The following is a 272,535-nucleotide window of genomic DNA, read 5'->3' on the forward strand; positions in this document are numbered from 1 at the left end:
ACGGTTAGGAAATTATGGTCATTTGTTTGAGGGGAGTCGTCACTATGAGAAATAGACTGCAATAATCCAGTGTCTCTCTCTGTGCTGCGTGTGTAAACAGAAGCACCCGTTTTGGTGGGGAAAAGTGCACAGCCTCTCTGATTGGTGGATTCAAATTCAGCAGCTCCCAGGCTGACCTAGAAACTTACTTCTCTCTCCCTGTGTGTGTGTGTGTGTGTGTGTGTGTGTGTGTGTGTGTGTGTGTGTGTGTGTGTCAGGGAGAGAGAGAGAGAGAGAGAGAGAGAGAGAGAGAAAGCCTTTTAATGGGATGATCTCATTGTAAGATTCAAATTCAATATATTTAGACTGGGTGACTGAATTTGATCTTGTGTGTGTGTCTCTCTGTGCATGTGTGTTTCCTTATGTGTACATATTTGTGATTGTGTGGCTGTTTTAGATTTTTTTGCTGATTTTTTTCATTTAACAAGTATAGTTGAGGGACCTTCAGCATGTTCAGCATTTTTTCAGCTGTCCATTTTGCTTTTCCAATTTTTCTGTTTAAGTTATTACTATTGTGCTAAATCATACTATTTCTGCTATTTCATAAGATTTCTGCTTAATATACTAGTTATGCTTTTTATAGGATTTGTGCTTAATATACTATTTCTGCTTTTTATAGGATTTGTGCTTAATATACTATTTCTGCTTTTTATAGGATTTATGCTTAATCATACTATTTCTATATATTTCTGCCAGGTCCCCAGGCAGCCAATCCTCTGTGAGGACTGAGACATTCAAATTTTCAAATCAGGGCCTGCACGGCTTCCCAGCCAATCATATATTGGTCCTGAGTCATTCAAATTTGCATATTGGGGCCTTCATGGCTTCTAAGTCAACAAGTCATCCATGTCATATATCTCTAAAAATTCACATTTTCATGATAAATTGTCAACACTTGAAGATTCCCCCATCTCTTCTGATCAAAACGGTGTAAGAATGACCGCTCTAGCCCCTACAGTTAGGAAATTATGGTCATTTGTTTGAGGGGAGTCGTCACTATGAGAAATAGACTGCAATAATCCTGTGCCTCTCTGTGCCGCGTGTGTAAAAAGATGCACCTGTTTTGGCGGGAAAACATAAACAGCCACTCTGATTGGTGGATTCAAATTCAGCAGCTCCCAGGCTGACCTAGAAACTTACTTCTCTCTCCCTGTGTGTGTGTGTGTGTGTGTGTGTGTGTGTGTGTGTGTGTGTGTGTGTGAGACAGAGAGAGAGAGAGAGAGAGAGAGAGAGAGAGAAAAGCTTTTAATGGGATGATCTCATTCTAAGATTCAAATTCAATATATTTAGACTGGTTGACTGAATTGGATCTTGTGTGTGTGTCTCTCTGTGCATGTGTGTTTCCTTATGTGTACATATTTCTGATTGTGTGGCTGTTATGTATTTTTTTGCTGATTTTTTTCATTTAACAAGTATATTTGAGGGACCCTCAGCATGTTCAGCATTTTTTCACATGTCCATTTTGCTTTTCCAATTTTTCTGTTTAACGTATTACTATTGTGCTAAATCATACTATTTCTGCTATTTTATAAGATTTGTGCTTAATATACTATTTCTGCTTTTAATAGGATTTGTGCTTAATATACTATTTCTGCTTTTTATAGGATTTGTGCTTAATATAGTATTTCTGCTTTTAATAGGATTTGTGCTTAATATACTATTTCTGCTTTTTATAGGATTTGTGCTTAATCATACTATGTCTGCTAAATGTAGTATTTATGCTTAATCATACTATTTCTATATATTTCTGCCAGGCAGCCAATCCTCTGTGAGGACTCAGACTCATATCACATATCAGGGCCTGCACGGCTTCCCAAGCAGCCAATCATGTCTGAGGTCTTCCGTTTCCTCTCTCGTCATATCTCAGCGACGGATGTACATAGAGCAATGAAAATCGCAGTCAAAGTACACCAAAGTCCGCTGATTCACCCAGTACAGGGATAATGCTTCTAGTCCACCTAGTGTTTGAGTTACACAACGTTTTGTAACTCCAAAAAACGGCGTTTTTCGCCTCTCACCGCGATCTAATTCTGACTGCTCATCACCCTGTTTTTCCAACTGGCTGGTCTCTTTCCCAGTGGCGCAGTTGGTAATGACACGGGTCTGCAAACCAAAGGTCGCCGGTTCGATTCCAGCTTGGTCAACATTTTTTTCCCTACAAATTAATACACTGTCACAGACCAATAATTCATATTCATCATTTATTACAATTCTGCAAACTTTTATGATTTTACCAGCTTTTCTAATATGGACCTCACATTCTTGTTAACACTCCATGGCACAAATACTCTTCCCTTTAGGCTCTGTGTATGTGTGTGTGTGTGTGTATCAATATTTCTCCCATTTTAAAGTATTACTCCTCCATAATTGTATTTCTGTTAAATCAAAGTACTTTTACTATATCTCAGTACTTCTGCTCTATCATAGTATTTCTGCTAAATCATAGTATTTCTGCTACTTTTTGGTACTTGTGCTAAATACAGTATTTCTGCTAAATCATACTATTTCTACTATATTATATTTTTCTTTCTAAATATAGCATTTCTGCTATATAATTGTATTTCTGCTATGTTATAATATTTGTGCTAAACCAGAGTATTTGTGCTGAAACATAGTATTTCTGCCAAATGATAGTATTTCTGTCAAATTATAGTATTTGTGCTAAAACATAGTCTTAATTTAAAATTACAATATTCATAGTTCATCACAGTGTCTCTGGTAAATCACAGTATTTCTGCTCTGTTGTACTATTTTTCTAAATCATAGTGTTTCTGTAATGTTTAAGTATTTTTGGCTAAATATATTCTTTCTGTTATCTTATACTATTTCTCCTAAATTCTTGTATTTTTGAGAAGTTATCATGTTTCTGGTAAGTTACAATATTTCTGCAAAGTTCTGCTATGCTATTGTATTTCTGCCAAGTATTATGTTTCCTCTAAGATATTGCAGTTCTGCTAAGTTATTCCATTTTAGCAAAGTTCTTTTGCTTCTGCAAAGTTTTTACAATTTCTGCAACTTTTCAGCTTTTTCAGCTACTTTTTGCATGCAGCTTCAGCTTTAAGCATCCACACTGCATTTTCGCAGGAAATGCAAATTTTTCTAGTTATTATTATTATTATTCTAGTTGCTTCCGTACACTTTTCGCCGTTAAACTACTTCCACAATTTTCAGCTGATTTTCACCGTTCAAATTTTAAACTATTCTGCTATTTTTGCTCTTTCCTGCTACGATTTTTGCTATTTTTAACTATTATACTTTTTAAAATATTAAGCTTTTTTCCTTTAATTTGTCCCATTGAAATGAATGGGAAACTTCTGCAATTCTGCTAAAATTTGCTTGTTTTTGAAACTTAACTACTTCCTCATATTTTCACCTAGAACAACCATTCAAATTTTAAAATGTTCACAAATTATTGGGCTATTCAGGTATGATTCAGCTTTTTCAAATCTTCTACTGTTTTACTTTTATGCCTCTTAAAGTTTTGAGTTGCAAAATTGTGATTTTTCACAAAATACATGCGTTGTTATCGTTGCTATGCTCTTGGCTTCCAGTGTGTCACTGAAGGTTTTGCAGTCTTCTCTTCATGTCCGAACAACTGTTTGCTACTTGCTCAATTTTCACTCAACTTCCACAAATTATACATCAAAACGTAGGTATTTTTGCTGGCTTTCAGGAAATGTCACTATCATTGTTGTGGGATTTATAGAATTTTCGCAAATCTCCTCAGACCAACACAATGTCAGAAAACTCTCCATATAAAGTGAATGGAGAGCTTGTTCAAAATCACCGCTGGATTTCTGTAATGAGAGGCATATTCGAATCGTCATATCTCCTTAACGAAGCAAAGTTAAGACATGAGGCTTGTCCCCGAATATCTTCAGACACCCCTGACGCTCACAATTCAAGAATTTCTTTCTCACCTATTACCGTTCTGAAATGAGTTGGACTTGTTTGAGGGTAGGAAATTCGTCCTTCGCTCAGATTTCTTCAGATTTCAAACTGTGGAAATGAACCACTTTTTTCTCTCGTCATAACTTTTTGTTGGATTTCCACAGAGACCTGAAAATTTCCATGATTGTTCACCAAAGCCTGCTGTCTCTTACGGTGAAAGAATGATATCGATACTCCAAATAGATTTCGAGTTACAAAGCGTTGTTTGAGGGCAAGTCAAGGCAGTTTTTGCTTCGCTCTACTCAGTTATGGTGCATTAGAAGTCAAATATCTTTAATAATTCATATTTTAATGATAAATTGTAAACACTGGAAGATTCCCCCATCTCTTCTGAACAAAACGGTGTAAGAATGACCGCTCTAGCCCCTACGGTTAGGAAATTATGGTCATTTGTTTGAGGGGAGTCCTCACTATGAGAAATAGGCTGCAATAATCCTGTGCCTCTCTGTGCTGCGTGTGTAAAAAGAGGCACATGTTTTGGCGGGAAAAAGTATACAGGCTCTCTGATTGGTGGATTCAAATTCAGCAGCTCCCAGGCTGACCTAGAAACTTCTCTCTCCCTGTGTGTGTGTGTGTGTGTGTGTCTGTGTGTGACAGGGAGAGAGAGAGAGAGAGAGAGAAAGCCTTTTAATGGGATGATCTCATTGTAAGATTCAAATTCAATATATTTAGACTGGGTGACTGAATTTGATCTTGTGTGTGTGTCTCTCTGTGCATGTGTGTTTCCTTATGTGTACATATTTGTGATTGTTTGGCTGTTTTAGATTTTTTTGCTGATTTTTTTCATTTAACAAGTATAGTTGAGGGACCTTCAGCATGTTCAGCATTTTTTCAGCTGTCCATTTTGCTTTTCCAATTTTTCTGTTTAAGTTATTACTATTGTGCTAAATCATACTATTTCTGCTATTTCATAAGATTTCTGCTTAATCATCCTATTTCTGCTTTTTATAGGATTTGTGCTTAATATAGTATTTCTGCTAAATTATAGTATTTCTGCTTTTTATAGTATTTGTGCTAAAACATAGTATTTCTACTAAATGTAGTATTTATGCTTAATAATAGTATTTCTATATATTTCTGCCAGGTCCCCAGGCAGCCAATCCTCTGTGAGGACTGAGAAATTCAAATTTTCAAATCAGGGCCTGCACGGCTTCCCAGCCAATCATATATGTGTCCTGAGGCATTCAAATTTGCATATTGGGGCCTTCATGGCTTCTAAGCCAGCCAATCATATCTGAGGGCTGAGGAATTCAAATCCACAAATCAGGGCCTGCACGGCTTCCAAGCCAGCCAATCATATATGTGGTCTCAGGCATTCATATTTGCATATTGGGGAATTCGTGGCTTCTAAGTCAACAAGTCATCCATGTCATATATCTCTAAAAATTCACATTTTAATGATAAATTGTTAACACTGGAAGATTCCCCCATCTCTTCTGAACAAAACAGTGTAAGAATGACCGCTCTAGCCCCTACGGTTAGGAAATTATGGTCATTTGTTTGAGGGGAGTCCTCACTATGAGAAATAGGCTGCAATAATCCTGTGCCTCTCTGTGCTGCTGCGTGTGTAAAAAGATGCACCTGTTTTGGCGGGAAAACGTAAACAGCCACTCTGATTGGTGGATTTAAATTCGGCAGCTCTCTCCCTCTGTGTGTGTGTGTGTGTGTGTGTGTGTTTAGTGGGAGAGAGAGGACCCTGCCCTTATTTGGCAGGATGTCATTGTAGGATTTAAATTGAATATAGTTAGACTGGTTGACTGGATTAGAGCCTGTGTTTGTGTGTCCCTCTGTGCATTTGTGTTTCAATAAGTTATTACTATTCTGCTAAATCATAGTATTTCTGGTACTTTTCGGTACTTGTGCTAAATACAGTATTTCTGCTAAATCATACTATTTCTGCTTTTTATAGGATTTGTGCCTAACATAGTATTTCTGCTAAATTATAGTATTTCTGCTTTTTATAGGATTTGTGCCTAACATAGTATTTCTGCTAAATTATAGTATTTCTGCTTTTTATACTATTTGTTCTAAATTATAGTATTTCTGCTTTTTATAGGATTTGTGCTTAATATAGTATTTCTGCTAAATTATAGTTTTTCTTCTTTTTATAGTATTTGTGCTAAAACATAGTATTTCTACTAAATGTAGTATTTATGCTTAATAATAGTATTTCTATATATTTCTGCCAGGTCCGCAGGCAGCCAATCCTCTGTGAGGACTGAGACATTCAAATTTTCAAATCAGGGCCTGCACAGTTTCCCAGCCAATCAAATAAGTGTCCTGAGGCATTCAAATTTGCATATTGGGGCCTTCGTGGCTTCTAAGCCAGCCAATCATATCTGAGGGCTGAGGAATTCAAATCCACAAATCAGGGCCTGCACGGCTTCCCAGCCAGCCAATCACATATGTGGTCTCAGGCATTCAAATTTGCTTATTTGGGAATTCGTGGCTTCTAAGTCAACAAGTCATCCATGTCATATATCTCTAAAAATTCATATTTTAATATTAAATTGTCAACACTTGAAGATTCCCCCATCTCTTCTGAACAAAACGGTGTAAGAATGACCGTTCTAGCCCCTACGGTTAGGAAATTACGGTCATTTGTTTGAGGGGAGTCCTCACTATGAGAAATAGGCTGCAAAAATCCTGTGTCTCTCTGTGCTGCTGCGTGTGTAAACAGATGCACCTGTTTTGGTGGGGAAAAGTGCACAGCCTCTCTGATTGGTGGATTCAAATTCACCAGCTCCCAGGCTGACCTAGAAACTTACTTCTCTCTCCCTGTGTGTGTGTGTGTGTGTGTGTGTGTGTGTGTGTGTGTGTGTGTGTGTGTGTGTGACAGAGAGAGAGAGAGAGAGAAAGCCTTTTAATGGGATGATCCCATTGTAAGATTCAAATTCAATATATTTAGACTGGTTGACTGAATTGGATCTTGTGTGTGTGTCTCTCTGTGCATGTGTGTTTCCTCATGTGTACATATTTGTAATTGTGTGGCAGTCATAAATTTTATTTGCAGATTTTTGTCATTTAACAAGTATATTTGAGGGAACCTCAGCATGTTCAGCATTTTTTCAGCTGTCCATTTTGCTTTTCCAATTTTTCTGTTTAACTTATTACTATTGTGCTAAATCACACTATTTCTGCTATTTTATAAGATTTGTGCTTAATATACTATTTCTGCTTTTATAGGATTTGTGCTTAATATAGTATTTCTGCTTTTTATAAGATTTGTGCTTAATATAGTATTTCTGCTAAATGTAGTATTTATGCTTAATCATACTATTTCTGCTTTTCATAGGATTTGTGCTTAATATAGTATTTCTGCTAAATTTAGTATTTCTGATTAATTATAGTCTTTCTACTAAATCATAGTACAGTATTTCTGCTTTTTATGGGATTTGTGCTAAAACAAAGTATTTCTACTAAATGTAGTATTTATGCTTAATCATACCATTTCTGCTTTTTATAGGATTTGTGCTTAATATAGTATTTCTGCTAAATTATAGTATTTCTGCCAAATTATAATATTTGTGCTAAAACATAGTCTTAATTTAAAATTACAATATTCATAGTTCATCACAGTGTCTCTGGTAAATCACAATATTTCTGCTCTGTTGTACTATTTTTCTAAATCATAGTGTTTCTGTAATGTTTAAGTATTTTTGGCTAAATATATTCTTTCTGTTATCTTATACTATTTCTCCTAAATTCTTGTATTTTTGAGAAGTTATCATATTTCTGGTAAGTTACAATATTTCTGCTAAATTCTGCTATGCTATTGTATTTCTGCCAAGTATTATGTTTCCTCTAAGATATTGCAGTTCTGCTAAGTTATTCCATTTTAGCAAACTTCTTTTGCTTCTGCAAAGTTTTTACAATTTCTGCAACTTTTCAGCTTTTTCAGCTACTTTTTGCATACAGCTTCAGCTTTAAGCATCCACACTGCATTTTCGCAGGAAATGCAAATTTTTCTAGTTGTGTGGATGCTTTAAGCATCCACACTATTGAGTTCCTGTTTCTCTTTATTGTGTGGATGCTTTAAGCATCCACACTATTGAGTTCCTCTTGGGACTTCCGTACACTTTTTGGCACTTAACTACTTCCGCAATTTTCAGCCGATTTTCACCGTTCAAATTTTAAACTATTCTGCTATTTCTGCTAATGTGTGCTATGTCTTTTGGTATTTTTCACTATTATACTTTTTAAAATATTAAGCTTAATTTGTCCCATTGAAATGAATGGGAAACTTCTGCAATTCTGCAAAAATTTGCTTGTTTCTGAAACTTAACTACTTCCTCATATTTTCACGTAGAACAAGCATTCAAACTTTAAAATGTTCACAAATTATTGGGCTATTCATGTGTGATTCAGCTTTTTCAAATCTTTTACCGTTTTACTTTTATGCCTCTTAAAGTTTTGAGTTGCACAATTGTGATTTTTCACAAAATACATGCGTTGTTATGGTTGCTATGCTCTTGGCTTCCAGTGTGCCACTGAAGCTTTTGCAGTCTTCTCTTCATGTCCGAACAACTGTTTGCTACTTGCTCAATTTTCACTCAACTTCCACAAATTATACATCAAAACGTAGGTATTTTTGCTGGCTTTCAGGAAATGTCACTATCATTGTTGTGGGATTTATAGAATTTTGGCAAATCTCCTCAGACCAACACAAACTCTCAAAACTCTGCATAGAAAGTCAATGGAGAGCTTGTTCAAAATCATCGCTGGATTTCTGTAATGAGAGGCATATTTGAATCGTCATATCTCCTTAACGAAGCGACTTTAAGACATGAGGCTTGTCCCGGTATATCTTCAGACACTCCTGACGCTCACAATTCAAGAATTTCTTTCTCACCTATTACCGTTCTGAAATGAGTTGGACTTGTTTGAGGGTAGGAAATTCGTCCGTCGCACAGATTTCTTCAGATTTTAAACTCTGGAAATGAACCACTTTTTTCTCTCGTCATAACTTTTTGTTGGATTTCCACAGAGACCTGAAAATTTCCATGACTGTTCACCAAAGCCTGCTGTCTCTTACGGTGAAAGAATGATATCAATGCTCCAAATAGATTTCGAGTTACAAAGCGTTGTTTGAGGGCAAGTCAAGGCAGTTTTTGCTTCACTCTACTCAGTTATGGTGCATTACAAGTCAAATATCTTTAATAATTCATATTTTAATGATAAATTGTTAACACTGGAAGATTCCCCCATCTCTTCTGAACAAAACGGTGTAAGAATGACCGCTCTAGCCCCTACGGTTAGGAAATTATGGTCATTTGTTTGAGGGGAGTCGTCACTATGAGAAATAGACTGCAATAATCCTGTGCCTCTCTGTGCTGCCTGTGTAAACAGATGCACCTGTTTTGGCGGGAAAACGTAAACAGCCACTCTGATTGGTGGATTCAAATTCAGCAGCTCCCAGGCTGACCTAGAAACTTACTTCTCTCTCCCTGTGTGTGTGTGTGTGTGTGTGTGTGTGTGTGTGTGTGTGTGTGTGTGTGTGTGTGTGTGTGCGTGTGAGAGAGAGAGAGAGAAAGGCTTTTAATGGGATGATCTCATTCTAAGATTCAAATTCAATATATTTAGACTGGTTGACTGAATTGGATCTTGTGTGTGTGTCTCTCTGTGCATGTGTGTTTCCTTCTGTGTACATATTTCTGATTGTGTGGCTGTTATATATTTTTTTTGCTGATTTTTTTCATTTAACAAGTATATTTGAGGGACTCTCAGCATGTTTAGCATTTTTTCAGCTGTCCATTTTGCTTTTCCAATTTTTCTGTTTAACTTATTACTATTGTGCTAAATCAAACTATTTCTGCTATTTTATAAGATTTGTGCTTAATATACTATTTCTGCTTTTAATAGGATTTGTGCTTAATATAGTATTTCTGCTTTTTATAGGATTTGTGCTTAATATACTATTTCTGCTTTTTATAGGATTTGTGCTTAATATAGTATTTCTGCTAAATGTAGTATTTATGCTTAATCATACTATTTCTATATATTTCTGCCAGGCAGCCAATCCTCTGTGCGAACTCAGACACATATCACATATCAGGGCCTGCACGGCTTCCCAGCCAGCCAATCATGTCTGAGGTCTTCCGTTTCCTCTCTTGTCATATCTCAGCGACGGTTGTACAAAGAGCAATGAAAATCGCAGTCAAAGTACACCAAAGTCCGCTGATTCACCCAGCACAAGAAATATGCCTCTAGTCCACCTAGTTTTTGAGTTACACAACGTTTTGTAACTCCAAAAAACGGCGTTTTTCGCCTCTCACCGCGATCTAATTCTGACTCCTCATCACCCTGTTTTTCAAAACGGCTCCTCTCTTTCCCAGTGGCGCAGTTGGTAATGACACGGGTCTGCAAGCCAAAGATCGTGGGTTCGATTCCACCTTGGTCAACATGTTTTTTTCCCTACAAATTAATACACTGTCACAGACCAGTAATTCATATTCATCATTTATTACAATTCTGCAAACTGTTATGATTTTACTAGCTTTTCTAATATGGACCTCACATTCTTAACACTCCATGGCACAAATACTCTTCCCTTTAGGCTCTGTGTATGTGTGTGTGTATCAATATTTCTCCCATTTTAAAGTATTACTCCTCTATAATTGTATTTCTGTTAAATCAAAGTACTTTTACTACATCTTAGTACTTCTGCTCAATCATAGTATTTCTGCTAAATCATAGTATTTCTGCTACTTTTTGGTACTTGTGCTAAATACAGTATTTCTGCTAAATCATACTATTTCTACTATATTATATTTTTCTTTCTAAATATAGCATTTCTGCTATATAATTGTATTTATGCTATGTTATAATATTTGTGCTAAACCAGAGTATTTGTGCTGAAACATAGTATTTCTGCCAAATGATAGTATTTCTGTCAAATTATAGTATTTGTGCTAAAACATAGTATTAATTTAAAATTACAATATTCATAGTTCATCACAGTGTCTCTGGTAAATCACAATATTTCTGCTAAGTTCTGCTATGCTATTGTATTTCTGCCAAGTATTATGTTTCCTCTAAGATATTGCAGTTCTGCTAAGTTATTACATTTTAGCAAACTTCTTTTGCTTCTGCAAAGTTTTTACAATTTCTGCAACTTTTCAGCTTTTTCAGCTAGTTTTTGCAGACAGCTTCAGCTTAAAGCATCCACACTGCATTTTCGCAGGAAATGCAAATTTTTCTAGTTCTTTATTATTATTCTAGTTGCTTCCGTACACTTTTCGCCGTTAAACTACTTCCACAATTTTCAGCCGATTTTCACCGTTCAAATTTTAAACTATTCTGCTATTTTTGCTAATTCCTGCTACGATTTTTGCTATTTTTAACTATTATACTTTTTAAAATATTAAGCTTTTTTCCTTTAATTTGTCCCATTGAAATGAATGGGAAACTTCTGCAATTCTGCTAAATTTTGCTTGTTTTTGAAACTTAACTACTTCCTCATATTTTCACCTAGAACAACCATTCAAATTTTAAAATGTTCACAAATTATTGGGCTATTCAGGTATGATTCAGCTTTTTCAAATCTTCTACTGTTTTACTTTTATGCCTCTTAAAGTTTTGAGTTGCAAAATTGTGATTTTTCACAAAATACATGCGTTGTTATGGTTGCTATGCTCTTGGCTTCCAGTGTGTCACTGAAGGTTTTGCAGTCTTCTCTTCATGTCCGAACAACTGTTTGCTACTTGCTCAATTTTCACTCAACTTCCACAAATTATACATCAAAACGTAGGTATTTTTGCTGGCTTTCAGGAAATGTCACTATCATTGTTGTGGGATTTATAGAATTTTCGCAAATCTCCTCAGACTAACACAAGGTCAGAAAACTCTCCATATAAAGTCAATGGAGAGCTTGTTCAAAATCACCGCTGGATTTCTGTAATGAGAGGCATATTCGAATCGTCATATCTCCTTAACGAAGCAAAGTTAAGACATGAGGCTTGTCCCCGAATATCTTCAGACACCCCTGACGCTCACAATTCAAGAATTTCTTTCTCACCTATTACCGTTCTGAAATGAGTTGGACTTGTTTGAGGGTAGGAAATTCGTCCTTCGCTCAGATTTCTTCAGATTTCAAACTGTGGAAATGAACCACTTTTTTCTCTCGTCATAACTTTTTGTTGGATTTCCACAGAGACCTGAAAATTTCCATGATTGTTCACCAAAGCCTGCTGTCTCTTACGGTGAAAGAATGATATCGATACTCCAAATAGATTTCGAGTTAGAAAGCGTTGTTTGAGGGCAAGTCAAGGCAGTTTTTGCTTCGCTCTACTCAGTTATGGTGCATTACAAGTCAAATATCTTTAATAATTCATATTTTAATGATAAATTGTAAACACTGGAAGATTCCCCCATCTCTTCTGAACAAAACGGTGTAAGAATGACCGCTCTAGCCCCTACGGTTTGGAAATTATGGTCATTTGTTTGAGGGGAGTCCTCACTATGAGAAATAGGCTGCAATAATCCTGTGCCTCTCTGTGCTGCGTGTGTAAAAAGAGGCACATGTTTTGGCGGGAAAAAGTACACAGGCTCTCTGATTGGTGGATTCAAATTCAGCAGCTCCCAGGCTGACCTAGAAACTTACTTCTCTCTCCCTGTGCATTTTTTTGCTGATTTTTTCATTTAACAAGTATATTTGAGGGACCCTCAGCATGTTCAGCATTTTTTCAGCTGTCCATTTTGCTTTTCCAATTTTTCTGTTTAACTTATTACTATTGTGCTAAATAATACTATTTCTGCTATTTTATAAGATTTGTGCCTAATATAGTATTTCTGCTAAATTACAATATTTCTGCTTTTTATACTATTTGTGCTAAAACATAGTATTTCTACTAAATGTAGTATTTATGCTTAATCATACTATTTCTGCTTTTTATGGGATTTGTGCCTAATATAGTATTTCTGCTAAATTATAGTATTTCTGCTTTTTATAGTATTTGTGCTAAAACATAGTATTTCTACTAAATGTAGTATTTATGCTTAATCATAGTATTTCTATATATTTCTGCCAGGTCCCCAGGCAGCCAATCCTCTGTGAGGACTGAGAAATTCAAATTTTCAAATCAGGGCCTGCACGGCTTCCCAGCCAATCATATATGTGTCCTGAGGCATTCAAATTTGCATATTGGGGCCTTCATGGCTTCTAAGCCAGCCAATCATATCTGAGGGCTGAGGAATTCAAATCCACAAATCAGGGCCTGCACGGCTTCCCAGCCAGCCAATCATATATGTGGTCTCAGGCATTCATATTTGCATATTGGGGAATTCGTGGCTTCTAAGTCAACAAGTCATCCATGTCATATATCTCTAAAAATTCACATTTTAATGATAAATTGTTAACACTGGAAGATTCCCCCATCTCTTCTGAACAAAACAGTGTAAGAATGACCGCTCTAGCCCCTACGGTTAGGAAATTATGGTCATTTGTTTGAGGGGAGTCGTCACTATGAGAAATAGACTGCAAAAATGTGTCTCTGTGCTGCGTGTGTAAAGAGAAGCACCTGTTTTGGCGGGGAAAAGTGCACAGGCTCTCTGATTGGTGGATTCAAATTCAGCAGCTCCCAGGCTGACCTAGAAACTTACTTCTCTCTCCCTGTGTGTGTGTGTGTGTGTGTGTGTGTGTGTGTGTGTGTGTGTGTGTGTGACAGAGAGAGAGAGAGAGAGAGAGAGAGAAAGGCTTTCAATGGGATGACCTCATTCTAAGCTTCAAATTCAATATATTTAGACTGGTTGACTGAATTGGATCTTGTGTGTGTGTCTCTCTGTGCATGTGTGTTTCCTTATGTGTACATATTTCTGATTGTGTGGCTGTTATATATATTTTTTGCTGATTTTTTTCATTTAACAAGTATATTTGAGGGACCCTCAGCATGTTCAGCATTTTTTCAGCTGTCCATTTTGCTTTTCCGATCTTTCTGTTTAACTTATTACTATTGTGCTAAATCATACTATTTCTGCTTTTAATAGGATTTGTGCTTAATATACTATTTCTGCTTTTTATAGGATTTGTGCTTAATATAGTATTTATGCTTAATCATACTATTTCTATATATTTCTGCCAGGCAGCCAATCCTCTGTGAGGACTCAGACATTCAAATATACAGATCAGGGCCTGCACGGCCTCCCAGCCAGCCAATCATATCTGAGGTTTTCCGTTTCCTCTCTCGTCATATCTCAGCGACGGATGTACATAGAGCAATGAAAATCGCAGTCAAAGTACACCAAAGTCCGCTGATTCACCCAGTACAAGAATTATGCTTCTAGTCCACCTAGTTTTTGAATTACACAACGTTTTGTAACTCCAAAAAACGGCATTTTTCGCCTCTCACCGCGATCTAATTCTGACTCCTCATCAGCCTGTTTTTCAAAGCAGCTGCTCTCTTTCCCAGTGGCGCAGTTGGCAATGACACGGGTCTGCAAGCCAAAGATCGTGGGTTCGATTCCACCTTGGTCAACATGTTTTTTTCACTACAAATTAATACACTGTCACAGACCAGTAATTCATAGTCATCATTTATTACAATTCTGCAAACTTTTATGATTTTACCAGCTTTTCTAATATGGACCTCACATTCTTGTTAACACTCCATGGCACAAATACTCTTCCCTTTAGGCTATTTCTCCCATTTTAAAGTATTACTCCTCCATAATTGTAATTCTGTTAAACCAAAGTACTTTTACTACATCTTAGTACTTCTGCTCAATCATAGTATTTCTGCTAAATCATAGTATTTCTGCTACTTTTTGGTACTTGTGCTAAATACAGTATTTCTGCTAAATCATACTATTTCTACTATATTATATTTTTCTTTCTAAATATAGCATTTCTGCTATATAATTATATTTCTGCTATGTTATAATATTTGTGCTAAACCAGAGTATTTGTGCTGAAACATAGTATTTCTGCCAAATGATAGTATTTCTGTCAAATTATAGTATTTGTGCTAAAACATAGTATTAATTTAAAATTAAAATATTCATAGTTCATCACAGTGTCTCCTGTAAATCACAGTATTTCTGCTATGTTGTATTATTTTTCTAAATCATAGTGTTTCTGTAATGTTTAAGTATTTTTGGCTAAATATATTCTTTCTGTTATCTTATACTATTTCTCCTAAATTCTTGTATTTTTGAGAAGTTATGTTTCTGGTAAGTTACAATATTTCTGCTAAGTTCTGCTATGCTATTGTATTTCTGCCAAGTATTATGTTTCCTCTAAGATATTGCAGTTCTGCTAAATTATTACATTTTAGCAATGTTCCTTTGCTTCTGCAAAGTTTTTACAATTTCTGCAACTTTTCAGCTTTTTCAGCTACTTTTTGCATACAGCTTCAGCTTTAAGCATCCACACTGCATTTTCGCAGGAAATGCAAATTTTTCTAGTTATTATTATTTTCCTTTTTCAGCCTGAAATTTCCGCGCGTAACTCATCCCACAGTTTTGACACAAGCTTCATATATGTTATATCATTTTGTGCGGCTGGATCAGGAATGGTGTGCTATGACTTTTGGTGTTTATTACTTCTATAGTTTTTTAAATATGAATATTTTAATGCAAGTTTTTGCCCATTCAAATGAATGGGAACGAACGAAAGTGAAACTTTACTTACTTTGTGGTGTGTTTGCTCACTCACTTAATTTGTGGTGTGTTGGCTCACTCTAGTGGTATGTCCCCGTATTTGGATTACCATAATGACAACAATACGAACGGCGCACACAGCGTCGGTGCTTTCAGGACCCATTGGAATTCTTAAGGTTGCACGAAGCATTGAATAGTTACGGTAACGGCAAGGGTGTATGCTTGGTGGAAAACTGCATATCCCACAATTCAAAGCACGCCTCTACCAGTCAAACAATGGCGGCTGCCACTTGGTTTAATATATTCCTCTTATTTGTGTTTCTAGGTCACAAAGTAAACTTTTAAGATATTTTCAGGTGAGAATGTAGGTGTGTAAACGTCAAATATCTGCTCGTTTTGTCAAAACATCCCATATTGGCAACAGATTTTTCACAATGTTGGCTAGCTAGCGCGGCTAGCTAGCCGGCTAGCTAGCCGGCTAGCGCCGCTTCACTCAAAAGCACCCAGGCTTGGCTTTCAGTGAGGCGTCTCTAACTCCTTTCATCCCCGATAGCTCCGCAAACAGTCTTTGTCTTAGCTGGACTTATTTTTCATTTATATGGGCCGATGATGCTGGTCGATGAGGAAAAACTGAGTTGTTTGGTGGTGGCTAACGTGGAGCTAGCTAGCCACCGGTATGTGTCTCTTTCCCCTCATATGTGGGGAAAGAAACATGTGAGGCGGCCGCCGATCGACCGGTTTTCAGGTGAGAATGTAGGTGTGTAAACGTCAAATATCTGCTCGTTTTGTCAAAACATCCCATATTAGCAACAGATTTCTCACGATGTTGCTGCTAGCCGGCTAGCTAGTTCGGCCGGCCGGCTAGCCGGCTAGCTAGCTCGGCTAGCTAGCGCCGCTTCGCTCAAAAGCACCCAGGCTTGGCTTTCAGTGAGGCGTCTCTAACTCCTTTCACCCCCGATCGCTCCGCAAACAGTCTTTGTCTTAGCTGGACTTATTTTTCGTTTATATGGGCCGATGATGCTGGTCGATGTGGAAAAAATAACTGAGTTGTTCATATACCGGTGGCTAGCTAGCTCCGCGTTAGCCACCGGTATATGTCTCTTCCCCTCGTATGCGGGGAAAGAAACACCGATCGACCGGTGGTGGCTAACGCGGAGCTCAATCGTGGATAAGGGAAACCCAATGCAGGAGAAGTAGGCGGCTGGTGAACTGAATTTCAGGTAAGACGTTATTAACTGCACTCTATTTGGGTCAGATATAAACCGAGTTTAGGTGTAGTTTATTTTCGTTGTGCTGACAGTTACAATAACTGTACTGCGTGCTAGCTAGCACGACGGAGTTTCTATACAGCTGTGCGCGCTAAGTTACTGATTTTGAACTTTATGACAGCCTCCCCTATTTTCAGGCGAGAATGTAGGGGTGTAAACTTCAAATATCTGCTCGTTTTATCAAGAAGTCCCATATTTTATCAAGAAGTCCCATATCTCTCACGATGTTACTGCTAGCGCCGCATGGCAGCTAGCTGGCTAGGGCGGGTTGGCTGACACCTAGGCCGGGCTGACTGATACCCAGGCCGGCTCACGCTCTCGTTTCACCGCCGCATGGCAGCTAGCCGGCTAGCTGGCTAGCGCGGCTTGGCTGCCACCCAGGTCGGGCTGGCTGACACCCAGGCTGGGCTGGCTGACACCCAGGCCCGCTCACGCTGTCGTGTCACCCCTAGTCTTTCGTGATGACTCTTGGTTGGCTGCTGGACTTATTTTTCATTTATATGGGCTGGTGATTCAGTATGAGTGTCCGGTGAACTGAATGTCAGGTAAGACGTTATGTATATGTAAGGTAGTGACTGGAATAAGTCACAAGGTGTCGCTGTTGAGCTGCATATATGTTGTAAATTTTAGCAATTTTGACCATTTGTCCTCTGCAGGACACCGTAGTTCAGATTTCTCGTTCGCGTGGGCGCCATCTTGGTTCAGTGTTTACTGTGATGTGCAAAGGTAAGCACTGTCAGTGGCGAACTGCATTGGTTTTGTTTAAAAATAAGTGTTCCACTGTGTAAAATAGCGGTTTGTCATTTAAGCCGAGCATATATTTTGTTTATTGAGAGGTTCATGTATTGTCTGATGAGAGTATGAGACAAAGATATACTTTTCTTTCTTACTCTCATATAAAATATTTAGCTTTTACTAAATAGTTATCTGAATCTTACAACCAAAGTTTGTATAATAATACACAAGATTGGCTGTAGACCATTGTTAATCATTCAGAACACTGTGTAAAAATAACAAAAAACAAAAAGTGAATGAAAAGTGCATAAATATTTATTTTACGTGTTTGATGTGTGTGGCAGGGCGTGGTCTGCAGTGCCGCTGCAGGGGAGGTGGACCCACCTCAGCGGCATCTGCAATCACGCCTCTCGGGTGTAAAGTCTGTGCTCTCTCTGCTTTTTTTTTTTTTTTTTTTGTGTATGTGTCGGGCTATGAGATGAAAAGCTACAGCCGGCTGTGTGGGTACAGCAACTATGTGTGAAAAGTGGTCCATAACGTAATGCTTCAAAGTGTGTTCATGCAAACATTGTCGGGTCTGCTTATGAACCTCTGCGCACAGCGTCTACAAATTGGGGCTGTACGAAGTCACCTCATCTTTACACAAAACCGTAAGCTGTCATCTGTGAGGCGCGAGCGGTGTTTGGTTTTACCATAGTTCATGGTGGAGAATGGCTGCTCTGCTGAGTTTTGCTCTCTGTAGCCGTTTGAATGGCAAACTATATTGATTAGCGGCGGCATAGGCACACTTAAAATTTCTTCAGAAATTTTCGCTTTCTAGTTATTATTGTTATTATTATTCTTTTCTTTAATTCAATTCTTTTATTCAATTGTAGTTACTCTAACAACTGTTGCTGAAACGCGGGTGAATAGTTCCTCGGTTTAGGGTGGACCTGTTCCAAGAAGAGGGCGGAAGTATTTTTGGGGTCAAGGGATGCCTGTATGTTCTTACACAGGCTGGGGTGTGGGAAGGGTTGTTCTCTCAAATCGGTAAATTCTCAACATGGTACAATGCTTTTTGTTTTTGTTTTTGTTTTTTTTTGTTTTTTTTAATATATGTATTTATTTACTAGTACAGCTTTAACATAAGTGAATATATATAGCAGAAGTCTTGATTGACTTTGTTTCTTGGAACTGTAGAGGTCTGCGTAAGTTAGCAAAAATAAAACAAGTCATTAGTAGGACTAAGAAATTAAAAGCCAAAATTGTGTTTCTACAAGAAACTCATATGCTAGGCAGTGAGACAAATAGAATGAAACATAGATGGCCAGGTCAAATCTTTTCAGCGCCTTACTCCTCCAATTCCAGGGGCGTTATGATAATGATTCACAAATCTATACCCTTTCATGTTGAGCATGTGCTTAAGGATTCTAATGGGCGTTTATTAATACTACAAGGTAACTTACTATCTACCAGACTAAATTTAATTAATATTTATGGCCCAAACACCATTATGGGGCGATCGTGGCTCAAGAGTTCGCAGTTTGCCTTGTAATCGGAAGGTTGCCGGTTCGAGCCCCGGCTTGGACGGTCTCGGTTGTTGTGTCCTTGGGCAAGACACTTCACCTACTGCCTACTGGTGTTGGCCAGAGGGGCCGATGGCGCAATATGGCAGCCTCGCTTCTGTCAGTCTGCCCCAGGGCAGCTGTGACTGCAACTGTAGCTTGCTTCCACCAGTGTGTGAATGTGAGAGTGAATGAATAGTGGAATTGTAAAGCGCTTTGAGGGTCTTGAAAAGCGCTATGTAAATGCAATCCATTATTATTAACCCAAACTTTTATAGCAATTTATTTCTTAAAATTTCAGATTTACAAGGTAAATGTATAATTGCTGGGGACTTAAATTGTGCTTTGAATTCACAGAAGGATAAATCATCAGGCATGGATAACACTCATAATAGAACACAAAAGGTGATCAAACAATTTATGAAGGAGTTAAATATAACTGATATATGGCGAGATCAAAATCCAACCAAATTACAATATTCTTGCTGGTCAGGTACACACAAAGTGTATTCCAGAATAGATTACTTTTTGGTATCAACTGAGCTGGCTCATTATATAAAAGATTGCCAGTATAAGGAAATAATAATATCTGACCATGCAGCCGTTACTTTGACTTTCATAGAGCCAAAACTAATCAAAACTTGAATTGAATGGAGGTTTCAACTGAAGTGGATGCAGGACAAACAGTTTCTTGAGTTTTTAAGCAAATTAATGAATACTTTGAGCACAATTCAAATCAAACTTTGGCAAATGTGAGATGGGAAGCCTTCAAGGCATACTTAATAGGGCAAATCATAAGCTATTCTAGTAAGAAAACAAGAGAAAGAAACCAAAAGATAAAATATCTGGAAGAAAAAATAAAAATGTTATAAAAGACCAGCTTTCAATCAGGCCAAAATAATGAGAACAATGTAAAAGAATTATTGTTATTGAGAACGCAATATAACGAAATTACAAGCGAAAAAGCTGCTATAAATCTATTGAGATTAAAGCAACAATTCTTTGACCAAGGTGAAAAACCCAGCAAACTCCTGGCTTGGCGTATAAAACAGCGGGAATCTGAAAAGGCAATTACAAAACTTGAAACTTCAAATGAAAATATCATAGTAGACCCATTAGAGATAAACAATGCATTTAAAGTGTTTTATGAAACCCCAAGCTCACTTTTTCACCAGTTTTGCTGGTCACATTCACCACTAGATGGTGCCACAGGGAATAGAGAAGAATGAAATGCTCAGATTCCAATACACTGTGCAAAAATACCATTTTGTAGGTGTCAAACAATGTCATCGCTGGCAGTTTTTGTGGACTAAAGAAATGTGAAAGAATTATGTGTTTTTGTGACAGGTTGCTAGTATCTAAAGATGTAGTTTAAAACTGGTACTTTGCTGTTGTCTGTTAACAGCAGCAGTGGTTCATCCTTTGAATTAGGTCATTTTATAATGCTTGAATGATTCATAGATCAGTGTTTAGAGGCTTAGGGAAAAAAAACAAATTTTCTGAAAATGGTCATGGTTGTATTCTGACTGTGAGTTAAAGAAACTTTAACATGATGATGCCTTCCTTGTGAGGTTAATGAATGCTGGGAAAAAAAAGGTCATGCAGGTTTTTACAAGTCATCAAGTGCAAAAAAAGAGGACAGTTGGTCACCCTAGAGTTGGTCTGAAACTGGAAGGCTGAGCAACAGACAGTCTATGAGCCCCAAAGCCAAGTCCAAGGACCTTAAATGTTCAGGAACATTTAAGATGATAGAAGGTTATTGGCTGTTGACCCTGATTCTGCTGCCGAGAACCAAATTTGTTTGCATGAGAAGCAGGCTGCAGTGGTGGGTGACAGGCTGGTGATGGAGCTGGCGAGTGGGTGGCCAATCCACCCTCAAGCGAAGGAGAATCAGCTGGTGAGCAGAATTGCTGTACTGGTGAAGATGGTGAGCTGCAGACAGCAGGTGAAGTTAGAAAATGGGGTGTAGAATCCTGAGTGGTTGTTATTATTTTGACCATCCATTCACCCATAAGGTCCTTCACTGCTTTAGAATAAAGTGAATTAGCAAGGATTTCTTCATGGTTACCTCTGCATCCTTCTACATACCTAGCTTCAGAATATTCTGAACTCGAGTCTAAAAGAGTCTCCTGAAACATTATGATTAAGCAAACTATATTATTAAAGTTCTTCATGACTGGGCCAAGTGTCCTCTTTTTTGGAAATCAAAATATGATCACCCTAATGTTGCTGCTTCATGGCCAGTCTAACCCTGTCACTGTACATTTGGTATTTTCACAGATTCTTTTTCTAATCTTTGGAAAGGGAAGAGATTAGAGAGAGAAATTGGCATGCCTTGGCCAGTGATATCTCATCTCTATGTTCCAAATACAAATCCTCTTGCACAAGTAAAAAAAAATCATAAAACCACTTTGTCGGTTCACCGTGTTTGCCGTGTAGTAGTGGTTCCTCTGGCATTACTTGCTGCATTTTCTAATTGTGGACCCTCAGGACAGAATCTTCAGATGATGTCTTCTGCTCATCGCAACAACTAGAGGGAAAAGCAACCTCAAATGTTCAGGCACCCTCTTTTATGCTCTTTTGCCTACCCCTTACTCTCCTTCTGTCTATCCTATCCCGTCCTTGTTCTAAGTATAATCACCCAATGTCCAGCCACATCCTATCATCCTATCCATTTTCAACCTTTTGCCTACTTTTAACTAAGGCAAATTACTTACTTCATTGAAATAATATCATTATGTTTTACTACTAACCCGATGTTTGCCTACTGGTGGTGGTCAGAGGGCCCGGTGGCACCAGTGTCCGGCAGCCTCACCTCTGTCAGTGCGCCCCAGTGCAGTTGTGGCTACAATGTAGCTTGCCATCACCAGTGTGTGAATGATTGACTGTCATTAGGGACTAAGTAAAGCGCTATACAAATGCAGACCATTCGCAGCCTATTTACACCTCTACAAACACCTTACAATAATCAACAAAAACTACCACAAATCCACTACAAACTGGACGTTGGAGCAATATTCTTATTTGCACACTCCGTCACATAGTTCTGAACACACACCTAAATTATATTATATTTGCACATTTTGCATTTTGCACATGTCTTTGTTATGTCTCGTCAATAATATCCTGACTATAACTTGAAACTGGTATTCAATACCTACTGCACATTCCACTTTGTATTGTCTCTGTCCTGTCTTTGTTTATCTTTATTTATCGTACAGTTAATATTGTATAGTTACCAGTGTTGGGGAGTAACGGAATACATGTACCGCCGTTACATATTTAAAATACAAAATATGAGTAACTGTATTCCGTTACAGTTACCGTTTAAAAGGGTGGTATTCAGAATACAGTTACTTTGTTGAAATAAATGGATTACTTCCCTGTTTCATTTTGTCGCGGGTCAGGACTGTTTGGGTTCTGTTTGACAGCTACGTTCTTTTGTTCCAGGCGGCAGCGTTACGGTTGCCATGGTTACAGGGCGACGCTCTCTCTCTCTCTCTCTGCGACTGTGTGTTTCCTGGGAGAGAGAGCGCCTTTTCGTTGTTGTTGTTGTTGTGCTAAGCTAACAGGCAGAACGGTACAAGCAAAGCTCTAAAGAATGTAGCATCATGGGCAGTGTAGTCCGTGTTGCAGGGAGAATGGACTGCCATACAAGTTATGGGTCTGTGAGCGAGGAGGGAGAAAAAGGGGAGTGGAAAGGTACGAGTTGTCATCGAGGAAAAACGTGAGCTGGAAGCATGTAATGTTATGATTCAAGATGACGCCGAGCATGGCAGCCTTGTCGCGAGCTCCCCCAAGCAACAGCTTTTTTCTGTGTTTAATTTTACTTTTCCTTCATTTTTTCGCGAGTAGCACATGTCTCCTTGTGTACGACCGACAAACCTTACTGGACATAAAAGACGGTCTTTCTTATAACTTTCCGGAGTTCAAGTTTTGCAACACGGACGCTCCGTTTGCAGACCCCCCATTCATCTCACCTGAGACGCCTTTGTTCTCTGGCCCTGGAGGCCGCAAACGCCGACGCAGAGGGAGAAGATCTGGCGTTCTGGTTCGACTGAGACGGCGCACTAACAGACCACCGTTACCCAGTTTATTACTGGCTAATGTGCAGTCTCTGGAGAACAAGCTGTGCGAGCTTCGGGCACGGATCTCATTCCAGCGAGAGATGCGGGACTGCTGCGTGATCTGCCTCACAGAAACCTGGCTATCGGACAAGGTACCGGACTCCGCAATACAACTACCGGGGTTCTCCGTGCATCGCGCGGACAGGTCACAGGATCTTACTGGGAAAAGCAGAGGCGGTGGTGTGTGTTTCATGATCAACAACAGCTGGTGTGATTATGCGAACGTGCACCCGGTCAAATCCTTCTGCTCACCGGACCTGGAGTACCTGATGATTAAATGCCGGCTATTCTGGCTACCGAGGGAATTTACAGCAGTGATTATTACGGCTGTTTACATTCCCCCACAAGCCGACACTGACCGAGCACTCAGGGAACTGTACAGCGCGATCAGCAGCGAGGAAACCGCACACCCAGAGGCGGCGTTTATCACAGCCGGAGACTTTAATAAGGGAAACCTGAAGAAAGTCTCACCCAAACTCCACCAACACATCCACTTTAACACTCGTGGAAATCGGCTACTCGACCACTGCTACACCTCTTTCCGGGATGCGTACAAAGCCCTCCCCCGCGCCCCATTCGGCCAATCAGATCACCGCTCCATCCTGCTCCTGCCCGCCTACAGGCAGAAGCTGAAACAGGAAGCTCCAACCCGGAGGGCGGTGCACTGTTGGACGGACCAATTGAAGTCTGCGCTGCAGGACTGTTTTGATCACACGGACTGGGAAATGTTTCACGTGGCTGCTAGGGACATTGATGAATACACAGACTCAGTCTGCGGATTTATCAGGAAATGCGTGGAAGATGTCGTCCCATCCAGAACAGTTAAATCCTTCCCAAATCAAAAACCCTGGATTAACGGAGATGTTCGCGCGGCACGGAGCACCGCCTTTGCCTCCGCGAACACATCGGACTACAAACACGCACATTACCAACTCCGGAAGACGATCAAAGCAGCCAAACGTGAGTACAGGGACAGGGTGGAGCAACAGTTTGACAACCCTCGGAGTATGTGGCAGGGACTAAACACGATCACAGACTTTAGAGGGAAAACCAGCACACCGCAGACCACGGCCTCTCTGTGTGAGGATCTAAACGTATTCTACGCTAGATTCGACACAGCGAACACCATGAGACCGGACAGTGTGCGCACCGCGGATGACGTCAGTGCGCACACTGTGTCTGAGGAGGATGTGCGGAGGTGCTTCAGGAAGGTGAACGCACGCAAAGCTACTGGTCCGGACGGGATTCCCGGCCGCGTCCTCAAGTCATGCGCGGCTCAGCTGGCTGGAGTGTTCACGCACATCTTCAACCTTTCCCTCTCTCTGTCTGTAGCCCCAGCCTGCTTCAAAATGGCCACAATCGTCCCTGTACCCAAATCCTCCACCATCTCCTCATTGAACGACTGGCGACCTTTAGCCTTGACCCCCATCGTAAGCAAATGCTTCGAGAAGCTGGTCAGGGACTTCATCTGCTCTGCACTACCCGACTCACTGGACCGTCTACAGTTCGCATACCGCCACAACAGGTCCACTGATGATGCCATAGCCCTGACACTACACACTGCCCTGTCACACCTGGAGAAGAGAGACACGTATGTGAGAATGCTGTTTGTAGATTACAGCTCAACATTCAATACCATCGTTCCCTCGAAGCTGGACAGGAAACTGCAGGATCTAGGACTGAGCAGCTCCCTCTGCAGCTGGATCCTTAGCTTCCTGTCTGACAGACGCCAAGTGGTCAGACTGGGCAGCATCACCTCATCCCCCGTCACACTGAACACTGGTGCTCCACAGGGGTGTGTACTGAGCCCTCTCCTGTACTCACTCTACACCTACGACTGCACAGCCACTAACAACTCCAACATCATTGTGAAGTTTGCGGACGACACTACAGTGGTGGGTCTTATCACCAACAGTGATGAGACAGCTTACAGGGAGGAGGTCAGCGCCCTGACCCACTGGTGTCAAGACAACCATCTCACCCTCAACGTCGCAAAGACAAAGGAGTTGATAGTGGACTTCCGGAGGTGCAGAGAAGTACACACCCCCATCACCATCAACGGCGCTGCTGTGGAAAGAGTGAGCAGCTTCCGGTTCCTTGGCGTACACCTGGCTGAGGATCTTACGTGGTCAGTACACACAAACAAAACAGTGAAGAAGGCGCAGCAGCGCCTCTTCTTTCTCAGGAGACTGAAAAGATTCGGCATGAGCCCCCGCATCCTCAGGACCTTCTATCACTGTGCCATTGAGAGCATCCTCACTGGATGCATCACCACCTGGTATGGCAACAGCACTGCCTACAACTGCAAAGCTCTCCAGCGAGTAGTGCGGTGCTCTGAACAGATAATTGGAGGTGAGCTTCCCTCCCTCCAAGACATCTACAGGAAGCGGTGCCTGAGGAAAGCGGGGAGGATCATCAAGGACTCCAGTCACCCCAGCCATAAACTGTTCAGACTACTTCCATCAGGAAGGAGGTTCTGCAGCATCCGGTCCCGTACCAGCAGACTGAGAGACAGCTTTTTCCATCAGGCCATCAGACTGCTGAACACTTCATAGACACCTCAGCTTCACTACTGGAACTTTAACATTATGCACTCCATACTGTACAGTAATGCCACTGTTTTGCACATGTCTCACTCTGTATATTTTATTTTATATATTTTATATATTCTATTCATTGTTTACTCTATTTAATTTGTAAAATATGTGTACACACACACACACACACACACACACACACACACACACACACACACACACACACGTAGAAAAATATTTAGTATACACATCCAGAAATGCATATACTATTATATATTGTACATATATTTATTAGTTTCAGATGTAGCCATTCTTGTATTTCGCTTGTTTACATTATTGTATTTTGCACAACTCTGTTGCTTGTGAAGCTCGCACACAAGAATTTCACTCACATGTGCTGTACCAATGTACCTGCACATGTGATGTGACAATAAAAGTGATTTGATTTGATTTGATTTGTAAATATAATAATAACCACTGCAGCCAAGAAGAGTGCCTGACAAGCCCAGTTGTAAGTAAGCTATTAAGACTCGACTGTACACTGTGTTCGTGTTTTCCTCCGAAAACAATAAGTTCCGTTGGAGCAGTCTTTCAACGCCTCTCTCTGTCTCTCGCAAGAAAAGTTGACCCACACAACAAAGTAAAGCTATTTTTCGGCTACGAGCCGACAGGGACCCCGCCGTATTAGCCAGAGGTCCCTTTACTACAGTTCGGAGTCGCGGACCTTCAGTAATAGTAATAAATCACACGGCAATAGTACATTCACGTTGTTGTAAAAAGCATGATAATATATTAAGTAATCCAAAGTATTCAAAATACGTTACTCTCATTGAGTAACGTAACGGAATACGTTACAGAATACATTTTGGGGCATGTATTCTGTATTCTGTAATGGAATACATTTTAAAAGTAACCTTCCCATCACTGATAGTTACCATTATAGTATTGCATAGAATTGTATAGTTACCATTATAGTATTGTATAGAATTGTATAGTTAGTAATTAGTACCTTTTTATCTCTTAATTTTTACCGAAACTTAGCATGTTATTTATTTGTAATTCCTAGTTTTATATCTCTTGGAGATATATCCTTTATATATTTATAAATGCACCATGGGGGGCTTAGGGTGAAATAGCATTTCGGTACACTGTATATTGTGTATACTACTGTATTGACAATAAAGCTCTTGAATCTTGGACATATTAAAACAGCTACACATTTTTAAATTTATTTTCCTCTGTGTGGGGGAAATAATTATTTGATCCCCTATTGACTTTGTACATTTGCTCACACACTGATGAATGAATTGTCTATTAGTCTAATAGACATGAAACTACCATGAAGATTAGAGACATAAAATGACCGCCCAACCCAACCACCATCACCCAAAAAAGTGCATGTTATTTGTATTTTGAGCCAAATAGAATATAGAAATCAATTAAGACCAAATAATTGTCAAAGGATGCCATAGACAACATTGTGAGCCCACACAATGTTGGAATTTGTTTAGCTTTCTAGATTATCAGTAAACATTAGTTTAATGAACTATATTGGCAACAGAAATATATAGTTTTGCAGTGTGTCAACAGGGCCATGAGTATAGATAAGTTGTGAAACCTGGTAATCCTGTTTCTTGAAATCTCCCACAGTCCATTGCTTCAATGGAAGCAATTATCATAAGTCTTTTGATATTTAAAAATTACATTTACTTTTCAAGTCTGCTATATCCTCATCCCAACTGAGCATGGCGGGTACCTACGATGGAACTACAATGGGGGGTGGGGTCACACTATTTCTGATACAAGGCTTTTGTAATCCTAAACTGTGGTGTACATTAAATCCCAGTGTAATTACCTTCCTTCCTAAAGGCAGGTTGGGTACACTGTAAGAAGTCATCTATAGAATTTACCCAATAAAGCTGAGGTAACAATTTGCATTGACTTTTTTGGGGTAGATTTAGTTTAATATATTGTGTATAAAATAACTTCAATAAAAAGCTATGAAATACTTAATTAAATTGGGTAAAATTTACCCCATATTTATGTATACATTCAACAGCTACTTACTCATTGAAATTAGGTAAAATTATCTCTTGTTTGCTAGTTGGTAATACCTGATAATTAGTAATAAAATGTAATTATTATCAGTTGATAAACATTACCTATTCATATAAGGTAAAATGTACCCCCCAAAAAAAGATATTCAAATGGTTCCTCATCTCAATGTTTTTATTCCATAAAATCCATCCATCCATCCATTCGCTTCCGCTTATCCTTTTTCAGGGTCGCGGGGGGCGCTGGAGCCTATCCCAGCTGTCATAGGGCGAGAGGCAGGGTACACCCTGGACAGGTCGCCAGTATTCCATAAAAATACAGAATAAAGTGCTACACAACGGCTAATGCAGACAACACTTTCAAAGGCCACTTAGTCCATTTTAAAAGCCAAAAGCACATACAGAAACTCTACAAGGTTGTTTCTGTGCATGTACGTTATCAAACATATGGATAGATAGAACAGAACACTAACACCAACATTCAATAGTTTCTGTGCTTGCTGTCAGAAGAAAAATTACAGCTCCATCAAGCTATGTCCTCTGGGAACAAGAGGGGAAATGTGTGTGCATTGCATAAGCTTATTTTTGAGGCCGTGGACCCTTTTCAGTAGTTTGGCCCCGTCAAGTTCCAAAAACAGTTTTTGAAAAGTGTCAAATGTGTTCTTAAGCTCCTTCGGATATTCGAGGTTGAGGGCATATATCAGTCCCATCAGCAGTACACATGCCTTTGTTGGGCTTCCACATCCCTCCATCACTTGGTTTCCCTCAATCACAATGGACACATCTGATGGATCCTCCTCAGCCATGATGTTGTGGATCACGATCACCTTCATCATATTGTCTGTGTAATCCTCACATTCCTACGTGTTAAAAAGAAAGAAAGAAAAACCATGCACATGTTTTATTTTATTTAAGATGCTTTTTCAATACATTTCAGTTGATCTAAAGAGGGGAGTGGACAGAAGATGAATGGAGAAGGGGAGAACAGGGGATAGGAGAGGACAGGAGAGAAGAACATTAGGATCCCTTGAGTTAATAAGTAAACTGTTATGAATATGACATACCTGGCAGTCATGAAAAAGATCTTGTCTTTCCCCGAGGTAGCTAATGAGGCAGCATTAGCTACCTTCTCAATGCTCTGTGCCTGTAGGGAGATACAATTTAGTGACAAGACTAAGTCGAGTGATTTACTTACATTAAGACTGAATTACTTAAAAACAAAAACATGGCTGATGCCTATCTCCAGCTTTCAACAGGTGAGAGGCTGGGTACACCCTGGACAGTCAATGACAAGGAAACACAGAATAAACAACCATGCACGCACACACTCAAACCTAAGGACAATTTGGAGAGACCAATTAACCTAACAGCCATGCTTTCTGACTGTGGGAGGAAGCTGGAGTACCCGGGGGGAACCCACACATGCACAGGGAGAACATGCAAACTCCATGCATAAAGACCCTGGGCCGGGATTTGAACCCAGGACCTTCTTGCTACCCACTGCAGCCCTCCATAATTACATATTTGTGAAAAAAGTCAAATAACATATGTCATTCAAAGTGTCCAGCAGAGGTCTCATCTTGGAACCAGCGGCTCCTCCTTTGGCACGCATAAGCTGCAAAAGACCTGATGTGTACTCATCAAGTTTCAGCATGAATGTCTCCACCAAAGAAACTGTGGTGATGCGTCTGAACTCTTCGATGAGCTAAGAAGTAAGTGGACAAAAAAAAAGACATTTCAATTTGTTGACATTTGTTTGACATTTGATTTTTGGTGGATAGGAATAGTTATCGCACATACTCACCTGAGCCTCAGTGAATAATGCTGGCAACCTTTCCTTTAACTCACCCACAGAGGGGCAGAGGCTGACCACTTCAACTCTTCGGCTAGAGAACATTTTATTCATTTTTTCTGCAATTATCTTTGCATTATTGCTGATTTAACACTGGCATCCATGAAAGGTCTTCCAGTGTTGTGATATGAGTTGTTTGCCTCAGCGAGGATTAGTTGTATGTCTCGGGAAAACTCCGGTACTTGAAATGGCACTGGCCATGCAGCAGGGTGACATGAATCAGGGAGAATGATGGTGTCACTGGAACTTGATGATGCGCACCCACCACCACCCTGTGAGGGTGCATCATGATTGGCAGGGCAGATGTCCATTTCAGTAGTACTTGCAGGATGAGTGCTCACTGAAGTCGAAGAGTTCAATGTAGACCATAATCCTGATTCACATACTGGTTGTAAGTCAAGGGTGATTACTGGCTCTTTAAGGATCACTTTAACAGTGGCCTTGTCATACAAGTCAGCAGTTGAGATGACACTGAAAAACTGATTGTCAAAGTCTTTGTCTTGGTATAGCAGTCCAAATTCCCCAAGCAACTGGAAAGTTTCAGTAATTATGGAAACAAGATCTTCCACTGTATTAGGAATTCCTATTGGAAGTGTCAACTTTTGAATGCTGTGTTCTTCTAAAATGACTCTTAACTGGACTGCCATTGTTGTTTGGTTTGTGTTTCCTCAGCTGTAGAGACAGAGAAAGAAAAGAAATTGAGACAGGTTATTAATAGTTGATAAGCTTACATGCATATATTTTCTTCATTATCTTCTGCCAGAGAAATAAAAGCAGAGATTTAGTTCAGTAGAATTTTGAATAAATAATTTTTGATTGTCATTTAAAGAAGAGGGAGATAAGGGCAATAGAATAGAGCATAGGTGTCAAACTCTGGCCCCAAATGGAATCATCATAATGACATTATTTCATATTTATTACTTCCCCCTCCTCATTGCTTTATTATTGTAGCTCTAGTAAAAAATATGTAAGGATTCTGGATCAGCACCGTGATGCCCATAGTATATACAGTATTCTGAAGAAGGTCTAAAATGTCACTGTGTGTGCGTGCATGTGTGTGTTTTATGTATATAGATTTTTTTAAATTATTACTCATGATATAACATTGTCCAGACGTGCCTGGTAAGGACATGAGGAGGAAACAGTAGGAGCTGTGTGAGGCTACTAAAGGCAGTGCTATAACATTTTTCTGTCATCATTTTATTATAGATTAAGTGCAAGAGTTGTTAGGTGTGGATAATTAGATTATAGTTTATTGCAATAGCAAGTTGTGCCTTGTTCTCAGATGGACAGCAAGTGGAGAGTGATATATGAAATGATCAGTGTTGGGGAGTAACGGAATACATGTACCGCCGTTACGTATTTAAAATACAAAATATGAGTAACTGTATTCCGTTACAGTTACCGTTTAAAAAGGTGGTATTTAGAATACAGTTACTTTGTTGAAATAAATGGATTACACTGCGGTACTTTCCTGTTTCATATTGTCGCGGGTCAGGACTGTTTGGGTTTTGTTTGACAGCTACGTTCTTTTGTTCCAGGCGGCAGCGTTACGGTTGCCATGGTTACAGGGCGACGCTCTCTCTCTCCGACTGTGTGTTTCCTGGGTGAGAGAGCGCCTTTTCGTTGTTGTTGTTGTTGTGCTAAGCTAACAGGCAGAACGCTACAAGCATAGCTCTAAAGAATGTAGCATCATGGGCAGTGTAGTCCGTGTTGCAGGGAGAATGCACTGCCATACACGTTATGTGTCTGTGAGCGCGAGGAGGGAGAAAAAGGGGAGTGGAAAGGTACGAGTTGTCATCGAGGAAAAACGGGAGCTAGAAGCATGTAAATATAATAATAACCACTTCAGCCAAGAAGAGAGCCTGACGAGCCCAGTTGTAAGTAAGCTATTAAGACTCGACTGTACACCGTGTTCGTGTTTTCCTCCAAAAACAATAAGCTCCGTTGGAGCAGCCTTTCAACGCCTCTCTCTGTCTCTGCTAGCAAAGTTGACCCACACAACAAAGTAAAGCTATTTTTCGGCTACGGGCCGACAGGGACCCCGCCGTATTAGTCAGAGGTCCCTTTACTACGGTTCGGAGTCGCGGACCTTCAGTAATAGTAATAAATCACACAGCAATAGTACATTCACGTTGTTGTAAAAAGCATGATAATATGTTAAGTAATCCAAAGTATTCAGAATACGTTACTGTCATTGAGTAACGTAACGGAATACGTTACAGAATACATTTTGGGGCATGTATTCTGTATTCTGTAATGGAATACATTTTAAAAGTAACCTTCCCAACACTGGAAATGATGGGATGGAAGGAAGAAGAGAAGCAAAGAGTGATTCACAGGCAGAGCCTAAATTATTTCTCACAGTTTTTTGTTGCCTTATGGTTCCAAGCGCTGTCACCAATCTTTGCATTTTGTTATTACTCATGACACTTGTTTAATCAGCTACCATCTCTCCTATGGACTTTTTAATGTCTACAGTCTCAGATCAACACAGCCCTGCCCTTCCCATATTAGATTCTTGATGAATGTGTGTTGTTGTTATTCAACCTGGTTCAATGTGCCCCTTTTTAATTTTGAGCACCCGCCCCTTTAAACCTCTCTGCACGGCCCTGCCGCGACTTTGTTCCAGATTTGAATTTTGGCCCACTGTGTATTTGAGTTTGACACCCCTGGAATAGAGGGTTAAGTATGCATCACATGTTTCCATTTTCTTTTTCAATGTTATATGTATTGTTCCTGTTAAATAAACATTACAATAAACAAATAAGACAGGACGCCTAGCCATATAGTTGTTGGTAAAATAATATATTTTTTCAATAATTTCAATAAGTGCACAAACATTTGATATAACAGAAATAATCAACCCATTACACTTACTCTAATGTGCAAGTGACTCACACTCTCATTACACATACATATAGGATCTTGGGGGTGGGCACGATACACAGAGTCCAAATTACCATCAGGGTGTACACCTCACCCCTGGCGTCGTTGCCCACCTCTCAATTTTGAATACACGTAGACATTGAGGGCTAGCAGGAGGGACTATGCGCTTACCTGCTGCTCTCTGGCAGGTAGCTCCATGCCCTCCTGGGTTTTAATTGCACCTTAGAACACACATGCATCAACACTACAATGAGCGGGTGGAGGGAGGTTTGGAGTCTTCTCTCACTCCCGTTCTCTGCGGCCTGCTGGAGCGGGGGGGCTAGGAGGAGTTGGCCGTCCGACTGCGGTCTGGAGTGTGGGGCCTCCCTGCTGCTGCGGAGTCGGGGCGGTCTGCCCCTCCCCACCGCAGGGAAAAGGGTAACACCACCTGGGTCTGGGTGCAGTTCCCCCCTCCAGGGGCAAGGGTACCTAGACCCGGTTCGTAGAGTACGCTTGGGGAGTGTGATCCTGTGTACAGCGTCTCTTTATGTCTGTCTCCACGTTGGTTGAGTGTGGAGTAAGTGCATATGAGAGCATGAGGGTGGGAATGGATGTTTGTGTCTGTGTGTGCCTGTATGTCTGTGTCTATATGTCAGGTTGGGTATCAGACGCCACCTCTCTGGGGACATCTCAAGCCCTCCAAGGTTTGGAGGCCTATCTCCACCCACCACCACTTCCCCTGCCAGTGGCGGACTCCCTCAGGTGTCGGTGCGTTGGTGGTTCTTTGTGTCTGGGGGTGGGCGTCCGGGTACACACCGGCTCACTCCTTGGCGGCCGCTTATCGGGGCCTGGAGCCTGGGGCTCGCTCGGGCCACTTCGGAGGTGGGGTGCCCCCAGCCTCTCGGCCTGGGGCTCGGTCACTCAGGCACAGCTGGCTGCCGGCGGAGCTCACGGGCGCGTCACTGCAACTCCCCCTGGCTTCTGCTCCGCGGCTGCTGAGTGAGCCCTCATCTGGGACTCTCCTCAGCTCTTACTGGGACAGTGGCGCGGCTGCCCCTCTGTTGGTCTTCCTTGGTCTCTTGTGTTCTGGGGGCCTCTGGATGTCTGGAGTTTTGATCTCCTCCACACCTGCTTCATACCCTGAAGGACGGGGCTGTGGCTCCCCACACTCCCTAGCAGATCGTTACATGGAGAAACCTTTGGAATGCAAGCATGCAATAATCCTTTCTGTCATCGTTGTATTTTTACTCAGTTGTATATAGTATTTGTATTTGTATTCTATTTTTTATCTTATTGTATATTTATTTTATTTTATTCTACTGTATATAGTATTTTATTTTATTCTATTCTGTACAGTTGTGTACTGTATTTATTCTTATTGTATTCTAATTTTTGCCTCATAACTTTTGCACTGTCCACTTCCTGCTGTGACAAAACAAATTTCCCACGTGTGGGAATAATAAAGGTTATCTTATCTTATCTTATCTTATCTTATGCTGATCCACACAGGTATGCACACAGGTGTACACACGGGTATTCACAGATGTGGACTACAGCTTTCTTGGCTGCTGCCTCAAAGCACATTGTGCGCTGTCTATCTTGCGTGCTGCACAATATCGTTTATTATTTAGTATCTACTGATATCTACTGCTAGCTAGTTTATTGTGATGGTGCCGTTTTTTTTTATTATGTTGCTCTTTGTTGTTTGCTTTCTCTTCTGTTTTTTTTCTCCATACAAGTGACCCAGGTGTTTTTGTTTTTTTTTGTTTTGTTTTTTTTTTTTTTCTCCCCCCCCCTCCTTCTCACCGTCTCTTCTCCCCTTTGGTTTTCTTTCTCTCCCTCTCTTTCTTTCATTCTTTCTCCCTGTCCTACCCCCCAGTCATGTCTGTCCCGTTTGTAGCAACTGAAAATAAAATAAATTCATAATTATAATAAAGGTCAATCAAATGGACCAATATGGCAAGGCCATGATGATCCACTTGGTAAAATAAATCCGCTTGGCATCTTTCTTGGCCTTAAGACAACAATTCTGATGGCTAAAGATCCAAACAGACACAAAAAAAATAAAATAAAATAATGTGCAAGTGAAGTGTTTAAGGGACACCATACGGCCATCTGCTGTATTGTATGCAGCCATGGGGTGTGTTTCTTTCAGTTCAGAATGTTTAAGGATTTCTGTCTCTCCTGTGGGCTCTACTTTGAAACTCCTCAGGTGTTCACAGTACCAGCCTCTAAGCAACTTCAGAACAAAGACAGGAGTTCCGTGCACAATGATTATTTGATGGATTTCTGCAAAGTCAGGTAGACCTCCTGTTGAGCCAAACGGCAGCATCATGCCAATATTATAGTCTGTGCCTAAAATGGTTGCTTTATTTGTTATGTTCACAAAGTCTTCCCTGGGGAACTTCCTTGCAAAGGACTCCTTAATGCTGTCTTTTAGAACATCGACTGCCACTTGAGTCTTCTGGAACACTGACAGTGCTGGCCTTTGGTGGTTGTAATCGTGGGTATGATACGCAATCATCGATTGGTGTTTTCTTGCCATTGTCATGAGGATGTTTCTAAAACACCCAATCTGCCTCACAATCCTTTTAAAGAATCGATGTTTGGCTTCAAATCGCATAGTCCAGAAATGTACAAGTGGCCCGTAAACAGTTGTAAGCAAAGGATAGTGCTCGAGAAAGTGATGTTTTGGTCTCAGTTTCTCCTCTGGGCTCACTTCTAAATATCTGTAACGGTGTTCTGAGATCTTACTTTGCATGTATCCTATTGTGTGATCTGTGTGGAGAGGAGCCATGACAAGCTCAACAACATCTTTCAGGGTCATCAAAACCTCCCAAGCAGGCTCATCTTCTGGTACTTTGTCACCAATCATGAGTGGTATCATTCTCAACAAACCAGTTTTCGTATGCATTACCTCCTACACTTTTTCGCGCTGTGAAATTTGGGGCAATGGGTTGCGGACAGTTTGTTTTGTCACTCCATTTGTAAGGAAAGCAACGGATGGAATGGTTGAGCTGCTCAAGAGATATGTATTTCTTCCTGATTAACACATCAAGACAGAGTGAAATTTCAACAGGTACAATCCCTTCAAGCAAATCATGCAAAGCATCTGGGGGATAACCTGATGTAGCATGAAAGTGACTGAGTCTGTCTGAGATTGGACACTGTCTTTTAACTCCACAGTGGTGAGCTTCTGCAGGATCAGACAGTGCTGCTTTGACATGGATGGCATAGTTGGACTTAGTCCGTAGAGGAAACAGTCCTTCTCCTACTTCATGCTCCTGGGTTTGTGACCTTTCGCCAATGCAAAAGCGACAGAAATGTGAAGCTGAAAAGCTTTCAACAAACCCGCCTATTGAGTGAGCGCCAAGATTGTCAGCGACTACAGCAAGTACAGTGCCCTTGACCACTTTGCCCAGACTTGAAACAAAAATACCATTATTTTCAAAGGACTTCAAATCTTTGAGCAGTGGGTCCAAAACTTTTGCATAGCCAAACTGGTTGACATCATTTGCCTTGCATAAAATGGTTAAGTAAATGGAAGTCAGTGTAGATCTCAATGTGGCAATACCCAATACACAGCTGTGACTTTATGCTTCTTGCGGGATGTTCCCAGAGGGTTGCATATCTCAAAGTCATCTATATAAAGGATGAGTGGGAGTTTAAGTTCGTCTTCACATAAAAAGCTGTTTTCTCTTAGTAAAGATCCATCATTAAATGATTTGTATTCCAAAGAGACATCAGATGGCCTTTTGTTTTGTAATATTGTGTTTTGAATGTCTCTGTTGTCCACAAGTTGAGATAATAATGGGAGGATTGGTATATACTGAAATGTTTTATTATCTGTACTATCAAGTATGTACTCAACAGGTTCTGTCAATGAGAGATGCTCCTTTCTAAATTGCTCTCTCCTGAACTGACTGCATAAAGACCCTTCCACTCTTAAAGCAGCACAGACAGGGCTTAGCCGGCAAAGGTCTTTGACCAGTTCTGAAATCACTGAGTCTTCCAATGTACAGCCATGTTTTCTCAAAGTGCTCAGAATTATTTCTTTAATGACGGGACCAGATTCAATGTTTTAGAAAAAGCTAGCATTGACTAATTTTTAAACTTAAAACAAGCAGTCAGACAGTCATGCACAGGCCTGGACTGGGACAACATTTCAGGCTGAGAGCTTTACCCCCCCTGCTTTTATTTTGGTGTGACACCCTAGGGAACTTCAGCTACTTTCTGTCAGAGACCATTGGCAGCACTGATGGTCTCATGAGACGCCCTCCCTCTCTCAGACATACTTGTCCCCGTGAGCGAGTATCTTAATCATCAGTAAGTAGGAGACACTTTCTATCCAATCAGTGGTGAGGAAGGCGGGACCTGCCCCTACTTACTGATGAGTAAGATACTCTTTAACAACACATCAATAAATACAGTTAATAATTCAAACTCTCAGAGCAGTCTTTGTTTTTTACTGATCGTTTTGCGTTGGCTTTATTTGTTTTGCTGCTGAAAAATCTCCCTATAGCTGGAGTTCGTGATGCTGCTTTGTCCCAGTGTTTCCCCGCAGTGCGAACAGCTGAGCGGATTATGAAGCAGATACGGGAGCAAAGCTGTATCTGCATGACAGAACAAGCGACTACTGCCGCGCACATTTTTAAATACAAGAAAACATGCTTCAGAGCTTTTTCAGAAAGTTCTGGTGCTGCTAAAACAAAGCCGCCAGTTACAGCTGGGAGAAAGCTTTCAGTGAGCTCTCCGGGATGATGAGCTACAGTGAAGATTAATGGGGAGACGCAGACGGATGCAACAGCTGTTTTTTAAGAGTTTTAAAACACGACTGTTGGGAATAATCTGCCCAACAGTCGTGTTTGATGGCAATGAGGCATGTTGTACAGAGTGCTTTGAGTACTCCGGGAGAGTAGAAAAGCGCTACATAAGAATCAGTCCATTTACCAGTGTTCATAGAATCTCAAAGACATACCGGATTTAAGTTTGTTTACCTGCTTTATGTGTTGACCCAGAAGCAGAGCCACCACAACTTAAGGATTGCCGCTCTCATTTCTCAAAAAAAATAAAAAATAAAAAATCGTCTGATGTCCATTTTCTTTTCCATCAAGGCAGGAAAGTAGTTTGCAAAGACCGTGATTGTAATTATTGGGGGTGTCCAAATTCATGGGCTGCATCCTCCCGGGGACGCATTTGTAGACTGATTACGTCACAGCAACGTGCCGAAGGCTGACCAATGCGTCCTCCTTTTCCCCGAATTTGAAGGATGGGTTGGGTGTGTCACTCGTGGCCCACCATATCCCAGAATTCATAGCGCGGCTCAGCCAAACTCCAGTTTCCGGCAATGGCGGCCGCTACTAAGTTTTGAAATTACTCTTATTATTCTTTCTGGGTCATATAATAAACTTTTAACATATTTTCATGCGAGAATGTGGGTGTGTAAACTTCAAATATCTGCTCGGTTTATCAAAATATCGCATATTTGCAAAAGTGCTTCAACGTTTTTGGAGACGTCTGTTACCCAACAGCTCGATAGCTAGCCGAGAGCTCGAGGGTCACTAGAGCCACCGAGAACGGCACAACTCCCGGCACATCATTTTCAGATCACCGCTGTCTTTCACTACTCAGGTTAAACGTAGGTTTACATCCAGCCTACCCGACCTTCTGAGGACCCGGCCCACATAGCCCGCGAAGGCCGGGTCCTCAGGAGGATTCAGCCCATGAATTTGGACATGACCTCAGTGTTCCGATTACCAGTCCGGGACTGGTCATGCATGCTGACTGATAAAAAGCGCACCACGAACACATTTCATTGCAACTTACTGGCAGTTGTCTAGACGGTTAACAGAGAGCAACAGATTCAAAGTTTCATTTCAAGTAATGGTGCATTACACAGACCTAAGCAATACAAGTAAAGTGTAATAGCTCATCACTTCAAAAATTAGCATTTGCATGCGCTATTATATATTATTCACCCTATGTAAATAGCTTACCTTCACTTCTGTGGTTCGATCAGGTTCGATGGAAGCCGAAAAAAAGACCCAGAATTTTCTTGCAGTCCCGCTCAGTCAAAAAGCGCGGTCTGGCGCATGTGCAATTAGGGACATAAGACTCACGGTTTGGGGGTATATTTTACTGCATTTTTTAATGTAATGTTGTTACTCTTCAGAAAAGGGTATAATAAACCCATTACTTCATAATTCCTTGGCTGAGTGCAATAATAGAGTAAATTTCATATGATTTGCATAGATGATATATACCTCTCTCCAAAATAGCTTTTATCAGTGTAGAGCTAATATATTCTCAAGACAAATCAAAAGGACAAGGTCATGTCAGATTTAATTCTTGTAGATCCCCTCACAAACTGAATGTTTTAGTGTAGGTGTTTTGGAAATCTGATTATGTATGCTCTAACAATAAAACTATGTCAGAACAACAGTTTAACACGAAAATTAAAAATAAGTTTGTGGCGTGGGTGTGGTCTCTGGCTAGTTGCAGAGGAGGGGTGATGCAGTGAGCTCCCGGGGCGACGCAGGGGCGGGGTGAACAGGTGTGCTGGGGATCTGTCAGTGATTGTCTCTCTTTATATGTTGGCAGTGACAGTCGGAGGGGGAGAGCGGACGTGACAGCAGTGAGAGAGAGCGGGAGTGTCTGTGTCCCAGTACAAAACCACAATATTAAATAAAAGTTCTGCTGTCGTAATATTCGCTCCAGCTTATGTTTCTTGGGTCCGACGTTACAGTTTTAGAAGGAAAACATGCTGGAAGAGAATTTTCAGTTAAGAGAACAATGCAGAGCATATTTAAATAGAAGTTAAGACAGCAATGTTCAAGACTTATTTACCTTACTCATAAAATATTTATTCTCCATCTCTGATGAACACAGCTTATCAATTTCCATTCATCCCTCTGCACTTTATCCTTATCAGGGCGGTGAGGTGGAGGGGTTGGAGCCTATCCCAGGTACCATAGGGTTAGAGGCAGGGTACACCTTGGAAAGGTTCCCACTCTGTTGGGCTAGTTTATTAGATCAAGGCAGGTTTTTGATCTGTGCTCATATCTACAGATAACCTGAAGCTAAGGTAATGGTATCATATTTGAAATGGAAGAAATGTGATTGGTGCATCACTGCGCTGGTAAAGGAGGTCACTGCATCTCATGTTACATTTTATTGGTCTCTCGAATCTCTGAGGGATGTTTGAAAAAAAAAATGGACAAACATTATATTAGTACTAAAAATGTCCAGATTTTGTGAAGCAAATACTACCTTAAGAGCCTGAAATATGTTTAAAAGTAATAACCAATTAATGATAAGACAGAAACACTGTCACGGTTTGGCAGGGCAAACCGTGGGGATGTAGGGAAGGAGGACCCAGGCGCAGTACTTTGTGTATAAGCAGTGCGTTTATTTACAGTGAGTGGAACAATAACAGTAAATCCCCGTGTCGTGTCCTCTTCCCAGTGCTTGCGTTCCTGTCTCCGCTTCTCCGTGATGAGCACCCCGTGCTCGCTGTCCTCTCATCTCCTTGCTACTCCTGGGAACATAAGAGAAAGGCAGCTATCAGACACACTATAATGCAGCAGACTTAAACTAGCTGGTTGAGAGACTAACGTGAAGCCACGCAATGATCCAGCATCGGAGAGAGCTCCACCACACTCTCAAGTAGCTCCTATGACGAGGCCTGATCAGCTGCAGGTGTGTCACGGTCTTCAGGTGTGGCCAATTGCCTGCCAGGGCCACACCCACACCCTACATACACACATATATCTACAAGCAGGGAGAACGAGGGACAGCAATACCAAAATGCATATAATAAAGCATACTAGTCCATAACTGCTCAGGGTCCCTGGGTCGCTCAGACCCAGGACACTGACAAACACTACACAATGATAAAGAGTTTACAACATAGCAATCATCTGTGCATGCAAACAACTATCAAGTCATGCCTCATGCCTCATTATTTAGTGATTGTAAAATCACTAAATAATGACAAGAAAACCATCCTGAAAAGGTTTCATGGAAGGGCTATGTGGTTGCTGAGTTGGGACTCAAATTCACGACTTGGAGACGAGACTAAATTGAAAGAGTCTTAGGGTCCTAGGGTTAAGCCTAGGACTTTGATGTACATGTAAGTAAGTAAGTAAAGTTTATTTATTAAGCGCTTTTCATAGACAGGTAGTCACAAAGCGCTGCACACAGAGATGAAAATAAACAGTACCATAAATAGCAAAATGCACGATATACACAATATAGAGTTTAAATGTAAATTAAAAACATAAAAATGTAAAAATCATTGGTCAACAGAAAGCTTGTTTAAACAGTAAAGTTTTTAACAGTTTTTTAAAGGATTCCACAGAGTCAACCAAACGTAGTTGTAGAGGTAGACTGTTCCACAGACTTGGTGCCACAGACTGAAATGCTGTGTCCCCTTTCATCTTCAGACGTGTTCTGGGAGCAACCAACAAACTCTGAGTTTGTGAACGGAGACGGCAAGCAGTAGTGTATTTTGTGAGAAGCTTGGATAAATAATCTGGGGCTTGGCCATTTAGTGCTCTGTATGTTAAAACAATAATTTTAAAACGAATTCTAAAATCTATTGGGAGCCAATGTAAAGAACATAAAATAGGAGTGATGTGAGCTCGCTTGCTAGAGCGAGTTAGTAGTCTGGCTTCTGCGTTTTGTATAGCTTGGAGGTGAGAAAGAGATGATTTATCCAAGCTGGTAGACAGGGAATTACAATAATCTAAACGCGATGACACAAATGCATGGACAATTTTTTCCAGTTCAGCTGAGGAGACCATATGTTGCAGTTTAGAAATATTCCTTAAATGAAAGAAACAGGAACGAGATTTTACGTGTGAGTCAAGGCCCAAAGAAGAGTCAAATATTACTCCAAGATTTCGAATATTTGGCTTAGCAGAAGAACGGAAAGGGGCAAGAACCTGACTGATTTTAGAATATAGATCAGGAGGAGCTATGATCATGGTCTCTGTCTTGTTCATGTTTAAAACAAGGTAATTGTTAGAAAGCCAATCAGAGATTTGAGTTAAAGCCTGGAGTAGGGTGGACAGCCTATCCGGCTGATGAGGCTTAGGACATATACAGCTGAATGTCATCGGCATAGAAATGATAAGACAGGTCACTAAAAGACTGAATAATGCCAGCTAAAGGAAGCATATAAAAAGAAAATAATAATGGACCCAATACTGAACCCTGTGGAACCCCGCAGGTTAGGGCAGCAGTGTTAGAGGAGAACCTATCAGTCCTAACAGAAAAGGTCCTGTCTGATGAGTAGGAAGAAAACCAGTCTAAGGCGGTGCCAGATATACCAGCCAGAACCTTCAGCCTGTTGAGTAGGATTTTGTGGTCAACGGTATCGATGGCTGCGCTAAGATCTAGCAAAATGATCATGGAACAATTTACTGCATCAGATGCCATTAGTAGATCATTATAGACCCTTAAGAGAGCAGTATCCGTAGAGTGCTGCTTTTGAAAGCCAGACTGAAAATCTGCAATCAGCATAGTAAGGACCTGAACTGATTTTCTACAGTTTTTTCTAGTAATTTACTTATAAATGGCAATCATGAAAAAGGACAATAACTACTAGGGGAGGTAGGATTGAGATTCTGTTTTTTTAACAGAGGGGTTACCTCAGCATGTTTAAAATAGGACGGAACACAGCCTTGCCTCCCTCAGTGAATTGTTGATGATGGATAGTAGTGTGGGACCAATGCTGGTGAGAGTCCCAGACAGGACAGAGGGAGGTAATATATCTAAGGAGCATGATGAGGATTTCATTTTACCTATTACTGCAATTAAGTTATTGAGTGTGATTGGAGAAAAAGAAGTAAATGACCTGGGACAACAAGGGGCATCTTCATAAGGGGAGGCACTTGAGGAGATTTTGGATCTCAAGTCCATCACCTTATTTACAAAGTAATTGAGGAAAGTGCTACAATCTTCGTCAGGAAGTAACACAGCGTGCTGAGTTGAAGGAGAAACAATACTGTTGATAGTATCAAATAGAATTCTTGGGTTATTTTTATGACGATTTATGAGATTATTGAAGTAAGAGGATCTGGCCTCTTTAACTGACTCATTATATAAGTAAAGAAGTTCTTTGAAGTGTTCCCGATGGACAACCAGCCCATTGGACTTCCAGAGATGCTCTGCACTGTCGAAGACCACGGGTTTGATTATTTAACCATGGTGTGCAGGAACTAACAGTGCAATGACTAGTTTTGAAAGGAGCAACCTGATTAAGAATGGCAAGACAGTGTTCATTAAAAGAATTAATAAGGATGTCAACATCATCAGAAGAAGGTTTAAAATTAAAAAGAGAAGAAAACTTAAAAATGACAGAGTCATCAATAAAGCACCTGCGTCTATGTACCATAAACAATACTTGTTTTTGACCATTCCCATTGCAATCATCAAATTACACATAGGCGCATAAGCATAAGCAGATAGGTCGCAGCTTAGTATACACAACACACAAACACACACACAAAACACGAAGCAGAGCGACTGAAAGCTCTTTTCCCTATTGTGGTGAGACGAGCAGAAGGAACAGCAAGATGAATGGCAGATGAAGATCTCAGAGAGCGGGAAACAGTAGTGGTCCTCATTTGCCTGGAATGATGTCCATCACCTGCTAAAATACCAGTGCACAACACAAAAGAGGGTCACTGCCATCAACTATAACTTCTACAGATTTACTTTTAATAGAATCCATCTAAATCGAATAAGCACCTTAAGGGAAAGTTATCAAATCAAATTTGCTTGATTGGTTTACATTCAGCCATTACCCATTGCATTACAACCTTAATTAAGCCGTCTGGTTGACTCCTGTTCTCTAATTTTCTTTAACGATTCTTCTGGACTTTTGGAGTCCGAGCAGCTATTTTACTCTTTAAGCACACTGTAATGTTGACCATTTAAAAACAGAATTAAAAATCTTCTGGATTTTTTCTGTGATGTTATCATGTCAGCCAGTGATCAGCTGATCACGGGGCCGGGTTTAAAAGAGAGACGTCACCCACCTGTTCGCCGCTCAGACATCGTTCTCTTCATGTCAGGAGCTCCGAAACCTCGCCGACGTCAGTCGCCGCCTGATTCAGCAACTGTGAGTGTTTTTCCACCCGATCGTGACAGGATGTCTGAGCCCCATATAGACCCAGCGGAATTCGAACGGCTGAAAGCCGAAGTATTATATCTTCGCGGTGTGGTAAATCGGATGAGCACAAAGATGGAGTCTCTCACTGAAACTGTCCTCCAACTTTCCTCTTCCGTCACCTTGCTGCAACGTCAGCCAGCACCGGTGAGCGCGGAGCCCCGGATCGGACTACCAGATAAGTGGAACGGAGTAGATGGCCGGCCTGATGGGTTGCTCGCCACCTTAGACATGCTGTTTGAATGTCAACCCACTAAATACGCCACCGCCCGTGCAAAAGTTGCAATGTTAACCTCTCTCTTGTCTGGCCAGGCTCAGGAATGGGCCGCGGCTCTCTACAATGGCACTCCTGGCATTCCATATAGGTTGGCACTAATTTGCTCTTTTTATCTTTAAAATCGATCGTGGGGCGATCGTGGCTCAAGAGTTGGGAGTTTGCCTTGTAATCGGAAGGTTGCCGGTTCGAGCCCCGGCTTGGACAGTCTCGGTCGTTGTGTCCTTGGGCAAGACACTTCACCCGTTGTCTACTGGTGGTGGTCAGAGGGCCCGGTGGCGCCAGTGTCCGGCCGCCTCGCCTCTGTCAGTGCGCCCCAGGGTGGCTGTGGCTACAATGTAGCTTGCCATCACCAATGGGTGGATGACTGGATATGTAAAGCGCTTTGGGGTCCTTAGGGACTAGTAAAGCGCTATATAAATACAGGCCATTCACCATTTTAAAACTTTTTATCTGTAAAACCCTCTTTTGCACACATGTTGTCGCACTCTGCTGAACAGACCTTCTTCCTCTTTCCTCTTCTTCACTTTTCCTCAGTGCTCTGTCACTTCACTGCAGGTTTCACATGAGGCTGTACACCTTTTTTAAAAAACAAAACAAACCGTTTTCAAACTAAAACACAGACAACAAAGGGCTGTGGAGAAGCAAACGCTTCTCAAATAAAAAAACATACTTTAACCTTAAATTTCCAAAAACTTTTCCTAAAATACTCAACAATCAACTTTATGCCTTTAATCATGGCACAAATCATTTTTTAAAAACGCTATATCTTAAAAAATTGTTGCTTGGACATTCCAAAGCAGAGATGAAAATAAAAAAAAACTAAAGACCCCCCCCCATATATCTCAAAAACACTTTAGATTGGACTTTCTTACAAATACAGAGGTGAAATTAATGAAAATATAAAATATTCTGGCGTGTTGGGGGAACAGCTAGTTCTCTCCCATCATGCCTTGGGACATATGCTGCTGTTTAGATGTTCTTGTTTTGTTTATGGTTACGTTACTTTTAACTGTTATCTTGAATGTTGTGTTTACGCTGTGGTGCAGAGTCACTGACATTTGTTGTTTTGTAGAGAGAGTGCTGTACCATGAGTGACTTCTGTTGTGCTGTTGTTGAACCTTGAGGCACATTGTAGCACAAGCAAGTGTAAAACACTTGCTTGTGCTACAATGTGCACAATGTGTAAAGAGCTTCCCCTACCAGCTTGGGGTTGAATAACAAGCTCCATCTCTCTCTGTGAGCTTCTTTGTAAAGATTCCTCTGCATGCCACAATATATTTATTCATTTCTCCTTTTATAACTAGAAAAACTCAACCTTTACAGTCAAAAGATTTAGAATTCATAAAACATCAGCTTATAAGAATTTTCTGATACCCACCAAACCTTTGTTCACGATAGAGTTTTTAACCAAATTGTAGAACTATATTTTCATAGCTGCAGATCGTGCCTAATTTTTAGTCTGGACCCATTTTCTCTTGCAAGTGATCAATTGGTTGGTACAGAAGATCCGTCGATGCTCAATCCGCCATCGAGTCCGGCCCTGTTTTCCAGTTGCCTTCTTCTCTTGAAGCCAATCAATTTATTCCTCCATTTTGTCAGGATTTTTTTGTTTGTTTGTTTTTGGTTTTTTTTGGTTTGTTTTTTTAGAGGAGACTCTGTAAAGTCAAAGTACATTTTCTCAAATTTATAATTTGCTAAGCAGTTCAAAATTAGTTCTCTTCATTTCCGCAGGAGACCAAACAAAGAGCACCACAGGCATTAAAACTTTAATGTGTGTGATACAATGTTTATGTACAATGTTAATGTAACTGGGTGAAACTGTTTTGTTTGGGTCTTTTTTTTTTCTTTTAACCTGTCCTGTCCAGCGGTTTAACAATCAGAATTATTATCTGAGGTCCAGATTGATTTTCCCCAGTGGACCTTTTATTTTACTGGTCCACTTGATTATCATAGTTTATTAGATTTTTATTAGCATTCGTTTATTATTTATTTGTTTATTTAGAACCTCTGACACTCTCCACAGCTGTGCTGGTGCCGCTCCCCAAACACTCATTTAAGTCCAGGGTGCAGGAGCCGATCGTCATATTCTCTGATCAGCAGTTTGGTGACCGGATGGTGTGGCTCAAGAACTATGGGGTGCATGGCATCCAAGTCCAGACCTTCTGCTCTTCGGAGCCTTCCCCCGACTCTTATCAGCCCAAGAGTCTGCTTATGAATTGCCTTACAAGCAGCTAGGGCCTGTAATTTCTCTGGGAAACGATCAATTTGAGCCTGTTTCAGGTGATGCAGTTCAGCAGCTAATGCATCAGCAGTAGTCATGGCATAGTTGTTGTGATCAGTGGCCGTCCCATGAAGGATCTCATGGGTAGCCTTAACAACCATTTGACAAAACTGGAAATTGGCACTGTTGTATGTGGACTGCATGTATTCGTGGTTCCATAAAGTGTTTTTCCACTTACCTCCTAATTTTTCTCTTGGCCTCACTCTCATAGAGAGTTGGCCAAGTATCAGGGTTCATTAAAAGGAAAGGTGGGCCTTTAGTCCATTGGTTTGGTTGACCCAGTTCAAAGAGGGTTTTGCCCCGCATCAGGGCAAAACCCTCTTTGAACTGGGTCAACCAAACCAATGGACTAAGGTGCCTCCAATTTGACACCTCAGTATGATCTTCTATTACGGCAACTTGAGTACCAACGAAGACCTTGTAGATGCATGAATCAGATTGGATCCAAGTCAAAACTGTTGTTGAGCCACTCCATAGGGTGATATCACTAGGTTGGAGGTTGTCTTTGGCTTTTCTTGCCTATACAGTGGGGCAAAAAAGTACTTAGTCAGCCACCGATTGTGCAAGTTCCCCCACTTAAAATGATGACAGAGGTCAGTAATTTGCACCAGAGGTACACTTCAACTGTGAGAGACAGAATGTGAAAAAAAAATCCATGAATCCACATGGTAGGATTTGTAAAGAATTTATTCGTAAATCAGGGTGGAAAATAAGTATTTGGTCAATAACAAAAATACAACTCAATACTTTGTAACATAACCTTTGTTGGCAATAACAGAGGTCAAACGTTTAATAGGTCTTTACCAGGTTTGCACACACAGTAGCTGGTATTTTGGCCCATTCCTCCACGCAGATCTTCTCGAGAGCAGTGATGTTTTGGGGCTGTCGCCGAGCAACACGGACTTTCAACTCCTGCCACAGATTTTCTATGGGGTTGAGGTCTGGAGACTGGCTAGGCCACTCCAGGACTTTCAAATGCTTCTTACGGAGCCACTCCTTTGTTGCCCGGGCGGTGTGTTTTGGATCATTGTCATGTTGGAAGACCCAGCCTCGTTTCATCTTCAAAGTTCTCACTGATGGAAGGAGGTTTTTGACTCAAAATCTCACGATACATGGCCCCATTCATTCTGTCCTTAACACGGATCAGTCGTCCTGTCCCCTTGGCAGAAAAATAGCCCCATAGCATGATGTTTCCACCCCCATACTTCACAGTAGGTATGGTGTTCTTGGGATGCAACTCAGTATTCTTCTTCCTCCAAACACGACGAGTTGAGTTTATACCAAAAAGTTCTACTTTGGTTTCATCTGACCACATGACATTCTCCCAATCCTCTGCTGTATCATCCATGTGCTCTCTGGCAAACTTCAGACGGGCCTGGACATGCACTGGCTTCAGCAGCGGAACACGTCTGGCACTGCGGGATTTGATTCCCTACCGTTGTAGTGTGTTACTGATGGTGACCTTTGTTACTTTGGTCCCAGCTCTCTGCAGGTCATTCACCAGGTCCCCCCATGTGGTTCTGGGATCTTTGCTCACCGTTCTCATGATCATTTTGACCCCACGGGATGAGATCTTGCGTGGAGCCCCAGATTGAGGGAGATTATCAGTGGTCTTGTATGTCTTCCATTTTCTGATGATTGCTCCCACAGTTGATTTTTTCACACCAAGCTGCTTGCCTATTGTAGATTCACTACTTCCAGTCTGGTGCAGGTCTACAATACTTTTCCTGGTGTCCTTCGAAAGCTCTTTGGTCTTGGCCATGGCAGAGTTTGGAGTCTGACTGTTTGAGGCTGTGGACAGGTGTCTTTTATACAGATGATGAGTTCAAACAGGTGCCATTCATACAGGTAACGAGTGGGGGACAGAAAAGCTTCTTACAGAAGACGTTACAGGTCTGTGAGAGCCAGAGATTTTCCTTGTTTGAGGTGACCAAATACTTATTTTCCACCCTAATTTACGAATAAATTCTTTACAAATCCTACCATGTGAATTCATGGATTTTTTTCATTCTGTCTCTCACAGTTGAAGTGTACCTCTGGTGCAAATTACTGACCTCTGTCATCATTTTAAGTGGGGGAACTTGCACAATCGGTGGCTGACTGAATACTTTTTTGCCCCACTGTATGAACTTGTTTGGTCTGGTCTTGAAACATGTCAGCTCCTCTACTGGATGTGCATTTGGCCTGTGATATCACTTGGAGCCAGGCAGAGAAATCTGGCGGGGTATAAACTTTGTCAGTTCCAGTTCTCAGTATCGCATGGCTCAATAAATCCATCTCTATAGCTTGTTGGGAGCATGCTCAGTAGCTTATCAACATGAGAACCACATATTGTAGTTCATAGCCACTTTCACCTTCCAGTGAAGCATGCCTACTAAACCCTTCACATACAGAGCAACAGTGTCAAAGGCTTCTGGGTCCCCCACTTGGGGACATTTGTAAAGAGTTCAGAATAGAACCTAGCTCACTTTGTACGAGCTGGCGAGGTTGACTATATTTATCTTGGAGAGCCTGGAGTGCTGCAGTATATGGCAGGAGATTAATTGATTGATTGATTGAGCTACTTCGTAAGCACTTCATATTTTTAACTGCTCCAGAAGGATTTGATATTTGAACTGCTCTATGAGATTATTATGACTACCAAGCAGGGGGTCCAAAGTAGTGATGTGCGAATCATGAACGAATCGTTCAGTACTCGAGAATCACTTTACTGACTCGTGAATCATGATTTACAAGCCCGACTGACTCACTGACTCATCCCTGTTGCTGTTAGCAAACTAATTTCATTAGTAGAAATATATCTAGCTTATAATTAAAATTGTGGAGAAACAACATCCAGTATCTTAACAGAAAAATTTCTACTCTGAACTGGAAGAAAAAACTCTGAGTAGAAAGCTCACATCAAGACAACAGCTCCTCAGTTCACAGTAGCATCGCTCTGCTAACATGCTAACATGCTAGCATGTTAGCATGTTAGCATGTTAATGTATACTATGTCTTCTGGTGATACTGCCTAAGGGAAGCATGTATAATGTAAACAGAATTGATCCTAGCACTGAACCCTGTGGAACTCCATAATTAACCTCAGTGTATAAAGAGGACTATCCATTTACATGAATAAATTGGATTGTATTAGATATATATGATACAAACCGCTGCAGCGCACTACCTTTAATACCTTTCAAGGGTTCAAGGTTCAAGGTTCTTTATTATTTGTCACATGCATAGTTATACAAGTATAACACACAGTGAAATGTAGCCTGACACGCTCCTCGACATGTGCAAAAATTGTGTGTGTGTGTGTGTGTGTGTGGGGGGGGGGGGGGTGTAGAGGAAGAACATTATATATATATATATATATATATATATATACATATATATATATATACACATATAGTATATACACTGGGTGAATGTGCAGTAGTAGCAGCAAGCAGGTGAATTCTGTACATTAATATGAATAGATATATATATATATATATATATATATATATATATATATATATATATATCTGATATATATCTGATATATATATATATATATCTGATATATATAATAGATATACCTACAGCATGTTCCAATCGCTGTCCGACACAGCATGTTAGTCCTGTTATGGATTCTCCCTCAGCTGATCATCAATACGGTCTGCAGCTAGGTGTAAATCCCTCTCCTACCACCTACTCAACTCAGCCTTGTCCACCTGCAACAGAGGTGGACAGCTCTAACATTCCCAGCAGATAATCACAGCCTCCTGAAAAGCTGAAGCCTCAGGGATCATCTCAGCCAGGACCATACACATCACCCAGTCAGTCTTTGCCACCTCCTAATATACATTTCCACCTGTGGTATAAAGTTGGACAAACTGGCTGTGGGCCCATGGAGCCACCTTTACAGTCAGGGATTCTACCTACTGACAGCGGATCCTTGCCAGGCAACAACTTGATGGAACTGCTAATTGCCAACTTGTACCAGCATTACCTTTCACAGGTGGTAAGGAAGTTGATTTTGCACTTCTTAAAATGGCTTTGGACTAGTGATGGTAAATTCAATTCTTCTTATTGAATCGAGTTTTAATGAGTCACTCACCAAAGTGAGTGACTCATTGAACATTTGTTGCCAACCAAGAAGAAGAAGGAGGAAGAAGCTGTGAGCCAGGAGGGAGGGGGTTAGTGAGTCCTGAGTGATTCGTTTGTGCTACGATTCAGCACAGGAAAGGAGGGAGTGAGTAGCTCAAATGTGCTGATGTCACCCAGCTCTATGAAGCCAGATAATACACACCAAATAGTTAAACTACAGGAATGTCTTAAAGACATAAAGACCTGGATCGCCTCTAACTTTCTGCTCCTTAATTCAGATCAAACTGAGGTTATTGTACTCGGCCCTGAAAATCTTAGAAATATGGTATCTAACTAGATTCTTACTCTGGATGGCATTACCACCAGTAATGCCATCAGTATAGGCTTATAAGGCCCCGAAGGTAAAAAAAAAAAAAAAAAAACTACATTTCAAATAAATCAGCATCGCCTCACTCAAAACGCGCAGTGGGTGTTTCGACTTACGAAAATGTTCGACTTACGAAAGACCCTTGGGAACGATTTAATTTCGTAAGTTGAGGTTCCACTGTATTTAATATTTCCAGATTGCAGTGGCAATCTGGACAATCGAAGAAAAACAATCAGCAACAATCAAAGGAATTACGAAAGTAGCAATTAATCCCAAGAACTGTAGATTTTAGCCAGTTTATTGAATAATCTGAAACTCTTGAGAACAAGTTTATTAATGTAATTACCTCAGAGAGAGTGGTTTGTGAGTGTTGGAGAAAAAGTAACAGATCATTTGCATAAAAACTGATTTTATAATCTACATTATTGCATTTTATGCCTTATTCACCATAGCCTGTCTAATTGCTGTTGCTAGTGGTTTTATAAAAACTGCATACAGTGAGGAGGAGAGTGGGCATCCCTGCCTGGTGCTCCTCTGGAGAGAGACGCTGAAACATGTTTGGTCATTTGTTATGAGACTGTTGGGAAATTATATAATAATTATATAATAACCAACTTGTGAACAAGTTTCCAAAATCAAATTTGTGTAAAGTTGCTACTCTATCAACGCTATCAAATATTTTTTCTGCATCTAGAGACGAGATGTGGTTTCAATGTTTTTACCACTAGCGGGTTTTGTCTTGGTGTCACAGAGAAGTTCAACCATTTTACAATTATATTTTACTCTGCTTGTGTGAGTTGTCTGTCAGACAGGTTGTTCACCCACTTGTCCATAGTGTGGCATCCTTCTCTTTTCTGGATGCTGAGGACAGTCTCCGTATTTTACTGTGGTTTCCGATGGACAACAAGTAAGTCATATCTGATTCCTTTGTCATTTCTTTTTTGCCTGGCCTAAGACTTTTCAGTCTGTGCTAGATGAGCCTTCTCAGTTAATTAAAACATCTTTTGAAGAGTATTCCCATCTAGAAGCATTGTCTGTCTCCGATCACTCCTCTGTTGATTTTAGCACATCAATGGTAAAATTTGTTTGTCTCACCTGTTCATTGAGGAGCTGGTTCTGTACCTTTTGGATGATTTTTGTTGCGCAGAGGCCCTTAATTGAATAGCTCATTTGCAGACCAAGGTAAAGTTCTGTGTTTATTATTTTAGTTTCACTTTCTCCTGTGGTGTCATCATGTTAATTTGTATCAGCTATTTGTTTCCCTTCCCCTCATCACCACTGTGTATTTAGTCTGTGTGTTTCCATTCATTCCTTGTCACGTCGTCTGTGTAACTTCCCCTCGTCATAGAAATCATAGTCAGTTCATGGTCATCTTAGCTGATGCTTAGTTTTCTTTGTTAAGTCATAGTTTCACAGTCTAGTTTGTTTTTTGCTTTGATTTATGTTCCACGTATATCAGCCAAAATAAAGGCTCGCCTTTTGTTGGAATTAATTCTCTCTTCGCCTGTGTCTGCACATGGCTCATCCACACACACTCCAAACTGTCTGCCCCCGCAGACTGTGACACATTCCACGTTTTAAAATAAGAATGCATAAGACTAAATGGGGTTATTAAAAATGCCAGTGCATGCTTAACAAAAGATCACTGCTGTCTAATTATGTTGTAGCAGCAGCATTTAATATATTACATAAAGGAGTATGTTATATTTATCTGCACCTTTTTTTTTAGTTTATGCAGCAAGTTGGAGTGTGTGTTCTGTCACATTTGAAAACCTATGTTTATAGAGTAGCTGTCAGCTGAGATATGTTGACTTAGTTGTGTTAAAGTCTTTTTCCAAAATGAAGCTGATTGAGGGTCTAGAGCAGCAAGATTATTAAGACACCTGATTTCCTCCAAGCTTAATTTGAAAGTGCTAACAGAGTGAAAAGATTAGGCATGGGTGTTGTGAATGAAGGGGTAGGGAACAAGAGCAAGGCCTGAAACAACAGAAGATGCTATAAAGCACTGTAATCATATATTTAGGAGACCCCTGAGATAACATATAAAAGACACCAGACTTAAGAGAAAACATGAAATTACACTAAATGGAATATGAGGAAGGTGATAGCAGCACAAGTGTGGAAAACCTGGTTACAATAAGATATTATGTCACTTTCTTTTGCTGTTAGTGAAAATGAAATCTTTGAGCTAAATGAAACACTGGACAGAGGAAACAATAGTGGCCAACAAACACCAGGTGCAAAGGAGGGGGAGAGGAATCCTGCAATTTATTTCACACTTATTATTCGGTTTCACACTGCTTAATCACACTACTTACATGTATATATTATTAGCCAATCACAATGATCTGTCTTCAGTAAGCTGATTGTAGAAATCCCCTTACTGTCATGATCAGAGAGCTGGAGCCCAGGTACATAATGTTTCCTAGAATAATTATGCGATTTAAGGATGTATTACGCTTTGTAAGGACTTTCATTGTGACAGTGTTGTGTGTTTGACACAGCGGTATGCCTTGTGCACAATATACTTGGTCCGGCTTGGGTGGGGGGTTGAACTTCTACAGCCATGTCCTTGAGTTAGTGATTCATATTGCAGTATTCATGTAGTCTTCAAATTTCATCTGAAGAGCGATAGCTACTTTTTTTTTGGTAGTTAGTAGAAAACAAATGCTTTAATTTACTATCATTGATGGTCACCTACATGTAAAGGTGACTATCAGTTATGTCAGCTGATAGGAGAATTACTTAGTGGACTAGCATTAGGATAATGGTGTTTCTCATTAGAAAATGCATTGCTCACTTAAATATTTAAATATAAGATATTCAATTTCATAGCCGCTATACAGTCATTTTTTTTTCTATGACAAAGATGAGAATTTCTCTGTCTTGCTATAACACATTTGTTTTTCACATAAACACATTGGATTTGTGTATGTTTTGACTTTTATCATGCAATTACAAAACATTTTTTCTATTAGAGATTAAATGTCTAATAAGTTCATGATTACATGATTTTAGTAAATTGATTCCATTTTTGTAAAATAGAACAGCATGAGAGGAAGTTTTTCCTGTATCCTTTCCCCATTTTTATCTTAGTATATATACTCTACTATTGTGTTTTGGGCCGATTCACTAAAGCCTCAAATTTAGTTCACATGTTCATGAGTCTACTGGGGTCTGCGATGAAAGTCATCTAAATTTCATCAACACAGACTGTACAGGTCATTGTGGACATCCGCAATGGTTTTTTGACCATGTGACTTTTCTGCAGAGACTTTACATTACCTTCCACCAGCTACATGTGCCATGGGCAGAAGACTTCAACTGAACTTCAAAGAAGTATAAAGCATTGATTACACTCTGCTGCAGACATGGACAGCTTGAGACCCAACAGCAAAATAGTCATTCCTGTTATATTTCTTTAAAAACCACCGCCTGCGGCACATGTGTAGTTAGTGCATTTTAATGTGAATTATCCACAGACGACAATAAGAAAGGCAGGCAGGCACATGTCTGCACAGACCCTCACACTCACCAGCTGGGGATTCTATTTATGTCACTCGGACCTGAGTGGGCTCTAGCAGACTTGTAGACCAGAAAGTATAACTGGCTTAAAAGGAATGCTTACTTGGCCTGCCAGATCTCCAATTGGCCTAATTTAAATAAACAACAACACTAATAATACAGCTATAGATTATACCATCAACATCAATGTGTAAAATTAATCATATTTAAGCACTGCATTTGCATGTAAGGGTGGGGTGGCTCTCAGGGTGAGGGTGCTGTCTCACTAAAGAAAATCTTAAGGCTATAATAATTAATTAAATAAGAATCAGAATCAGAATCAGAATCAGAATGGGTTTATTGCCAGATGTTGAGGTTTACAACATTAGGAAATTGGAAAGGGAAGAGATGCTGTATTCCTAATATCAGGAGGAAGTGAATTCCAGAGTCGGGGAGCAGAGTGGCTGAAAGCTCTGTTCCCCATAGTGGTGAGATGGGCAGGGGGGACAATAAAGTGAGTGGTGTGGGAAGACCTAAGGGAGCGCGAGAGAAAGCATGCAAATAATGAATAAAAGTACTGAACCCTGGAGCACAGAAAAAAAAAATTATTTAAAGAGTGAGATTTAAGTTGAACAAACTAAGTGTGATTTGAGAGACATGAGGTGAACTAGGCAAGGGGGTTATGACCAGTGTTGGGTAAGTTACTTTAAATTAGTAATTTAGTTACATTACTAGTTACTTCTATCAAAAGTAACTCAGTTACTTCAAGTTACTCGTTACTTTCAGAGTAACTACTTACTAGGGAAAGTAACTTTGGTTTTACTCAGAATTCTCTTGCTTCCATAACTTTGCCAGTCTTCTAGCTTGCTTATTGCCACAAGTGCACTGTGCCACCTACCAATACACAGCAAATTCAAAAGTGTTAAATGTTTTGGTGTTAATAGTCTTCTTGCAAAAGTAGAGTTAATTTTACTCTAAGTAGAGTCACATTCTTTTAATGTAACTCTGAGGTGTAAAATGATAGTAGTTAAAATCGAGTGTTAAAAATGAGTGTTTCTCTGTCAAATCTGGAGGTGTTAAAATGGAAACATTAACTCTTGACCTCTTAACTCTGAACTCCTAGAGGGGCTATGACACCAACAGAGTAAATTCACAGACTCCGCCCCCAGCACGGCTCCAATCGAAGCTGAAGTGAAGCCGTTTCAGAACATTTTGCTCTACATATTTGAGTTGTTTGCCATGCTTGGTAAGTCATTTTTTCAAAGATTGTTTCAATTATTTCTATTAGCTTTTACTTCTGTGGCTCTTTGGAGTTGAGACAAAGCTGTGTGAAAGGCATTAGCCATGTTGGTCACTTATAGCATAATATTCTGTTTTAGCTAGCTGAAAGGTATTGTTTGCGGGCAAATACCACAGCCTTGAAAAAAGCTTGCATGTGAATTTTCAGTCAAACTTTTGGTCAAATACACCTAAAACAATGTCTAGAATGTGAAATGTTGGTATAATGGTGCTACTTGAAGCCTGAAAACGATTTCCCATAAAATAAACAAAAACGAGCAAACAGCAGTAGCAGGCGTCCTGACTGGATTCTACGTTAGCATAGATCCCTCCAGAGTTTTGTGCACACGGTTTAGGTAAAAATGAAAAAGGTTGAGGTTTTACATTTAGTTCAGTATTACCTGTTGCCTGTGTCTTTGTCTTTTGGGAAAATACTTTACACAAGAAATGGCTCAAAGAGGATTCCTTTTTTTTTTTTTTTTTTTTCACTGTGCTGCAATTGTTTACTGGATTATTTGTGCCATTGGTTAGTGTCAACTAATTTTTATTCAATCTCCACACAGGATATGCTTGTGAAGATGGAATATGGGGGAGAGCAGAAGTGCGTTGAAGTTCCACAAAGGGATGAATGAAGGACATGCATATTGTATTGAAGAAATAAGTGACGAGAATGCTGTTATTTGCATTTACCAGTTCACCTATGTCAGACCTTTTGATAAACACAATTCTAATGAAAGTGAGAACATGTATACTGTTACATCTTTCAGAAAATGTTTTGAAATTGTGGTGCACAGTTAAGAATAAATGTTTTTCAAAAACCATTGCATCTTTTTAGCAAATGTTTATTTCCAAAAGAAATTTCTAGAAGTTCAGAACAGTAAAATTCCCGCTTTTTAGAATGAATTAGAAGATAACTCTTACGTAGTTAAACTAAAATACTCTTTGAGAGTTAATATATAAACTCTTAACACCAAGTGTTAAATTATCAACTCCAGACAGATTTGGTGTTTAACACTAAATCAGAGTTAACGTACCAACTCTCCAAAAAGAGTTAAATTAACACTCTCTGGTGTGGACCCATATAGACACTTTAATAGTGTTGAAATCAAATCCGACAGTGTTAATTTGGACATGCTGGATTTGCTGTGTAGAAAGGAAAAAAATAATGTGCATATTTCCACGAGAGAAATCCCACGCCTGGACTGCCGTTGACCGCCACATGATTCTAGACTGCTTTTTACATCCAACACAAAAACTGCAGTCATGGTGCTTTCGATTGTAGGGGAGACCGGGGATAGTTGTAACGCGGGTCAGTTGTAACGCTTCCAATTTCTCCAATCAGGGCTAAGTTTCACATGATGTGACTCATCCTGTGCATGCCCAACTCAGTTCTGCTATCACATGTGAAAAATCAGCACATTTTGTCAAACACAGATAATTGAACATGAAAAAAAGTAATTTGTATGCCAAAAAGTAAGTTTTTCAACTTTATTTCAATGTTTAATAGCATTATTTGCTTTGCAGTTAAACTCATCAAACTTAAATTATGTTATTTGTATGTCTATTCTGTGTAGGTCTTTAGTGCTAATGTTTTAGCCGTTGGCTGTAATGTTAGCTAGTTCATGGCTGTAGGAGTCTGGGTCAGTTGTAACAGCAACAGTCTGGGTTAGTTGTAACAATAATGCAGATGTTACAACTTACCACACTATTACTTTAACTTATATTAAACAAGTTGGGGCAACGACATCAGCAGAGAGAGGTTCACTGGTCGCATTTGTATATGCGGTTAAGGCCATTGGCAACACAATTCCTCCACTGTTTGTGTTCCCACACATACATTATGCAGACCACTGTGTCAGAGATGGACCAGTAGGAAGTACTGGTAGTGGAAATAAATCAGGATGGATGCAAGAAACAGATTTCCTCATCTTTCTGAAGCACTTTGCAAACCACACCAAGGTAAGCCATGATAAAAAGTAATGGAATTGCGATGCTGGTGCACAACGAAATTTTTTCAGCTTCATTGTTATGTTCAAAATTGGTGCAAGAGTTGTAGGTTATAATGCCCACTGAGCCAATGAGGCCAAACTCTAGGAAGACCAACCAAAATTAATGAAATATTCAGTTGCAGAAAATTCCATAATTTGTCTTTTTTGGGGGGTTGGAATGTGTTCAAAAGCTAGATTTCTGCATTCTGTCACACACACACATAGCTACATAAATGGATGTAAGTGCATTCATGTGTTGAATAAACAAAGATTACATGTTAATATTTTGTCAGTATACCCTTATTTCATTGTGTTACATTTCACCCCAGGATATGTTACAACTAACCCAGACTATGGGGTTAATTGTAACATTTCACTCTTTGTGTTTGAGGCCATACCATGCAATGGGTAATTGTGCTGCAGAGAAAATAGCTGCACTATTTAATAGCAGAGACATGTAAATACTTTTGCATTACATTTTGAATCCACTACCTTAAACGAGCTCCAATTTACAGACAGAAATGTCAAAAATGTTACAACTATCCCCGGTCTCCCCTACTCAGAACTCGGAAATTCTGCTTTCTGAATAGGAAGATGTAGGTGTTGTGATATTTTGATACCATGGTAGCATTTACAGGATATTGTTTTGTAGTGATATTATACAGAAAAGAGTTACTCAATAAGGCCCATTTACTAGTTGTTTTTCTCTTTCTCTGTGACCCAAGAATTGATGTGTAAGAATCACAGGCTGGTACCCCAAGGTCGAAAATACCACAGAGACGAGACCACTTCCTTACTCCCATCCTCCCTTCCTTATCTTTTAGAAAAGAGCTTGTTAAAAAGCCAGGTGGTTTGTTTCAGAATTCACTAATGAAAGAACTCTGTATTCTATGTCTAGGAGTGTATTTTGCTGGGATGACCATAAATTGTAACTGAAGAGATAAACTACACAAAGGATACTTCTTTGCTCACAAGGCAGGAAGACGTTTCCTTATTTGGTCTGTACCGGTTTGAACTGAGAACATGCTGACACACGAACCTTTTTCCTCTATATAAGCTGTTGTGTACTTAATAAACCTTGAGTTGATTGTGGGAGAGCAAGCTGAAACAGTCTATGTGTCACTTTGTTCTCCTAACTGCTCCCGGCGCTGTAACTAACCCGCTGAACGGCATACCTGAGTGTTACTTTGAATAATTAGGAATCTTATAAGGAAAGGGAAAAACTCTGCTTATCGCTCACGCCACGGAGGGAACCCGGGACGGCAATTTCCTTCAGTAGGTAACACCAGACTGCAGATGAACTGCATACAGGGCTGGACTGGGACAAAAAAAAAATCGTCCCGGGGAATTTGACTAGAGACCGGCCCACCATTATAGGAAAAATCATACAGACTTTGAATGAAAACAAACACTGTTGTGACAGTGATGTACACTGTTCTGATGGTATATATGTATCAATCAATCAATTGTTTGTTGTAAGACTCAGATAATTATTTTTTTAAAAGCTAGACATTTTAAATGAGAATAAGAAAGAAAAGTATTTCTTTGTGCCCCCCTCTCCCTGTTAATGCCCCACCTGGGCCCCTGACAAAACTTTGCTAGACCCGCCCCTGCACAGTTACAAGCTGTTGGCTACTTAGAAAAGGATCCTGGTGTTATTTGTCTCTCAGAAACAGTTCATAACTTCCCTTCAACTCATTCATGTCACCTAAAAGGTAAACCTGTTTCTCCATCACCTGTTCAACAAACATCAGCTGATACTAGAAAGTAATATTAAATAAATTCTAACATCAGCTGATCAAGCTTAAACGTTAGCGCGACATCCGCTGGTTTCCTCTTTCTGGCACAAAGTGGGCGATTAATAAACAAGAGAGAAAAGCCAATCAGCTGATCACTGATCAGTTTCATGATTGAAGTAGAAACAGGAGAGGGAGGGGAGAGGATGAGAGAAGAAGAGGCAGCTGTGCAGCATAAACACAGAATAACTCCAGCTTTGTCTCTTTTTCATTGTAGCTGAAGTACGGGACAAAATGTTCCTTTTTGCCTCAATACGAAACGCGTAATATTTTCTCTGAATGCAAGACGATTCTGTTTTTTACGGGACAGTTGGCAAATCTAATAATTAACCATATGAACAAAATAAAGTTCAACATCAGTAACATAGCACCCACCCAGCTGTATAGAAACTCCGTCATGCTAGCTAGTACGCAGTACGAAAAAGTCAGCACAACGATAATAAACTCCACCTAAACTTTGTTTATATCTGACTCAGACTGCAGGTCATAACTTCTTACCTGAAGTTCAGTTCACCTGATACTCGGACTGGCGGCCGCTTCGGGTCTCTGCTCCTCCTGCCTCCCTTTTCCTTCATCCACCTGCTGGCCTCCACCACTTGCTAATGTTATTGAATCTGTGGAAACTCCGCGATAGCCACCACACGAAGTAACGAATAATGAGCCTATTTAAATCCCAGTAACGAGTAACGCGTTCCTGGTTTTGGCATAATAACTAGTTACCATGCTCGTTACCACAATAATAACGTAGTTACTGTAACGCGTTACTTAATAATGCGTTAGTCCTAACACTGGTTATGACTAATGCCAATGGATACAAGTCTACAGGATACAAAGAGGATAGAGTGAGAAATTGTATTAAAGGTCACATTCAGATTGAGAAGAACGAGGATGATGAGAAAACCAGAGTCAGTTGCAATAAGGAAGTCCACCGGTCACGAGGAGTGCGGCGTAGGATCTGGCAAAGCTACCAGGGGAAATCAACAATAACACTTGTGAAAGACATAATAAAATGAACTTCACCACTCGTCTTGGGTCCTTACTAGTTCACGCTAAATAGGGAATTAATACTGCATCTGTCAAAAACCCAGCAACTCACCTACAAAGGTAACAGGGTCCTCATCTCCCTTGACTAGTCTTCAGAGGTGAAGAAAATTCAAAAAGTTCTTGGCGCCTTGCAGAAGCTCAGAGTGGAGCATGTTCTTCTCTTCCCGGAACTCCACATCAAACACAGTGATGAGCAGCTAATGGAAATTCATTCACTTTTTTTTACACATATATCCATGCACGATTAGGGTTTCTATAAATATAACAGAGGTTGTACACATTGAACATGTCCTAGTCCAGGTGAGTGCTGGGTTTTCCACCGTGCCAGTGAGTCCACCACTGGGCAGAGTTGCCACACCTCCTGTCTTTGCTCCACCTGTGAGTAATCAGCAGACAGACTTTTAAGACTCACAAACATTCCTTGCCGGAACGTCAGCTAACCCTTGTTACTGAAAGCCACAGTTAAATACTTATCGTCATAGTAGTTTTTGAGCTAATCTTGTCTTTCTATTCATATCAGCCTCACGGATGGATCCCGCTGTCATTTACCTTCCCTACACGCAGCTGCTGGTCTGCTCGCTGTTTCCGGCATTTACTCACCTGTCTGCCTCCCTGTCCAGTTTTCCACAGTTAGTTAATCTGGACTGGTTTAGCATCACACAGACCTTACTTCCCCCAAGCCTCGCCTCCACCTGTAAAATGACTTTGTGAGCGTAGCTCCGTAATCCTCCACCTGCCCTGCAACTTAGGGTGCCTGTTCTGGAAAATACCCAGTGTCGGGTTCCCTGGCTGCCTCTCCAGCCAGCTAAACAGACTTTTTCCTGTGGGCTCTCTTACCGCACTTGTAGTGTGACTCTTGTTTCATGTTTTGTGACTGTTTAGTGAATTGCTGAGATTCTTCTAGTATAGTTAGTGCTTCATATTTCTGTTTTTGTTCATAGTGTCCCATAGTAATTCACTAGTGTTGTATCTAATAACTCTGAGTTTCTTGCCTGCCATAGAATGAGTTAATTCTCAGTTTCTTAGGTTTGTAGTATTGCGCAAGTATTTCAGTTTGACCAACTCCAGAGGTTAGGTTTCTTTCCTCTCACCTTTAGTTCATGTTTAGTGTTTTACAATTAATCCCTGTGTGTCACCCTCGCATGCCAAAATAAAATCTTGTGTTCACTGTGCCTACGAGGCTCAGTGTGGTGTCTGCATCCTCTTTCCTGTGTCCTCTTCCCTGTCTTGGCCACCCAGGTCATGAGAGAACAAGCAAGATAAAGCAATAAAACAAAAAGTGATGCTGGCATTCTATAGTTATTGATGAATAATGTTTCTGAAAGTGAAAGCATGGCATGATGATGTTTTTGTTTTTTTGTTTTTTTTATTCAATAAAATCTAAATTTAAATGCAAATTGAGTAGTTATACAAAAGGGCAAACCAGACAGAAAGCACCATGATAGCAACAACAATGTATGTGCTTGTGCATTCTGCCATAATGAAATATGCAAGAAATATGTCCTAAAATGTTGGGTCTCAGTGAAATGACACTGTACTGCAGGAGAAGGAAACCAAAGCTTTGGTACTGCTCTTACAACTACAATGCTGACAGGGAGGAGAGAATTAACAGTTAGCGTTTAATTAGTGTTCAACATGGTCTTAATGAGTGACTATACAAACAGCATTCCTTGCCCCCAACTGATCACCACCTGGTGGTAAGTTATTAATTATATTAAGGATGCACTAAGAACACCTGGCAGAGGCCCTGGTCCACAAGATCTTTAACTCACACCTCCGGCAGAGCTTCAACAGCATTCTGAGGGAGACTTTGGACACTGAGTCCAAATAGACCATGTTCAGCACTTCCATTGCCGAAGCTGCTGCATTGAGCTATGGCCACAAGTAGGGATGGGAATTGATAAGATTTTCATGATTCCGATTCCATTTTCCATTCTGTTTAACAATTTGATTCTTTATCGATTCTTATTTTTAAAAAAGGAGAACACACAGGTCGATTAGCTTGGAATTTTGTTTTATATCTTATCTTTGAACAAGATAGAAATTTATGAGTAACATGACCTTACAAACCCAACAGTGAGATCTTAAGAGGTCCACAGCCTATGGCTCCTCGATGGGGTGCCACGAGGTCCCCAGAAAAAAAGTTGTAAATGTAAAATAATAGTAAAATAATTATTCTTCTGTAGCAATAACAAAGTATAACATAAATTATTCTGTGGCTGTTATACAAGAATGTCCAGTAACATTTACACTCTCATTTTTAAAAGTATATATGAGCTAAACACTCAAAAATAAAACTATACCAGCCAGCAAAAAATACAATCAGCTCAAGTCCAATGGAACTGCGCACTGTGCAATTCATCAACTATGGAGAATTAAAGATTCTTTTGCAGAAATATAAGCATATCTGCTTTGTCAGGAAGGCTATGTGATCTTTCTGGACTCTCCAGCTGTGGAGAACACCCTCTCAGACGGGGTGGAGGATGCCTGCACACACAGAAACCTTTCAGCCAGTGCTGACAGCAGGGGCAGTCTCTCTCTTGCTCCACCACCATAGGGTGGCGTTTGTTAGGTCTGCTGGATTACACAGATGGATTACGTGGCAGAAACACACACGGACGCAAAATAGTTTGTGATGCAAGCTTTATATATACACGAGTGGGGGAATATTTACAAGGGAAGGGGCTATATACAGTGATGGATAAAAATGTGCCAGGAGATAAACACCGAGGAGATGAGACGGAGCTGAAGTATGCAGGTAGGCAGCAGATGCACCGGAGCTACCTGACAACAGGGAACAAAACACAGCTTATGGCGTACCGTTGATAGCCGAACGTTAAACACAAGTGGACGGAGAGAGTTGGAGAGCTTACTTGACCACCCAAACCACAGCCGCTGCGGTGATCGCCGCCTGATGGTACGTAGCACTCCGTCGCGGATCCACAATAGCCAACACAAAATCCTAGGTAGGCGGGCAGGCGATGGAACAGGCTAAGACAAAGAGAAGCAGGTGAAACGTGGATCCTTTAAAACATACAGCTCCACAGCGTAAAATCAACAGATGCAGCCTGTGCTGACTCATTACCACTTGTGACAGCGACAATACTCCGACACCAGACGTCCGTGACTCTGCTCCCTAAAATTGCTCACTGATGACGTCCGATGCGTCGCAGGTGTGCTGGAATGCCATCAAGCCCCGCCTCGCCTACCTACAACCAAAAGGAAAACAAAACCCAAACAACAACAATACACCTACCCACCACCTCCTAACAGTATCCCCCCCTCAAGGAACGCCACCCGGCGGTCCTCCAGGCTTGTCAGGATGCCTCCTGTAAAAATCCACAATAAGCGCCAGGTCCACAATGAAGGCCCTAGAGACCCAGGAGCGCTCCTCCGGGCCATACCCCTCCCAGTCCACCAGGAACTGGAAACCTCGGCCACGACGGCGCACATCCAGCAGCCGCCGGACCGAATAGACAGGACCCCCGTCCACCACCCGGGCGGGCGGAGGAGGTTCCACGGGTGGGCACAGCGGGCTGCGAGAGACTGGCTGCAGTTGAGAAACATGGAACGTAGGATGAATCCTCATGGAGGCCGGTAGTTGCAGCCTCACAGAAACAGGATTGATGATGCGTTGGATGGTGAAAGGACCCAGGAAGCGAGGGGCAAGCTTCCTGGCCACGCACTTCAAAGGAACATTTGCAGAGGACAGCCAAACCTGTTGGCCCACGGTGAATTGAGGCGCAGGCGTTCTCCTCCGATCAGCAGCCCGGCGAGTCTGAGACACTGTCCGGAGCAGCGCCGCCTTAGTCCGGCGCCAAATCCTCCGACTGCGACGTAGATGATCCCGCACGGCCGGAACCGCAATCTCCGCCTCCTGAGAAGGAAACAACGGCGGCTGATATCCCAAACAGACCTCAAACGGAGAAAACCCAGTAGCTGCCGAGGTGAGAGAGTTATAAGCATACTCAATCCAAGCAAGATGACCACTCCAGGAAGCGGGGTCAGAGGAGGCCACACAGCGCAAGGCGGACTCCAGCTGCTGATTGGCCCTTTCAGTCTGTCCATTAGACTGTGGGTGATAGCCCGAGGAAAGGCTCACCCCCACCCCCAAAGCAGTACAAAAAGCCTTCCACATCCGAGAAACAAACTGAGGCCCCCTGTCCGACACAATGTCCAAAGGAATTCCATGTAACCGAAAAACGTGATCCACGAGCACGCGAGCAGTTTCCAGGGCAGAAGGAAGTCTAGACAAAGGGACAAAATGCGCCGCCTTGGAGAACCTGTCCACAATGGTGAGGATCACCGAGTGACCAGTGGAACGCGGCAACCCGGTAACAAAGTCAACTGCAATATGCGACCAAGGTCGACCAGGGACAGGCAGGGGATGCAGCAACCTGGGAGGGGCCAGGTGACGGCTCTTATTGCGCGCACAAGTGTCACAGGCCAGCACATACTCGCGGGCATCACTCGCCAAAGCGGGCCACCAAAAGAAGTGCCGCAGCAGGGAAACCGTACGACGCACGCCAGGATGACAAGCAAAATGAGACGCGTGCACCCAGTGCAAAACACGCGCGCGCACGGCCGCCGGAACAAACAGTCGAGCCCGAACCCGGGTCCGGATCCTGCCGCTGCGCCTGGCGCACCAGGCTCTCGATCTCCCATGTCACGGCCCCCACCACGCAAGACGAGGGGATGATCGGAACCACCCCCATAGACTCAGACGCGGGGGGGAAACTGACGGGACAAGGCGTCCGGCTTAACATTGCGAGAACCCGGGCGAAACGAGACCGTAAAATGGAACCGGCTAAAAAACAGCTGCCACCGGGCCTGCCTGGAGTTAAGCCGCTTCGCACTCCGAATGTAAGAGAGATTCTTATGGTCCGTCCAAACCACAAACGGCTGTTCCGCCCCCTCCAACCAGTGACGCCACTCCTCCAAAGCCAGCTTAACCGCCAGCAGCTCCCGATTACCCACGTCATAGTTCCGCTCAGCTGGAGAAAACCGCCGCGAAAAAAACGCGCACGGATGGAGACGGCGACAACACCGCCCCCGCACCCACATCAGAAGCATCCACCTCCACCACAAACTGTCTGGCACCATCCGGGTGGGCGAGAATGGGCGCGGAACAAAACAACTCCTTCAACCGAGCAAACGCCTGCTCGGCCTCAGGAGACCAACTGAAAACTCGAGCCGGGGACGTAAGCCGGGTGAGCGGAAGGGTGATCTGACTGAAGTTCTTAATAAATCGGCGATAAAAATTAGCAAACCCCAAAAACCTCTGCAGGTGTTTGCGCGAGGAAGGAGTCGGCCAATCAGCAATCGCTCTGATTTTGCCAGGATCAGGCCCCACCCGCCCCTTAGCAAGGACATAGCCCAGGAACGACACAGAATGAGCATGAAACTGACACCTCTCCGCTTTCACAAAAAGTTTGTTTTCCAGAAGGTGCTGCAAAACGCTGCGCACCTGCTGAACATGGTCCTCAAAAGACCGCGAAAAAACAAGGATGTCATCCAAATAAACGAACACACACCGACTCAAAAAGTCCCGAAGCACATCATTAATCAACGCTTGAAACACTGCCGGCGCATTTGTCAGGCCAAAAGGCATCACCAGATATTCGTAATGTCCACGGTGAGTGTTAAAGGCCGTCTTCCATTCATCTCCCTGGCGCATGCGCACCAGATGGTACGCATTGCGAAGGTCCAGCTTCGTAAAAATGACCGCGTCCTGTAAAGGTTCAAAAGCAGAAGAGATCAGGGGAAGAGGATATTTGTTCTTCACAGTAATGTCATTAAGACCCCGAAAATCAATGCAGGGTCGGAGAGATCCATCTTTCTTATCCACAAAGAAAAAACCCGCCGCCAACGGCGAAGACGATGGACGAATCAGGCCCGCCTCCAGTGACTCCGTAATATACCTCTCCATGGCTGCCTTCTCCGGACCAGAGAGGTTATACAGCCGGCTGGTGGGCAAAGGAGCTCCAGGTAACAGTTCAATGCCACAATCATAAGGATGATGGGGGGGAAGCGAGAGCGCACAGCGTTTACTGAAAACCGCCCCCAGATCATGATATTGTTCAGGTACAGACGAAAGATCCACCTCCTCGGGTGCCAGCTTAGACGAGCAGACAGGCGAAGGCGGAAGAGCAGACTGTAAACAGTGAGACAAGCAGTGGCTACTCCAACTCTCAATGCGACGGGAGGACCAATTGATATGAGGATTATGACGCTCGAACCACAGGTAACCTAAAACGATGGCAGACTCCGGGGAGGAAAAAACAAAGAAACGAAGAACCTCACGATGATTACCAGAAAGAATCAACGAAACCGGTTCAGTCTCATGAGCGACGGAGGGCAGTAACTGACCGGTGAGAGCCACAACGGAGACGGGAACCTGCAGGGGTTTCGTCTCAATACCGAGACGCCGCGTGAGACCGCCGTCAATAAAATTCTGCTCAGCGCCAGAATCCAAAAGTGCCCGCAACGGGCAGGTGGACACAAAATGGCCCGGCTGGCCACAATACAAACACAACCGTCCCTCAAACCGCCTCCGACGCTCCTCCAGCGTCAGCCGTGTACGACCCAACTGCATAGGCTCCTCAGCGGCGGGCGCCGGAGGAGACCATGCGCGGGCCGGACCGGGAGGAGGGGGACGGGACACTCTCCCTCTCACGCTCGCGAAGGCGATTACCGATACGAATAGCCAGATTAACTAGAGCCTCGAAACTCTCCGGTTCGTCACGAGTGGCGAGCTCATCCTTCATGCGATCGGTCAATCCGATGACAAAAGCCCCGCGCAACGCGTCATCACCCCACCCCGTCTCCGCGGCCTTAACCAATAGAATCAATAGAAAACTCCGCCACCGACCGGCCCCCTTGGCGGAGGCCGTGCAGTTGCCGCGCGGCCTCATCCGAGCGCAGGGGGTGATGAAAAACAGCCTTAAAATCCCGAACAAACTGCTCATACGTGACAGTCTCCACGGGATGCAGAGCGAGATAAAACTCGGCCCAGTCCAAAGCACGATCACGAAGGGCACCGATAACATGAGAAATCTTAAAAGCATCATCGGAAAACGCTTGGGGATACCGCTGAAAAAGCAGAGAAACCTGAATCAAAAAACCCCCGCAACGGCCCAACTCTCCCGTAAAAGGCACCAGAGCCGGGGGAGCGGGGTCACGAACAGAGCCCACACCCCGTGAGGCAGACGGTACGGGCGGGGGGGCAGGAACAGCGGGAACAGTAGGAGGAACTAACTGAGCCAAAGTCTCTTGAATGGCCGACAGGGTCTCATTAACCCGGCCCGCCCATTGCTCGGACGCCGCCAACTGCCGAGACAAGCTTGACAAAGACTCCTCGTGTTTCTGGAGTAAATCGCCGGACGCGGGACCTGTGTGTTCTGCCGAATCCATCAAAATGGTCGGAGTATTCTGTTAGGTCTGCTGGATTACATAGATGGATTACGTGGCAGAAACACACACGGACGCAAAATAGTTTGTGATGCAAGCTTTATATATACACGAGTGGGGGAATATTTACAAGGGAAGGGGCTATATACAGTGATGGATAAAAATGTGCCAGGAGATAAACACCGAGGAGATGAGACGGAGCCGAAGTATGCAGGTAGGCAGCAGACGCACCGGAGCTACCTGACAACAGGGAACAAAACAGAGCTTATGGCGTACCATTGATAGCCGAACGTTAAACACAAGTGGACGGAGAGAGTTGGAGAGCTTACTTGACCACCCAAACCACAGCCGCTGCGGTGATCGCCGCCTGATGGTACGTAGCACTCCGTCGCGGATCCACAATAGCCAACACAAAATCCTAGGTAGGCGGGCAGGCGATGGAACAGGCTAAGACAAAGAGAAGCAGGTGAAATGTGGATCCTTTAAAACATACAGCTCCACAGCGTAAAATCAACAGATGCAGCCTGTGCTGACTCGTTACCACTTGTGACAGCGACAATACTCCGACACCAGACGTCCGTGACTCTGCTCCCTAAAATTGCTCACTGATGACGTCCGATGCGTCGCAGGTGTGCTGGAATGCCATCAAGCCCCGCCTTGCCTACCTACAACCAAAAGGAAAACAAAACCCAAACAACAACAATACACCTACCCACCACCTCCTAACAGCGTTATCCTTGCAGGGGATGGGGGTTAGGCTTCTATACTGCTGGATTTCCTGATCCACTCTCTGGGCCAGGGAAAGAACGGGCTGCCATTGTTGGAATGACTGCAGCTCGTTGTCCTCCTCTTCAAAGAGTTCTTCCAAGGCCGTTTTTTTTTGTTTTGTTTTTTTGCTTTACTGGTAGCGCCTGAAATTAAATGGACATAATAAAAAATGAAGCAAAAAATGAAAAATCCATGACATTTAAATTATTATCACAATGAACTAAACTTACATAGTCTTCTTCATCCTCATCTTCATCTTCGAGCAACTCTCCCTGTGTGACTCCTTGCTCTAGGTGCTTGAGTAGAAAGTGACAAATAAACAAACAAATCAAAGTACCACGGATCCATAGATGAAAGGTATCACTCTCGCAATGGAAATGTGCTACAATGAAAAATGAACTGTCATATTGAAATACCTCATCTCCTGTCCCAGACTTCATCCTTATCCACTTTGAATTTACAGTGGGGCAAAAAAGTATTTAGTCAGCCACCGATTGTGCAAGTTCCCCCACTTAAAATGATGACAGAGGTCAGTAATTTGCACCAGAGGTACACTTCAACTGTGAGAGACAGAATGTGAAAAAAAAATCCATGAATCCACATGGTAGGATTTGTAAGGAATTTATTCGTAAATCAGGGTGGAAAATAAGTATTTGGTCAATAACAAAAATACAACTTGTCTATGGAAAATTGTATTTAGTAGTCAGTATAATCTTTTAGTGATATAAGTTTGCATATGGTAGAATACTGCATGTAGTTATTTGTATTAGGAAATATTCAACCATGTATACTTAGAGGCATATAATCAATTGTGTGTGATCTCTAGCAGGCTGCAGGCTTGGCGTGCACCTCAGGAATGCACCCCCACGTCCTGGGAGAACGAGAGAGCTTGTACCTGGTTTTATTGTTTTATGGCAGGATTAACGTAGTTACGTTTGTTTTAGTCTAAGTGCTTTAACTGCTGGACTTCTTCACCCTTCTCCTGACCAAGGATGTACCTTTTATGACCCTTTGATCAGCAGGACACACACACACACACACACACACACACACACACGTTCAATGGAGTATAAAATAAAGACCAGGGGCAGTGCTCAGCGCGAGTCATTGAGACTGCCCTTGCTAGCAAGAAGTTCTGTGTGTTTCTCTTCTCTGAGTCTTTACCGAAGAAGTGTTTTAGAATATTTTCCCTAACACAACTCAATACTTTGTAACATAACCTTTGTTGGCAATAACAGAGGTCAAACGTTTACTATAGGTCTTTACCAGGTTTGCACACACAGTAGCTGGTATTTTGGCCCATTCCTCCATGCAGATCTTCTCGAGAGCAGTGATGTTTTGGGGCTGTCGCCGAGCAACACGGACTTTCAACTCCCGCCACAGATTTTCTATGGGGTTGAGGTCTGGAGACTGGCTAGGCCACTCCAGGACTTTCAAATGCTTCTTACGGAGCCACTCCTTTGTTGCCCGGGCGGTGTGTTTTGGATCATTGTCATGTTGGAAGACCCAGCCTCGTTTCATCTTCAAAGTTCTCACTGATGGAAGGAGGTTTTGGCTCAAAATCTCACGATACATGGCCCCATTCATTCTGTCCTTAACACGGATCAGTCGTCCTGTCCCCTTGGCAGAAAAACAGCCCCATAGCATGATGTTTCCACCCCCATGCTTCACAGTAGGTATGGTGTTCTTGGGATGCAACTCAGTATTCTTCTTCCTCCAAACACGATGAGTTGAGTTTATACCAAAAAGTTCTACTTTGGTTTCATCTGACCACATGACATTCTCCCAATCCTCTGCTGTATCATCCATGTGCTCTCTGGCAAACTTCAGACGGGCCTGGACATGCACTGGCTTCAGCAGCGGAACACGTCTGGCACTGCGGGATTTGATTCCCTGCCGTTGCAGTGTGTTACTGATGGTGACCTTTGTTACTTTGGTCCCAGCTCTCTGCAGGTCATTCACCAGGTCCCCCCGTGTGGTTCTGGGATCTTTGCTCACCGTTCTCATGATCATTTTGACCCCACGGGATGAGATCTTGCGTGGAGCCCCAGATCGAGGGAGATTATCAGTGGTCTTGTATGTCTTCCATTTTCTGATGATTGCTCCCACAGTTGATTTTTTCACACCAAGCTGCTTGCCTATTGTAGATTCACTCTTCCCAGTCTGGTGCAGGTCTACAATACTTTTCCTGGTGTCCTTCGAAAGCTCTTTGGTCTTGGCCATGGCGGAGTTTGGAGTCTGACTGTTTGAGGCTGTGGACGGGTGTCTTTTATGCAGATGATGAGTTCAAACAGGTGCCATTCATACAGGTAACGAGTGGGGGACAGAAAAGCTTCTTACAGAAGACGTTACAGGTCTGTGAGAGCCAGAGACTTTCCTTGTTTGAGGTGATCAAATACTTATTTTCCACCCTAATTTACGAATAAATTCTTTACAAATCCTACCATGTGAATTAATGGATTTCTTTTTCACATTCTGTCTCTCACAGTTGACGTGTACCTCTGGTGCAAATTACTGACCTCTGTCATCATTTTAAGTGGGGGAACTTGCACAATCGGTGGCTGACTAAATACTTTTTTGCCCCACTGTAAATCGGAGGTCCAAGACAGTGGCCTCCTCCATGAATCTCTGGATATCAGTGTCCTTAAATTTTAAAAGGGAGGAAAATGTGACATCATGACTATCCTTAAGTATTTATAACTGTCATTTTATTTATGATAAATGAATCCTAGTATCGTTTGGAAAGATCTTTCCAAATGTTCTCCTTTATGCTCCTTGTGAAGGCAAAGTCATCTTCTTGTACGGTGTAGTGTTGCTGTAGCTTTTGCAGGATGGGCAAAATCTCACCACAGGTCTGACTTTTGTCGCTGGAAACTGCTAGTGTGGAGGTGTAGTGCTTCTGCATGAGTACCACAAACTCCTCTACTTTTCTTAAGTCGTCATTGCCGAACCTGAGTACAAGTTAAGCCATATACCCATTATTTTTCAGTACTACTCAGCTTTCCTTTTCCATTGACTTTCTTATCTGTGGATCGATGGCTGGAGCCTGGATGGCAGGAAACTGCTGCTAGAATCTCTCCATCATCAAATACAGAGAGGTCCATCTGGTCTTTACATCTAGGAGCAGCATATGCTTGGGCAGCTCTGGGGAGTATTGCATTCACAACTTAAATGCTAATGTAATATTCCTTATCTTAGTTTATACATTTACTTTGATCATGATCTAATGATTTACATATACACAATCTGAACAAACTATTTACTATGCTTACTGAGCAACTCTTGCTTCTCCTTCAGGACCACTTTTGCCATGTTGTTCATCCATACAATCACAGAGCGACTTCTTGCCGCCCAGTTGGAAATGGCAAGACAGTTGTAGAGCTTCTGAGCTCAAAGGTTCAGGGTGTGTGCAAAGCATGGAAACTTGAGAATTTGTAGCTTTTTGACAGCTACATCCATGTTGGCCGCATTATCAATAGGGATGGGTACTGATATCCGGTGCCATTATGGCACTGGTTCTGACATAAATGGTAGTAACCATACCGAAAAGCAGTGCACATTTCGGTGCTTTATTTCAGTGTTTTTTTTTCCTGACATGTCATACACATTGGATTCTAGCCAATCATTTTACCTTTCCAAGGACAGTAGGCCGACCCAGGTGTACGTTCTTTTAGAGCAGAGCTACAGATTAAAAATGCCCAAGGCGAAGCGGTCAAAAGTCTGGCTATACTTCACAGCAAAATATGCAAACTCAGCAGCCTGCAGCAAGTGCTTTAAGGTAATATTGTGCAAAAGAAGTAACACCTCGAATCTGATAAAACACCTGGCAACGCATACCGATTTTTTAAAAGCTGAGAAATGCACCGTATTTGATAACTTGCTGCAAGACCTCACACCGAGCACATCTACTGCGGGTGTGGTGCCTGTTATCGGACTTGGAGTTAGCAACATCCCCCAAGAACCCGAAGAGGAGAGTCCTGGCCCTTGCCCTGCCAGTGTAGCAGAAATGATGACGGATGATGATGGCAGCAGCAGCCGTTCTTCTCTGGGTGAGTAGCTTCGTGTGTAAATTACGGTGAGTAGGCTAACCACGTTATTAAATTAATACACATAAGGTGAACTAGCAAACACTGTCGTAGTTACATGTGGCTGTCTTCTTGATAGCAGATACTCCCTTTGCCCTGGCCAAAAAGGCTAAAATGACCAAAGAAAAAATGGAAAACAACTAAACATGAGAGGTTTGTGGACAATGTTTGTGTTTTTTCCATTGTTTAAGCACTGCTTCCAGCCAAGAGTGATACCATATATGCCCTTAGCTTGAGAAAAGGCTAACATTGTTATCATTTTACAAAAGAACACAGCTAAACATGAGAGGTTTTAGGACAAAGTTTGTGTTTTCCATTGTTTAAGCACCAGTTCCAACCAAAGCAGGTATGTTATATCAACAGAAAAGGCTAACTTGGTTATCATTTTGCAGAAAAAAGAGACTGCTAAAAATATAAGCATAAGACATTTTTGGACAAAGTTTGTGTGTTACATTCTTTAAGCACAGGTTCGAGCACCATTTAAGTACCACCACCGTTTCAAAAGTACCGGTTTGGCACCGGTATCGGACAAAACCTAAACGATACCCATCCCTAATTATCAACAGTGGCTGCCACAACCTTGTCTTTGATACCATACTCCTCCAAGATCTCATCAATCTCTTCTGCTACAGCTGCTCCTGTCTATGCCTGGTACACTGGTTTGGTTTTGAGGACTTTTTCTTGAGCCTGGCCATTCCTGACATAATGCAGCTGTGAGGTAATGATCTTGACTAAAACTTGTCCATCCATCTGCAGTGATGGCTACCTTCAACACATGTTTCAGGTCAGAAATCAGATTTGCCTTTTCAACTGCATACCAAGCAGGGATCAAGTGGTTGGTTAAACTGTCTCTGTTTGGGGCTTTGTACTTAGGGGTCAGAGTCTTTATCATTTCTCTAAAAAATATACAAATGGAAACGGATGAAACATTTGGTAAGAGGAGAACATGCAACTTTGACATTCCCTGACTTAGCCTACAACTAAACACATTCACTTACCGAAACTCGGGGGCATCTACTGTGCCTTTTACCACAAACTTAGTCACTACTCGGTGACATTCATCTATCCTGGCCTGCATCATTTTACTTTTCCCTGCCTCTGTGAAAGGAGAAGCTACCGGTAGACTGCAGCGAGAACTGCCAGCATCTGAGCCAGCCAGACTCTGTCTTTCTCTCTCTTGTCATGGTCATCTAAATGCAATGCACAGTAATAGCAGGTTTTGCAATAAGGCAAATCACGCTAACATAATATGCAATGTTAGTTGATTAGTTACCGGCCCTATTAACAGGAGAAGACATGCAAACGTTACCGCTGCTGCTGGGTTGAGCTTCACTAGTTCGGAGCGAATCAAAAACACAACATTCATTTAACGTTATCTAGTGTTTTGTGAGCAAATGCTTCTGTATATTTGTAGAGTAAGCGTTTGAGCGTTTGTGCCGCTTAGGCACCATGTTTCCTACTGGGTAAAACAACATGGTGACATCATTCGAGGCGACTGGAATCGATAGGGGAATTGTTTGCAAAAATGGCAAACAATTCCAAGGTATTGAAACAGTGGGAACCGGTTCTCAACAAGGATCGGTGTTCAATTCCCATCCCTAGCCATAACGTTGTTGGTGCCTGTCGTAGTGGTAACCCCCCCCCAAATGATGGACACCAGAGGTAAAGGAAGCCACCATGACTCACACAGTGGCTGAAGCAAAAACTTGGGTGTGGGAGGAGTTCGGAGATGTCTATTTCTGGGGCAAGGTCACCGAGGCAGTTAGACAACTCCTTGGTAGCAGGGGCCTGAAGGCTCTGGGTGTTGGTGGCAGGAGCCTGAAGGCTCTGGATGTTGGAGGGCAGTCTTGGTTGACACACCTCTACAATGTTGCATGGAGATTAGGGGTGATACCTCTGGATTGGCAGACTGGGATGGTGGTTTCCACAGGGTTTGTTCCAACTATAGTGGGATCAGACTCCTCAGCCTCACTGGGAAAGTCTATGCTGGCAAGGAGAGTCCATCTGTTAGTCAAACTTCAGATACAGGAGGAACAATGGGCTTTTCATCCTGGTCATGGAACACTGGACCAGCTCTTTATCCTTGCTTGAGGCTGCATGAGAGTTTGTCCAACCAGTCTAGATGTGCTTTGTGGACTTGGAGAATACATTCGACCATGTCCCTCAGAGGTCCGTGTGGGTGGCGCTTACCTATTTCTATGGGCTATTTGATCCGTATACAATGCTGCAGGAGCTTGGTCTGCATAGATTTAGCAGCATAACATCAGCAATTTCAGTCTTACAATCTCCTTTAAGAGGGCAATTCGCCATTCAACCCTAGTATAGTTTATACTGCATAGGGACCTCCATCCTGACTTCTAACAACATTGGTCATAATCAGTAGGTCAACCCCGAAATTTATCTCCAAGACATTAATATGTTGTAAGTGTGGTCAACTGTTGACATTTTCCTGTTGGGGAATGTTGCATCGATGAACAGGCATGCTTTTCTGTGTAAATAAATCTGACAATTCATAGTAGTTCTCTAAATCCAATTCAACTACTTGCAATTCTGAGATGATATGGCTACTGACCATTTTCTATTGACCCATTGTACATAAGAGAATGCCAGTTTTCCTTCAAAATGATGCTGAACTCCCAGGATCCAGAAAAGTATATGTTATCAGTTACTGGGGGCCTTTCTTGGACTTCACTCACTGGGATTATGGAGAGAGCACTGTTTTGCTCACTGACCCCAGTAACACCACTGCTTTGAACAGAATACAGAGACCCTTCATGTTCATGTGATGGTTCTCCTTCTCCTTTAGTTTGAACTGAAAAACTTTCTCCCTTCTTGGGGCGGACATGGGTGTTTCTGATTACACGACACATTTCCTACAGTCCTTGCTTCATACAGCTATAAAATACACCCCATTCTCTTTCAAAAAGGAAAATCTTTCACTGTGCAATGTTCCTTCAAATGAAGGACACAGATTTAGCATATGCCCAGCTCCACAAAACAAGTAGACTTTTGCTACATCTGAACCTCGTTCTCACCTCAATGCAGGGTCAACCTCCCTTTTCACTTTTGACACAGCAGTAGCAAAATTCCTCGTGTTAGTTCTAGGGAGGAGCTTGGAAAGAAAAGCATCTGGACTTCTTTAAGTTATTTGAAGATGTTTCAGTTCTAGGGTCAAATTGTGGAGAGTCCCAGATTTAAGCCCTAAGGGAGTGTCCCTTCAAGAGGGACAAAGGACCCCCTATTGATCCTCTACCTAAACACACGAGCTAAAGTGTGAAAATGGGTGTAGGTCACAATCAGCCAAGGTTTCAGGTGAGTTCATTGTGTAACCTAGCCCCAACCTATCATGTGATTTCCTGAGGTTAGATGGCCCAGGATGCGAGTGGGCGTTAAGGCGCCTGAGAAGGGATTTCAAAACTAGATTGCGGATGGCAGACAGCTGGTGTCGTAAACCACCACCTCTGTTCAAAGATGGCCATTCACAGTGGACATAGATGGCTTCATTCAATCCTCTTTCGAACCATCTGTCTTCTCTGTTCAAAATGTGAACACTTGCATCCTCAAAAGAGTGACCTTTGTCCTTTAGATGCAGATGAACAGCTGAGTCTTGTCCCGTGGAGGTGGCTCTTCTATGTTGTGCCATACGTTTATGAAGTGGCTGTTTGGTCTCTCCAATGTAGAGGTCTGGGAATTCCTCGCTACACTGTACAGCATACACTATATTGTTAAGTTTGTGTTTAGGCGTTTTGTCTTTTGGATGAACCAGTTTTTGTCTGAGTGTGTTGCTGGGTCTGAAGTAAACTGGGATGTTGTGCTTGGAGAAGACTCTCCTGAGTTTTTCCGATATACCAGCTACATAGAGGATGTTGTTGCATTTGTCTTTCTTATCCCCCTTAGCTGGTGTTTGGTCTTCTTTTCTGTGCATCTTTGCTGACTTGCTGACTTGATGAAACACCAATTAGGAAAACCGCATGTTTTAAGAGCTTTCTTTACATGTGTGTGTTCCTTCTTTTTCCCTTCAGACTTAGAGGGAACAGTTTCTGCCCAGTGTTGTAAGGTCCTTATTACTCCAAGTTTGTGTTCCAGAAGGTGGTGGGAGTCAAAGAGGTTGAGGTTTCCATTCTCTTCAATGCACACGGCACAGTCCAGGAATGGCAAACAGTTATCCTTTGTGTCTTCCCTGGTGAACTTGATGTTTTTATCCACAGCGTTAATGTGAGCAGTGAAGGATTCCACTTCTTATGTTTTGATTTTGACCCAGGTGTTGTCTACATATCTGTACCAGTGGCTAGGTACTCTCCCTTTAAAAGAGCCAAGGGTCTTTCTTTCCACTTCCTCCATGTGAATGTTGGCTACAATAGGTGACACCGGGGAGCCCATGGCACATCCATGTTTTTGTCTGTAGAAACCCCCATTGTATATGAAATATGTGGTGGTAAGGCAGAGGTCTAACAGTGTGCAAATCTGATTGGGAGTGAAGTTGGTTCTATCTTCCAAGGAGCTGTCTTCTTGTAGTCATTTTCTGACAGTCTCCACTGCCTCCGTGGTAGGCATGCAAGTGAAGAGACATCAAAGGACACCATAGTTTCATCTGGATCCAGAGTAAGCTTCTGGACCTTGTCGGTGAAGTCAGTGGTGTTCTTGATGTGATGTGGGGTGTTCCCCACAAGAGGTGCTAGAATGGTAGCAAGGTGTTTCGAAATGTTGTAAGTGGCTGAGTTTATGCCTCTAACAATGGGTCTGAGTGGGACACCTTCTTTGTGGATCTTAGGAAGTCCGTAAATGCAGGGTATGGTATCCCCTGGGTATTGGCAATGATAGGACAAAATCATTGAAAGCCCTACATATCACCTGTGACATTATTCAAACTGCGAAAATCTCTGCACGGCCACCATCAACCGTCTGATTTGGGCACCATGTGTAGCGGAGAGGCCCAGGCACTATTCGAGCGCTGTACGATGCCGAGGCGCTCCATGGTTGCAAACTTTTCCCAAGCGATGGGGAATTTCTGTCATGGCGCAGTGGCCTGTGGAAATGGGATGGACTCAAGTGCAGATTCAAAACCGGAGGCCAGGGGTGAGGTGTAACGAAAAGAGATTTTATTTTACAATGCTCAGAGGCTAACAGAAAGTGCAGACTAGAATCAATGAACATAAACTAGATGTCTGAGGCGAGAGAAAATACTGTGATGATAACTAGATGGCAGGGATAACTGGGTGCAGGTACTGGGCAGGGGAAACTGTGGCGGGCCAGGGCACTGAAACAGAGGAGAGAGCAGTCAGGGGAATCCCACAGAGGGTTGCGAGTGAATCTAAGGATAGTACACTGAGCTGTCTTACAAGCTTGCAGGTGGGGTTGCGTGGAGGGGGGAGGCAGGAGAGGTCCAGGTGGGTGCTGTATGCAATGCAGGGAGGCAGGCAGGAGAGAATGGCAGTTCCAAAACGGAGAGGGATTACCGGCGGCAGCAAACTGGTATCCAGGAGAACTTGGTAGGTGGGTTTCAGAGGCTGACGAGAAAAACAGAGATACGGTTAATACACACGATGAGTCACCAAGGAACGGACATGAGGCCGAGAACTGACTAAAGTTGGCAGATAATCTGGCGAAGACCAGTTGAGTGCGCCGGTCATAAATACTGCTGGTACGATTGCCATCAGGTGAGGAACAACAAAGACTCCACCCAGTGGGGAGGAGCCGATGCTGTGGAAAACCACCCAGACCACGACAATTTCGTAGGGTTGAGGAGGCACGCCTGTGCAAACACCGGGGGACCAAACATGGTGATATAATGTTCAACCCTGTGTTTCAATTCAGTTCAATTTTATTTATATAGCGCCAAATCACAACAACAGTCGCTTTATATTGTACAGTATATCCTATAATAATAGATACAGAGAAAAACCCAACAATCATTTGACCCCCCATGAGCAAGCACTTTGGTGACACTGAGAAGGAAAAACTCCCTTTTATTTATTTATTTTTTCTTTTGCCTGCCCCGTTTGGCTTTTTTGCCATCAGAATTATTGTCTAAAGGCAAAGAAAGATGCCCAACGGATTTACTTTACTAAATTGACCATCCCAGGCTGGGATGGAAAAACTCCCTTTTAATAGGAAGAAACCTCCGGCAGAACCAGGCTCAGGGGGGGTGGCCATCTGCTGCGACCAGTTGGGGTGAGAGAAGGAAAACAGGATAAAGACATGCTGTGGAAGAGATACAGAGATTAATAACAGGTACGATTCAATGCAGAGAGGTGTATTAACACATAGTGAGTGAGAAAGGTTACTGGAAAGGAAAAACTCAATGCAATCATGGGAATCCCCGGGCAGCCTACGTCTATTGCAGCATAACTAAGGGAGGACTCAGGGTCACCTGGTCCAGCCCTAACTATATGCTTTAGCAAAAATGAATGTTTTAAGCCTAATCTTAAAAGTAGAGATAGTGTCTGTCTCCCCGAATCCAAACTCGAAGCTGGTTCCAGAGAAGAGGGCCCTCTCATTCTACTTTTAAATACTCTAGGAGCCTGCAGTGCGAGAGCGAAGTGCTTCAATTGGGTGATATGGGTTTCGTCGTTGTTCTAAAGGCTATATGTGCAAAAGCAACACCGAGCCATGATTATCAATAAAAACAAATGAACAGGTAACCCTCTTATTACAATATCAATAATCTAATATAAAAGGTATAAACCTTTCCTGTTGACAAGATGTTGGGGCTGCTGCATAACCAACGTCTGCAGCAGCCTAAACATGGGAATACTGACGACCTGCACAAATAAATACATAAAAAGCACTTCTGAGATGTTTTTATGTCTTTTCTTTGCTCCAAGCAACTTGTTCTCTGTGTGCCTTTCTCTTGTTTGTATACATTTTCTTTTTCTCTCTGGTTCTTGGCGAAGTCGGTTGCACTTTTCTCCTCTCCTCCCTTATCTTCCCTGCTTAGCCTCTTGTGTCCTTTTCCAGTCTTGTGTATTTTGTATTACTTTTCCCTGGAACACTCTCTCACAGTCTGTTCTCTAAAACCTAAAGAGGAATTATGGATTTGATCAACTGGTCCCTGAATGCAATTGACACCCTTTTCTCAACGAGAAGTCTGGGCTCGGGTGAGCCTGAGTGTTGAAGATATCTAGCTATTCGGAGCCATGATAACAGGGTTCTTGCTGATCGGAGCTGGCTTGGCCCTGGCTTGGCCCTGGCTTATCGAAGATTAAAGAAAGCGGAATCGGCTGTTTAAAACCCCACAAGGCTGCCTGCAGGGATTGAATCGATGGGACGAGTGGTGAGTTCTCAAAATGGGCTCATTGAGCGCAGCACAGATAAGATCTTGGAGAAGCTTACGGCTGCTGTGAACACTCAGAATAAGATCTCTGAGCGAAAATTTGATTACACCTTGGAGAAGCACTCAGAATAAGACCTCTGAGCGAAAATTGATTACATCTTGGAGAAGCTCACTGCGGTCGTGAGTTCTCAGAATCTGCTCTTTGAGCACAAGAAGGACAACATCACGGAGCGTAAGTTTGATAACATCATGGAGATGCTCACATCTCTCCAACAGGAGATTGAGAGACCAGTGTCGGACTGTTAGAACAGCTTTGAAATTCACATGAGTTGTTCGCACTAAAGTAAAAACCACCATCGCTTCATGCGGCTACCACTTCGGCGCCAGCTATGATCTCAAGGCTGGAGCTGAACAAAAACACCCTGATAACAGACTGTGCTTAGACTGTTCCTCCCCTATGCAAGGCCACCTGGGTTGGCTGGAAGACTGTTTACTTAGCCTGGCAGGGCGAAGGACACTGTCTCAGCTGAACTCTGGACACACACGCATACACAAAAACTGATACACACTCATCCCCCCTCCCTTTCCAAACGCCTTCAATGCTTGTCCCCTCCCGGGGAAGATGGCGGTCGACTGGACCAGCGCAGACATGCTGCAGGACCGGATGCGATGTCTACACCAGCTCTCTATTACCCTTTACCCGCCCCTGTTGCTTGTCTCGTGTTTCTGTGGTGTATTGATAGCCATGTGCTTTTTGTATGCGCTGAGGTATTTTGTTTCTTTTTCTGTTCTCAAACTGATCTCCTCCTTGTTTCATTGTGTTTTCTGTTTGTCTGTTCATCCTTTTGTATAAAATGTTCTAAAAAGTTAAATAAACTACAAACCCCCCCCCCCCCTCAAAACCAAAGAAATGACCATAGAACTTTGGCTAAATGATCTGGCATAGATAGGTGATGACATGATTAGAACCTGCAGCATGTTAAGTCATAATAACAGGTTAAATCCTTGAGTTATGAAGTAGGTCTCTTCTTACTTTTGTGACAAGCGGTATACATTACCATGCTCAGTGTTGGGAAGTAACGGAATACATGTACAAGCATTACGTATTTAAAATACAAAATATGAGTAACTGTATTCCATTACAGTTATCGTTTTAAAAGGTGGTATTCAGAATACAGTTACTTTGTTAAAATAAAAGGATTACACAGCAGCTTTTTCCTGTTTCATATGTTAAGCTATGCCCTCTCTATTTTTGGTAATTCCACGCGGGTAGAAACCTAAACAAAACACGCATTAAGAGGCTCTAATGTCTGTGTCTCAATCTCGCGGCCCATGTCACCTCTACTTGCCATGATGCCACATCGCTTGAAGTGAAGAAATATTTTTAAAAATTATTTTTCAAAAAATTATTTAAAATGAAGGCAATAGGCAGAGTGTTACAGGCATAGCCCTAAAGAATGTAGCCTCATGGGCAGTGTAGTCTGTGCTGCAGGGAGAATGGACTGCCATACCCATTATGTGTCTGTGAGCGCCAGGAGAGTCTACAAGTACAAGTTGTCACTGACCAGAAACAGGAGATGGAAGCATGTAAATATAATAATAACCATTGCAGCCTATAAGAGTGCCTGACAAGCCCAGTTGTAAGTAAGCTATTAAGACTTGACTGTATACTGTGTTTGTGTTTTCCTCCGAAACAATAAGTTCAGTTGGAGCAGCCTTTCAACACCTCACTCTGTCTCTCACTAGCAAAGTTGAACCAGGCAATAAAGTAAAGCTAATTTTCGGCCACGAGCCCGACACGGAACCCAATGTACTAGCCAGAGGTCTCTTTACTACGGTTTGGAGCTGCGTACCTGTTTTATATATACGCGGAATAGTTTTCTATAACAAATCGCTGGAAAAAGTGCAGTCTTATCTAATGTCAACCCACTGTTACTCATTTTATATTAAAATTTAAAAATATAGTTGGTATAGATATGGCGAGTAGCCTTCAGAAATAGTAATAAATCACACAGCAATAGTACATTAATGTAGTTGTAAAAAGCATGACAACAGTAATCCAAAGTATTCAGAATACCTTTGTTCTGTTATAAATAAAAGTTGTAAAATGTTGTATCACTAAAATATCATTTTGACTCAGTTTGTTATTCATTATGTGTTTACAGCACCCTCTGTGGTTGCTCCAAGCAATACATTTTAGAAACTGCTTTATTTTGAAAAAACTTCATTGAGCAGGAAGAAAATAATAATGGATTGTCCAGCATCCAGCATCCAGCATGTCCAAATTAACACTGTCAGATTTGATTTCAACACTATTAAAGTGTCTATATGGGTCCACACCAGAAAGTGTTAATTTAACTCTTTTTGGAGAGTTGGTACGTTAACTCCGATTTAGTGTTAAACACCAAATCTGTCTGGAGTTGATAATTTAACACTTGGTCTTAAGAGTTTATATATTAACTCTCAAAGATTATTTTAGTTTAACTACGTAAGAGTTATCTTCTAATTCATTCTAAAAAGCGGGAATTTTACTGTTCTGAACTTCTAGAAATTTATTTTGGAAATAAACATTTACTAAAAAGATGCAATGGTTTTTGAAAAACATTTATTCTGAACTGTGCACCACAATTTCAAAACATTTTCTGAAAGATGTAACAGTATACATGTTCTCACTTTCATTAGAATTGTGTTTATCAAAAGGTCTGACATGGTAAATGCAAATAACAGCATTCTCATCACTTATTTCTTCAATACAATATGCATGTCCTTCATTCATCCCTTTGTGGAACTTCAGCGCACTTCTGCTCTCCCCCATATTCCATCTTCACAAGCATATCCTGTGCGGAGATTGAATAAAAATTAGTTGACACTAATTAATGGCACAAATAATCCAGTAAACAATTGCAGCACAGTAAAAAAAATGACTTACCAAGCATGGCAAACAACTCAAATATGTAGAGCAAAATGTTCTGAAACGGCTTCACTTCAGCTTCGATTGGAGCCGTGCTGGGGGCGGAGTCTGTGAATTTACTCTATTGGTGTCATAGCCCCTGTAGGAGTTCAGAGTTAAGAGGTCAAGAGTTAATGTTTCCATTTTAACACCTCCAGATTTGACAGAGAAACACTCATTTTTAACACTCGATTTTAACTACTATCATTTTACACCTCAGAGTTACATTAAAAGAATGTGACTCTACTTAGAGTAAAATTAACTCTACTTTTGCAAGAAGACTATTAACACCAAAACATTTAACACTTTTGAATTTGCTGTGTATGTACTTAAAGTATAAGTTCTTACTTTGCTTTTGTGCAATAAGTTGCCTGCTAATGCAATATTTGGCTGTAAAGCTAGTCCCTTTGTTAAGCTAGTTAGCCGCGATTTTGGAGGTCATCTGGGATAGCATCGATAGTACAAGTTTATATAATAAGACATATGACATATGCTATGTAGTAGCAATGTGGTATATAAGTGCATATTATGCTGCACATATGTATATCATGACTGTATTGTTTGTCTTGTTTTTAGTTTCACCCTTTTGAATGTCAGTAAACCTGTTAACAACGTTCATCGATCTTCAGAGTTGTGATATAAGAAAGGTGTTAACGCCCCTGCATCAGACAAGCACCCATAACGGCACAACGTTATTCTCATTGAGTAATGTAACGGAATACGTTACAAAATATATTCTGGAGCATGTATTCTGTAATCTGTAGTGGAATACATTTTAAAAGTAACCTTCCCAACACTGACCATACTTTTGAATAGTCAGTGCAAAAGAGTGTCTTTGAGTTTCAGTTACTGGCCAGTTTTGCCTGGTTTGTTTTCTTATTAGTGTTAGTGTATATTGATTATAATGTATGTGCTTACTCCAAATAAGGTACAAATTCAAGGAAAATTAATAAATGCTGTTCAGATTTTAAATTCTCTTTAATTGTACTGCCAACAAATAACAACTTCAGTCAGCACAACCCCTGTGGTCTTGGTCGAAGTGTTTTAATGAACATACAGTTACGTAATTGTTACATACACCAAGAGGCTGAAAGGAGTAAATGACAGTGAATGCCAAATTTCTCACTAGTCTAATACTTTATACATGTGGAATAAATAATATCATGATGACATACATGCCAAACTGAGAGCTAAATAAAACAAGTAGAAAAGTGGCCAAAAGGTTTTTGGCAATGGTGAGGCTGAACAAAATCTTTACAATTGATCCTTAATGTTGTCCTTTGTTTCCTTTCAGTGAAAAAAACAAAATGAAAAAAAATATATATATATATATTATATAGACACAAGTTAGAAGGTTATCACCCAAAAGGGGTTTTCACGGTTGTTGTGGCAATGCAGCTTAATAATATTATAAAAGTATGTAGCGTCTATAGAGTACAGAGACATAACAAATCACTTGGAATGTAAATGAAATCATCAAACTTAAACTTCTCAGTTCCTTTTCAGAAAGCCCAAACCTCTCTGGAATGGCATCAACAGCACCACAAAATAATAAAAAACAACAACAACAACAACAACAACAAAAAGCAAACAAACAAACAAACAAAACCCCCCAGAAAAGATTCAGATAATAATTCAGAATAGTTAACCTTAAGGATCAGTGCAGTCCCATTTAAATTTGATGATGTTTTTCATTTTCATGGATCTGTTCCTGGAAAATTTTGTCCTTGAAAGCAAACTTTAAACTGTGTCTGTTGAGTGTTGAGTTCAGGTAACCAAAAAAGTTATTATTTTTAAGTCATACAGTGGGGCAAAAAAGTATTTAGTCAGCCACCGATTGTGCAAGTTCCCCCACCTAAAATGATGACAGAGGTCAGTAATTTGCACCAGAGGTACACTTCAACTGTGAGAGACAGAATGTGAAGAAAAAATCCATGAATTCACATGGTAGGATTTGTAAAGAATTTATTCGTAAATTAGGGTGGAAAATAAGTATTTGGTCAATAACAAAAATACAACTCAATACTTTGTAACATAACCTTTGTTGGCAATAACAGAGGTCAAACGTTTACTATAGGTCTTTACCAGGTTTGCACACACAGTAGCTGGTATTTTGGCCCATTCCTCCATGCAGATCTTCTCGAGAGCAGTGATGTTTTGGGGCTGTCGCCGAGCAACACGGACTTTCAACTCCCGCCACAGATTTTCTATGGGGTTGAGGTCTGGAGACTGGCTAGGCCACTCCAGGACTTTCAAATACTTCTAACGGAGCCACTCCTTTGTTGCCCGGGCGGTGTGTTTTGGATCATTGTCATGTTGGAAGACCCAGCCTCGTTTCATCTTCAAAGTTCTCACTGATGGAAGGAGGTTTTGGCTCAAAATCTCACGATACATGGCCCCATTCATTCTGTCCTTAACACGGATCAGTAGTCCTGTCCCCTTGGCAGAAAAACAGCCCCATAGCATGATGTTTCCACCCCCATGCTTCACAGTAGGTATGGTGTTCTTGGGATGCAACTCAGTATTCTTCTTCCTCCAAACACGACGAGTTTAGTTTATACCAAAAAGTTCTACTTTGGTTTCATCTGACCACATGACATTCTCCCAATCCTCTGCTGTATCATCCATGTGCTCACTGGCAAACTTCAGACGGGCCTGGACATGCACTGGCTTCAGCAGCGGAACACGTCTGGCACTGCGGGATTTGATTCCCTGCCGTTGTAGTGTGTTACTGATGGTGACTTTTATTACTTTGGTCCCAGCTCTCTGCAGGTCATTCACCAGGTCCCCCCGTGTGGTTCTGGGATCTTTGCTCACCGTTCTCATGATCATTTTGACCCCACGGGATGAGATCTTGCGTGGAGCCCCAGATTGAGGGAGATTATCAGTGGTCTTGTATGTCTTCCATTTTCTGATGATTGCTCCCACAGTTGATTTTTTCACACCAAGCTGCTTGCCTATTGTAGATTCACTCTTCCCAGTCTGGTGCAGGTCTACAATACTTTTCCTGGTGTCCTTCGAAAGCTCTTTGGTCTTGGCCATGGCGGAGTTTGGAGTCTGACTGTTTGAGGCTGTGGACGGGTGTCTTTTATACAGATGATGAGTTCAAACAGGTGCCATTCATACAGGTAACGAGTGGGGGACAGAAAAGCTTCTTACAGAAGACGTTACAGGTCTGTGAGAGCCAGAGATTTTCCTTGTTTGAGGTGACCAAATACTTATTTTCCACCCTAATTTACGAATAAATTCTTTACAAATCCTACCATGTGAATTCATGGATTTTTTTTTCCACATTCTGTCTCTCACAGTTGAAGTGTACCTCTGGTGCAAGTTACTGACCTCTGTCATCATTTTAAGTGGGGGAACTTGCACAATCGGTGGCTGACTGAATACTTTTTTGCCCCACTGTATTAGTATAATCCCATTTAACCACCAACTTAATTAAAAATAAGTTATGAGTTAGAAACTACTGTTAAAAGGTACGTGAAGTCACGAATTTGTGATAAATAAAGTATGCACCATCTTAATCAAAATATTTAAACTACTTGGATCTTTAGGTTTATCAGATCTAACTTACTTGGGGTTATGTAGCATTTTCTTTTCTTTTTTTAGGCATGGGAATGGGTGGGTGACATTACAGAAATATATATTTATTGGCAAAATCCTTAGTGTTATAATACAAAATTTTAAATTCTGAGTGCTAAATTGCTTGGATCAGCAACATTTTGTAGTATTTAAAATCAGCAGTCTGTTTGATATCATTTACAGTCCACTGTTCTACTTTACAAAAAATGTATTGAAGACAAGCATTTGTTAAAAGATGTTAATTAGTAGAAATATAGTTGCAGATATGGTTCTACAAAGATCATTTTTTGTTTATATGATAAATATGAACAGAGTAGATACTAAAGGAACCACAATGAAGAGAAATAAATAAATATAGAAACTAGTGATTGATGCAGATGTGAATGATGGCAGTTAATCAGAGTACATGTTAGACTCTCAGTTTTGACCTTGGTGTCCTTGGAATTCAGCTATGAACAGAGCTCAGAATAAGTCATCCCGTGAGGAATTATCTGATATAGATCTGCTACAGAAATGTTATTCTTCTTCACAAACTTAACACATGCACAAATTATGACATTTTGTTTTATTGTCTTATTCATCTTTTTTTTCCATGTTCTGTTGTTCAGCAAGAAGGACTCCTTAGAGTAGGCATTGGACGACTTCACCAATATTGGTGAAGTCGTCCAGGCTTCACATGGAAGAAATTAAAAATAAATAAAAAGGGTCAACAAGGATCAATCTTTCTTGATGAGTGTTTTCTTTAAGACAGGAGAAAAATCAACATATTTGTTGAATCCAGTGGCTTAAATTCTGTTTGGGTCAGATATACAGCATGCATAGTCTCGAGGTAGCTTTCATGGTCTATACGTTTTCTGACAACACAACCAGAATCATATCAATCAAAGATTTACAGAGACTACAAGGGACTTTTAGGGTACTCAGCTGTTGTGTGTAACTCAAAGGGTTCTTTCCTAAATGTAAACAGGCAATAGATCAGTATGTTTTAACAATTCATTGAAACATTGCCATAAATTCATTTTATTTTTAAATTTTTTTAAATTCATCCTAAAAATGTGCTCTGCATTCACATTTTTACTGTAATTCAACCTTTTTTTATTTGTTGAACTACTGCAGTAAGAGCAGAGTGATTCTGTTTCACTTGGAACATTTTGCAAAGAACCAGAAGTAACATTAGAATAACTGGATATTATTTCCTCACTGTGATTCTGGTTATACAAAAGTTATTTTATTTCAAAGATTACATTCAGATTATCTTTTAATTCACATTTAATTGCTTATAACAAATTTCTAGTTATCTAAAAAGTTTGACACACCTGAAATTTGGTGCAAAAAGTATGTTCCTAACACTTCCTCATTGTTAGTTTGGTTGTTTCCATGAAGAATACTTAAAGCTTGCAAAACTGCATCATTCAGTCTTTCACCCACCAATATAAAATAATGTTTAAAAAAACCTAAATAGCAGTCACATTTGTACTCAGTTTGTGGCACACACTCACAAATGCTCTCTGGAATATGCGAGTTGTAGCAGGCAGTGTGGGTTGTGCTGGTGACCCGGTGTACTGCTGTTTAAATATGTTAGGAAAGTACTAGTATGCTTGGCCTGTCTCAACTTGCAGCAGTCCCAGTACAGCTGAGTGGTCAGCCAGCTTCATTCTGCGCTGATTGGAGAGATTGACGTTCTTAGCCAGGTAATCCACAGCAGCTGTGGAGAATAGAAGACAGGATGGAGAGTTAATGAAGATTTGTTAGAATCCTTGCCGCTTGCAATTGATAAAATGGTAAATGGACTGAAAGTCACTAAGGCAAAAACTAATTAATACAAATACAAAGGAATAAGAACAAAACGGTTTACAAAAGGATTACAATGTGAGACAACCCAACCAGACAACTTGACAATGAACAGAGGGAATCTGACACGCTAAATACACACAGAGGGGAACACATAACAACAGGGGAAGCAAAACTGAACACGCTGAACACAAGACAAAAGACTGTCAAAATAAAATCGGAAACACTAAGATGCAGACCAAAATACATGGCATGATACAGGGATAAGAGGAAGGAACACACAGGGGAACAAGGCAGACTGAGGAGAAAAAGGGAGGTGACACAATGAGAGAAACATGGAAGTAATTAAGAAAGACGAGACACTGAGGGGGAGAGAGAGACAGGACGGGCTGGGGAGAACATACATGAATGCACATGACAGACAGGGGAGACAGAATGAAACACAAGGAGGGAAAATGTAAAGGGAAAAGGGAGACAAAACACAAAGGCATTACTGGGACCTGGGAAACATGCAGGGAAAGGCACGTAAACACAGATGACACGACAGACACGAGAGACCAAAACACAAGGGGAACCTAACAGACAAGAAACTAAACATAGTCAATCACCCAGGAACACAGAATAAACTAAAGACTAACTAATGAACCTTAAACCATCATCATAATATATAACAATCACCAGAAGCCAAGAAACTCAAAATGCTGGGTCGGATGACCCAGAACCATGACACTACTTTTACATTATGAGTAAATCATGTTATTTCATGGTTTACTATTTATCCTGCAAACCTAAATGATCAGTTCATTTCCCCTTGTACTCATTCTTGATAGCACCTCCTGACAATGTGTTATGACTAGAATAGAATAGAATTAGAATAGAATAGAATTCAACTTTATTGTCATTGCACATGCACAGGTACAGGGCAACGAAATGCAGTTTGCATCCATCCAGAAGTGCTTAGTGATATAGATATATTACAATATATATTAGCAATAATATAGATATGTAAGTATATTACAGAAATGGGTCTATTATGTTATAATGTACACGGTATGAAGTATGTTGTGAATATTCTATAACTATAAGTATGTACAGGCTGTAGTGAGTACAAGCTATGTACAGGATATGGACAGGATATAAATATGAAAAACTATACAGAATATGAAATAAATAACTTTACAGGAATCTGAGATATACAGCTATACAGAAATGGGAACTATGCAAGTTGTAAACAGTTGTAGGGTTAAAAATTATCGTATGTACAGAATGATTGTTTACACAGGGCTATACAGTAGTGCAGTTAAGGTAAGTGAGGGTGTGGATAATTTCTACAGAGGCTATATAAAGTGCTAGTGGTTGTGAGTGGTGGTTCACTCCATGTTATTATTGTGTGTTTGAGGGTACAGTTGTCCATTGTGTGTGTGTGTGTGTGTGTGTGTGTGTGTGTGTGTGTGTGTGTGTGTGTGTGTGTGTGTGTGTGTGTGTGTGTATGTTCAGTCCATGAGTTAACGTGGGTCAGATGTCAGGAGGCAGAGTTCAGGAGTCTGACAGCTGTGGGGAAGAAGCTGTTCCGGTACCTGGTGGTCTTAGTCCGGAGGCTCCTGTAGCGCCTCCCAGAGGGCAGGAGGGTGAAGAGTCCATGTGATGGGTGACTGGGGTCTTTGATGATTTTCCCAGCCCTTTTCAGACACCGCTTCCTGTAGATGTCTTTTATGGCAGGAAGTGGTGCTCCGGCGATGCGCTGGGCAGTTTTCACGACCCTCTGCAACGCCTTCCGGTCCGAGGCAGAGCAGTTCCCGTACCAGACTGTTATACAGTTGGTCAGGATGCTCTCGATGGTGCAGCGATAGAAGTTCACCAGGATGTCTGAGGACAGGTGGTTCTTCCTCAGAGTCCTCAAGAAGAAGAGGCGCTGGTGAGCCTTCTTGACCAGCTTGGAGCAGTTGGTCGTCCAGGTGAGATCCTCGGAGATGTGGACTCCCAGGAACTTGAAGCTGCTCACACGCTCCACAGCCGTCCCCTTAATGTGGATGGGTGGATGTGGGTCAGCATTCCTCCTGTAGTCCACGATGAGCTCCTTGGTCTTCTCGGTGTTAAGCAGCAGGTTGTTTGTGTCGCACCACTCAGCCAGACGATCCACCTCCTCCCTGTAGGCGGCCTCATCGTTGTCACTGATGAGGCCAATCACCGTGGTGTCATCTGCAAACTTAATGATGGTGTTGGAACCATCAGCAGGTCTGCAGTCGTGGGTGAAGAGGGAGTAGAGGAAAGGGCTCATCACACAGCCTTGTGGTACACCGGTGTTCATTGTGATGGTAGATGAGCAGCGGTTATCCAGCCGGACATGTTGGGGGCGGTTGGTCAGGAAGTCCAGTAACCATTTGCAGATGAGGGAACTGATGCCCAGGTCTGTCAGTTTCCTGATGAGTTGTGAGGGGTGGATTGTATTGAATGCTGAACTGAAGTCTATAAACAGCATTCTGGCGTAGGTGTTGTTGTTGTCCAGGTGTGAGAGGACAGAGTGCAGTGCGATGGAGACTGCATCCTCTGTGCTCCTGTTCTGGCGGTATGCGAATTGGTGGGGGTCCAGGGTGGGGGGGAGACAGGATTTGAAGTGTGCTAGGACCAGCTGCTCTAAGCACTTAGTGATGATGGGGGTGAGTGCTACTGGGCGGTAGTCATTGAGGCAAGATGGGTTGGAGTTTTTGGGTATCGGGACGATGGAGGTGGATTTGAAGCAGGCCGGTACCACAGCGTGGGCCAAGGACAGGTTGAATATGTCTGTTAGCACTCCTGCAAGCTCCTCAGAACACGCTCTGAGAACACGCCCGGGGATGCCATCGGGACCTGCAGCCTTGTGGACATTGATCCTGCTCAGCACCGCTCCTACATCGGTGGGGGAGAGAGTCAGAGGTTGGTGGTCTGGCGTCACGTCTGCTTTGGTTGTGGTTGTGGGGTTCCCTCGCTCAAAACGAGCATAAAAGTTGTTGAGCTCGTTGAGGAAGGAGACTAAGAACAACAGTGGCATTTCACTGCACAGGGTACTGCTTTGTCATTTTTCATTGTCCAGGGCTGCACTTCAAGTGAGTGTATTGTTTGATGAGAAAGCCTGAAAAACTGTTAAAAGGGTGTTCTTTCTGGTCTATCTTGGGATTATCTGATCATATGTCTCTCTAATGTTGTAGAGTATTTATCTTTCAGTATAAAGAGAACTGGAGTGTAGGACGAACAGAATTTTTGATTTTAGCTTTTCTTTTTCCACTTTGCTGTTTGTTTATATGTAGGTACCAAAACTGCTTGGTTAAACTCTTAAGCACAAATTAGAAGGCAATCTTGTCCCCTATCATTTCTTCATTTTTTAAATCACCATGATTGTGAAGAGAAATTGTAGAAGGCAAAGGAACTCAGACTCAAGATATCTTATACATGTGCACACATGGACGATCGTCCCTCACCGTCCAATCCATCCTGCACCAGACGAGTGCAGGACAAATGTGAGACAGAGGAAAGACTGCCCAGGGCTTTCAGAGCTTTCTTTATTTATACTTAACCCAAGCTTTCAGGGAAGTAGGAGTGGCAAAAACATTTCCACAAAAGGAGAAAGAGACCGTTAGCTTGCCTGTTAACAAAGGAGGTAGTATGTATGTATAGAAATTCAGACATTCCCATATAATGAGAGAGAGACCGTTAGCCTGCCTGTTAACAAAGGAGGTAGTATGTATGTTACAGCATTCCTCTGCACATCAGTTTTCACTCCCTTTTCCTGTGTGGTAGTTTCAATTCAACAGCTCTTCTTCCTTTAAATGAAGCTACAACTAAGCATAATCACAAAACTCAAAAATCTCTCAACAATGATGATGAGAATTTTTGATCAGCAGAGGAAATTTGGTCTTGTGATGTACCAGTGCGTATATGTATGAGGTAACTGTTTTGATTTGATTGATGTATAAAAAATAAAGTACTTAATTACTCACAAGTAATTTGATATTCAATTCAATTTTATTTATATAGCACCAAATCACAACAAAAGTCGCCTCAAGGCGATTCATGATATACTACTCTGTACATTACTTTCATGTGACTCCATAAATTAGTGTTTCCTAACCTTTTGGAGCCATCGCACATATTTCACAAAAGAAAAATCACATGGCACACCACCAATCAAAATTTTTTCCTTGCACCAGGCTCTGTTTGTCCCCAGTATACCTTTCTTGCTTTCTTCTGGCCACTACTCATGCTAGGGCCTTCATCTGGGTCAGAATTTTTTCCAGGACCCAGGTCAGATTGACTACTTTTTTCAAATCTCACAGCATGACTATTATGCAATTTCTTCTTCTGTTTTACCTGCAGTTGGCAACCTATTTAATTAGAGCAGATAGTTATACTAGTGCTAGTGGAAAAGAATGTAATTGTTCTGCCCGTTTCTCCCGCCGATGGCTTAGAGTACGAATCAGGTGGAACCAGATAATCTTCAACGGAACACCTGATCAACTGTTGGGAAACAGCCATAAATGACCATGGTCACATAATTACTATTTCCATACATAAACACAAATCCCGATACTAATGAGGACACATATGATCTTTTAGTTTTTATGCATGAACATGAAAACTGACAAAACAAGAAAAATTGAAAGAGACTTAGGAGAGAATGCCACAGTGACTTTTAAAAACATGAACACATACAAATGCGCTTGCTCATCACTGCCTTTATTGTGTGTTGAAGAGGCTCTGGCTGCTGAGCTGGGGTCAACATACACTCACCTTTACATCATTCTGGGTTCTAGCCAGTGTTGGGAAGGTATTCCAAAATGTATTATTCCACTACAGATTACAGAATACATGGCCCAACATGTATTTTGTAATGTATTCCATTAAGTTACTCAATGAGTTAAGTTACTCAATCTGTCTCACAGAAACATGGCTAAAAGACTCAGCCTTCCCGATCCATGGCTGAGTCCATGGCAGAGTGAAACAGTTCAGGGGGTCGGCCCCACAGAAGGTTGTGGAGGCAACACAAATCCAAAAGCCGGCCGTGCGGAAGGCAGCGGCGGCGACACAAATCCGGAGACCGGCAGCGCGGAAGGCAGCGGTGGCCACACTGTTCAGGCGATGGTGATAGTCGGACGGGCTCCTCAGACCCCCCCAGCGGAAGCCGCAGGCGACGGTGATGGCCAGACGGGCTCCTCGGACCCCCCCAGCGAAACTAGGAGGCGGGAGCGGATCTTCGTGCCCCCCCAGCAAAGAATGAAGGCCAAAGCGGCTCTTCGGACACTCCAGGAAAGACCGAAGGCTGAAGCGGTTTCTTGGACCCCCAGCAAAAGCAGGAGGCTGGAGCGGTTCCTTGGACCCCCCCAGCGAGAACAGTCACAGAACCAGTGTGAGCCAGTGTGAGCTTCTGGCACACACGAAACAAAACCAGCAGGCACGGGGGCCTCTGGCACACAAAGCAAAACCAGCAGGCATGGGGGCCTCTGGCACACACAAAGCAAAACCAGCAGGCATGGGGGCCTCTGGCACACACAAAGCAAAACCAGCAGGCATGGGGGCCTCTGGCACACACAAAGCAAAACCAGCAGGCACGGGGGCCTCCAGCAAACATGAGGCAGACTGCTGCGCAGAGCACTGACCCTGCTCAGGCAGCAACAGCCGGGCACAGTCCTCAGCTGGCTCCTTAGCCTCCAGGGGTCCAGAGTCAGCTGAGGCCTGGAGTGAGTAAAAGTCTCAGAACAAGCCAGCTTTTGAGAAACCAGTTTAGTGTTAATATGTTTGTCTCTCTGCTCTGTATGGGAGGTAGAAAAACAGTCCTTAATGCGTTGTATTGCCATAGCTTCCTGTACAGAGGCAGGTGAAAGCGAAGGTTGTACAGGTGACAAAATAGAAGAATGAGTAGATGAGGAGGCAGGTAGCTGAAGAGATAACTGTGCTACTGGTGAGGCTAATGGCTAAACAGGTGACCGGGCTAAGGGTAAAGGTGTAGGCTGGGCTACTGACTGAATGGAAGCCTGAGTGGCTGACTGTAATGATGGTTTTAGCGGAAGTTAAGCTGGTGAAGAGGGGAAATCAGAGTCATTATTCTCCCCTGTCCCAAAACACAGAGCCCCCGAAAAAACAGTCCCAAAGACAGAAGTGGTGTAAAAAATGTCCCTTTGACTCACCACAGCCAGCTGCTTAGATGTCAGCCGTTGTCCGCTGCTGCCAGACGAAGTCTGCTAATTCCCGAGCTTGCACTGCCGCCTGGGCTTTATGTAGATCGGCAATTAGATCTGTGAATCCTCTGGCCTGGTGGAGATGGGGATTTCCCTCGAGGATTGCCTCAATCGCATTCATTCCCACAATCTTCGCTCTTGTATTTGAGGTGTGGGTTATCCATTCCACCAGGCGTAGGACTTGCGCCAGATCACTCTCCCCAGGAAAGTCCGCTGGATCCATGTTTGTGGTCACTCCGTAATGTCACGGCTGGGGCAGCAGTCGTGTGGTGTAGTGAGACAAGGATCCAAAATGCAGGTACTGGCTGAGGTAGGCATGTATTTGTAGTGAAAGCAACGTACAAACCAAGAAATAAGGAACAGGGAGCAACTAAAACCTAGACCTAGACTGGGAAATCTAATAAACAAACCTGAAAACATAAGGACACGGAGAGACACGCAGGGAAAGCACGAAGAAAGGAGAGCGGAGAGACGCAGGGAATACCAAATTACACAGACGGAGCAACAAGGAACACAGGCAGGCACACACTATAAATACACACAAGGTAATGAGGGAATGATACACCAGAGGGGAACACAGCTGAACCTAATGAGACACAACGAGACACAGACCTTCAAAATAGAACAGGAAACTCACAAACTGTTTTACAAACACAAACTCAGGGACATGAACAGAGCACAGGGGGGGGAGAACACAGGTAGGAATAATAGAACACTGAACACCAAAACCAAACCCTAAGAATTAATACAAAATCAGAAGAAACTAGAAAATAATAACAATAAACTCAAAACGCTGGGTCACCGACCCAGGACCATGACAGTTTTCTTTTTATTGTTTCTCGGTTATTCTGTTTCTTTCACTCCAGGACCGTGTGCACCTAATTTCATTCCACCTCATGTAAACATGTGATGCGAATAACACTAAAGAATCCTTGAATCCTTGAGCGTAACGTATTCTAAATACTTTGGATTACTTAATATATTGTCTTGCTCTTTACAACGACATGAATTATGTGATTTATTACTATTACTGAAGGCTACTAACCATACCAATACCAACTAGATATTTAAATCTTTATATAAAATGCCTAACAGTAATGTGGACATTAGGTAAGGCTGCACTTTTTGCAGTGCTTGTATAGAAAACTATTTCTGTATCAGTAATATGTTTTCTTTTTGTCTGTTAACAATCATGTGAAACGGCACATGATTATTTGCAGCTAGCAGGTTGTTAATGCTATCCATCAAATCTAAAAACACTATGTTAACACATGGAGATCCTGAAGGCTACTCCAAAAAGGATCGGATTATATTTTAAATATTTGTTAAACTCTCTTCCAAACCCCAGCTCTCTATTGTAAGTTTTGAGTGTTTACTAAAATGAAAATAAAAGCGTTCTAACTTCTCACTTGTCTGTTTTTATTCAGGCAAACATGTATAATATTTTTATTAAGAGAGATTAGGCTTTACCTTTTAAGACTTAAACTTAAGTGTTTCTGTCACGTAGTGATTGTGCTCAACTGTACAAAGCTTATTAGACATTATGAAACACATGATATGTAAAAGCGAATTTTTGAATTATCTTTTTTTTTTTCTTAAAGAAATCTACTACATCATGTGTAATTTTTTAGTTAAAACAGTTAAATTAAGAGGGAATGGCAATAAAAACTCTGGAGCTGTGATGTCATCAAGTACACTGCAGTTCCAACTATAGCATTCTCAGGAAGTCTGGTGACGAGTAGCCTTCATAAATAATAATAAAATTCACACACCAATAGTACATCGTAGATACTGAAGTTTTGACCATCCCATTTATCTCCGGAATTTCCAAGTAAGAAATGCATACCTGCCCGTGCACTGCTGGCTCTGGGTCCATTGTTTAACTGATGCCACCAACATTAACAGGATGCTTACATTAGAGCCTCCTATTGTGTGTTTTGTTTGAGTTTCTGACAATCAGAATCAGAGAAACTGTATTAATCCCAGATGGAAAAAAAAGGCCATGGGTCAGACTCGAGCCCAGGCAGGCCACTCTCAGCCATGTGCCATAGGATTGCATGCTCTTCCAACTGACCTAAACCTGCACCCAACTGCATTTAATCACCAAAATTGGAGAAGGGATAGAGCTGGGATAGCCTAACATTAGTCAGGAAACAACAGGTGTGTATTCCACTTATTTCAATAAAGTAACTGTATTCTGATTACCACCTATTTAAACGGTAACTGTAACGGAAGACAGTTACTCATATTTTGTATTTTAAATACGTACCGCCTTTAAGCTATAAAGGTTGGACTTTTAACTGTATTTTTATAACTTTTAAAACTTTTTTTTTTTTTTTTACCAATAAGGCCCTTGCTCATGGCCATTCACAATACACCAAAGTAATTTAATAACAAAATTTTGGGACTTTACACATTACTTCTTACAATCTGAGCTCAAAGAGTCATGCTGACAGATTTCTTTCATTGATTATGGCAGCATTTCTTCACCATGTAGAAAAACTGAGACATAATGTTGAATTTGCTGGGTTTTTTTAATCTTATATTAAGATATGGTAAATGGTCTGTATTTGTATAGCGCTTTACCAATAATAGAACATCCATCCATCCATTCGCTTCCGCTTATCCTTTTCAGGGTCGCGGGGGGCGCTGGAGCCTATCCCAGCTGTCATAGGGCGAAAGGCGGGGTACACCCTGGACAGGTCGCCAGTCTGTCATAAATCACCAATAATAGAACACTGAACACCAAAACCAAACCCTAAGAATTAATACATATCCAGTCATCCACCCATACATTCACACACTGGTGATGGCAAGCTACATTGTAGCCACAGCCACCCTGGGGCACACTGACAGAGGCGAGGCAGCCGGACACTGGTGCCACCGGGCCCTCTGACCACCACCAGTAGGCAACGGGTGAAGTGTCTTGCCCAAGGACACAACGACTGAGACTGTCCAAGCCAGGGCTCGAACCGGCAGCCTTCGAATTACAAGGCGAACTCCCAACTCTTGAGCCACGATCGCTCCTATCTAATAGATTGAATGCATAGTTATACTTTTTAAACTGACAGAAACTGGAATTTCACCATTCCGTGGACTTACTGTATATCAAGGGCCACATATATCAAGTATGTGGCCCTTGATATAAGATGATTTTAATAGCCATGACATAGATGCAATCTAAATAGGCTGATTGTAGCACAAGTGCAGGAGGAAAAAAAAATTTGTTTATATATTTTTTTTCTCTTTTTATCGAGATTACAGATTACCAAGGAACGTTTGCAATGCAAACAATGACATCATTTTAACTGTGATGTAATACCTGAATTTAGGATAGGAATGTGCTACATTACCACATTATTGAAAAATGTAATTTAGTTACAGTACTGAAACATTTCGGAACATATTACATGTTAACCTCAGAAATGGGAACAGGCTAACCCACCGATCCCTACATTCTGTTTGAAAATCAATCAATCAATCAATCAATCAATCAATCAATCAATCAATCAATCAATCAATCAATCAATCTTTATTTATAAAGCACTTTTCAAACAAAAAATGTAGCACAAAGTGCTTTACATAGTTAAAAGCAGCCCACCCCACCCTCCAACTCACTCCCCGCACTCTCATTAACATAAATGATGTGAATACACACATATCTCCCCCCCCCCACACACACACACACACACTTAACCCTTCTTTGGCCCTGGGACCATTTTTGGTCCCTTTAGTTTTTCAGTTACAAGCCATTTGCACTGTGTTGAATGGAATATAGCCAAATTCTCTAAAAAAAAGTTTGGCATAATTTCATTTCAAAATTCAAGTCTGACTTCCTTAAATTAGCTTCAGTGGCTAAGCTAACAATACACATCCTCTTAGAGCCCTAGGGACCATTTTTGGCCCATTGACTTCCATTATAAACGCTATTTTTCACTGCAGAATTATTACCGTTAATGTCTTGGTGATTACTTATGTTTCCGTCTCATTTTGGTCTATGAGCCTTAGAGTTGTAACTTTTTTATTTGTCCACCGGGTGGCGCCCTTGCTCCACATTTGATCCCTGCTGGAAAACAGCGGGCTGCTTGGACAGACCTGCGGGAAACGAAGCCTCATTTCCGGCGTGCAGCAGCGGCTTCGCCCGATGATGGGGCGGGACCATTTTTTGGTCCCTAGGACCGTTAGAGGGTGCTTTTTTTTTTTTTAGTCAACAGGAAATGACGTATTTGTTGTCACGTGGTATCGGATGTGTGGGCTGGAAAAAGCAGTCCCCGGTGATCGTGCCCCGGTGATCGTCGCGACTTACCCCGGCAACATGCACTTATTTCGGCCTAGAGGAGGAGCATTTGCCACCTGGAGACCATTTTCTGGTCCTGAAAAAAAAAAAAAAAGGCGATCGAAATGAATGTTGGTGCCAATCTTTAGTCCATCTAAAGGCCTAATTATAATAACAATTGAATATTACCTTAAATGTTTTTTTTGGAAAATATTCAAGTTTTATGTTTTTTGGGGCAAAAAAAGCAGTGCGCTCATGTGACGAAACCGGGATATAAAGGGTTAAAATCCGCGAAATGTAATTAAAACTTGACATGAATATTTCAAGGAGAAGTAGGTCTAAAAGATTGGCTAATTTAAAGTGGAATAAAATATTAATATATAAATTTTTTATAGCACTTTTTTGGGCGTGGTCGATTAGGACCGATAGGGTGTGCATTTTATGAAATGCGCTCCTGCAAAAAAAATAAAAGGCGATCGAAATGACTGTTGGTGCCAATCTTTGGTCCATCTAAAGGCCTAATTATAATAACAAACAAATATTACTTCAAATGTTTTTTTTGGAAAATATTTAGTTTTTTGTTTTTTGGGGCTAAAAAAACAGGGCGCTCATGTAATAAAACTGGGATTTAAAGGGTTAAAACAACGAAAATATAATTAAAACTTTATATGAATATTTCAGGGAGAAGTAGTTTTAAAAGACTGACCAATTTAAAGTGGAAAAAAATATGAATATATAATCTTTTTATTGCACTTTTGGGGCGGGACCATTTTTGGTCCCCAGGGCTCTAAAGGGATGCATTTTTAAGGGTCAGCGAAGGTTAAAGAGTAAAAATTGGGCTGGGTTCACATGAGCCAAGTGAGCCAAGTGAGGAAACACTATAACACGGAGCCGTCAGCACCGAGAGCCAGTCACAGACCGCAGCCTCCAGGCCGGGCACACAGCAGGAAGGAGGCAAAGGAGCCCCCCAGCCAGGCTGAGAGGACCCCCAGAGACCCAGCAGCCACGGTCGATCACAGCCCCGGTGCAGAGAGCGCCCTCCGAGGAAACACTGGAGATATGCCACAATAGGCTATATACAGGGTAAAATGATAAAATAAATAAGAACGGGTTACAATATAAATATAAATATAAATAGAGTAAGAAGATTAAAAAATGGATAAGAATAAAATCAATAAATATTAGGTAAAGCCTGAATTAATAATAAAATAACAGGATAGAATAAATAAGCATAAAATAAATAAACGCTAAGTAAAAGCTAAATTAAAAAGGTGGGTCTTGAGCCTGTTCTTAAAAACATGTACGTTCTCTGCGGCCCTGAGCTCCTCCGGCAGGCTGTTCCACAGACGAGGACCATACCACTGAAACGCTGCCTCTCCGTGAGTATGTGTCCTGACTTTAGGGACAATCAAAAGGCCAGTACCAGAGGACCTCAGGGTCCGCGAGGGTTCATATGGTAAAAGCAGATCTGAGAGATAAGAAGGCCCAAGACCATTAAGACATTTAAAAACCAATAAAAGAACTTTAAAATCGATCCTGAAACACACGGGGAGCCAATGCAGCGATTCTAAAACCCTCTGGTCTTCGTCAGCACACGAGCCGCCGAGTTTTGTAAAAGTTGTAAAGTTGAAATATTCTTCTTAGGAAGACCAGAGAGCAGGGCATTACAGTAATCAATACGACTGGTAATAAAAGCATGCATCAGCATCTCTGTTTTGGCCTGAGAGAGAATAGGGCGGACTCTGGCTATATTTTTTAGATGATAAAATCCAATTTTGGTCACATGTTTAATATGTGGGACAAAACCAAGCTCAGAGTCAAAAATAACACCCAGGTTTTTCACTTGTAGCGAAGGACATAGTGAAAATGCCTCTAATTTAGACAAGAGTTTCTCTCTCTGAGCCTCAGGACCGACGATTAAAACTTCAGTTTTGTCCTGGTTAAGCTGTAAAAAGTATTCTGCCATCCAAGATCTTATATCTAAAATACAGTTAAAAAGGGCATCCATTGGTCTGGTGTCATCAGGAGACATGGAGATGTACAGCTGCGTGTCATCAGCGTAACTGTGGAAGTTCACTCCATGCCTCCTGATGACACCGCCGAGAGGGAGCATATACAAATTAAAAAGTACAGGGCCTAAAACCGACCCTTGAGGCACACCACATGTCATTTTATGGCTCTTAGAGGAGCATGTATCCATACTCACCATAAAAGTTCTGTCAGAGAGATAGGAAGTGAACCAGTTGTGTACAGCACCAGAGAGGCCTACCATGTGTTTCAGTCTGTTTAAAAGAATAGCGTGGTCTACTGTATCAAAGGCTGCGCTTAGATCCAGTATCACCAGGACTGAGAGCTTTTGGGCGTCCCAGTTACATCTAAGATCATTTAAAACCTTTAGGAGAGCCGTCTCTGTGCTGTGGTTCACCCTAAATCCAGACTGGAATATCTCCAGGATCTGTCTATCATTTAGAAAATCATTAATCTGAGTAAAAACAAGTTTTTCTAAGATTTTACTTAAAAATGGTAAGTTGGATACAGGTCTGTAGTTATTAAAATCATTACAATCCAAATTGCTCTTCTTCAGAAGGGGCCTCACCACCGCCGTTTTAAAGGCAGCAGGGAAGACACCCAACTGAAGAGAGCAATTCATCATGTATAAAAGCTCAGCCTCAAAAAATCCATAAAGTGTTTTAAAGAGTGAAGAAGGGATTGGATCTAAAAGACATGTGGTGGGTCTCACTGTGGAGAAAACTTTCTGAAGGTTCTCAGCATTAACCAGGACAAAGCTGTCCAGTGTCTCCTCAGGTACAATCGAGCCCTCAGATGTGTTTACAAACATATCGCGATTAGATAAAATATCAGATCTGATGGCGCTGATCTTTCCCCTGAAGTGGTCTGCAAACTGCTCACAGAGTGAGTCTGTGGGGGTTCTTTGGGAGCTGTTAAAATCAGGGTTAAATAAATGATCTATGGTGGAAAAGAGGACCTTGGGATTATTTTTGTTATTACTGATTATTTTGGCGAAGTATGAATTTCTTGAATTCCTTAATGTATTATTGTACACTTTAAGTTGCTCGCAAAATATTTGATGGTTGATAGTATTTTTATTTTTCCTCCATCTCCTTTCTGCTGCCCTGCAATTTCTTTTGAGTTTTTTGACTTCTTCGTTTCTCCAGGGTGATGCATGTTTTACGTTAATCTTTTTGGTGGTGAGTGGAGCAACGGAGTCAAGGCTTTTCTTCAGTTTGCTGTTAAAATGATTAAAAATCAAATCGCAGGGTGCAGGTAAAATCACAGGGGGGCATTCGTCTAAAACCCTGGTAAAATTTGCAGCCACTTCAGAGGTTAGATAGCGCCTCCTCACAGTTCGCACCGAGGTCTCCCGCTGAATAAAACCGGTGATGTTAAAAAACACACAGTAGTGGTCAGAGACAGCCAAGTCAACAACAGAGGACACGCTGGTGGACAGCCCATGGGTGATGACCAGGTCCAGAGTGTGTCCTCTGTTGTGAGTCGGTTGTGTGACGTGCTGGGTAAAATCCAAACAGTGAAGAATGTTTAAGAATTCTTTTGATGCAGGGTCAGAAGGATTATCTATGTGCAGGTTAAAATCACCGGTTAAAATTATCATATTATATTTTGAATGTATGTTTGTTAAAAATTCTGAGAATTCCTTGATAAAAGCAGCACTGTCTTTAGGTGGTCTGTAAACTGTGACAGATAAAACTGGAGGGCTGCTGAAAACAATAGCGTGGAATTCAAAAGTGGTAAAATGATCAAATAAAATTTGTTTGGAGGTGAGTGTGTTGTTGGTTAAAGATGCAGTCCCACCACCTCTCTTACCTCTTACCAAGGAGATCATTGTAGATTTCCGGAAGAGGGGTCATAACAACCATCTGCCTCTCTTCATTGGCAGTGAGGCGGTGGAGAGGGTGAGCAGTTTTAAATTCTTGGGGGTAACTGTGACCGAGGACCTGTCCTGGGGCAACCATATCACCTCAGTTGTACGGAAGGCCCAACAGCGCCTCTACTACCTGAGGAGACTGCGGAGCGCACACATTCCCAGATCTCTGATGTTGAACTTCTACAACTGTGCCATCAGCAGCGTTCTGACGTATGGATTTCTAGTGTGGTTCCCCAGCTGCACCAAGGCCGATCAGCAAGCACTCCAGCGGGTGGTGAAAGAAGCTGGCAGAATTATTGGAACAAGTCTGCCAGAGATCAGTAATATCTTCCCCACTCGCTGTCTGAGGAGGGTGCACAGTATCCTGCGGGACCAACATCACCCTGCGCGCCACCTTTTCCATCTGCTGCCCTCAGGGAGAAGGTACAGGTCTATACAGGCCAGAACATCCAGACTGGCCAACAGCCTGTATCCACAGGCTGTGAGGCTCCTGAACTCTCTGCCCCCCTCTCACGGACAATAACCATATCCAACTTCTTAATAGCAATGAACTGGTCTGCACTGGTGCATCATATCTTTATTCTCTTCCCCCTCCTGCCCCCCCCCCCTCTTTCTTAAATAGATAACTATCATATCTGATATCATATCTCACAGTACAATAATATTGAATGGGTTGCATTGTTGTATTTTGTCATGTTTCTCAGGTCTTTGTCTGAATTTCTACGAACATTATTGCTAAGGATTGTCTTATTGCATTGGAGTCACACTGGGTTAAATATGTACACTTGGGTTTTAAGGGGTATTTATTATTTTCTTCTTTTTTTTGGGTTGTATGGAAGCCCCAAATGCAATTTCATTGTTCTTGACAATGACAATAAATAAATAAATACTAAATACTAAATACTAAATAATAGAAAAAGAGAAATTAAAATTTGGTGGGGAGGCCTCAGTGAGAACAACTGGTGCATCCGAACCCAGCCATGTTTCAGTTAAAAATAAACAGTCAAGTTTATTATCTAAGATTAAATCATTAATAATAAAAGACTTGTTCAACAGAGAGCGGACATTTAAAAGTGCCATACTGATTGAGACTGGTGGATTTTTGACAATAGAGTTGAATGGATGTTGATATTTTTGAAGAGGCCGGAGGTTATTAATGTTTTTGGAGTTACTGGATTTATGATAATTCTGTTGCTCTCTGTTTGTGATTATGACGGGTATTGTGTTGACTGTGGGAAAGAGAGGTCCGAGTCCAGAGTTTTGTGTATTACTGTTAAAAGTGGAACAAATATAGGAGCTGGGACCAGGGGAACATCAGTCAGTGGCAGTCAGATCAGCAGGTAATGTCAATTTGGGGTAGTGACAGGGCGATGTGCGGGAGTGCTGTACGCCAAATGCCAAATTGGCGGACAGCAAACGGCGTCCCCAGGCGTTGAGGTGGAGCCCGTCTGCCCCAAAAAGATGCCTCCTCTCCCAGAAGGCATCAAAATTGTTAATAAAACCCACACCGTGGGAGGCACAGGCGGAGGAAAGCCAGGTGTTAAGGCTGAGCAGCCGGCTGAAACGGCCTATCCCTCTGCCACAGGTGGGGGTGGGCCCGGAGATAAAAGCACTCACCTGCAACTGACCAACGAGGCTGAAGAGTTGGAGGAAGTCCAACTTCAGCAGCTCAGATTGCTGTTTGGGGATGTCATTACTTTGTACAACTATCTACCTACAACCCATTCAAGGGTTACATGAAAGTTAGTAGAGTTTTTTGGGATTAACAAAGTCCGTGTAAGGTGTTGAGGAACCAGGACACCCTGATGACAAGTGGGCTACTGGAACAAGGTGGCATCGGTGGAGAAGAGATAAAAATTGGGCACTGTTGGGAAGCTACTACCCAACTAACCCCAGCAGAAAAGGTTACATGAATAGGATAATTGAGCTATGGAATCTTTGATTCCCAGCATCCAGAGTGATGGCGAAACGACTAGTATGACCCCCCTATGAGCAGTGTTGGGGAGTAACGGAATACATGATATGTTACGTATTTAAAATACAAAATATGAGTTACAGTTACCGTTTAAAAAGGTGGTATTCAGAATACAGTAACTTTGTTGAAATTAATGGATTGAACGGCGGTATTTTCCTGTTTCATAAGGCTATGCTCTCTATTTTTGGTAATTCCACGCCAGTGGAAACCCAAACAAAACACGCATTAAGAGGCTCTAATGTCTGTGTCTCAATCTCGCGGCCCATGGGCAGTGTAGTCTGTGCTGCAGGGAGAATGGACTGCCATACCTGTTATGTGTCTGTGAGTGCCAGGGAGGGAGAAAAAGAGTCGAAACGTACGAGTTGTCATTGAGCAGAAACAGAAGATGGAAGCATGTAAATAGAATAATAACCACTGCAGCCAAAAAGAGTGCCTGACGAGCCCAGTTGTAAGTAAGCTATTGACTCGACTGTACACAGTGTTCGTGTTTTCCTCTCAAACAATAAGTTCTGTTGGAGCAGCCTTTCTCTGTCTCTCTCTCTGTCTCTCGCTAGCAAAGTTGACCCAGACAACAAAGTAAAGCTAGTTTTCGGCTACGAGCCTGACACGGAACCCGACATATTAGCCAGAGGTCCCTTTACGGGGTGGCTGTAGCTCAGGTGGCAGAGCAGGTCAGCCACTAATCAGAAGGTCGGTGGTTCGAACCCAGGCTGCATCCTGGCTGCATGCCAAATATCCTTGGGCAAGATACTAACCCCATGTTTGCCCACTGGTGGTGGTCAGAGGGCCCGGTGGCGCCTGTGTCCGGCAGCCTCGCCTCTGTCAGTGCGCCCCAGGGCAGCTGTGGCTACAATGTAGCTTGCTATCGCCTGTGTGTGAATGACTGAATGTAGTGTAAAGCGCTTTGGGGTCCTATGGACTAGAAAAGCGCTATACAAATGCAGGCCATTTACTACGGTTCGGAGCCGCGGACATGTTTTAAATATACGCGCAAAATAGTTTTCTATACGAAATCGCTACAAAATCTCGTATAGGCTCTCCATGTATTAACATAGTGTTTTTAGATTTGATGGATAGCATTAACAACCTGCTAGCTGCAAATAATAATAAATATAATAAGTTACTTTAAATTACTTTACTTTAAATTAGTAACTTAGTTACATTACTAGTTACTTCTATCAAAAGTAACTCAGTTACTTCAAGTTACTCGTTACTTTCAAAGTAACTAGTTACTAGGGAAAGTAACTTTGGTGTTACTCAGAATTGTCTTGTTAATGTGTTGCTTCCGTAACTGGATACCCAGCAAGATTGCCAGTCTTCTAGCTTGCTTACTTGCCTGACGGAAGTGACGGACAAGGTAAGCGACTCATGTTGTAACTGACGTCGGAGATTTTGGCGGAAAATTAAAGCGAATGGTAGTTTAGATTTGAACAAATTCATTTAAGCTTCAGTATTACCAAATACACTTATCAATTGTCTTATAACTAACAACATTTGTCTAAATCATCTCCAACACCCTGGAGAACAAAGGGGAGAGTTTAGAGGCTCTCCAAAATTACATTGATCAGTGCTTCCAGGATCTCGTGATGAAGAAGGCCCAGTGTGCAGCTTCCCCGGCCAAATCTGAGACGCCGTCGTCGAAAAGACAACGCCCGGCAGATTCCCCCGGCACAACATCGCCAGCCGGCAAAGATATTGTCGACATACTGGAGTCAATCGACAAACGATTGTCCAGTTTCGATGCAAGGCTGTCCTTGGTGGAGATTCTTCACCGGGAATTTAAATCCTTGCGAGAATCCCTGGAGTTCAGCCAGCAGCAGGTGGAAACGCTCGCTGCTGAAAATGCCACGCTAAGGGAGTCGGTGAAATGTCTCACAGACAATGTTACTCAGCTAAATAGAGAAAATAAAAAAATAAAAGAAACAGTTATTGATCTACAAGCCTGTAGCATGTGTGATAATCTGGTATTTTCTGGTATTCCAGAAGCCGCTGGAGAAGACGCGGAGACTACGGTGAAAAGCTTCATCAAAACCCACCTGAAGCTGCCGGAGGACACGGTGAAGAACATCGTCTTCGATAGGGTACATCGCCTCAGCCCCATGCGGGCTGCGACCGGGAGACCACGTCCCATCGTGGCCAAATTCGGCCACTTTAAAAAAAAAGGAACATGTGAAAAGCCGCAGCAGGGAATTAAAAGGAACGGACTTCAGCGTGAACGACCAGTTCCCCAAAGAGATCTTGGAACGACGCAGGGTCCTCTTCCCAATCCAACGCGGCTTCATCCAGAAGGGCTCCCGCGCTGTCATCGCTGTGGACCGGCTGTACGTGGACGGGCAGCTCCACCGCGACCCCAACATCACTCCGTGGCTGTATTAACTTCACACCAGATAAGAATCTGCTACACCCTTTCCCTATCCACTCACACTAACTTGCATTAACATCTGTTTAACTTACCGGTATCAAATCGCATCTTAAGTGTGATTTCATAGCAGAATTAACACCATCACTCTCCGTCAGTGATTTAATTGGAATGTTTCCGGGAGTTTTTTTTTTTTTTTTTTCTTCTTTTGGGTTTTTTTTCCTTCTCGTTTTTTTTCTCTCTTTTTCCCCCTCTTGTTTTTATGCTGCTTACCCTTGTCCTTGGTTTCTTTCTTTATTTCTTTCACTGCTTCGATCACCTGCTTCCACACTCATCCACAAACAACATCCTTTATTTCGACACATACGCACCGCACGATCACACACAGTCATGCGCTCAACGGCAGCACATTTACTTCAGTCAGACAGCGCACACAGTCGTATAGGATACACACACTTAAGCCAAGCCTACTCATATTAGTAAATATGCACACACATAGTCAGACTCAGGGAGCATCTCGCCACACATTTTTTTTCTCTCTTTATTTATGAACAAGTGATGTATTCTCTCCACCTGTCTAAGCGAAGCACACAGCATACATCCCTAGTTATACACAGACATCTATGGGTGCCCTAAGGTTCATTACATGAAATGTAAATGGAGCTGGCTCCAGAGAAAAGAGGTTAAAAATATTTAACCAACTCAAAAAACTACAGGCAGACGTTGTCCTTTTACAAGAGACCCACAGACCTCTTAGAGGTTCGAATGAACTTAAAACACCTGAGTTTCCTAATGTGTTCTCAGTTTGTTATAATTCTAGACAAAGGGGAGTAGCAATTTTAATACATAAAAATATTAATTTCACAGTACTCGATACAGTTATAGATCCAGAGGGCAGATTCTTAATCATTAAACTATCTATACTTGATAAAAAGCTATGTATTGCAAGTGTATATGGTCCCAATGTTGATGATCCCTCATTCTTTCACATTTTTTTCAGTGCACTCTCTGAACACTTAGATGGCACACTTGTTCTTGGAGGCGACCTCAACCTTGGACTAAATGAAGAAATGGATAGGCTCAATACAGCAGGAAATCAGCGTAATTGGCAATCCACAAATATAATCAAACAGTATATGAGCGACTTTGGTCTTTGCAATGCATGGCGCTCCCTTCACCCCACCAGTAAGGAATATACTTTTTTCTCACATGTCCATCACTCCTACTCTCGTCTGGATTATTTTTTGGTCAGCAGCTCACTGCTGAGCGACATTTCAGACACTGAGATTCACCCTATAGCTGTCAGCGATCATGCTCCTGTATCTTTAACACTAATGCACAAGAATAATACTACGCCAAGTAAAAACTGGAGATTTAATTCTTAGTACAAAGACTACGCTTACAAAATTATGAACATGGTAATAAATCCAGTCAATTTCTAGCAAACCAGCTAAAAATAAATAAGGAATAAACAACTATATGTGCTGTTCAAGATTCATCTGCGAACACAATATATGAACAGAAACAAATAAGTAAGTAAGTAAGTAAAATTTATTTATATAGCGCTTTTCACAGATAAAAATCACAAAGTGCTTTACAACACAGAAAATGGGAATATAAAAACAATATAACAGTAAATAAAACAATGTAAAACAATAAAACTATAAAAACAGCATAAGAAGAAATTAATCAAATGCTTTTCTAAATAAAAATGTCTTCAGCTGTTTCTTAAAAGAATCGATGGAGTCCGTGCAGCGAAGAGACAGTGGGAGAGAATTCCACAACCGTGGTGCCACAGTCTGAAAGGCCCGATCACCACGAGTTTTAAAACGAGTGCGCGGTACCACCAGCAGTCTCTGATCTAATGACCTTAAAGCCCGAGAAGATGTATGTGGTTTCAGCAGGTCAGATAAATATTGAGAAGCCTGACCATGCAGGGCCCTAAAGGTTAGAACTAAAATTTTAAGATGAAACCTAAAATTTACAGGCAACCAGTGAAGGGAGGCCAAGACTGGAGTGATATGCGATCTTCTCTTGGTGCCTGTTAAGAGACGTGCTGCAGCATTCTGCACAGTCTGAACACGATTTAAGGCTGATTTGTTAAAACAAGTAAAAAGACCATTACAATAGTCTAAACGAGAAGAAATAAAAGCATCAATAATCGTCTCAAGTTCAAGCTTTGATACCATTAGTCTGAGTTTAGAAATATTCCGTAAATGATAAAAACAGTTTTGGACCAGCTGCTTAGAATGCTGCTCGAGCGACATCGAGCTGTCAAATAAGACACCGAGATTTCTAAGGCTTGATTTTACATAAGGGTCTAAGAAGCTGATATGCTGTCTAATTTCTGGGACCATGTGGTCTGGAGCAATAATTAGAGTTTCTGTTTTATCAGAGTTTAGTTGGAGAAAATTGTCATATAACCATTTGTTGATTTCTGTCAGGCAATTACTTAAATTAGCCAATTTATAAAACTCAGACATTTTGAAGGAACAGTATAGTTGGATGTCGTCAGCATAGAGATGATAGGAGATATATTTATAGCGCTTAATAATTTGGCCTAGGGGAAATACATAAAGTAAAAAGAGAATTGGACCCAGGGGACTGAGGTACCCCACATGGCAAACTGTTGATTCTGATGTGACATGATTCATGCAAACAGTAAAAGATCTCTCAGACAGATATGATATAAACCATTTTAAAACAACACCAGTAATCCCAAACAAGTTCTCGAGTCTGTTTATCATGATACTGTGATCTACAGTGTCAAAAGCAGAGCTGAGATCCAGCAGGACCAGCACTGTGTATTCTCCAGAGTCTGCTGCCATCAAGATATCACTAGATACTCTAAGTAAGGCCGTTTCAGTGGAATGCAATTTACGAAAACCAGACTGGAAAGTGTCCATAACAGCATTTTTACCCAGGAAATAGTTAAGTTGTTCTAGTACTACTTTTTCTAAAATTTTTGATATAAAAGGCAATTTGGATATTGGCCTGTAACTGTTAGGAAGAGATGGATCCAGCTGGGGTTTCTTTAATATTGGCTCAACAATAACTTTTTTAAAGACAAAAATAATAAAATAAACAACATTTTCAGGGATTTCTATAAAACGTTGTATTCACCACAAATAAACCCATGTAAAAAGGAAATTGATCAGTTTTTGGACAACATAACTCTTCCAAAATTGTTAGACACTCAAGCAATGGCACTGGATTCACCACTGACACCAGGTGAACTCCAGGAAGCCCTGATAAGTATGCCCAATAATAAGGCTCCAGGTCCAGACGGCTTTCCTGTAGAATTCTACAAAGAATTCTGGACGATTCTAGCACCAGTTTTCTACAGAACGTTGTTGGAAATCAAAGAAAAGGGCAGACTTCCATCAAATATGAATTCTGCAAACATTAATCTCCTGCTAAAACCGGGCAAAGACCCTGTATATCCCTCAAGCTATCGTCCAATATCCCTTATAAATGTAGACCTTAAAATAATCTGCAAAGCTCTCTCAAAGAGACTGGAGAAAATAACCCCCCTCTTAATTCATCCTGACCAAACTGGTTTAATAAAAGGTAGGCACTCATCAACAAATACACGTAGATTACTTAATTTGATAGACTACTCATACAGTAAAAACCTTGAAACTACAATATTTTCTTTAGATGCAGAAAAAGCATTTGACAGAGTTAACTGGAAATTTCTAATTGCAACTTTACACAAATTTGGTTTTGGATCCGCTTTCATTAACTGGTTAAAAATATTATATAATTCCCCAACAGCTTGTGTCAGAACAAATGACCAGACATCCTTCAGCTTCTGTCTCCTGAGGGGCACCAGGCACGGATGCCCACTCTCCCCTTCACTGTTTGCAATTTTTATTGAACCACTAGCAGCAGCAATTAGACAGAATTCAGTAATTAAGGGCATAAAATGCAAGAACATGGAGCATAAAATCAGCCTTTATGCGGATGATGTGTTACTCTTTCTCCAAAATTCACAAACCAATATCTCTGGGGTGATTGAATTGATAAACTCTTTTGCAAGAATATCATATTACTCAATTAACTGGTCAAAATCTACAGTCCTTCCGATTAATTGCTCCTTCCATAATTCCTCTTCTGCACCACTGCAATCGGGAAATATAAAATATTTAGGTATTAATGTTTCTCCCAAGCTTGCAGATCTAACTAAATTAAACCATATCCCACTTTTAAAGAAGGTAGAAGGCGATCTGGCTAGGTGGAAATGTCTACTCATATCACTCATGGGAAGGGTTGCCGCTATAAAAATGATGGTCTTACCAAAAATAAATTATTTATTCTCAATGATCCCAACTAAACCGCCACAAGATTGGTTCAGATCTCTAGATTCATGTATGTCCAAATTCCTTTGGAAAAATAAACCCCCACGTAAAAGCTTAAAAACACTACAAAAGACCAAGGATAAAGGAGGATTAGAACTACCTAACTTTCAGCACTACTTCTTAGCCAACAGGCTTCAGTTTATCTCAGGATGGCTAAAACATACCCTCTTAGATGAACCTTGGCTAGATGTAGAACAAGCACTTTGCAATAATCTAGAGATTTCAGATCTACCATTTATCAGCTCAAACATCCAACGACATGAATGCTTCAAAAGCATCAGCATAAGCTCTTCTCTGACAGCATGGTGGGAGTTTCTAAAATTGACGGAGTCTTCATTAATCCCATGCAAACGTACACCTATCTGGAACAACCCTGACATATTACAAAACAATAATATGATAAACTTTTCAGATTGGAGTGGTAAAGGAATCAAATATTTAGAACATATACTAGAAGGAACAGAATTTATTTCATTTGACAGACTAGTTACACAATATGGGATCAACAAGAAAAGATTTTTAGAATATCAACAAATTAAATCCATAGTAAAAAAGAAATTTAAACCGGGTCAAGTTGAACTACAAACACCACCAAGCGTGGTTCAATTTCTTACTCTTAAAACCCCCAAATTACTATCCAAAATATACAGAATGCTTTCTAAAACAGATGAATCAATATCACTTCCTATTGCAAAATGGGAAGCGGATTTATCAGTTAACTTAGACCAAAACTTCTGGTCTCAGATTTGCTTAAAAACCTTTCATTTAATTAGAAATCCCAGTCTTCAATTAATTCAATACAAAATACTACATAGAGTGCACTATACAGGTCATCGGATGTTCAAGATGGGCTTTACATCTTCCAACAAATGCTCACACTGTCAAACCAATACACCGGACAATTATATCCACGCTCTTTGGTTCTGTCCACCAGTTCAGAAGTTTTGGCGCGAGATATGTGAAGACTTATCAAAGTGTCTGAAATGTAACATTCCAAGTGTGTTTGTTGGGCAGCTTAGATAATGTCACTACAGATAAGAATATAGCCCATATGGTTTTCACTGCCCTATGCATAGCCAAGAAAACAGTCCTCATGAACTGGAAAAATAAAAATAATCTTAATTCTAACCAATATAGAAATTATCTATTAGATTACATTAGTCTCGATACAGCCTCTGCCACCACATCAGATCAATTGCTCTGGGCTCCTTTGATTAGCTCCATCACCTAGTGGGGGTGGGGGGTCATAGTTTAGTCCCACCTTCGCTGTTGTGATTGGTGTGGGGGTAGGGAAAGGCTTAGGGCGTCGGGGGGTTCCCGGGAGCATCTTCCTTGGAGGGCTCAACCCGGAGTAGCGGTCATGGCCTATTAGGGGCTCTGTTGGCTCTTAGGTGATGGTTTCCTCGTGGCTGCGTGCAGCAGGGCTAGGGAAGGGTCTGTGCTGACGGACGTGGGTTACTGACCTGGTAGCCTGGCTGCCCCTGGGTGGGTCCAGGACAGGCGTGAGGTTCTGGGGGCGCTCCGTCTCTGGGCTTGGGTCCTGGTTGGTATGTTGCTGGGGTTGTGGGCGGGTGGGTGTATGGGGGCCCCGCAGGGTGCCGCCAGTGCATCGAGCCACCTGGGGGGCTCTTCAACTGGGGGGGGGGGGGGGGGGGAACCTTGCAGGAGCTCTCCTCTCTTCAGGAACTCACTCTGCAGGAGGGGAAGATACAGGAGAGGTGGAGGAAGATCTGAGCCTAGGCGTCTATTGTCTTGTGTAGTCTGGAAGTTGAGTGGATGACGGGGTGGGTGCAGTTTTCTCAGGTGGGCTGTCCTGGGCTCTGTGGGGCTGGGCGGCGCTGCTGTTCTGGGCCCCGGTCCAGATGGGCCTGGGCCCCCTTTTCCTGGCGGGTTGCAGAGTATGGGGGTGCCTACTGGAGTCAGCGGGGGAGCTGGCCCCAGGGAGAGGTCACTTGCCCCTCCCTTCCTTCCCTCCCCATCTCCAGCTGCCTCCCTCTTCCTGCTCCACCACAACCACCCACACATGCAGGGCCTTGGGGTAAAGGTGTGTCACCAGGGTGCAGGGGAGGCATCCCCCCCCCTCTGTCCCCTTCTGGCTTCTTGTGCCTCAATTTTATCTCACAACTTAGACATTCACATTACTCACACTCTCATAACACATACATACAGTGGGGCAAAAAAGTATTTAGTCAGCCACCGATTGTGCAAGTTCCCCCACCTAAAATGATGACAGAGGTCAGTAATTTGCACCAGAGGTACACTTCAACTGTGAGAGACAGAATGTGAAAAAAAAACCCATGAATTCACATGGTAGGATTTGTAAAGAATTTATTCGTAAATTAGGGTGGAAAATAAGTATTTGGTCACCTCAAACAAGGAAAATCTCTGGCTCTCACAGACCTGTAACGTCCTCTGTAAGACGCTTTTCTGTCCCCCACTCGTTACCTGTATGAATGGCACCTGTTTGAACTCATCATCTGTATAAAAGACACCTGTCCACAGCCTCAAACAGTCAGACTCCAAACTCTGCCATGGCCAAGACCAAAGAGCTTTCGAAGGACACCAGGAAAAGTATTGTAGACCTGCACCAGACTGGGAAGAGTGAATCTACAATAGGCAAGCAGCTTGGTGTGAAAAAATCAACTGTGGGAGCAATCATCGGAAAATGGAAGACATACAAGACCACTGATAATCTCCCTCGATCTGGGGCTCCACGCAAGATCTCATCCCGTGGGGTCAAAATGATCATGAGAACGGTGAGCAAAGATCCCAGAACCACACGGGGGGACCTGGTGAATGACCTGCAGAGAGCTGGGACCAAAGTAACAAAGGTCACCATCAGTAACACACTACAACGGCAGGGAATCAAATCCCGCAGTGCCAGACGTGTTCCGCTGCTGAAGCCAGTGCATGTCCAGGCCCATCTGAAGTTTGCCAGAGAGCACATGGATGATACAGCAGAGGATTGGGAGAATGTCATGTGGTCAGATGAAACCAAAGTAGAACTTTTTGGTATAAACTCAACTCATCGTGTTTGGAGGAAGAAGAATACTGAGTTGCATCCCAAGAACACCATACCTACTGTGAAGCATGGGGGTGGAAACATCATGCTATGGGGCTGTTTTTCTGCCAAGGGGACAGGACGACTGATCCGTGTTAAGGACAGAATGAATGGGGCCATGTATCGTGAGATTTTGAGCCAAAACCTCCTTCCATCAGTGAGAACTTTGAAGATGAAACGAGGCTGGGTCTTCCAACATGACAATGATCCAAAACACACCGCCCGGGCAACAAAGGAGTGGCTCCGTAAGAAGCATTTGAAAGTCCTGGAGTGGCCTAGCCAGTCTCCAGACGTCAACCCCATAGAAAATCTGTGGCGGGAGTTGAAAGTCCGTGTTGCTCGGCGACAGCCCCAAAACATCACTGCTCTCGAGAAGATCTGCATGGAGGAATGGGCCAAAATACCAGCTACTGTGTGTGCAAACCTGGTAAAGACCTATAGTAAACGTTTGACCTCTGTTATTGCCAACAAAGGTTATGTTACAAAGTATTGAGTTGTATTTTTGTTATTGACCAAATACTTATTTTCCACCCTGATTTAGGAATAAATTCTTCACAAATCCTACCATGTGGATTCATGGATTTTTTTTTCACATTCTGTCTCTCACAGTTGAAGTGTACCTCTGGTGCAAATTACTGACCTCTGTCATCATTTTAGGTGGGGGAACTTGCACAATCGGTGGCTGACTAAATACTTTTTTGCCCCACTGTATAGGATCTTGGGGGTGGGCACGCTACACGGAATACAAAAGACCATCAGGGTGTACACCTCACCCCTGGCGTCGTTGCCCACCTCTCAATTTTAAATACACGTAGACACTGAGGGCTATCAGGAGGGGCTGTGCGCTTACCTGCTCCACGCCCTCCTGGGTTTTAAATGCACCTTAGAACACACATGCATCATCACTACATATGAGCGGGCGGAGGGAGGTTTTGGAGTCTTCTCACACCCCCGTTATCTGCGACCTGCTGGAGCGGGGGTCCAGGAGGAGGAGGTGGCCATCCGACTGGGGTCTGGAGTGTGGGGCCTCCCTACTGCTGCGGAGTCAGGGCGGTCTGCTTCTCCCCACTGCAGGGAAAAGGGTAACACCACCTGGGTCTGGGTGCAGTTTCCCCCTCCAGGGGCAAGGGTACCTAGACCCGGTTCTTAGAGTACGCTTGGGGAGTGTGATTGTGTGTACAGTGCCTCTCTATGTCTGTCTCCACGTTGGTTGAGTGTTGAGTAATTGCATATGAGAGCATGAGGGTGGGAATGGATGTTTGTATCTGTGTGTGCCTGTATGTCTGTGTCTATATGTCCTCTCTGGGGACATCTCAGGCCCTCTAAGGTATGGAGGCCTATCTCCCCCCACCACTTCCCCTGCCAGTGGCAGACGCCCTCAGACATCGGTGCGTTGGTGGTTCTTTGTGTCTGGGGGTGGGCGCCCAGGTACACACCAGCTCACTCCTTGGTGGCTGCTTATCGGGACCTGGAGCCTGGGGCTCGCTCGGGCCACTTTGGGGGTGGGGTACCCTCGGCCTCTCGGCCTGGGGCTCGGTCACTCTGGCGCAGCTGGCTGCCGGCGGAGCTCACGGGCACGTCACTGCAAACCCCCCTGGCCTCTGCTCCGCGGCTGCTGAGTGACCCCTCATCTGGGACTCTCCTCAGTTCTTTCTGGGATGGTGGCGCAGCTGCCCCTCTGTTGGTCTTCCTTGGTCTCTTGTGTTCTGGGGGCCTCTGGATGTCTGGAGTTTTGATCTCCTCCATACCTGCTTCATGCCCTGGTGGACGGGGCTGTGGCTCCCCACACCCTCTAGCAGATCATTACATGAAGGAACCTTTTAAAAACAAGCGCGTTCATGCTCACAGGTGTACACACGGGTGCTCACACACACAAACTACACCCTTTTTGGTTTAGGGTTACTGTCATATTCCCATATATCATTGTGATGTTGTTTATTGTATTGCTCTCGTTTTCTTCTGCTTGTTTTCTTTTTTCTTTCTCAACAGGTGATCCAGGTGATTGATATATGTATTTTTTTTGTCTGCTTATTTAGTTGGTTTTTGGGTTTTTTTGCCCTTTATCCCCGTCCCTCTTCTCCGCTATTTTTTCGCCCTCTTCCTTTCTCCCTTTTCTTTTCCTCATTCAAGTCTGTCCCGTATCTAGCAAGTGAAAATAAAAAAAATAAAATAAAATAAACACTAAAAGGTGAATCAAATAGACCATTACGGCAAGGCTGGCATGGTCAATTTGTTAAAGTAAATCCGTTGGGCATCTTTCTTCGCCTTTAGACAATAATTCTGATGGCAAAAGAGCCAAACGGGACAGGCAAAAAAAATAAAAAAATAAAAAAGCTTGCTTACTTGCCACAAGTGCACTGTGCTACCTACCAATAGAAAGGAAAAGATAATGTGCATATTTCCACGAGAGAAATCCCACGCCTGGACCGTTGCTGACCGCCGCCATGATTCTAGCCTGCTTTTTACATCCAACACAAAAACTGCAGTCCTGGTGGTTTTGATTGTACTCAGAACTCAGAAATTCTGCCTTCTGAATAGGAAAATGTAGGTAACACCAGACTGCAGATGAGCTGCATACAGGGCTGGACTGGGACAAAAAATCGTCCCGGGCATTTTGACTAGAGAAATGCCCGCCAGTATAAAGGGAGTGCAGAATTATTAGGCAAGTTGTATTTTTGGGGAATAATTTTATTATTGAACAACAACCATGTTCTCAATGAACCCAAAAAACTCATTAATATCAAAGCTGAATGTTTTTGGAAGTAGTTTTTAGTTTGTTTTTAGTTTTAGCTATTTTAGGGGGATATCTGTGTGTGCAGGTGACTATTACTGAGCATAATTATTAGGCAACTTAACAAAAAACAAATATATACCCATTTCAATCATTTATTTTTACTAGTGAAACCAATATAACATCTCCACATTCACAAATATACATTTCTGACATTCAAAAACAAAAGAAAAACAAATCAGCGACCAATATAGCCACCTTTCTTTGCAAGGACACTCAAAAGCCTGCCATCCATGGATTCTGTCAGTGTTTTGATCTGTTCACCATCAACATTGCGTGCAGCAGCAACCACAGCCTCCCAGACACTGTTCAGAGAGGTGTACTGTTTTCCCTCCTTGTAAATCTCACATTTGATGATGGACCGCAGGTTCTCAATGGGGTTCAGATCAGGTGAACAAGGAGGCCATGTCATTAGTTTTTCTTCTTTTATACCCTTTCTTGCCAGCCACGCTGTGGAGTACTTGGACGCGTGTGATGGAGCATTGTCCTGCATGAAAATCATGTTTTTCTTGAAGGATGCAGACTTCTTCCTGTACCACTGCTTGAAGAAGGTGTCTTCCAGAAACTGGCAGTAGGACTGGGAGTTGAGCTTGACTCCATCCTCAACCCGAAAAGGCCCCACAAGCTCATCTTTGATGATACCAGCCCAAACCAGTACTCCACCTCCACCTTGCTGGCGTCTGAGTCGGACTGGAGCTCTCTGCCCTTTACCAATCCATCCATCTGGCCCATCAAGACTCACTCTCATTTCATCAGTCCATAAAACCTTAGAAAAACCAGTCTTGAGATATTTCTTGGCCCAGTCTTGACGTTTCAGCTTGTGTGTCTTGTTCAGTGGTGGTCGTCTTTCAGCCTTTCTTACCTTGGCCATGTCTCTGAGTATTGCACACCTTGTGCTTTTGGGCACTCCAGTGATGTTGCAGCTCTGAAATATGGCCAAACTGGTGGCAAGTGGCATCTTGGCAGCTGCACGCTTGACTTTTCTCAGTTCATGAGCAGTTATTTTGCGCCTTGGTTTTTCCACACGCTTCTTGCGACCCTGTTGACTATTTTGAATGAAACGCTTGATTGTTCGATGATCACGCTTCAGAAGCTTTGCAATTTTGAGACTGCTGCATCCCTCTGCAAGATATCTCACTATTTTTGACTTTTCTGAGCCTGTCAAGTCCTTCTTTTGACCCATTTTGCCAAAGGAAAGGAAGTTGCCTAATAATTATACACACCTGATATAGGGTGTTGATGTCATTAGACCACACCCCTTCTCATTGCAGAGATGCACATCACCTAATATGCTTAATTGGTAGTAGGCTTTCGAGCCTATACAGCTTGGAGTAAGACAACATGCATGAAGAGGATGATGTGGACAAAATACTCATTTGCCTAATAATTCTGCACTCCCTGTAGGAAAAATCATAAAGCCTTTGAATGAAAACAAACACTGTTGTGACAGTGATGTATACTGTCTTGGTGGTATGTATCAATTTATCAATTGTTTGTTATAAGATTCAGATAATTATTTTTTAAAGCTAGACATTTTAAATGAGAATAAGAAAGAAAGGTATTTCTTTGTTCCCCCCCTTTCCCTGTTAATGCCCCACCTGGCCCCCTGGCAACACTTTGCTAGACCCGCCCCTGCACAGTTACCAGCTGTCAGCTACATAGAAAAGGATCCTGGTGTTATTTGTCTCTCAGAAACAGTTCATAACTTCCCTTCAACTTATTCATGTCACCTAAAAGGTAAACCTGTTTCTCCATCACCTGTTCAGCTCTAATGATTCAGTAAGGACATCTCCTGGTTTCATCTTCATATTTCCCTCTCACCAGATAACCAAACCAAGTTTCAAGATGGCGCTGGAGTGACGGCTTCCTCTAGTTACTCTACTTATACCTCTTAGATATAGCGATACAAGATGGATAATGCACTTTTTAAAACTTTCTGGAACCAGCTCCTTCATCTATTCGAGAGCGGAGCTGCTGGCACTAAGAACAAAGGGACAGACCGGCATGCGACACAACATCCCGGCTGAGATAAAGAGGAGCTACAGAGGCTGCAAAGCTGGAGCGAGGAGAGCGGATCACCAGAGGCGATTCAAACCATCAATCCCGACAGTGATTATGGGCAACGTGAACTCGCTACAGAATAAAATGGACGATCTGTGTGCTCTGAACAACCACAGACTATACCGTGAGTGCAGCTTGTTTATCTTCACGGAGATGTGGCTAACCGAGCTAACGCTGCAGGCTAACGTAGACCTATGCGGTTTCACATCCGTGAGAGCCGATAGGGACACGTAGGCCAGCGGAAAAAGCAGAGGTGGGGGACTCATTGTCTACGTTAACAACTGATACTGTAACCCTGGACACGTCTCCGTTAAAGTTTCGGTATGCCGTCCGGACCAGGAGCTGCTAGCTGTTAGCTTGCGGCCATATTATCTACCTCAGGAGTTCAGTCATGTGATCTGTGCGTGTGTTTACATCCCTCCGAGGGCCGACACAGCAGCTGCCTGTGAGAAAATACACACAGTCACAGCAAGACTTCAGACACAAAACCCCGAGGCTTTCATTATTATACTTGGAGACTTTAATCATGCCAAACTGGATTCTACTCTGGCTGCTTTTCACCAGTTTGTGAATTGTCCCACAAGGAGCAACAGGACAATTGACCTACTGTATGCCAATGTGAGAGATGCATACAGAGTCACCCCCCTCCCCCCACTAGGGAAGTCAGACCACAACCTGGTTTACCTACAGCCACAATACACACCCCTCGTCCAAAGGCAGCCTGTCACAACGCGCTCCATCCGGAGATGGACCCCAGAAAAGGAGGATGCTCTGAGAGACTGCTATGACACCACAGACTGGGATGTGCTTCTGAGCCCACATGGTGAGGACATAGAGGGGGCAACACACTGTCTTACAGACTACCTCAACTTTTGTGTGGACACGGTCGCCCCTGCTAAGACGGTACGGTGTTATCCTAATAACAAACCGTGGGTAACACAGGAAGTCCTCAACATGAAGAAGAAGGCTTTCAGGAGCAAAGTGAAGGAGGAGATGAAAGCAGCACCGCAGGAGGTGAAACGCTGCCTGAGGGAAGCAAAGGACACCTACAGGAGGAAGGTGGAGCAGAAGTTGGAGAGGAACAATATGAGGGAGGTCTGGAATGGTGTGAAAACCATCACAGGCCACAACACCAAGAAAAGCACAGTGGGGGGGACTGTGGAGAAGGCAAACGAACTCAACAACTTCTTCAACAGGTTTGACCAGCCCACAACCCCCCCACCCTCACCCTCACCTTTACTACAGAGTCCTCTCCCCACTCTCCTACCTCCCTCGCTTCCCCCCCTTCCTGACACTAAGACACCCCCCTCCTCCAATCCCTCTCTCAGCAGCAAGACATCTTCTCCCCCCCCCCTCGTCCCAAACATCTCCCAGTGTCACAGTGGATCAGGTCAGGAGACAACTGAGGAAGCTTCGCCCCAGAAAGTCAGCAGGCCCAGACAAGGTGTGTCCTAGGATGCTAAAGGCGTGTGCTGCTGAACTTGGGGAGCCGCTACAACGAGTCTTCAATCTCAGTCTGCGACTGGGGAGAGTGCCCGCCCTATGGAAGACATCCTGCATCGTCCCGGTCCCCAAAAGAAAACCGGCCCAATGAGCTGAATGACTTCCGACCGGTGGCACTGACGTCACATCTTATGAAGACTCTAGAGCGGCTCTTCCTCAACCTCCTCCGACCACAGGTACAACATGCCCAGGACCCACTACAGTTTGCATACAAGGCGGATGTCGGAGTGGAGGATGCCATCCTGTACCTCCTGCATAGAGCCCACTCACACCTGGATGGGGGAAAAGGCACAGTCAGGATCCTCTTTCTTGACTTTTCCAGTGCCTTTAATACCATCCGGCCCTGTATGCTTCAGGAAAAACTGAACAGGATGGAGGTGGACCCCTGCCTGGTGGCTTGGATCTCCGACTACCTCACCGACAGACCACAGTACGTCAGGCTGAAGGACATCACGTCTGACACTGTGGTCAGCAGCACAGGAGCACCACAGGGAACTGTGCTGTCCCCTCTTCTCTTCACCCTGTACACCTCTGACTTCTGCTACAACTCTGAATTATGCCACATTCAGAAGTTTGCAGATGACACAGCCATCATGGGGTGTATCTGGGATGATCAGGAAGAGGAGTACAGAAGTCTGGTGAGGAACTTTGTCGCATGGAGTCACACAAACCACCTTCAACTCAACACCTCAAAGACTAAGGAACTGGTTGTGGACTTCGGGAGGTCCAGAGAAGGTCCACTGCCGGTTCAGATAGAGGGGGAGGAGGTGGAGGTGGTCAACAAGTACCTCGGTGGACAATAAACTGGACTGGTCATGCAACACAGAGCACCTGTATAAAAAAGCCCAAAGCCGACTGTACTTCCTCAGGAGGCTGAGGTCTTTTAACATCTGCGGGAAGCTCCTGAGGATGTTTTACCAGTCAGTAGTTGCTGGAGTACTTTTCTATGCTGTGGTGTGCTGGGGGAGCAGCACAGCAAAGAAGGACTCATCCATGCTGGAGAAACTGATCAGGAAGGCTAGCTCTGTGGTCGGCATGAAGCTGGACACTCTGGTGAGAGTGGCAGAGAAAAGGACACAAAAAAAACTGCTGGACATTATGAACAATGCTGGGCATCCTCTGCACACGGCCATTAACAACCAGAAGAGTCTGTTCAGTGACAGGTTGCTTCTCCCCAAGACAAGAACTAACAGACTTAAAAACTCCTTTGTCCCACACGCCATCAAACTGTTTAACTCCTCTCTGGAGGGGAGAGGGAGGGGAAACAGGTGGACAAAGGAGGGGGGAACAACTAAGCTGTAGTGCCTCTTCACTTCACTGTGCAATACCTTTTGTGCAATACTTTTGTTAATAGGCAATGGTGCAATAGACCTCAATACTTGAAATGTGCAATTCACTTGTATTTTTATTTTTATTCCTATTTATTCTATTTATCCCCTTCGTATATTTTATTTATATTTGTCTCTGTATTTATATATGTGTGTGTGTGTGTGTGTGTGTGTGTGTGTGTGTGTGTGTGTGTGTGTGTGTGTGTGTGTGTGTGTGTATAATATTCTGTAACTCTGTAACTTCTGTCGGTGCTGTGCTTTTTGGAAACCGAATTTCCCAGAGGAACCCACCCGAGGGATTAATAAAGTTTTATCTTATCTTATCTCTTATCTTAAACCGACATCATGACGAGCAGCTTTCACAGCTGTGGCTCCAGCAAACATCAGCTGATACTAGAAAGTAATATTAAATAAATTCTAACAACAGCTGATCAAGCTTAAACTTGCTGCTGTTGTTTAGCGCGACCTCCGCTGGTTTCCTCTTTCTGGCGCAAAGTGGGTGATAAACAAACAACAGAGAAAAGCCAATCAGCTGATCATTGATCAGTTAAATGATTGAAGTAGAAACAGGAGAGGGAGGGGGAGAGAATGAGAGGAGAAGAGGCAGCTGTGAAGCGAAGACACAGAATAACTCCAGCTTTGTGTCTTTTTGTCGCAGATGCCAACAGACTTAATAAACTGATCCGTAAGGCCAGCAATGTTGTGGGGATGGAGCTGGACTCCCTCAAGGTGGTGTCGGAGAGGCGGATGCTGTCCAAGATAAAGACAATGTTGGATAACACCTCCCACCCACTCCATGACATGTTGGTCAGCCACAGGAGCTCGTTCAGTGAGAGACTGAGATTACCGAAAAGCACCACTGAACGACACAGGAAATCATTCCTGCCTGTGGCCATCTCCCTGTACAACGCATCCACTTAACACACTGTTTGCTGCTACAGCTACACATGTTTCTTTTCCAAATATTTATTTATAAGTGACTTATGTATGTATGTATGTATGTATATATATGTATATATTGTACTATTCTTAGTTAGCGTATTGTCTGTCTTGTCTTAATGTTGGTTTAAAATGGAGCACTGTAACAAAAAATAATTTCCCCCAGGGATCAATAAAGTATTCTGATTCTGATGATTCTGATTTTCATTGTAGCTGAAGTACGGGACAAACTGTTTCTTTTCACCTCAATACAAAACGAGTAATATGTTCTCTGAATATGAGACAATTCCGTTTTTTAGGGGATGGTTGGCAACTCTAATAATTAAACTTATGAACAAAATAAAGTTCAACATCAGTAACATAGCACCCACCCAGCTGTATAGAAACTCCGTCATGCTAGCTAGTACGCGGTACGAAAAAGTCAGCATAACGAAAATAAACTCCAACTAAACTTGGTATCTGACCCAGATAGACTGCAGGTCATAACTTCTTACCTGAAGTTCAGTTCACCTGACACTCGGACCGGCAGCCGCTTCGGGTCTCTCCTCTTGCCTCCCCTTTCCCTCATCCACCTGCTGGCCTCCACCACTTGCTAATGTTATTGAATCTGTGGAAACTCCGCGATAGCCACCACACGAAGTAACAAATAACGAGCCTATCTAAATCCCAGTAACGAGTAACGCGTTCCTGGTTTTGGCATAATAACTAGTTACCGTGCTCGTTACCACTGTAACGTGTTACTTAATAACGCGTTAGTCCCAACACTGATGATAATATATTAAGTAATCCAAAGTATTCAGAATAAACTGAATACGTTACAAAATACATTTTGGGGCATGTATTCTGTAATCTGTAGTGGAATACATTTTAAAAGTAACCTTCCCAACACTGCCTATGAGCAAGCACTTTGTCCAGTGTTCCAACATTTGGAAGAAGGAACTGTTCTCACGACTGAAGAACGGGGGGGGGGGGGGGGGTTATATATCATCACATCCACCCAAGATTGGGTACCAAGCCCTAAGTGCGATGGAAGAAGGATCACTAAGTGCGAGAACAACTGACCTGGAAGATAGGATTGTGGCGAAGCTTGAAACTTGGATCCTCCATAGCCAGTTACCAAGACTACGTGAAGTACCCTCAGAAGATCTACTAGATGATGTGAATGCAGCACTACGGGTGATATCTACCATGACCATTACCGTGACTAATCAGCTGATCTACACCAAAGCAACAATGATCAGTGTGCTTGGCTACAAGTTCCATAGCCACAAGGAGCAGTACCCTCCATGGAGAAAGAAACTAGAGGCTAAGGTCAAGGCAGCACGGAGGGAGGTTTACCAACTATAACCCACAACGGCAATGTTCAGTGGCAACTGGATCTAAGAGCAGACCACAGTGACCTCCCTGAACAGGTTCCAGTAACCATCACAGTGGCAGAAGAAAGGGTCTCCAGTATGACGAGTTGGACAGCACCAGGCCCCGACATTGTTCACTTCTACTGCTGAAGAAGCTGACTGCATTCCATGAGCATCTGGCAGTACAAATGAACCAGCTGCTTATCAATGAGAGACACCACGAAATGGCTAACCAAAGGCTGGACAGTCCCCAAGAAGCCCCAGAAGGGACTGGTCCCATCCGACTACCGGACAAGTGTACTGACTTCATGAACTAAGTTAATGAAGTTAGTTCTGATGGGTGCTAGAGGAATGCAATGCTCAACAGAGCTCTAGCTGGAGTGCTGAAAAGAAACCTGGGGTTATTGGCTTCTAAATATACAGTGGGGCAAAAAAGTATTTAGTCAGCCACCGATTGTGCAAGTTCCCCCACCTAAAATGATGACAGAGGTCAGTAATTTGCACCAGAGGTACACTTCAACTGTGAGAGACAGAATGTGAAAAAAAAAATCCATGAATCCACATGGTAGGATTTGTAGAGAATTTATTCGTAAATCAGGATGGAAAATAAGTATTTGGTCAATAACAAAAATACAACTCAATACTTTGTAACATAACCTTTGTTGGCAATAACAGAGGTCAAACGTTTACTATAGGTCTTTACCAGGTTTGCACACACAGTAGCTGGTATTTTGGCCCATTCCTCCATGCAGATCTTCTCGAGAGCAGTGATGTTTTGGGGCTGTCGCCGAGCAACACGGACTTTCAACTCCCGCCACAGATTTTCTATGGGGTTGAGGTCTGGAGACTGGCTAGGCCACTCCAGGACTTTCAAATGCTTCTTACGGAGCCACTCCTTTGTTGCCCGGGCGGTGTGTTTTGGATCATTGTCATGTTGGAAGACCCAGCCTCGTTTCATCTTCAAAGTTCTCACTGATGGAAGGAGGTTTTGGCTCAAAATCTCACGATACATGGCCCCATTCATTCTGTCCTTAACACGGATCAGTCGTCCTGTCCCCTTGGCAGAAAAACAGCCCCATAGCATGATGTTTCCACCCCCATGCTTCACAGTAGGTATGGTGTTCTTGGGATGCAACTCAGTATTCTTCTTCCTCCAAACACGACGAGTTGAGTTTATACCAAAAAGTTCTACTTTGGTTTCATCTGACCACATGACATTCTCCCAATCCTCTGCTGTATCATCCATGTGCTCTCTGGCAAACTTCAGATGGGCCTGGACATGCACTGGCTTCAGCAGCGGAACACGTCTGGCACTGCGGGATTTGATTCCCTGCCGTTGTAGTGTGTTACTGATGGTGACCTTTGTTACTTTGGTCCCAGCTCTCTGCAGGTCATTCACCAGGTCCCCCCGTGTGGTTCTGGGATCTTTGCTCACCGTTCTCATGATCATTTTGACCCCATGGGATGAGATCTTGCGTGGAGCCCCAGATCGAGGGAGATTATCAGTGGTCTTGTATGTCTTCCATTTTCTGATGATTGCTCCCACAGTTGATTTTTTCACACCAAGCTGCTTGCCTATTGTAGATTCACTCTTCCCAGTCTGGTGCAGGTCTACAATACTTTTCCTGGTGTCCTTCGAAAGCTCTTTGGTCTTGGCCATGGCAGCGTTTGGAGTCTGACTGTTTGAGGCTGTGGACAGGTGTCTTTTATACAGATGATGAGTTCAAACAGGTGCCATTCATACAGGTAACGAGTGGGGGACAGAAAAGCTTCTTACAGAAGACGTTACAGGTCTGTGAGAGCCAGAGATTTTCCATGTTTGAGGTGACCAAATACTTATGTTCCACCCTAATTTACGAATAAATTCTTTACAAATCCTACCATGTGGATTCATGGATTTTTCTTTCACATTCTGTCTCTCACAGTTGAAGTGTACCTCTGGTGCAAATTACTGACCTCTGTCATCATTTTAGGTGGGGGAACTTGCACAATCGGTGGCTGACTAAATACTTTTTTGCCCCACTGTAAATGCATTTTGCCAGAAACACCAGAATCACAAAACTATTTCAACAACCGCCAAACAGCTAAAACAAATGAGCAAATGAGCAACAAACAAGCAAATGAGAGCAGGTAAACAGATTCCGCACAAAGACAAAAACACAGAGCGTGGACCTGAAGGATCAGAATCTGTGAGCTGTTGGTTTTCAGCTCCGACGGCACAACAGCTCACAGATTCTGATGTGATGTGATAACTAAATATTTGGCAAACAGAGAAGGAGAGTATTGGTCAAACAGCTGGAAGCCCTTACTAATACTGCAAGTAGTTAAGCTAGCAAACCTGATTAAAAAAAAAAACACTATACCTATAATTTTTAGCTATTTAAGGAGAATATATGCTTTAATGTATGCTTTAATATATGCTTTCATGTATATTTTGTAATATGCAATAGGTTTCTATGAAGATTATAATGTACACTCTGTACACACATGACTGTGTTAGTTTCCACCCAGACAACGCAGTCATCAAGTTTGCAGATGATACCACCGTGGTGGGGCTCATCTCTGGGGGAGATGAGACGGCGTACAGAGCTGAAGTTCAGATGCTGTCAGATTGGTGTGTAGATAACAACCTGGACCTCAATACCAACAAGGCAAAAGAACTGGTAGTTGATTTCAGAAGGAGGAAGTCTGAGCTGCAGCCTGTCAGCATCAACGGGGAGTGTGTGGAAAGGGTCTCCAGTTTCAAGTTTCTGGGTGTGCACATAGACACAGACCTCCAATGGAGCTGTAACACCTATGCGGTTTTAAAGAAGACCCAACAGCTTCTCCACTTTCTGAGAATCCTCAGAAAAACAGACCTGAAGAAGGAGCTGCTGACCGTCTTCTACCGCTGCTCCATTGAAAGTGTGCTGACATATTACATCGGTGTGTGGTTCTCCAGCTGCACCACAGCACAGAGAAAGGCACTCCAGGGGTCATCAATATGGCCCAAAAAAATCATTAGACATCCTCTTCCCTCCCTGAAGGACCTGTACAGCACTCGCTGTCTCAAGAGGGCACGCAGCATCCTACGGGACGGTACACACCCAGGACACGGGGTGTTTAAGCTGCTGCCATCTGGCAGGAGGTTCAGGCTGCTGAGGTCCTGAACAAATAGACTCAAGGACAGCTTTTACAACAGGCAATAGCCCTGATCAATGCAAATAGCTGATCTGACTGGCTACCTACCTGGACTTTTTTGGGGGGGTTAACAACGGTAAAAACAGTAATAATAATAATATTTATATCTGTAACAAGGTGCAATAATAATTAATGTGCAATAATAACAGTGTGCAATACAAATTATTGCACATTATTCTAATTTTTTATTACTAAGTTATTATACTGTGTTGTGTTGTTTGTGTTGCGTTGTGATGTGTCGTATCGTGTTGTGTTACATGTAGTGCCGACGTAGGACAGTTTTCCAATTTCATTGTACTATTGTACTATGTATGACTGTGCAATGACAATAAAGAGTTATCTATTATCTATTGAGCAAAATGATCAGTTAGCAGCAGCAGACCATGATCGTGGGCCACCAACCACTACCAACACACACAACACCAAAAGAGTGCCAGCAGTGAGTTAGAAAGTCAATAATTAATGTTCATTGTAATAAAAGAACATCAGTGCAACAGTGTTGTTATGTGAGAAGTTATTAATAGTTTCTGAGTGAAGCTCTCAAAATAAGATGGTGTCCTTATTACTTGTCATGAGGACACAGTCACTATGACAGAAAAACAGGATATAAAATGTCACCACACTAATTCTTTAACATCTATTGTCACAGAACAGATTATTATATATCCAATCATACAGATTAATAAGAAGACACTACATTTGACAGACAGACACAAAGAAGTCAACAATTTGGTTTATATACCCAAACACAGAGAGGCAAGCAGTCACTAGAATAAATGTAGTTTTTAGAAAGCTGACATTAATGCTTAGCATATTTTCTCTCAGACTGGTAAATGTTGCCCCTCCCTGGTTCAGCTGGTGATAGGTTCTCTTTTATGATAGATGTTATGTGACATGTTGTGTGTGGGTTGTATATGTGTGTTTTAGTTATGGGGAGAAGATAAGTAAGGCATGTCAGTTAAGTAGCTTGTGGGCATAGAAAGGAAACTGTCACTACTGTGATGATGAATGAGAGAGAAAGAAGAGCACCTTTGGGTGGGCAGGTCTGTCTGCCAAAATGCCAGTCACCTAGACAGCATGCGGGGGAGCAAATGCATGTATTTGTGTGTGTGTGTTTCACAGGGGCTTAGAAGGCCCTGCAAAGGGAGCTGTTTTTTTCCTGTCAGGTAGGTTTATACCTTAAATCCCTGTTAAGCAGTCACACTGAGAGTTTTCTGCCTCTGAGATAAAGCCTGATAACACATAGGAACAAACAGAAATTCGCACGGGCAGTCATGTCAGCTTTTTTGACATTATGCACTTTAATCTGTCAGGAGCTTCCTGAAACAGAAGAGTAAGTTGTGGTGTGAAAAAGTATATGCCCCCTCCTCAGTCCTTATTTTTCCATGTTTGTCACAATCTAATGTTTCAAATCATTAAAAAACTGCAAATATTAGCATACATTCACCCCCCCCCCACCCCCCCACACCCCCCACCCCCGCACGCACGCGCGCACACACACACACACACACACACACACACACACACACACAAAATGCAGTTCCTAAATGAAGGTGTTAATTATTACAGCAAAAAAACTGTAACCAAGCATTGGCAATAACGTTTTTTCCCCCTAATAATAAAAGCCTACATTTATTTTCATTTGTGTTATCTTTGACTAACTTTTAAATTTGTTTGATGATCTGAAACATTTAAGCATGACAAACATACAAAAAACATAACTGGAAGGGGGCAAACACTTTTTCACAGAACTGTAAATGCCAGAAGCAAGCTATTAAATCTGTCTGTAAAAAGGAAGAATGGGGTGGATGGTCATGTCCATACCCTAAATGTCATATTAGACAATGACCATAGAAAATCTTCTTTTAACTGATAGAAATTTGAAGGGAAACATCTAAAAACCCAGGACAAAAAAAACCCATTTTAAATCTTTCAGTTAAAAAATGTAAAACATAAGTAAACCAATTTTTCAGCATCTCTGTGAAAAAGGATGTTTCAATTTTAGAGAAATTGTACAAATGCAAGAAACCAGTACTACATATTATTCATGTCTGTGGGATAAGAGAACTGAAGGAAGAACTAAACTAAAGCAACTGAGAACTAGGTACAATGAGTAATTATTTAAACTGAACTTCAAAATAGCTGGGTAATAGACCCAGGACCATGACACAATGCCATAATTGTAGTAGTAGTAAGCTCCGCATCACAATTATGGCAAAGGTGTAAACCTGATGAGCACCTGGATGAGCACTTCCTTTCCTCAGTGAGAACACTGAAGATGGGTTCTTGCAGCATGCTAGTGACCCAAAACATTCAGTTCAATTCAACTGTAATTATATAGCACCAAATCACAACAACAGTCTCCTCAGGGTGCTTTATATTGTAAGGCAGACCCTACAATAATACATACAGAGAAAAAAACAACAATAATATGATCCCCTATGAGCAAGCACTTTGGCAACAGTGGGAAGGAAAAACTCCCTTTTAACAGGAAGAAACCTCCAGCAGAACCAGGCTCAGGGAGAGGCAGCCATCTGTTGTGACCGGTTGGGGTGAGAGAAGTAAGACAGGATAAAAGAAATGCTGTGGAAGTGAGCCATATATTAATGACAAAAAAGATTCAATGCAGAGAGGTCTATTAACACAAAGTGAGTGAGAAAGGTGACTAAAGAATAATTACTGAATGCATCATGGGAATCCCCCAGCAGCCTATTGCACACCTATTGCAGCATAACTAAGGGAGGATTCAGGGTCACCTGATCCAGCCCTAACTATATGCTTGAGCAAAAAGGAAAATTTTAAGTGTAATCTTAAAAGTAAAGATAATGTCTGTCTCCTGAATCCAAACTGGAAGATGGTTCCACAGGGGAGGGGCCTGAAAACTGAAGGCTCTGCCCCCCATTCTACTTTTAAATACTCTAGGAAACACTGTTAAATGTTCAGTTTCTATGCCATATGTTAAAACAAGATCTAGAGTGTGATTAAAGTGGTGGGTGGGTTCTTTTACATTTTGACAGAAGCCAATTGAGTCTAGTAACAGATTAAATGCCATGTTGAGGCTGTCATTTTTAGCATCTTCATGGATGTTAAAATCACCCACAATAATTATTTTATCTTAGTTAAGCACTAAATCAGATAAAAAGTCTGAGAAATCTGACAGAAACTCTGTGTAAGGCCCAGGTGGATGATAGATTATTACAAATAACTGGTTTCTGAGTTTTGCAGCTGGGGTGGACAAGGCTAAGCATCAGGCTTTCAAATGAATTAAAAGTCTGTCTGGGTATTTGGTTGATTAATAGGTTGGTGTGAAAAATTGCTGCCAAGCCAACCCCTCTGCCTGTGCCTTGAGGATTCTGATAGTTAGAATGCCTCGGGGGTATTAATACATTTAAGCTAATATAATCATCCTGCTGTAACCAGGTTTCTATAAGGCAAAGTAAATCGATTTATTGATCAATTATTAAGTCATGTACCAACAGAGACTTGGTAGAGAGAGACCTAATGTTTAATAATCCACATTTCACTGTTTTACTCTTTGGTGCAGATGTGGATACTGTATTGTTCTTTTTTTATGATTTTTTTTTATGTTTAAGTCATTTTTTGCTGGTTTTGAATTTGATTTTTATCTGTTTGGGAGCTGACACAGTCTCTAAGGGGATGAGGTTTTGGTGGGATAACAGGAGAAGAGAAGCTGCAGAGAGACATGTAAGACTACAACTCTGCTTCCTGGTCCCAACTCTGGATACTCATGTTTTGGTTTAATAAATTTGGCCAGATTTCTATAAATGAGAGCTGCTCCATCCAAAGTGGGATGGATGCCGTCTCTCCTAACAAGACCAGTTTCCTCCAGGAAGTTTTCCAAGTACCTATAAAGCCCACATCATTTTTTGAAGACCACTCAGGTAGCCAGCAATTTAAGGAGGACATACAGCTAAACAAACTACAGAGTCCAACATCGGTGTGATTGCAGCCATTCCCCAACTCTCTGTGAATGGCAAGGCAAGGCAAGGCAAGTTTATTTGTATAGCACAATTCAACAACAAGGTGATTCAAAGTGCTTTACAGAGACATTAGAAACAAGAACAAATAAAAAGCATGATTTAAAATTGATTAAAACAAGCAAATAACCTAACTAACTAATTAACAAACAAACAAACAAACAAACAAACAAAACAGTATATAAAATCAAAACAGATAAAATCAGAACAGTAGATAAAATCAGTAGTTAAATGTAAGTTTTGAAATTTAAGCTTAAAGTGTGGATTTGGTGCTTTATTCAAATGCAGCTGAGAACAGGTGAGTCTTCAACCTGGATTTAAATAAACTGAGTGTTTCAGCTGATCTGAGGCTTTCTGGGAGTTTGTTCCAGATATAAGGAGCATAAAAGCTGAATGCAGCTTCTCCGTGTCTGGTTCTGACTCTGGGAACTGATAAAAGACCGGATCCAGATGACCTGAGGGATCTGGATGGTTCATACTGGGTCAGGAGGTCATTGATGTATTTTGGTCCTAAACCATTCAGAGCTTTATAGGCCAGCATCAGAACTTTAAAGTCTATCCTCTGACGGACAGGCAGCCAGTGTAAGAACCTCAGAGCTGGACTGATGTGGTCCACTTTTTTGGTCTTAGTGAGGACTCGAGCAGCAGAGTTCTGAATGAGCTGTAGTTGTCTGACTGATTTTTTAGGTAGACCTGTAAAGATGCTGTTACAGTAATCAAGCCTACTAAAGATGAATGCATGGACTAGTTTTTCCAGGTCCTGTTGAGACATCAGATCTTTTATCCTTGATATATTCTTGAGGTGATAGTAAGCTGACTTTGTTATTGTCTTAATGTGTTTTTCTAAGTTTAGGTCTGCATCCATCACTACACCCAAATTTCTCGCCTGGTTTGTGGTTTTTAGATGTATAGATTGAAGTTCTCTGGTGACCTGTAATCGTTTTTCTTTGGCGCCAAGGACTATTACCTCAGTTTTGTTTTTGTTTAGCTGGAGAAAATTGTGGCACAACCAGTCATTGATTTCCTCAATGCATTTACCAAGAGCCTGTACAGGGCCTCGGTCTCCTGGTGACATTGTGATATATATTTGTGTGTCATCTGCATAGCTGTGATAGTTTATTTTGTTGTTGTTTATAATCTGTGCCAGTGGGAGCATGTAGATGTTAAACAGAAGGGGTCCCAAGATGGAACCTTGGGGAACTCCACATGTGATACTTGTCTGCTCAGATGTGAAGTTACCTATTGATACAAAGTATTTCCTGTTTTCTACGTATGTTTTGAACCAGTTTAGTACAGTTCCTGAAAGACCTGTCCAGTTCTCCAGTCGTTTGAGTAATATGTTGTGGTCAACTGTATCAAATGCTGCACTGAGATCCAGTAAAACTAGGACTGACATTTTTCCACTGTCTGTATTCAGACATATGTCATTAAACACTTTGGTCAGAGCGGTTTCAGTGCTGTGGTTCTGTCTAAAACCTGACTGGAAGGCATCGTAGCAATTATTCTGTTTTAAGAAGTAACTGAGCTGTTGAGAAACTGCTTTTTCAATGATCTTACTTAAAAACGGGAGATTTGAGATCGGCCTGTAGTTGTTCATTTGTGTCTTGTCAAGATTGTCCTTTTTCAGTATAGGTTTGATTACAGCAGTTTTTAGTGATTCTGGAAACACACCTGATAATAAAGAAAAGTTGACGATCTGTAACAGGTCTGACTCTAAAGTCTTTGAGACCTTTTTGAAAAAACTTGTTGGCAGGACATCTAAACAGCAGGAGGAGGAGTTCAGTTTACCTAAGATGTCCTCCAGGTCTTTGCTGTTAATAGGTTGAAACTGTTTCATGGTGTTTAAACAGTTTTTTGGTGGACACAGTACATATCCTGGATCTGCTGTTGATGTACCAATTGCTTGTCTAATTTTTTGGATTTTTTCAGTGAAGAATTTGGCAAAGTCATTGCAGGCCATGGTCGAATGAAGTGGTACTCATGGCCATTGATTGGTGGTCACTGATCAGTGGTCACTGATCAGTGGTCACTGATCAATGGTCACTGATCAATGGTCACTGATCAATGGTCATGACAATATGCATATTAATGACCATGAAACTGACCTCATGGCCCATTGTTAGTCAGTGGTGCTAGTGTCAGTCATTATGCAAATGTGCTATTTATAAGGTTGGGGAAACCTGCAGTCAGCTGAGACTGCAGAAGTCACTTGGATGAGTGACGAAATGTTTCTTCCACTGAAAACCTTACATCCAGATGATCAGAATCAACTTTTGGGGATCTTCTTACCTGGATGATTGAGCATGCATCAAGACAGTGTAAGGGACTATTTCAGTTACTACTAACATCCCAGACAGCAGCTAACGTTAAAGATCAAGTCACTTGGTTTCATGCTAGTCATTGCAAGAGAATTTCAGAACACCAATCATACCCCAAAGTGGTTAAAAAGAGTACTACATTGATGTTGAGCAAGACATGCTCTACCGCTTTAACCTATGTTGGAACAAAGAGAGAGAGAGAGATGAAAAAACACAATCCTCTAACAAGGGCTCATCAATGGAACACAGACAGCACCTGATTAAACAACAAGTCAGATGTGACCTGAAATGTTCCTCGTGTTTTTCAGTTCTGGTGGCACTGGATGTGACTTTTCTCATAATTTTTTACACGACAGACATTCCCACGACATCACAAACACAGGAAAAGCTGGCATTAATAATTAAGGCATTCCTTCCAGTAAAGTTTTAAACCTTTACCTAGTCTTATGTCAAACATAACGTATGAGAACAGCATACCAATTTCACAACCAAACAAATTACCTCAGAAACCTTTGTATCAGACCCTTATTTTCCTGATGCTGATTACAGCTGTAAGATGCTTTGTGATACTGTCCATACTGTAACATGTGACCTATGTTTGCATCAGCCACTAGATGGCACTGTGTTACTGCAGAGTATGTATTTTACCGGCGAGCAAGAAGCACCGGGAAAAATGGAAAAAGAAAATGAAGTGGGATCGGAGCAGAGACTGGTGTGTGCGTGCATTTAATAAGAAGCTTGGTATAAAGACAAAGATAATACATGGTGTCAGAGTAGCGGTTTTCTAAGCAATCCCTCACCGTCGGACAGCGCAGACATGGAGGCTTATGGCGTTCCCACACCGTGCATGGATTGGGACTCTAGCAACCTGCCCGAGGCATGGCGGCGCTTCAAGCAGCACGCCGAGTTAATGTTCACTGGTCCTCTTTCAGGGAAGGAGGAGGCAGACAAATGCAGCTACCTTCTTCTATGGGTCGGTGAGAAACGACGGGTGGCAATTAATACAATACAAAATACTACATAGCGTGCACTATACAGGTCATCAGATGTTCCAGATGGGCTTTACATCTTCCAACAACTGCTCACACTGTCAAAGCAATACACCAGACAATTACATCCACGCTCTTTGGTTCTGTCCACCAGTGCAGAAGTTTTGGTGCGGGATATGTGAAGACTTATCAAAGTGTCTGAAATGTAAAATTCCATGCTCCCCTTTAGTGTGATTGTTGGGCAAATTGGATGATGTCACTACAGAAACGAAATACAGTCCACATGGTTTTTACTGCCCTATGCATAGCCAAGAAAACGGTCCTTATGACCTGGAAAAATAAAAATAATCTTAATTTTAGCCAATATAGAAACCATCTAATAGATCACATTAGTCTTGAGACAACCTCTGCCACCACATTAGATCAATCCCTCTGGGCTCCTTTGATTGGCTCCATCACCTAGCAGGGGTGGGGGGTCGTGGTTTGATCCCGCCTTCGCCATTGTGGATGATGTGGAGGTAGGGACAGGCTTAGGGCGTCTGGAGAATCCCTAGGGACGTTATTCCTGGAGGGCTTAACCCAGGGGTTGTGGTCATAACCTGGTTAGTTGCTCTTAGAGGGTGTTCTCCTTGTGGCTGCGTGCAGCAGGGCTGGGGGAGGGTCTGTGCTGGCGGACGTAGGTTACTGGCCTGGTAGCCTGGCTGCCCCTGAGTGGATGCCCATGCGTGGGGGCTTGGGGTTCGGGGGTGCTTTGCCTCTGTGCTAGGGCTCTGGCTGGGCCTTGGGGGCTTAGGTCCTTGTTGGTGTGTCGCCGAGGTTGTGGCGGGTGGGTGCACGGAGGCTCAGCCCTGGTGCAGGGGGCCTCTGGCGCATCGGCCCAACTAGGGGGCTCTTCAACTGACAGGGAGTTTGTTCCATCCTTGCAGGAGTCCACTCTGCAGGTGGGGGAGAGTCATAGGAGAGGTGGAGAATAAACTTAACCTGGGTGTCTACTGTCTTGTGCAGTCTGGGAGATGATTGAATGTTAGGGTGGGTACAGTTTCCTCTGCGGTGGGGTCGGGTGGGCTGCCCCGGGTCCTGTGGGGCTGGGGGGTCCTGCTGCCGTAGGCCCCCGATCTGGATGGGCCTGGGCTCCCTTGCCTTGGTGGGTGCCGAAGGATGGGGGTTCCTACTGGGGTCAGCGGGGGAGCTGGCCCCAGGGAGGGTCATCTTGCTCATCCCTTCTTTTCCTCCCCATCCCCGGCTGCCTCCCACTTCCCGCTCCAACACACCCACACAAGTAGGGCCTTGGGGTGCGGGTGTGTCACCAGGGAACAGGGGAGGCATCCCTCCCTCTGTCCCCTTCTGGCCACCTGTGCCTCAATTTTATTCCACAACTTAGACATCCACATTACTCACACTCTCATAACACATACATATAGGGCCTTGAGGGTGGGCACATTAACGGCGTCCAGTGGACGGTCTGTGTATTCAACCCCACCTCGGGCACTGGTGCCCACCTCTCAATTTTAAATTCATCTAGACATTGAGGGTTCTCGGGAGGGGCCGTGCTAACACCTGCTGCTCTCTGGCAGCAACACCATGCTCTCCCACGTTTTAAATGCACCTTAGAACAGCACGCAGCAACACTACACATGAGCGAGAGGAGGGAGGTTTGGGGTCTTCACACACCCCTGTTCTCTGGTGGCCATCGGGGCGGGGGGGCAGGGAGGAGGTGTTGGTCGTCCGATTGGGATCTGCTGCTGCGGAGCCTGGGGCCATCTGCTTGCCTCCACCCCGGGGAAAAGGGTAACATCTCCTGGGTCTAGGTGCCGTTTCCCCCTCCAGGGGCGAGGGTACCTGGACCTGGGGTATAGAGTTTGTTTGAGGAGTGTGATTGTGTGTACAGTGTCCATGTATGTGTATCACTACGTTGGGTGAGTGCTGAGTATTTGTATATGTGTGCATGAGGGTGGTAATGCATGTTTGTGTCTGTGTGTGCCTGTTTGTCTGTGTTTATATGTCAGGTCGGGTCTTACACTCCACCTCTCTGGGAACTCCCAGGCCCTCCAAAGGCCTATCTCCCCTCACCACACTCCCTGCCGGTAACTGATGCCCTCGGGGTCGGTGCGTTGGTGGTTCTTGGTGTCCGGGGCTGGGCGCTCAGCTATGTACCAGCTCACTCCCGGTGACTACTTGGCGGGGCCTGGTGCCTGTTGCCCGGTCAGGCCTCCTCCAGGGCAAAGGGGGCCCTCGGGCCTCCGGCCTCTAAGCCTGCGGCTCGGTTCACTCTGGCACAGTTGGCTGCCGGCAGAGCCGGCGGGCACGCCACTGCAGCCCCCTCTGGCTTCTGCTCCGTGGCTACTGGGTGACCCCTCATCTGGGGCTCTACTCAGCTCTTCCCAGGAGGGTGGCACTGATGCCCCTCCGGTGGTCCTCCTTGGGTTCTCGCACTATGGGGCCTCTAGATGTCTGCAGCCTGGATCTCCTCCATGCCTGCTTCATGCCCTGGGAGACAGGGCTATGGCTCTCTACATCCTCTAGCAGACCATTATATGGGGAAACCTTTTGAATACAAGCGCAGTGATCCACACAGGTGTGCACACGGGTGTTCACTGTTCATAGACATAAACTACACCTTTAGTGGCTGCTATTTCCAAGCACATTGTGCGCTGTCGGTCCTGCTTGCTACACAACAACATTCAATATTTAGTATTTACTGCTGTTTACACTTAGTCAAGTCAAGTCAAGTCAAGTTGGCTTTATTGTCACTTCAACCATATACAGTTTAACAGTACACAGTGAGGCGAAACAACGTTCCTCCAGGAACCAAGGTGGTACATGCAACATAAATTTACAACATAAATTAACAGAAAACACTAAACTAGCTAACTAAGAGGCCTAGTTAGCTGGCTAGCAGAGACAAGACAGACTGACCTAACATAAATTACAACATAAATTAACAAAGAAAAAACTATCTAACTATCTAAGGAAGACTTTTTTTTTGTTATCAGACAGCAGACAACAAAGTGCACGTGCAAATGTGCAAACAAAGAAGAGAAAACAAGCACACAAAAAAAGAGAGCAACATACTAAACACAACACCATCACGTTAATCTAGCTAAGTTTTTCTCTCAACAGGTGATCCAGGAGATTTTTTTTCTCTTCTTTCTCTTTTTAAGTGCCCTTTCTCACTGTCCCTCTTCCCTTCTGTTTTTCTTTTCTTTCATCTTTTTTTCTCCCTTCCCTATCCCTCTGTCACGACCTGCGGGATCGGCAAGGCGCTGATCAGCATCTCTCCACTCCTAGCCCCCCTTCTCTTCTCTTTTTCCTCTCTCTCTCCCTCTCCCCTGTTTTGCCGGGGCGGAACTCATGGCGGGTTCACGCCCTCAGTCCACGCCTTCCCGGATCGTGCACACCTGGGCCTCATCAGACCAGCTGGTATATTAGAAGGAGGAGATCAGCTGTTCAACGCTGGATTGTTGTGAAGGCTCTTGTCAGTCTTGTTCCTAGATTCCCCGGACCCGTCCCCGTGTTTCCCCGTGTGGAGTGTGGAAGGAGTGACAGGTCGCTAGCGGAGTAGAGAGAGGCTGTTCTGAGCGCGTGTGTGATTTCCCCGTTTTCTCTGGAGCCCTGGACCCCTGCCCCTCACATCTTGTAAATAGCACTAACCTCGCACTGTCTGTACATACACTTGGTGAAAATCTGTAATAAACAATCTCTGTTTGAACGCTACCCAGGAGTCCTGCGAGTGGATCCTCTAAGTAACCCGTGACACCCTCAGTCATGTCGGTCCCGTCTGTAACAACTGAAAATAAAATAAAATAAATAATAACAACAAAGGTTGATCAAATGGACAAATACGGCAAGGCCGTGATGATCCATTTGGCAAAGTAAATCCATTGGGTATCCTTGTTGGTCTTCAGACAACCATTCTGACGACTGAAGAACCCAAAAAAAAAAGAGAAAGGGGATGTCTACAACACATGGACCCTTACCGCAGACAACTCCCAAAAGCTTCAAACGTACTACGATAAGTACACTGATTAATAATAATAATATATCACGCCATCGGCCCCTCTGGCCAACACCAGTTGGTGGTAGGGTAAAGTGTCTTGCCCAAGGACACAACGACCAGGACAGAGAGCCCGGGGATCAAACTGGCGACCTTCTGGTTACAGATATGCTTCCCAACCCCCCTGAGCCACGGTCGCCCGTGATTACATCACACCGAAAGCTAACCTAATCTACACCAGATATAAGTTCCATGAAAAGATGCAGGGTGAAAATGAGGCATTTGAATAGTTTATTACAGAACTGAAACTGCTTGCTAAAGACTGTGGGTACCCAAATACAGATGAAATGGTCAGGGATTGCATCGTATTTGCCACTAACTCGCCACACGTCTGAGAAAAGCTACTCAGCCAAGGCGCAGAGCTCACGCTAGAGAAAGCTATAGATATAGCATTATCACACAAGCTAGCAAAGCAACAGCTAAAATCTATGGGCCACTCCAGGGGCCAGGAAACTGTGCACGCCATTGGCAGGAAACCGCACAGACAAGAAAATCAAAAGAACACGCTAATGACACACTAAAAACGTGCAGTTATTGTGCCGGACAACACAGTAATAAAGACATCTTCCCAGCAAAAGGAAAACAATGTGCAAAATGCAAGAAAATGAACCATTTCGCAAGAACATGCAGGTCAAAACTCCCTTTGCAGACAAATACCCACCCCAAATCAGTACACACTGTGAGAGCGAACATATAAGTGACAAATGAGGACACAGATGAGGAGCAAGACTGTTTCTACATTGATAGCATCACCATAGAAAATGAAGGAAGAAATGATGAGCAAGCATATGCAGACATGCAACTTGGTTTCCCCCCACAGGCAGTGAGGTTTAAAGTTGACACTGGGGCACAAGCGAACACAATTCCAGCCAACATGTTCCAGACACTCTTCCCACATGTGACACTGAAGCCTGTCTCACACAAGCTCACAGATTACGGGGGACACTCAGCGTGGTAGGGAAATGTCAGCTAAAATGCAAAGACAAAACCCGCACGTTCGAATTCCATGTTGTTAACACAAGCGCCCCACCTGTATTAGCAATGAAAGCTTGCCGTGACCTAAACCTGGTCAGGATCGTGATGGCAGTGATGGAGGAAAGAGACAAGACAGCTAACAGTTCGCAGGCAATACTAGACAAGTATGCTGACATATTTAAAGGGATAGGAGAATTTCCTGGTGAATGCAGTTTCCATGTAAACCCAGACGTCGCACCCACAGTCAACTCACCTCGTTGGATTCCCATCGCTCTGCGAGCCCGACTCAAAGACAAGCTCGACAGCATGGAAATGAATCAAATAATATGCAAGGTCACAGGTCCTACGGACTGGGTGAATGCACTTGTTGTCGTGGAAAAACCCAAGACAGGCAGACTCAGAGTATGTCTGGACCCCAGACCCCTCAACAAGGCTATACAAAGACCCCATTACCCTCTACCCACCTTGGAGTATGTCACCACAAAACTTGCTGGGGCCAAGTATTTTAGTGTTTTGGACGCCAGATCAGGCTACTGGGCCATTAAGCTAAGCCACAAATCATCTCAGTTAACCACATTTAATACTGTGTTTGGCAGGTACCGCTTCCTCAGGCTGCCATTCGGCATAATCTCAGCCCAGGATGAGTTCCAGCAATGCGTGGATGAGACCTACCAGGGCCTGAGGGGCGTGGCAGCCATAGTGGACAACGTGTTGGTCTTTGGAGGAACCAAACAGGAGCATGACGACAACCTGAGGGCCATGCTGCAGCGCGTGAGAGAGAGTGGTGTAAAACTGAAACACGGACAAGTGCATCATCTGCGTCAAAGAGGTCAGTTATTTCGGTCACCCATTGCCACATGAAGGACTATAACCAGATCTAAAAAAAGTAAAAGCAGACCAAGACATGGCGCCCCCACAGAACAGGGCATAACTGGAAACAGTGCTGGAGATGGTTAATTATTTAGCAAGATTTGCCCCACACCTGTCAGAGTTAAACGCACCGCTCCGCCAGCTGTTAAAGCAGGACAGTGAGTTTGTATGGGACAAGAACCATGACAGATCCTTTCAACAAATGAAGGAGCTGATCACTAGAGAGTTCTCTCCTTCTTCAACCCCAAGAAAGCGCTATGACTCCAGGTCGACGCATCCTCGGTGCTGTGATGCTTGTAGGACGGCAAGCCAGTCGCCTACGCATCCAAGTCTCTTAACAGCACCGAGCAGAACTATGCCTGTGGCGGAGGTGTGGTCCCGGGTGCGGCTGCAGGGGAGGAGTGGTGCAGTGGGCTCAACGGGGTGGTGCTGGAGATGCCGGTGAGAACAGCTGATGGCGATTTGGACTGATAATGGTTTCCTTCCCTTTTTATAGTGAGACGGAGAGGAGCGGAGACAGAGGGAACTCAGCTGGGACCGACAGCTGTCAGACTGTGTTCAGTCATAACCTGGGAAAATTGTAAATAAATGTGGAACCTGGTGATAAAGACCTGTGTGTGTGTGTACCTGTGTATAGTGTATTTCACAATGCCCAAATAGAAAAGGAGCTGTATGCTGTTCTCTTTGGCCGCAAGCGGTTCCACGAGTACATGTACGGTCGACATGTGTCCATTGAATCGGACCACAAGCCACTAGAGTCCATACTCAAAAAAAACACTAGCATCAACACCACCATGGCTACAGAGGATGATACTACAGCTGCAAAAGTACAACATCAGCATCATCCACAAGCCAGGGAAAGATCCCGGTAGCCGACACGCTCTCCCGGAAATCCATAGTTCCACGATAAATCACTATGTGACGGAATGGATGAGCAGAGCTACACAGTCCACAGCAACATGCCTGTCAGTGATCAGAGACTCTCAGAGATAAGAAACGAAACAGGCCAGGACCCTCAGCTCAACACTCTGAGAAGGACCACATTGAGTGGATGGCCGGATAAAAGGTCTCAATGTCCGCCTGACATCCAGGAGTTTTGGAACCACAGGGATGAGATCTCACTGATAGATGGGATCATGTTTAAAGGAGAGAAAATGATCATCCCAAAAAGGCTCAGAAAGGACATGATAGATCGGATTCATCCAGCCATATGGGCATAGAAAAGAGTAAAAACAGAGCTAGAGACCTTCTGTTTTGGCCAGGCATGGGAAAGCAGAGAGACAAACTGCTAACCCCAAGGAACCCCTGCTGTCACATGCAATACCAGAAAGACCGTGGCAGGTTATAGCAACCGATCTGTTTACTTGGAACTCGGAAGACTACATCATCATTGTAGATTACTATAGTAGATTCTTCGAGTTGGAAAGACTGCACAGCTGCACTGCAGAAGCAGTGATCCACAAACTAAAGTCAGCCATGGCCAGGGTATGGTATTCCAAAGTCAGTGATTAGTGACAACAGCCCGTGCTATGCTTCAAGTAAGTTCCAACAGTTCGCAAAGTCATGGAGTTTCACCCACACCACTACTAGCCCCCATTACCCACAGAGCAACGGCCTAGCCGAAAAGACTGTCCAGACAGCAAAAAAACTACTGGACAAGGCCAAAGCTGAACATAAGGATCCCTACTTGAGCCTATTAGAATACCAGAACACCCCCGTGGACAACTTAAAGTCGCCTGCACGGCTACTCATGAGCCAGAGACTCCGCTCCATCCTCCCTGCAACACCAAAACAGTTGGAACTACAAGTAGTTTGCCAGCAAACCGTGCGTGAGAGGAGAGAAGTCTGCCAACAGCGCCAGCAGACTTATTTCAACAGAGCAGCCCAACCTCTGCCTCAACTATATCCTGGCACACCGGTCCGGTTCCATCAACAAGATGGTTCCTGGAACCAGCTGTGGTCACGAGTTGTGCAGACACGTCCAGAAGCTACAACATAACCACAGATACAGGACAAGTTTATCACCTCCTCGAAGGCAGAAACAGCGTAGGAGGTGAGGAGTTCATTCAATCGACAGTCAACAGCAATGACAGCGCTGTGGTTTCTCAGCCCCCGCCTGTGGAGCCCCCTGATAAAGACATTACAACACCCGGATACATGACTCAATATGGGCGTGTTACTAAACCAAGACAGGTCTTGGACCTGTAATATTGTAAAGGGTGCAGGCAGATTGCTGCCCTAAAAAAAAACAAAAAAACAGCTGTTCACATGTTTGTTGTTCCAATGATGTCACTAAATGCATCTGTTTATTATGGTAATGATGTAGCCAGTATTGAGCCGAATGCTATGTTATTAATGGATGTTGCTCAGGATGTTTATTCCCGTAATTTCAGTTGCCTGACAAATTTTAAAAGCCTGAGTTGCTTTATTGTTTTGTTCTTCTTCTTTTTTTTAAAGAAGGGAGATGTAACATGTGACCTATGTTTGCATCAGCCACTAGATGGCACTGTGTTGCTGCAGAGTATGTATTTTACCAGTGAGCAAGAAGCACTGGGAAAAATGGAAAAAGAAAATAAAGTGGAATCGGTGTGTGCGTGCATTTAATAAGAAGCTTGGTATAAAGACAAAGATAATACACATACAAATTCTGGCACGTCGACTAAAATTCCTGAGTTTTGTGATCATTTTATTCCATCAAATGACTGTACAAGGCCTACACCACCCTTGAAATCTCCAAAATTGGTGTTATTCCTTAAGAGCTAAATGTAACAGATTGTGTTGTATCTCCCTGGAGCAAATGCTGTTTGTAAATAAATGGTACCGGGTCCATAGCCCAGGTGTTGGGGACCGCTGCTCTAATGTATATATAAATGTTATGTCAGTTGTTCTTTGGGGTGTCCCTGAGGAGTATAAAAGGTAAATTCCAACAGGACTTAACACAGGACATATCATTACTTCAATTCATAGGACCCACTCTAGAAAACCAACACAAATAATAAGTGGATCAGTTGCATCTATTACAGCCATTAATGATTTACAAAATTTTCTACAGTTTTCACTGAAAACTCTCTCTAGGGACAACAAATACATGCACCTAGGCCTATGTCATGACAAAATAGAATGGAACTTCTTATGTGTTCTTATGTGTTCCATATTTATTCCTAACAAGTTAGGGGTTACTGCAGCTGATGGGTTATTTACAGAAGAACTCTCTAATTTGAAACATTGGCTAATGAACCTGAAGAGAACGTTGGCACAGAGACTTCTGTCTGAGTGGCTGACTAACAAAATTTTTCAAATGAAAACAAAACACTTTGTTGGTCCCTCTGATCACAAGAGTCATTCTAGCTTTGGCTCTCCTAACGTAGAGTGGATGCTGTGTAATCCCCTGTATTAGAGGCCTGTTTGTTAGAACAACTGATAAATTCGTCTTTCATCAAGTGGCTTCTTTACCTGAAAAACAGCCTGCCTCTGAATTAACAATCCTGATATAAATCGTATACCTAACTGGTTACCTCCCTATCATGATTTTATAAATACACATTCCTTAAACAGTGAATAAAGTGAAGATATATATAATTTTAAATGTTTTTAGTTTTTAACTTGTAGAATGCCTACAAAACAGCTAAGGCTGTTTCATTTTCAAATTCATGATGTGTTTGCTTAAAATCCAGATCTGTAAGCACCGATGTTTTAGAAAGTTTTTATTATTATTATAGATATCTGTTATTGAGTTTTATTGATACCCATTAAAAATACTTGGTATGTGACAGGAACTTTCTTGAACAAAGGAAGCATGTGTGAAAATTAGAAAGAATGGGTCTAAAAAGTGCCAGCAAGCTGTATTCCGGCATCATTAATATCGGCAGGTACCTATATGACTGAGAAAATTACTCAGTAATAAGTAAGCTTTTATCAACACAAGTATAAAGGAGCTGCTTATTATTTTCTGCATTAATGCTGTTATGACAACTTTTCCATGCATACTGATCCCTTTGTAAAGGTTTTGTTCAGTGAATGTCAGAATGAATTAGTTTATTAAATGTTTGCTCAAAAGTTATTTTGTTTTTCCATGGCATACAGTGGCAGTGAAGGACAACTAGTAATTGTAGTTTGCCAGCATAATTTGTGAAAATAGGACCACTAAGCTCAAAGGGAAAAGCATAAGGAACTCTACCCAGGAAAAGTATTTAAAAGTTATTCTTGTTAGTTAATCTGAAGTAGTAGGACTCACTCTGGCCGTACTGACTGTACTGATAGCCGGCAGCAGCCACAGATGGGTCCATGCTGTAGCTGGTGGTGCTGTATGTGGGGGGACAGTAAGACTGGGAAGAGGGAAGGCTGTCCACCGTCTTAATGGAGGCCTCAGCTGAACGCTGGCTGCAGCTGGCTGAAATACTGTTGGATGAAGTAGAGTCCAGAGTGCTGTGGAGAGGTGAGATTGGGAAATCGTGCTGTGTTTGTGAGGACACACCACTGGAGTTACTCAGGATGCTCATAACCTGCAAATAAAGAGAAGATGCATCAGAATTTACCACAGGCAACAGAGCAAAATATCTTGAGGACCACTAGCTTATGCATAAGAATAATTCTCAATCATCCTGATGAATACCTAAGCTTTAATTTGTTACCACCAAAAGGTTATTGGTTCTCACAAGATATGCTGTCACATGATTTGTCAAAGTTCTTTCTCTCTGCAGGTCACAGAAAAAGGCACAAAATACAGTTTATAAAGTTGCATGTTCAGTGTGGTTTTATTATTAGCTTATGCAGCCAAAGGACCTGTAAGCTCACACCATGGCGAGGCCTCTTTCATCTCATCCATCCACAGTTCACAAGAACAGCTATTCCTCTTAGACCATTTGTCAGAATTTAATTAAACTTATAATCAATGATCACATAATAGATCTACATCCAAAATATCCTCAAGGTCAAGGGCATTTTTCCATTTTCATAGCATGATGTCCATCCACAATAAAAGCAAATTCTTGTCCCTGATGTAGTGAACAATATTAAAAAGCATCACATCTTTGCTTTTTGCAAATGATCATAGTTTCTCTCAATATCTGCACAGGGAGGAAGACCCTGGAGCACTCATATCCAGTTTGACCTTCCCATATTTCTCATAAGTTGCAGACATGTTTCAGAGCATAGATAGAAAGTATCTGAATAGGATTACACAGATATACAGTGGTTAGCACTGTCACCTCACCACAAGAAGGCCCTGAGTTAATACATAGTAAATACATTTAGACATTGTTCTCTGGAGGGGCTGTGCTGATACCAGCTGCTTTCTGGCAGAGATTATCATGCCCCTTCCATGTTTTAAATGCACTTTAGAACAGAAAGCTGCAACACCACATACGAGCGGCCGGAGTGAGATATGGGGTTTTCACACTCCTGGGGCCTGTTCTTCGTACCTCGCTAAGTAAGTTAGCTGGATTAGATTGTTGACGATTTCGCGTGATCTTTGATCGTTCGGTTCCCCGAAGCTCATCCGGGACTTGCTGTCATAGCAACAGAGCCGTAAGCGTAAACCTGCTCGGGAGCAGGTTTACTTTATGTAAACAGGATTAGATCGCGGCCACGCAGGTATGTCCGCTTCATTTATACGAAAGCAACAGCGATATTTTTCCACTGTTTCACCATAAATAAATATTATCAATGTAACTAAAGATAATGCAGCACTTGATCCTTTTATTGATGTCACACAGATACATACAGGTCATTTCCTAAAAAAGGGAAATGAACTATTAACATTCTATTACATGTATGTGATTATTACAGATGTAATTCATATTTCAGAGTAGTAATTGTAAATTACTTCGTGTAATCAAGATGAGAGACCACGGCTATAAAAGCGAAGGTGGATTTGGGAAGCCTGTCGCAGCCATGTCCTGTCCGTATACGCGACCAACCCATTGCGGAAGGTGCAAGATTGATAAGGAGAGTCCTCAGAATTCAGCGTATATTGCGGGATAGACAGGATCCTTTAGCTCAGCGCGACAGTGTGCTCATAGAGAGATATCGATATTCCCGTGAGGGTATTATTTACTTAACCAACTTGTTGACGAGGGGGTGCAGGACCACCACCTGTCTTTTTTTCCTCTGCCCTTTTCTTGGTTGCTGTTATGAACAAACTAACAGAGTATTACAGGCCAGTATTACCTTGCCAAGAGACGCAAAGCAATCCAAGAGATAAATATTACCATTCTGTAGAATACTCCTGTATTCCACTTTTACTTGTTCCCATGTTCTTGTGGGTCCTGTTGTGGCTCTAATGTGAAAGGGGATATAATATAACATATTATAATATAATATAATGCCATATGATATTGGACAATATAGTGTCATATGATAGATCTACCCTACCGCCTACTGGTGTTGGCCAGAGGGGCCGATGGCGCGATATGGCAGCCTGGCTACAACCGTAGCTGCCTCCACCAGTGTGTGAATGTGGGAGTGAATGAATAGTGGTATCGTAAAGCGCTTTGGGTGCCTTGGAAAGCGCTATATAAATCCAATCCATTATTATTATTATTATTAAATTACCTACGAGTTTGGTTTGTCAGCAACTTTCTGCCAGCCCTCTCTCCTTGCTTTTGCAGCCTTTGCAGTGTTCTCTTGCGTTTTAATTAAACTCTGAAACTCCTGAAATCCCTCACTCATGAGTTCTTGCTCTGCTGCCGGAAAATACCGAGCACGCCCCTTCGACATTTTCGCCGACCAATCAGCGGGTTGCCGATCAATGTTTCTACTATCGATGCGTAGCCCCTTTTACGACACCCAGTGATGTCACATTCCTGCGTCCAGCTGTACTAATCGTCAACAGCAGGTGTGTTCGGGGAACCGGATTAGCGAGCTCACGGTTAGCGCGATGGTTTGGTCTTGGATGTGTCATTTGATTTTGGATGTAGTAAGCGACGTACGAAGAACAGGCCCCTGTTCTCTGTTCGCCATCTGGGGTGGGGGGCCAGGAGGAGGAGTTGGCAGTCTGATCGGGGTCTGGAATGCTGGGCTTCCCTGCTGCTGCCCGACCGGGGGCAGTCTGCTTTAGGGCTGGGTATCATCACTGATTTCTAGAGTTGATTCGATTCAATTTGATCCACGATTCGATTCAATCCACGATTCGATTCGATACAATTTGAATTGGGGAAATTTTGCCCCAGACAGTCATAAATATTATAATCCTGATCATTTTTCAGTACATATCCATATTTTTATATCAATAAAAACAAAGCTGACACTTGTGAGACTTTATCAAAGGTGTAAGCATCACAGCAGATGCCTTTGTGTCAAAGTAACTGAGCATAAAACACAGAAAAACATGAGGGAGATTTTCCTGGCCTAGCTTTTTATGGCAGATAACCACCTTAAAAATATTGCAGTAGAACAAAAACGTTCTGCAGTAGAACAAAAACTGAAGAAAACCGTGAATCATCATATAAACATTACCTGATGCTGCTGAAGTGAAGCAGACCCAAGTTACAGTGGTTTAATTAGAGACACAGCTAAGTGTTTTGCAATTTTGCATAATTATAAAAAGTTTAAATTTCTTCAGTATTGAACAGTAGAAAAGAGAGTTTCTTGTCGGAAGTCAGTGGCTGACAGCACTGTACATAACAGTAGACTGGTGGGTAATAAGCAAGGAATAATGCAGAAAACAGAGATTTTTAGATGGGAAACTGTTCTTGAAGTACACTGAGAGAGAGCAAGAGAGAGAGAGCTGTGCATGAAGTGTCATTTTATCGTGGTGGAAGCAAAACAGCAAAAGTAAGAGGGAATTCATGACGAGGTTTATGTGAAGCGAAATGTGAAGCGAAGTGTGAAGAGTAGTTTGGACTTCTTTGGTGCTGGTCAAATTTGACTGGAGAGTGATGAAACCTGCAGCATCAGAATCTAAACAGTTGAAACAGTAAATGAGAGCAGGTAAACAGATTCCAAAAAAAGATGTAAACAAATTACGGACCCGACACATCAGAATCTGCAAGCTGTCTGCTTTCAGCCCCGATGTCCATGTACGTGCCATCAGGTGAGAAAGCCAACATCTCACTGATTCTGATGCGTCTGGTCTGTGCTTTGTGTTTACATATTTTTGTGGAATCTGTTTACCTGCTCTCATTTACTGTTTCAACTGTTTGGTGGTTGTCGAAATTTTGTGAAGTTTTAACCTGAGATTCTGGCGTTTCGGGCAAAATAAATTTATATTTGAAAATTGATTCAGGATTTTAATGAATCAATATTACGCTATTCAAGCTAGAATTGATTTTTAATAAGAAAATCGATAATCAAAACCCACCCCTAGTCTGCTTGTCTCCACCTGGACCTGGGGGGTATAAAATATGTTTGGGGAGTGTGAGTGCGTATACAGTGTTCATTTCTGTTTTTCTCCATATTGGACGACTATTGACTGTTGACTATTTGTATATGTATGTATGAGGGTGGGAAGGCATGTTTGTGTCTGTGTTTGCCTGTTTATGTCTTTGTGTCAGGTCGGGTCTTAAACTCCACTTCTCTGGGAACATCTCAGGCCCCCTCAGGTGTGTCACCCCCCACCTGGCTGATGTCCCCACTTGTCGGGTGCGTTAGTGGTTCTCGGTGTCCAGGTCTGGGTGGTGGAGTGTGTACTGGCTCACTCCCGGCGGCTTCTTGGCGGTGCCTGGTGCCCGTGGCTCAGTCGGGCCCCTTCTGGGGGTGGGGGACCCTCGGATCTTGGGTCTCTGGCCCCGGGGGCTCTGCAGGCTCCACCATGTTTCAGGCTCCACTGAAACACGGTGGAGTCTGTCACCGCAGCCCCCTGTGGCTTCTGCACCGTACCTGCTGGGTGACCCACCTCAGCTCTTCTCTAGGGTGGTGGTGCGGCTGCCCCTCCAGTTTTCATCCTTGGGCTCTCGTGCCTCCAGATGTCTGGTTTCTGGATCTCCTCCATGTGTGCTTCACCCGTGTGCACGGATGTTCACAGACACACACTATTTTCCTTGGCTGCTGCCTCTAAGCATATCGAGCATTGTTCGTCTTGTGTGCCTCTCAGCATTCAATATTTATTATTCACTGTTATTTATAGGTTGTTGCTGTGGTTTCCCTACTGTGTTTTCTTATTTTTCTTGTTTTCTTTTTTCCAGCAGATTATGATTTTTAGTGTCTTTTCTCTCTGTCTCTCTTCCCCTCTGTTTTTCTTTCTCTCTCCTTTTCTTGAACTTCCATCTACGTCTTTTTCTTGCCTACCCCCTGGTCCTGTCTGTTCCAATTGTAATAACTTAAAAGTTTGAAAAAAATATGTTTTTAAATAAATCAATAAATCAGTCAATTAATGATAAAGATCAATTAAGTGGACCAGTATGGCAAAGCCTTAATGATCTACTTGGGAAAATCAAATCTGTTGGGGATTTTTATTGGGCTTTAGACAATAATTCTGATTGCTACTGCCAGACGGGACAGGCAAAAAAGAAGAAAAGAAAAGAAATGTCGGTACAGATACTATATTGGAATAAGATTATTCATTATATTGTTTCTCCACTGAAGAACACTGAGAAATTTGACTTTGTGAACATCACACCAGTTTTATGTCATGGTAATTGTTCTAGCCAAAGAACAACTATTTTATGCTACATGTACACTCATTCATGCTTTACTATAACGCACCACTTACTGTCAGGTTGAATGTTTGTTGTGAGCAGATATAGCAATTGCGATTAAGGCTAGTGTTGCTTGTGTTGATAATATCTAACACAGTCTTCCTTTGAATCTTAGTCAGGAAGTATTTGCAAAGCATTTCAAGAGTATCAGTATGCATTCAAATATCTGATGCAATCAGAGGTAATTATGCCATTTTACTAATCAATATTTTTTGTTAGGCCAAGCATCTTCAAAATCCCAACTCCCCCATCAGTTAAAAAACAAATCAAATTAAATTTCACACTGTTAGCCTTTGCAGTAATTTCCATAGCTTAGTACTGCAAAATCAACAGTAAAAAACTCTAAAGGATGTTAGCAGTTTAGTACTGTAATTTGCATGTAATTGTGGGAAAATTCCATGAGATTACATTATTTTTATGGTAACTCACCGTACTCATGGAAACAGCTGTAAAATACAGCAAATGTAACAATTGGTGATGTTACTGAGATTATACTATTACACCATCCGGATTTCTGTTGTTTTCTACTGTAGATCTAAGAGTAATTACTTAAATCCTCATTCAGAGTGTATTACTATAAAATGTGATTCACTGTGAAAGTAGTATATCATATAAACTACAATATACAGCATAATTTTTTAACTTAAGGAGTAAGTTGCAGCCACACTAAAATTAAATTCCTTGAGCTGAATGGAACCTCATATATTAATAAATGTATTTGTTTATTCAAACAATGTGAAACATTATTAATACTGTAAGGTTAGTATTGTGATAGAGTCGAGTATATTTTAATTATACTTTTGTAGACATTATGACATTATGCTAGTACAATTATGGTGAACAGAAAGTACATCTAAAAGTTAATTTCAAGAATACTGTTATGTACTAAAACGGGGGCCAATATAGTGCCAAGAAGCATTATTAGTATACGTACTAGTTAAGGTATACTTGGGAAATATAATTGAAGTATACTTATTTTTTGTATGGCCAGCAACAAAAACTAATGGCTACATTTAGAGTAATGTTTAAAAATGACTTCATTTAGCAGGGTGTTCCTTTTTTTCTCTTCTTATTCTTTCTTATACTGGACCTTCATTTGTTTTGTATAAGGTGGTACTTTTTAAGACACCTCTGCCTAACTACAGTGAACTAACCTAATAATATGCTCTGGTCGTCATTTTACACAAGTTAAGGTGTCACATCCATGAAACCTACACCACTAACCAGCATCAGTCCTACAACTTCACTCTCAAAATTAATAAATCCTGGGACAAGCAGAAACTGTATTTTTAGCAGTGCATTTTGTTGCAGGCCAGACTGCTATTAAATGCACTCTCCTAAAGAAATAATTCCTTTGTAGCACCACTTCGTCTTGGTTCAGAAGAGATGTCCTGGATATACGTGATAATGTAACACATTATCACAGTTTAGCGCGTTGGGTTGTGTTTTTAAAGCGATTGTTACGTTTTTAAAGCTTTTTAATGCGACAGGTGCGATAGCCGACACCACACCTTCACCTGACGTACAACGTGACGTATGACGCACACGTCAGGTATTCACTTTCTAAACAACAATGGGGATAGAAAATATTGCTCGAGGTGGTTAATGCGCCTTTTGCTGGTTGCCAACCACCATTAAATAACAACAAGAAGAAAATATTGATCTGCTTCTCTTAGTTTTGCACGTTTAAGCCGCAATTCAGACTCAAACAAAGCTGCAAGGCAGGAGAACAACATGACCATCAACTATTCTGTGCCACAGATCCAGTTCGCTGCAGCACAGAGTGATGATGAGACCGTTAACATGTGCAACTTAGAAGTAGTCAGAGGCATAGCTGGACTGGCCATCGGGCATACCGGGCATCTGCCCGGTGGGCCACTGGCGATTTTTTGTTTTTATGGGCCGATGGATTTTCTTTTTTTTTAGGAAGGGTATATATAATGAAAGGTGTCGGATTGGCCAATTGGTCATGATCGACTCTGGGCTGGACCAATTACAGCCGAAGAGGCCGGATGCACCCTCCCCCTTGTTTATCAATCACGTGATTTTCGTGCATTGCATGCCGGGAACTCGCGGCAAAACAATCCAAGTACCGCATCAAATGCAAGCATTTGCAGCACCGCAAAACGTTCTTTCCTCGGTTCCAATACCTTCTTGTTTTTTCTTTGCCGCACAAAAAAGGAATGTACAAAACAAAAGTAGAACAATGCCGGTCCGTACAGACTTGACGAAAAGACAAAGAAAAGATACGAGGAAAAAATCAAAGGAGTGAAAGGGTGAGACCCTTACGAGCACACAGAGTGGACAAAAGACGTTAGCGTGCTGCCCAACTTTCACCATGCTCAGATTTATAATTATACGGTTCTTGGAGTGAGTGCATACACTCATGAAGTTTTTAGTAACTTCAGGTCACTGCAACAAGCCCAGGAATAGTTTAGCTACAGATGGGTACAGGACCTTGAAATGCACTGTGTAGAACGAAAGACCATCGTACGAACAAAGGTAAGTTTACCAGTCTCACAAATCTTCTTCATAAATACACATTCATTAACCATTTATTAATATAACCTTTGAGCTCAACGGTAATTAATTAGTAGTGGAAATAATTTCTGGTAGCATTACAGAAATGTAGCAGTGACAATAATATTGTATGCTGTAATCGTACTGGACAATTAGTGATACAAAACAACTGTTTTATCCTGTGAATAAAAGTATATGTTTTTGTCAATGTACCATGGTAATAACAGAAGCGAAATGCAATATTGTGTCAGGACAATTCACTATTTATGCACAATAAATAAAGGAGCATAGCGCGACAATTTCTGTTCAGCGCCAGACTTGCTTGTAACCTATATCACCAATTATGTTAAGAAAAATGATGTATTAACTACTACAAAACTCTGACCTTTGTGGGAATGGTTGGAGCAGACTAACATGTGAGCTGGAGTGTTCTGAGACGTTATATTTGGTATATCCAGACCATCCGTCGGCTCTTACTTCGGAAACATGGCTTAAAAAATTTTCTCTTCAACGACGTAATCCGATAAAAAAAAAAAAACGATCTCTTTACCTGTCGGCTTCCCGTGGCTGTCATGCAACCGGCTATTGCAGTTAATAATACAACAGCTTCTTGCCATTTTTTGGGTTTCTTTTTATCGCTGTGTAACTGAGTTCAATTGAAAGCCTGCGTGCGCTAGTACCTCTTGCCACAAGTTCCCAGAATCCTTTGCGGTTTTTACCCTGAATGACGTCACATTTTCAATCTTTATCCTGGTGGGCCGGTCTCTAGTCAAAAGGCCCGGGCCGATTTTTTGTCCCAGTCCAGCCCTGGTCAGAGGTAAGTGGATGTTCAATCGGATTAAATGCAAGGTTGATTGGATTATATCTGAAGATCATATGCTATTCGTGATAACTCTGCTAGACTCCAAATTGCTCGTCTATGCGGGAGTATCTCAAAATTAAATGAAACCACTTAACACTTTTTCCCTAAAACGGACTGACATGGGACACATTAAAGTTGGATTGGAACCAGCTAATCAGTCTGAAGGTAAGTGTTTTTTTCACTTATTCGAGAGAAGTCCGAAATGCGTTCTTATTACTGTTTGTTTTGACTTTTAAGCTACCCTACCAGGATATTTTCATTCAAATGCTAAGACAAAATGTCAATATCTATGAATGCGGAGACTCAAAAGACTAGTTAGGTAATAGTTGCCGATGGATTTATGAGACTTGATAGAAACTTGGACGTTTGCAACAGGTGAATCGGTGAACTACCGAGGTTGCGCCCAAATGCTTAAAGCTGTTTTCAGGTGTGCTTGTTCTACCTGTACGGTGCGGAGTGCTGACTAAGTCATGTTAAACCCATTAAAGCGTCGAGCTCAAATATCTTTTCATTTTTGTGCACTGTTCTCTTGTCGGCACACATTTTCTGTTTATTGAAGCCTTTTGTGAATAATTTTGATCATGTAAAAACTGGGAATTGGTCCCTATTGACAATACTCTTATTTTTTGCATTGTATATGTCATTTAGGAAAGGTAATTGGTCACTGAACTTTTTGCAACTATGTGTATTTCTAAATTTTGTGGCTTCAGTGCACGCAAATTTATATTGTTCAGTTTGCATGTTAAAAGCCTACCAAGCACCCCAAGGCTGATTATGCTTGGTAAGAAGTCATTTATGAAATAGAGTTGATTAGACCATATTAAAATTTCTGTTTGGCACAGGAGCTTTTCGTGGACGCAGGTATCCAGTCTCTGTTTTGTTAGCTCAAATTTCTGTAATTTCTTTTATAAACCAAGGTTGTTGGACATGTGTCTCAGTGAATCCAGCAAAGTAACAATATCAAATTTCACATTACATATTACTGATCAACATAGTAGTCTAGCTACACCAACAGCAGAAATACTGAAGTCAATACTGTAAAGTTTAACAGCAGCACAAACTATGAACTCCAAAATAACCATACAGTTGATTCATCTCCAGTAATTTAATTGGGCTGACTGTTTGTTAGGTGTGTTTAATGTGCAGAATAATTCCCAATTATGTCCAATTACAATATGTTAAAATGGACTTATGTACATAAGGCCATTAATAAATAACTGTACATAGCTATTTGCTTTATGACTATCTAGACAGTGTGAAGAAGTGAAGTATTGAAATTATTTTATGTTGCATAATGACAACATGTTGCCCCTATATATTTAAGGACAAAGTTCAATGACCGCCACCTGCTGGATGGTGAGTGCAGAGGGGCGTGTAATTGTTGAGCTGGACAAAGAGAACATCTTTGCTGATGCAATGTCAGTCTTCTTTGGTATTGAACCTGGAATACCAGGAGTCAGCGTGTGCAAGGTTTTTTGTAAGGATAAACCCTGAAGAGGGAACAAAATGTACCTCCAAGGTTGGGACAAGCAGAAGGACTGGGACCACTGTGAAGCAAAAGGTTGTTCACATTAACCCTCATGTCACAACTTTCCTCCAGCGGCTTACTGAATTTGAGTGGAGAACTTCAAATTAGGTAACTGTTTTTGCCATTTTTAGTGCATTTCTTGTATAATTTAAATGACCAATGTGTTGTTACCCATGTCTCCAAAGATGATCCATGGCCCATGCTTTCTGGACATTTACACAAGACGAGCAACAATGAAGACAAGCTCTCTTGCCATCTTGCAAGACGCTGTCTCTGTCCAATAGGTTTTTTGAGTGCAACAGTTTTGATTTTTTTTTCCTTCTTTTACCCGTTTGTTAAAAATTATTTCAGCTACTTACACTTTAATTGTCACATGTATTGTCTCACCCTACAAATCAATGAACTCAGTCCACAAAGCAAGATCAGGGTTCAGTGCAGGTCAGTCAAGTTCCTTCACACCACACATGCTCATCCATGTCATTGTGGACCCTGTTTTGTGCATTGATTTGGTGGTATGAGCCAGTATTTTGGACAAAGTGTATATAAAGGCAGAAGTGTGGGGCTTGATATTATATTCATTACAATTCAGTTTATTTGTATGGTGCCAACAAAATGAATGCCAAGCCACTTCACATTGTAGGTTTAAGACCCTACAAAATATAACTAAGAAATCCCAACACTTGAGCATATGTTGTCTGCCATGATATGGATATGACATAATATCATTATTGTTTGTACAACCATCTGAGAAAATAATGGATTACATGGTTTAGTAAAAACAAGTGCTTCCTCAATGAAAATATGTTTTCAGTTCTTTTCAGTTTTTGATTTTGGAAATGTGTATTTCAGCAGGGAAGAATCAGAATTGAAATAAAGTGGTGTAAAGCACATGAATTATATTTTGTGTGTGCGTGTCTATCTATCAATCAATCAATCCATCCATCCATCCATCCATCCATCCATCCATCCATCCATCCATCCAATTTTTTTGGAACCCTCCAGTCTCTTACAGTATGTTACTGTTAACTGAAATTACGGTAAATTACGACCTGTTAAACAGTAAATGACCGCCTGTTGGGACACGGTATCCTCTAGCAGAGATGAATATTTTTGGTACTGATGATGTGTGATAACGGTAAGTTACTGGTTAATATATTGCAGTTTATTACCTTGCAGCGGGCTTACAGTGACATACCGTGAATAAACGGTAGTATACCAATTTCTTAATCACAGTATGATGTTACTTTGTTGACGTAATTTACGACATAACGACATAACGGGATCTCACTGGCGTCACTGTCGCCAGTAAGATACCGTAAAAAAGGCTACGGTGCGTTACCATAATTTGTCCAAGAGTATTATACCACACCAGCAAAAAACGGTATCATCCTGCAGAACGGTAAGCTACCGTAACACGGCGTCACAGTATGACGCTGGCAACAGTGACGCCAGTATGTTACTGTAAAGTGGCGATGAAAAGTCTAACAGTGCAGGAAGAAATATCTTATTTTGGGACAGATAAGTGCCACAATTCTGTTACCATTATGTCAACAATAAAGACACACTCAGCAGTAAATCTCCTTGAGTAAGTCACAATATCAAATAACCGCTGTGAAAAATACTGCAACTACCCTGACTCATTGGAGACAAGTGCACTCTTTGGTCATGATACAAGAACTTGTAAAAACACAAGCATTTAAACAGAAAAGCAGATGTTATTTCCAGGTTATAGTTAATATTATCTGTAGCCAATCAACACCCACATTTTATCCAAACCACAAGAACCAGAGAGGCTTAACACTTCTCTACCCACTCAGTCAGTCAGACAGAACTCAGTGGATATGTTTAGTTTTTACTGAGGGAGAAGGAGAGGGTAACACTCTAAGTGACAAATAAAGAAAAATATATCCTACAAACATCAGTGGGTATGATTTAAATTCCTCAGCTTTTCTGGCAGCTTTCTTGAGTAGGTCTTGCATTTTATTTATATATTTTCTTGATAAAGCTGCTTGGTTTGCGTCTTGCCAAACTAAAGCAGCGTCTGTGTTTCAGGGGATTTCCAATTAACACCCCACACCCCCATCTCGTATCCATTTCTCATTACGGGAATGATGTAAATATATGTGCTCATCCTTTTTGATTTGTTGACATGGTAGCATGCCAGTTGACAGCATGCCCAGTCAAAGGGCTTAGTACTGCAAATTTTAATAGCAGCTGAGCCTAGTATTAGGTACAACTGTCATTGATATTCAGGTGCATAGAACTATGTCTCCATGTCTACACACTGTAAACTGGGGCGCTTTTTTGTAAGTAATATTTAATTGAGGATGGAGGTGGTTGGTGTGTGTGTGTGTGTGTGTGTGTGTGTGTGTGTGTGTGTGTGTGTGTGTGTGTGTGTGTGCGGGGGGGCTACAAATGCTCCCATTTCTTGAATAAAACTCAACACATTTCCTCATTGAGGAAGCAGAAGCATATATTACAGTATTGCTGGGGGTGGATGGTGTGCAGGCAAACCCCCCCCCCCCCCCCCCCCACACACACACACCCTCCATCCCACCTCCTTATCTCAGGCCGACAGTTGTCGGGAATCACGAGCAGAGGCCTGAGTTAGTGCGGCAGGCAGGCCTGGGGATATGGATCAAAGAGACAGAGCTGGAGAACCAAAGAAGCTCTGATCCCCCAACACTGAAACGCACTCTATTCTATCCTTACTCACCCACTCTCCCTCTCTCTCCATCTCTCTCTCTCTCTCTCTCTCTCTCTCTCTCTCTCTCTCTCTCTCTATCTTTCACCCTGACATCAAATGGCAAGCCAGAGAGCTTCACCATTCCAAAGCAGGCTAAATCTTCCTCTCACAACAAATTGGAGAGAAAATGTGAGAGGAGAAATGTGTTGTCATGGTGTGCTGAGGTGTTGGGGTCACTATAGGAAAATAATCATTTCATCTTTCAAGCCATGTCACTGAATTTTCTGACCTGATAAAAAGGTATTCGTGAAGCATTTCTGGCTGCCTGACTGAAAAGAAGAAGAAAAAATCCTCACCATTTAGAATGCTGTAAAACAAAATTTAATTTGTCCAAAAAACAGAGTGCTGCTTAAAAAAGGTTTCTTTTTCAGAGAGGTTTGAAACAGCTCTGTTTGTAAAGCTGTGAAATTGTCCCTATTTACATGCAGTGCCATCACAGGGATAGTATTTCACACTGTCATTTTGTCTGTCTGTCAGTAACTGTTGGAACTGGGATGTACTCAGTCTCAACATGAAAGTCCACCTCTAATTCTTTCCCATTCAATTTAAGAGGAGGTGGTGCAGAAATGGCTTGTGTGAATTACATTGCAAATGCAATATAGCTGTTTCAAATTGAATTACTGGCTGTCAGACATACAGCATATCGTCTTCCTGCCATTTTGAAGTGAGATCTTAAGAAATTCTCCCTGCATTGTTATCTCATGTAAATGCTTGGGAACATGATGAAAGGGTCAATGCCAGTAAAGCCATAATGGAAACCCTTCAGCCGGGACTCAGAATAGACCAAGAGGACAATAAACAGAATCCAGCAGCCTTTACTGCAGGCAAATTTCATGTCAGGAATGAATACTGTTTCAGTCAAATGAATTTACTAGAATGGATTTGAATTTAAAATTTGATAAGATGTACTCCACAGTGGACTGATATGTCATGGCTTTGTTTTACCATAAAACAGGCAATAGTATAAATATACTTGAAAGGATGATACACTTATTTAAAACTTATTTTAAACTAAAGATTTAATTTTGTTAATGAAATCTTCAGGCTGCTTAAGATTATCCAGTATTTCTGTCAGGGTCCTGGGACTGGGCGATCCAGGATCCCTGAGCAGTTATGTATTATATTATTATTATTATTATTATTATTATATGTATTTTGGTATTGCTGCTGCTCTCCTCCATGATTGTAGATGTGAGTGTGTGTGTTTATGTCTGCGGGGATGCTTGGAGGATGGAGCTCAGCCACCTGCAGGCCTGAGGGGTGTGGCCCTGCGGAAGGACTGGCCACACCCGAAGCCACACACCTGCCGCTGATCAGGGCTCGTCGGGGGAGCTACTTAGGAGAGTCTTGGAGCTCCCACCGACGCGGGATCATTGCATGAGACTCCACGTTAGTCACCCTGTCTAAGCTAAGTCTGAAAGTGTATGCCTGCCGATCTGAGTGTCCTGACAGCTGCCGTTATTGTTTCCCGCAGGAAGAGCGTGGAGGGCACGGAGAGCAGCGAGCACCGGGGGGTGCTGACACGGGAGCAGAGAGCACACGGACTATTCACGGGAGACACGACACGGGAGTCTGGGAAAATACGGGGAGTTATTGTTACGTTGTTTTTCACCTTGTAAATAAACACTGCCTATACATAGAGCACCGCGCCTGGGTCCTCCTTCCCCACTCCTTCCACGGTGTGCCATGCCATACCGTGACAATTTCTTAAACTGCAAACAGCAATGGGGGCATACCTGCTAATCAGTCTTTGTTATTAAAGAATCTCTCTAGAACTTATTTTCACCTCGGTGACACTACATATTGCTCATCTCAAGAGTCAGTTACAAACCATTAGTACTGTGAGCCCACCCCATCCAGACAAATAGTCAAAGTATCAATGCTTTTCCCCCCACCTGGACTTGCCTCACTGTTGGCCAGGTTTTGGTTAAACAGGGAGGAGCATGCTTTTTATCCTTTCTAAGGTTCTACCATAAGGAGAAAGGGGACTCTCATCATTGTCACTCTCTACTTTAACAGGGCAGTTCCACATTTTCATCTCAAAACACTGCTGCTCAAATTCACTATATTGCCAAAAGTATTCACTTGTCTGCCTTCAAACACATTTAAACTTCAGTGATATCCCATTCTTAATCCATAGGGTTTAGTATGATGTCAGCCTATCAGCTTCAACTCTTCTGAGAAGGCTTTGCACAAGGTTTAGAAGTGTGTTCATGGGAATTTTTGACCATTCTTTGAGAAGTGCATTTGTGTGGTCAGACACTGAAGGCCTGGATTGCTTTTCTGTCAGGTTGATGTCAGGAGTCTGTGTAGGCCAGTCAAGTTATTGGACATCAAACTCACTCAACCATGTCTTTACAGACATTGCTTTGTGCACTGGTGCTCAAAAATATTGGAAGAGGAATGGGCTATCCCCAGGTGGAATTATCTTACTAATACTGTTGCTTGCTCTTTGTTACAGACCATACAAGAAGTTTTGGGCGTCAGTTTTGATGACTAAAATTCTATTGTTTTATTAGTTCATTACTTTATTATATTTATATTTATGTAGCTTGCCATCACCAGTGTGTGAATGTGTGTGTGAATGGGTGGATGACTGGTTGTGTAAAGCGCTTTGGGGTCCTTAGGGACTAGAAAAGCGCTATACAAATACAGGCCATTTACCATTTTACCATATTTATTGTTTTATTAGTGCATTAATCAGTTGATATGTGTGTCTGTGTATTGTATCCTATACAGTTTATCAATGTAGCTTACTAATCAAGCAAAGTAGTAACCTGATAACTTATAACTCTACCTGCTTGTCCATTTAATCTAACTTCTGGCTAAAAAGGAACAATATGCCAAAAACACAGCTGTTTCAAAATGTTAAGTCTGTGGTTTTGTTCCAGTAGCCAACTTCTCATCAGTATTTATACCGATTTTTATCTATGTACAGTAGTCCCTCGTTTATCGCGGGAGTTATGTTCAAAAAATAACCCGGGATAGGTGAAATCCATGAAGTAGCTGACTTTATTTTTTACAATTATTATAGATGTTTTATGGCTGTAAAACCTCTCACTACACACTTTATACACTTTCCTCAGACAGGCATGATCATTTTCACACGTTTCTCTCTTGTTCAAACAATCTCAAAGTTTAAACCTTCGTAGAAAAATAAGTCCAGTATTATAGAAATCAAAGATCAAATCCTGTTTTCAGGTCCAGAAAATGGGAATAGAGCAGCTGCCAGAGAATTCAACATTAATGTATCAATGGTACGGAAGTAGAGGAAGCAAGAAGAATGAGTCGAATAAAGTTTGACTTATCTAATTGTTTTGTTTTGCTTAATGCGCCTTATAATCTGAAAAATATGGTAACTTCCACCTTCCTTTAGCATGTCCAGAAGTCCAACTTTTTGTGTGATGGTTAGCATCTTACTCTGCCTTTTGGGTTCTACCGCAGGAGCCTTTGACGTTTCGTCAACATTGTTGTGTTTGTTGAACTTACAAACATACAGTACAGCACTTCAGAGTCACACTGCTAGCGATCGAAGATTTATGTAAATTTGACAAGCTGAACGCATTCTGTACTGTACAGGAGACACGGCAAGAGATGATTGACAGCCAATCAGAACACAGAACACAATGCGCTGTATTAAAAAAAAAAAACATGGAAAATTGCACACAAAACACGAAACAGCGAGGTGAAGCGTTATAGTGAGGAACCACTGTACACACTCTCCACAAACTTCCTTTAGTCTCCTTTCTTATCCCTATCTCTCCACAACAACCTTTGGTCACCAAATCATAATGTTCCTTCTCCTGTCAATAAAAATAGGAGAAGTGGACTTCTGATGATGTCATGGATGGATAGATAGCCAAACTTCTCAGCTCTTGATAGTCTGCAATAAAATCCCCTGAAATCTAACAAGAATAGTGCTAGAAATTGTTCCAGTGGTATATAACTTTAGGGTGATTGATATGGGATGAACAAAAGAGGTTATTCCAAGAGTGAGATGCAAGACGAACAAGAGGACATGCATGACATGTGAAGACATGAGGCTGGAAAAGATGTCGTCAGTGAACCTCCGCAGTCTGCTAGAGACTCACTCGATTGAAAATATAAGTAAGGAACTAAAAGAGCTTTAAAAAAGACATCAAGAAACCCTCCAGTCTTTTGGTGAGAACCTGAGAAATGACATGAGGAAAGACCTGGATCATTTCAAAAATGAAATCCAAACATGCGACTGGAGAAATGGGAGGAGTGGGGAATAGAGGCCGACACAGCTCTCATTAAAAGTTTGGAAGGACAAGAAAGCCTGCAGGAAAAATTACCAGAACTAGAGTCAAGATTGAGGATGAATAATATTTGTATATTCAGTGTTCAGAGGAAAAGAAGGCGACTCAGCTATCAAGTTTGTGCATGAATTACTCAGGCGTGAGGTGGATCTTTTGGATGAGCTGAACCGCACAACTCATTAACTGGGACATCTGTGGATAAAGCCCCACCAAGACCCATCATTGTGAATTTCCTTTAATTCATCACTAAAGAGAGAATTTTGAGGGAGGCATGGAAAAAAAAAAAGATCCACGTTAAAATTAGGAGCAGATTCTCAGAATCATTGGAGCCGTGGTAGAGGCAGTGTGGGGACCTGTGTGCCAATCACACCCATATCTTTTGAACAACAAAAAAAAAGGCCATTTTGGATAAAATTCAAATTTAACTGTATAAATTACTTAGATATAAAATACCTAAGTGCGAAGATCTTTCTTTTTTGTCATTTTAGCAAGGCTTTTGTTAATTGCTTGTAAAAAGTCAATAAGCAGAAGATGCTACAAAGCTGAATCACCAAATTTAGATCACTTCAACAGGGATATCAAATGGTATTTATATTTTGGAAAAGATGACTTTTCAGCTCAGATTAAGGGGAGAGAAGTTTCATAAAAAATGGCAAAAAATGACTTCCTACCTTCAAGGGACTCAGGATGCTGAGGATAAAAATTACTTATGATGTGTACTGTACAGATCATCATATGGACTTGTGAGCCCAGGCTCACACAGTGCAACTCTGCAAGCCATTTAGACCATTTAGATCAGAAAAAAATCTTAAATAAATAAACAAACCTGCCACTCCATATGAACAGCAATATTAAACGGTTTTCGTAAAGCCATCCTAGGTGGGCTAGAACCAATCCCAGCTGTCCGGCAGGAGGCAGAGTACACCCTATACAGTACACCAGCCATTGAGGTGACAATGCTAACCACACCACTGCGCTGTAAAACTGTTAATTAACTGATTAATTTTGGATTCCATCTATAACAATGTTTTCTTTAATAAACTTTTTTTTCAATATAGTCATATATTGTGAAAGACTGAAGTTGGTTATTAAGAACAAGAAAAAAAAACGTAATTTAAGGTATGTGTTAGCACATGTAGTCTAGAATTTGCATGGGGATATGGATGGGCTACCATTCGGAAATATTCAAAATACTATACATATTATGTTTTGCATCAGATTATTGTCTTAAAATTAAATCTTGCTTTTGTTTTGGTTCAGTGAGTGAGTGGGTGCCTATATGACCTGTTGGTATGATGTTCTTTTTATGAAATCCTGTATTAGTTTTATGCCAGATATAGCTGGTCTCAAGCCTTCTAAAAGTCTTTGTCTTGTTAGTCCATAGATTCATTAAGATGGGGGTTTTTCTTTGTTTGTTTGTTTTGCTTTTGTCATGTGAGATGAGTTCTTGTATTCTTTTTGGTATCTTTTTTGGTCAACGGTGTGGTTTTTTTGCCCATTCTCCCATGGATACTATAGATATCATTTTTGCCCAGTATCTTTCTTATTGTTGAATCACAAACAGTGATCTTAACTGAGACAAAATAAGGCCTGCAGTTCTTTATATGTTGTTAAGTGTTCTTTTGTGACCTCCTAAAAGAGTCTTTGGCTGTGTTGGAGTACGCATTTTGAGACCTATTACGTCACAGTGACACGACGACAGCTGTCCCAACCCGAAGTGTACTCCAAATGTGTACTCCAATGCGCCGTCGATTTCCCCAAATTTGAAGTGTGGTCCGGTGTACACTTCGTGGTCCCATATGTTCCACAATTCATAGCGCGGCGGTGGGTATAAAAATATACGCCATTCAATAGTTGACCATAATCTTACAGAGATGTGATGTTTTTATACATAATTAAAGTCAGTCATATATCCACAAACACAACAAGCTGAAAGTCAGTGATGCTGCTCAGTTTGCAGTCCTGAATATCACGGCACAAGCAGGATTCACTGCACTGTTAATGTTAGCTATGTTATATTGCTGCCTCTGTTTGGTGGTGTCAAGCCAAACGGACTGTGTGTTTGAACGAGCTGACGGTTCACTCGTTAAGCTGAAAGAAAGATGCTTTAATCACAGGAGTCACACATGTGTCCACTGTACCATCTGGGAACTCTTCTTGTTTAGCACTCGTAATAACACAAACACTAAATACTCCTTCTCTTGTGCTGTGCCCTGATGATCCAGCAGGACAAACTCAGCAGTGTATGAGGAAGAGCAGGAGGAAGAGCCAGCAGGAGCTGACAGATGGAGAGAATAGACAGACTGTTCCCTGTTTGTGTAGGACTGCTAGAAAAGTTTAAAATAACTAATTGTCTGTCCTGAATCAGTCTTATTAGGTAATGTTCAAATAATTTTATCATTCCAGTGTTTTCAGTGTGGGAGAAAGTACTCAGGGCCTTCAAGTTAAACACTATGAAAGGCAGAAACAAGTTTAATATTCAGAAACCTAAAGTATGTATCAGCAGCAGAATGGACCTAAAAATAAATGTTTGTTTCAGTTCTATGAAGCTTTGAGTATTTTGGATTAGTAGTACTGCTGTGTTTGTTGTATCATATTGCTGTAATTTTGCTTTATATATAGATGCTTCATATATTCTGAGGTAAGTTGATCTATAGTGTTACATCATATTCTATAGGGATGTTATGTGTTTGTATACTTTCTGCCCAGTTTGACCCATTTAGCAGAAGTCAGACTGTTTAAGGCTCTGATATCTATTCTGTATGAATTAAAGCAGTTATGACATGGTATGATTTTCTCACCCAATAAAGGAATATTTAATATATGAGTCTACTCTTCATTCTATCAGCAACAGTTATCACAGCTCGTACATTTTCTTTTTACGCATATATGTAAGCATTGAGCCAAATTTAGTAATGCCAACATATTAAAAGAACAATATTTGTCTCTTATATATATTACATCTATATATACACTGTCAAAGATACTTATTTTTGAGTGAAGATTCAAGGTGATTGGAAATTTAAATAAATGCAACTTGAATCTTTACTGAAGCTCAGTATTTGACACAGAGTTCATGCTCACTGCTCTAATATATCATAATAATCTGAGAATGAATATAATATTGTCCATATTATATTTACATTAAAGTGAGATGATTTTAGTCTCATGAACAACATTAGCTAATTGTTATTTACTAGCTAATCTTGAAATGACTGTTCAGTACAGAAATGAAGCCCAACAATTATGTTTTTACAGTCCCGTCGTCTCAGCCTCAGAATCGCAACTAATCAAAGTGATGTCATAAAAATGAATGAACAACAAAACATTTTTTCTCCTTCATTTCTGTCAAACAATGCTGTATGAAACGTTTCTCGCGGTTAGTATCATGGTTGCTAGGGAACCTGAGCAGGCTAGACCGTCCCATTTCACAAGCCTCTCACTTCCGCACTTCTCGTACTTCCTAGTACGCGCCGTACCTAGTACACAAACTGCGCGTACTCCGAAGCATACGGTCGCTGGATTGGGACACAGCCACTATTGTAGTCTTAGAGTCATTTTGGTCTCAATGTAATTGACTGGTGTCCCAAGTGCATTAATGCATTTCAGTCCAACAGTGACAAGTTTAATCGATGTATCATTTGTTTGGCCGTAGTCCTGAACTCTCTGAGGCAGACGGAGCTCGCGGCCAGCCTCAAGAAGTGTGCAGTTGGATGGAAGGTGGTACAGTATCTGTGGTACCATTTTGGGAGGAGGGCAGGTGCACCCCAGAACAGACAAAGCAGCAGGGATCACATCCTGCTCAGACCCCAAGAACAAAAAAAAGGTGACTAGTTTCTTGGGACTGGCTGGTATTACCGTCAGTTCATGTAGAACTCGGCAGGGATGACCAGCCCCATGACAGACCTCACCTGAAAGGGTGCCCCAGATCCAGTGTTCGTGCAGGTAAGTAGGGGTCTATTTTTGGAACCCATATTCCACATTCCTGACTTTTCTCTCACTTTCATCCTGCAGACCGATGCCTTGAACAGGGGTCTGGGGTGTATTTTGTCCAAGCAGTTGGGGTTGATTGCCTGCCTGCATATCAGGTCCTTTTGTATCACATCACTCAGTTGACTTTGTCAATGAGAAATATTTAAAAATAAGATTTTATTTGGAACATCTACACTAACTTGTTGTACTGTGGATCATGACAAGAAATGCTAAGCTTAAAACTTACCATAGAGCCATCTGGTTTGTAGTGTCACTACAATCAGGCTCCACACCATAATTAAAATGTTTATTTTCCACAATGGAAATTAATATTTACCTATGGTCATGTTGCGGGAAGCTGCCTAACTTACTCTAGCCATAGCAACAATATACTTGAATGTCTTGTAAAAATATATAACACAAAAAGACTACTGTGACTAAAACACTGTTGGTGAAAACCCACATGCATTATTTCCAGCTCATAATCATGACAGTGCTGTATGAAGTATCACTGCTCCAAGTTGATCAAGTAAAAGATAGACAAAGACTTTAATTTCCTGGTTAAAAGTATCAAAGGCATTAAATGTCAAAATCCATTTTGGTCTATGGCTTGTTTTTTTATTTCCTATTTATATTGAATTAACAACTACTTATCCCCTTCTTTTCTTGCATTTTCAAACGAATATGAATAGAATAAATTATATACACTGAATAGAGTCCTTTCATGTTATATATTTTTATTCATGACTGAGTAAATGCTTATCCTCGTGCATAAAGCGATAAAGCAGGACTTGCCTGTGGAGATAGCCCATTGCTGACAGGGTTGACATGGTTACTAGGAGTACTAGAGTTCATGAAGGTATCAGTGTAGCTGGAGAAGCTGTGCCGGTTGGTTGCCAGACCATAGGCAGTGCTGCCGTCAGGACTTGATAAACCACTCTGGTGCATGGTGGAAGGAGGTAAGGGTTGGGGACGGTGAACAGTAGCCCCACCATCTGAAAAGTAAAACACTTCACACATTGGTTCCTTCCTTTATGTAAATAAGACACTAGCTAGGCTAGGCTACCTGTTCTACCAGTTTGTATACCAGATGAGAAAAAACACATTCCCGAACATATATATATATTTAACACCAACATATAAACAACGCAAGTTTGACAACTTAAGTACACCACCATGATGCCCCACAGTATGTTGAACAGAGACCTGCATAGTGTGGATGTGATACCAAATAGGCTTAATTGGAGGCTTCTGTATCTACTTTAGGATGTCTTTACAACTAAACACAACAGGGAAAACTGGGTTAAACCTGACTGACATTTTGATAGTTACAATTACAAATATTTCCAACAGCAGGTTGTATCACACCTCTCTCGCTGTCTGGGAATTTTTCAGCTTTTTCCAAAATCTACCAAAACAAAATTCATAAACCTTGGAGCAGTGGCAGAGGACGGGCAAAGGAACAACCTGGCATGGAGATTTTGTTTTGTTAAAACTGCAAAATATGCATTGACGTTGGTAGACAATACAGTTTCTTAATGCTTTTCAATACAGTACTAATTCTGTGAGTGCTTTGATGACACGCTAACATTAATTGGGAATGCATACTCTCTGCAATCAGTTTTTTATTCTGTGAAACCACCTAATAAGTCATTCTTATAATTGAAACAATACTTTTATTCTGAGGCAATATGCTTTAATGTACTAGATAGAGGACAACACTGCAGTTTCTTCTGCTAGAGATAAGACATTATTGGCATATCAGGACCTCTTCCAGAGAAAAACTTAAATTGATCATTAAATTGTTCCATGCATCCAGTCAAAAACACACACACACACACACACACACACACACACACACACACACACACACACACACACACACACACACACACACACACAAAAAAGACCCAGCAATATAGGTGTAAAAGTGCCTATCATGAATCATTATTTGTTGGTAAGAACATGGCCAAAATAGCATAGTATCCACGAACTCCTTAGGAAAACCTATAGGTCACATTTGTAATCTGTCAGTGAAAGGATTATCTGTTCTACCTTGAGTGTTGGTCGGGTAGTTGGATTCTGGCAGCTGATATGTAGGAAGTGTTGGCATCCCTGCAGGAGGAAATCCACCTGGCAGAAGGTGATTGAATGCTGCAAGTTGATTGGCTCCTGCTTGTTTTCGCCACCTGGCCCTTCGATTGCTAAACCACACCTTGAAAGAGAAATATATATAAATAAGCTGGAAGGAAAACACCAAAAATGATAAATGGCCTGTATTTGTATAGCGCTTTACTAGTCCCTAAGGACCCCAAAGCGCTTTACACATCCAGTCACACACCCATTCACACACTGGTGATGGCAAGCTACATTGTAAACACAGCCACCCTGGGGCGCACTGACAGAGGTGAGGCTGCCGGACACTGGCGCCACCGGGCCCTCTGACTACCACCAGTAGGCAACGGGTCAAGTGTCTTGCCCAAGGACACAACGATCGAGACTGTCCAAGCCGGGGCTCGAACCGACAACCTTCCGATTACAAGGCGAACTCCCAACTCTTGAGTCAGCTGAATAGCTGAATTTAAAATCAGCAAGAATTTGCACATTTACATTGATTCTATTCTGATGCCATGCTCTAGGTCTCACAGATTCTCCGCTGAAAGAGAATTTTACCTTTTCTCACCACAAAGTACATACAGATAGTCCTTTTGTGAAATTTCACACAGAGGGCAAGATCCACATTCAAAAGCCTATATTTCATTGTCCCGAATATCTGAAATGATTCAGGACATATAACTTACTCTAAGCATTAATATATTGGGACATGCCATCATTTCAAAGGTAAAACTTCAGCAAATTAATGTTTGTAGTGTGTGTTTCTGTGAGTAAATAATTTTTTTTTTCATTATCCACTGTTTCTTCTTGACATTTAGTCCTGCATGTTTGTTTTCATTTCAATTAAACTATACCACTCACATGATTTAACACAGGCATACTTAACACCTACACATCTCTAGGGTCACAGCAGAAATCTTTGCATTGCTTGCAGCTTTCTACCTGCCCACTTTTTCCAGGAATCTTCTTTTTTCATTTAGTGCAAACGAAAATGTGACTTTTATGTAGAGAAGCTGATTTGGACTTCTATATCTGCAGAGCAGACTTAAATTATTACAGCAGGCGTTGTTGCCTTGAGGTACTTGCGCAAAAACCGCAGAAGTAGATCATACGGTCTCACTACCTCTGTAGAAGAGACGTGACGGAAAGGAAACAGAATATGACCTATCATCATTTTAACATGATATCTTTGGATTGCTTTCTAATGCAAGGATGCATAGATGTGGAATGTATATGTTTGTACATTTATAGATACATATTTCTGGCACATTTAGAGACATATTTAAGGCTCTGTGTGTGGAACCCATGTTCCACATTCCTAACTTTTCTCTCCCTTTTATCCTGCAGACCAATGCCTTGAACAGGGGTCTGAGGGGGTATTTTGTCCAAGCAGGTGGGGTTGATTGCCTATCTACGTGTCAGGTCCTTTTGTATCACATCCCTCAGTTGACATTGTCAATGAATAAATCTTTAAATATAAGACTCAATTTGGAAAATCTACTCTGGGACAAGAAACACTAAGTTTAAAACTTGCCATAGAGCCCTCTGGTTTGTAAGATTTCCTCAGTGAGAAAGTGTCTCTATAGTCAGGCTCCACACCATAATTAAAATATTTATTTTCAGGAGCGGGACCACACCTCCAAACATGTTCCTTCCGGTTGTAATCTATATAGGTTTTCCCCAGTTCTGCAAACTGTTCATTCTCGTTCATTCCCCAACCTCCCTCCCTCTTTGTTCTCAATTCTTTAACTTCTTCACTCCTATTTAGTACATGGGAATCTGCCAGGCCTGGGAGCCGTCGCCAGTCCCCTTCGAAGCCTTCCCTAAACCGCAGCTCAATTCATGTCCAAGCATTCGCCTTTACCTACTAAAACGCTGTCAAACCTAAAATGAGGATGTGGGCCCAGCTAGTGAATCGAGCCTAAAGGATAATGTACCAAAGCTATCCTTGGAATTCAAAACAAAAACTGAACTTCATATCAGTTGCGCCAACATCGCTGTGGAACAAGATAAAAATCCATCATCCAAGGAAAGTCTCCACAAAACTCAATCCACTCCCTAGGCTTCCTTTCCTCCTGCTATGGCAGACCACTCCTCCACAGTGGCGCCCTGTTCCACTCCTGTATTTGCTGACCTCTGTACCCTCCAACCACCCACCAAGAACGTCACTGCAGACTCTGGAGTGACTGAAAAAATGAGATCACAGATACAAGCTGGGGAAATGAGCTTCCTCCTTAGATTGGATGGCTTCTCCCTTAGCGATAGGGTAAAGGGATTAGCGATCCAGGGGGGGCTCAGAGTAGAGCTGCTACTCTACCACATCAAAAGGACCCAGTTAAGGTGGTTCAGGCATCTGATGAGGATGCCTCTGGGAACAGTTTCCTGTGCATGTGCCCCCGAGAGGAAGTCCTAGGGCAGACCTAAGACATGCTGGACAGACTAAATCTATCAGCTGGCCTTGGAATGCATTGGTGTTCCCAGGAGAAGGCGGCTGGGGAGAGGAAGGTTTGGGCTTCTCTGCTTAGGCTGTTGCCCTCTCAACCAACCCCAGATAAGTGGAAGAAAATGGAAGGATGGATAGTTAAATTGAATTGACCTCAACAGCTGGTGAAGAGATGAATGCTTCCCTCCAAGAATGTGGACAAGTGGAAGAAGAAATTATCTGACAGATAACTAACTCAAGCAGAGAAAGCAATCCTTTTGAATGATTTTAATTTTGATGTCAAATCAAAAAAATCTCGCATTTGGAACTAATTACAGCCACAGATTCAGTAATCCAAAAGAACAACACTGTGGATGCAGAGACAGAGCAACTGCAGAGGAAAGTGTCAGCCTGTCTTAGCAACACAAGGCCCCCAACCTCCAGTATCACAGACTGTCTGATGCACTTGAAAACAGACAATGCTTCTGATCACATCTCATGCAACAGATTATACCCAAGGGAAACTATACCGAGTCAGTATGGTGTACCAGTGATACCTAAATAAGGGGGTATTTTTAAAGTTCATTGTCAGTGTGATCAATCAGTTACCTCCAACACCTCAAAGTTCCTGGCTTGAAGTTTGTGGAGAAAGGGAAAGATGCTGTGAGGGCAGAAGAAATAAGTGTCTCTTACGACATTACTGTATGTCTGTCTTTACTTGTCTTCCAGCTACTGATTACATGGTAGTTTGTACACTGAAAAGAGTTAAAGAAGCAGGCACCCGATTGGTCTGTAATGAGGGTGGTCCTATTCTGAAGTGGAATCACTGTGTAATTTCTTACAAAGTCCACATAAAAGGACCAGTACTAGAAACGTAGGTGTGTCATGGATTCCATAGGCACAACCCCGTTCATTTCCAATGATTCTGACCAACTATAATAGATGTTTTTAGAATAAAATGGGTTGCTAATTGCAGCCATGCAAAATCAGTAATTTCAGTGACAATCATTCAAGCTGACTATAACTGGTTTTATTTTTTGTTTCTCCATGTTTATACATTAAGTAGTACTGAAACAATGATTTGATTTGACACACCACAAATATTTTTTAGTTACAGTCTTTGCAGTTCTCTGTTTCCCATCACTATATCTCTACCATACAGTATTTAATATTAATATATTTTTTGAAACCTTCCATGGCCTCAGCTTAAGGACACAGAAATAGTATTCAAATGTAGTGTAAAGTTATAACTAGGCCTACTTAACTGTGCCATAATCCAAAGTTACAAATTTTGTCAACATGAATGAGAAATAGTTAGCTTCAAAGCAAGTTAGAAGGTGGGCATTGAGTTGGATTTTTTTTTTTTTAATTTGTACTCCAGTAACTTATTCTGTGAGTAGGATGGACGTAAAATGACCATTGTCAAGTCGAGGCATACAGATAATTCTGAGGTCGGCATTTATGACCTAAGTGGCAGGCATGGAGGAGTTTCCATGCCACGCTGGTTTCTCATTGTCTCAGTTTTCTGTGACTTGATTGAGCCACTTTGCAGTTATGGCTTAAAGTTCCCCTGAGAGCGAAGACTTCCATGATCTGCTCTGATTTTTACAATGAGTGGTAGACTCTAAACTGGTGGGAAAAACAAATTCCAGCCAAGAATCTGGGAGTGAGACATGCAAGAGGAATGCAGCACCCACCCTACTGCTGAAAACTTACAGCTGTTGTTAGAACTCTACAATATTTTCCAAAACACAACTGAGGCACTGTGAAGCTGTCAAACAGAGACCAAAGCCAGTTTCCTTAGTGGAGATGTGAACAGCTGGCAGAGTCTCCAGAAGTTAGAGAGAGTTAGTCTTGCACACTGAACAAATATATAAAACACTGTGAAAAAGTCTCACACCTCATTTTGTTATATTTTGCTAAGAATATGGGAACCGTACAGTGATGTACTGAAAACAAACATACTTGAAAGTACAGAGTTTGTACAATTCTCATGAGATTAAAAGTCAGTATTTCTATGACCAACTTTATTGTTCATCACAGCTTGAACTGTTTTTGGCAGCCATGCCAATTAGAAACTTTGCATCGGGGTCAAAATCTGACAGTACTTTTCTGCATTCATAATTGAAATGCAGCCAGTAGTTCTTCTTTAATGTGGCATACCAGAACATTCTCTCCCACTTTCCCTTCCTTATAAATGGCTTCTTGACCATCACCTTTGTTGAGCAATAGATGAATCAACTGAAGGACCAGAACTGTCTCTCAGGTCCTGTGTCAGGTCATTTTATCCTGTTATGGACATTTCTTATATCTTTCATCTACTTTAGATTCCTTTTAAGACGTCCTATTTTTTGTACTCTAGTTGTCCAGTTTCCTCATTTTTTAAGGATTCACTCCAAAGCAAGCTGGTGAGCAAACCGATCTTTAATCATAACCTTCTTGGTGCAAAAATACAATTTTACACCTGCCAACCTGTGTTATCATTAACACAATGATATGAAAGAAAATAATGTATTTTTGTAACAAGCTACTTAGTTTGTTCATTGTTTTTATTTCATCATCATATTCCTTAGAACATTTTAAAATTCGGTCTTTGTTAAGTTGTCTGTTATGTATTGACACAGGCCAGCAAAGACAGAGGGACCTCATGGTCCCTCTGTCTTTGCTGGCCTGACCTGCCATTTCGGGGGTGGGGTTCCCTCCACCTCAAGCCCTCTTTCTCGCCCTCCTCTGTGTGTGTGTGTGGTGTTCTTTTCTTTTTGCAGCATTGGGACCTTGAAGAAGTTCCCACTCTTGAGCCACATACACTTGCTGGCAATCATACATATGCCGCTGATGTTCCCGTCAAAGGGCACTATTTAGTAGAGCGGTTGAGCTTCAATCAACACTGCATCATTGAGTGACAATAGTTAGTTGAACCCTGGCTCATCCAAAGAAGTGATCTTGTTGTGTTTCTCTTAGTGAAAGAAACTAAGCCATGGAGAGTTTTGGAGAGAGCACCAAGGTTTTTGTAAATATTTCGGAAAGAACTGTGGAGAGTGTGTTTGGGAGAAATTGCCCCACCACTGAGAAAATCACATTTTGTTGGAACTGTTTTGCACCTTGTTTTTTCACTGTAAATAACCTTACTGTAACTGTTCAGGAAGTCTTGTGACTGGGTTCTGTTACTGTGCCATTTGGCAAACCCGACAGACACAACACTGGTTCATCCTTTGAGTTAGGTGCCTTTTTATGTTTGAATGACACATAGGTCAGAGTTAGCATGCAAAACACATCTGAATATGTTCAATGGAATAGGAAAAATTAGTTAAAGAGAATTAAAAAAAAAAAAAACTTTGGAAGGTTTCCAGAAACCTGAAAAACCTTTGCTCATTTTTAAAAATGACTGGACAGTCTTGCTCATTAAAAGCAAAATATAAAGAAACAAGTGATGGCTCAAGACTTCTGAATAGTACAGCAAGTTAGTAGAATATAGTAGAATGCTGCATAGTCAGCAGTAAAGGTTCTAACCAGTCTGTGTGATTTTAAAAAAGCAAATATTTTACTAATTAATCTACTGAGAATGTTGCAGCATTGTGTTCGACGACACACATGTTCTCAATAAAAAACATTATTCATGTTCTTATAGAGATGCTCTCTATCAGTCCCTCAGTTCAAGTAGTGAGTTTCAACATTTGAAATGAGTAAGTGTGTCTTTGTTTGTGGGTTTAATGTTTAAAAAAAAAAAGAGATCAAGGATGGACTTTAGAGGGAAAACCAGCACACCGCAGACCACGGGCCTCTCTGTGTGAGGATCTAAACGTATTCTACGCTAGATTCGACACAGCGAACACCATGAGACCGGACAGTGTGCGCACCGCGGATGACGTCAGTGCGCACACTGTGTCTGAGGAGGATGTGCGGAGGTGCTTCAGGAAGGTGAACACACACAAAGCTACTGGTCCGGACGGGATTCCCGGCCGCGTCCTCAAGTCATGCGCGGCTCAGCTGGCCGGAGTGTTCACGCACATCTTCAACCTTTCCCTCTCTCTGTCTGTAGTCCCAGCCTACTTCAAAATGGCCACCATCGTCCCTGTACCCAAATCCTCCACCATCTCCTCACTGAACGACTGGCGACCTGTAGCCCTGACCCCCATCGTAAGCAAATGCTTCGAGAAGCTGGTCAGGGACTTCATCTGCTCTGCACTACCCGACTCACTGGACCCTCTACAGTTCGCATACCGCCACAACAGGTCCACTGATGATGCCATAGCCCTGACACTACATACTGCCCTGTCACACCTGGAGAAGAGAGACACGTATGTGAGAATGCTGTTTGTAGATTACAGCTCAGCATTCAATACCATCGTTCCCTCGAAGCTGGACAGGAAACTGCAGGATCTAGGACTGAGCAGCTCCCTCTGCAGCTGGATCCTTAGCTTCCTGTCTGACAGACGCCAAGTGGTCAGACTGGGCAGCATCACCTCATCCCCCGTCACACTGAACACTGGTGCTCCACAGGGGTGTGTACTGAGCCCTCTCCTGTACTCACTCTACACCTACAACTGCACGGCCACTAACAACTCCAACATCATTGTGAAGTTTGCGGACGACACTACAGTGGTGGGTCTTATCACCAACAGTGATGAGACAGCTTACAGGGAGGAGGTCAGCGCCCTGACCCACTGGTGTCAAGACAACCATCTCACCCTCAACGTCGCAAAGACAAAGGAGTTGATAGTGGACTTCCGGAGGTGCAGAGAAGTACACACCCCCATCACCATCAACGGCGCTGCTGTGGAGAGAGTGAGCAGCTTCCGGTTCCTTGGTGTACATCTGGCTGAGGATCTTACGTGGTCAGTACACACAAACAAAACAGTGAAGAAGGCGCAGCAGCGCCTCTTCTTTCTCAGGAGACTGAAAAGATTCGGCATGAGCCCCCGCATCCTCAGGACCTTCTATCACTGTGCCATTGAGAGCATCCTCACTGGATGCATCACCACCTGGTATGGCAACAGCACCGCCTACAACTGCAAAGCTCTCCAGCGAGTAGTGCGGTGCTCTGAACGGATAATTGGAGGTGAGCTTCCCTCACTCCAAGACATCTACAGGAAGCGGTGCCTGAGGAAAGCGGGGAGGATCATCAAGGACTCCAGTCACCCCAGCCATAAACTGTTCAGACTACTTCCATCAGGAAGGAGGTTCTGCAGCATCCGGTCCCGTACCAGCAGACTGAGAGACAGCTTTTTCCATCAGGCCATCAGACTGCTGAACACTTCATAGACACCTCAGTTTCACTACTGGAACTTTAACATTATGCACTCCATACTGTACAGTAACGCCACTGTTTTGCACATGTCTCACTCTGTATATTTTATTTTATATATTTTATTTATTGTTTACTCTATTTAATTTGTAAAATATGTGTACACACACACACACACACACACACGTAGAAAAATATTTAGTATACACATCCAGAAATGCATATACTATTATATTTATTAGTTTCAGATGTAGCCATTCTTGTATTTTGCTTGTTTACATTATTGTATTTGCACAACTCTGTTGCTTGTGAAGCTCGCACACAAGAATTTCACTCACATGTGCTGTACCAATGTACCTGCACATGTGATGTGACAATAAAAGTGATTTGATTTGATTTGATTTGATTTGAATGAAAAATAGACAGATGTCGCGTGGCTGGAGAGATCTATGGATTAATGGATAGTTGAATACTAATGCATTACCTGGACCCTGGCCTCAGTAAGTTTTGTTCTCTGGGCCAGCTCCTCTCTAGTGTAAATATCAGGATAATGTGTTCTTTCAAAAGCCTTCTCCAGCTCCTCCAGCTGCTCCGCTGTGAAAGTAGTCCGACTCCTACGCTGTTTCCTCTTCAGTGGAAGGTCAGGCTCTGATTCCACATCTGACGATTCATCCATCCGGCTGCCTGAATAAGCACAAGGTAAATACGAAGGTATTTAGAGCATTTAGGAAGACTTTAGTCATCATGTTTTTGTGAACATGTATTAATGCAGAATATTCACAGGACAACTGAGAATTACAAACAAATTGCCAAAATTTATAGTTGCAATGGGATGCTAACCATAACCTCATATTTAAAAGTCATTAGCATAAAGTTTGAACTTCCATGAAGATACCCTCTCTTCATGAACTAATTTGAAATGCTGTTAATTTATAAAGTCTGCTCTCAAAACAAAGGTTCCGCTTCAGGTTCCTTTATCTGTTCCTTTTTGTTAAACCTTGTTGTTTTACATTTTGGAATCAGAAACCTTTGCCCAGAAAAAAGAAACTGAAACTCACTATGCAAGGATGGTAAATTAAACCATTATTAATTAAGAAGAACAGGATAAGTCTTTACACTATTACTTTGGTATTATTCACTAAAATGACCTGAAATGCACTGAAACATAATTACCATTTCATGGTAATGTACAGGGTGGCCCATTTATATGGATACACCATAATAAAATGGGAATGGTTGGTGATATTAAAGTCCTGTTTGTGGCACATATGTGAGGGGGCAAACTCCTCAAGATGGGTGGTGACCATGGTGGCCATTTAGAAGTCGGCCATCTTGGATAGAACTTTTGTTTTTTCAATAGGAAGAGGGCCATGTGACACATCAAACTTATTGGTAATGTCACAAGAAAAACAATGGTGTGCTTGGTTTCAACGTAACTTTATTCTTTTATGAGTTATTTACAAGTTTCTGACCACTTATAAAATGTGTTCAATGTGCTGCGCATTGTGTTGGATTCTCAATGCAACCCTCTTCTCCCACTCTTCACACACTGATAGCAACACCGCAGGAGAAATGCCAGCACAGGCATCCAGTATCCGTAGTTTCAGGTGCTGCACATCTCGTATCTTCACACCATAGACAATTGCCTTCAGATGACCCCAAAGATAAAAGTCTAAGGGGGTCAGATTGGGAGACCTTGGGGGGCATTCAACTGGCCCACAAAGACCAATCCACTTTCCAGGAAACTGTTCATCTAGGAATGCTCGGCCCTGGCACCCATACTGTGGTGGTGCACCATCTTGCTGGAAAAAATCAGGGAACGTGCCAGCTTCAGTGCATAAAGAGGGAAACACATCATCATGTAGCAATTTCAAATATCCAGTGGCCTTGAGGTTTTCATTGATGAAGAATGGACCCACTATCGTTGTACCCCATATACTACACCAAACCATCACTTTTGTTGGTCCAACAGTCTTGGAGGGATCCATCCAATGTGGGTTAGTGTCAGACCAATAGCAGTGGTTTTGTTTGTTAACTTCACCATTCACATAAAAGTTTGCCTCATCACTGAACAAAATCTTCTGCGTAAACTCAGGGTCCTGTTCCAATTTTTGTTTTGCCCATTCTGTAAATTCTGTGCACCGATCTGGTCATCCTCGTTGAGATGCTGCAGTAGCTGGAGTTTGTAAGGGTGCCATTTGTGAGTAGCTAATATCCACCAAAGGGATGTTTGACTAATGCCACTCTCCAGTGACATGCGGCGAGTGCTACGCTGTGGGCTCTTGCTGAATGAAACTAGGACAGCCACTGATGTTTCTTCATTAGTGACAGTTTTCTTGCATCCACATTTTGGCAAATCCGACACTGAACCAGTTTCACGAAACTTAGCAAGCAGTTTACTAACTGTAGCATGGGAGATGGGTGGTCTCATAGGGTGTATTGCATTGTCTTGCTGCAATGACCCGATTACTGCGTTTACCAGATATCAACACAATTTTGATCCGCTCCTCACGTGTTAACCTCTTCAACATGTCAATGGCTGTGAACAAAGTTACTTGTAAATAACTCATGAAAGAATAAAGTTACGTTGAAACCAAGCAGCACGGTGGTACCGTGGTTAGCACTGTTGCTGCACAGCAAGAAGGTCCTGAGTTCAATTCCACCATCAGGCCGGGGTCTTTCTGTGTGGAGTTTGCATGTTCTACCCGTGTTTGCGTGGGTTCCCTCCGGGTACTCCGGCTTCCTCCCACCGTCCAAAGATATGCAACTTGTGAGGATAGGTTAATTGGATAATCCAAATTGCCACTAGGTGTGAATGTGCGAGTGAATGCGACCTGTCCAGAGTGTACTCCCGCCTCTCGCCCTATGACAGCTGGGATAGGCTCCAGCGCCCCCCGCAACCCTGAAAAGGGTTAGCGGAAGCGAATGAATGGATGGATGAAACCAAGCACACCATTGTTTTTCTTGTGACATTACCAATAAGTTTGATGTGTCACATGGCCCTCTTCCTATTGAAAAAACAAAAGTTCTATCCAAGATGGCCGACTTCTAAATGGCCACCATGGTCAACACCGATCTTGAGGAGTTTGCCCCCTCACATATACTAATGTGCCACAAACAGAACTTTAATATCGCCAACCATTCCCATTTTATTACGGTGTATCCATATAAATGGCCCACCCTGTAGGTAATGTAGCTCAGGAGGTAGAGCAGGTCGAACGATTCCTGGCTCCCCCAGTCTGCATACCAAATATCCATGGGCAAGATACTAACCCCCACTTGCTCTCCAAAGCATCCATCTGAGTATGAATGCGTATGAGTGTATATTAGTTAGAAAGTACTGACAAAGCATAGAGTGCTTGTGTGAGTGGGTGTGTATGGGTGAATGCGGCATGTTGTATACAGCGCTTTGAGTACTCCAGGAGATTAGAAAAGCACTATATAAGAATCCGTACATTTACCATTCACAACAGCACAAATTCCTCTCATATTGAGAACACACATACAGCCTTTGTTTTGTTGTTTATGTTTGAACATAAAACTAACAAATCAAAGCAAAGTTGGAAAAACAGCCCAAAGAGACTTCAAAGCAATCACTGCAGTGATTCTGCTTTAGGAACATGAATAGGTAAAAGGTGATAAAAGGCTTGACTGCTTATCACTGCCTTTGTTACCTGCTCAAGATCAGGCTCTGGCTGCTAGGCTGAAGTCAGCATACACTCAGCTTTAACATCATTCTGGGTTCTTGGCTAGCTTTGTGTTAGCATGCTGTCTGTGCAGATGCTTGCAAAGAGACAAAGTCCTGTTAGCCACAGACACAGAGCACCAGCCATATCTCAGCGCAGCAAAGCTGCCATGCAGGAGCTGGCAGTGGGTCAGAAACTGATCTGTAAATACAAGAATGGCCATTATTACCAGAGCAAATGTGGTGCTAACCACGGCTAAGTTCTATGAAGTGGTGTTTGACGACGACTCGTTCTATGACAACCTCTTCCCTGAGGATATTAAAAACTGTGTCCACCTCGGTCCACCCACTAAAGGTTGGAAGAACCTCCAGCAGATCCAGACCCCGATGCAGAGCCATAGTGACAAAAGACTCGGTATGGAAGAGAGTCCAAGAATTATAATAACTAATGATTAAATGCAGATTGGTATATAAACACACAGTTAATAAAAATTGCAGCACAACTAAAGAAGGATTCAGGGTCACCTGATCCAGCTATAACCATATGCTTTATCAAAGGAAAGCTTTAAACCGAATCTTGAAAGTAGAGAGGGTATCTGTCTCCTGACTCCAAACTGGGAACTAGTTCCACAGAAGATTGGCCTGAAAGCTGAAGGCTCTGCTTCCCATTCTACTTTTAAACATTCTAGGAACCACAAGTAAGCCTGCAGTCTAGTCAAAGACATCTACTGGGAGTCAGGAAGTCTTTAGGGCAACCTGATAATAATGATTGACAGTAGTCCACCCTAGAAGTAATAAATGAATGAACTAGTTTTTCATCATCCCTCTGAGACAGGATGTTTCTAAGTGTTGAGAAGTTTCAGAAATGTAATGCAGTTCTACATACCTGTGTAATATACACATTGAAGGGCATACCTGGTAAAAAATCATTGATTCCTCACAGTATTACTGGACACCAAGGTAATGTTATCCAGATTATTTGGTTGAACACCATATTTCTAAGATATTTATTTAGGGCAGTGTAACGGTGTGTTCACACCGAACGCGATGGACGCGAATAGAGCGTCAGGTTTACATGTAAAGTGAATGGAAAAGCGCAATGACACGTGATTGCAGGTCCCACGAAAATTCGGAAGCAGATTTCGTCGCGAAAATGCGAAAACGCATGAAGTGCGCATCAGTGTAGCACATCTGGCGCGTTTGACTCGCGAATAAAACCACACACGTGAGTTTTTGTGTTGCATTTTGTGCATACGCGCGTTTCGCGTCTACCGCTCGAGTTGGAAAAATCTGAACTCCAGCGTCAAATCGCGCCGCGACAACCAATCAGGAGCCTGGTGACGTGGCTGTGACCTAGGTCAAAGGGGCAGATCCAGCCCTTCATACTTCAATGGAGGGAAGGCTAATCAATGCCGTAGCAAACAACCCGGAGCTGTACGACACCAGCTGCTTTCTGTACTGAGACAGGAATAAAAAGGACCGAGCTTGGAGGAAGATATGTGAAGAGATCGGGCAACCTGGTAAGTTCATTCATTTCTCTTTTGAAAGTTTTCACTGACCCGGGGAAGCCGCACAAAAGCTAGCAAGCCACCGCTATTTTCCCACTGACGTACCGTTCTGCTTTTATGCATGTTGTCATTTAGGAATATATTTTATTGTTTATATATCCTGTTTGGTTTTTTTTGATGTTGAAATTAAAATCTAGTAGCAGTCTTCTCATTTCTTTGTGTTTTGTGCTGTTTTACAGGCCCACAGAGGAGGACAGCTCCGAGGCAGATGAGGGACGGGTCCCAGGACGGTCCATCGGCGGTGGAGCTGGCCATCCTGGAGTCCCTGAAGAGGCCACACCAGTCTCCAATGGAGCATTTCCTCCTCAGCCTTGTTCCTGCTCTGGAGAGCAGCTGGGTCCTTTTTATTCCTGTCTCTCTGTAAATACTTATATTTTATATATTTATGTTTAATGTTTTTCTGTGTGAGAATTTTAATATTATTTCAAATAAATTTTTATAATGACTAATGTCTCAGTTCTACTACACAGCAAATGTTGGCACAAGACTTGACACATGTAGAATTTATTTCATGTTATACTAATGACAAAATATACTAATACAGTGGGATGCAAAAGTTTGGGCAACATTGTTAACAGCCATCATTTTCCTGTATAAATCGTTGTTACAATAAAAAACGTCAGTTAAATATATCATATAGGAGACACATACAGTGATATTTGAGAAGTGAAAAGAAGTTCACTGGATTTACAGAAAGTGTGCAATAATTGTTTAAACAAAATCAAGCAGGTGCATAAATTTGGGCACCACAAAAAAAGAAATGGAATAAATATTTAGTGTATATCAATGTGTGTGTCTCCTATATGATATATGGGGTTCCTTTGGGCGTGCTTCCCATCCAGAGCTCCACAGCACAGAGGGATGTTCCAGCGCTCCTGGAATCCCTCTGTGATGGACCGCCAGTCTTCAGTTGAAGGCACAGCCATGAAATCGTCCACTAGACAGTCCCAGATGGCCGTCGCTACCTGGGGGATGATCTGGCTCACCGTGGACACACCAACTCGAAAACTGAATGCGATGGTCCTGAAGGAGTCCCCAGTGGCAAGGAACCTGGACAAAATTGTTTAAAATGAGTATTATGTGTACTGGAGTTACAAAATACATTATTGAAATTCCAAAATTACAAATTATAAAACATAAATCTTACATAAAACATTTTGTAATTATAAGGATAATTACATGATATATATTAGATATAATCTAAAACAGTCTGCGGTGATTATATACAAATATTCAACTATCCCAGAATTAAACCAGGTCTAAATAAAAAGGAGTGAGTATCACTACAAAGGTTAACTCAGTGGTCCTAATGCTACAGTTTGATATCAGCAAACACCGAGCGCATACATTGATATGACACCACAGCCATGCTATCATTGCAAACACTGATAACAGCATAAATCGAATTAAATCAGGACTTGATGAGACCTGAGTATCACTAGAAATATTATAAACAGTCGTTTCCGTACCACAGTTTGCTATCAGTAAACACCGAGAGCATTCACTGTTAGCATAGCACATCCATGTTAGCAGTGTATAAATGGATGGTTTAGCATATATTAGCACAGGTATCAATAAAGGACTACCGTATTAAATACTTTTACTAACCTCAGGCAGATGGACAGGCGCTCTGCAGGTGGGATTGAGCGCCTGTAATTGGTGTCTAGGCGGGCGATTCTGGGACCGACGCGGGAAAGCAGGTCCTCAAACTGACCGAGTGAAAGGCGGTGATATCGCTGGAATTGGCCATCATCCAGGAGCAAATGGTGAAACTCACCAAACTGCTCACGCCTCTGGAGGACCTGATGGACCCAGGTACGGCGAGGACGTCTTTTTTTACGCCGCTGCTCTGCTCTCCACAGTACATAGAGAAGGGAGACTCTCTCTTCAAGCGCTAGCTCGACAGCTGCCATCTTGCAAAGATACCGTCTGGCACAACTTCCTCCCACATTCCTCCCACATTTCCGGTTCACGATTTTGACGCGCAATGGATTTTTCTTGGACACGCGTTGAGGCGCGAATGTGCACTCTGTGGACCTCCATAGCATAAAGGGAATAAATTTTCCAAACTCAGTCTGAGATAAGATAAGATAAGATAAGATAAGATAAGATAAAATAAGATAAGATAAGATAAACCTTTATTAGTCCCACATGTGCTAAATTTGTTTGGCCACAGCAGAAAGTGGACAGTACAAATTTAAGAGCAGCAAAAATTAAGAAAAAAAATTGAATAGAACAAAATACTATACAAAATAAAATAAAATTCTATAAAATTCTATAAAAAATAGAATAAAGTACTATACAATAGATAGATAGATAGATAGATAGATAGATAGATAGATAGATAGATAGATAGATAGATAGATAGATAGATAGATAGATAGATAGATAGATGTTTAATGAATATTGATGACTGTGGGTTCTTCATTATATGAAAAGGGTGCATAGGTACAAGTGCCACATTTTTTTTTAAATCGCTCCTTTTAAATATAAAGTCAATATTGAGAAAAAAGTAAAATATGTCAAGATTACAGTTGTTCACATACATTACAGTTGTTCTTTCAAGATAAAGTGCAACAGCTGCTACACCCTCTACAAAATGCCATGTGTAGAATCGGTTTCAGTAACAATGGAATTATTTCTCTTTAAAACATAAACACAGTCTGGTGATAAGTAAGAAGATGTTGAAGACATGGTGCAATCTGGTCATAAGGATAAACTACACAAACGTGGAAAAGTTGGCTGGATTTGTGGATTAAACCTTATACTATAAAATTCTAAATTCAGATGTGATGTATGATGAACGATAGAAATGTGTGAGAATTGTCAGAACAGTTGACCCTCGATCTGTGACTGTGACAGTGAGTTTGCACAGAAGTTAAGGCATGAACAGCACATTAGCAGAATAACAGCTACGTTAGTGTGCTTAGCACTAGGGTGCAAGGATTTTCAGTCTGTCAGTGTTCAGAGTGGTTGGGCAGTAAGACTCAAGAAGATGGACCTAAGATACATCCACAAGCATGAAGTAACACAAAGGAAAAGCAGTAATGAAGCCTGTGTAGATGGCTCACTCTGTTCCATGAGAGTAAAATGTGCGAGGCCTTTAAAGACCAAAAGTATCCTGATGACAAAGAGTTCTGTCACAATACTGACGATTTAGTCTTAAATACTTATCAGATATTCTATTGTAATTCAGTACTCAACACTGACTGTGAGCTCTGGCTGTGAATATTTCAATTCAATTCAATTCAATTCAATTTTATTTATATAGCGCCAAATCACAACAAAAGTCGCCTCAAGGCGCCTGGTTATTGATTTTTTTTGTACGAACTGAATTCAACTAACTTATCTCAACGCATTCAGAAGTTGGTCTTGGTGGTAAAAGAAAAAAAGAAAAGGCCTGTTAAACTGACTTGGACAACTACAGGGTCGACTATGAAGTTTAATTAAACAAGGAATTACGGGATTAGTGTGAGGTTCACAGTACAGGCCACTGGAAGAGTCTCGGGGAGAATATGTTTTTGTATTCCCCCTAACTCCCACCCCCCAACCCTCTGCCAAACACTCCCACTAGAGAATTGTCAATGGATTACATGTGGCCACAGGACATGCTGCTGCATTAATTAAATCAATTCTTTCAACATTTAGTCTCTTCTAAGGTTTGTTTTCCTGAAGACCAAGGTAAAAAATAATAATGAAAAAATTATATTTATACTTCTCCACATTTCTAAAGTAAGTCTCAATATACCGTATGTGTTTTATTTGTAGCTGGTAGGTTTGTGAAGGAGTGGGGTAGACAATTTGGCACTAACTCAGCGTGACAACACTTGAGGCCACTGGGATCACTTTCCAAAAGGCACCTCAGAGTCCTCGGGGTGCTGCTGTGACAGGATAGACTATTTGTTTTCCCTCCACATGCTGCTGGATTTAGGGCAAGAGAAGGGCAGAGGTGGCAGCAAAGGAGGAATGTGAAAGAAAAGAAGCATCCTCGCTGAGAAAACTGGCTAGAAGCTTGCATTTTTTCTTGTATACCTACTTTTTTTTTATTCACCTTACTACCAAAGCAGTTACTTTAAGGCTGATGGTTTTTGTAACAGCAAAGATGATGAGTAGTATTTTTAAAGTGCACCACACAATAGTAGCAATACTTGCAGACTGTTTGTGTCTGTCCAGGTTGTGAGAGCATTCTGTTGCTTTGATTTCTGACATCACGCCGTTTCACTGAAGAAGAACATAATGTAGAGTGTGCCAGATATGGAAATGTAATTAAAACTTTTAGAAGTACTTTTTATAGTACCACAATTTGGTCATTAGCAAATGTTTATTAGTATTTATAAGTATACCAAAACAATCTCTTTGTCTCTATCCACTTGTGGCTAAATTGTGTATTTTAAAATAAATGTGTTTCATGTACATATTTGGTAGATGGAGTGGAACTTCCTGAATATGGCACCTTTTTGCTCTAACGATTAGGTAAGTTCTGATTATACATGTCTATAAAATTTTGTGCTATATAAATGCCAGTCTACTTTCATGTACCATTCCCACCACTACAGGCAATTTAGTCAGTAACACAAAGTCTTTTAGTGACAAACAAGCTCCATAAACTGCATGAAAATTACAATCAAAAAGATGAGGAACTGTATCTATAATTCAACTTGAATTTGTCTCCAGAGTACAGATTGCACATAAAATACAGCACATGAGAATTAATTTATATTAATTTATATAAGGCTGTAACTCACTGAGAATTTCATTGAATTTGACATGTAAATAAAAAGACTGCATAGCACAGTGTGATCTGCAGTGTTGCAAATGGCATCTTGAACACCATTGGAGGTTTGGTATCACATGCTAGCAGCAGCTCCATATTTGCTTTGGAAAGCAGCACAATAAGAATCCCCAGCATGGATGAGACTAAAGTTTGACAGGCCGGTGGATCAGGAGGGTCAGCTCCTCTTTTCAGCTGATAATGGAAAGCAGAGATTATGGTAATGAGACAGACGCCTAGAGCCGATAGAGGGGCTAAACCTGGACTTCATCTTTGTCCACGCCAGATCTCCCGATTGGCATGCTATGACTTATCTGTAGAATGGGAGTGTGATTTAGCTCCCCAGAAACATGCACCCTCACACATTCACACACAGGGTTACACATGTGCAGCTATAACAAACACAAGAAGAGACACGTTTTTGTTACAGAGTGAATACAACCAGCACTGAAACACATCCAAGCTTTTATGTTTTATCTTTCATTGCACACAACAACATGCAGTGCATCTCCCTTGGGAAAGTCACAAAGAAAGTGCTGTATGGATGTGTGTGTGTGTGTGTGTGTGTGTGTGTGTGTGTGTGTGTGTGTGTGTGTGTGTGTGTGTGTGTGTGTGTGTGTGTGTGTGTGTGTGAGAGAGAGAGAGAGAATGGGTGAATGGGGCCATATAGCTATATTTTAAAGGATCGTTCTAAAGCTGAATCACCTTGATCCAGATGTTTCAGTTAGGTTATGATGAAAAAAGTCTGCTAGAGCTTCATGCAATTTTCCTAATGGGATACCCGTAATAAGATAAATCCATTATATAATACGTTATGAAAAATGTACATATTTAAATATACTTTTAGGTGGGAAAACATTTTGTATATTTTCTTCTAACAATAATAGGCCCATGCAATAAGCCCATGAACATTTTTTTTTTATTACAGTATGTCCTTTCTTGAGAATTTTATTTCCTATTATTGAGGGGTATGTTTAACACAAGGAAAGAAAAACACAAAGAAAAAAGAAGAGGATTTGTCGTTTTGTTTTTGTTTTATTTTTTTGCCTATGACTAATTTAAAGTAGCCTTTAAAATATACAACTTGTCTTTTTTTAATAAAGAAATTTTGGTAAATATATTATTTTACATTTTCATAACATAAAATTGTCATATGTTTATAAAATGTTTTTTATAAACAAATCACAAATTTTATGTTTGCGTATTATCTTTACTGTATCATTGAATATATTTGTAATAATCTTTAACTATATGAAGCAAACTATTCCAATCATTAGGCTTACTAAATGTAGACGTGAAAGCTAACTGTCATATGTTTGCAGAGGTATAAATAGCTGTTTGGGGTTCACAGAAAAGGCCTTCTAAGACATTAATATTTTGATATGCCAGATATAATGCAAGACATTTGCTGGAAGAATGCAGTGTGAAAACAGTCAGTCTGATGGACAATAGTCATGATATTGTTCCCCATTTTGACCAAGACATGGGGACAAAGACTAACTGCTCTGGAGAGCTACATGAAACTAATTATGGGTCATTGTGAAAATCATATTAGTTCCAGTGTAATTACACCCAGGATCTGCTTTCAGTTCAGCTCAATAGTCTCTGACCAGTTAAACAGACTGTTGGCTCAACAGTTAATGAATTTTATTATTGAAAACAACGTTTTTTTTTCTCAGAATGGAAAATTAATGTTGCTGTTTGGTCCTCTGCTGTTGTGTTTGCATGTGTGAGAAATAAATGGTCTGTTAGCATCTCTCTTTTGTTCACTGTCTCAATTTATTTACAGCCTGCTTAGGCTATGGGCACACCTGAGAACAACAATCATCTGCAAAGAAAGAAATGCCTGAAATCATCTAGCACTTAGAATGTCTTTACAAACCGTAGTCACAGAGTAATTATGGTAAATGGACTGATAATAATATAGTGCTTTTCTACTCTCCCATTTCACTCATTCAAACAAGCCCTTTTCTATGCTTAAGTGTTCTCTATCGAGCATACTCCACTGCAGGCATTGGAGAGCAACTTGCTAGGATATTTTGCCCAAGGATATTTGGCATGCAGACTGCAACAGCCAGGGACCTTCCCATTAATAGATGGCCTGCTCTACCTCGGGAGCTACAGCCACCCCCAAAATGACATGATCCATACAGCACTTTGCTAAGACACAGCCACACTGATTCTCACATTGGGGGCAACTTAGGGTTTAGTATCTTGCTGAAGGACACTTTGACAGATCTTCTGATATGTAAATCACACACGCACACAAAAGAAAATACAATACTGACAATACAGATAGATCCACATAATTATGGAGTCTGCCATAATATTACTAAGATATATTTTAAAGCAGGAAAACCTAACTCTGTCAATACCACAGTGAGACTATACCATTAGGAAATCTTAATTTAATGGCACACTTTTAAGTTTTAGTCATGTGATCTAATGGATACTGTAGCAGCTTAGCATAGAAAGGATTTCCTTCATCTGTATAGTTTCTACCATTTATTCCATATACCAGCTCTAATGGACTAATTAAAAAAAGAGGGTACAAAGTTCTACTTGCTGACTTGTTCTTATCCTATGCAGCTAAACAGATTTAGGAGGTGTATGAACAAATGGGAATAAAGTGAAATGGAGAGGTGCTGGCTGTGGTTTATGGGCAGAAATCTGCGCCATCAGAAACTGAATTTGAATAAATTCAATTTGAATTTGAATTGCTCAGATTGAATCTGAATTGTAACTTGAATAAATGCTTTTGAAAACTGAATTTGAATTAGTCTAATTTGAAATTTAATTTATGGTTTGAAAATGATCATCACTAAATTGAAATTGAATTTTATATTTTGAAAATGAATTGATTTGCTTTGAAACTGCATTTTATCCTTTAAAAATTAAGCTCTCGAATAATTTCAGTTTCACTTCTCACCATTCAGTTTCAGTTCTACAATTCAATTTCAGTTCCAAAATTCAGTTTTTTGGAACTTACATCCGGTTCCGGTTCAAGCGCAGATTAATAGAGCTATGTTTTACTAGCGGACCGAAAGTGTTACCGACGGGAATCTACATTAAGACTTCAGAAGTCATTCGTCATGTCGAATGACCAGCGGATAAACTCTCAGGTTGGTAATAAATGTATTACATGTATAAGAACAAGCGTCATGTTAAGAAAAGACAGCCGTACAGTAACTTTTATGCTTATTGTAGCTGTTAGCTAAAAACGCTAATTTAGCGTAGTTTGCCCTGAATTCAGCTTTGACAAACAAATATGATCGACTGTTTCTAGTAGAATTCCAAAGTTGTCATCTTGTACCCTCTCAGAATGCTTGCAGAGACCCCTACAGTAGGGAAACATGCAAAACGGTGCCCAAACCTTTGTATTTTAGCTTTATTTATGTCTTACACAGCATCCCAACTCTTTAGCTAACTTAATAACTTTAGCTAAAGTGAATAGTTAGTCTAATTCATTAGTGCAGCATTACTGGATCACCTCTGTTTGAAGTGATATAATATGATATACAGCTATCACTGAAACAGCAAACTTTGTAAATAAGCAAACAACACTTCTCATTCTCTAAACGTTTGGCCACAGCTGTAGATTACACTATCAGCGCTTGTTCACTCTTGACAATAATTACATTTCTAAATTTACTTTGTGCATTTACAGGTAAACAATATCTAATATTTTATCTAAATGACTGCTTTGTCTTTGAAAAGGGTGAAGAGCCTGAGGCCGGTGACAGTCCAGTTCTACTCTAAGTACATCCTTACAGTGGCTCACAGGACAAGGCCACATTCCTGTCCTGCCAGAAGAGAAGAGAAACTTCAGTCTTCATGCAGTTCAACCACACCTGTCATATTCCATATGACAGGGGTCTCAAACTCCAGTCCTCAAGGGTCAAAGTGTCATGCAACTTTTCCATGCCCTCGAGGACTGGAGTTTGAGACACCTGCCGTATGGTGTTCATGCTGTTTTCTACCCCACAGTTACAGCATGTCTGACTGCCTGTTCAGCATATGCAAAAATATATGATGAGTTTAAGCATGTGATGACTAAGGCCTTCCATTATGGTGTTTGTCATCACATGTCACAGACATCTGGATGATCATTTGGAATAAATAAAATACTAAAAATGTGTTACTTCATCTTTTATCTTCATTATTATTATTATTATTGTTCTTATTTTACACTTTTCATTGTTAGGCATTAGGTTTATTTGTAGTAGTCCTTTCCAACGTCTTTCCCTCTTCCATGTTACTGTGTCAGCTTGTCAGCATCTATTTGGGTTTGGAAGTGGAACAGAAAGTAAAGAAATCCAAAGTGCCATTAAAACCAGGAGAGGTTCTTATATTTCAGAAGAAGGGATTAATTCAAAAGAAATGACCTCAATGCCATATTTTATTTAGGAACCCTAGAGAGCACTTTGCAAAATAACACATTCTTATAATTTCACCCTCAGATGAGCCAAGCTACGACTGTCAGGGAAGGTGATGTAGGTTCAGAGCATATGAGAGTGGTTAAGTTAATGTCTCTTGTCTAGATGAAGGCACAAGAGGGATCAATGGCAAGGCGTAGAGATTCAGTATCTTCAGTCTTCAGTGGATACTCCATTTCTGGCACAAAACACCTGTAAAAGATGGTCGATTTAGGAGGTGACCTGACAACTTCAGCCTGTCAAACATATTAATGGAGCAGTATGCTTTAAAAAAAAAAATCTAATTAAGCATGCACTCAGTACCCTAAGAATTATTATGGTAGTTAAACACAGTGATAGTTGTATATCACATTATATCACTTCAAACAGAGGTGATCCAGTAATGCTGCACTAATGAATTAGACTAACTATTCACGTTAGCTAAAGTTATTAAGTTAGCTAAAGAGTTGGGATGCTGTGTAAGACATAAATAAAGCTAAAATACAAAGGTTTGGACACCGTTTTGCATGTTTCCCTACTGTAGGGGTCTCTGCAAGCATACAGAGGGGGTACTCTGAGAGGGTACAAGAACTTTGGAATTCTACTAGAAACAGTCGATCATATTTGTTTGTCAAAGCTGAATTCAGGGCAAACTACGCTAAATTAGCGTTTTTAGCTAACAGCTACAATAAGCATAACAGTTACTGTACGGCTATCATTTGTTAACATGACGCTTGTTCTTATACATGTAATACATTTACCAACCTGAGAGTTTATCCGCTGGTCATTCGACATGACGAATGACTTCTGAAGTCTTAATTCAGCTCAAGACGGTGTAGATTCCCGTCGGTAACACTTTCGGTCCGCTAGTAAAACGTAGCTCTATTAATCTGCGCTTGAACCGGAACCGGATGTAAGTTCCAAAAAACTGAATTTTGGAACTGAAATTGAATTGTAGAACTGAAACTGAATGGTGAGAAGTGAAACTGAAATTATTCGAGAGCTTAATTTTTAAAGGATAAAATGCAGTTTCAAAGCAAATCAATTCATTTTCAAAATATAAAATTCAATTTCAATTTAGTGATGATCATTTTCAAACCATAAATTAAATTTCAAATTAGACTAATTCAAATTCAGTTTTCAAAAGCATTTATTCAAGTTACAATTCAGATTCAATCTGAGCAATTCAAATTCAAATTGAACTTATTCAAATTCAGTTTCTGATGGCACAGATTTCTGCCCATAGTGGTTAGCCATCCTGTCTTAGTACAAAGTAGACTTCTCTTAAATAACAGTTGCCCTGGAGCCTCCCGAGGCCTTTTGAGGGTGATAGGTATAGAAGAAGCACCTCATCGGGGGGACATTGGACATAAAGGCAATAAAAGACCCTGTCACACTCTGCAAGATTTCAGTAAACACTTCCAAAATGATTTACTAAAGCTGTGCAGCGAGCAAAGTGCAGCCTGCATAATCAAGGATGAAGGAGGTCAAATGGTGCAGCGCTATGGGACAGAACAAAATATTCATGTTCATATATTTAACTAATATTGTTTATGTGAAAGACTGAAATATAAGAATCTAAATGTTTCAGCATAGTTCATTTTGCAAGGTTAGACAATGCTCAGTCATTAGCATAAATACATGTTAAATAAATGTTTACCAGCCAAAATAAACCAGCAATTAAAGAACAATCCTCATTAAATGTTGCAAACTCTACTAAGAATATTCCGACAAGGAAGTCTTAGCTGCTTCCGTCCTGAATGTGTAAGTTTACTCTAAAATCAGCTAGAGGTTCATTTAATTTTTGCTGGGATGGCTCTTTTCATTTATGTATGCCTTTACCAACAATACAAGTCCTTGAATTGCTGGTTTAAACACTAAGCTAATTGAGGCCAAAGCCAAAGTTTGAAAAATTATTCAAAGAACACAACAGAAAGTACAATATAATCTGCCAGTTGGCATCAGGAGCAGCTTTGTCAACAATGGCCTCAAATACAAACCCAAATGGGCAAAATCGAGCTGAAGCAGAGAAGCACTGCGATGCTGTTGCGCCTCTGCAGACTCTCCCATTCACACAGTTTAGTATTGTTCCTGCCTTTGTTCCAATACAGCTCCCTCACAATAGTATTTAGTCACAACAAATGCAGCAAAAGTGTATAGTAAGCAGCATGAGTGGAGTGTGTGCAGCACAGGCCGTGTTAAAGCAGTGAGTAAAATATTTGCCAAAGGATTTAAAAACTCTGCACACTTTCTTTGAAAAATGAATGAAAAAAATCCCAACTTTTGTCGTTTAACTATGGAAAAATATTTGACTGCATCAACAAAATATAGTCTCCCCGAAAGCTATGGGAGCTGTTACAGAAGCCTCATAGTTTGCACAAACGCTACACAGAACTGGCACTGAACTCAATCCAGCCCACACAAAGACGCTGGCTTTATCAGAGCATTATGTCTTAGCAAACTGCTATTAATGCAAAGTCTTTATCTTCTTTCCTCCCCAGGCACTGGCATGCATGTCTTTATTTAGTAGATAAAAAAATAGCCATAAACAAAAATTGCAGACTGTCAATATACATACTGATAGAGATTAGAGCTGGGAGCAAATATAATAATAAGAGGAACTCTTAAGATATTCTCGACACAGTAAAGCCTTCTGGACAGCTGCAGGCTTAAAGAAAGCAGAAAGTTTTAAAGAGTAACGGTATAATCTTATTTTGGAAGAAAGTAGATTAACAATCAGAGTGGTGCAAAGAAAATGAAGTGATTTGTGCTTGCTGACCATCTTTACAGATTTTGGTTAAAAAGCTCTGATGTGCTTGTAGGAGATGGAGGAACAGGTGAGGTTTTCCTTTGTACCATCTTTGCTCGTGCCGCCATTTTGCAAATGTGGGTCATATGTCAAATGCACTCTGAATTATACAGTCATAAATCAGTTTGATGTCAAATGTTTATAGCTCACAGTAAAAAATGGTCTTCATAGTTTGACACCAGGACTGCTTGGATTACTAATAGAAACTGTTCCAGTTTTTCTTTTATCCAGAAGCAGCAATAATACTAAGCTTCTTTCATTTAATAAAATAACAAAATAATGATTTGAACTTCACCTCCAGATGGGTGCAAATGCATCTCAAAAGCTAAACCTGTCAGGCTTCCCTAAGGATTTAACCATTAAGCTTACTGCTAAGGCCTATGATACAGAGCAATCAAACTGTAGTTTCTTAAAAAAAAATCTACAAACAGGAGGAAATTTGTCAAACCAAACTACAGCATGAGTATTATGGTAAAAAAAAAAAAAAAAAAAAAAAAAAAGAACAAATCCAACAGTGGGATTCACCTCAACACCTGGCTGGACAGCGTCAGAATTTAGAGTGATACATCTACTAATTGAAACGTTGGTGATTTGATCCCCAACTGCTCCAGACAAAGTGTCCTTGCATTCATTAGAGTGTGCGTGTGTCTAAAAAGCACTACATATTCCATTTATCATTTACACACATGCTATACTACCAATTCAAGGACTCAATCTTATTTACCGGGCCCCTTTAATATCTTACTAAAGCTTATTGAGCACTATATGGGCGCTATTTTGACCTTTAGTTAGGAGTGGTCCGATTGAATTGTGGACCAATGTGCTGAAAATGTCTGATTTTCAGCATTACAAAATATATGACTAGGCAAGGCAAGGCAAGGCAATTTTATTTGCATAGCACGCTTTCAGCACAAGGCAATTCAAGGTTTGCTTTACATGATTAAAATAAAACACATAAAATAGAACATAAATCACTTTAAAGGTAAAAATACAAGAAAACATTTACAAGAAAGCATTTATGATAAAACAATAATCAAGACAATAATTTATATGAAAAATTAAAAACAAACAAGTAGAGAGCCATAATAGGATCAGTTATTCATAAGTCTAAATAAGTAAGTTTTAATTTTAGACTTAAAAGAGTTCAGTGTCTCTGTAGCTTTGCATTCTTTGCATAGTGTGTTCCAGATGTGAGGAGCATAGAAACTAAAAGCTGTTTCTCCATGTTTAGTTCTGGTTCTAGCGACAGTCAGTAAACTAGAGCTGGAGGACCCGACTGATCTGGATGGTTTGTACCATGATAGCAGATCTCTAATGTACTCTGGTGCTAACCCATTCAAGGATTTATAAACTAATAAGAGCACTCTAAAGTCTATTCTCTGAGCTACAGGGAGCCAGTGTAATGACTTTAGAACTGGAGTAATGTGCTCTATTTTCTTGGTTCTAGTGAGAACACAAGCAGCAGCGTTCTGGATCAGCTGCAGTTGTCTAATTGATTTTTTAGGTAAACCTGTGAAGATACTGTTATATTAATCAAGGCGGAAAGAGATAAATGTATGGATGAGTTTTTCTAGGTCTCCTTGTGTCATCAGTCCTTTAATCCTAGAAATGTTCATCAGCTGATAGAAGGCTGACTTTGTTATTACTTTTATGTTGCCCTGGAGGTTCAGGTCTGAGTCCATTATTACACCTACATTTCTGGCCTGGTCAGTAGTTTCTAGTTGGAGTTTAAGCTGATTACTGATATTTAGTTGATTTTTTTTTGGCTCCAAAGTTTTGTTATTATTCAGTTGAAGGAAATTATGAGACATCCAGTTGTTAATTTGCTCAATGCATTTATTAAGAGTTTGGATAAGTTCAACATCACCTGGTGACATTGAGATATAAAGTTGAGTATCGTCTGCATAATTGTGGTAGTTGATATTATTGGTGGTTATAATCTAGCTTAAAGGGAGCATGCAAATGCTAAATAAGAGGAGCCCTAGGGTGGAGCCCTGGGGGACCCCGCATGTGATTTCTATATTTTGTGATGAAAATTGGCTAATTCCTGTTCTTAAGGTAGGACTTGAACCAGTTGAGTGCTGTACCAGAGTCCAGCCAGCTCTCTAGGCGTTCCAGTAATATATCATGATCAAAGGTGTCAAACGCCACACTAAGGTCCAATAGTACCAATACTGTGGATTTACTACGGTCAGTATTTATACGGATATCGTTAAACACTTTGACAAGGGCTGTCTCGGTGCTGTGGTGCCTACAAAAACCAAACCAGACTGATAAATATCAAAGCGGTTGTTCATTGTGAGAAAGCTGTTTAACTGCTGGAAAACAGCTTTTTCAATAATTTTACCAATAAATGGAAGATTAGAGACTGGTCTATAGTTTTGCATTAATGTGCTGTCTAGGTTCTTCTTCTTTAATATTGGTTTGATAACTGCTGTTTTTAAGGCTTTGGGAAAGACACCTGATAGGAGGGAAGCGTTAACTATTTGGATCAGATCCTCCCTGATGGTTGGGAGGACCTTTTTAAGAAAACCTGTTGGTAATATATCCAAGCAGCAGGTGGCAGAGCTTAGTTTCTCAATAATTTTATCAAGGCTTGATTAATTTATTGTTTGAAAGTGAGTCATTTTCTCTGCATAGGTGTTAATTGGGCTTAACGTCGGTATTGGGGTTGAAACTAATGTACTGATTGACCTTCTGATTTTCAAGATCTTTTCAGTAAAGAAGCTGGCAAATTCCTTGCAGGACCTGGTGGAGCTTAATTCAGGGACTACTGCCACCTTAGGAGTAGTTAATCTCTCCACTGTAGCAAATAATGTCCTAGCATTATTGTTGTTTCTGTGAATAATCTCAGAGAAAAATGATTGCATCCTTCATGGCTAGTTGATACTTATTCAGCCTCTCCTTATATATCTCGCAGTGAACCTGGGGTCAAGTTTTACCGCCATTTTCTCTCAGTGCGCTGGCACTCTCTTTTTTCATTACATACCAGTGGATCACTTCTCCACGGAGACTTCTTTTTACTAGAGACAGTTTTAACCTTAAATGGTGCAATCTTATCTGTCTGTGAAGGTTCTCAGTCATCCAGGTCATCGTAGTCAAAGGAGCTTGCAAAGAAAAGCGTCTGGACTTCTTTAAGTTACTTGAAGACGTTTCACCTCTCACCCGAGAAGCTTCTTCAGTTCTAAGGTCAAATGGTGGAGAGTCCCAGATATAAACCTAGTGAGAGTAACCCCCCACAGTCCTTTTGTCCCTCTGTGGGGGGTTACTCTCACTATATCTGTGAAGGTTCTCAGTCATCCAGGTCATCGTAGTCAAAGGAGCTTGCAAAGAAAAGCGTCTGGACTTCTTTAAGTTACTTGAAGACGTTTCACCTCTCATCCGAGAAGCTTCTTCAGTTCTAAGCTCAAATGGTGGAGAGTCCCAGATATAAACCTAGTGGGAGTATCCCCCCACAGGGGGACAAAAGGACCCCTGATGATCCTCTAATCGCCTGAGACAAGGTGTGAAACTGGGTGTGGGTCCCAATCAGCCAGAGTTTCGGGTGAGTTCATTGTGAAACCTGGCCCCACCTTATCATGCAAATTCCTGAGATCAGATGGCCCAGGATGTGAGTGGGCGTTAAGGCGTCTGGGAAGGGATCTCAAAACTGGATTATAGAAGGCAGAGAGTTGGTGTCGTAAACCACCGCCTCTGTTCAAAGATGGTCGCTCACAGTGGACATAGGTGGCTTCTTTCACTCCTCTTTCAAACCATCTGTCCTCTCTGTCCAAAATGTGAACATTGGCATCCTCGAAAGAGTGTCCTTTATCCTTAAGATGCAGATGGACTGCTGAGTCTTGTCCTGTGGAGGTGGCTCTTCTGTGTTGTGCCATGCGCTTGTGAAGTGGCTATTTGGTCTCTCCAATGTAGAGGTCTGAGCATTCCTCGCTGCACTGTACAGCATACACCACATTGTTATGTCTGTATTTTGGCGTTTTGTCTTTCGGGTGAACCAGTTTTTGTCTGAGCGTGTTGCTGGGTCTGAAATACACTGGGATGTCGTGCTTGGAGAAAACTCTCCTGAGTTTTTCTGATACACCAGCTACATAGGGGATGACAATGTTGTTGCGTCTGTCTTTCTTATCCTCCCTCGCTGGTGTCTGATCTTCTTTTCTGTGCCTCTTTGCTGACTTTAAGAACGCCCATTTAGGATAGCCGCACGTTTTGAGTGCTTCCTTTACATGTGTGTGTTCCTTCTTTTTTCCTTCAGGCTTAGAGGGAACATGTTCTGCCCGGTGGTGTAGGGTCCTAATTACTCCAAGTTTGTGTTCCAGAGGGTGATGGGAGTCTACAGGAGGTACTGGTCCGTGTGTGTGGGCTTCCGGTAAACTTCGATGTTGAAGTTTGCCTTTCCTGGACTGCGCTGTGCACATTGAAGAGAACGGCAACCTCAACATCGAAGTTTACCGGAAGCCCACACACACGGATGTGGTGTATGCTGTACAGTGCAGCGAGGAATGCCCAGACCTCTACATTGGAGAGACCAAACAGCCACTTCATAAGCGCATGGCACAACACAGAAGAGCCACCTCCACAGGACAAGACTCAGCAGTCCATCTGCATCTTAAGGATAAAGGACACTCTTTCGAGGATGCCAATGTTCACATTTTGGACAGAGAGGACAGATGGTTTGAAAGAGGAGTGAAAGAAGCCATCTATGTCCACTGTGAGCGACCATCTTTGAACAGAGGCGGTGGTTTACGACACCAACTCTCTGCCTTCTATAATCCAGTTTTGAGATCCCTTCCCAGACGCCTTAACGCCCACTCACATCCTGGGCCATCTGATCTCAGGAATTTGCATGATAAGGTGGGGCCTGGTTTCACAATGAACTCACCCGAAACTCTGGCTGATTGGGACCCACACCCAGTTTCACACCTTGTCTCAGGCGATTAGAGGATCATCAGGGGTCCTTTTGTCCCCCTGTGGGGGGATACTCCCACTAGGTTTATATCTGGGACTCTCCACCATTTGAGCTTAGAACTGAAGAAGCTTCTCGGATGAGAGGTGAAACGTCTTCAAGTAACTTAAAGAAGTCCAGACGCTTTTCTTTGCAAGCTCCTTTGAGTGCAATCTTATCCATCATGTCTGAGATTTTGGATAGAAAATCATCTGTCAGTTTGTTTACTGAATGTGTGTTGGTGGATGTTGGTGATTTAAATAAGGTAGAAGTGTACATCAGTTTAAAATTTTCAGCTGAGTTTTCTCAGCTACACTTGCTACACTTGCTTGAGATTCATTTTGGAATCAGAATCATATTTTCTCCAACCCATAGAACGTGGAAAACAGCAGGGAAATTAGCAAGGGCTTTGTTTAGGCTTGTGTTAATATTTATTTGCAAACTTATCACACAGCACCAGTGTTGGGGAGTAACGGAATATATGTACCACCGTTACGTATTTAAAATACAAAATATGAGTAACTGTATTCTGTTACAGTTACCGTTTAAAAAGGTGGAATTTAGAATACAGTTACTTTGTTGAAATAAATGGATTACACGGCGGTACTTTCCTGTTTCATATTGTGGTGGGTCAGGACTGTTTGGGTTTCGTGTGACAGCTACGTTCTGTTGTTCCAGGCGGCAGCGTTACGGTTGCCATGGTTACAGGGTGACGCTCTCTCTCTCTCTCTGTTACTGTGTGTTTCCTGGGTGAGAGAGTGCCTTTTTGTTGTTGTTGTGCTAAGCTAACAGGCAGAATGCTACAAGCATAGCTCTAAAGAATGTAGCCTCATGGGCAGTGTAGTTCGTGCTGCTGGGAGAATGGACTGCCATACACGTTATGTGTATACAAATGTGTCTGTGAGCGCGAGGAGGGAGAAAAAGGCGAGTGGAAAAGTATGAGTTGTCATTGAGCAAAAACGGGAGCTGGAAGCATGTAAATATAATAACCACCTCAGCCAAGAAGAGTGCCTGACGAGCCCAGTTGTAAGTAAGCTATTAAGACTCGACTGTACACCGTGTTCGCGTTTTCCTCCGAAACAATAAGTTCAGTTGGAGCAGCCTTTCAACGCCTCTCTTTGTCTCTCGCAAGAAAAGTTGACCTAGACAACAAAGTAAAGCTAGTTTTTGGCTACGAGCCCGACACGGAACCCGCCATATTAGTCAGAGGTCCCGTTCAGAGCCGCGGACCTTCAGTAACAGTAATAAATCACAGCAATACTACATTCACGTAGTTGTAAAAAGCATGATAATATATTAAGTAATCCAAAGTATTCAGAATACGTTACTCTCATTGAGTAACGTAACGGAATACGTTACAGAATACATTTTGGGGCATGTATTCTGTAATCTGTAATGGAATACGTTTTAAAAGTAACCTTCCCAACACTGCACAGCACTGAGAGGAAGGTCGTGTGATATGCTAAATATTAAATATATTGTCATACCTATAAGTGTCTTGGTCCTGAGTCTGGTGACCGAGTGTTTATGTTTCTGTTGTTGATATTCTTTGATTCAGTTAGTTTGTGGTGATTCTTTGTTTTTGTCTCCGCATCTCCCCTGTGTTACACGTTTCTTGTCTAGTCTCACCGGTCTCTATGTTTGCGCATCTCCTGTGTCTCTCCAGTCAGTCGTGTCTCCTTATCAAGTTTGCATCTCTGTGCCTATCTTATGTTTCCTGTTTTACTTTGGCAGTCTTGTATCCTTTGTTGGTGTTTTCAATTTTGCTTCCTGCCTGTCTCGTTTCGTTTGAATAGCTGTGCTCTCCTGCTGTGTCTCATTCCCTCGTTACTCCCTTGTGTATTTAAGCCCAGTGTTTTCCTCTGCCCACTGTCATCGAATATGATACGTTTCTTAGTGTTTCTGTTTCCATCGTTCCTAGTGTTTAGTTCTTCATTTCCATGTTCATGTTTTGGCTTGTTTTTCTCAAGTTTGTTTTATGGATAATTTTCCCAGCAAATAAAGGTGCCGCTTTAAGTTTATGTTTCTGTGTACCAGTCCTGCATTTGGACCCTTCGTCCTGCCTGCACACAGCCACACATGACAATAAGTGCTCCAATTTGAGTTTATGAAATTGAACGCAAAAAAAAAGCTGTACTCAAACCACTCTAACAGCTTGTCAGCCTAACTTTAAACACTTAGCCTAACTTTACAGTCACCACCATTTTTTGAGGAAAATGTAAAATTCTGATTCATTAGGACTGAAATATTTGTAATGGACCCATTGTAGTCTAGATCATACTGCAGGTAGTAAATTAGCTAAAGTCTGCTTCCAGACACAATTGAAAAAAGTATACTACATAGTGTTACAGAGTTGACATCTCATATTATTTACTGTGACGTTGTGAAGCTATACCAACAGTTATGTGATCAATATGTGAAGTCAGGCATTTGATAGGTCCTAGATTGTTCCTGTGACCTTTATATCATAATGAAGAGGCCAACACATTAGACTGGACCAAATGTTAAAACACAATTAGCCACGCTTTTATGAAATGACACATTCTTTACATCAGCTGAGAATAACAAGCTTTGAATAGGTAGCAATTAATGCCCTAAAAACAACTTGCAGTTATATCACATTTTATAGTTGTATACTGAGCACTCAAAGATCATTAGATTACATTCGCATCTACTAGAAGCAGTTTAACTATCTCATATCCACAGCCAATATAGATTTTAGACTGTGAGAGAAAGCAGGAGCACTGAGAGCAAACCCACACCGGAGAACATGCAAAGACCGCGGTCAGTCCAGAAGCCTCCGAACAGTAGCAACGGCTGGAACTTCCAGTTTAGTGAATGACTTTTGAATTCAAGTTCAGTCACAAAAAAAACAAAAATGTGTAAATCAGCAGCAATATAAAACCACCAACACCCAGCACGCCCCTGCGGGCGGTTTATCCTTCAAGCTCGGGTCCTCTACCAGAGGCCTGGGAGCTTGAGGCCGGCATGCCTTCATATTTATCTGTGTCGCTCATGTCTGCGGTAGGCTTGCTTAGCATAGGGGGTCTAGCCTTAGGACCCTTACTGGATACAGACGCCCCAGGCAGGAATCGAACTTGCGATCCTCTGTTCCAAAGGAGTGTAGTCTAACCACTACGCTATCCAGCTGCTTTTATATATATATATATATATATACACATATATATATATATATACACACACATATATATATACACACACATATATATATATATATACATATATATATATATATATATATATATATATGAGATGTAGATATATATATATATCTACATCTCCATAGGGGTCGGCACACAATGCACCCGACCCCTATGGCGCCTCCTGCGGGTGGTGGGCCTGCGGGAGGATGGGCCCATGTCTCCTCTTCGGGCTGTGCCCAGCCGGGCCCCATGGACTAAGGCCCGGCCACCAGACGCTCGCCCTCGGGCACCCTCCCCGGGCCTGGCTCCAGGGCGGGGCCCCAGTAACCCTATCCCGGGCAGGGTAAACTGTTCCCTCGATATCCTTTTCATAAGGGTCTTCTGAATCGCTCTTTGTCTGGTCCCTCACCCAGGACTATATATATATATATATATATATATATATATATATATATATATATATATATATATATATATATATATATATATATATGCCCCCTGGGAGACCCTACCAGGGGACAAAAGCCCCCAGACAACATAGCCCCTGGGATCCCTGGGACACACAAACCCCTCCAACACGATAAGGCCACGACCCGGCCTTGGATAAAGCGGATGAAGATGGATGGATGGATGGATAATAATAATAATGATAATAACTGTTAAATATAACTTGATTTACATTCTTTAGGGAATGTTTAAGGATTTTGTTTACTTGATTAGACAGGCTAATTGCATTTTTAGTTTGTTTTTTTCCTTTCCCTTTCTTTTCTTTTCTTTGTTTTTTTAAGGTCAGTGTTGCCCTGTTAGTACAGAATACTCTTTATTCCTCTGGGTACTGGAAATACACAAATAAAGTGTTCTGTGTTCCTACCTTTTATGTGTCTTTTTTTCCCCCAAATATCAGCCTGTAAGAGTTTAAATAAAAACATTTCTCTGTTTGACAGTTAAAAATGTATAACAGGTATTTTATTTAATAAAAGAATCACAATTCATGTTTATTAACAGATAAATTAGTACATCATACCATGATATGTAACATATAGTGTGACATTTTTTTTACTGTGACAAGTATGGTTTGTCATGAAAGAAAAGTATATAGTACATTTTCTAATGAACACAACCAAATTTACTAATAACCGAAGCATCTGGCATGCATATTCAGAAGATCATGCTATATATTCAAGTTTCATTCAATATGATTTATTCATATTGAAAAAAAAATGGCACAAAAAATTTTGTATATACATATACACACACACACACACACACACATATATATATACAGTGGGGCAAAAAAGTATTTAGTCAGCCACCGATTGTGCAAGTTACCCCACTTAAAATGATGACAGAGGTCAGTAATTTGCACCAGAGGTACACTTCAACTGTGAGAGACAGAATGTGAAAAAAAAATCCATGAATCCACATGGTAGGATTTGTAAAGAATTTATTCGTAAATCAGGGTGGAAAATAAGTATTTGGTCAATAACAAAAATACAACTCAATACTTTGTAACATAACCTTTGTTGGCAATAACAGAGGTCAAACGTTTACTATAGGTCTTTACCAGGTTTGCACACACAGTAGCTGGTATTTTGGCCCATTCCTCCATGCAGATCTTCTCGAGAGCAGTGATGTTTTGGGGCTGTCGCCGAGCAACACGGACTTTCAACTCCCGCCACAGATTTTCTATGGGGTTGAGGTCTGGAGACTGGCTAGGCCACTCCAGGACTTTCAAATGCTTCTTGCGGAGCCACTCCTTTGTTGCCCGGCGCTGTGTTTTGGATCATTGTCATGTTGGAAGACCCAGCCTCGTTTCATCTTCAAAGTTCTCACTGATGGAAGGAGGTTTTGGCTCAAAATCTCACGATACATGGCCCCATTCATTCTGTCCTTAACACGGATCAGTCGTCCTGTCCCCTTGGCAGAAAAACAGCCCCATAGCATGATGTTTCCACCCCCATGCTTCACAGTAGGTATGGTGTTCTTGGGATGCAACTCAGTATTCTTCTTCCTCCAAACACGATGAGTTGAGTTTATACCAAAAAGTTCTACTTTGGTTTCATCTGACCACATGACATTCTCCCAATCCTCTGCTGTATCATCCATGTGCTCTCTGGCAAACTTCAGACGGGCCTGGACATGCACTGGCTTCAGCAGCGGAACACGTCTGGCACTGCGGGATTTGATTCCCTGCCGTTGTAGTGTGTTACTGATGGTGACCTTTGTTACTTTGGTCCCAGCTCTCTGCAGGTCATTCACCAGGTCCCCCCGTGTGGTTCTGGGATCTTTGCTCACCGTTCTCATGATCATTTTGACCCCACGGGATGAGATCTTGGGTGGAGCCCCAGATCGAGGGAGATTATCAGTGGTCTTGTATGTCTTCCATTTTCTGATGATTGCTCCCACAGTTGATTTTTTCACACCAAACTGCTTGCCTATTGTAGATTCACTCTTCCCAGTCTGGTGCAGGTCTACAATACTTTTCCTGGTGTCCTTCGAAAGCTCTTTGGTCATTGCCATGGCGGAGTTTGGAGTCTGACTGTTTGAGGCTGTGGACAGGTGTCTTTTATACAGATGATGAGTTCAAACAGGTGCCATTCATACAGGTAACGAGTGGGGGACAGAAAAGCGTCTTACAGAAGACGTTACAGGTCTGTGAGAGCCAGAGATTTTCCTTGTCTGAGGTGGCCAAATACTTATTTTCCACCCTGATTTACGAATAAATTCTTTACAAATCCTACCATGTGAATTCATGGATTTTTTTTTCACATTCTGTCTCTCACAGTTGAAGTGTACCTCTGGTGCAAATTACTGACCTCTGTCATCATTTTAAGTGGGGGAACTTGCACAATCGGTGGCTGACTAAATACTTTTTTGCCCCACTGTATATATATATATATATATACACACACACACGGCAGCAGTGATCAGCAGTGATGCTTGGCTACAAGTTGAACAGCCACAAGGAGGCTAGACCCCCTATGCTAAGCAAGCCTACCGCAAACATGAGCGAGACAGATAAATATGAAGGCATGCCAAGAAGGCATCGGTGGGCAAGAGACGAAAGCCTGAAAGATAGAATCATGGCCAAGCTTGAAACCTGGACCCCCCGTAGCCGGTTACCAAGATTACGTGAAGTACCCTCAGAAGGTCTGCTAGATGATGTTAATGCAGCACTAGGGACGATACCTACAGCCACGGTTACCGACACTAACAAGCTGATCTACAATACGGCAGCAGTGATCAATGAGATGCTTGGCTACAAGTTGAACAGCCACAAGGGGCAGTACCCTCCGTGGAGAAGGAGGCTAGAGGCTAAGATCAAGGTAGCACGGAGGGAGGTTAGCCAACTATCAGAGTTGCAGAAAGGCGCAATGAGGAAGGTGCCTAAGAAGTACAGGAAGCTGTACATACCTGAGGCCTTGGAAACTGCCAAGCAACGACTCACAGCCTTGGCCAGCCGCTTGAAGAGGTACACCAGAGAGATAGAAGGCAAGAGAATAAACCAGCTGTTTTCCACGGAACCAGCCAAGGTGTACTCTCAGTGGCAGGGGAACAATATGAGAACAGCACCACCAAGGCTGGAGGCAGAGCAATACTGGAAGAGCATATGAGAGAAGGACGCAACCCATAACGACAATGCTCAGTGGCTAGTGGATCTGAGGGCAGACCACGGCAACCTCCCCGAACAGGGTCCAGTAACCATCACAGTGGCAGATACCCAAGAAAGGGTCTCCAGTATGAAGAGTTGGACAGCACCAGGCCCTGACATGGTTCACGCCTACTGGCTGAAGAAGCTGACTGCACTCCACGAGCGCCTGGCAGCACAAATGAACCAGCTGCTAGTTGACGAGAGACACCCAGAATGGCTAACCGAAGGCCGGACAGTCCTGATCCTCAAGGACCCCCAGAAGGGACCGGTCCCCTCCAACCACCGACCAATAACCTGCCTCAGCACCACGTGGAAGCTCCTGTCAGGCATCATAGCGGCTAAGATGAACAGGCACGTGGGTCAATACATGAGCGGGGCACAGAAAGGGATGGGCAAGAATACCAGAGGCGCAAAACACCAGCTACTGGCAGACCAAGCAGTCAGCCGAGACTGCAGGACCAGACTGACCAACCTGTGCACTGCCTGGATTGATTACAAGAAGGCCTATGACTCAATGCCCCACACCTGGATCCTGGAATGCCTAGAACTATATAAGATCAACAGGACCCTGAGAGCCTTCATCAGGAACTCAATGGGGATGTGGCGGACAACACTGGAGGCCAACCTCAAGCCCATAGCACAAGTCACCATCAAGTGCGGGATCTACCAAGGAGATGCTCTGTCCCCACTGCTGTTCTGCATAGGCCTGAACCCCCTCAGTGAGATAATTGACAAGACTGGCTACGGATACCGACTACGGAATGGAGCAGTTGTCAGCCACCTCCTGTACATGGATGACATCAAGCTGTATGCCAAGAGTGAATGAGACATCGATTCATTGATCCACACCACCAGGATATACAGCAATGACATTGGAATGTCGTTCGGGCTGGAGAAGTGCAGTTGGATGGTAACAAAGAGAGGGAAGGTAGTCAGAACTGAGGGGATCAAACTACCAGAAGGCAACATTGCAGACATAGAGGACAGTTACAAGTACCTGGAGATCCCATAGGCGAATGGGAACCATGACGAGGCTGCTAGGAAAGCTGCAACCACCAAGTACCTGCAGAGGGTCAGGCAAGTCCTGAGGAGTGAGCTGAACGGTAAGAACAAGATCTGGGCTATCAACACCTATGCCCTGCCTGTGATCAGGTAGCTGGGGTAATAGGCTGGCCAAAGGAGGAGATAGAAGCCACTGACATCAAGACAAGATAGTTCCTTACCATGCATGGAGGGTTTCACCCCAAGTCCAGCACTCTGAGGCTGTACGCTAAGCGGAAGGAAGGGCGCCGGGGACTGGTGAGTGTCAGCACCACAGTCCAGGATGAGACAAGGAACATCCACGAATACATCATGAAGATGGCCCCAACTGACAGTGTGCTCAGTGAATACCTCAGGCAGCAGAAACCCAAGAAAGTGGAGGAAGGCAAGGAACCATCATGGAAGGACAGGCCCCTGCACGGTATGTACCACCGGCAGATAGAGAAGGTGGCTGATATCCAGAAATCCTGGACAAAGCTGGACTGAAAGACAGCACGGAAGCACTAATCATGGCAGCACAGGAACAAGCACTAAGCACAAGATCCATTGAGGCTGGGGTCTATCACACCAGGCAAGACCCCAGGTGCAGGCTGTGTAAAGATGCTCCAGAGACAATCCAGCACATAATAGCAGGGTGTAAGATGCTAGCAGGCAAGGCATACATGGAACGCCCACAGGACTTCCAGATACAGACGGACAAAATGGTGGTGGCTAAACAACCGGACATAGTGGTGGTAGACAAACATGAGAAGACGGCCGTAGTGATCGATGTAGCGTTTCCGAATGACAGCAACATCAGGAAGGAGGAACACGAGAAGTTCGAGAAATACCAAGGGCTCAGAGAAGAGCTCGAGAAGATGTGGAGGGTGAAGGTGATGGTGGTCCCAGTGGTAATCAGAGCACTAGGTGCAGTGACTCCCAAGCTAGGTGAGTGGCTCCAGCAGATCCCGGGAACAACAGTGGAGATCTCTGTCCAGAAGAGCGCAGTCCCGGAAACAGCTAAGATACTGCGCAGGAACCTCAAGCTCCCAGGCCTCTGGTAGAGGACCCGAGCTTGAAGGATTGACTGCCCACAGGGGCGAGTGGGGAATTGTTATTTTTTTTAATATGTGTGTGTGTTTATATATATACATATATATATACAAACATATATATAACTGTAGCAAGTGTATATATATATATATATATATATATATATATATATATATATATATATATGTGTGTGTGTGTGTGTGTGTGTGTGTGTGTGTGTGTGTGTATACTGTAGCAAGTGTATATATATATATATATATATATATATATATATATATATATATATATATATATATATATATATATATATATATATAACAAAAAACTATATATTTATATAAAACAAAAAACAGTAACTAACTGAAAAAAAAATCTCAATCCATTTTCATTTATAAAATAAATGATCTCTCAATTTGGAACGAATCTGCTGTTGAACTTAAAATGCCTCAACAGTGACATCTGCTGATATCAGGGGGGCAGGATCTCTTCTTTCAACTGAATACACTTGCCTTTTTTTATTCATTCATTCCCTCTTAATGAGCACGGCAGTTCAAATCATGGACAAAGGGAGAATGTCCTTCCTTGCTGATCAACAACCACAACAAAAAACTGACATCAAATATGTTTAAACACATGACTAAATGTGACATTTTATCTGTTCCTTTTCAGAAGACATTTTCTTTATTAGTCCCAACACTTAGCTCAGTTTTTTTTTTATTGCTTTATTACTTTGTATAGTATGGATGGCTTTAAGGGAGGTTTTTATCAGTAGGAAAACTTGTAAAAATACAGTTAAAAGTCAAAATTTCTGCTTGTTTGTTGTGAGCAGCAGCTCAACCAAGAATTATAAATGGCTTCTCATGCACATTCAGGCCTCATTTAGACACTCTTTGCTACAGGCAGACATTTCTGCATTTCTGCCATTCAAAAACACTTTGTTTATAGTGTTATATGAAAGCCTTATTTTTATGCATTTGTTACTACTAAGGAGAACACATATGAGGTTTAAGGCCTAGACAATTTTTTATATATTTTTTTGTCTTGCACAATGGAAAATGTCTGAAAATAAAAGTGGGTATCCCTTTATCCAGCTCTTAATTTTATAAATTCTCCAACATGATGGAAATGCAGCCAGATGCTGCTCATTTTATGTTTTTGCTTGTTTTTGCTCCACAAGCTTGCACTTGGCTCTCTGTGTACCTGGCCTGTACTACTACACTTGTCTTCAGATCATCTGCCATCCTTCCTTCTTTTACATAATGGTATGATCCAAGTCTGTCTGTACATGCGATTGCTCGCATGATGTGCCAATCAAAATAGAGTCCCGCCCCTGTCTGCATGAATTCTCAGCAGGGCTGAAGATTTGGCTTCCACATACTGAGGGGCCATTAATTACTGACATAGGAAATTATCGCACGGCCCGGATATAAATGTATAGTGGGCCGTATGTTTGAGACCCCTGCAATATACAGTTTATTAATTAATGGAATAAATAGCTAGGGTATTTATATTATTGTGTTGTGTGACTTCAGGCTTCAGAGAAGTTGGCTTTCCTCTCATATGCACAGTCCTATACAGTGGGGCAAAAAAGTATTTAGTCAGCCACCGATACAATAGGCAAGCAGCTTGGTGTGAAAAAATCAACTGTGGGAGCAATCATCAGAAAATGGAAGACATACAAGACCACTGATAATCTCCCTCGATCTGGGGCTCCACGCAAGATCTCATCCCGTGGGGTCAAAATGATCATGAGAACGGTGAGCAAAGATCCCAGAACCACACGGGGGGACCTGGTGAATGACCTGCAGAGAGCTGGGACCAAAGTAACAAAGGTCACCATCAGTAACACACTACAACGGCAGGGAATCAAATCCCGCAGTGCCAGACGTGTTCCGCTGCTGAAGCCAGTGCATGTCCAGGCCCGTCTGAAGTTTGCCAGAGAGCACATGGATGATACAGCAGAGGATTGGGAGAATGTCATGTGGTCAGATGAAACCAAAGTAGAACTTTTTGGTATAAACTCAACTCGTCGTGTTTGGAGGAAGAAGAATACTGAGTTGCATCCCAAGAACACCATACCTACTGTGAAGCATGGGGGTGGAAACATCATGCTATGGGGCTGTTTTTCTGCCAAGGGGACAGGACGACTGATCCGTGTTAAGGACAGAATGAATGGGGCCATGTATTGTGAGATTTTGAGCCAAAACCTCCTTCCATCAGTGAGAACTTTGAAGATGAAACGAGGCTGGGTCTTCCAACATGACAATGATCCAAAACACACCGCCCGGGCAACAAAGGAGTGGCTCCGTAAGAAGCATTTGAAAGTCCTGGAGTGGCCTAGCCAGTCTCCAGACCTCAACCCCATAGAAAATCTGTGGCGGGAGTTGAAAGTCCGTGTTGCTCGGCGACAGCCCCAAAACATCACTGCTCTCGAGAAGATCTGCATGGAGGAATGGGCCAAAATACCAGCTACTGTGTGTGCAAACCTGGTAAAGACCTATAGTAAACGTTTGACCTCTGTTATTGCCAACAAAGGTTATGTTACACAGTATTGAGTTGTATTTTTGTTATTGACCAAATACTTATTTTCCACCCTGATTTACGAATAAATTCTTTACAAATCCTACCATGTGGATTCATGGATATTTTTTTTTTTCACATTCTGTCTCTCACAGTTGAAGTGTACCTCTGGTGCAAATTACTGACCTCTGTCATCATTTTAGGTGGGGGAACTTGCACAATCGGTGGCTGACTAAATACTTTCTTGCCCCACTGTATCTCCCTCTGGGTTATTTAAAGGGCCCATTCATCCAAATTAACAGAGCGCCCATATCTTTCATGTTACCTAAAGCTTTCTTCAGTCGTGTTGCACCGCTATTATTGTTTTATCATTAACTATTTTCATGCAGTTGAGTTGAAACCATGTCATTATTAGGTAATGTTTGCTGCAGGCAGTCCAAAAAGGACATTCAGGTAAAATGCTTCTCTAGTAGTTCTGCTATACCTGCTGCTTGAAGTTGCTGTAAGAATTCTTCTAATGCTAATAATAGAGAGTAGAGCGTCGGCCACAGCGATCCCTCCCACTGCAGTTGCAAATTCATTCAAAACAGAAGCATTAGAAATGCCGATCAGCTCACCAGCACAGAGCAGAAGCCTTTCAGCATTTTGCTGTTGTCTAGCTCAATCGTATCACTTTGACGGAGTCTATTCAGAGGTATTCATGCATCTGCCTTCAGGCTACAATGGCAGCCACTTTATAAACTGTCAGGCTGCTTGCCTCAAGCTTTCGGTTCATATTGTTTCCTTTCTTTAATAGACTTGGAGGAGTTCATCAACTCCTTCAGTGGCAAATGCAGGCACAGAATAGCAGGCTGGCCTCCTTGTCCATTTCAACCCAGGTTAATTTTTTTTTCCTTCTCATCCTGTTAGCGGCCCACAACATACATAAAAGTTGTTTCTACACACTTGCTCATGCCTGCACACAGCAAACACAAAACATTTCGCAGTCTGGGCGAAAGCAAATTCTTCAAATCAAGATATTTTTTAAAATTAAAAGACATAAATATAGGCACACAGACAAGGAAGATTAATTATATTAAAATGTCATTTTCATCAAACTCCTGTTTTGATGTAAATGTGAATATTTTGTTATGCCATCCACAGTAATAGCAGCTGAAATATGAAATTACAGCAAAATTTTGGACCGGTTTGCATGACTTTTTTTTTGATGTGCTGTAATTAGAGTTAAACACAATCAGAGAATAAATCACTACTACTGCTGAGGCTGTTCTCGTGGGTCAGGTTGTAGTAAAACCTACTAAGAATCGCATGCTGTGTTAATCAATACCTTTAGACTTCTCTCAGAACAAAGTGAAAAAAGATTTTTGTGCAAAGAGCTGCAGCAGATCCATTCACCAATCCAAGGTTACTAGCGTGTCAGAGTATGGTCCCTCATGAAGCCACAGTGTGAACAATGCTGTTTCCACCATGACCAAAGACTGTGCTAAAGATTTGGCTCGATTATTTTTATTGCAGTGATAGAGAAATGGCTGATAATCCACTTTCATTCCTATAAACAGAGTGAACATTTTCTCACCCACCAACCAAAAACACTGTTGGGCCTTTATACCCAAGTAATCTCTGTTTATTTAAGGTTGTTTTTTTAGCCAATAACTATGAATAGATGGTGTTTACTAAATGAGATTTACTTCATGAACTTATGGAGAAACCCACAGAAAAGCCACTCACCCCCAGAGAAATTAAACTTGCTAAATAATTCTTAGATGATTTCCTAATCACCCAATACAGATAATCACTTTCACACACTTTCTGCTCGTTTTTGTTTGTTTTATGTTTGTCATAAAATTTAACATTTGAAACAAAAATTAAACAGGCAGTGGGACATTAAAAGATTTCAAACCCTCTTTTCAGTATTATACTATGATCTTGTTCTTTGGATCCTCCTTTAATGCAAATCTTTTCTTTTCATGCTTAATTTCATTCATATTAATTAGGCGCAGGCCCCAACACTCACATTTAAGATAATATCTGAGGAGTCTGGGTTTTTGGAATTTTATCCTAGTTTTCCTGGGACCTTAACAATATCGAATTCCATGAATAATACAGCAACAGGATGATTGGTTTACATGTTTATATTTTTATACTGAAAAATAATAGTTAAAATTTTTACTTTGCAATAAAGCAAGAGAACTATGGCCTTGTTATTTCTTTAAATCCAGATATCTGCTTTGATATATTTTGTTGTTGTTGTTGTTGTTGCTGTTGTTGAATTGTAAACATTATTCCCCCTAAATCTCAGGGGCATCTTGTTTTTAAAGACTCACAAGCTATATGGTGTTGCTGTATTATAAAGGAAGTGATATTGCAAATCAACATGTAATCTACATTAAAACTTATCCAAGCTTAATTTTTAAGCTATTTTAATTTCAAAATAAATTCAGTGGTGCTGCAGATGGAAGAATAACCTAAAAGGCATTACAAAGCTGCTGCAGAGTATTTCTGGTCCGACTGATTTTGGCAGGGAGCGGTGTCTTTAAAGACAGCAGAGTTTAATCCTACAGCTAGCTGTGAGAGAAGCAAGGTGTAGAAAGAACATTCTCTGAATGGTCTGTTAGCATACAGCGGAAAGTTTTCCCGTGCAGCCAAATGAACCGGATTAAAGTAGATATTTCCCTTCTACACCCTGACACAGGCAGCTAACAAACCAATCAAGCACATGATATCAAATGAAGTTCTTAAACCTTGAAAAGGTGAGTGAAATCTTCAAATCTAAAAAGGCTTTTTAAGGTTTCCAAAAATGTATCTTGGCATTTAGTGTTTTCCGGCTATGAGGTATTCCACTCATTTAAAAATACATGTAAAACGTTGATCAATATAATTCATAGAATAATGACACGAGCGATACAAATTCAGAATTAGACTAGAACTATACAGCCGAGGTATAATATTTCTTTAAGGTTTCAGACTGACCAAAGTGTTAACATTGCATGATTTTGTTATAATATTGTTTGTGCAAATATTATATTGCTCTCTTTGCATTTGCACTGTGTATATCCTTTACAAATGGGTTGTTAATGGGATGCCATAGGCTTCTGACTGCCCTCATCCCAGTTTTGCCTGCTTGCTCTTTGTGGACCATTCCTCTTTTGTTGGCTGATCAGCTTCCTATTGGGTTGCCAGACAAGATCCTTGGCATTTGTCGGCAAATGAAAGAAGGATTAAGGGATGGCTACTAAACACTCCACGGCTAAGAAGTGGGCTGCTATTCTCCTATTCAAAGCCCTCTCCCAGTTCAGCAGCTCCCCTTTATATATATTTGTTTTCTCAAAGACAACATTGAGAAGTCCCCAGTTCTGCAGAAATAAAGGAAAGTCAAGCCGGCAAACATGCTTATAGTTGTTGAAAAGGAAAAGAAATCATACAATTAGCTGCACTCTAAGTACCAACAATTACAATCAAGTGTGATGTTTTCTTGGTGTAAACCTTTAAGATGTTTCATATGTTGAAAGTATTAAATTAATTTATCAACTACCTAACTTGGTGGTAACTGAAATGTCTGAAAGAAATCAGTCTCTGTTTGATGAGACTACAGAAATGGAACCAATACTCATAAATGGGAATAAGAAAATATTAGCAGATCAACTGGTGTAAAAATAGGTATTCTTCTCTGATGTTCTGTAGAACCTGTGGATCCTTCTGCTGGTCACTGAATTTGATTCATCCACATTATCATTGTCATCAGCAGTAATTCAGTATTATCATTCATCATCAAAGCAAGCTGCGACAAACAAAATTAATTTCTGGGCACATGATACATCTGAACGTCTGTTATACAGAGCATTAGACTGATTATATGCAACATAACAAATTATGTGGAAAATATTCTTGTTAAATATCTCGGTGCCTATTTTTAAGGCATATTTGAACAACCAATACAATGCTCCAAAACACATGTGAATCACTCCACAAATAGTCTTCACTTTTATTGCAAATTGCAGTCTTCTTTTCACATGTAATCCTTAAATTGGATGTGAAAAATAAAACTCAGAAAATTCCTCCACATACGTAAATGAAAACATGATCACTAAAACAACTGAGAAGTCTGAAACTTTTACTGATTTACTGCTGAAAATTTTGCTTAAAGTAGATGTTATCAAAGACTGGAAATGCAAACTTGTTTAGTTATTTCTTCTGTTATCAACTGTTAAAAAACCTCTAACGGCCACTAATGAAATCTCTGCTCTCCCTGGGGCAACAACTTATATTTAGCATTGTTCATCCTTGACAACAAGCCCTGAACCTGCTTTAATCTGAAACCTTACTGTCACACATTTCTACATTAACTGACTCACTTTCTGATGTCTGTCTTTTATATGATTTAAATATTTCAGTTTTGATCTTTTCACACAGTAAGGCTATTCGAATAAAACATTCCCATGTTGCTTTCTGATTTTTCCTATTTGCTGTGTGTCTTGTGTTACTGTGCTTTATCCTGTTCCTCTGTGCGTCTGCAATGACCCAGTTTCCCCACAGGGATCTAATGCTGTCCCTGCCCACCTCCACAACCTCATCCAACTATGATTCCCTTCATTTCACATGGTGAGAGAGAGGGAGACAACTGTAATTTTAAAATGTATGTTAAATATTTATCTCTGGTTTTAAGGAAAGCAGCTATTAATTCAAGATGTGAAAACTTGATGTCATTTGTTTCCAAATAACCACAATGATTTCACTCAGACATCCCAGGAAGAGAGGCCGTCCCTCTAAACAGAGGGCTGGACAGATCCTCTCTCATATAGAAAATGGGCTTTAATTATTATACAGGCAAGCCTGAAGGCAGTGTTGGCTTCAGCTAATGTGATGAACCCTCATTGTGGCAGTGTCACTACAAATGCTACAAATAATGAAAAGCAACAGAGGATCAAAGCCTCTAAGCTCCTCACTTTGCACCAGCAGCTTCATACCTTCCTCACCTACTTTTTCCTCTGCTGTTAAAGTCTGAAACAGAGCAGAGGAAGCGTGCCCTCAGGTCTCCCTCAGGCCAGCATACCACCACAGCTTCAACAGTCAGCATTACAGTGGAACCAGCTTCTGTGAACATATGTGCCTTTTTTATACTTATAACTCATTTGTAAGGGAGTAAAATTTCCCTGTTATGACGCAAAACAACCTCTGCATCCATAATCACAGACTACTAGCATGTCTATATGTTGATTCTTTTCAAAGCTTTAGGGACAGTGTTAGCTGATTCCTAAGTCTGTGCATTCTTTTGTCCTTCAGAGGAATGATTTGCTATAAAATCAGTGCATCCTAGGAATGTTTAGTCGAGGGCTACGTGATGATGTTTATAACATCATGGTCTCACATCACTGATTTTTTACATTTTCACTAGTGATTAATTTATTTTATCACTCGCTATAAAAATTAAGACTTTTGGTTATATTGGATTTTTATATCACTTCTTATATCAGTACAATAAAGTGTTAATGTAACATACTATATTAAAATACATTTTATATTCATATGCCGTGAACAAAATTTCATCAAGGATCTTACAAAATTTTATTTACAGTACATCATTATAAACTATACATCTGATCGGTGGTAATGCTTTGATGTAATCTAGATCATTACGTAAGACAACAAATATTATCTCCACAAAGATTTGGAATCAGTGTGATGGGATTTATTTCTGATGTTTGGAAACCTTTAGTTTTATATTTAAAATTCAATACACTTTTTATATGTTCATTGTAATATTTACAATTCTTTGTTTAATTAAAATGAAATAAATTACATGTGCACTCTGCACAGCAAAATCTCCAGTGTTGAATTAACACTAGAGAGTGTATATATGGGTCTACACCTCTGAGTGTTAAATACAACACTGTTGAGTGTTAAATTAACACTTTTGACAGTGTTATATGTTTAAAAGTAACCTAGTCAGTTTTGAAGATTAACAAAGTCTAACACTGAGCAGTGCTGATTTTCTAACACTGGAAAATAACTCAAAATGTTAGAAATATTCCAGTGTTAGAAAATCAGCACTGCTCAGTGTTAGACTTTGTTAATCTTCAAAACTGACTAGGTTACTTTTAAACATATAACACTGTCAAAAGTGTTAATTTAACACTCAACAGTGTTGTATTTAACACTCAGAGGTGTGGACCCATATAGACACTCTCCAGTGTTAATTTAACACTGGAGATTTTGCTGTGTGGGATGATGCCTTCAAAATGCTATATTTAAGCATGCCAACTATTACCACAGGTCAAAGACAGAAAAGCAGCAGATCCTCACACTGACGCAAATGCCAGCAGCATTTTTGAATTTTTACCCCACGAATGACTGTGACACATCACTGTCATGATGATTTTGACTCACTACTCATTACTGCTGATACACTGCCACTGACTTCCAATCCCCTTTACATTTTGTAACACAGTTGTTAAAAATGTGAATTTTGGTGCACAACAGCAGGGGAGAAAAGAGAGGTTAATCCCAGTTTAATACAGTAATGCACAGCCCAGGACCGTGGCTGTGATGATTGTGTTATCTGCAGACAGCATTTAAGTCTCCCTCAATTTCAACCCAGGTAAAATAGCTGGAGGAAAGTGAAGGTGGAGTAGAGTAAGTGTGAATGCCCGGGGAAATTGTTATTAATAGCTGCAACTTCCCACAGACCGTGCTCTCTGCAAAGAAGCTTCCCGTCACCTCCACTGGATTTGTTTGAAGTGCTTTCTCTATCCTCACTGTGTACCTTTTTTCTTTCAACCAGGCTGGACTCTAGAGGGTTTTTTTCTACATAATGCTTATTTATATCTTTAAGACACAGCATACGCACTAAATAGCTATAAACTGTAGAAAGACAGCCTGGACAGCTGTTTAACTGGATTCCAGTCACCTCCAAGAAGCATTTTCAGTGTTTTCTACAACGTGACAGTAATTTACAGAACCAAGGCCATTACTTTGAAGCTTTGATATGTACATTTAGCAAACGTAAACAATGATCCTAACTGAAGATTAACAGTAAGTTTGTCATATATCAGTTATATGTAAATGTCAGACTATCACGTGTTCGTGTGTGTGTGTTACTTTTAAAGGTTATTTCAAATTAGGCTTTCTCATTTTATGGCGTTTTTAGCTTGCTGTAATCAGTGCTCACATATCATGTAAATAAAAAAATCATCTCATATAATTGATCAAATAAAACTGGTAAACAGTACCCTTCAATGAGTTTGTCTTAATCACTACTGCCTCTTCCATTCAACCTAAAATTCCCTCTGACTCCTGCTGAAATATGTACAGCACACCACCAAAAGTAAATATTAAAATTAAAATAATTATATATATATATTTAAAAAAATACTATCTAAACAAGGGGAGCGGAAAGCTTACAATCTCATGAATTTATGCTGCAGGCTTCACACCATGAAGTGAGCCACTGAGAGATGAAAGTGAAAAGAAATAAAAGGCTCAATTTAATCTGCTTTAAGGCCCTTCAACAGCATGTGCCTGGGACTGTGAGAGTGAGGGCTGATAGGGGATAAATATATTTCTTACCATGCCTTCCAGCTATTACACCCCTCTCCAACACAGACGCCTATTCAACAGAGGCAGGTTTCATTACCAGCTGTAATAGGCTAAGTCTTCAAATTATGAAATGCCAAGCTCGGATGACACAGAGACACTAGCTGGGCTGATCTTTTGAAGAATGTGGAAAGGGGGAGACTTGATAGCTGTTTGAAAAAAAAAATCACCAGTGAAACCAGTGGTCAGAAAGCACTGGGCCCGCTGCAGGCCTCAAGTTTAAAGAACAGACGGCCGTCCACACGCTACATTCAAACATGCTGCATCGACGTCACTTTAATAAAAATGAACTAAACAAAAGCTTCCAACCGCCATGTATACGTGTGTATATGAAAGAAATATGAAGAGGGGATATTTAACACCTTCCATTAAAATCGTACTATAACGATATATTTACTATGCCTTTTCATTTTAAAAGTTGTGAATTTAATACATGCATATATGTAATTGTGCCATTTTTGGCTAGGTTCATGTATTTATTTAGCGTTTGTTTGTTTGTAGGCTAAATGTCATTTCAGAGGAAAATTCTGCTTGAAATTGGTATCCACACACGGAGCTGACGGCCTGGCTCCTGTCGCCTGTGATCGGTATGGACATTTGTCACCGTTTAGCGTGACGGGAGCCCGCGCCAGCGCTCACCATGAATATTTAAGCGGCTCCAGGCGGGAGAAGTCATGGGGCAAAACGCCCGTTTAGACCTGATTAGCAGACAGTTAGCCGCTAGTCCTCCCGGGGCCTACCTTTGTCCCCGAGGATGCCGTCGATGCTGTGTTTCGTTTTCTTTTCTCCGTCCTCTTCCTTTTTATCGCACTCATCCTCATCTTCCTTTTTCCCAAAACGAGCGCGAAGTACACGGCTGATCGAACTCACTGCGAGCAGAAAGGCATCTTTAGCAATAACATAATAATAATAATAATAATAATAATAATAATAATAATAATAATAATAATAATAATAATAATAAGAAGAAGAAGAAGAAGAAGAAGAAGAAGAATGTTTTTATATTAAATTCACTGTTATTCTATTATTATATCATTATTATTTTATTATATTGTACTGTTATTATTTTTGTTATTACCATATTACCATTTACAACGATAGCAACAACAACAACAACAACAATAATAATAATATTAATAATAATAATAATAATATATTTTTCGTGATAACTTCCTTGATTTGAAAGTCTGTTTTTATGTATTCTTCGCGGAGGGCAAAATTCAGAGAGTAAAACTGTGAATTAAACGCCGCTTACCAGAGGAGGCCTCACCTGAAGGGACTGTGCTTCTGTCACACACCCCGTCCTTCAGTAGCTTATCCCGGATCTCCCAGCTGAACATGCCAGGGTTGTCCCGCTTGTACTCTTCAATCCTTCTCTCTACATCCGGCGTGGCTACCTGCTGCAGGTTGCCGTGAGCCACACAGAAACAAGGAGAGTGAGCTGAGCCACAGGCTACAGGCCCCGAAATCTTTCGAGTGACTTTTTAGAAAGCAGGTGGAAATATAAACTATAACAAGGCTGTGGAAGCCTACAGATAATCTACAGATTACTAACTTATCATTTAGCCTAGTGGTATTGACAGACAATTATCCGTGTCCTTTAGATCGTTTCTCTCACCCGGGGTTTGCTGCCACCTATGGCGCCGGGTCGGATGGACCCGGTCTCTTGGTAGCGACAGAGGATCTTGGACACGCAGCCGTGGGAGACACGAAGTTGGCGCGAAATGACGCAGGGCCGGATCCCGTGGTGGGCCATCTCGACTATCTTGTGTCGGATATGGTTGGGCAACGGTCGGCCGTTAATGAAGACCCCCCCTAGCTGGTTGACCCGTCCCTGGCCCAGAGGAGTAGATACTGTGGATGACACAAGGCCAGATTCGGTACAGAGCGGCTTTAAGCGCAGACTGTTGTCTGTTATTAAATAATCCAGTTTGATGACAGGCTATTTTTCTTATCAATCACACCTAATGCGAGCCCGGTGTTCTTTCAGCTATTCCCTGCCAGTATTCACTGACAGTACCACGTGTCAATTGTTTTCAAATCTCATTTGATCGCCATTAAGGGCTAACACTTCACAGTTCCACATGCCAAGCAGAGGAGGTGAAGAGCACCTGCTGCCACGTTTCACTGTTCGCCGTCACGCTGTCCAAATATTGGACTGATCCTCTGCTTCTGCCGGTGGGTGCCAATTTCCAGGCGCGCGGAACTTGAAGCAACCCAAGTGCTGTAGAGACTGTCTCTGTTTTCTCTGGAATTTCTAGTCGTTTTCAATTCGCTGACAAAGTGGTCACTGGATGATTAAGTGTGCTTGTGACCGGGGCCTTTAATATTTAACATAAGAATAATACAACGGAAATTGTATTAGCATAAGAATAATGCAACGTGAGCTTTTTGGGGGGGGGTTTGTGGGCGGGGGGGGGGAGGGGGGCACTTGCCTTTATTCATGCAATTGTGTTCAGTGCCAGTCCTTGCACACAAAGTTTACCCTGGAGTTGAGGCCTTAACTGTTAAGCACGCTGAAGGTCTTCTCACGTGCCTTTAATGTTTAATGCAGAATATTTGTTTGAATAATCTTCAAATTAGGCTCGCATTTTTTTTAGCCTCCGCAAAAAATCTACCGGAGTCTGAGAGGTTGTTCAGGGCTACTGTCAAGCTCCTACCTTCCAGAGGGAATCCAGTGCGGGGATAGTTCTGTCCGGGAGCCGGGCGCATCATTCGTGGTACCGTTCCTGGCAAAGACGACATTGTAGCATTAAAAACAACAGAAAAGAAAAGAAAAAAAGACAAGAGAAAAAAGAAAAAAGATGGACACGTTAGATGTCCGATTCAAGAGTTGATTTGTTGGTCACACGCGTTCTGAGGATAAAAAGTGGCAGTCAGATCCAGCGTGGAGTAAAAATCAAACAAACAAGCAAACAAACGAAAACGGCGGTTGGATGTTAAAATGTGAGCCCACAGCATTCAGGCACACGGGACTGCTGTGGAGCGGAGTCCTTAAAATGCTAATGTGCTCGCAGTATACAGTTGTTCTGTCTGACATCAGTTTATTTTCTCCCGGAGAAGTCCGGACCAGGCGGACTGGAGAATGGACGATTTTTCGCGAGAACCAATAGGTTCTTGGCGCTTTCTCTTATTTGAGGGGAAAAGGCTCCAACAAGTTTCAGCAGCCAATGAGAACGAAGAACGCACAAACGTACACACACACATACCAAACACACGATACACTCACACTGAAAATGCAGGCCTTAACACAGACTTAGCACATCCTCCACACCCGCACATCCGCCTGTACGTCACACTGGATGGACACAAAACACCAGCACCTGTCAAATACAGGCTACTGCAAGCCAGTGCAACTACTCTATAATGAACAGCTGCAGGCATTGACGTGTGCTGTGCTCACTCTTTCCTTTTATTTACAGCTGGGAAAAAAGAAGCTTAAAGCAGTTTGAGCCAAAAGCAGCAACACAAGCTAGTCCTCAAGGTTTGACACTTTTAGTCTTTAAGGTGAAAGTGTTTTCCATGTCTCATTTTCTGATCACGTCTTTCTAAAAGTTTGAAAAAATAAATAAAATTGTGAAGCAGTGTCTGTCCTCTGAATGATGATAATAATAATTTTAAAAAAAAAAACCCTGAAAAGCTTAAAAAAAGGAAATACAAAAAATTGTGTAAGATTCTAAGTGAAGCATTCACAAAAAGCTCAACAGGATTTATATTAATCAATTTTAATTCAGATCAAAAAATTATAAATGTGTTAAATTCAATACACCCAGTGCTGAATGTGAGGAGATAATGATAATCAATATTATATTATATTATTATATAATATATTATTATTCACTGAGTTGGAGATGCTCTGTATCTCACTGTACAGCTGTAAAGTGGCAATAAAGGCACTCTATTCTATTCTATTCTTTTCTATTTATTTACCCCTATTTATTTTGATGAAAAAATGACTACATATGGTTGTGTTTTTAATATATTCTTTATAATTAAAACTACATTTAAAAAAAAATTAGAATTAAAGTTTCAGTCCATACATAGATACATTCACACATAGAATTAATTGTCTAATTGATCAACTATATGATACAATAATAGGCGCAATTTTACGGGTGATCAGCTCTTATTGTTTGACCAAGCAGACAAATCAGAAAAGTCTATTGTTTCTTAGAGCCCTGAAAGTCTCTTGCAGACATCGTGTTCTACTGAATCTCCTGAGACAAATCCTGAGAGAAAACTTGTCTTTTGAGAGATAAATGGTATTTAGAGTAAAGTAGAACTGTTGCATTACATGAACTGCATTCGTAGGGATGTACTGCAAGAATGTACTATATACAAGTACATATTTGAAATCGTCAAATCAGCAGCCGTTATTCAAACTAGAGCTGAGAATTCCACAGATAGTGTTTGTATAAAATTATTTATTTTAAATTAATAGGTGTGTCTTTTTTCAAATTTATTTGTCACACTTTGTGGATGTTATGATACCAAGCAAAGCCTGAAAATGCTACATAACATTAAAAACATCCTGAATGCAGAAGAGAAGGCTTCAAAGTGTTATAAGAAAAAGTGAAACATTTGCTGTGGATTCAAAGTATTCTACCCTGTGATATCAGTGAAACTGTTCAACAGCTTTTTTTGTGGGGAAGGAGCATTCCACAGTATATACAGATCTTTACTAAAGAAACATTATGAATTCTGGTTTAACTGTACATCCTTAGGATGTTTTCTGACACAGCTGAATTTAATTCAGTTCAGTGGTTCAGTTCATATAGCACCAAATCATAACAAAAGACACCTCAAGATGCTTTACACTGTAAGGTACACTGTAACTCTACAAAAATACACTAAAAGCTATGTTATTGTAGAAAACCCCAAAAATCATATGACCCCCTTTGAGCAAGCACTTGGTGACAGTGGGAAGGAAAAACTCACTTTTAACAAGAAGAAACCTCCAGCAGAACCAGACTGAGAGAGGGGCAGCCATCAGAATAATCAGAATCAGAATATTTTATTAATCCCTAGGGAAAAGCCATCTTCTACAATCAGAAGAGATTAATACTAACTAAAGATTAAATGCAGAGTGGTTAAATGCAGAATGGTGTACACATAGTTAGTGGACAAAAAGGTGAGTTAAGAAGAAACACGCAAACTAGCAGGAGGGACTATGCGCTTACCTGCTGCTCTCTGGCAGGTAGCTCCATGCCCTCCTGGGTTTTAAATGCACCTTAGAACACACATGCATCAACACTACAATGAGCGGGTGGAGGGAGGTTTGGAGTCTTCTCTCACCCCATTCTCTGCGGTCTGCTGGAGCGGGGGGGCTAGGAGGAGGAGTTGGCCGTCCGACTGCAGTCTGGAGTGTGGGGCCTCCCTGCTGCTGCGGAGTCGGGGCGGTCTGCCTCTCCCCACCGCAGGGAAAAGGGTAACACCACCTGGGTCTGGGTGCAGTTCCCCCCTCCAGGGACAAGGGTACCTAGACCCGGTTCGTAGAGTACGCTTGGGGAGTTTGATCGTGTGTACAGCGTCTCTTTATGTCTGTCTCCACGTTGGTTGAGTGTGGAGTAAGTGCATATGAGAGCATGAGGGTGGGAATGGATGTTTGTATATGTGTGTGCCTGTATGTCTGTGTCTATATGTCAGGTTGGGTATCAGACACCACCTCTCTGGGGACATCTCAGGCCCTCCAAGGTTTGGAGGCCTATCTCCCCCCACCACCACTTCCCCTGCCAGTGGCGGACTCCCTCAGACATCGGTGCGTTGGTGGTTCTTTGTGTCTGGGGATGGGCGTCCAGGTACACACCGGCTCACTCCTTGGCAGCCGCTTATCGGGGCCTGGAGCCTGGGGCTCGCTCGGGCCACTTCGGAGGTGGGGTGGCCCCAGCCTCTCGGCCTGGGGCTCGGTCACTCAGGCACAGTTGGCTGCCGGCAGAGCTCACGGGCGTCACAGCGCGGCTGCTGAGTGAGCCCTCATCTGGGACTCTCCTCAGCTCTTTCTGGAACAGTGGCGCGGCTGCCCCTCTGTTAGTCTTCCTTGGTCTCTCGTGTTCTGGGGGCCTCTGGATGTCTGGAGTTTTGATCTCCTCCATACCTGCTTCATGCCCTGGAGGACGGGGCTGTGGCCCCCCCACACCCTCTAGCAGATCATTACATGAAGGAACCTTTTAAAAAAACAAGCGCGTCCATGCTCACAGGTGTACACACGGGTGATCACACCCACAAACTACACCCTTTTTGGCTCCTACCTCAAAGCACACTGTGTTCTGTTGATCTTATGTCCTGCACAATAATGTTTAATATTTAGTATTTACTGTCATATTCCCATATATCATTGTGATGTTGTTTATTCTATTACTCTTGTTCTCTTCTGCTTGTTTTCTTTTTTTCTTTCTCAACAGGTGATCCAGGTGATCGATATATGCATTTTATTTCTGCCCATTCTGTTGGTTTTTGTTTTTTGACCTTCTCCCCCATCCCTCTTCTCAGCTGTTTCTCTTTCACTCTTTCTTTCTCCCCTTCTTTCCCCCAGTCAAGTCTGTCCCGTATTCAGCAAGTGAAAATAAAATAAACAATAAAAGGTGAATCAAATGGACCATTATGGCAAGGCTGGGATGGTCAATTTGGTAAAGTAAATCCGTTGGGCATCTTTCTTTGCCTTTAGACAATAATTCTGATGGCAAAAGAGCCAAACGGGACAGGCAAAAAAAAAAAAAAAGAAGAAACACGCAATCTGGGAATCCCCCAGCAACCTGTTGCAGTGTAATTAAGGGAGGATTCTCAGTCACCTGATCCAGCCCAGCTTTATAAAAAAGGGAAGTTTTAAGCCTAATCTTAACATTAGAAAGAATGAATGTCTCCTGAATCCAAACTGGTTTCACGCAAGAGGGGCCTGAAGGCTCTACCAATCATTCTACAGGGTGGGCCATTTATATGGATACACCGTAATAAAATGGGAATGGTTGGTGATATTAAAGTCCTGTTTGTGGCACATGAGTATATGTGAGGGGGAACTTTAATATCACCAACCATTCCAATTTTATTACGGTGTATCCATATAAATGGCCCACCCTGTACTTTTTAATACCCTAATAGCCGTGTGAGTGTTTCATGCAGGGAGGGTAATCCAACCATTTGCATCATCCATATGTGAGAGACAGGCTGGAGGGCAGGAATGAGGAGGTGTGTGAGTAGAGCCAGCGAAGCCTTTTGAGGTGAGTAGAGAGGGAAATCCAGCATTCAGGAAGCAGCTGCAGGTGAGGTGAGTAACGATCCTAGATTGGTTAGCGGAGAACACAAGGAGACACAAGGTACAAGAGCCAAGTTACCACCGTGGGGTAGCGGACGGCTGAATGCTGTTTGATGGCTTGCAGATGGCCACGACAGTTGAGGAATGGAACCCTGGCCTGAGGGTCAGACTAGGATGGTGTGTATTGTAGCATAAAGATGACACTCAATTTGTGCTCCAGTGGACTATAAGAGTGAAACCTAAACATGCATTTTGAAGAACTACCCCCAGACAACCAACATGAACATTATTAACTGGCCTGGACTAGCCTTGAATCCCTTTGAAAATCTGTGGGTTGGAGTTTGAGATTCGGCTGGGATAGCTCAGGAGCCGTGTCTGAGACTTGTTAAAAAATGTTAACAAATAACTGCAGGTTGTTATCCAGAAAAAAGGATACATAAATTACTTTTTTTAAAAAGATAGGAAGCTGCTGTGGCTCTAGCTGCTGGTGCCTGGTCTTGCGGATTGCACACCTGGCGTTCGCCTAGGGTTTTGCAGCCGGCTGTTCCCCTGGCACATTGCTCACGGTCTTGCGGGTTCACGCGGCCAGTGGGTCCTTGCTGAGGTTTGCCTGGCTAGTGAGTTCTTTAACTATTGTGGGTGTCTTTCTGTTCCCGAGGTCTTGCAATTTCGCTGCTGCCTACGAGTTGTTGCTGCAGGCTGTGTTCCCCTGGCATATTTCCTGGGGTTCACCAGTTTACGTGCCAGTCAAATCTCGCTGTGTGTGATATGTCAGCTGGCAAGTGAGAATTCTCCAGCCTGCAGTGTCGGCTTCCTGCATATTGCCCACATGTTGTGAGTTTACGCGGCCAGCAGGGGCCCACTGGGGTGGCTGTATCTCAGGAGGTAAAGCAGGGCATCTACTGATCGGATGGTTGGTGGTTCGATCCCTGGCACCTCCAGTCTGCATGCCAAGTATCCTTGGGCAAGATACTTACCCCAAGTTGCTCTCCGATGCATCCATCGGAGTGTGAATGTACTTAGAAAGCACTATGTATAGAGAAAGTGCTTGTGGAATGGGTGTGACTGGGTGAATGTGGCAGGTTGTATAGAGCGCTTTGAGTACTCCGGGAGATTAGAAAAGCACTATATAAGAATCAATCCATTTACCATTACCATTTACCACTCGGTAGCTCAGTAACCTAAGCTTCCTTCTGTACACGAGTGTCTTGCTCGTGAGTTCACTCCTGCTTTACCCCCACTTGTCTAAGCAGTTCACCGAGTTCAACATGAGAACTAAAAAGGCGGGGGGGACTTATCTGGTGGCTGGAGGGTTGAGTGTGTTTTTCTGGGTTCGGTTGGCCCCGCCCCCTTGTTATACCAGCATATAGCAGTCCTCAGCGTCGCAGCGGAGCTGCTGGCCGCCTCCACCCACCAGGCTACGCTGATGAAGGAGCAAGTCGTAGCTACTGGCCATATGGAAAAGAAATAGTAAAAACTCATAAAAGACTTGCATAAGATGTGGCCTACTTCATATAGTGAATCATATAAGGCTTATATGATTTACTCATGAAAGTGGCCACTTTCTCATTACTTTCATATATTGTTTTAGTCCATCCATCCATCTTCATCCGCTTTATCCGACGCCAGGTCGCGGGGGCAGCAGCCTAAGCAAAGAGGCCCAGACCTCCCTCTCCCCAGCCACCTCCTCCAGCTTATCCGGGGGAACACCAAGGCATTCCCAGGCCAGCCAAGAGATATAATCTCTCCAGCGTGTCCTGGGTCTGCCCTGGGGCCAACTCCCGGTGGGACATGCCCGGAACACCTCACCCTGGAGCCGCCCAGGAGGCATCCTTGTCAGATGCCCGAACCACCTCAACTGGCTCCTTTGGATCTGGAGGAGCAGCGGCTCTACTCTGAGCCCCTCCCAGATGGCTGAACTTCTCACCCTATCTCTAAGGGAGAGGCCAGCCACCCTTCGGAGGAAGCTAATTTCTGCCGCTTGTATCTGTGATCTCGTTCTTTCGGTCACTACCCACAGCTCGTGGCCATAGATGAGGGTAGGGACGTAGATCGACTGGTAAATTGAGAGCTTCACTTTTGCACTCAGCTCCCTCTTCACCACAACGGACCGGTGCAGCGTCCGCATCATCCTCTCCATGAATCGCTACCTTATCGTGGTGGAGGGGTTTGTGTGTTCCAGGGATCCCAGGGGCTATGTTGTCTGCAGAGGTGGGTAGTAACGAGTTACATTTACTCCGTTACATTTACTTGAGTAAGTTTTTGAAAAAAATGTACTTTTAAAGTACCCGTTTTGCACGATACTTTTTACTTTTACTTGAGTACATTTATGAAGAAGAAACGGTACTTTTACTCCGCTACATTTGCAAAATTCGACTCGTTACTAAAAAAAAAAATAGTTTAACACATTAGATAACATGCCGCCAGTGGAGTTTCTGGTACTTTTTTACCAATGAGATGTGGCCATGCAGTCACATGACCAGTTTGAAACTGTGGCGGGCAGAACGGCCCAAGCGTTTCAAAGTAGCGGACACACGGAAAGAAGAAACATGAAAACATGGCAGAGTCTACGCTAGAGCTGAAGACGATGAACAGCATTTTCCTCACATACAAAGAATGTTTCGCTTAAAAGCAGTACAAAAGAACAGCTATGTCTGCAGTGTCGGTGTCTTCAGTGAGAGCCAAAACAAACCAACTTTTCAGCGTGAAACAACTCAACTCGTGTAACCTGAGGAAACAGTAAGTTTTCTCTAAATATCTTTTTAGCTGTGGTTAGCTGGATGCCAGTCTTATGTTACAGCAGCTGTGTCGAGCTCGAGCTGCGAGTCATATTTTCGGCGCTACGTTGTAGTGAGATAAGTTTGTGGGTGTTTTGTGGAGCTCCAGCTGTCTTTTTAACTGCTCGCTGGTTAGCTAGCATGAGCTATAAGCTAACAGCTAGCCTGGTTAATGAGTTCCATGCACATGCAAACAGCTCGTCTCTACTGCTTTAACTGTTAAAACAGAAGGCAATACTGCAGGTGACAGGGTTTATTATGTGAAACAGCAGCTTGTTTAGTTTAAACAGTCTGCATTAAGCTGGGCAAACACTGTGCGATTTTTTTCAGTCACGTTATTCAGCTCCTGCTCAAACTGTACAATTAAATTGCAGGGGTTAGAAGTTCATAGGTCACAATGCAGGGTCTCACACTATACGGCCTGATGCTCTGATGCGACCTGAGTACTCAAACTGTGCGTGCATAACATGAAGCTTATCATACAAAATCTGTCCCTTGCTCTCCCTCTCTGTCTTTTACTCACACACACACACACACACACACACACACACACACACACACACACACACCATCAACTTTGCTAAATTACTGATGAAAAACATTGACCAGGCAGCTGTGATTGAGTAGCAATGTCCATCCAACTCTTTTTGTGGTTGTTGTAGTCGTGATAATTTTGTGAGGCCACATTGAAAAGCCTCGGATACGGAAGCGTAGAGCTGCCACCCAGGCAAAAGAAAAATAGAGCCATATAACGTTATAACATGAAAAGTATATTGTTCTAACAATATACTTTTCATGTTTGTACAATATACTATCATGTTAGTACAATATACCTTTCATGTTTGAACAATATAATATCACGTTATTACAATATACATAATTATCACGTTCGTACAATATAAATATTATATTGTACGAATGTGGTATTATATTGTTCAAACGTGAAAGGTATATTGCACGAACATGAAAAGTATATTGCTACTTGAGTAGTCTTTTCGCCAAGTACTTTTTTACTCTTACTTGAGTAACTTTTTTGACGACTACTTTTCACTTTTACTTGAGTAATAATATTTTAAAGTAATGCTACTCTTACTTGAGTACAATTTTTGGATACTCGACCCACCTCTGGTTGTCTGGGGGCTTTTGCCCGCTGGTAGGGTCTCCCATGGCAAATTGGTCCTGGGTGAGGGACCAGACAAAGAGCGATTCAGAAGACCCTTATGAGAAAAACAGTGAGGGAACAGTTTACCCTGCTCGGGATAGGGTTACCGGGGCCCCGCCCTGGAGCCAGGCCCGGGGAGGGTGCCCGAGGGCGAGCGTCTGGTGGCCGGGCCTTAGTCCATGGGGCCTGGCCGGGCACAGCCCGAAAAGGGGACATGGGCCCATCCTCCCGCAGGCCCACCACCTGCAGGAGGGGCCGTAGGGGTTGGGTGCATTGTGTGCTGGGCAGCGGCCAGGAGCGGAGGCCCTGGCGGACTGATCCCCAGCTACCAAGACTGGCAATTGGGACATGGAATGTTACCTCTCTGGTGGGGAAGGAGCCTGAGTTAGTGCATGAGGTTGAGAGGTACCGGCTAGATATAGTCAGGCTCACTTCTACGCATGGCTTGGGCTCTGGAACCAGTTTCCTGGAGAGGGGCTGGACTCTGTCTCAGTCTGGAGTTGCCCCTGGTGAGAGGTGGCGGGCTGGGGTAGGTATTCTAATATCCCCTCGGCTTGCTGCCAGTGCGTTGGGGTTCTTCCTGGTGGATGACATTCCAAATTCCTTTAATTTTAAATATGTTTATATTGTCTATTCTGTAAAATAGTCAGATGTCTATTCTTATTAATGTACAGAATTCACCTGCTTGCAGCTATTACTGCACATTCACCCAATGTATATACTATATATATATATACATAATGTTCTTCCTCTACCCCCCCCCCCATTTTTGCACATGTCAAGGACCGTGTCAGGCTACATTTTACTGTGTGTTATACTTGTATAACTATGCATGTGACAAATAAAGAACCTTGAACCTTGAGAGGGTTTGTTCCCTGCGCCTTGGGGTCGGGGAACGGGTCCTGACTGTCATCCGCACTTATGCGCCGAGTGGCAGTTCAGAGTACCCAGCCTTATTAGAGTCCCTGGCTGGGGTGCTGGAAGGTGCTCCACCAGGAGACTCTGTTGTCCTACTGGGAGACTTCAACGCTCACGTGGGTAACGAAAGCGAGACCTGGAGGGGCGTGACTGGGAGGAACGGCCTCCCTGATCTGAACCCGAGCGGTGTTTTGTTATTGGACTTCTGTGCAAATCACAGTTTGGCCATAACGAACACCTTGTTTGAACATGAGAGTGTCCATAAGTGCACGTGGCACCAGGACGCTCTAGGCCGTAGGTCGATGATCGATTTTGTAATCCTATCACCAGACCTGGACACTCGGGTAAAGAGAGGAGCTGAGCTGTCAACTTATCACCACCTGGTGGTGAGTTGGATCAGGTGGTGGGGGAGGACGCTAGACAGACACGGTGCACCTAAATGCATAGTGAGGGTGTGCTGGGAACGCCTAGCAGAGGCCCCAGTCCGTGAGATCTTCAACAGCATCCCGAGGGAGACTGGGGACATTGAGTCCGAATGCTCCATGTTCAGCATTTCCATTGCCGAAGCTGCTGCATTGAGCTGTGGCTGCAAGGCGGTTGGTGCCTGTCGTGGTGGTAATCCCCGAACCAAATGGTGGATACCAGAGGTGAAGGGAGCCACCAGGCTGAAGAAGGAGTCCTATCAGACTTGGTTAGCCTGTGGGACTTCGGAGGCAGTTGACAGGTACCGACGGGCTAATGCGGCTCGGGCAGTGGCTGAAGCAAAAACTCAGGTGTGGGAGGAGTTCGGAGAAGCCATGGAAAAAGACTTTCGGACTGCCTCGAAGAGATTCTGGCAAACCGTCAGGCATCTCAGGAGGGGAAAGCGGTGCTCTACCTGCACTGTGTATAGCGCTGGCGGAGCGCTGCTGACTTCGACTGAGAAAATGGTTGGGCGGTGGAAGGAATACTTTGAGGACCTCCTTAATCCCACTGACACGTCTTCCAAGGAGGAAGCAGAGTCTGGGGGATGGGGATGACGGGGATGGCCCGCCAATTTCCAGGGGCAAGGTCACTGAGGCAGTTAAACAACTCCTTGGTGGCAGAGCCCCTGGTGTGGATGAGGTCCGCCCCGAGTTCCTGAAGGCTCTGGACGTTGTAGGGCTGTCCTGGTTGACACTCCTCTACAATGTTGCGTGGAGATCAGGGGCAGTACCGCTGGACTGGCAGACCAGGGAGGGCTTTAACTTAGGTGGCCTCAGAATCTCATCTCTGCTTTTTGTGGATGATGTGGTTCTGTTGGCTTCATCGAGTGATGGCCTCCAGCTCGCACTGGAACGGTTCACAGCCGAGTGTGAAGCAGCGGGAATGAGGATCAGCACCTCCAAATCTGAGACCATGGTTCTCAGCCGGAAAAGGGTGGAGTGCCCACTCCGGATCAGGGATGAGTTCCTGCCCCAAGTGGAGGAGTTCAAGTATCTCGGGGTCTTGTTCGCGAGTGATGGGAGAAGGGAGCCAAAGATTGACAGACGGATTGGTGCTGTGGACACAGTGATGCGGACACTGCACCGGTCCGTCGTTGTGAAGAGGGAGCATTTAATTCATTATTATACTGATATTTTCTGTATTTTATTTACTGAATATTTCTGTATTTTTATGTGATAGTAAATTTTCATTATTTTACAGTTTTCTCTGGCAACCCAGCTGCCTGAATATTTCTGTTGTTTTACAGAATTTTCTTTACAGTGCATATAACAAAGCCCTTGTAGAATGATTAATACCACAAAGAACCATCCCATGACTAGGACTTGTACCACTCAGCATTTCCTTAACTGTCTCCCATCCCAATTCATTAATTCCAAGGTATTTTTCTGCAGCCTTCCCAATCATGTTGATTTTTTTTTACAGTTTTGTTTTGTCAGTTTGGGCTGTGTAGTTTTTACACAAAATCATCCTTGTCTAGCCCTAACCCTTGTGTAGAATGGGATAAAGTTAGGGTTTTGAATGAGAGACAATGAGGTAACTATTATTAACTACTACAGTCCATGTAAAATACTTGCTTGTTGATATAGTGAAGGCTGTTGATGGAAAATAATATGGTGTGGAGTTGTCAATGCAAATAGCACACTGTGGAGATGTAGAGGATTTTTGGCCATTTTCTGGAGTAGGAAAGGTACTAGGTATAATAGTTTACTAAATACAGAAGTTGGAAGTATTGCTATTTGCAAAATTTAACAATAATTAAAGTAGAGAGCACAGAGATTGGACCTTGGTAGAATAAACTGGGAAAAGTTTAGTTACAAAGTGTTAAGTAAGTGAAATGTGAAGAATTTCTTTGGGACAATATAAGTGTAGCCAAATCTTTTTAACAAAAAGCTGCTGACAGTAAACATGCAGATTCCAGAAGAAACCATTCAAAGGGTTGTAGTGGGCAGTGGTAAAAAATAGTGTGCCTTGGTGGAATGAGTAAATAGAATAGACTAGAATAGACTAGAATAGAATAATCCTTTAATTGTCCCACAGGGGGAAATTTGGTTGTATTAGCAGCAAAAAACACACACATATACAAAAAGAACAGGACACAGAACAGAAAACACAATTTTGTTTTACATATTTACATCATGGACAATAGTTACCAGAGCAGAGTACAGTACAGTTGTTAGAATTAGCGTACAGATAGTGTGCAAACAGAGCAGGATACTGAAAGATGTTTAAATAGTTAGGAATATTTAGAATAATTAGAAAAGTGCAGATTGTGTATTGTACCTGTGCATTAAAAAGTAGACATGTAACTTCCAATAAGTTAGTGTGTATATATAAGCTGAGAAAAGTAATGTGCAGTTATAACAGTAGAAGTTGTTAGAGCACTGATGTAAACATCTATGTTTGTTGGGAGCAGTTTTGAAAAGCACAAATGAACAGAAACAGAGCATTTAGACAGCTGAAAAAGCACCACTCGATAGAGGCACTGATTCACTGTCTTAAAGACATAAAGACCTGGATGGCCACTAACTTTCTGCTTCTTAATTCAGGTCAAACTGGGGTTATTGTACTCAGCCCTGAAAATCTGAGAAATATGGTATCTAACCAGATTCTTACTCTGGATGGCATTACTTTGGCCTCCAGTAACACTGTGAGCAACCTTGGAGTCAATTTTGACTAGGATATGTCCTTCAATGCACATATTAAACAAATATGTAGGACTGCTTTCTTCCATTTGTGCAACATCTCTAAAATTAGAAATATCGTGTCTCAGAGTGACGCTGAAAAACCAGTTCATGCATTTATTACTTCCAGGCTGGACTACTGTAATTCATTATTGTCAAGATGTCCTGAAAAATAAATAATTTCCCCCAGGGATCAAAATAATTTCCCCCAAGGATCAATAAAGTATTCTGATTCTGATTCTGATTCTGAAACTCCCTGAAAAGCCTTCAGTTAATCCAAAATGCTGCAGCAAGAGTACTGACAGGGACAGGCACGTGCAGAGGGGGGGGGGGGGCTAGAGGGGCTTGAGCACCCGCCCCTTTCCTGATGGGTGCCCAAAGTGCCCTTTTGTTGAGGCAACTTTTTTAAAAAAAAATTATTTTTTTTTAATGTGTGCGTGCGTGCGGAGTCCTGTCTGTGCCCCTCAACAATAATATTTAACTATTAATCACAGTTTTGCTAAATAAAAGGATCTGGCTTGCATCAGTCACATGATCACATTTAACCAATGATCGCCCTTGACGGCAGAACGCACTGGTTACGAGCCGGGAACGAGCTCACAAAGAGCACGCGCATTTTTTGCGGTCCGGAGCTGTAGGAGAAACACAAGTTAACTCAGAGACACAGACTGATGCGACAAAACCAGTAAGTAGGTGTACAGCGTAAACTGTAGTGTATAGCACACAGGAGTATTAGCTTATTACGTACACGTTGGTAAGTTGTCTTGTTGCAACTGACGAACTGAAACAAACGAGCGTGCTTTGTGTGCAACAGCGCGACAAACATTACCTGTCCTTTTATTAACTGCACAAGTAGTGCTGGTCATAGCTGCTGGCTACCTGTGTAAGGCTGTCATGGGTCTGTAGCTCTGTCACCGTTTTAGGGAACATATTTAGTTTTGAAGTATTTAGAAATATATTTAGTTTTAAAGTAAGTTTCCGGGCTTTTCCTGCCTTTCTGGAGGGATTATATTTCACTAAAAAAACGATCTAATATGCATGTCCACATAATAATTATTATAATTATAATATATTAAAAAACACAAGCTGTATTTTAAAGAACATACATTAAGAAGCTATGGTGGCCCCTAGAGACAAAGCACGTACAAACTCCAAAACACTTGCAAACTCCAAAACACATGCAAATTCCAAAACACATGCAAACTCCAAAACACTTGCAAACTAAAAAACACATGCAAACTCCAAAACACGTACAAACTCCAAAACACATGCAAATTCCAAAACACTTGCAAACTAAAACACACATGCAAACTCCAAAACATGTACAAACTCCAAAACACATGCAAATTCCAAAACACATGCAAACTCCAAAACACTTGCAAACTAAAAAACACATGCAAACTCCAAAACACGTACAAACTCCAAAACACATGCAAAATCCAAAACACTTGCAAACTCAAAAACACATGCAAACTCCAAAACACGTACAAACTCCAAAACACTTGCAAAATCCAAAACACTTGCAAACTCAAAAACACTTGCAAACTCCAAAACACATGCAAATTCCAAAACACAACGTAAGTGCTCCAGGACGCTAGGGGCAGTGTTGAGCTTTTGTTACCTAGTAACTACACAAGCCAGGAAGTACCAATGACCGGATTTGGGGTTTGCAGCCTTAAAGGCTGCATTTTAAGGCCGATTACGTCACAGCAACAAGAGAAGGCTGTCCCAATTCAAAGGCTGCTCTACATGCGGCCCTCAAATGCGTCCTTAATTTCCCTGAATTTTAAGGATGGGTCGGTGTAGCCTTCATGGCCCAACATATCCCAGACTTCATAGTGCGGTGGTGGTGTGGATAATTTTGCCGAAAAAAAACGGTGGAAGCGGAGCGGAGGAAGAGTAAACTTTCAGAAGTAAGTACTGAATATTATGTCACTTATTTATGCGCAAATATTTTTTTAATGAAGAACATTAAACCATTATTGTTGGCCACATGTCGGGAAAGTTATGTGACATTAGCGATGTCTGTACTTTCAGAATTAACTTGGTTTTAAAGCCTTTACTTTAAAAATATATATATATAGTCGACCTTAATCTTACAGAGATTGTGATGATTTTGTGGATAATTAAAGTCAGTCATATATCCACAAACACAACAAGCTGAAAGTCAGTGATGCTGCTCGGTTTGCAGTCCTGAATATTACGGCACAAGCAGGACCCCTAATGATCCACCAGGACAAACTCAACAGTGTGTGAGGAAGAGGAGGAGGAAGAGCCAGCAGCAGCTGACAGATGGAGAGAATAGACAGACTGTTCCCTGTTTGTGAAGGACTGCTAGAAAAGTTTAAAATAACTAATTGTCTGTCCTGAATCAGTCTTATTAGGTAATGTTCAAATCATTTTATCATTCCAGTGTTTTCAGTGTGGGAGAAAGTACTCAGGGCCTTCAAGTTACACACTATGAAAGGCAGCAACAAGTTTAATATTCAGAAACCTAAAGTATGTATCAGCAGCAGAATGGACCTAAAAATAAATGTTTGTTCCAGTTCTATGAAGCTTTGAGTATTTTGGATTAGTAGCACTGCTGTGTTTGTTGCATCATATTACTGTAATTGTTTATATGCTTTATATATTCTGAGGTAAGTTGATCTATAGTGTTACATCATATTCTATAAGGATGTTATGTGTTTGTATACTTTCTGCCCAGTTTGACCCATTTAGCAGAAGCCAGCCTGTTTAAGGCTCTGATATCTATTCTGTATGACTTAAAGCAGTTATGACATGGTCTGATTTTCTCACCCAATAAAGGAATATTTTAAAATTTCCTACAATAGCCCGACGGGCAGGGCAGAGATAGATTTTGGTACCCCGACTGAAAAAATCGCTAGCCCCGGGACGTTGGGCTAGCGATATTGCGAGCCCTGTATCTGATTGAGGAATCACTCATCTTTGGAAAAGAGAGTTTATTACAGAGAAATGTCTCTTTCCAAAATAAAAGCTATACTATCCGCTTCTTCTGGGCTATATTCTCAGCAGCATATTAAACAGCTGTCTAAATGACTCGGCTAAAGTTAGCAGCATGCTTGCTTGTTTTTTTTCTGCTTCCACTTGTCTTTGCACTAGGATGATGTCGGCGTAAATGTGCAGTCATATTCGTTGTGTTCCCACTAGTGCTTTCAGGTTAATCTCGTTGAAAAATGACCTTAACGCCACAACACGGCAAATCTCCGTTAATGAGCTACCGCCGATCGCCCCGTGCATGGGGCTAGACGGCCAACACGTTAACGAGCTAACTGCGCTAACACACTAGTTCCCACCCATGTAATTGAGCATTGCATGGCACATCCAACATACTGTTTTACTTTAGTCCATGACTCGCTTACCTTCAGGGTCATACGTCACATGAAAACCAAAATAATTCCAAACGCCAGATCTGAATGAGAGTGGGGGAGGTCCATGTTGTAAGGAGAGCTTAACTTCTGTCTCGCTAGCTTGCCCTGCGCTCTTCCTTCTGACGATGCTGTCTGTGTTGAGCGCTCAGTGAATCTGCGTTCGACTACTCCGCCTAGGCTGCACTGTCGACCCTAGGCAGAGTAGTCTAACGCAGATTCACTGAGCGCTCAACACAGACAGCATCGTCAGAAGGAAAGTTGATAAAATAAATTACAAATTTTGTATTGTTCGATACATATGCGTACCGAACCGAAAGCACTGTATCGAACGGTTCAATATCGATACGAATATCGTTTCACCCCTAGTAAGCAATGAGCCAAATTTAGTAATGCCAACATACTGAAGGAACAACATTTGTCTCTTATATATGATACACCTATATATGCACTGTCAAAGATACTTGTCTTTGAGTGAAGATTTAAGGTGATAAGACATATAAATAACTGCAACTTGAATCTGTACTGAAGCTCAGTATTTGACACAGAGTTCATGTTCACTGCTGTAATAGCTAATAATGATTAATATAATAACTATAATATTGGCCATATTATATTTACATTACCAAAGTGATATGACTTTAGTCTCATGAACAACATCAGCTAATTCTTATTTACTAACTAATCTTAAAATAACTGTTCAGTACAGAAATGAAGCCCAAAAATCATGTTTTACTGTCCTGTGGTCTCAGCCTCAGATACTTATCAAATCACACAAAGCTCTTGTAGAAACAAACAAACAAATGAACAAAATATGTTCTCCCTCATTTCTGTCAAACCAAGTTGTATGACACGTTTCCAGCGGTTAGTATCATGGTTGCTAGGCAACCTGGGAAGCGCGACGGAGACTAGACCGTCCCATACAGACAAACTTGCCGATTATTTTGCAAATCGAGCTCAACACTGCCCCTAGCGTCCTGGAGCACTTCCGTTGTGGTTTGGAATTTGCATGTGTTTTTGAGTTTGCAAGTGTTTTGGATTTTGCAAGTGTTTTGGAGTTTGTACGTGTTTTGGAGTTTGCAAGTGTTTTGGATTTTGCAAGTGTTTTGGAGTTTGTACGTGTTGTGGAGTTTGCAAGTGTTTTGGTTTTTGTAAGTGTTTTGGAGTTTGTACGTGTTTTGGAGTTTGCATGTGTTTTTTAGCTTGCAAGTGTTTTGGATTTTGCAAGTGTTTTGGAGTTTGTACGTGTTTTGGAGTTTGCATGTGTTTTTTAGTTTGCAAGTGTTTTGGATTTTGCATGTGTTTTGGAGTTTGTACGTGTTTTGGAGTTTGCATGTGTTTTGGAGTTTGCATGTGTTTTGGAGTTTGCATGTGTTTTGGAATTTGCATGTGTTTTGGAGTTTGCAAGTGTTTTGGAGTTTGTACGTGCTTTGTCTCTAGGGGCCACCGTAAGAAGCAGATTATATTAGATTTATATTTTAAATAAGACAAAATTTGGAATTTACAGCAGTAAAATTATTGTATCTCTACAGTTTAAAAATGTAATAAGCTTTGCCCCTGCACAGAGTGGATAGTGAAACAAATGGAATCATCATAAATACATTATTTCATATTTATTACTTCCCCCTCCTCATTGCTTTATTATTGTAGCTCTAGTAATAAATAATAATGTAAGGATTCTGGATCAGCACCGTGATTCCCATAATATATACAGTATTCTGAAGAAGGTCTAAAATGTCACTGTGTGTGCGTGCATGTGTGTGTTTTATTTAGATGGATTTTAAAAAAAAATATTACTCATGATATAACATTGTCCAGACATGCCTGGTAAGGACATGAGGAGGAAACAGCAGGAGCTGTGTGAGGCTACTAAAGGCAGTGCTATAACATTTTTCTGTCATCATTTTACTATAGATTAAGTGCAAGAGTTGTTAGGTGTGGATAATTAGATTATAGTTTATTGCAATAGCAAGTTGTGCCTTGTTCTCACATAGCAAGTGGAGAGTGATATATGAAATGATGGAAGGAAGAAGAGAAGTAAAGAGTGATTCACAGACAGAGCCTAAATTATTTCTCACAGTTTTTTGTTACCTTATGGTTCCAAGCGCTGTCACCAATCTTTGCATTTTGTTATTATCTCATGACACTTGTTTAATCAGCTACCATCTCTCCTATGGACTTTTTAATGTCTACAGTCTCAGATCAACACAGCCCTGCCCTTCCCATATTAGATTCTTGATGAATGTGTGTTGTTGTTATTCAGCCTGGTTCAATGTGCCCCTTTTTAACTTTGAGCACCCGCCCCTTTAAACCTCTCTGCACGGCCCTGGACAGGGACTAGAAAGAGAGAGCAGATTTCTCCTGTATTGGCTTCCCTTCATTGGCTCCCTGTTAAATCCAGAATTAAATTCAAAATCCTGCTTCTCACATACAAGGTCTTGAATTATCAGGCCCCATCTTATCTTAATGACCTTGTAGTACCATATCACCCTATTAGAGCACTTTGCTCTCACACTGCAGGCTTACTTCTTGTTCCTAGAATATTTAAAAGTAGTATGGGAGGCAGAGCCTTCAGTTTTCAGGCCCCTCTTCTGTGGAACCAGCTTCCAGATTGGATTTGGGAGAAGGACGCTATCTCTACTTTTAAGATTAGGCTTCAAACTTTCCTTTTTCCTAAAGCATATAGTTAGGGCTGGATCAGGTGACCCTGAATCCTCCCTTAGTTATGCTGCAATAGGTGTAGCCTGCTGGGGGATTCCCATGATACATTGAGTTTTTCCTTTTCAGTCACCTTTCTCTCTCAACATGTGTTAATAGACCTCTCTGCATTGAGTCACGCTTGTTATTAATCTCTCTCTCTTCCACACCATGTCTTTATCTTGTCTTCCTTTTCTCACCCCAAGCCGTCGCAGCAGATGGCCCCTGAGCTGGAGGTTTCTTCCTATTAAAAGGGAGTTTTTCCTTCCACCTGTTGCCAAAGTGCTTGCTCATAGGGGGTCATATGATTGTTGGGTTTTTTTCTCTGTATGTATTATTGTAGGGTCTACCTTACAATATAAAGCGCCTTGAGGCAACTGTTGTTGTCATTTGGCACTGTATAAATAAAGCTGAATTGAACTGAATTGAATCCACTGCAAAAGAGCACAACTGATTGTTTGTGATAAGGTCTACAAAGCCGATATATTGGAGACTAAGCTAACTAACTAAGCGAGACAACAAGAATCTCAGCAGCACTGATAAGGGCGCGCAATAGGGGTGGGGGGAAAATTTGATTCTGTGTAGTATCGTGATATTTTGTTTGCTAATAATGTATCGATACAGGGACAGCAGAAATCGATATTTTGTTACAAAAAAGGTTTTTGTGCTCTGACTTCAGAGCATGTTGATCCTGACATTCCTTCACTGTCCAAATGTGTTTAACTTTTTTTTGGCAGCAATAAACATGACAGTTTACTTATTTAAATTTAAGACATGTTTTATTTTAATTAAGTTTAAAACTTTTTTATTTAATGTAAATTATATTTTGTTTTAATTTACTTTCAAATTCTTCAGTTGCTGAAGGGGCTGCATAGTTTTCATAAATTTCATAGTTCAGAATAGCTATAATTGTACCAGATGGTTGCATTCAGTTAAGTTGGACTAGACTGTAATACAAACCGTTCAGTTTGTCAACAATAAAACTGACTGACTGATTTCCCCTTGTTTCTCTCATTTCAGTCAGTTTTATTGTCAACAATAAAACTGACTGAAATGAGAGAAACAAGGGGAAATCAAATAAGGAACAAAATACAAAAAGACATGAATACTAAGACTGCTGGGCCAACATGGCCCAGGATCATGACATCATCCCCCCCCCCCCCCCCCCCTCAAGGGCTGGCTCCCGACAGCCCAAACCCGAGAACCAAAACACCAGACAAACAGAAAACAACCCACGCAGGGCGGGAGGCGGGGGACCAGGTCGGAGGGAACGAAACCAAACAAAAGACGAGGAGCATGAACCAAAACTGAGTCCACAAAGACACAAAAACAGTTCAAAATAGGGAGGCAAATGTCCAAAGAGGTCAGAAGGTCGACCCGGAGGGGCGACAGCACAAAAGTTGACAGTTCGGCCACGTGGAAAGTGGCAGTGGCAGCAGAGTGGGTCCGGAGGCCGGCCGCGTGGAAGACGGCGGCGGCAGCAATTAGACAGAATTCAGTAATTAAGGGCATAAAATGCAAGAACGTGGAACATAAAATCAGCCTTTATGCGGATGATGTGTTACTCTTTCTCCAAAATTCACAAACCAATATCTCTGGGGTGATTGAATTGATAAACTCTTTTGCAAGAATATCAGATTACTCAACTGGTCAAAATCTACAGTTCTACCGATTAATTGCTCCCTCCATAATTCCTCTTCTACACCACTGCAATCGGGAAATATAAAATATTTAGGTATTAATGTTTCTCCCAAGCTTGCAGATCTAACTAAATTAAACCATATCCCACTTTTAAAGAAGGTAGAAGATGATCTGGCTAGATGGAAATGTCTACCCATATCACTCATGGGAAGGGTTGCCGCTATAAAAATGATGGTCTTACCAAAAATAAATTATTTATTCTCAATGATCCCAACTAAACCGCCACAAGATTGGTTCAGATCTCTAGATTCATATATGTCCAAATTCCTTTGGAAAAATAAACCCCCACGTATAAGCTTAAAAACACTACAAAAGACCAAGGATAAAGGAGGACTAGAACTGCCTAACTTTCAGCACTACTTCTTAGCCAACAGGCTTCAGTTTATCTCAGGATGGCTAAAACATACCCTCTTAGATGAACCTTGGCTAGATGTAAAACAAGCACTTTGCAATAATCTAGAGATCTCAGACCTACCATTTATCAGCTCAAACATCCAACGACATGAATGCTTTAAAAGCATCAACATCAGCGCTTCTCTGACAGCATGGTGGGAGTTTCTAAAATTGACAGCGTCTTCATTAATCCCATGCAAACATACACCTATCTGGAACAACCCTGACATATTACAAAACAATAATATGATAAACTTTTCAGATTGGAGTGGTAAAGGAATCAAATATTTAGAACATATACTAGAAGGAACAGAATTTATTTCATTTGACAGACTAGTTACACAATATGGGATCAACAAGAAAAGATTTTTAGAATATCAACAAATTAAATCCATAGTAAAAAAGAAATTTAAACCGGGTCAAGTTGAACTACAAACACCACCAAGTGTGGTTCAATTTCTTACTCTTAAAACCCCCAAATTACTATCCAAAATATACAGAATGCTTTCTAAAACAGATGAATCAATATCACTTCCTATTGCAAAATGGGAAGCGGATTTATCAGTTAACTTAGACCTAAACTTCTGGTCTCAGATTTGCTTAAAAACCTTTCATCTAATTAGAAATCCCAGTCTTCAATTAATTCAATACAAAATATTACATAGAGTGCACTATACAGCTCATCGGATGTTCAAGATGGGCTTTACGTCTACCAACAACTGCTCACACTGCCAAACCAATTCACCGGACAATTATATCCATGCTCTTTGGTTCTGTCCACCAGTTCAGAAGTTTTGGCGCGAGATATGTGAAGACTTATCGAAGTGTCTGAAATGTAACATTCCAACTTCCCCCTTAGTGTGTTGGTTGGGCAGCTTAGATAATGTCACTTCAGAAAAGAATATCGCCCATATGGTTTTCACTGCCCTATGCATAGCCAAGAAAACAGTCCTCATGAACTGGAAAAATAAAAATAATCTTAATTCTAACCAATATAGAAATTATCTATTAGATTACATTAGTCTTGATACAGCCTCTGCCACCACATCAGATCAATTGCTCTGGGCTCCTTTGATCAGCTCCATCACCTAGTGGGGGTGGGGGGTCATAGTTTGGTCCCGCCTTCACTGTTGTGATTGGTGTGGGGGTAGGGACAGGCTTAGGGCGTCGGGGGGTTCCCCGGAGGCATTTTCCTTGGGGGGCTCAACCCGGGGTAGCGGTCATGTCCGGTAAGGGGCTCTGTTGGCTCTCAGGTGACTGTTTCCTCGCGGCTGCGTGCAGCGGGACTAGGGGAGGGTCTGTGCTGACGGACGTGAGTTACTGACCTGGTAGCCTGGCTGCCCCTGGGTGGGTCCGGGATGGGCGTGAGGTTCTGGGGGCGCTCCGTCTCTGGGCTGGGGCCCGGGCCGGGTCTCGGGGGCTTGGGTCCTGGTTGGTGTGTTGCCGGGGTTGTGGGCGGGTGGGTGCATGGGGGCCCAGCCCTGGAGCAGGGTGCCGCCGGTGCATCGAGCCACCTGGGGGGCTCTTCAACTGGTGGGGAAGATTGTCACATCTTGCAGCAGCTTTCCTCTCCTCAGGGGCTCTCTCTACAGGAGGGGGAGATACAGGAGAGGTGGAGGAAGATCTCAGCCTGGGTGTTTATTGTCTTATGTAGTCTGGAAGAAGAGTGGATGGTGGGGTGGGTGCAGTTTTCTCTGTGGTGGGGTTGGGTGGACTGTCCTGGGCTCTGTGGGGCCGGGAGGCGCTGCTGCGCTGGGCCCCGGTCTGGATGGGCCTGGGCCCCCTTTCCCTGGTGGGTCGCGGAGTATGGGGGTGCCTACTGGGGTCAGCGGGGGAGCTGGTCCCAGGGAGGGGTCACTTGCCCCTCCCTTCCTTCCCTCCCCATCTCCAGCTGCCTCCCTCTTCCCGCTCCACCACAACCACCCACACATGCAGGACCTTGGAGTAGGGGTATGTCACCAGGGTGCAGAGGAGGCCACCCCCACCCCCCTGTCCCCTTCTGGCTGCCTCTGCCTCAATTTTATCCCACAACTTAGACATTCACATTACTCACACTCTCATTACACATACATATAGGATCTTGGGGGTGGGCACGATACACGGAATCCAAAGTACCATCAGGGTGTACACCCCACCCCTGGCGTCGTTGCCCACCTCTCAATGTTAAATACACGTAGACATTGAGGGCCAGCAGGAGGGACCATGCGCTTACCTGCTGCTCTCTGGCAGGTAGCTCCATGCCCTCCTGGGTTTTAAATGCACCTTAGAACACACATGCATCAACACTACAATGAGCGGGTGGAGGGAGGTTTGGAGTCTTCTCTCACCCCCATTCTCTGCGGTCTGCTGGAGCGGGGGGGCTAGGAGGAGGAGTTGGCCGTCCGACTGCAGTCTGGAGTGTGGGGCCTCCCTGCCGCTGCGGAGTCGGGGCGGTCTGCCTCTCCCCACCGCAGGGAAAAGGGTAACACCACCTGGGTCTGGGTGCAGTTCCCCCCTCCAGGGACAAGGGTACCTAGACCCGGGGCTTAGAGTACGCTTGGGGAGTGTGATCGTGTGTACAGCGTCTCTTTATGTCTGTCTCCACGTTGGTTGAGTGTGGAGTAAGTGTATATGAGAGCATGAGGGTGGGAATGGATGTTTGTATATGTGTGTGCCTGTATTTCTGTGTCTATATGTCAGGTTGGGTGTCAGGCGCCACCTCTCTGGGGACATCTTAGGCCCTCCAAGGTATGGAGGCCTATCTCCCCCTACCACCACTTCCCCTGCCAGTGGCGGACTCCCTCAGACATCGGTGCGTTGGTGGTTCTTTGTGTCCGGGGATGGACGTCCAGGTACACACCGGCTCACTCCTTGGCGGCCGCTTATCGGGGCCTGGAGCCTGGGGCTTGCTCGGGCCACTTCGGAGGTGGGGTGCCCCCGGCCTCTCGGCCTGGGGCTCGGTCACTCAGGCATGGCTGGCTGCCGGCGGAGCTCACGGGCGCGTCACTGCAACTCCCCCTGGCTTCTGCTCCGCGGCTGCTGAGTGAGCCCTCATCTGGGACTGTCCTCAGCTCTTTCTGGGACAGTGGCGCGGCTGCCCCTCTGTTGGTCTTCCTTGGTCTCTTGTGTTCTGGGGGCCTCTGGATGTCTGGAGTTTTGATCTCCTCCATACCTGCTTCATGCCCTGGAGGACGGGGCTGTGGCCCCCCCACACCCTCTAGCAGATCATTACATGAAGGAACCTTTTAAAAAACAAAAAAACAAACGCGTCCATGCTCACAGGTGTACACACGGGTGATCACACCCACAAACTAGACCCTTTTTGGCTCCTACCTCAAAGCACACTGTGTTCTGTTGATCTTATGTGCTGCACAATAATGTTTAATATTTAGTATTTACTGTCATATTCCCATATATCATTGTGATGTTGTTAATTCTATTACTCTTGTTCTCTTCTGCTTGTTTTCTTTTTTCTTTCTCAGCAGGTGACCCAGGTGATTGATATATGCATTTTTTTTCTTTTTTTCGTCTTTTTTTTTCTTTTTCTGCTCATTCTGTTGGTTTTTGGTTTTTGCCCTTCTCCCCCGTCCCTCTTCTCAGCTGTTTCTCTTTCCCTCTTTCTTTCTCCCCTTCTTTCCCCCAGTCAAGTCTGTCCCATATTCAGTAAGTGAAAATAAAATAAACAATAAAAGGTGAAAAAAAAAAAAAGAAGACGGCGGCGGCGGCAGCAGAGCGGGTCCGGAGGCCGGCCGCGTGGAAGACGGCGGCGCCGGCAGCAGAGCGGGTCCGGAGGCCGGCCGTGGGGAAGACGGCGGCGGCTCTTAAGCGTCGGGCGTACTGGTCGAGGCTTGGTGGGCGCAGGATCAAACGAGGCAGGACCAGACGGTGGCATGGCAGCCACAGGCGACGGAACTGGACCAGATGACGTTGAAGGCGAAGCATAGGCCGGACCGGGCGTGGGTGCAGCTGATGCAGAGGCCGGACCAGGCGAAGGCGGAGCTGAAGCCGATGCAGAGGCCGGACCGGGCAAAGGCGGAGCTGAAGCCGATGCAGAGGCCGGATGGGCGAAGGTGGAGCTGAAGCCGATGCAGGGGCCGGACCGAGTGAAGGCGGAGCTGAAGCCGATGCAGGGACCGGGCGAAGGCGGAGCTGAAGCCGATGCAGGGGCCAGACCGGGCGAAGGCGGAGATGAAGCCAATGCAGACCCTCCAGCGGAGACGACGAGGTGCTGGCCGGGCTGACCAGAGCCGCCAGCGGAGACGACGAGGTGCGGCTGGAGAGGTTCCCCTGAACCCCCAGCGGAGACGAGGAGCGGCTGGAGAGGTTCCCCTGAACCCCCAGCGGAGACGAGGAGCGGCTGGAGAGGTTCGCCTGAACCCCCAGCGAGAACAGACGCAGAGCCAGCTGGTGCGGAGACCTCTTGCTCAGCGGACGCTAACTGTAGCTGCACAGAGCACGCAGTCGGCTTGGGATGCAACGGCTGGGGCTGTGCAGGGCAAACAGTCTGTCCAAAGTCCGTCAGTACCACGCAGTCCTCAGCTGGCGGAGCGGATGACTGAGCAACTAATGGAGCTGATAACTGTGCTAGAGACTGCTGGTGACAAAACAGGAAACTGTGCTAATAACTGAGCTAATGACTGCGCTATGGACAGAAGTGCAAGTTGTAGTGGTGGTTGCAGTGATGGTGGGTCAGCAGGTAGTTGAACTGGTGACTGAGCAGGTGACTGGCTCTTGGCTGCTCTCCTCCGGGGAACAGGAACGGGTGCTAGGCCTGGGCGAACACCAGCCATCCCCACCCAAGGAACAGATATGGGTGCAGGGACGAGCTGGGCTCTGGCTGCCTTTACCCTGGAGGCCGGTGTAGGTGCAGGAGCTAGCTGGACCTCTGCCGCTCCCACCCGAGGAACTGGGATGGGTGCAGGAGCCAGCAGGGTCACAGTTGACCTCACCCGGGGAGCCGGAACAGGCGACGGCTGGGTGTCCATCAACCCCACCCGAGGAGCAGGTACGGGTGCTGGGATGAACGGAGCCTCTGCCAGGCTGGGGACAGTAGCAGGGACCAGCTGGACCTCAGCCACCCTCTCCCGAGGAACTGATACGGGAGCAGGGGAAAGCTGGACCCGCGTTGCCCTGGTTACAGGAACTGGAGTTGGAGAGCTGAGCTCAGGAGCAGTAACAGACACTGGGAAAACCAAGTTAGTGGAGCGAAACACAGTTTCAGCAAACAGAGACTTATGGCAGGCCAATCTTAGCAACTCTGCTGTTCTTAAGCTGTCCATGTTAGAGGTAGCAGTCTTTAAAACAGTCATTGTACAGAAAGATCTAGGCTTAGCAGAGTTAGAGTCTGTAATTCTTGGCTCAGAAGGAGCGGTTATAGAAATAGAAGCATTCTCATAGACTGTTTCTAAATACGCAGGTTGGAGAGCAGCATAGTCCAGGAGTGTAACAACTGTGATTGAATGCACAGTCTTATTGTTTTCAAAACCTGAGTTAACAGACTTCGCATCAGCTATTGTTAACTCGAGAGGAGCAACATTCTTTATCCCTGGAGAAACAGAGTCAGAGCTAACAGACAAGGCAGGAAAAGCTAGATGTGACAGAGGGTCAAAAGCAACCTGAAGAACAGAAAGCGCAGCCTTTGAAGGTTGGAAGACACACAGGTCATTTTCCAGGGGGTCCCCTCCGGTTTCAGCAGGAACCTCAGGACTGTTTGTTTTAATATTTAGTTCACAAGTATGCAACTCAAAAATAGTCTTTTGCTTTTCTAAGGTGAGATTATCAGTCTGTGTGTTAATTACCGCTGACCTGGGAGGAGCAAAGGAAAAACAGTCATTCTCAAACATGGGCGTGAGGGTAGGTAATGCAGACCCTGGATTAACTGACCCAGAATTATTAGACACAGTGTTAACGGGCTCTGGGATGACGCACACAGGATTTAGAGCGACAGATTTATGTAGTTCAGCCTGAACAGCGGTCTCTTGGGGGACAATGAAATCAGTCTCATGCTTAATAGGTGCAGAGTCGAACTTAGAAACATTATGAGGCCTGGAAACACAGTCATTTTCAAACTTACTATTCGTCTCTGAAGAGTTACAGACGTGGAAAACTGCGGACTCAGGAACAGAATATTGTCCGAGCCGGTCTGACTTGGAAGTGGTGTGGAAGAAACAGTCAGATTCACTCACCACCGGAGTTTGCTCAGTAACTTTAGGGTGGCGACGGCGTGAGCGCTGTTTTTTCCTGGGAACTGTGCTGTGAGTTCCTGAGGCTGTAGACGCAGGCACCTCAGAGACGTCGGCTGACTGAGCCGATGACTGGCTGGGCTGCGTTGAAGAGACAGGGAGCTTGTGCAGCTCCGAGCGTGGAAGTCCTAGGAAGAGCGCAAAGGACTGCAGCGGAGATAGGCTGCTTGTCGGAGGCACGAAATCTCTCCTTTGCGCGGGACGTGGGCGGCGACTGGGGAGGTGAACCGGAAGGTGAGAAGGCCGGAGGAGTTGTGGCAGGCGATAGGCTGAATCCTCCAACTCTTATCACCGTGGGACGATGTGGGGAAAAGGCAGCAGCGTTTGCAGTTTGGAGGCTGCGCGGCCCACCTAGAGCCAATCGAGTCCCATAAAAGGCAGACTCGCGCTCCCAGGCATGCTGAGCCTCCTGCCTTCTCCTCTCGTTAGGGAAGGCGGGGTCTGCACGCTGCCGGTTCCGTAGGGAGTTTGCTGGGTCCATTATTGGTCGCATCGTACTATCATGAACTGGCTGCGTGGAGGCAGAAGAGGACCTAAACGCAAAACTCACGGAGACAAAAAGCTGAACTCAAAAACACTGCTTTATTGCAGGCCTTAAAAACGAAACAGAACTAAACTGGGAATGCTAACAGAAGCCCGAGGGAACACAGAAAGACACACAGGTTCGGGGAGGAGACATTGACGACGCGACACCGAACTGAGGGAGGCACGCACATAAATACACAGAGGGTTAACGAGGGAAGTGGAAGCACACGGGGAACACAGCTGACACAGATGAACTTAACGAGACATGGCAGGAGTAAACAACACTGGCTGTCATGATACGTTGTGTGGCAGGCAGGGGAAGGACCCAAGATGCAGATTCACAGACACGGGGATAAACTCAAAAAACACAGCTTTATTGCTGGCCACGAGAAGTAATACAAAATAACCTAAAACTGGGAAAACTAAAGCATGAGCTGTACAAGGAACCGAACCACGGGGAGAATTACACACAACATGAGGGAGAACGCGACGCCGAACAGAGGGAGACTCAGACAGAAATACACAGAGGGTAAACGAGGAAAGTGGGCACACACGGGGAACACAGGTGACACTGATAATCATAACGAGACAGGGCGGGGTGAACTGAACATGACATGTACAGGCACAGAGGTTCAGACAGGAGGAGAGAGAGCACGGGGAAAACACAGACATAACGGGCTGGGGAAACATGAAACAACCACAAAGGGAGACGAGGGCTCATAAATACATAGAGGGGCACACAGGGGGTAAAAGCCATGAAGGGAAAACACTTAGGGAACAACACAACAGGGCAACTCAGAAAACATGGCCTAAATAAGGAACGAAATACAAAAATACAAGGAACTAAGAATACTGGGCCCACATGGCCCAGGACCATGACATCACCCCCCCCCTAAAGGGCTGGCTCCCGACAGCCCAAACCCGAAAAACAAAACAAAAACAGAAAACAACCCACCCAGGGCGGGAGGCGGGGGACCAGGACGGAGGGACCAGAACGGGAAACAAAACAAACAACAGAAAACATAGGAGCACATGACCATAGTCCAAATAAAGTTCAGGGGGCCGACCCAGAGCCCACAGGCACAAGAGTTCACGGGTCACACGGTCGGGGGGCCGACCAGGCGGGTGGCACAGGTGACAGAGCTGGTCCGGAGGACGGCCGTGCGGAAGGCAGCGGCGGTGGCTAAGGGGACGACTGAGCAGTTCAGGAGGCCGGCCGCGCGGAAGGCAGCGGCGGCGGCGAAGGAGACGACTGAGCAGTTCAGGGGGCCGGCCGCGCGGAAGGCAGCGGCGGCGGCGAAGGAGACGACGGAGCAGTTCAGGGGGCCGGCCGCGCGGAAGGCAGCGGCGGCTCTCCAGTGTCAGGCGTACTGGCCGAGGCCCGGTGGGCACAGGACCAGTCGAGGCAGGACCAGACGAGGCTGGACCAGGCGACGGCGAAGCAGGAGCTGAGGCCGGACTGGGCAAAGCAGAGGCCGACGCCGGACCGGGCGACGTTGAAGGCGATGACGGGGCCGGACCAGGCGATGACGCACAGGCTGGAGCTCGACCAGACGAGGACGAAGACTCTGAGGCTGGGCCAGACGAGGATGAAGACTCTGAGGCTGAAGCCGGAGCCGGACCAGGTGGAGCAGGAGCAGCTGATGCAGAGGCCGGACCGGGCGAGGATGAAGGCTCTGAGGCTGCGGCTGACGGAGCACAGGCTGGAGCTGCGGCTGACGAAGCACAGGCTGGAGCTGCGGCCGACGAAGCACAGGCTGGAGCTGCGGCCGACGAAGCACAGGCTGGAGCTGCGGCAGGCGAGGCTGAAGACTCGGAGGCTGCGGCAGGCGAGGCTGAAGACTCGGAGGCTGGACCAGGCGAGGCTGAAGCCGGGCCAGGCGAAGATGAAGCCGGGCCAGGCGAAGATGAAGCCGCTAGAGCTGCAGCGAACGTGGACGAGGCTGCCGGTGGAGCAGCTGGTGGCTGAACGGGCCCCTCGGACCCTCCAGCGGAGACAGGAGGCTGAACGGGCCCCTCGGACCCTCCAGCGGAGACAGGAGGCTGAACAGGCCCCTCGGACCCTCCAGCGGATGAGGTAGATGGCGGCGTGGGAGCCGCGGAGTCCTGGATGAGCTCATCCGAGCTCCCAGCAGGAGCTGATGCAGAGCCAGGGAGATTTGGGACCCCTGGCTGAATGTTAAGCTGACCAGCGGACCATACTGCTATCGGGGACTGGGCTACAGGAGCTACTGGGGCCTGCGCTACAGGCGGCACTGGAGCTACTGGGGCCTGCGCTACAGGCGGCACTGGAGCTACTGGGGCCTGCGCTACAGGCGGCACTGGAGCTACTGGAGACTGAACTGGGGGTGACACTGGAGACTGAACTGAGGGTGGCTGCGAGGGAGCTAACTGAACTGAGGGTGGCTGCGAGGGAGCTAACTGAACTGAGGGTGGCTGCGAGGGAGCTAACTGAACTGAGGATGGCTGATGGCGCCAACACAGAGGGTGACGTAGTGGTGAGTTCCCCGTCGTCCGCCCCCATCCTTGCCAGAAATGAGACAGGCGAAAAATAGCCTAAGCGGATCGGAGACGGCGAGCGGCTGGTAGGCTGTGCAGCAGGTGAGAGGTCCTCCTCCGGGATGAGCCAGGGTTTCCGCCGGAGCTCGTCCTCCCGATAAGCCCGTAACACCTGCTGCCGCTCTTCCTCGCCAAAGTCTATGGCTTCCGTTGTCTCCGTGCGCCACGCCGTGCGGCCAGACCGCGGTGAAGACGCGGAAGCCGGCGGGGTGCGGGCGGAAGGTGTGTCTGTGGCGAGCCTCACCGTTCCAACTCTGACCGCTACTGGCTCATGAGACAGCGGCGATGACACCCGTTCACGGGACGGAGGTGTGGGTGCTGAGGCGGCATTCAGGACCCTCTGGGCCAGCGCACGGGCACGAAGCTCCTCCTTAAGGGGGCCCAGGGAGTCAAACGCCTCGACGAGGTGGGGGAGCTGTCGCAACCGTGGCTCCCGCAACAAAACGGCGTCCACGGCCGCCAATCCTGTGGAAACCACACTTGGATCCGCGCATCCGATGATGCGATCCATAATGCGGCAGAGCCGGTTCAGCTCCTCCCCTACCTCCTCTGAAATGTCCGCTGAGTCCGACATGGTCGTGTCGTCCTGGAGGTCCGCGGAGGGGTTGTGAACTGCTGGGTCCATGTTGTGGTCGCGTTCTTCTGTCATGATACGTTGTGTGGCAGGCAGGGGAAGGACCCAAGATGCAGATTCACAGACACGGGGATAAACTCAAAAAACACAGCTTTATTGCTGGCCACGAGAAGTAATACAAAATAACCTAAAACTGGGAAAACTAAAGCATGAGCTGTACAAGGAACCGAACCACGGGGAGAATTACACACAACATGAGGGAGAACGCGACGCCGAACAGAGGGAGACTCAGACAGAAATACACAGAGGGTAAACGAGGAAAGTGGGCACACACGGGGAACACAGGTGACACTGATAATCATAACGAGACAGGGCGGGGTGAACTGAACATGACATGTACAGGCACAGAGGTTCAGACAGGAGGAGAGAGAGCACGGGGAAAACACAGACATAACGGGCTGGGGAAACATGAAACAACCACAAAGGGAGACGAGGGCTCATAAATACATAGAGGGGCACACAGGGGGTAAAAGCCATGAAGGGAAAACACTTAGGGAACAACACAACAGGGCAACTCAGAAAACATGGCCTAAATAAGGAACGAAATACAAAAATACAAGGAACTAAGAATACTGGGCCCACATGGCCCAGGACCATGACACTGGCAGGAGTAAACAACACTGACGGGAGACTGTCAAAGTAAAACAGGAAGTACACAGAGGTGCAGACAGGAGGAGAGAGAGCACGGGCATAGTGGGCTGGGGAAACATGGAATGAAACACGAGGGGAGACGAGGGCTCACAGATACATAGAGGGGGACACAGGGGATAAAAGTCAAATCAAAGGGAAATCAAATAAGGAACAAAATACAAAAAGACATGAATACTAAGACTGCTGGGCCAACATGGCCCAGGATCATGACAGAAAGACTGAGTGCGAGACTTTGACATTAGATAAAATGAATATTGATAAAGTTTACCTTTATGTACAGAATCTGAATATCGCAAAATAGTTTTAAAAATTGCAATAATATCGTATCGTGCGTTAAGTATTGTGATAATATCGTATCGTGGGATGTATGGTGATTCCCACCTCTAGCGCGCAACTGATTGAAAGAATTTCGGCCACTAAGTTTCTCCACTAGTTTACTACTTGAAGCTTTAAAGGTAATAGAAACAACAATTGTAGCTATATTTCAATTGACTGCACTCTGGAAGACCGTGAAGGAGATATAGACATTTTACAGTATTCGACAATCTTGAGCATAATGTTATGGTGAGACCAACAAACAAGGTGCCGATTCCCTCCAGCAGCAAATTGGCTCTGTCCATCATGAAAAGTTACCCAGAAGAGCCAGCCTCTTCACAGACTGGCAGCAAAGTGTACATTTTAGAGTCTATGGACAAAAGCCTGTTCAGCTTTGACACATGCCTGGCCCAGCTGGAATAGCTCAGTAGGTAGAGTGGTGGCCCCATGATCGGAAGGTCAGGGGTTCGACTCCACTGAACGGCTACCCTGAGGTACCCCTGAGCAAGGTACCGTCCCTACACACTGCTCCCCGGGCGCTGCACTGGTGGCTGCCCACTGCTTCACTGGGTGAATGGGTTAAATGCAGAGGAACTATTTCCCTATGGGGACTAACACGCACACTTTACACTTTATACTTCATAAAGATTGTCTGGTGCTGCAGGAGTCTGGGGAGTTCAGCCAGCACCAGGTGGAAACATTCGCTCCTGAAAACACTGCTGAAAAGTTAATTCAAGGAGGCTCCCAAGCTGTCATCGTGTTCGATAAGCTGAACATCAAAGGGCAGCTTTGCCATGGCTGTACTGAGTTAGATGATCTGTATCAATCCTTTTTCTAATTTTCTCCTTTCACTTTTCACTTTTCATTTTAAGTCATTTCAAACTTGGTAGCTGCAGCAGCAGGTATTCCCCCTTGTCACTTTTCACATTTTTCCCTTCTCTTTCTGCACTCAGCATTATGTTTGCTCTGCCTTCAGTGCTGCAAATTAGTACATAAATAAACAACACAGGCACATATACAGAGGCACAGACCTGACATCCCAAACAATGGTCCCTCTAAGCTGCGCGCGTGCGCAATTGCGCACTGCTGCATTTTGTGCACAGAAAATCTGCGTTGCGCACAAAAAATTTTTTTAACCTAAATTGAAATTAAAATTAATACTTTAACAATTCTGTTTTGCAATGTTAGTCAGTAGGTGACTGGCTGCTCCCATATGGGATTAGAATCATGCCACCTTATCCCATAGTCCAGCCAATAATGCAATTGACATTCATATATACACAGCTAATCAACGTCGTTGACAGGCTATGACAGCGTCCTTATGTGCCGACACCGGTGTTTTAGCTAGCAAAGCGGCGTGGCTGATGTGGAGTGAAGCCACTTTAATGACAACGTGTACAACCATTGGAGATGTGAGCAGGACAGACGGAACAATTGACGGGAAAAGTGTGGACTATACCACAATTTAAAAACTATACCAGTTTTTAAATTGTGTTGATAGGTCACGTAAAACAAGAGTTATGATAAAAATATATGCAATGTTTGGTTTTCTTGCTGAATACTATCGTTGTTTATATTTAGTGCAGTAAGAAATGGTAAAAACGGCATTTTATAAGGAAAACGCTGGAGAGCACTCTCCGCCTGTGAGCAAAAACAAAACCATTTTTCGACCCTTTCCTATTGGTCGAAAAATGTACCATGTCAACCAATCAAAAAATGATATGGCAACATGGCATTTAGTTGTTTAGGAAGGGGGGAAGTTTCAGGAGTTTTGAGATGTGAGAGATTTGGAACGTTTAGCGCAAATCTTGTGTAGTTAGTGTGTAGTGTAGTCAATAGTTTTGTTGTGTGTCAGAACAATGAGGCGACTACTGAATGTTACAGGTGTTACAGGAGTGATACATCTCCTGTTGTCAGGCCTGCAGGTATCAGGCTGTTGTTCTCCTTTATCTCATAGTGGACAGAAGTTATTTTTTGGAGTGGCACAAATAATTTGTGTGGCATCAAATTTGATGCAGAACAGCTGATTGTTCTGTAAATAGTTTGAAATGTTTATTTAAAAAAAAAACGCCTTGGCTGCATTTCTTGGCAAACAGCTGCAAAAAACTTTGTTGTTTGCAAAACTCAGTTACTTTTTCGAAGAAGTAACTATATAATTAATTGCCCAACATTGGTCATTATATACTGTATTTTGCAGACAGAGAGTTACAGGACTCTCTCCCAGACCACAGACTCATACTCATAATACAAGTCAGAGAAAGAAAGGGGGAAAAAAGTTGTGTTTTCAAAATTGGAGTTCAAGTTATTTTTACTTCCAATAGTGTTAACATACTACACAGGTCATGAACAAGATTTTTTTTTAATTTCCATTGTAAGTGGGCTAAAGCAGTTTATTAAAAGTAGTCTAACATAAATGTAAATGCTGTAATTTGATTATTTTAATAAACCATGTAACTTGGATGGATTCGATGCTGGCATGACCACAGTGCACACGTCTGCTGTTGCTCACAGTGGTCCAAGGGAATTTGTTTGTTCACTCGACCCATGAAAAATTAGAGGGAACATTGATCCCGACGTAAGCCAACTCACCCCAAATGGTGGGGGAGCCAAAGGGGCAAAGACCAGAAAATGAGCAGTCCTGAGAAACGGAGCCCCAGGCCCTGCACTTGGACCCACACAGAAGAAGACATCCACCCAACCTGGGGCCACCACCCACAACCACAAGCCACAAGTGAGTTCTATCTCCATAAAAAACATTAATTTTAGTTGTGCTTACTCTTCCCATGAGTGATATACTGTAGTTAAAGTTTGCCAACGTGTGAGATGATCTTTTACTGTTTTTAATAGAGGAAAATAGTTAAATCCTACCAAGTCTGAGAACCTGGTGGAAAAACCTATACCTAAATATCTAATGTTGCCTGACTGTAGTGGGGTAGGTCTGAAATTACAATTCAGAGGCAGAACTGTTGATTAAGAGAACGTATCTATGAGTGTGACTGTCTTTGTCATTGTCCTGAGTTTGATGACTCAGTGTTTTGTGTTGACGACTCAGTGTTTTGTGCAATGATCAAATGTGTGAGGATTCAGTGTTAACTTTTTGTTGCAAATGTGACAGTAATTGGTTTTTCAAAATGACAAACTACTGTCTTTAAAGTTGCATGGCTAGATACTATAGCAATGGACTACTTGCACAATCACTTCCGCGTTCTATGTAGTCCTGCCCCAGTGCTTCCGGTGTGGTTAAACCATGGCGATGTTCTACACTCGCTGCCTACAAGAGCTCCCAAAATTGAACATCACTGATGATCATCGGATTTGCAGAGTAACGACTACCCCCGCCAGCAAATTAGATAAAGGATTTAAGTTATATGCTGCATCATATATACACAACTACGAAGGTAAGAAAACGTAAATTAACCGACAAAGAAACGCTAGCTAACGTCAAATGCAAACACTACGTTACTCCGCTATGTCCTTCATTTGATGTCAATTCTCTATATTACATGTTTTCTTAAACGGTATTTTATGTCATCTGAAACTATAGTTGAGGTTTTCTTAATTAATGTCACTTTTGTTGTTAGACACTGTTATAATAGCGATAGGTAGTTGGCTAACTAAGGAGGTAGTTAACTACCTAATGCTACTCTTGCTAAGTGTAAAGTATATATGTTTAAGACGTGCTGACATGAGTAATACAGAAATAATGCTAATGGTACTTGTATCTTTATTCAGTGTCCAAACAGGTTGTCAGGGGAGGTCGGTGTGAGAGCCTTGTGCTACAGGTCAATGAGGAAGAGTGAGGCACCACACAGACTAAGTGTAGGCAGGAAGCTGTGTAAAGTTGTTAATCCCCGTTCAGTGGGGTTCAGTTCATTTAAACTTACCGAAAGCTCATAAAGTTGCTTTTACTGTGTTTCCAGCACTCTTGCAAGATGGCCTTTGCAGTGTGAGCCTCACCATGCCTCTGTATATTACCCAGTATGTAACCATAAGCTTAACTCCTGTTATTGTCAAGGGCATTTCTCCCAGTTACACATGCACAGTTGTAAATTCCCTTCAGGGACTGCCTTGCTGCCCCCAAAATCTAAGATTGTTGATCTTCTTGCTTTTTTTTAATTTTTTATAAGGTCTCCAAGAGAGCTTTTCGTCAAACAAAACACCTAGAAATTTGACTATATTAAATGGACTACTTGCACTAGGGCATGTGACGTATTTCCGTTTCCAAATACTACCGCTTGGGCGTTTCCGGTATGTTTGTTTATCTGTCGGTAGCTATGCTAATGTCGCTTCAGAATGAGTATAAAAAGGAAAGTATTTAAAACAGAACATTTTCAAAAGCAGGAGAAGAAATACTCCGAGCATTGCTGTGTCCCACTTTGTTCGGCTTCAGCCAAATTTAACAGCATACTAAGTTTTCATGGCTTTCCGACCCATTCCGACTTGAGAAGACAATGGCTGGTAAACATACGCCGGGATCATTTCACGATTACCTCTCACACCAGAGTCTGCTGCAGACACTTTGCCAGTGATCAACTCATAGAGCCAACAACCCTCGATGGTCGAAGGCGGCTTATTAAAGGTGCTGTACCAACACTTTTTGAGTGGAATGGCTATAAAGTTGAACCACCGCGGCGTAGTGTTTGGGAGAGAACGGAGCAACGCCCTGAACAAGTTCCTCCTGACGATCAAGAAGAGCACAGTCTTACAAGAGATCATGACTACTGCTCAGTCCCTGAGCCGTCTGCATTGGACATATCTGCATCAGCTGCAGAAGACCTGTCCAAAGATGTGGAGACTCTGAGAAAGGAAATACAGGAGTTACGTGTCCAGCGAGAATTTGGGTTACAGCGTTTTGCTGGCTCCGACAGTGACATCCGATTCTATACCAGGTACACCTAAGTTCTATTCAAGCTAACTGTTTAAAATATACCAAGGTCACCATCAGTTAAATTTCAAGTGTTTCCAGTCTTAATGAAACACAATAGAAATTTACTTTTTCTCTGCTGATTGTATGTTTCATGTAGATGCTTTGGTATTTAAACGATATCCTAATGCTACAGGTAAAATACAACACCAAATAGACTCTTAATCAGACTATTTTATACAGCATACCATTAGCATATTTGTCACAGTTTACATTATTTTTATGCCAATGTTGGATGTTAATTAATGATTGACACGATGTATGTCTCTCTCGTGAATAGATTTCCAAGCTATGATCATTTAATGGCATTTTGGTTTTTGATTGAGCCTTGCATCTATAAAATGATCCGGGTTTCAAGAGCCAAGTCAGCTGCCAATCAGAACAAAGAAGCGTTGACACCTGCACGCACATCAACGGTAGTTGGTAGTTAGAACTAGAGGTGTAATGTTATTGTATTTATGTATAATAACATTACATAATGTACAATAGCATACATACACAGGTGTATGTATGCTAGACTCAGTATCCTTTACATACTTTTTCGCTACAGCACCTCATTGTTTACCCCATGGTACAGTATGGTATGCATAACCATTACAAAACATTTAGCCAAGAAAAGCATAATTTTACTAGTTCATAGCTTAAGGAGTAACATTTTCCCTTTTGTTTTCACCTTCCAGAGGCAGCTGCTACAGCCAATTGACGAGTTTTTTCTTTTCCTGGTTTTCCTGTCAGTTGGTTTGAAGGTGAGGGACCTAGCACACCGATTTAACATACACCAGTCCACAGTGAGCCGCATTATTGCAACATGGACAAATTTTCTTGCCACTGCACTGGGGTCTCAATGCATTTGGCTTACACGTGAAGAAGTGCAAGCTTACCTCCCTGAGGAATTCAAAGATTTCTCAGACACCCAGATGATCCTTGACTGTACAGAGCTGAGGTGTCAGACACCATCCTCACCACTTCTCCAAAGTGAAATGTACTCTTCGTACAAATCCCACTGTACGATGAAAGCCCTGGTTGGCATAGCTCCTCATGGTCCAGTGATATTCATCTCTAATCTGTATGCTGGTTCGGTTAGTGACAAGGAACTATTCAAACAATCAGGCATTGCTGAGAAGTTGACTGAAGACATGGCAGTGATGGTAGATAAGGGCTTCCTAATCACCGATTGTTGTAAATGCAAAGTGTACTGCCCACTTTTTCTATCTAAGCAGAAGCAGATGCCAGCATACCAGGTTAAGGAGACACAGGCCACAGCCAGACTCAGGGTGCATGTGGAGCGAGTCATTAGGAGGATCACACAGAACAAACTTTTTGATAGCATCATTACCATGTCACATGTTTACAATATCAACCAACTGTTGATGTTGTAATTTGACTAGCATGTATGCTGTCAAATTACCAGAACACAGCATTAGTTAAAAAATGGGTTAAGTGAGACAAGATGGATTTTTCCCAAGACACCAGTGCCAGTAACTTATGGAAAATGACCTGCAGCTGAGGCCACTACAGTTGCATTTCTTCCTTCTCAGCTGACAATACTTGATTACAGAACTGGTACTTGAGTGCTGATAGTTGAGTTTCAGTTATTGATAATTCAAATTCAATGCAAATGTTGAATGTTAATAATACTGTTTAATTATACTACTATATTACTATTCAGATTCAACAAAATTGTTTATCAAAATTATAAAGTAAATCACTAAATCGTTTTAAAATCATAAGTGAAATTGTGCTTTTGTAACATCAAAAATACCATTTGTCATTTTCTTCATTCAGTCGTGTTATTGTCTAAATGTATATCAGTATGCTAGGCATGGAGTTTTAAATACCATGTAAATAAGTTCTACACAAATTCAATGTTTTGTGTGTTTTTAAAAAATGAAATTGATGCCATTGCTTAAAATATAAAGGCTTATCATCTGTACTTATATAATGCAAAGTACTGTCCAACAGTCTCTTTTTCATGTATTGGATGTTTATTATGCCATCTGTGGACTTGATAAAAGGTAATAAGAGGAAATGTCCAGGAAAGTTCAGTATATATCAAAAAGTGATGTAGAAACTATATAAAGATAAAGTCCTAATATTTACAAATGGGTCAAAATACATCAATACACACAGTAGAGCTGCTGGCCTTAAAACTGTGTTTGCGGTGGGCAGAAGGAAATAATCAAGAAGATATAGTTATTGCATCTGACAGTTTATCAGCACTAATGAGTATTAGACTGGGAAATAATGCAGGTTAGATACTATTCATGAAATATATATTAGTTTTGAATGCTCGGAAAGCTCCCGGCCCAGACGGTGTGTCTCCTGCCACCCTCAGACACTGTGCAAACGAGCTGGCCCCAGTGTTTTCTGGCATTTTCAACTCCTCACTGCAGGCATGTCATGTGCCTGCCTGCTTCAAGTCCTCCACCATAATCCCTGTCCCCAAGAAATCTAGGATCACTGGACTAAATGACTACAGACCCGTGGCTCTGACATCTGTGGTCATGAAGTCTTTTGAGCGCCTAGTTCTCTCCCATCTCAGGACCCTCACGGCCCCCCTCCTGGACCCCCTGCAGTTTGCATATAGAGCCAACAGGTCTGTAGACGACGCCATCAACATGGCCCTACACTTCATCCTGCAGCATCTGGACTCCCCAGGAACCTACGCCAGGATCCTGTTTGTGGACTTCAGCTCTGCCTTCAACACCATCCTTCCAGACCATCTCCGAGACAAGCTTTCCCAGATGAATGTGCCTGATCCCATCTGCCGGTGGATCACTGACTTCCTGACGGACAGGAAGCAGCATGTGAGGCTGGGAAAGAATGTCTCGGACTCCCAGACCATCAGCACCGGCTCCCCTCAGGGCTGTGTTCTTTCTCCTCTGCTCTTCTCCCTGTACACCAACTGCTGCACCTCCACCCACCAGTCTGTCAAGCTAATCAAGTTTGCAGATGACACCACCGTTATTGGACTCATCTCGGACGGGGACAAGTCTGCCTACAGGAGGGAGGTTGAACGTCTGGTGTCCTGGTGCAGCCACAACAACCTAGTGCTGAATGCCCAGAAGACAGTGGAGATTATTGTGGACTTCAGGAAGCACACAGCCCCATTCCCCCCCATCATCCTGACTGACACCCCCATCACCTCTGTGGACTCATTCCGCTTCCTGGGTACCACCATCACCCAGGACCTGAAGTGGGAGCCCACCATCACCTCCGTCATCAAGAAAGCCCAGCAGAGGATGTACTTCCTGAGGCAGCTGAAGAAATTCAACCTGCCAACACGGACGATGATGCAATTCTACACTGCAATGATCGAGTCCATCCTCACCTCCTCCATCACCGTGTGGTACGCTGGAGCCACTATCAGGGACAAACAGAGACTGCAGCGTGTTGTGCGCTCTGCTGAGAAGGTGATTGGCTGCAGACTCCCATCTTTGCAGGACCTGTACACCTCCAGGACATTGCGGCGTGCAGCTCGGATCTCAGCTGACCCTTCTCACCCTGGACACAGTCTGTTTGACCTGCTCCCCTCAGGCAGGAGGCTCCGGTCCATTCGCACCAGAACCTCTCGCCATAAGAACAGTTTCTTCCCCTCTGCTGTTGGACACATGAACAATAACCATATGACTGTACCCGCCACTAACACATGACCCTACGCTGTGTTCACTGCATCATTCTATGTTTGGCACTGATCACCACCTGCACTCATGTATATATCTTTCAACGTAGCACTCTTAATTCTTATTCTCATGTATATATCTCATGTATATCTCATGCACATATCTTTCCACGTAGCACTTTTAATTCTTATCCCTACTTTTATTTTTTTCCATGTCTATTTAAGTGCTATTTATGACAGCATGTTTGCACTGAAGCACCGCAGCAATTTCCTAATGTTGTAAACCTGCTCAACATTTGGCAATAAACCCCTTTCTGATTCTGATTCTGATTCTGAGTTTTCAAAGATTGTGCATTAGAGCTGTAAATGTTGGTAGGTGTGGAAGGAAATGCCACTGAAGGTGCTCAAGAACTTCTACTCCTGCACCATCAAGAGCGTCCTGACGGCAAACATCTGCACCTGGTTTGGGAACAGCACCAAGCAGGACAGGCGAGATCTGCAAAGAGTGGTGCGCTCAGCCGAACACATCATTCAATCAGAGCTCCCTGACCTGCTGTCCATCTACACTAAGCGGTGCAAGTCCAAAGCTAGGAAGATTATGATGGACCTCTCCCATCCCAACAATGGACTCTTCTCACTGTTGAGGCCTGGGAAGCGCTTCCGCTCCCTTAAGGCCAAAACAGAGAGAATGCCCCCAGGCTATTCGGGCCCTGAACCAGTTGTAGGACTGGACTCTCCCACACATCACATCACCACATGCACCACCACACATTTCCTATGATCCTATAATTCCTATAATTTATCATCTTTATAATCTTTACAATCTCTTCTGCTATTTGCACATTCTTTACTGTAAATTCCTAAGTTAATTTGTAAGTTTTGTAGTAACCTGTAAATTGCAAATATTGTAAAACTTTTTTTCTGTCATTTAATGGTCGGGCATTGTACAGCTACAAGCATTTCACCCCCATGTCATACTGTGTATGGTTGTGTGTGTGTGACAAAAAAAAAATTTGAATTTGAATTTGAATTTGAAATGAGGATGTTCAAATACCGGCCAAACAGTCATTGAAATTACAGTCATTTGATTCACAGATACCATGCTGAAGTTAAAAACATTTTACTGGTCAAATTCAAGGAATGTGGCAGGAGCACTGGGGCATTAATAATACAGGAAGGCATATATACAGGGTGGGCCATTTATATGGATACATCGTAATAAAATGGGAATGGTTGGTGATATTAAAGTCCTGTTTGTGGCACATTAGTATATGTGAGGGGTCAAACTCCTCAAGATGGGTGGTGACCATGGTGGCCATTTAGAAGTCGGCCATCTTGGATAGAACTTTTGTTTTTTCAATAGGAAGAGGGCCATCTGACACATCAAACTTATTGGTAATGTCACAAGAAAAACAATGGTGTGCTTGATTTCAACATAACTTTATTCTTTCATGAGTTATTTACAAGTTTCTGACCACTTATAAAATGTGTTCAATGTCCTGCCCATTGTGTTGGATTGTAATGCAACCCTCTTCTCCCACTCTTCACACACTGATAGCAACACCGCAGGAGAAATGCCAGCACAGGCATCCAGTATCCGTAGTTTCAGGTGCTGCACATCTCGTATCTCCACACCATAGACAATTGCCTTCAGATGACCCCAAAGATAAAAGTCTAAGGGGGTCAGATCGGGAGACCTTGGGGGCCATTCAACTGGCCCACGAAGACTAATCCACTTTCCAGGAAACTGTTCATCTAGGAATGCTCGGACCTGGCACCCATACTGTGGTGGTGCACCATCTTGCTGGAAAAACTCAGGGAACGTGCCAGCTTCAGTGCATAAAGAGGGAAACACATGTAGCAATTTCAAATATCCAGTGGCCTTGAGGTTTCCATTGATGAAGAATGGACCCACTATCGTTGTACCCCATATACTACACCAAACCATCACTTTTGTTGGTCCAACAGTCTTGGAGGGATCCATCCAATGTGGGTTAGTGTCAGACCAATAGCGGTGGTTTTGTTTGTTAACTTCACCATTCACATAAAAGTTTGCCTCATCACTGAACAAAATCTTCTGCGTGAACTGAGGGTCCTGTTCCAATTTTTGTTTTGCCCATTCTGCAAATTCTGTGCACCGATCTGGGTCATCCTCGTTGAGATGCTGCAGTAGCTGGAGTTTGTAAGGGTGCCATTTGTGAGTAGCTAATATCCACCGAAGGGATGTTCGACTAATGCCACTCTCCAGTGACATGCGGCGAGTGCTATGCTGTGGGCTCTTGCTGAATGAAACTAGGACAGCCACTGATGTTTCTTCATTAGTGACAGTTTTCTTGCGTCCACATTTTGGCAAATCCAACACTGAACCAGTTTCACAAAACTTAGCAAGCAGTTTGCTAACTGTAGCATGGGAGATGTAGGGTGTCTTGCATTGAAATCTGCTTTCAAATGCCCACATATAATCTTGTCAACGGCTGTGAACAAAGAGAAACTTGTAAATAACTCATGAAAGAATAAAGTTACGTTGAAACCAAGCACACCATTGTTTTTCTTGTGACATTACCAATAAGTTTGATGTGTCACATGGCCCTCTTCCTATTGAAAAAACAAAAGTTGTATCCAAGATGGCCGACTTCTAAATGGCCACCATGGTCACCACCAGTGTTGGTCAAGTTACTTGAAAAAAGTAATCAGTAACTAATTACTGATTACTTCCCCCAAAAAGTAATCCCGTTACTTTACTGATTACTTATTTTCAAAAGTAATTAATTACTTAGTTACTTAGTTACTTTTTAAAAACACGATTTACAACCTGAAGAGGTGATAAAGCGATAGATCTTTCAGCCCAATTCTACTTTTTCTACATAATCCATCATACAAAATGTAATCAAATGGAAAAGTCTCTTTTTTAAAACTTGTTTTATCAGTTTTAATTGATAGAGTTGTATTGTTGATTGTCATTTATGCTTAGAAACATTTACTCATTTATGCTTAGAAATATTTAACCATAGATGCTTAGAAGTGTATAATCAATTGTGTAGTGATAAGTTGTGTGATCTTTAACAGGCTACAGAGGCCTGGTGTGCATTCCACACTGGGAGCATGGGAAAGTTCGTACCTTGTTTAATTGTTATGGTAGGATTAACGTAGTTACATTTGTTTTAGTCTAAGTGCTTTTTGTGTATAAATGAACTGCTAGACTTCCTTACTGTGTTATCTAGGATGAGGGGGGGTCTACCCTCTTCCTGACCAAGGATGTTTGCTTGTGTGCTTTTATGACCCTTTGATCAGCAGTAACACACACACACACACACACACACACACACAGGCAAGGTACTCTTTGTGTATGTAGACGTCATATGTTAATGAACCTATGCATATTCATGTAACCTCAATAAAAGGACAGTGTACGGGAGAACGGACGAGAGCAACTGGGGCCAAGCGAAGGAACGGCGTTTGTCCGGTTCTCTCCCGTGCACGAGTACCATGAAGAAGTTTGCCTACTTGCGTCTTGCTTTGCGGTGTAATTATATTGTCTTCAACGTTCCAGCGAATAGGTTTATGCTACAAACCCATCATTAATCTTTTAACTTTATGCATCAAGCAAAAATTTAATTATATGCAACATTCTCTGACTTGAATAAATTAGTTTAACATTTAAACCTATTTTCTGCACATTCCAGCATATAAAATAAAATGTTTTTTGTGTTTACACTCACTCTTTCAAATAGATGTAATCCCTTACTTTACTCGTTACTTGAAAAAAGTAATCAGATTACAGTAACGCGTTACAAGTAACGCGTTACTGCCCATCTCTGGTCACCACCCATCTTGAGGAGTTTTCCCCCTCACATATACTAATGTGCCACAAACAGGACTTTAATATCACCAACCATTCCCATTTTATTACGATGTATCCATATAAATGGCCCACCCTGTACAACATTCAAAACCATGTAAGTTCAAGTCAAGTCAAGTCGGCTTTATTGTCACTTCAACCATATACAGTTTAACAGTACACAGTGAGGTGAAACAACGTTCCTCCATGAACCAAGGTGCTACATGCAACATAAACTTACAACATAAATTAACAGAAAACCACTAAACTAGCTAACTAAGAGGCCTAGTTAGCTGGCTAGCAGAGACAAGACAGACTGACCTAACATAAATTACAACATAAATTAACAACAACAAAAAAAACTATCTAACTATCTAAGGAAGACTTTTTTTTTGTTATCAGACAGCAGACAACAAAGTGCACGTGCAAATGTGCAAACAAGAGCAGCAAAGTGACAGAATGATAGAAAAACACAACGTAACATAATAATAAGGTTTTGTGATGATGAGTTGAGGTAGTGGAGGAACAGTAAACATTCTTTAGTGTAGCAGCAAAAATTAGGAAGTACAGAAGTTAGTGCAAAAAGTCCAGTAATAATATTGTGCAAAAGAGCATTTACAGGTTGGTGTGTACGATGGTTTGGTGGCGTAGGTCAGTGTGTTTGCGCTTGTGTTGATTAGTCAGTCCAGTCTCAATGTTTTGAGGTAGTTGAGTTAAGCTGAGTGATAGTGTGTGTGTGTGTGTGTGTGTGTGTTTATCAGTCAGTCCCTTTTGGCTTGTGGAAAAAAGCTGTTGCACAGTCTAGATGTGTGTGCCCGAATGCTTCGGTACCTTTTTCCAGATGGCAGGAGTGTGAAGAGTGTGTGAGAGGGGTGTGTCCGATCAGCCACAATGCTGGTGGCTTTGCGAATGCAGCGTGTAAATGGTAAATGGCCTGTATTTATATAGTGCTTTTCTAGTCCCTAAGGACCCCAAAGCGCTTTACATATCCAGTCATCCACCCATTCACACACACATTCACACACTGGTGATGGCAAGCTACATTGTAGCCACAGCCACCCTGGGGCGCACTGACAGAGGCGAGGCTGCCGGACACTGGCGCCACCGGGCCCTCTGACCACCACCAGTAGGCAACGGGTGAAGTGTCTTGCCCAAGGACACACGACCGAGACTGTCCAAGCCGGGGCTCAAACCGGCAACCTTCCGATTACAAGGCGAACTCCCAACTCTTGAGCCATGATCGCCCCGGTGGGCGATCATGGCTTGAGGACATGTGGTGTAGATGTCCTCAATAGAGGGGAGAGAGACCCCGATGATCTTCTCTGCTGTTCCCACTATCCGCTGTAGGGTCTTGCGGTCCGATATGGCACAGTTCCCAAACCAGACAGTGATGCAGCCGCTCAGGATGCTCTCGATAGTTCCTCTATAGAAGGTGGTCTGGATCGGTGGTGGAAGCCGGGCCTTTCTCAGTCTTCTCAGAAAGAAGAGACGCTGTTGGGCTTTCTTGTGCAGGGAGCTGGTGTTGAGGGACCAGCTGAGGTCCTTCTCCAGGTGGACGCCCAGGAATTTGGTGCTATCGACGATCTCCACAGAGGAGCCGTTGATGCTCAGCGGTGAGTGGTCGCCTCGTGTCCTCCTAAAGTCAACAACCATCTCTTTTGTCTTGTCAACATTCAGAGACAGGTTGTTGTCTTTACACCAGTCCGTTAGTCTCTGCACTTCCTCTCTGTACGCTGACTCGTCGTTCTTGCTAATGAGACCCACCACAGTCGTGTCATCAGCGAACTTAATGATGTGATTTGAACTGTGTGTTGCTACACAGTCATGAGTCAGCAGTGTGAACAGCAGAGGACTGAGCACACAGCCTTGTGGGGCCCCAGTGCTCAGTGTGGTGGTGCTGGAGGTGCAGTTCCCGATCCGTACTGACTGAGGCCTTCCGGTCAGAAAGTCCAGGATCCAGTTGCAGAGGGAGGTGTTCAGGCCCAACAGGCTCAGCTTTCCGATCAGTTGTTGGGGGATGATCATGTTGAATGCTGAGCTGAAATCTATGTACAGCATTCGGACGTGTGAGTCCTTCTTGTCCAAGTGTGTCAGGGCAAGATGGAGTGCAGTGGAGATGGCGTCGTCCGTTGAGCGGTTACGGCGGTATGCAAATTGCAGTGGGTCCAGTGAGGGGGGCAGCAGGGTCTTGATGTGTCTCATGACGAGCCGCTCGAAGCACTTCATGATGGTGGGTGTAAGTGCAACAGGACGGTAGTCGTTGAGACAGGACACAGAAGACTTCTTGGGCACGGGGACGATGGTGGTGGCCTTGAAGCACGTGGGAACAACGGCACTGCTCAGAGAGATGTTGAAGATGTCGGTGAGAACATCTGCCAGCTGATCAGCACATTCTCTGAGCACTCTGCCTGGGATGTTGTCTGGTCCAGCAGCTTTACGTGGGTTGACTCTGCGTAGAGTTTTCCTCACATCAGCTGTAGTGAGACACAGGACCTGGTCGTTCGGAGGAGGGGTGGTCTTCCTCGCCGCCATGTCGTTCTGCCTGTCGAACCGAGCGTAGAAGTTGTTCAGCGCATCTGGGAGGGAGCCGTCACTGTCACAAGCAGGTGATGTCGTCCTGTAGTTAGTGATGGCTTGTAAGCCCTGCTACATGCGCCGTGTGTCGCCGCTGTCCTTGAAGTGGTTGTGGATTCTCTGGGCGTATGCGTGCTTCGCCTCTCTGATGGCCCGAGAAAGTTCGGCCCTAGCTCTTATAAGCGCCTTATAAGCTTATAAGTTGTGGGAGAGTGGGCAGGATCTGAAAAGAAGAAATAGCAATCAATGATGTACAGGTCTTAATAAGACACTGCAGTCGATAGGCAAGCACTCAACTGGACAACATGTGCACTGTAATGGACCTGAATCTGTTCAGTATGTGCTGTTAGAGTGCTGGGCTTATGACCAGGAACAAAAAACATTGATAGCAACCTTTAAGACTAAAGACTAATTTTACGTTGGAAGGCATGCTTAAAAAGACAGGAGAGGAAAAGTATTTAATTTCTTTATTGTCCGAATTTATGGAATGAAAAGTTGAACGCACTACTATCAGTGCGTCTATACTAAAAATACCCAACTATCATTTTGTTTACAAACATTTAATAAAATACATAATTTTTTGGTAAGTTAAACTTACATCTTCTATAAAATGCTCTCAGGTAATCAAGCAGAGATGCAGCAGAGTAGAATGACAACTGAAATGCTACTGATGAGCTCCTACTGTCTAGCATGTGCTCTGCTGATACGCTGTTTTGCAGCCTCTACATCATGTGATAGATTTGTTGCTTATTTTTGAAATAATCAGTTAGATCTGGCTCGCTTTCACAAATACCAAAAAGAAAAGAGTCTGTGTGAGCCACATGAAAGTAGCAGCACTCATTTACCATGCAGTGTGTCGATTGGTTTCACTTAATCGATCTTGATGACTGAGCCATGAAAAATGATGTGCCTGCCTCACAAGGCCCCAGTTCACCAAACAGCAAAAGTCCCAAGCCTTTAAGCAACATGGGCTTAAATATATGTCAACAACAACAGAAAATAGTTTTAAAATATACCAGTGTTTTTGCCCATCTGTTCATGTTTTCAAACATTTTCTTTCACTACTTTACAATGTAAGAGACATAAATACCTGAAGTCCAGTGCAACAGCAAGCGTCCCCTTCATGGCCTATTTGGAGGCTGCAGGGACATGGCCAGCTATCAGCAGATCATTTCACAGAATTCACTACTGTAAGAAGATTTTAGAGCAAAACTGAAAAAAATGTATATTTGACTAGATTTGAGACAGGGTGTCAAAGTAAAAAGTCCATTTTCCATCACAAATATGGTTACAAATACACATAACTTATTTTCTTATCTTAGCTGTTTGACAGGATGTTCCATAAACAGACAGAATTATGCGACTAAATTGGCTGCTGTCTTTTTGCTTCTGTGTCTGAAAGCATGGAGGTTTCACTAAACAAGTGAAACATAAACGTTAGCCCAAACACTAATCCAATTTCAGCTGAAGGAAATTATTTCCATACAATTTCAATATCCATTTTCAAGTTGTGCGGGGAGGGGGACGACTGACCAAACGTCTGTAATCAAGATTATATGTGGACATTTGATACAGGGTTATGGTGTGTAACAGGCATTGGGTTTGAGCGTTCCACTGCAGTGTGCCAAAAAAAACCAGATGTGTGGCTGACAGCTTAGTTCAAACTTGTACAAGGAACCACAGAGAACATCTCACTGGGCCTGGAAGGTCCCCAGCAGGATGAACTTACGCAGACCACAGTGATGGCAAACACTGATGTAGCACTTGAAGTAACACTGAGGTGATGAAGAGTAAAAAGATTTAAGCCATCTATACAGAATTCAAACATCTCGTTCCACTGTTCCTTTTGTAGGTTATTGTATATAAGAGGAAATATGTAAATCCGTCATACAGAGCATAATCAGAAAGAGTAAAAAGATTTCCAAAAGTTAAAGCTGGAAACATAGCTAATTTCCTACGGTCAGATATTTATTACTGGTGCTGGAATAGTTTTTCTCTGTTGAAAGCATTGCTAACTTGTTTTTTCACAGGCGATTACAGCGAGAACAAGACCAGCTCACAGGCCAGCAGAGCATGAGACCTTCATGAGGCTGAGAGCCACCTCTGGGATCAATGTTGCCATTTTGTTGATCAAGCAACACAGATTTACCATGTAAGATGCATTTTGTTGGCTAAATAGCTGTCTGTAGTGCCCATTCATTGAGCAATTTTTCACAGGAGTAAAAGTGGACAGTGTAACGATGAGTGGTTGAATAACATCTCCAGTCTGCATGAGATCTATTTGGTACATTTAGCACAATGTTTGTATTGTAACAACTAGGATAAACTTGAAACTTGAAGTTTATCTAGGCTTTGTATCAGACTGTTGGAGCAATTTATTGAAAATAGTTGAATTTAGCCTCAATTTAGCATTTTGTTTTAACTTTAAAAACAAGGAACCAGACACTGAAGAGAAATGAAAAGGAAGAAAAATGAATGAATCCAGTTTTATTCACTGGCACGTTTTGATCATTTATCTCGAGCCTGTGGTAATGGGGCTGGGAGTCTGCGTTCTGTGAATGCGGTGTGATCTGGATGTTGCCCTGGATTATCAGTTCTTCACAGCAACTTAAAATGCACCAGAGCACAAAGTCCTGTTTACTCACTATTAGTGAGTAAGACGTTACTTAAAGTTTATTTCAAATGCAAATATAGAAATTACAGAAAATTGCTAAAGCTTATTTTGATTTGAAAATTAAAATTCCACAAATGCTAAAAAGATATCTGTGCATGACTAAGCAGGCCTATAGTGGCAAATCGGTACATCTAAAATATATTGATTGCAAAAATGCATTCTCATAGTTGAAAATCGCCTAACCCTAATCCCTTAGTTATTTTTAGGTGCGTTTTAAAATACGCAAAACTGACATTTATTTAGAAGTAGGTAGCAGTGGTCCAGGTGGTAGACTGGGTTGTCTACTGATCAGCACATGGACCAGAGGAGTCAGGGACCCTGAGTTGGGTCCATGTATTTCTGTCAGTGTGTGTGCAAATGTTAGAAAGAGCTACAGTTATTGGGTGAATGAGACTTAGTGGTACTAGAAAGCACTTTAAGAGCGCAACTCAGTAGCAAGTTGCTATATCAGTACAAGCACACATTTTAACTACAAGCTACAATTAATCCAACACAGGCATTCATACTGTAATTTTTGTGTTACACACAGGGGGGAAAAGTCATGACCCAAAGCATCTATCCGTGTCTTTAAAAAGAGAGAGGGCATGAAGTAGACGAAAATTGATATTACAGTTGAAAATTGATATTCAGTTTGTAGAGTAACTGAAGTCATAACAAAATTTTGTTGGTGGTGGCGGTGGGGGGGGGGGGGGGGGGGGGGGGGGTTAATGTGACAACAGTAGCTAACATATTTCTGTAGAATTACAAAATGTGCTTATATATAACATTTATAACTATTGACAGTGCAAATGGGCAGTGGCCCAAAGCATACTGCACAAGCAACCCAAGATTGGGATATTCTTCCATGGTCACACCCAACAGAACAGTTTTCAAATACTATACGCAAAACCAAATGCAGAGAGACTCACAAATAAGCAGCAGCTGCTATAAAGGACTGGAAGAGCACCTCAAGGGAGGAAAGTGGGTTCTAGACTTCAGATAGTAATTGACTGAAACTATTTTCACCTCAGAATTTAAAACAGCCCTTGTACCCAAAATGATGTGTTTACTTTTGAGACTCTCAAAACAGTTGTGATTTGGTGTCATATAAATCAAAGTGATCTAAAATTTAGTTTACTGGATGAGAGTAAACACACAGTTTACACTACATTACACTTTTTGGACATGACAACATGTATTTTCTCACCTGTGTACTGTATTGTGCTTATATAATATACTATATTATACTTTCTAATATCCCAGAAACATTATTGTTAATGCTTGTGTCCTTTTATATAAGTAAAGGGTCAAAAACATGCCTTCCTGCAGTTTAGGTTTTTTTTTTTTTTTTACTATTACCAGTTGTCAGTATTCTAGTGAAGTGTTTATGAAAGTGTTTTAAAAATGTCCATAGAAAGGTTAGCAGCCTGGTGACCATCTTAAACCTCCTCCATAGGGGAAACTCTGTCTGTTACAGTTGGTGTCCTCACTTCATATACCCACTCATTTTGCCTACTTTCAGAAATGGTGTTGTCCTGTACAAAGAGCCAAAAAGCAGAACATATTTTATATTTCTATGTATATTTTATATACAATCACGATGTTTTCACTTCTATATGAAAATGCATGTACGGGATGTTTTTATTACCAGTAGTGTGGCTGCTCTGTTGGAAGTGTGTCATCAGTAATATTACCAGCACATTACAGCCTCGGCCACTACGAAGGATAGGATCGTGGACAGGATGATGTAGTTTCTACAGTCAGGGGAATCTACACAGACCCAAGCGTTAGTGTAGCAGTAATCCCAATGGTGTCTACCATGTTTGCAAGCATTGAAAATATATTTAATCAAATTAAATTAAAGCTTTGAGCTTCCAGCTAATCGAAGCTCTATATTCAGCACAGTAATGACCTGCCTAGCCTTTCATTTTGTGGGACAGTAAATAGCGTACACAGCATTTAGAATGCTGCTCACTTCTTCCTGGACCTACATATTCCACCCTTTATACACAGTGAAAGTGGTTAACCAGCAATAACTTTTAAAACAAAAATGAGTTTGTTACAATCAAAGTCCTGCTAGTGAAAACTTAGAGTCAGTTTTACTATTGTTATAATATACAAAGAACATTTAATTTTGTGGCATATACCTGATGTTGGTCCTACCATGAGTAGTTCCTCCACAGTGGGTTCTACAGGTGCTATACTGATGTGAGTATTAATACATGTATGTGTTTCACTGACACAGAAAATCATTAGAAAGATAAATCTTTGTAAAGCGCTTTGAGGGCCCTGAAATTCGGTCCCGGTAGGAAATTCTCAGGATTGGCTGCAGGCCGCATTGTTGACGCGCGTTCAGGTGTCAAGTAATTGCATTTGTTGAGCACCAGGTTTCACTAGCGTATAGTGCAGTAGGAATGACGATAGAGTTCAATAGTCTGATCCTGACCCTAACATTCAGGGAGGTCGAGTTCCAAATAGGTTGGAGACATCGCAGGACACAGACAGCCTTCCCTACTGTGACGTCGACATCTCAGTCAGAGATCCCGTCATTCGAGATGATGCTGCCAAGATATGTGAAATTCTCCACCTCTTCAGCATATTGTTGGTTGATCATTACAGGAACGCGGGCACGTGCATAGCCAACTCGGAGTACCTTGGTCTTCTTGGCGCTGATTCTTAATCTGACTTTCGTCACCTCCCTCTGCAGGGCCGCGCTCAACTCTTGGAGGTCTTCCTGAGTCGAGACGAGCAGGGCGATGTCATACACAAAGTCCAAGTCAGTGAGATTACGCGCTTCTTGCCAGGGGACACCAATGCCAGCTTGGTCAACTGATTGTCGCATGATGAAGTCAGTCACCAACAGGAAGAGGAAAGGGGATAGCACGCATCCTTGTCGGACGCAAGTGTTGATCTTGAAGAAATCTGTGCAGCCGTCATCCATCCAGACGCAGCAACGGGAGTTGGAGTAGAGACCACGAAAGGCATCTACAAACTGCTGAGGGACTCCATAGTGGCTTAGGATAGCCCATAGAGTCGACCGGTGGACGCTGTCAAAAGCCTTCTCGAAGTCAATGAAATTAATAGAAATCTTCCTTTGGTATTCCAATGTTTGTTCAATGATCATGCGGAGGGTGAAGATTTGCTCGAAGATTATAAAGTCTAATAAATAATTAACATAATTGCATTGATGTGTATGTCTGTATTTCTCTGCTCAGACCTTCTAAAGACTGGTTTGCTTTGACTGATCTACATATTTTGTAAACTTTGTAAAATATTGTGTTATTTATTTTATTTCTGTCTGTTACTGTTCTTATGGTCTTAGAGCAACTGTAACCACATAATTTCCT

At 42.4% G+C, this 272,535-nt stretch overlaps 1 protein-coding gene and 1 long non-coding RNA gene across 4 annotated transcripts; both read right to left on the minus strand.

Moving 5' to 3' along the window:
* Positions 1-63,016: 63,016 nt before the first annotated feature.
* On the minus strand, positions 63,017-63,609 carry LOC308407286. The gene is made up of 3 exons (XR_013973652.1): positions 63,444-63,609; positions 63,232-63,349; positions 63,017-63,142 (listed from the first exon to the last, which is right to left on the minus strand). It is a non-coding gene; the product is annotated as an uncharacterized lncRNA (long non-coding RNA).
* Positions 63,610-77,666: 14,057 nt separating this feature from the next.
* Positions 77,667-220,446, minus strand: LOC308406966 (paired box protein Pax-7-like). 3 transcript variants are annotated; one of them, XM_080898307.1, is made up of 10 exons: positions 219,901-220,446; positions 218,859-219,094; positions 218,496-218,640; positions 217,981-218,109; positions 176,536-176,735; positions 168,325-168,484; positions 167,065-167,264; positions 144,961-145,228; positions 77,961-78,128; positions 77,667-77,878 (listed from the first exon to the last, which is right to left on the minus strand). In XM_080898307.1, exons 1-10 carry the CDS (start codon positions 219,983-219,985, stop codon positions 77,817-77,819), a joined length of 1,653 nt encoding a protein of 550 aa, XP_080754433.1. In that variant the 5' UTR covers positions 219,986-220,446; the 3' UTR covers positions 77,667-77,816. The 3 variants fall into 3 exon arrangements, with proteins under 3 accessions (XP_080754433.1, XP_080754435.1, XP_080754434.1); XM_080898309.1 differs by lacking the exons at positions 77,667-77,878; positions 77,961-78,128 and adding an exon at positions 86,692-88,134 and having other exon boundaries at positions 218,511-218,640; XM_080898308.1 differs by lacking the exons at positions 77,667-77,878; positions 77,961-78,128 and adding an exon at positions 86,692-88,134.
* Positions 220,447-272,535: the final 52,089 nt, after the last annotated feature.

This window comes from Rhamphochromis sp. 'chilingali' (genome assembly GCF_963969265.1).
Source record: "Rhamphochromis sp. 'chilingali' genome assembly, chromosome: 12".
In the NCBI taxonomy this organism is placed as follows: domain Eukaryota; kingdom Metazoa; phylum Chordata; class Actinopteri; order Cichliformes; family Cichlidae; genus Rhamphochromis; species Rhamphochromis sp. 'chilingali'.

Bases quoted from the DNA above. Each gene is read 5' to 3' on its own strand.
- LOC308406966 (XM_080898307.1), bottom strand. From the start codon at position 219,985: ATGTCGTCTTTGCCAGGAACGGTACCACGAATGATGCGCCCGGCTCCC. The intron at 219,095-219,900 runs GTAGGAGCTTGA...TGTCATCCACAG, and splicing joins CACTGGATTCCCTCTGGAAG to TATCTACTCCTCTGGGCCAG. The intron at 167,265-168,324 runs GTAGAACAGATA...TTTACTTTTCAG, and splicing joins CTACCCGACCAACACTCAAG to ATGGTGGGGCTACTGTTCAC.